The following is a 280,847-nucleotide window of genomic DNA, read 5'->3' on the forward strand; positions in this document are numbered from 1 at the left end:
GGAGATTGGTTACAAGAGCAATGATGGGAAGTTGATCTGGGTTCTTCTGGATTGTGCTGGGGCTGGTCTCTTAGCAACAGTTTCTGGTTAAATGCCTTTCAGAATCCATTGACTACTAGGGGTGGAAGCCCCTTGCTGCAAGAAGCATCACATAGTCCAAGGCTTCCGTATGTGCAAATCAGTTTCTACCACATAGCTTCCCCATTTAACAATTACCCAGGAAAGAGGGCTGTTGGATTTCCAGGAACACCCCCGTCCCAGTCACATGGCACAGGCCTCGCTACTCCCTGGGCACCTGATGCTCAAAGCCTCAGGGCCACCCTTGCTTCCTCTCTTGCCCCCGTTTTCTTGTTCTGGCTGCTCACCAAATTTTGTCTGATCTTCCTCCTCCCACGGCCCTGCGAAGGCCATGGGATTGCTAGCCCACTGCCTCAGCCTTTGTCCGCTCCTTCCTCACCACACCGGACTCACGACAAGCATTTTCTACCTGATTACTCAGTTTCAGGCCCACTCCTTTCTCCCACGCACCCATCTGCAGGGGGCTTTGAGTTTGAACATTCTGCCCCACCATCATTGCCATCTAATTTTCTGGCTCATCAGCCTGGGGCCAATCTTATTACTCTTCAGGCTATGTGATGTCAAGACAGGACTATCAGAAGCTGCTGCTTCAAATCCTGGCTCCATTATCCATAGCTGAGTGACCTTTAGGGCACATCTAACTTCTCTGAGCCTCAGGGTCCTGGCTGGTATGTAGCCGGATAGCCTGTGGAGCGGGCACTGTTCTAGCACTTCACATACATGAACTCATCTGAGCCTCACGGTAACCTGAGAGGTAGGTACTATGCTTAATCCATTTTAGAGGTGGAGAAACTGAGGCACAGAGAACTTTATCGTTTGCCCATGTTCGTGCAGCTAGTTCAGTGGCAGAGTCGGGGTATGAACGCAGGCAGTCTGCTTCAGAGACCTGCTCATTTTCTTTTTTTTTTTGAGAGAGAGAGAGAGAGATAGGAAGGGAGAGAGAGGAGAAGCATCAATTTGTCCTTGCGTCACTTTGGTTGTTCATTGATTCTTCCTCATACATGCCTTGACTGGGAGTCTTAAGCTGAGCCAGTGACTCCCTTGCTCAAGCCAACAACCTTAGGCTCAAGCCAGCGACCTTGGGATCTTGTTGATGATCTCACACTCAAGATAATGTAATGACCCTGAACTCAAGCTGGTGAGCCGGTGCTCAAGCTGGATGAGCCTGCGTTCAAACCGAGGACCTGGAGGTTTCAAACCTGGGACCGCAGCACTCTAGGTTGACACTCTATCCACTCTATCTGCCTCCACTGGTCAGGTCAGAGACCCCCTGCTCTTAATTGCTGTCCTATCTTTGGGAAAAGAGACTGGTATGGGACGTGTGGTGAGAGTCCTCTGGCCAGTGCTAATCCACTCTGCTTTCATTTGGAGGACTTCGAGAACAGCTTGGGCTGATGGTGGCCTCCTTCTTGGGAGCACCACTAGCCATATGAGCCTCATTCTGGCTTTGATCCCAAATAGTAACTACTGCTCTAGAACACCCCAGTCTTCAAATCCTCAGGACTCCCCATTTTCCTGAGTATTTCTTTTCTGAGTACCTGCTCATAAATCCTTCTTCCAGGGCCCAGGGGTTCATCTTCTGTGGCCTCCCCACCCCTTACCTGGGGGAGGGGGGGAGGCAGTTCTCAAGTTCTTCTCCTCTCTCCCTAGCCTCCTTTCAAACAAAAAGTTGTGGGCATTACCGACACCAAATGAGGGTGCAGAGACAAGAGAATGGGGAGCAAGAGGAGACACTCACTCATTCAAGCATTCAATCGACCCACCCACTCCCTGACAGAGCTTAGCATGATAGTAAGCACTATGGTTAGGAGCAGGTAAGGGATCCTTGATGCTCCGTGAGCATTAGTTGAAAATGAGTGAATAAATTAATACGAATGAGAAAAATGTGTTGGACCTTGACCTCAAGCAGCTTACAGTCTAGTAGAGCAGGCCTACCCATTCATTGTTCACACACTACAAGTTAACAGGGGACTAGATGGCTTGTGGGCTCTGGACCTCGTGAAGACCAAGGGACATGCAGGCCTGGCCTTAGTCCTCACCAGGTAAGGGGCAACCGTCTACCTGCTTGTGGTTTCCTGCCACCATTCTCTAAGCCAGTGCTTGCCAGCCCAACAAGTGGGGGCCCCAGGGAGGAGCTGAGGTGGAGTAGGTAGGGGGTCACACAGGTCGAAGTAGGCCACCTTCCACTGGGTTTTCCACCAGCACAGGGATCTTTGGGTCTTGAAACAAATGTCCTCCTGCTCTGCTTGTTTCCTGTCCTCCACCCCCTCCCTTACCGCAGGGCAGGAGTTGGAGCCAGTTGCTCCAGGGCTGAAATCCAAACCAGCCATTGTGCCCCACCTCTTGGCTATGTATGACTCTGTGTGTGTGTGCGTGTGTGTTGGCAAGGCTTGCTGTGCGCCTTCAGGGGTGGAGTGCCAAGTCGCAGACTCTGAATTCAGGCTTGGGGTACCAGGATACAGCCGCTTAGGGCCAGGGAGGATGCTGGGAGATGGAGATATGGCTGTGGATTTGAGGATTAACTGAGAAGTGGCAGAAGAGGACATTTTGCCTGCTGATGGGCCCAGTGGGCAGTCGTGTAGCTAGTGTCCAAAATGTCAAGAGAGAGAACATGTCCATCTGGGACCGTGAGACTGTGCAGACACACGTGCACAGGCCCAGAGTAAGGGCGGGAAGGCATCAACAACCCTGGCAAGGCATGCTCCAGCCTCTAGCAGCTGCTGAAGGAGCAATCCCTGGAGGCTTCTTGAAGCTTCTGGAAGCTGAATCTCCTCTGTTAACCTTCCGTATATAAATAACAGCTCAGTCTATTCTATTCGAGGGCCAAATTTTAGGTAATCATCTGAGATGGAGGGAAGCCCTCCTGATTCAGTAGACAGACCTGGAACTGCGGAACTACCCAGCCTGACCGGGTCAGAGTGAAGCCCGCCCTGACAAAGGAACCCCAGTGTGGTCAGAAGAGGGAGGGGAGCTGTTCCTTCAGCACTTTCTGAGCTTCCCCAGGACTCAACATTGAAGTCTGAGAGGGGAGGCAGAGGTTTTCACCTCAGGGTGCCCAAACCCTGAGGGAGGAGATGAACTCTGCCTTCAGAGAGTCCCTGCCTCAGAGCTGGGAGAGGCAGAACCCTACCAGAAGCCAGGAAACAAGACTCAGTATTGCCATGGTTCGATAACTTGGTTGGTTGGATCACTGTCTCAAAATGCCAAGGTTGTGGGTTTGATCCCCACCCAGGGCACATACAAGAACAGATCAATGTTTCTGTTTTTCTCTTTCTCTTCTTCTCTCTCTAAAATCAATAAATATTTTTTATTTTATTTTTTTATTTTTTTATTTTTTTCATTTTTCTGAAGCTGGAAACAGGGAGAGACAGTCAGACAGACTCCCGCATGCGCCCGACCGGGATCCACCCGGCACGCCCACCAGGGGCGATGCTCTGCCCACCAGGGGGCGATGCTCTGCCCATCCTGGGCGTCGCCATGTTGCGACCAGAGCCACTCTAGCGCCTGGGGCAGAGGCCACAGAGCCATCCCCAGCGCCCGGGCCATCTTTGCTCCAATGGAGCCTTGGCTGCGGGAGGGGAAGAGAGAGACAGAGAGGAAAGCGCGGCGGAGGGGTGGAGAAGCAAATGGGCGCTTCTCCTGTGTGCCCTGGCCGGGAATCGAACCCGGGTCCTCCGCACGCTAGGCCGACGCTCTACCGCTGAGCCAACCGGCCAGGGCAATAAATATTTTTAAAAGACTTGGTATCATATAAAGATGTACAGGGTGTATATTTTAAGTACTTTTTACAGAAAATATTTTTATTATGGGTAGCATTTACCACTTTAACCTTTTTTTGTTAGGTGAGAGGAGAGGAGATAGTGAAGCAGACTGCTGCTTGCACCCCAACTGGGATCCACCTGGCGAGCCCTGTCGGGGGCTGATGCTTAAGTAAATTAAGCTATTTTTAGCATCTGAGGCTGATGTGCTCTAAGAGAGCAATCCTCAGCACCCAGGGCCATACTTGAACCAATCGAGTCTTTTTTTTTTAATTTTAAACAGAGACATTGAGAGAGAGTCAGAGGGAGAGATAGATAGGCACAGACAGACAGGAACGGAGAGAGATGAGAAGCATCAATCATTAGTTTTTCGTTGCAACACCTTAGTTGTTCATTGATTGCTTTCTCATATGTGCCTTGACCATGGGCCTTCAGCAGACTTAGTAACCCCTTGCTCGAGCCAGCGACCTTGGGTCTAAGCTGGTGAGGTTTTTGCTCAAGCCAGATGAACCCGTGCTCAAGCTGGTGATCTCGGGGTCTCGAACCTGGGTCCTCCGCATCCCAGTCCGACCTCTATCCACTGAGCCACCGCCTGGTCAGGCAGAACTTTTTCATCTTCTTAAACTAAAACTCTACTCATTAAACACAACTCCTCATTTTTACTTCCCCCACCACCTGGCAACCACTATTCTATTTTCTGTTTCTATGAATTGGATTACTTTAGGTACTTAATATAAAAAAGACAGTACTTTGTCCTGGCTGGATGGCTCGGTTGGTTGGAGCATTGTCCTGCAAAGCAGAGGTGGCTGGTTTGATCCTTGGCTGGGCACATACAAAAACAGATGATGCTTCTGTCTCCCCCTCTCCTTCTTCCTCTCTCTAGATTCAATTAAAAAAAAAAGAAGCCTGACCAGGCGATGGCGCAGTGGATAGAGCGTCAGACTGGGATGCAGAGGACCCAGGTTCAAGACCCCGAGGTCGCCAGCTTGAGCGCGGGCTCATCTGGTTTGAGCAAAAAAGCCCACCAACTTGAACCCAAAGTCGCTAGCTCCAGCAGAGGGTTACTCGGTCTGCTGAAGGCCCGCGGTCAAGGCACATGTGAGAGGGCAATCAATGAACAACTAGGGCGTTGCAATGCGCAATGAAAAACTAATGATTGATGCTTCTCATCTCTCTCTGTTCCTGTCTGTCTGTCCCTGTCTATCCCTCTCTCTGACTCACTCTCTGTCTCTGTAAAAAATAAATAAAATTAAAAAAAAGAAAAGAAAAGGCACCCTGGCTGGTTGGTTCAGTGGTAGAGTGTCGGCCTGGCGTGCAGGAGTCCTGGGTTCGATTTCCGGCCAGGAACCACAGGAGAAGTGCCCATCTGCTTCTCCACCCCTCCCCCTCTCCTTTCTCTCTGTCTCTCTCTTCCCTTCCCGCAGCCAAGGCTCTATTGGAACAAAGTTGGCCCGAGCGCTGAGGATGGCTCCGTGGCCTCTGCCTCAGCCACTAGAATGGCTCTGGTTGCAACAGAACGATGCCCCAGATGGGCAGAGCATCGCCCCCTGGTGGGCGTGCCGGGTGGATCCCGGTTGGGCGCATGCAGGAGTCCGTCTGACTGCCTCCCAGTTTCCAACTTCAAAAAAATACAGCCTGACCTGTGGTGGCGCAGTGGATAAAGCGTCGACCTGGAAATGCTGAGGTCGCCGGTTCGAAACCCTGGGCTTGCCTGGTCAAGGCACATATGGGAGTTGATGCTTCCAGCTCCTCCCCCCTCTCTCTCTCCTCTCTCTCTCTCTCTCTCTCTCTCTCTCCCTCTCTCTCTCCCTCTCTCTCTCTCTCCCTCTCTCTCTCCTCTCTAAAAATGAATAAAAAAAATTAAAAAAAAAACAAAAAAAAAAACAAAAAAAAAACCCAGCAAACAAGGTATTTGCATGTGTTATACTAACATTTAAAAAAAAAAAAAAAAAATAAAAAAAAAAAAAAAAAAAAAAAGAGCCTGACCAGGTGGTGGCTCAGTGGATAGAGCGTTGGACTGGGATGTGGAAGGACCCAGGTTTGAGACCCCGAGGTCACCAGCTTGAGCGCAGGCTCATCTGGCTTGAGCAAAAGCTCACCAGCTTGGACCCAGGGTTGCTGGCTCCAGCAAGGGGTTATTCAGTCTTCTGAAGGCCCGCGGTCAAGGCATATATGAGAAAGCAATCAATGAACAACTAAGAAGTCGCAACGTGCAACGAAAAACTGATGATTGATGCTTCTCATCTCTCTCCGTTCCTGTCTGTCTGTCCCTGTCTATCTCTGCCTCTGTAAAAAAAAAAAAAAAAAAAGGCAACAAAGAACATTTTAAAAAATACAGTGTTTTTCCTTTTGTGACTGGCTTATTGCACTTAGCATAATCTCCTCAAGGTTCATCCACGCTGTAGCATATGTTAGAATTTTTCTTCTTTTTATGGCTAAAAAATATCCCATTGTATGTATATACCACATTATGTTTACCCATTCATCTGCCCATGGGCACTTGAGTTGCTTCCTCTTTTGGGACTAGTGTAATAATGTTGCTATAAATAGCATTATTTCATATATGGCTATATAAATACTTGTTTGAGTTCCTGCCTGCATTATCTGGTAAAGGTTAAGTGGTTTTAAGGCCCTGGCTCATTAGCTCAGTTAGAGTGTCATCCGGATGTGCCAAGGTTGCAGGTTCAATCCCTGGTCAGGGCACATATAAGAGTCAAATGATGAGTGCATAAATAAGTGGAACAACAAATTGCTGTCTCCCTTCCTCTAAAAAATAATTTTTAAAAAAGGTTAAGTGATGCCTGACCTGGGGTGGCACAGTAGATAAAGTGTCGACCTAGAATGCTGAGGTCGCCAGCTCAAAACCTTGGGCTTGCCTGATCATGGCACATATGGGAGTGAATGCTTTCTGCTCCTCCCCCCTTCTCTCTCTCTCCTCTCTAAAATGAATAAATTTTAAAAATGTAAAAATATGTGTAAAAAAACAAAGTGATTTTAAGAATATTAAAGAACATGAAATCCCACCAACTTTCAAGGTCCCATTAAATTCAACATTTCAAGTTAGGAAAAAGACATTTACACATAATAAGTTTATCCTCCAGGGTGGCAGCTGTGGGCTTCTATTAATAGACAGAAGAATCAGGAGATATGTATAACTTAAATCTACGGAAGCAAACTAAGTTATTGCCTCTTGAAGTTTTGAAATCATTGTCAAAACAACCATGTAACTAGGGTTCAGCATGTCCAATCAGGATCACAAATTAGAATATAGGCAGACTCCTGGCTTCAAACTATTAGTAAACAATGTCAACTGCAACCAAAACGTTTGCATATTGCATATGGCTTTAAGGCTGGTCTAGCTGTCACGGTGAACGGTTCAAAGGACTACAGGGCTGAGCCTTGGATGGTCTCGGCTCTTTAGCGGTTTCCTCCGACACCTGGAGCTCAAATTGCTGTCTGTCCAGGACCCACTTCTATTCCAAGGCCCTTTTCCACCTACATAGTCTGTTAGGCCAAGCCTGGTCTCCATACCAACACCTCCATTCCAGCTGGGAGACGAGGTCTACATATATAAAATCAGGAGAAAAAAACTATCTTCAATCTGGGTAGACTGTATCCTGGGAAGTACTTGATTATGATTATGCAGGCGGGCCCTGCAGCTGCTGCAGCCTTATGGACACCAAGGCACAACCATATGAAAACTGCCTTCAACCTGGTTGGGTTGCTCCATTGGTTAGAACATTGTCCGGATACACCAAGGTTGTGGATTTGATCCCTGGTCAGGGCACATACAAGAATCACCAATGAATGCATAAATAAGTGGAACACCAAATCGATGTCTCTCTCTCTTTCCCTCCCTCTCTCTCTAAAATCAACCAATTAATAACTAAAAAAAGAAAACTGCCATCAAAATGCAATGAGCCTGACCAGGCGGTGGCGCAGTGAATAGCGTCGGACTGGGATACAGAGGACCCAGGTTCGAGACCTCGAGGTCGCCAGCTTGAGCCCGGGCTCATCTAGTTTGAACAAAGCTCACCAGCTTGGACTCAAGGTTGCTGGCTTGAGCAAGGGGTTGCTCGGTCTGCTGTAGCCCCACGGTCAAGGCACATATGAGAAAGCAATCAATGAACAACTAAGGTGTAACAATGAAAAACTAATGATTAATGCTTCTCATCTCTCTCCGTTCCTGCCTGTCTGTCCCTATCTATCCCTCTCTCTGACTTTCTCTCTGTCTCTGTAAAAAAAAAAAAAGCAATGAGCCTGACTCTTCTGCAAATTGCAGCTAATTTATAAAGCCCTGAAAACCTAGAAGAGGGCTTTAATCTTCACCGCCTTCCTCACAATTCCCTTCCAGTGATGGTGACCAAGTATGTAATTGTGGTCTAAGAAATATATAGGTATACATGCATCCACAGAGGGAGTGTGAGGTAACCCAGTCTCTTCCAAGTAAAAAAGATCTTTGTCACATATCCTAAAGTTAAAAATACTGAAGGACTGTAAGTTCCTTTATTTTCAAAGGTATGTTTATATTTACTAATACTTTGCATGTTTACAAAATACAAACTTGGATCATGTTTCAAATTTATATACCATAAGGTTGTTTACTTGACAATTCATGGGCTTCCCGCCCTCTGTGGATGACAAAACAATTTCAGGAAAGTAGAGAAGAGATCTGGGGGCCAGTTCTATTTACAAAAGAAAACCAGCTTCTTCATTTCTTTCAGGAAGACTTCCTTTAGTTAACAGTAAGAGTCGTATTTCAAAATATCTGAGTTTGCGGTCTTATATCACCAGGAATATCACACTTTGAAAGTAATTTAAGGGGAACCACGTGGAAATGTATGATTGGGAGCCCTTGTTTTAAGCTCCACAAGAACCAACATGATTGATTTGTTCAGTGAAATTTTATTAAATTAACAGTAATAAAAAGTTGTGTGGGGCCTGACCAGGCGGTGGCACAGTGGATAGAGCATCGGACTGGGATGTGGAGGACCCAGGTTCGAGACCCCAAGGTGGCCAGCTTGAGCACAGGCTCATTAGGTTTGAGCAAAGCTCACCAGCTTGGACCCAAGGTCGCTGGCTTGAGCAAGGGGTTACTCGGTCTGCCGTAGCCCCAAGGTCAAGGCACATATGAGAAAGCAATCAATGAACAACTAAGGTGACGCAACAAAAAATTGATGCTTCTCATCTCTCTCCGTTCCTGTCTATCCCTCTCTCTGACCCTCTCTCTCTCTGTCTCTGTTAAAAAAAAAAAAGTGTGGGATTGAAAGCACAAACAGGATGGGAAATAAAGGTAACTGACCTGTCCTTTGGGGGACCTGGGAGTCTCAGCAAAGGTTTTATTTGTGTGGATCGGGGTAACCAGGGCTTGAGGTCGGCCCCACCAAGGGACAGATTCAGCTCCCATTCCCTCGGCCTGGGAAACAGGACACCTCTCTGCTCTAAAATGCTGATGAGCAGTGGAGGGGAGGACAGGAGAGCAGATGGAATTCCTGGACAATTGTTCCGGCTGTCACCAGAGAGCACAGGCAGGAGAGAGCACTGGATAATTTACAGAGTAGCAGATGCTGAGGCTCTGCCGGAACCATCTGGCCAAGGGAGGCCTGGGTTCGGGTGGCTGTTGTCTTTAGATCTAAGTACTGTAAACCCCTCAGCCTCCAGCCTGCCCCATTTCCTCTGCCTGACCTGTAGCTTTCCCTGGAGGCCTGTGCTCCCTGAGGACCCACCTCCTAAGCTCCACCTGGCTCTCATTCCACTTCCTTCTTTTTGAGCCTGGGTTCTGCCTTTGATTCCTGATAGAGCCAAGTCTGGCCTTGGGGGACTGTAATACCTTTTTCTGTTTTGTAGTATTTTTAATATCTCCTTCTCATCTTTAAAGATTTTATTTATTGATTTTAGGGAGAGAGGAAGAAAAGTAGGGTGGAGAAACAGGAAGCATCAACTCCATAGGAGTTGCTTCTCAAGTATGTGCCTTGATCCAGCAAGCCCAGGTTTTGAATCGATGACCTCAGCATTCCAGGTCATTGCTTTATTCACGGCACCACCACAGGTCAGGCTGCTTCTCACCTTTATATTCCAAATTCCCGCTATCACTCATCTTCATGCCATTTATTAATGCAATAAACATTTAGTGAACACCTACTATGCTAGGAATTGTTTTATACACTGAGGCTACAACGATGAGTGAGAAGAAGTTCCAGCCCTGGGGAGTTTGCATTATAGTGGGAAATGGTCAATAAATAAAGAAATATTTCATATGTCAGAGGACAGTAAATGGTATGAAAGAAAAAATTAGGGCAGGGTAAGAGAGAGTGGCTGAGGATGCCATTTTAGAATGAGTGGTCAGGGAAGGCTTCTCTGAGGTGGTGACATATGAGCAGAAACATGTGTGGGAGTGAATAGCTGGAGGAAGAACATTCCAGGCATGGGGAACAGCAAACCTTAAGCCCTGAGGCAGAAGAAGTATGCTTAGTGCATTAGAGAATGCCATGCTGTTTTATTGGTTAAGCATTTACTATGTGTGCCAGGCACCTGCTGGGGAATATGAAGATGCTATCAGACATAGTCTTTAGCTTGAAGGAGCATCAGTTTAGTGAAGGACACAGCATGTAAACGAATAATTACAGCACAGGGTAGCTACAGTGAAGCTACGTGCAAGTAAAAAAGGAGCACCAAATCCAGTCTGGGGGATTGGAGAAGGATTTCTGAAGGAGGTGATGATTTGAGAAGGAGGAGTAGGAATTGATAATGCAAGGAAAGGACAGGGCTTGGATATTTTAAGACCTGAATGCACAGGACAGTTGGGAGCCTGAAGTCCCCGGAAGAGATGTAAAATTAGGCTGGTGCATATGGAAGAGGCTGGGTCATGCGAATCTCTATGGTAATCTGAGAAGCTGCCTTTAGCTTCTGGATGACGGCGAACCAATGCTCAGAGTATCCCACATATTTTTGTGCTACTTTCCCCTATCCTCTTTTTTTAAAAAAATTATTTTTATTTATTTTTGTTTGTCTGTACCAGAATCTTTCCCCATCCTTCCCTCTATTGCCGTACTGCTACACTTCCTTCCTTCTCCAGCCGTCCGGCCTCCAAACCCCGCTCTTAGGATATACCTGTCTTTTCCCTCACAGAGTGCCCAGCCCGAGGCCACGCCCATTGGCACGCCCTCCGTGACGCAAGACGCCTAGTGCGTGGGGATTCCCGAAGCCGTGGCCACTACCCGGCCTGCCCCGCGACAAGATGGCGGTCTGAAGGCACCGGGCCGCGGAAGAAAGTTTGTTGTGGGGTTGGAGTAGTGGGGCCGGGAGGCTGGAGTTGGGGTGGGGATCGTGGGAACTTTAGCAGGGAGCAGAGGCGTAGGAGGGATTAGCTCGAGAAGAAGAAATGGAAGGGTAAAAGGTTGGGGGCAGATAGAAAAAAAGGGGGTGATTGGTAGGAAAGGAGGGGCCCTAGGATCCAATGGCAGCCCTGGGGGAGGGGTCCAGGGCGGGGGAACCCGAAGTAGGTGTGCAGGCTCACGAATAGGAGAAGCAGGCACACGAATGGGAGAATTTTTTAACCGAGGGTAAAGAAGCCTGGAGCTTGTGGCCGAGGTCCTACTGTACCAGGCCGGTGGGAGAGGAACGGGGTCTTTCCCGTGGAGGAGCGTAGTGGGGAAGGTGAAAGAGAAACCTGCAGAATGCTGGGCAGGTCGGGTAAGGAAGGAACCAAAGCCAGTCGAATGACCCTCTTCCAGACTTAGATCAGTTTTTCCACACTTCCTGTGGAAGCATCTGCCCCAATTTCAGCGGAAGACTCAGGGGTCCCAGGGACTGGAAGAATCATAGTGCCTGCTTGGAAGAAGAAGAGGTAGCGACTTGCCCAAGCCCAACCCCAGAGCGGGTAAGGTGGCCTCCGGTGACAGACTGGCATGTTCCCCGGAAGCAGGATGTATGGGCTCCGAATGATGCTGAGAATCATTTAATCTGGGGAGGGCGCTCTTCTATAGATAGAGGTTGCCCTTTGCCTGTGGTCCCTAAATTAGTGTTCTGCTTAGCTTGCACGCTGATTTTTGAGAGTTGGATGTAGATTTGAGCCTTGTTGGCCTTCACCTGTGCAAGCGAACATGGCTGAAGATATTTTAGCATCCATGTCACAAGCAGTTTCCTACATGTTCACTGTATCTTCTTCAGTCTCCCCCATCACATCTTCAGTTTGGCATCCTGCCTGAAGTGGAGATTTGTGGTGACGGACGATGGGGAGTCATGAGAAAACAAATTTCTGATGATGTTTACTGACTGACTGTTTAGGTACCTGCTGTTACCAACTCCTGAATTCACTTGTGCAACATTTCTGCTGCTTTTGAGCTTTTCTATTGGTAAGAAGGGCTCAATAATATTCTTCGGGATATGGATTTGATGGTAGGTTGGGTCAGAAGAGGAGGAATGGCAGGTTGGGATTAGGAAGAAGAAATCCAGATTAGTTTATGGTAAGAGGTCAAACTGATTGGTGTAACGTTCTGGGATTGTTTATTATATAGCTCTCTGAGACCGCTGATATTTGAGAACTGCTTTACAGTCTGGACAAGTGTGGAAGTTGCCCCTTTTGCTTCTGGTAAACCCAGTTTATTAGCTAAACTAAGCATGGCTTGAGAGATAGTGGACTTGGCTTGGAGAAGAAGAAAGGGGTCTGGAGCCACACACAGAATGCAGTGAATCTGGTCCTCACTTACTTGAGGCCCTGTGGTTATGCCCAAGCCAGAGTTGGGAGTAGGCTTCTTACAGAAGCCTGTTTCAGGGCCAGCATCTGCCCTGTGACTGGACTGGGAGGTCACATTGATCGAGGACAGTGGTCGGCAAACTCATTAGTCCACAGAGCCAAATATCAACAGTATAATGATTGAAATTTGTTTTGAGAGCCAAATTTTTTAAACTTAAACTATAGGTAGATACATTCCTTATTGAGGTAGCACCCGCACGTGATAGTTTGTGGAAGAGCCACACTCAAGGGGCCAAAGAGCCACATGTGGCTCACGAGCCACGGTTTGCCGATCACTGATCTAGGACACCTCACTAACCCTCTTCTGCTCCCTGCTGCCCACCCTCTGCCCAGAAAAAGAAAAGTGACTCCAGACAGACCAACCTAAATCACTGTTACTAGGCCGGCTTCAATATCTTCATGTACCTGAAGCACTGATGCTATTTAGCTTTGACTCCATTAGAAGGTTAGGAACCTTTTCTTTCTGCTTTTTTTTTTTTTTCTTTTTCTGAAGCTGGAAACGGGGAGAGACAGTCAGACAGACTCCCGCATGCGCCCGACCGGGATCCACCCGGCACGCCCACCAGGGGCGATGCTCTGCCCACCATGGGGCGGTGCTCTGCCCCTCCCAGGCGTCGCTCTGCTGAGACCAGAGCCACTCTAGCGCCTGGGGCAGAGGCCAAGGAGCCATCCCCAGCGCCCGGGCCATCTTTGCTCCAATGGAGCCTTGGCTGCGGGAGGGGAAGAGAGAGAGAGGAAGGAGGGGGTGGGGATGGAGAAGCAAATGGGCGCTTCTCCTATGTGCCCTGGCCAGGAATCAAACCCGGGTCCCCCGCACGCCAGGCCGACGCTCTACCGCTGAGCCAACTGGCCAGGGCCAGGAACCTTTTCTTTCTGAGGACAATTTATGGATGCCTCCTTGGAAATGGTGATCAGCGAGGACAGTTTGGTAACTGCACATACAGGTTAAGAGCACTGACTCTGGAGCCAGACTGCATAGGTCATATCCTGGCTTTGCCATTTGTGGCTCTGAGACCTTTAGAAATTACTCTAGAGCTCTGTGTGCCTCAGCTTTTTCTTCATATTGGTTTGGTAAGAGTACCTATCTCAAGGTTTTTGTGAAGGTTAAGTAAGGTAATACATTAATGCATTTAGAACAGTAAATGACCCTCAATATGTATTTGTTGCTATTTATTATGCTAGTCAGATCGCAGCACTAATTTCTGCTTCATAATTGAACCTGGAGTCTCTATAGGGGACCTGTATTGGTTTGGGCTGCTCTCCTGATGTTAGAGAGATGAAGTACAGCTTTTTAATCTATTTAAAGTGATGTTAGCCTGACCAGGCGGTGGCACAGTGGATAGAGCGTCGGACTGGGGCGCGGAGGACCCAGGTTCGAGACCCTGAGCTCGCCAGCTTGAGCGCGGGCTCATCTGGTTTGAGCAAAAGCTCACCAGCTTGGACCCAAGGTCGCTGGCTTGAGCAAGGGGTTACTCGGTCTGCTAAAGGCCCATGGTCAAGGCACATATGAGAAAGCAATCAATGAACAACTAAGGTGTCGTAATGCGCAACGAAAAACTAATGATTGATGCTTCTCATCTCTCCGTTCTTATCTGTCTGTCCCTGTCTATCCCTCTTTCTGACTCTCTCTCTGTCTCTGGGGAAAAAAAAAGAAAAAAATATTAAATAAAAATAAAGTGATGTTAAAATGCTACCGATTTCCTGCTGAAGCCTCCAAGCTGTAGAATTATCTTCTTTGCAGTTGAGTGATAATAAGCATTGAGAATATTTATGTGCCTGGCACAGTTGTGAGTGATTTAAATGTATCAACTGATTTTTTATAACAACCCAATGAAGTAGATACTATACTGTTCACAAAAATTAGGGGATATTTTATAGCTTCATATTCATTTTGAAATTATCCCCTAATTTTTGTGAGCAGTATATTATCCCCATTTTACAGATGAGTAAATAGTGATGCAGAGTGGTTAAGTAATTTGCTTAAGGTCACCGAGTTAGTGAGTGGCAGGTCTGGGGTTTGATCCCAGGCAATATGGCTTTGGCAGTTGAACATTGTTTTTGGATTTAGTATGAAGTTAACTTTTAAACATGCCTAGTGGCAATTTGTATCTATTTGTCTGTCTGTCATGATGGTTAGACTGTATACCCATATTGTAGTAAAACATTTTTGGTTATTTAAAAAATGTTTTGGGAGCTGAGCTCTTCATCACAGCTCTCTCTTTACTCTCAGAAATAATAACTTGTGCTGGGGTGACAGAGCCCTCTGCGCATATCAGCCAAATCTGGACTCTCTCTTCGTGATTCAGCGTGGCCTTCGGGAAACCTTGGGCCTGGGATGGGAGGGCAGACTGACATTAGGATCGCTCTGTGCACGGCTTAAAGGAGTGTGTATTAATGCTCATTTCTGACTTTGCTTACTGAAATGGGCAGTTGAAGTAGCCATTGCTTTAAATTTATGGGCAATCTGGGTGCATCCTTCTTTTAAAAATAGCAAGTAGCCTGACCTATGGTGGCGCAGTGGATAAAGCATCGACCTTGTACACCGAGGTCGCCGGTTCAAAACCCTGCACTTGTCTGGTCAAGGCACTTATGGGGGTTGATGCTTCCTGCTCCTCCTCCCTTTCTCTCTCTTTCTCTCTCTCTCTCTCTCTCTCACTCTCCTCTCTAAAGTGAATAAATAAAAAATTTAAAAAACAAACAAAAAACCCCACAAAAATAGCAAGTAGCAAACAACACAGGAAAAAAAACAAGTACATGGCATTTTAAACAGTCCCCTCCCCCCAGCTTAAGAGGAAAAGGAAAAGCAAATGTGCTTCTGCTGAGGCTTGTGTTGCTGAGAAAGATCCTGGCTCAGTGCTCGGGTCTTTTTTTTTTTTTTTCCCTTCAGCCAGGTAGGAGGCCTGTGTGCCGCCTTGGGGCAGGGGTGTGCCCACAGTTTGATAGACTGGCTTTCCTTTGCCCTGTATTTAAAACTCACTCTTCCCTCCTCCTGAGTCATGTCCTGTCTATTTAACACACCCTCGGGGCCCAACTTTTTCTTCAGTAAATGACTCTCCACTCAGCGTTCAGTGTAGGCACGCGCCTGGTGTCTAACCAGATTGCAGGGAATTGGGGGTTCAGGAATTAGGGCTTTCCCTGGGAATTCCTACCCAGCCCTGTGATGACTTTTTCTGTTCGTTGTGGCGCACGTGATTTTGAGAGACTGCAGCTGTCAGTCTCTGCGCCCCTCCTCCATTACCTTAGGAGCCACCTATCTCAGGATAGTGTGCTTCATCTCGTGTTGCAGGCAGCATGCTGAAACGTGTTATCTTCATAGAGGACAGCTTTGTGCTTTGGTAGAAGTCCTCAGACTCTCTGGATTCGGGTCACATTGTAGCAAGTGATTAAAATGTGCAGGCTAAAGTCTGATGGAGTTCTGAGCTCATTCTCCACCTTTACTGTTTTCTTTTAGTTGTCTAAGTCGATTTCTTCTCATAACACCCCTTACTGTTATCTTTGAATCTAGTCCCTTCACATCCTGACCACATTTTATGTGCTAAGAACCATACCAGGCCTTCGTTTCTTATCCAGGTTCAGCCGCTTAACAGGACTCTGAACTTACTGCATTCTACATAGCTTGTACGCATCTGCACGTGCTGGTCCTGCTGTTGGGAATGCATTCTCCCTCCCTTTCTTTTTTTGTCCTCGCCTCTCAGTTTAAATGTCACTTCCTTTGGGACCTCATCCTCGTTTAGTGCCCTTCCTCTGTGCTTCTATCTTAATACTTATCCTGTGTCGTAATTGCCTGTTTACTTGTGTGACTCTTACAAGACTCTATAAAGTGCCCTGAGAAGAGGGACTGTGTCTTACTCATTATTGTGTTCTCCCATTTAGGAGAGTGCAGAGCACATAATAGGTGCTTTATAATACTGCGGTGTATATAGAATGAGTGAGAGGCAACGGGCATTCTCTCTCTACTCCAGTCTGTTTTCTCTGCTGAAATTATTTTCCTATGAAAAACGATGTCTCTCTTCCCTTAGAAATGCCGTGGGTCCCCCTTTTTTAGGATAAAGTCCATGCTCTTTGGCTAGACATGTGGAAGGCTTCTTTATACCCTGGCTCAAACCCAACCCTCTGGCCTGAGTTGCTGCCACTCCACTTCATCTGTCCTGTTCGTCATTGCTCCTAAATGTCCTGCTGCCTCTGAACCTGTTGTGGCCATCCATTTGCTTTATTCTCTCGTGCTTGTGCGCTGTCCTCTCTCTGTAAGGCTCACCATGGCTCTGAAACTGCTCGTCCCATAAGACCCCGCTCCTCTGTCACACCTGTGAGAAGACCCCGCTTTCCTTTCGTCCTCTTGCCCTCCACAGCACTGTGTCTGAATCTCTGCTCTGGCACGCCCCTTGTATGGTGAGTTTTCTGTTTATCTGTCCCTCTCTTTCACTGAGCTGACCCCCTGTAGAGGAAGGACCCTCGCTGATCACAGGGTGGGGGTGGGCGGGTAGGGGAGACTGGGAGGATGGGGTGTGTGGAGAGTTGGGAGAGGGGTGAGCAGTGAGATTGAGTCTGATTTTGGAGCTAGGCAGATCGGGTTTAAATCCAGACTTTTTCACTTAACAGCCGTGGGACTTGGGGCAAGTTGCTTAACCAGGAGGATCCTTGGTCTTGTACCTTATAAAGTAAAAGTATATTGGTCTTTAGAGATAATGAGTTTACAGCATATAGCATGGTGCCTGGCATATGGAAGATACTCTGTAAATGAATGAATGAATTCCATTTTGAAAAACACAGTGTATAAGGAAAGGCTTTGTTTTATTCAAGCTAGAATAAGCCTTTTGCTTTCTGCCAGGTAGCCAGGAGCATTTTAGAGGTGGGAGTAAATTTGAGAGTCTCCTTTTTCGTGATGAAGCAATAAAAAAGGTGAGTTTGGGGACACCGTCAGTGAGTAGCCTGTGCGAAATAAGATTGTTGATGCTTCTCTGCATTCTTGTGTTGTAATGACGCCTTTGACAGGTCGTGACAGGCAGCCGACATGGGTGGTGACTTTGGCGGATCCAGGTGGGGGTGGGTCCACGGAGTGTTAAGGCTGTGGATGACTGGGAGGCGTGCTTGAGGGTCCCTGTCTCCTGGTTTCTCTTTTCTCCTGGTGCGTTATGGGTGGAAGAGTGTTGGGGGAAGCTGGTGGAACACATCTAGGCGTTGAGGAATCCTGACCCTTCGGGCCCAGTTTTCTTAGGGCTGCAGTGGTCTTGTACCGCAGAACCAGCTGAACTGAGATACTCCCCAGAAGTGGGGCCGGCAGCTGAGAGAGCTGCTGTTCTCTCTGCCTTTTTATTTTTAGTGTGTTGAGGGGGTAGCCCTTAGGGCACCCGTTCCCCACAGACACCAAAAGAAGTTGTTTCCAGAAGTCTAGACCTCTTAATTGTATAATACCAGGTGGTACTTCAGTATGGGTTTACAGTCAGATGAGGAAGATGTGTCTGACTTCTCAGGAGGGCGGCCTTCTTGTCTGGTTCCTAAGCTCAGCCCCAGCCTCGCACCTCCCCTCTGTGCCCTCAGAGCATTCACCGCACCATAAGGCATGCAGCTGTCAACCTGTCTGTCCCCCGCTAGGGTCAGGGTCTTCTGCCTCGGGAGCTTCTTAGGGCCAAGGTCTTTTACTGAAGGTTTTTAGGCCCCACAGTGTAGTGCTGAGCTCTCCTGGCTGCTGTGAGACCCCACCCAGTCCTTCCTCAGGGAGACTGAAGCAAACAGGATCTGCCTTTATTAGTTACTTTTTTTTTTGTTTGTTTTGAGAGACGCAGGGAGAGAGAGACAGGAACACGGAGCTGCTACTATATGTGCCCTGACCAGGGAATCGAACCAGCCACCTCCGTGCTCCAGGGGGATGCTTCAACCAACTGAGCTATCTGGCCAGGGCTTAATTTTTACTGATTTTTAGAGATACAGAAAAAGGAAGGGAGAGAGAGGGAGGGGAGAAGGGAAGCATTTGTTGTTCCACTCAGTCGTGCATTCTTTGGTTGCTTCCTATGTGTGCTCTGATTGGGGATCGAACCCGCAACCTTGTTGTTTCGTGATGACCGAAACAACCGACAGAGCTAACCGGCCAGAGCCTATTAGCTACTATCTTAAAAGTATCAGCTCTCTGCTCCCAGTGACATTTGGAACCCATAAAGGACACAACAGGCCTGGCATGGCTTTCTGTGGCTCCCCAGAGAATATGGCTCTCCACACGTTACACTGGAACTGGGGACAGGATTCTGCCCCTGTCTGTGGGATCGGGCGAGTCACTTGTCCTCTCTGTCACTCCAGAATGGGAGAACTGCACCTGTTCTGTGGGCCTCATTAGGCTACTGGCTCCAAGGACATTTAATGGAAGGGAGAGCCCTTCTGGGACGGCACAGCCAGTGCAGGTGGGGGCCTCTGTCTGTCTGTCTAGGGCTTGTGTGCGTTTATCATAAACATAAGTCCTAAAAATACCAACCACATAGAAACAAAATAAAAGGAAACAGACTCTCCTCTTGCCCCTTTCTAAGCCCTTTCCCCAAAGAAAGGGAACTGCCTAACAGTTTTCACAATTGTTAACCATTTATCATGTGTTCTTCTAATCATTTTGTGTCCTTCTAGACATTCCTAATAAGGTATTGCTTATAAAATAAATAAAATTCAGTAATACGTACTGTTCTTCTATTTGCTCTGTTCACCTCACAAGTCACCCAGGGTGGAGTAGGCCCTGTTGGAACGTTTGAGGAGCCTGGTTGTAGCCCCCCCCCAGCTTGGGGGTTCCCCTGGGCCTAGCTCCTTGGAGGGATGGAGAGGCTTCACCCCAGGCTGGGCTGCAGTGGTCCCCGGGGGATCTCTGAGGGATTGTTATTCTGAGCTGAAATTGGGCAGCAGGGGTGCCCTTGACTGGGACTCAGAATGGAGGTCAGCGTGATTGGGCATCAGCGCCTCGTCTCACGCCCGTCTCTCCCCTCAGTCCTCTAGCATCTTGGGGGGGGGGAGAGGGAAGTTACCTGATTTTTCCATCTCTGTTTCAGGGCAGAGAGAGTCCCTGGTTTCTGAAACCTTGAATTAACCAGGTCACTTGCTGCTCGACCTTTGGAAAGCAAAATTGACCCAGCTGGTGTTTTTATTTTATTTTATTTTTAATTATTATTTTATTTTTAAGTGAGAGGTGGGGAGGGGTAGAGAAGCAGATGGGTGTTCTCCTGTGTGCCCTGACTGGGAATCGAACCTGGGCCTTCCACATGCCGGGCTGATAATCTGTCCCTGAGCCAACCGTCCAGGGCCCCAGCTGGTGTTTTTATAATATTATTATCATTAATTTGTGGATGAGGATTCTGAAGGTAGCCTGTGCGTGGCCATGCTTTCTTATCAGTGCAGGGAAGAGGTCAGAGCCCACAGGAAGAGTTCTTTCTCTTCTAGATGCTTATTGCACCCTCCACGGTCAGGCCTTGGCCTTTGGAGCTCTGGGGCTGTTATCACAGCAATATGGGGAACCCAGCGAGCAGGCAGTTGGAAACCTATTGGAGGCTTTTCCTGCCTGCCGTAATCATTAACCTAGGCTTGGGAGAAGGGCCAGGCCCGTACTGGGGCCGGGGTGGTCACTGTCTTCCCCTTTCTACCCAAGGCATCTCATCATCTGCAGGGCGATCCAGGCAGAAGGGGGAGTCTCTCCCTGTTTTCTCTGACATATTGCCTTTCTCTTTTAAGCACAAGCAGGATTTGCTGACACATTTGCTGTAGCTTTCCTATCCTGCTGCCTCGGGCCGCTTCTTGTGGGGCCTCTGGGGCTCCACTGCATGGCTGCGTTTGCCTTGAGATTTGTCAGCCAGTAAATGTCACTTCCCTAGGGTGGGTCTGGAGGCTTCAGGAAAGTGTTTTCTGCTGTTTCCTGGGCTCGCTGGGATGGGACTGCGTGCCTTTCTGGTCACTGCTCATTCCGAGAGTCTAGAGAGGGTAGACTCGTCGCTATCGGAGTCTGGGGAGCCTGGCGATAGCACAGCCTTGATCCCTGCTCTCTGGGTTCCTCTGGGCCAGCTCCCCGGGAAGGGCCACCCCGTGGCGCTTTGAGAAACTGAACGGTGGCAGTGTGCTGCCCCTTCCCTTGCCTGGCGCGCGCTGGGCCGGCCCCACACTGCCCCATTGTCCTGCGCTTTCCAGGCGGCTCTTGTTGCAGCGACGGGTCCTTGGGCCAGTCCTCTCCCAGCCCCTCTCCTCGGGGCCCGTGGGAGCTGGTGGGTAAACTCTGCCAGCACAGGCCTGGCATGGGCGGCAGCTGCAGCTGTGGGTGGCTTTGTTCCTACAGCCCAGCTTCCAGGGCTCTGGTGTAGCCTGGCATCAGTGTTCGGGGAGTCGGCCGGATGGGAGCTGCCCCCCGGTAGCAGCGACCTTTCCACAACAGCTGGCCTCTCTGTCCACCAACCAGAGAGCCTTGTGGCGTGGGGTTAGGGGGCAGGACTGACCAGGGGCAGGGGGATGCTGCACCTCCGCCTGGTGCAATCTGTGGGGGCAAGACAGCCCCTGAGGAGCCCTCCCTGTCCGGCGAGTGCAGTGTGCCCTGGGCATCCGCAGCTTGGCATCCCTTCTGTTCTCTCTTTGCAGCTCCGGAGTTGGGAGTTGGGCTGCTCACAAAGCAAGCTGTCTGTTTATATGGAGTGCCTGGAGGGTGTCTGCCATGAGTCTGTCGCTAACCGAGCTAACCAGGAGCGCTGTCTGGTTGGGGAGAAGCCACTAACCCTGTGAGTCTGCCCGGGGCCACTAACCTGTCCTGGGGACACTGCGGGCAGTGCCTCTGTCCTCTGTCCCTCCCTGCAGCCTGGCACCCTCCGCCCCCTCGCTCACTTCATGTCCCCTCTGCTCTCTGGTTCCTATAACGGGTTCTAGGAACCATCTTCCCAGTCTCCTTGCACTGGCGGGGATGTGCCCCTTCACGGCCATGAGGAGAGGGTCCCCAGGCATGGCCACTACCGTGCCTCCCGTTCTTGCTTAAAACAGAATTGGGCCGAGTTTCCGTCCGGCATGCCTTTAGCACCCAGAGTTTGAGAGCATCCCTCAGTTGGCATGCTGTTTCTTTTTCATGCCTCATGACTGATGGGAATTTTCTTTTAGACTTAATAGTTTCCTGTTTTTCAAGAGGGGAAGATTGAATGGGGTCCCCATTAGTCTCACCCCAGGATAAGAATTTAGGATTAGCTGTAAGTTTCTCCTTGGGGTTGGGGAGGTTGAGGAAAACCTTAGCCTGGTTATGGAAACTGCCTGAACAGAAGAGTCAAGCCACTTAGACTGAAAGCCAAAGGCCAGAACCAGGTGCCCATCTGACTTGCAGCTGTGGAAGGTGGAGTCTGTCCCCCCACCCCCCACGGCCTTCCACAGCTAGAGCTTCAGGTGGACTTTAGCCAGGAAGAGGTGGGAAGGGCGCCTGAGCCCAAGGGAGCAGGACCTGCTCTGGATCCCACTGTGGGTCTAAGAGACTGGACTCAGATCGGGAGACATGCAGAAGCTTCCGCCACAGGCCCTTCTCTCTCTAGGCTTGGAGAGGAGAAGGGGGTTCCAGAGATAACGGGAAGGCCGGTTGCCGGGAGCTGCCTGGCGTTCTGCACAGGTAATTCTCCAGACGTCGCTCTGTGTCTCCAGCCTGTGCGGGCAGTGCAGTGTGGGGTAGGCTGGATCCAGACACTGGAGACCCACAGGCTCTTAAAGCGGCTGTGTGCCCTGCGGCGTGGCAGGAAGAGGGGGCTGTCTACTAGCATGGCTGGGGGGTGTAAATGCTAGCCGGTCGAGGCTACTCTGATGCCCAGGGACCCTGAGTAGGTTTGTGGCTTGGCTGTGACCAGGAAAGCCAAAGGAGACTGGAGTGGAGGCTTAGTTCAGGGCCACCTGTCACTTTGCTCTTCCAGCTTAGGAGAGGATATGGGGACTAATGTCAAGTGCTGGTTGTGATCTTGGGGTTTTTTTGACCCGCCTTTTATGAGGGGAGAGGTTTGGTTGGCTTGGATCATCATCAGTACCTTTCAGCCCCTTTGTTCCTGTGTAGTGTTTGCTTGGATGAGGTCTGGTGATAGACTTGAAGTATTTGCTCAGGTGAGGAGCCAGGTGAGTACTCAAGGTCACTAGCACTAGTTCCGAGTCGTCAAGATTACGCCATGGCAGAATAATTCCCACCCTTTTGCCTTTAAAAGACCTGTCAGTCTGTTCCGCTTAAAGCAGGCAGAAGGCCAGGTCAGGGCCGCAGGCAGCTTGTCCCAAGAGGATGAGGTTGTACTTGCCCAGAGGGGCAGCAGGGCTGGTTTGGGCACAGACTGGCATCTTGCAGCCTAGTCATCAGCCCGGAGCAGAGCCTGCCCAGGCCCCACCCGCGAGTGGCTGGCTGTGTGCCTGCCACGCGCCTGGGATTGCTGAGGGCTTTGCTCACGTAGCTCAGGAACAGCTGCGTGCTGGAAACGAGGGGCTGCTGGCGAGCAGGGGGGCACCAGGGATCGGCGTGGTGAAGGCTGAGCCCCGGCAGCTCCTGTGGGGTCCGCGCACTGCAGGAGACCTGTTCTGCTGTTCACCGACAGTCTGATGGGGCGGCGCCCCTGCTGAGTCACCTGGCTACGGAGCTGGGCCTTGCAGGGCGGTAATTTGTGTTTCTCCTGGGCCTCTGTTGGAGGCAGAGCCTGGATTTCAGGGGCTTGAGCTCCAGCCAGGCTTGTGGAGTTCAGAGACTCTATATACAGCTGAGGACAGTTCCCACAGAAGAGGCGCTAGTTCCTGTGTGATCACAGTCATGTTTTATCAGTTGGTGAGGGGCTTTAGGAAGGGCCTGTATATATATATTTTTATTATTTATATCTTGCTGGGTTCCAAGAGAATTAAGGCAGTGTACAACACAGCTGGTGTGTTTTGAAGAGGGGCTGGTTTTCCTTTATTTTAAAGCAGTAGTGATCCCTGCTTTCTGTTGACTTTTCTTGGGTGAATTACAGAGTAGAGCTTTAATGATTTTGGTGGTGATGTCTGGGCCCTTGATTGAGAAGGTGGGGTTCATTGATGCCTCAAGTTGGCCCACTTGTTTGATTCAGTGACAGCTATGAGCAAAAAGGTGTAGCATTGGGTTTGGAAATGGTCTGAGCCCAGGCAAACTGCTGGGCTGTAATTTCCTAAGAGAGCATGGTGTTGTGGCGAGCGGGGGTGGCAGTCCATCCTTCTCCGGCAGGGCAGCCGAATCCTGCTTGGAAGCTGGAGGAGGCATGGGGGGAGGCAGAAGTTTGAAAAGCCCAAGAGCCATACCCATTTTGGACTTAATCAGCCTCCTTCTGCTGGCCCAGTGTTGAGGGGTGGCCTCAGTCCTGAGAGGGAAGCTCGGATCTCCCTTCCTCGCCTGCACCTTTGCTTTAGCCCTAGGCCTTGGGCAGACCCGCGGAAGGGACGGCTGAAGGAAGTGAGAGGGCTCCTTGGCTCTTGAGCTTGAACCTTTTTGCTGTCGCCTCCTGTGGGACTGGAGCGAGGACAGTGAGAAGAGTCAGGACTCAGAGAGCTTTCTCCTTGTCCTGCCCCATCTCCAGCAGTGGTGATCCCTGACCGCTGGAGGCCCCTGGTCACATACACATACTTCCTGTCCACAAAAGGGAGCGAGTGTGAGTTCCATCTCCTGATTAAGGAGTGATGGTTGGCAGACGTTTCGTCCTTTGATTAAAGGACACTGCTCAGCCGACTTCTGGCGCACAGTTCCCCTCACGTCTGTCTGTCTGCACTCTCTGCTCAGCTGTTCAGGTTCACAGTGCAGGTTCAATGTGCATGCAAGTCCCCTTTCTAATGAAAGCAGACTTTGTTCTCTGGAGGCAGCTAATCATGCCCCATGGGCTGTAATCAGGGAGAAGGTATTTAATACAGGGCAGGCGGCAACAGGCGGCCCTGCACGGCCTGGCAGATTGCAACATGGCAATTAGGAAGCTGTCACCCCCGCCCTCCACCCCAGCCGAGCCGGGGCTGGGTCTCTCATCCAAACTGATTTCGAGTAAATCAAGAATGAACATCATGCAGAAGAGGAAAGAGGAGGCGGGTCGTGGGGTGGCGAGGGGCTAGGAGGGCTGCTTTTCCTTCTCACCCCCCCATACCCAAGATGGGGGGGGTTAGAGCTGCTCAGAGTGTCTCCCTCCGCAGTGCCTGCAGGTCCAGCCCAGGAACCTCAGACCAGACTGGGTCAGCCAGAGGTTTCATCCCAGGCCTCAGCCTTTCTCCCTGAGCACAGCTGTCCTGGAAGTACAAGCCCAGCACGTGGTCTGGTAGCCTGCATCCTTAGTCATCCGCCGCCAGCTCCTTGAAGCTCGAGTATTTTAGCAGTGGCATTCTGCCCTGTCAATTTCTAGCCCTTCCAGAGGACCTTCCTTGGAGGCACTCTGGAGCTGGGTGCTAAGAAGCCGAGAGGCCCCAGAGCCTGTGGCCCGCGGCCCATTCTGAGTGTACAGCGGCTTCCCTGGAGGCCTCCTTCTCTCCTTGCAGGATTGGAGCCCCCCTTGGGCTGAAACACTACTAGCCAGCTGGGAACCTCTGTGTGGAGGAGGTGTGGCCCGCGGAGGCTGCATCTGTAGCTGGGCTGCCTGGAGGGTCCTCTGTGCCTTCCAGCTTACCTCCATCTGCTCCCTGCCCCCCAGGCCCGCTGGCCCACGGCTGCCTGTTGTGTTCTCCCCTGCACCTGGCGTGGTCCTCAGCCCTGGACCTGTCCTTCCCTGTAGTGTGTCCGGTCAGGGCCAGCAGCCGCCAGGCCCAGTGTGTTCCCGCCCAGTGCTGGAATTGTAGGCCCCTGTGGGCTGTTCTGGAGCTCTTCGCAGATCTCAGCATTTGGAGTGAGGGCCACGGCATGCACTGGTGTTGATGGACACAGGCAGGGAGTGGCACAGACTCTCCCTTGTGGATTTGTGTTGAGGACGCTGCAGGCTCCCTAGTGGCCTCTCTCCCTAGTGGGCATTGCCTTCTGCTTCCCAGTGGGGAGTGGTTTCCCTCCCTGTGACTGACGCGTGTGGAAAGATCAGGCTCTGGTTGGGAGAGAGAACCTTCCATCTGCTCACCATTCACTTCAGAGTCCGCATCTGCATTCGCACCCCTTCGGTGCCCCTCACACCCACACTGCCCCCTCAGCAGGCCGGCTCCACTCTCCTTACAGGTAGACATCAGATACCTTGGCCATCAGTGTCCTCCCTGGCTACCTGCTGCCCACACACATGCCCACACACAGAGGGGCCCGCAGGGGGAGGGGCCACCCAGCTGACTAGGGAGCAGAGGGGGGCAGGAGCCTGGGTTCTCCAGAGAGGGGCGAAGGCAGAGGCCAGCATGGAGCCCCCCTGGGCCACCTGGAATGCTGAATCCTGTGTCTCTGGCTCTACCCACTTTCCAAACTCACACGCACCACCACTTCCACCCGAGTATCAGGACCAGGGCTTTCTGGGTCTCCCCCAGGCCATAAGCGCTCTCCCCTGGGGCCCTCTGAGGGGGTAGCCCCAGGGAAACTGTGGGTGACTTGTTTGCTCCCACCCCCAGGAATGTCCTGTGCTTTCAGGCCCGCCCGGATTCCTGCACAGGGAGTCAGCCGACACAGTGAGCCCGACAGAGCACGCTGCTCGTGCCCTGTGGGGACACGTTCTGCCTCACCATCAAAGGGGTGGAGGTTGGCAGCTCGTGCCTGCTGTCACACCCCAGCTCCCCCAGAACCCCAAGCCAGAGGCCAGGCTGTGCGGACAGACAAGGAAGGCCACTCCTGCTTCCCCGCCCTCCCTACCCCTTACCGGTCTTCCTGCCTCGGGCCCTGTTGGAATGTGACAGGAGTCATGGCCAGGGCAAGTCCCAACAGCAGGAGCGCACGCTTGAGCCCGCCAGGCTTCCCTCAGCCCCCAGCTCTGTTTAGGTGGATGGCAGCGGGAAGATTGTTTATGCCCAGAAGGCCACCTGAGGTTGCTGCCTCCACTGGTCCCTGTGGCGGCTGCTGCCCCCTGCTGCCGCCCAGCTCATTGCAGGTGAGGGCAGAGCTCGGAACCCTAGGAGCCTGGATGGGACCACACGGGTCACTCGGTCCAGCCACCACCTGCAGATGCAAAACAGGCTTGTCCAGTGAGGAAGGGCCACACAGAGTCAGAAGCAACACGGAGCTCCCCAGACTTGCGCTTTCTGTACTAGGATTTCTCAACCTTGCCACCAGCAGCATTGCGTGCTGACAGCTCTTGTCGTGGGGGCTGTCCTGTCCATTCCAGGGTGTTTAGCAGCGGCCCTGGCCTCTCTCTACTAGATGCCAGTAGCACCCACTCTTGTTGTGATAACCAGAAACATCTTCAGACATTTGCGAGCTGTCTGGAAGAGGACGAGGGGAGACCACAGTCACCATGTTAGAGAACCATCATTGCTCTAAACTGCTGTCTTTTTAGATTTCTCTCCTGTGTCCCCCCCCCCCCCCCATCACAAAGTCTGATCACCACCACAGAACACTGATGCGGTCTTTGGGCTCCTTCTGGAAACATTGCTAGGAGCGTTTCAGCATCTTCTTGCATCCCTGCTAGGCTTTATCATGGTACTCCATCCCACAACCCTTGTTCTCAGACGTCTTGGCTGTTTCCAGGCTCTGAGAGGCCTGGGAGATGAGCAGGACCGATGTGGGGTAGGATAGGGACAGGGCAGGACCAGACCTATTTCAAAAGTGGCCATGTGGGGAAGCCAGAATCGTGAGCACACACGGCAGTGTTCATGGAGAAGGCAGGAGCCCGGTGCTTCCGGTCCTCTCTCGCCTCCACCACTTCCCCCTCAGATCCCCCTGTCCCATGGCTTTCCCATCTGCCTCTCCCTGGGGGGCCTTCCAGGTCCCAGACTAGGCAGGGTGGCCTGTGGCACTGACAGGCGGCTGACACCTGGTTTCCACTTTCTGCCCTTCTCTGGTTTCAGGAGCTGTTGGCTAGAGGAAGTGGAGGGGCTGTGGGATGCGGTGAGCCAAGGGCTGATTCTCCGGACGGCGGAACAGAGCGGGCTGCCGACAGACAGACGGTATGTCGCTGAGGCCTGCGCCCCCCACGTGGCTCTCTTCCTGGGAGGCTTACAGGCAAGGGGCAGGCAGGTGGTCCCTCTCAGCCAGGGGCTGGTGAAAGGAGAGTCGTGGGGGCCTCTGGGGCTTGGCCATCATGCCTCTCTCAGGTTCAGAGGCCCCCTGGATTTGGTGAATAGCTTCAAACCCTTACTTGCTGGTCAGTTATTTTTTTAAGCTGACATTTATTAACCATTTCCTGAGTGCCAGGTGCTGTTCTCAGGACTTTGCGTAATCTTCGCGAGAACCCTATAAAGTTGGTGTGCTGTCCTCACCCTGACTTAGACCTGAGGAAGCTGATGCAGAGAGAACAGTTTTCCCTAGGACATGCCCATGTGTCAGGAGCCCCGAGGCTTGGAAGCTCAGACTCTGAGCCCACAGAGGAGAGTGGCGGGCTGTCTTCAGACTCCGCCTAGCCCAGTGCATTTCTCCTGGCGCCCAGCTCTACACCCAGCCTTTCCCGCCCCTTTGTTCCCACTGGACCCATGGCCGCCTCCCTGGGCACTGACACACCAGAACCTAGCCCTCCTGGTGACCCCAGCAATGCCCCAGCCTGCCTGCTGCCTGCCAGGTGGCTCCTCCATAGGTCCCCTTCTGCCATCCTTTCCCTCAGTTCACAGGCCTCTCGCCCTCGTTTCTGAGGCTCCTCCTCCTTGCTTCGCCCAGCAGATTGAGGAACCCTCACCTCCCAGGATGACCAGCGCAGCCCCTGCTAAGAAGCCCTACCGTAAGGCACCGCCCGAGCATCGGGAGCTGCGGCTGGAAGTTCCTGGACCCCAGCTTGAGCAGGAGGTCAGCAAGGCTGGTACCCCCACCCTGGCTGGCAGAGGCAGCCCCTGAGGCTGTGTGTCTGGCTGACTTCTGTGGGAGGGGACTTCTGGCCCCCCCAGTTGGGGTGAAAGTGTAACTCTGCTGGTGGGGACAGCATAGGCTCCCAGGGGCCAGCCCTAGCATGTGCCCATGTGGCAGGGTGCCCCAGAGGCTGGGTAGCTCAGCAGCAGTGACCCCACACATGTACTGTTGTTCTTCCTGCCAGAGGCAGCCCACCAGACTGAGGGTCCTAACCCGCTGGAGGCCGGGACTCGCGTCCTCCACTAGTGGAGGGGAGCCGTTCAGCCTGCGGCCCCTCTGGAGGCTGCTGGGACGTGGTGTTCTAGCCACTTCCACCAGGCCAGCTGTCCCTCACTGTCCCCGGAAGGCTGGCCCCCCCTCCAGCTCTGCTTTGCTGATATTTGTTAACTACATCAGTTGTCCTCCCTCGTTAAGCTTACTAACAGGAGGAAATGAGTGTGGTGGTTTATTCTGCTCGCTACGGGGTTTCCTGCCTGTGTGCATGGAGCGCAGTCACAGAACTTGAGAGATTGTCAGCACATTCTGAGCGCCAGGCATACCATGGCCACTTTGGTCAGCTTTCAGCAGAGATGCCATGATGTGCCCATTTCAGCTCAGAGAACAGTAAATAAAATGGTCAGATATTGTGCGAGGCGCCACCTACCAGAACTTCTGGTTTTGTAGATGACACTAAGGCTCAGTAAGGTTAGTGTGACCCGTGTGTGGTAGAAAAGGGTCAAACCCAGGTGTCAGTGGCTCCAGAGTCCCTGGTCTAGGCCACCCACCTCATTTTCCTGACCCTGAAGCAGTCCTGGCATTTGAAGCAGTCAGTTCAGTTTGGAGAGGGTACCTTGACATCTCTATCTTGCCGTAGCACGTGCTTGCTCTGCTTTGTGTGTGGCTGAACCCTGACTCTTGGGCCATGACCAAAGTGTAGGGGGTTCAGGAGGATGGGGTAGGAGGTTTTTATTGTTTTTTTGTTTGTTTGTTTTTTACAGGGACAGAGAGAGAGTCAGAGAGAGGGATAGACAGGGACAGACAGACAGGAATGGAGAGAGATGAGAAGCATCAATCATCAGTTTTTCACTGCCACACAGTTGTTCATTGATTGCTTTCTCATATGTGCCTTGACCACAGGCCTTCAGCAGACGGAGTAACCCCTTGCTTGAGCCAGCGACCTTGGGTCCAAGCTGGTGAGCTTTGCTCAAACCAGATTAGCCCGTGCTCAAGCTGGTGACCTCGGGGTCTCAAACCTGGGTCCTCCACATCCCAGTCTGACGCTCTATCCACTGTGCCACCGCCTGGTCAGGCGGCGGTAGGAGGTTTTTCAAAGCAAGAGAAGACACTGAATTCACTCCTCTCAGTCAGGTTGGGCCAGCAGTTCTTCCCCCATGCCCGTGTTCCCCTCCAGCCCCTGTACTAGCCTGATTCTACTTAAGGGCCAGAATCCTACTGTATCTCAGCCTGAAATCTTGACTTTTCTGGAACATCTCTGCCGTGCCTGCAGGGCTCGTATGATCCCCGTGAATAGCTGAGAGGCTCTCTTTATCCCTGGGAGAGGTAGCATGGGTACCAGGACTTATTTGCAACTGGCTGTAGGCTTGAGAGAGGGATTGGAGCTGGTGTGTGTAAGGGCGAGGGTCAGAAGGGGTTCTAGAATCTTCAGTTGGTGTGGGAGAGCTAGTTTTGTTTTTTCTGGGCACGACTGGGTTGCCCTCACCTCTGCAGGGCACTCACTGCAGCCCACTTCTGCTGTGCGAGTCTCTCTCTGGGCCTCAGAGTGGCCCTTCCCAGGGCGTTTGGGAGGGGGCCAAGCAGGAGGCCGGTGGTCTAGAGCCTCTGAGCCTCAGGCTTCTGTTTCTTTGTGCCCAGGATTCCCTGACTGATGCAGAGAGGATGAAGTGAGTATCTGCTCCCCAAGAGCCTGCCCTGCCTCCCCTCTGTCCCTCTTAGCTCCAGGCACAGCTGTTGGTAGAGTTGGGCTCCTTGGCTTAGGTAGAGGTACATGTTGGGTTAGGATGGCGTGCTTTCGGGACTCTGGGAGGGGGCTTAATGTGCATATTTCTTCTGGGAAAAGGGGTTTGTTCCATGGGCTCCAAGAGTACCTGGAGTCAAGGAGGAGATGGTGGTCAAGGCCCGCCCTTGCCAGCGAGCCCGTCCCCAGCTCCGGGCCCTCCAGTGCCAGCCGCCTTCCCTGGGGCCCTTTCTGTGCACCACGTGAGGAGGATGCTGCAGGAGGGCGATGCTGGGCTGGGTTTCCAGGAGATTAATAATGAAGCAGCCTGATTGTGCTGTGGGGAAACTGGAGCTGGGGGCTCGCTGGCTTGGGCTGTCACCGGAGACAGACCGGGAACTGTACCCCTACCCAGTTCTGTCTTCTCATTCTCCAGGGTGTGAGTGTGGGGGGGCAGACTGCCATCTAATGTCCCCTCTGTCTCCTCCGTCCTCCAACCCAGGCCGTGTTCTCAGGGCCAGCGAGCCTGTGGCCTCTGCTGCCCCAGACCTGGGCCCGTGTTGCCTGTGTTTATGTCATCCCCACTCCTTTCTCCCTGACCAGCCTGGGGCTCCAGGGCTGGCCCTCCACCTCTGATGCCCCTCTGCCCTTGACCGCCTCACCCTGCCAGGCTGTTGCAGCAGGAGAATGAGGAGCTGCGCCGGCGCCTGGCCTTGGCCACCAGGCGCACCGAGGCCCTGGAGCGCGAGCTGGAAATCGGGCAGGACTGCCTGGAGCTGGAGCTAGGCCAGAGCCGCGAGGAGCTGGACAAGTTTAAGGACAAGTTCCGCAGGTACAGGAATGAGGGCTAGGACACGTGCACGCATCTCCCCGTTCACCGGGGGCCAGCTGGGGGAGGCCTGAGGCTGGACATGGTCTGTGGGATGAGATTGTGACCCAGGGGTCCGCCTTGTATTCCTCTGCAGGCTGCAGAACAGCTACACGGCTTCCCAGAGGACCAACCAGGAGCTGGAGGACAAGCTGCACACACTGGTAATCTGTCCAGGATGGCAGTTTGGCTGGCACTGTGTTCACAGCGCAACAGCGGGCTAGGACTCGCCAAGGATGCGCCCCCGCCCTGGGGCATGGGGAGGGCAGGGGGACAGCGGTGGGAAGGGGACCGCAGTGTGCTGTGCGAGTCGGGACTGTCCTAATGCTCACACTGTTTCTCTTCTCTCCTCGTCTCCCCTCCTGCTGCCGCCGCTGCTGCCGCGCGCTCCTCTCAGGCCTCTCTTAGCCACAGCTGGATTTTTGCAGTTGCGTCTGAGTTTGTGTGTTTTCTCCCTTGCCCTGGCCTCCTCCTCAGCTGAGATCTGGGGTTTCTGGGGCCCTGGTCATTTCCCTCTGCCCACTCCATTCCTCTCCTTATGTGTGGCCCGTTCAGGGGTCAGTGCCTCCTTCCTCGGGGACAGCTGGGAGCCTGCCCTTGGCCGAGGCAGAGGTACTGATTGATGTCATCACTGAACACTCACAGCTTCTCGGCTGTAGTGGCAGCAAGCCCAAGCCATTTGGGGGAGGGGGCTGTAGAACCAGCCTCTGAGTTGAAGATCAGAAGGCTGCTTTGAGCCTGCAGCTCCCGCCCAGGTCAGCTAGCTAGTCTCACAGCTCCCCCAGCTGCTACTGGCTCCTCCCTAGTCTTCCTTCCTGGCCTGAGCCTGGAAACTGCTACGTACATAGGCTTCCAGCACCCGGGTTTGCAGTTACCGCCTCTCGGGTACCAACTGCCCTGCCTGGTGTGTCGAGTTCCCTGCGGGGTGGGCAGCGCTGACACTGCTGGGCCCAGGCAGCCACAGGCCGTGCTCTGAGAGCCCCTGCCCACAGGCAGCCTGGAGAACAGGAGAGGTGTCTGGTCTCCTTCCGTCTGTCCACCGTCTGTCTCTAGTCGTCTGCCTTGGCTGCTCCGGCACTTGTGGCTTCCTGTGTCTCTGGGCTGGGAGGAGGGCTGGGAGGGAAGGCTGGGCACGGGCTGGGTTCACCACGAGTCTTGTGCCTCAGATCAAGAAGGCTGAGGTGGACAGGAAGACGCTGGACTGGGAGATTGTAGAGCTGACCAACAAGCTGCTGGACGCCAGGAACACCATCAATAAGCTGGAGGAGCTGAACGTATGTGTGCCTCTGGGGCCTTCCTTGCCTGGGGCTAACTCTGTCCGGGCCCAGCCTGCTCCCTCTGGCCGGGCTGGGCTCTGAACTACGCTGTGTCTGCAGGAGCGGTACCGGCTAGACTGCAACCTCGCTGTGCAGCTCCTCAAGTGCAACAAATCCCACTTCCGCAACCACAAGCTCGCTGACGTGAGTACGGCACTGCCCAGCAGAGCCAGTCCGGCCGTCTTAGGACTCCTCTAACGCGTCACACCCCTCTCCGCCCCCTGCCTGTAACGGCCATCTGCTCTGCCTTCCCCTAGCCTCCGTGTCTCCTCTCAAGCCAGTCAGCTCTGTCACTGGTTGGTGTCTTGTATTCTGTCAAGCACCCATCGCTAGGGCTTGGGGCTGGCCCTGTTGGTATTTCTGAAATGGAGACATAGAGAGAGAGACTCAATTTCAGGATCCCACTGTAGGAACGAGGGGGTGGCCAGAGCTATCAGCCATAAGAATAGTGAGAGAGGATTAGGCCCAGCTGACCCCCTTACCCCTAAAGGGCAAACTCTAGGGTGCAGATCCTCAGGCCTGAGGTTGATGGGCTGCAGGAATGGAGGTATTCCCAAGCCTGCTGGTCAGGACAGATCCTCAAACTCAGATCTGGTTTGGGCAGAAGCTCCTGCTAAGATGGAAAAGATGGAAGTTTAAGAGCAAGTGGGCCTTAGCACCAGTTCTGGATTCAGACCCTGGCAATGCTAATCAAAATCTTCATTATTTTACCCCTACGGAGCCTCAGTTTATCTGTGAAGTGAGGATATACTTGGCGTGCTGTAAGCACAGGAGACAGTTGAGTGCTGAGCACACAGTGGTACTTGTGTGTGGTAGCCATGACTTTTGCCATGAGTCAGCGTCTCTTGGGTTGGGATCATTCATGTCTCTCTTTTCTTCTTCTCCCCAGCTACCCTGTGAGCTACAGGATATGGTTCAGAAACATCTGCACAGTGGTCAAGAGGCTGCCAGGCCGGGCCCTGCCCCCAGCCTGGCACCAGGGGCTGTGGTACCCACCTCGGTCATTGCCCGGGTGCTAGAGAAGCCAGAGTCTCTACTGCTCAATTCGGCCCAGTCAGGCAGTGCTGGGCGCCCCTTGGCTGAGGATGTCTTTGTGCACGTAGACATGAGTGTTGCCTCGGGGGACCCAGCCAGTCCCCCAGTCCCTGGCAGCCCCACCCCCCAAGCCAATGGGGAGTGCCACTCTCTGAGCACTGCTGGGGGCTCCCCCGAGGACGAGCTGCCTCTGCCGGCCTTTGAGAAGCTGAGCCCCTACCCCACCCCGTCCCCACCGCACCCTCTGTATCCCGGCCGGAAGGTAATTGAGTTCTCCGAGGACAAGGTGCGCATCCCCCGCAACAGCCCCCTGCCCAACTGCACGTACGCCACCCGCCAGGCCATTTCCCTGAGCCTGGTGGAGGAGGGCAGCGAGCGGGCCCGCCCCACCCCGGCGCCCAGCTGCCCCGCTTCAGCTCCGGCCTCCCCGCACCACCAGCCCAGCCCAGCCCCCCTGACCTTCAGCGCCCCCGCCGGCTCTGAGGAGGACCTGCTGGCCAGCTGGCAGCGGGTGTTTGTGGACCGCACGCCACCACTGGCCGCCGTGGCCCAGCGCACAGCCTTCGGACACGACGCGCTCCCTGAGCTGCAGCGGCACTTCGCTCTTAGCCCCTCTGACGGGGAGGAGGGGGTTCTGGCACCTGGTGAGAGTGGACTTTTGCTGCCAACAGAACCTGGCGCTGGCCTTCCCAGGGAAGAGGAGGAGGAAGAGCTGAACCTTCCTGTCAGCCCTGAGGAAGAACAACAGAGCCTGCTGCCCAGTGATAGTGACACAGAGAAAGGGCCTGGCACCCCCCACGCGGAGGGCAGGACCTGGGCACTCCCCGGCTCCGGCCGCCCCCAGCGCAGCCCCAAGAGGATGGGAGTGCACCACCTGCACCGCAAGGACAGCTTGACCCAGGCCCAGGAGCAGGGCAACCTGCTCAACTAGGGCCCCTGCTTGCCTTCCTGCTGCTGCTGCACTGGGACTGCGGGGAGACCCGCCCCAGCCCGAGCCACACCGCTCTGTCCCCACGCGGGCGGGGCGGGTAGGCGGTGGGCCACACCAGGCCTTTCCGCTGCACTGACAGCCTGGCACCAGCTTGCCTCATGGTTTCCCCCTTTTCTTCTTGAAATATTTATTCTCCCAAGGTGACATGCAGCTGGGCTCCAGCCCTTTCCTCAATCGGTCCAGCCCAAATCGGGCAGTTCTGGGGCTGAGGGGTTCGTCACATCAGTGTTCATCCTCCATCTTCCTTTCACAGCCATGAGGTTTTTGTTTTTGAGGGGGTGTCATTGGGATTAACCTCTAATTTCTGTTTTCTACTAACCTTTCTATTTGTTGCCTGTTTCCCTCTCCCCCCAAATCCTCCACACAAGCTGTTGCCTTCAGGGGGCCTGACATCGCAGGCCCTCAGGGGCGAGGGGGAGGCCGACTCAGGGCTCTCCTCAGCTGTGTCCTTCCTCCCTCTGGAAGGGAGTAGAGGGTGGGACTCAGAGACCTCAGGCTGGGCTCTAGGTCAGCCCTGGCCCCCCTCCCAACCTTGGCTTTAGACTGTTACTCCCACCTTTGGGAAATTTTCACATCGATGACTATTTTAAAATTAAATAAAGCTATTTTACTGATATGGACTAATTTGTCTAATAATGACCATTCTTCTCCCCATTGTTGAATAGTCCCAGTCCCTGTGATGTCCTACTCTGCTAGTGATTCTCTGTTGCGGCTCTCTGCCTGGGCACAGAGCATCAGGGAGTGGGAGAGGCTGCGCCTTAAGTCAACTGGATGGAGCCCCTGAGTCTCCCCTTGAGGTAGGGTCCAGTCTAGCCCAGCTCTGGAGGCAAGCTCTTTACCTCAGTTATGTCCTTATAGGGCCTATGTAAGGTGTCACCTCAGAACTCTAGGTCCTAGAAGTCTGGGAGCTGACCAGTTTGAGACATTTGGGGCCAGAGGATGCTTTGGCTGTGGGATGGCACTGCCCCCTAGTGGTGCCTAATGGTAGTCCCAGTTCCTCCCCTACTGCCAGCCCCCAGTGACCACAGCCACAAACCAGGTTGTAGAGTTCATAAAATCTCTTCCGAGCCAGCGGGGCTGCAGCCAGAGCTGCCAACAAGTCCAGAGCCACGGCCTTGGGTTCAAGTGCCCCCAAGGCTGTTGCTCATTCACAGTTTCCAGAGCCTCCCACCACACTGCCGCGAGCTGCCAGAGCCCCAGGCAACCCCCTCCCCTCCCAAACCCCAGGGACTGACCCTGGTATCTGGGGCAAGGTGCTGGGGACGGAGACAAATGTAATGATGTGGAGAAGCCCAAGTAGAGAGTCACATCTCGGTCTCAGCCAACAGACTGTCCCCTAGTCCTGACGTCATAAGCACCATCTGAGAGCTGGGATCTGTGGAATGGCAGAAGGGTGTTCAGACCACCATTTGTTCTTCCATTGGGGACCACAAATAGGAAAAAAGTGGCCTAGCTTTCCCACACCCATCCATCCTCTCAGGTCCCAAGTCTCTACAGACCTGGCTCCAATCAACCCACCAGGCTCTTACCACTGGGGCACATCCAGGAGCTGCTTCCCGTCCGGTGGGCAGCAGGCTCCCGCCCCCTCTCTCGTTCTTGTGTGTCACCAGGCCCTCCTGCCACCTCCTCCTCCTCCTCTCCCTCGGAAAGGAGGTCACAGATCTGCTGCTGCAGCTCTGGGCTAATGCTGTTCTCAGCCAATACCAGGCTCCGCAAAGCTGTGGGGTAATTTTCTACCATGTCCAACAGAGTCTGGGGTGGAAAAGAGTATGGAAGGGATAAACAGTTAATGTGGCTTCCCTGACTCCAACCAGCCACCCCTTGGTATATCTACAGATACCCTGGCTAACTTCCACCACAACCCCTGGCCTTTCCCGAATATAAGGATGTCTCACCTGAGCTGACTGGTTGGTGAGCCCTGTGCTCTCCAAGTCTAGGACCTCTAAGGTGCGACTGGAGGCCACAGCTACAGCTAGCATCCCTGCCACATGGTCACCTGGGGACACAGCACACACACACATACCTGAGTTCATGCACAGGCCATCTAACCCTTCCTCCCTGACAGCCTCCCCATTGACCTGAGGACATGAGACCCCACCCCCAGGCCAGGAAACACTGACAATTGGTAGATGGCCAGTTGGGGAGCATCGTGATTGGTGAGTGAATGTATGAAGCACACTGGACCCAGGGATGATGATGGATGCTTTAATCTACCTGTTGGTTATCTATCTGGTCCTCCACATAGATAGCTTCTCTATTACCTCCCAGAGCTCCCTCGATCTTTCCTCATCCCAGTGTGAGGGTTACCATGGCAACTGATAATCCCAGGTGCTAGGATGGGGGGGGGGTGAGAAACTAAGGGGGTTTTCTTGAGTCTCACCCAGGGGGTTGTAGTCCAAATTGAGGACGCGGACCTGGGAGCTGTGGGCCACAGCAATGGCGAGACGGCTCCAGCCCTTAGGGGTGATGCCAGGGTTGGCACTCAGCGTTAGCTCCTTCAAACCTGGGCAACGTCATGAAAAGAAGCCAGGATGGAGAAGGTCAGGCACTCTTTAAGCCCCTACCCTGCCATGGGTCTCTGGGGTGTCTCTAATGGCTGGGAGCCACCCACCCCCACAACAGAACTCCACTGCCTTTAGAGGCCCTGCCTTCCCTGCCCACCAGCACTGAGTTCTAGATTCTCTGTCCTGTCCAGCCCCTAAACCTTCTCCTTCCCAAGAGGATTTAAAACACATTCTCAAGCTGTCAGAATCCTCAGCTCTGGGTCAGCGCCTCTGACCTCTGCGTTTAGCTTTTCATGAAGGCTATACCAGCCCATACCCTTAGCAGGGCCCTGCTCACCTGACTTGGCCCCATCTGGGGGGAGGAGGCCACAGATGAGGTTGATGGCTTCATCACCCAGCATGCAGTCCCCCAGGTCCAGAGCCACAAGGGCAGGGTGGAGGGCCAGGGCGGGGTTCAGCAAGGCCAACCCCGCATCTGTCAGGGGGCTCCCATGCAGGCTGGGGGTGAGACCAGAGCGCAGGGGTTACCACAGCCATCAGCCCTATCTGTAGGGGAAGGGGGTAAGCCCTAGAGGTAAGAGGGCACTCAATCACAGCACTGAGGAGAAGCTTTGGGAAGGGAGAAATCTAGAAAATTCTGGATTCTAGGAACCTAGAATCCAGAAAATACTAGATTCTAAAGTAACACAGATCAAAGGAGAATGGGGTTTCTTTTCTGGTGCAGGGACTGGGACCAAGGACAGAGCATACAGAGGAGGGGATGGGCGGGGGATTCCTCACTAGGCAGAACGTAGCAGGAGGGGTCTGGCCCCCAGGACAATGTTCCTTTTTGGGAACTGAGGGGCTGCCCCCAGAAGTCAATGCGGGTGATTAGGTGTGCGGTACACGTGCCCTACCAGGAAGGAGTGGGTATCCCATCTCCTTTGGGGTGGGGCTGGGGACGCAAAGTCCGGAAAGAAGGGATGTGCTGGGAGGGTGTCGTGGAGGTAAGGGCAGAGGGACGAGGGGTGTGTGTAAGTGGGGGAAGAGGGAAGCTGGTGGAAAAAGGTACGGGCAGGTGTGCGGAGGAAGAGGAGGTGGCAGAGAGTGCGAGGAGAGGTGCAGTGCCCGGGACCTCCTTGCGAGGAAGCACACTCACAAGAGGGACTGGATGGAGCGGTTGGTCCGCAGCGCCTCCGCCAGCTGCTTGATGCGGCTGGGGCTGGACACGACGCCCAGGTTAAGGTTGAGTTGCGCCAGGGACGTGGCCCCGGCCAGGGCCCGGCAGATGCGGCCGAAGTCGCGGTCGCAGAGGCGGCAGCCGCGCAGGGAGAGCAGGCGCACGGCGTTGTCGCGCAGGCCGCGGCAGATGTCCCGCACCTCGGCGCCTGACAGCGGCTCCCCTGAAATCTGGATGGAGCTGGGCAGCATCGTACCTACGGCTGGGCCTCCGGGGCCCGGGCCGCGGGCGAGGTTGGCAGGGTCGTGGGCGAGGTTGTGGCTCAGGTCGGGGCCCGGGCTGGGGTCGCGGCCGGAGTGGGGGCAGAGGCACAGGCGGTGGTAAAGGTGGCAGCGGCGGCGGCGGCGGCGAAGAGCGCCGCGGCCCGCACCGGAGCCGGCCGGGGTGGCGGAGGCGCCGAGGTCGCCGGCTGGGCTGAAACTGCGCGGCGCTGGTGCCGGGGCGGACCGTGCCGCGGGCTGGGGCGCGCGATCCGTGACCTGCCCGGCGCTGCTCCGCGCTTGTCCTCGTCCCTCGCGGTTGCCGCGGCGGCGGCGGCGGCGGCGGCGGCGGCGGCGGCTAAGGGGCCTCGGCTTAAGACGCGCGAGACCGGTCCCCGCTCGGAGGCCACGTCTACTCCCTCCCTTTCTCCAGTCCGGTGTTTCCTACCGCGCCCGCAGGGAGAGCCCGAAGCGGGCAGCAGGACAGCGGACAGTCGGACAGTCGGACCGCCGCTTGATCTTCAGCTTCTGTCTGTGCTGGAGCGGGCGGCGAGTTCCCATGGCAACGGTCGCGTCACCGCCGCTCGCCCCGCCCCTTGCCCGGCGCAAGGCCCGCGGCCCGCGAGGTCTGTGCGCCCCGGGTGGTTCGGGAACGGTGTGGTCGCTCTTTCCCTCCGGGTGGGGTAGAAAGTTGGAATCTGGGTTGAGGACTGCAAGCCGCAGGGCTGGGGAGGGAATGGAAGCACGTGACATAGAGATGGTGTTCGAGACTATGACCGGGTTCTTTAGCCCATTCTCCCGTCGTCCCCCATACCTACGGACCAGACCCTCTGTGCCTTCGCTTGGATCCCAGGCACGCCCTCCTGTCCTGTTTGGAAGCCCCCAGGGCCCTTTAATCCCGGCCCCGCCTCGCCTCCACGATGGAAGGCACAGCACGCGCGAGGTTCTAGCCCACGAGCACTTAGTTCCCCGCGTGTCCTTCACCAAGATGGCGGCTTCGCAGCGGCGGCCCCAGGGGCTTGTCGGTGCAGAGGCGCCCTGAGCTATATCATACACAGGGGGACCCCGAAAAGATTTCTTGGGCAGGTGAGCCACAGATAGATGCAGGGTGCTGGTGCTGCCCCTTACCCAGGCGCGAAGGGCCTTGCTGATGCCTTGAGGCTGTACCCGTGAGACTGGGGCAGCACACAAACGGGGTTAGATTCGATTAAAAAATTAAGTGGATTGCCAGGATCAGCGACCAGGTGAGGGTGGGGCCATGGAAAGTGGGCTGGAGCTTTCAGGAGGGAAACGCTGCACTGGGTAAGCAGTAATTTTGGAGCTCTGTCCAAGGGTGATGGTGTGACGCTTCAGACATAGGTCACCTCAGGTAAATGAAAGGCATATCTTTCCCTTTAGGAAGGAAAGATGCTGACCCAGATTTACTAGGGTAATTCTTTTAAAAAGGAGTAAGCGTAGTGAAGTAAAAAATTCTATCCCCTCTGTTAACTAGTGGAGCAGATGAAATAGGTGGTGGGGTGGCCAGGCTTGGGTGATGGCAGTTTTTAAGAGTAACCAGCACTCTTGAAGAGGAAAGACAGAGAGAACTCCTGCAGAAAGCTTTGTTCCTCTGGCCCCAGTATAACCTGGGCAAAGCAAAGTTTGGCTTCAAATGTGTGTTCCCACAGGAAAATTATCCCTACACAATGGTCCCAGTGTGTAAGGGTGTTATAGTGACATGGTGTTGAGTTTGGAAGATTTTGTCCAGTTGTTATTGCTCCATTGGTGTGCAGCTGAGCCCCGACCCAAGCTGGATGCACTGCTCCACCAGACTTATGGTCCTTGTGTTTGAGGCTGCCATGGGTTAGGTGTTCCTGACTTGAGGCAGATTCCATATTCAAGCACCGCCTTCAGTGTAGTCTGGGCTGTCCTACCTTCATCCTGCCCGTCCCACCTTACATCCTGAGGTTATAAATAAGGGCACGTATGACATTACCACCACTGACAAAGAACAGGAAAGTGTATAGGAAGCAGGGTGGCAGGGAGGACTACTGGAAGAGTAGCTGGACTTCCAGACTTCAATCAATACTTTAATTACCAAGTCTATATTTAACAAGACAATGTGGAAGAAATCAAGAGGAAGAAAGGGGTAGGCGGTGAGACAGCCTCGGAGGCGCTGACCCACTTTCTGCATTGGCAGCAGAAGCCTGCAGTCCTGGCCAGGGGTTCCTGGCCTCATGCCCTTCAGAAGCCCCAACAGGCGTCAGAGGAGGTGCTTCTGCCTCTACAGCTCTGTGACAGCTGCAGGCCCCATCAAAGACATGTCATCAGTTCTGTCCTTTAATCTTCCTCTGCTCTGCAGCTGGGTTAAAGGGGACTTGCCAAGGATTTCAGGGGGGTCAGTGTGACTGCAGGGTCACCATGACAGCCTTGGCTGTGGCGTTGAGCACGGTGGCTGGAAGCCTAGCAGCAGGGAGCACCATGGGGATGTCTCTGGGGACCCTCTGCATGGGTGGGACGTTGGGGCCCTCCAGTGTGTCTAGGATGCCTGAAAGGACAGAAAGTGAGCAAGACTGGCTGGACTCCACCCCAGGCACCTGTTCTCCACTCCCCCACACCAGGCTCCCTGTCACTTACCCTCTACCACCTTGTGGTAGGCAAAATGCAGATAGAGCAGGAAGAGCATGTGCAGGGTTGCCAGGGTGCCACAGAGGAGCAGCCGCTGTGTGGGGCCCACCGTCCGTGACACCAACACTGCCACCTAGGCCCATAGGAATCCAGCTCAGTGGACCTCCCTCCAGTGTGAGCAGTGTGGAGATATTCCTTCCCAGAGCAGAACCATCCTCAGGCTCCTCCCTCCACTAAGAACAACCTATGGGTTCAGCCCAAACTCTGGGCTGCTTTCCCCAGGTCCCCACGACAGCCCACCCCTGGAAATATGCCCAACTTACCATGCGCAGCGTGGACAGCCCCCCCACCAGCAGCCAAAAGAGGTAGAAGAGCGCATGGAGGTGGATGTTGTAGGTGATGAACAGGACAATGCAGTGCCCAAAGAGGCCGTAGCCCTAGAAGGAGGGTGGTGGAGAGGAAAATCTCTCAGGCTGGGCTGGTCTCTGGACCCTCATGGGGGCACTGGTCTACCGGCCAGCTCACCCCTTTCCAGGCCCTGGAGTCCCAGGACAGATGCAGAGCAAGGCCTGGCTACTGTTGTAAGGTCACCCTTGCCCACTGCCACGGTGGACTCCTTACCAGGAGTGCCATCATCTGGAGCATGGTGATCTGGGCATTGCACAGGTAGGCGAGGAAGTAAATGAAGGACGAGACACCCAGCCAGTAGCCAAAGCAGGTGCCAATAGCTGTGCCCATCAGGGTGCCCTCCTGCTGTGGGGTGAATGCTCTACTTAGTCCTGGGAGGCCTCCGGTCTCAGCCTCTTCCAGGGTTCTCCTAAGGGCTGCTTCTAACTCACTCCACTGTTTCTTCCTTGGCCAGGTTTCAACTCAGTTCATCCACCCCCAAAGTCCTCTGTCCTGCTTACAATAATGGTGTCAGATGTCTTCATCCCATGGAGGAGGATGGCGACCAGTGTGAAGACCAGCATGAGAGGTCCGTAGAGCTCACCAGCAATTTTCTGTCAATATACCAACTCATTCAGGAGGGTACAATGGCTCTTCTGTTTATTCCTTCCCAGGCTTTGCCTGGTGACCCCACCCTCTGCCCTAGGGCCTCCCCCGGCTCTTCCAGTCACGCTACCCCCTATTCACCTGGGGGAAGTTGACCATCTTGACAGGGATCATGGACTCCAGGAGCCTGGGAGAGGAGGAGAGGAGAGATGAGAGCAGACCAGCACTTAGGACGTTCTGGAAGGCCTGAATCTTACTCATCTAACTCCAGAGAACATGCTAGATGGTACAGGGAGAGAGAAGAGCAAAGTACAGACAGACAGGGAATGAGGAAATCACTTCCTTGCTCCTAAAGATGCTTCCAGAAAGGACAACCCCCTGATGCTGTGTGGACTGATGCAGCAGCAATATGGAGAGCTGAGGGAGCCCAGCTGGGCCTGGGGCTAGGAACTGACAATTAACCTATTTGACCTGCTCCCCTTTAAAGGTGTTTTTTTTGTTAATTTTTATTTTATTTATTTTATTTATTCATTTTTAGAGAGGAGAGAGAGAGAGACAGAGAGGGAGAGAGAGAAGAGAGAGAGAAGGGGGGAGGAGCTGGAAGCATCAACTTCCATATGTACCTTGACCAGGCAAGCCCAGGGTTTCGAACCGGCGACCTCAGCATTTCCAGGTCGACGCTTTATCCACTGCGCCACCGCAGGTCAGGCTGACCTGCTTCCCTTTAAAAGGAAAACCTTGGCCTGACCGGTGGAGGTGCAGTGGATAGAGTGCTGACCTGGGACACTGAGGTCCCAAGTTCGAAACCCTGAGCTCATAGGCTTGAATGCAGGTTCATCAGCTTGAGCGCGGGCTTGCCAGCTTGAGTGTGGAATCATCGAAATGATCCCATGGTTGTTGTCTTGAGCAAGGGGTCACTGGCTCAGCTGGAGGACCCCTCCCCGATCAAGGAACATATGAGAAGCAATCAATGAACAACTAAAGTGCCACAACTACGAGCTGATGTTTCTCACCGCCCCCCCCTCAAAAAAAAAGGGGAGGCGGGGGCAGCTTGGCAGAGGTTGCCCAGAATTCCGAACTGTAACGATGAAGCCCGGGGAAAGGGTTTGAAGGACAGGTGGAACTTGAGGGAACCGGTGTGCCTCCTGCCTCTCTTCCTGCTTATCAGTCTTCCTGCACCACTGACCATATTCTTGAAATACAGTTTAAGTGGTAAGAAAATTCCAGGCAGAAGGAAGAAAAGTACAAGTCCCCGTTCTCTTCTTACGTGGCTAGCTCCTAATAATACCTTGGAACTTGGCTAGATTTTACTCGCTCTGGGAAACCCACCCAGCCCCACTCTCCAGACTAGTCTGGGTCAAGTGTCCTCCTGTGTCCCTTCACAGCAAATGAGTGCTGTACTATAACTGCACTCGAGGGCAGGGCTCCCATCTGTCTTCCACCGCTAACTCACACACGACTAGTAGAATACCTGGTGCAGAACAAAAGCTTAATAAGTACCTGCTGAGTGTACTGGGTATTCGGTAAGCACCAGTTAAATTAAAGGGTGAACAAAGAACCAAACCAAGATTAATTCCAGTTCTTGAGAAGTCATTCAACACTATGTACAACATTCTGGTTCAGAGACTGTTCTGGTGCTGGGAATACAAAGATAACCAAAACAGAGCCTGCTTTTGAGGAGGTCTCTGGGGAGACAGACCCAAGAATAAGAAAGCACAGCCCTGGCCGGTTGGCTCAGCGGTAGAGCGTCGGCCTAGCGTGCGGAGGACCCGGGTTCGATTCCCGGCCAGGGCACACAGGAGAAGCGCCCATTTGCTTCTCCACCCCTCCGCAGCGCCTTCCTCTCTGTCTCTCTCTTCCCCTCCCGCAGCCAAGGTTCCATTGGAGCAAAAATGGCCCGGGCGCTGGGGATGGCTCTGTGGCCTCTGCCTCAGGCACTACAGTGGCTCTGGTCGCAACATGGCGACGCCCAGGATGGGCAGAGCATCGCCCCCCTGGTGGGCGTGCCGGGTGGATCCCGGTCGGGCGCATGTGGGAGTCTGTCTGACTGTCTCTCCCTGTTTCCAGCTTCGGAGAAATGCAAAAAAAAAAAAAAAAAAAAAAAAAGAAAGAAAGCACAGCACTGCTGAAGTGTTACCTGTCAGAGGAAAGCACAGAGCTCTACAGGCATACCAGGGAAGAACAAACTGGGGGAGGGACTGAGGAATGGGGAACAAAGGAAGTGGCAGTTGAGCAAGGATCTGAGGGAAGATGAGTAGTTTACTAGATGGAAAAGAGGAAGGCAATGTGTTATCACCATGTCCTGTTCCGGGACAGGTAAGAGGAATGGTGTGGCTGGAGTACAAAGAGAAAGGTGAGAGCTTGTGGTGTCAAGAAAAGGGGAGTCTAAGGGTTTGGGCTCTGGCTGTAGTTTGGATGAAGGACTAGGTAGAAGGAGGGCAGCTTCTGTCAGAAGGATCCTCACCTGCTTCGCACCTGGGCGGGCTCCACGTCAAAGTAGGGTCTCAGGATGTCGATGTTGGCATACAAGCTGAAAGCTTTAGAGGCTTGTCTCTTCCCTGCCTGCCACATCTGAAGTAAGGAAGACAAGGGTGGGGTGGGTGAGTATTGTGAGACTGTTGACTCTAAGCCCTATTGCTTATTTTCTGTTGAATTTCTTCATGGTTCTAACTGGACAACCAGGAGTGACCTTCACCAACATCAACTCCAGAACCTGGGACTGTCTAGGTATACTTTCCACCTGCCAGGGTCTAGTCTTGCTTACCTGGTCAGCCACCTGCCGGCTCAGCTGTCCCTTAAAGCCCTTCATGCCCAGGAATTCCCCATCCTCTTCTTCAGCAGCGGCTGCATCAGCATCTACTTCTTCCTCACGCAGGCGCTGATGCAGCTCACCCATATCCTCGAAGCTGGAACCTGAAGTATCGTCCATGTTCTCCATGTCAATCACAGCCGAGCCCCCACCCTGTGGAGACAATAAGCTCCTAGTGTGCAGGACCTTTCTGCTGCGTTCATTAAATCCTTCTCTGTCCATGCCAGGGCTGCGGCTTTGTTCTTCCACTGCTGAGGACACAGCTAGGAAATCACACCACTGTCTTGCCCTCATTCGCTTTCAGAACCCTGGTAGTTTGTCTCTTTTCTAGCCCAGGAAACCTATTCCTTGCCTTCCACACATGTCCCTCTATCTTCCCTATCAAAGCCCCCAAAATGCCCACTTTCTTTGTTTTTACCAACCCCCAAACAAGGCTGTGCACAAAGTATGGTTTTAGCTAGCGCAACACTCCCACAGGTCCCCGCCATGCCTGACTCCGACTGCCCTCCTAACTTGTCCCAAAAGAATGAGCGGGTGGGCCCAGAGACCTGAGGCCCTGTGGCTGGAGTCCAAGTCCAGCCCTTTCAGGTCGGCACTGTTCCCACTGACTTTGGTGGGTACGAAGGCCGAAAGGACAGGAAAGGTGCTGCAAAAGGAGCAGACTTCCAGGCCCTGGGGCTGCTGGCAGCCGGAGCCCTCAGGCCATTACCTGGATGTTTTCTTCGAACCCTCCCCATTCCGGGCCAGCCCCGTTTCGGGAGCCACCGGCCGGCGCCGCCGTAGTTGCCATGTCCCTTGAGGGCTCCCGTCGCTGAAGCCCGCGAAACACCTCGCACGGGGGAGGAGTGGGAGAGACGTAGAGCTGCAAGAAGGAGAGGTCCAGGGACAGACAGACAGGTGGGATCAGCCGCAACGCAAAAAGGGAAACCGGATGTTTGGCTAAAACGGACTTCCGGACCCTGGGGACGTGGACGTAGACAGAATCTCGCGATATTTAACCTACAAAGAGCTAATGCGTTGCCATGGAGACGGAGGAGGGCGACTAGAACGCACGCGCTCGTTGCTACCTTAGTCACGTGGGGCGTGGAAGATGGCGGCGGCCCAGGCGGTGAAAGAAATGCGGAGCCGTGTGGTTCTAGGGGAGTTCGGGGTTCGCAATGTAAGCTTTATGGTCTTGTGGTCGGAAGGAGAAATGGGAGAGGAACAGGGATGAGTTGTGTTTGGAGTGGGGACGGGCTTGGCCTCGCTGCTCCTTCGCTGACAGACTCGACTCTCTGCTTTAGGTTCATACCACTGATTTTCCTGGTAACTATTCGGGCTATGATGATGCCTGGGACCAGGATCACTTCGAGAGGGTGAGTAGAACTGGAGATGTCCAGAGAAGGTATGGACGATCGGACCATCTGATTTGAGCATCCTGTGCCTCAAAAGCTGTCCTTTAGGGTTCGCTGCATGCATAAAACATTTATTGAGCCTTGTGCTAGGCGCTCTGTGTACACACGGTTTCCACCTGTTCTGCGAACAAGATGTTCAGTCTTGTTGAAGAGTGCACCTAAACAAACGATTCCAATATAATGTGGTAAAGGTGGTTGATTGTAGGACGACGGGGAATGCAGTGGGGTGGGAGGTATCCTATCCCGCGGAGGTATTTACTTAATCTAGAATGGGAGGGAGGGCAGATGTATGGAAGACTTCCTGAGGGAGATGACATCTGAACTGAGCCTAGAAGGATGAGCCGAAGCTGTGCAGTGGGAATGTCCAAGCAGTTCGTTGTTGTTAAGACTATAGAGTGGGTGGGCATGAATGGTAGGCAAGATTGAAGTGTCTCTTAAGCACTGAGGTGTTAGAGCAAAGGGGAGATAGAAGGTAAGTTGGGTGATAGCTTTGTTATGGGTTGTTAAGGGGGGAGTGTAAAATGACCTAACTTGGGGAACTTCTCTGATGCATGGCGGCATCATTTACTGATGAGAAATGGGGTTTGGGGATGCGTTCAGTTTCCTGCAGGTGAAGAAGTCTATGAAACTAGTAGAATATGTATTTGAACTGAGATCAGCAGTGAGAGATAATCTCTTGGGAGTTGTCAGTACAGAAAGATGCCAAAACCATGAATGTGGTTGAGGTCTCTGGAGGGAAAATTTGGGAAATAATGTTTATGGAGTAGATGGAAGATAGTGAATTTAGAAGGATTCCTCAGAGAAGGAAGAAAATTAAAAGATTGGTGGCTTAGAAATCAAGGCACTAGAGTTTGAAAAAGGAGGGATCCTATCAAGAATGGCAAATAAAACAGAAAAGTCTAATAAGGATGAAGTGTGTCAACTGGACTAAGCAGTGTAGAGGCACATTATCTAGTAGAATGGTCTCTTCGGGATGGCCTAGCTGTAAGCCATAATACAGAGAGATGTGGAAACAACCAAAGTCCCCTTCGATAGATAACTGGATAAAGAAGATGTGATATATATACACAGTGGAGTGCTGGTCAATCATAAGGAAAGATAAAATATTACCATTTGCAAAAACTTGGATGGACCTTGAGAATATGCTAAGTTAAATTAATCATAAAAAGTTAAAAACCATATGCTTTTTTTACTCATATGGGATATAAAACTGAAAGCAACAAGTGGAAAAACAAAACAAAAACTCATAGACACAGCACTGTGGTGGTTACCTAGGGTGGGGAGGGCAGGCTGGGAGATAGTAAAAGGGGCTAAATATAGGTGATAGAAGGTATTTGACTTTGGGTGGTGGGCACACAATGCAGTATGCAGGTCATATGTAATAGAAATGTACACTTGAAACCTATGTAATCTTTTTTTTGAAACCTATATAATCTTATTAACCAACATCACCCTAATAAATTTGAGAAAAATAATATGCAAATAAAAGTACTATTAAGAAATTTAATTTGACCAAATTAAAAAATTGCAGAAAAATAAAAGAAACTAATAAAGGATTGGGGGAGAAAAGAACATCTAATGAGGGACATCTGGGATGAGGGAGAATGTTAATTCTTTAAGGGGGATATCGTGGGGGAGGTATCGACTATACAAGCTTCAATTAGTGTTTTTCTTGTCTTTGTAGAATTTCCGCGTGGATGTGGTCCACATGGATGAAAACACCTTGGAGTTTGACATGGTGGGAATTGATGCAGCCATTGCCAATGCTTTTCGACGTATTCTATTAGCTGAGGTATTGGTGGGCGTGGTGGTGGGGGTCGAGTTGTGTTGGGAAACCTTGCCATTACCTCACTTGTAGAATTGTCTTGAGGTTTATTTTTCCTGAAATTGTGTTGAGCATTTCTCCCACTCATTCATAAACTTTTCATCAACCACTCCCCTAGGAAGAGGTCTGTCCTTAACTATGTCAGCAGGCAGGAACAGATGAGTGATTGTTTTGTTGGGCAGGTGCCAACCATGGCTGTGGAAAAGGTCCTGGTGTACAACAACACATCCATTGTCCAGGATGAGATCCTTGCTCATCGCTTGGGGCTCATCCCCATTCATGCTGATCCCCGTCTTTTTGAGTATCGGAACCAAGGTGAGGGTTTGAGAAGATGAAATTTTGGGAGAAGGGGAACAGCTCCCTTCTGCAGAGTGGATTCTGGATTCTGAATGCTTGTGTTCAAATCCTGGATTGACTATACTGCATGACCTTGGGCAAGTTACTAGTCTTTTGGTACATCAGTGTTCTTATTCGTGAGAATACTTGCCCTTGACTTACTGAATTTGGTAAGAGGATTAAATGAAAAATGTAATGCACTCAGTATGGTGCCTGGCACTCAAATGTGCATTAGTCCTTTTACAGCTGCCACCTCCTCTCTTTGTGCAGGAGATGAAGAAGGTACAGAAATAGATACTCTGCAGTTTCGGCTGCAGGTCAGGTGCACTCGGAACCCCCATGCTGCTAAAGATTCCTCTGACCCCAATGAACTCTATGTGAACCACAAAGGTGAGCATTGGTAGGGTGAGAAAGAGGGCCCACCCGTTGGGCACTGTTAGTACTTATCAGAGACCAAGGTCTTCTGATGTGCTTCTTCCTCCAGTGTACACCAGGCACATGCAGTGGGTCCCCCTGGGGAACCAGGCTGACCTCTTCCCGGAGGGCACCATCCGACCCGTGCATGACGATATCCTCATTGCTCAGCTGCGGCCTGGCCAGGAGATTGACCTCCTCATGCACTGTGTCAAGGGCATTGGTGAGAACCCTGCGGGCTGCCCTGGGGAGGAAGGTAGTTCAAATATAGTAGGGTGAGCTGTGACTAAGGGACTCATCTGTCACAGACAGGCGGAAAACCAGTGGGCCTTTGGGAATGTCAGGGGTTTTCCCACAGGCTCTGATTTCCCTGTAGGCAAAGATCATGCCAAGTTTTCACCTGTGGCAACAGCCAGTTACCGGCTTCTGCCGGACATCACCCTGCTGGAGCCCGTGGAGGGGCCGGCAGCTGAGGAGCTGAGCCGCTGCTTCTCACCCGGCGTTATCGAGGTGCATGAAGTCCAAGGTACGGTACTTGGGTGCTGTTCAGGTCAGGGCCTAAAGTGTAACTTTGAAGGTAGCAGAGAGATAGGAACGTTCGGGCTCGTGTGTTTATAACATGGTTTGTTTTCATTAGGTAAGAAGGTGGCCAGAGTTGCCAATCCCCGGCTAGATACCTTCAGTAGGGAAGTCTTCCGACATGAGAAGCTAAAGAAGGTTGTACGGCTTGCTCGGGTTCGGGACCATTATATCTGTGAGTATCCCATTGGGTGGTGGTGGTGCAGGGGAGACGGCAGCTCTTGGGTGCAGTCTAGATGTGAAATCTAGCAATAACTTACACAGGAGCTTTTGCAAGCCCCGTCTGGGCTAAAATGTCTCTTTGTTTCCCAGTCTCTGTCGAGTCAACGGGGGTATTGCCACCAGATGTGCTGGTGAGCGAGGCCATCAAGGTATTGATGGGGAAGTGCCGGCGGTTCTTGGATGAGCTGGATGCGATTCAGATGGACTGAGGCTTGCACCAGACTGCCTGGCCAGGCCGGGCTGCTCGAGGCAGGCTGGAGATCTGGGGTTCTGACCTGCTGCCCCAGGACTGCTGTAGACACCCGAATGTGACTAGGTGTCCTGAGTTTTCTGGGACAATTCCAGCTTTATTCAATAGATTTTGTGAAATGTGTCACAGAATGTGACTGCTATGCCTTTATAAGATCTTCATGTAAATAAATTCACATCCAAACAAAAACCGTTTTGTCTGAGACCACTTCTTCAGCTCTGGTCTACAAATATGGGGCCTTGCCTCAACGGGTTTGGCATCAGCAGATGTCACTGCAGGTCATAGCCAGGTCCCTCTGAAGCCTCAGGAGAAAAAGCCAAATTGAGGGTTTTTTAGGGGGCGGGGGGTACAGTCAGACCCTATAAAATACCGTGTGCCACTTAACCTATCAGAACTGGAGTCAGCTGCCAACAGACAGGAAAAAGGGTGGTCTCTGTCAAGTTACATTGCTATCAAGAACCACATGACAGCCTGATGAGGCGGTGGCACAGTGGGTAAGAGTGTCAGCCTGAGACACTGAGGACCCCAGGCTGAGGGCCCTGTGCCTAAGCACGGGATCATAGACATGACCCCATGGTTGCTCGCTTGAGCCCCCTAATCAAGGCACGTATGAGAAAGCAATCAAAGAACAAGGTGCCACAATGAAGAGAAGAGTTGATGCTTCTCATCTCCCTTCCTGTCTCTCAAAAAATGTTAGAAGAAAAAAAAAAAAAAGAACCACATGAGGAAGAACAGCAATTCCCTTTGGACTATCCCTAGGCCAGGCCCAGCAGCCACCAATGTCAACACTGAAAATGGAGTGGGCTACCTGGTCTTTATGTACCAGGGATAGAAATCTTTTTCTAGCTGGCATCCTATTTCAGAAAGCTTGACAGAGCAGGTCCGTCAGTCAGTTTTTGGGTTTTTTTTTGTATTTTTCTGAAGTTGGAAACTGGGAGGCAGTCAGACTCCCACATGTGCCTGACCAGGATCCACCTGGCATGCCCACCAGGGGGCGATGGTCTGCCCATCTGGGGCATTGCTCTGTTGCAACCAGAGCCATTCTAGTGCCTGAGGCAGAGGCCATGGAGCCATCCTCAGCCCCCGGGGCCAACGTTGCTCCGATGGAGCCTTGGCTACGGGAGGAGAAGAGAGACAGGGAGGAGAGGGGGAGGGGTGAAGAAGTTGATGGGCGCTTCTGTGTGCCCTGGCCGGGAATTGAACCTGGGACTCCTGCATGCCAGGCTGACGCTCTACCACTGAGCCATCTGGCCAGGACTCATCAGTCAGTTTTTACTGTCCACTCAAGTATGTCACTGGTTTGAAAAAGACAGATGGGACTCTTACTGTATGAAATTGAGATTTTTACTGACATGCAGATGTGCTTTAGAGTTATGTTTCTACAAAAAAGTTCTATAAACAATAGAAAACTTCTAGCATGAAGTCACAAGATGTTAAAAACAGTACAACACAATAAATATAACTATGCCCTCCACAGCCCCAACGACAAGAGGAACAGGCAGCTAACAGGTTTGGAGGGAACCATGCTTTGAGACGGCCCTCACAGCCGACAAGCCCAGAGCACAGTCCCAGGGAGAGGGAGTGGGGCGAGGCTGTGCCACAGAAGCAGCCACACCGGACACCAAGTTCTGTTTCCCCAGCTTCGCCTCTTGCTGAGCCTCCCCTGCCCGGGGGCAGCACCAGCTATAAGCTGTGGATTCCATCCACACTGCTCCGCTGTCCTCACGGAAGCCCTCGTCAGTGGACTGGATTGATGACAGCCTCTTTGTGCAGAACACAGGGACACACACACTTGATGGTTTCTGTATGGATTAAGCTTGTCTATGGTCAGCAATGACCTCAAGGTTAGTGTCCTGTATCCATGTTTCCTATGCTTGTAGGGCTATTCAGTGATCTCTAGAATGGACTGGAGACTCACAATAGGAAGGCATATTTTCTTTTGGAAACGGCCCATGAGAGAAGCAACCAGGGACCTGAAAGACCACGAGATTTTTGAAGGCACCTGGACTCAGCTCATCTTAGGAGAGGCCAGTGGCTTTACTAGCTACTTATCACAGATGGAGGCTAGTTGGTTTGGATTCTCCTTAAATGCCAATGGCATCATGTGACACTAGATACGGTACTGTGGCTCTTGTGCCTGAGTGGACCCTGGGGTTAAGGAAACCACATCGACAGGTCATTCACGGAAGGGCATGTATGAGCTAGCTCTAAGGAGGATGTTAGCACTACAGATGCCGACCCAGCCCATCCCTGAAAGTACTAAACTTGACTCTGCGCGCAGAGCTCAGCAGCAGCCTGTACCATGGATCCCATCAGCTGACCAGATTTTTGCTCAAGACAGAGGGAAATGGCCGAATTCAGTCCAGCACTCGGCATCTGACCCAGATGTGCCCCTGGGGGCGGGGGTGGGGAGGGCTCCCTGCCAGCCCCGCAGCATGGGGGCTCAGTGGGACTTGCAGCGGTCCGGGCGAAACTGGCACAGTAGTTCATAGGGCTAGCTGCTAGTTCCCACTGCGCAGGCCCACGGCTGCCCAGGGCAGAGGGGCCGGGGGAAGGCTGCTCCACTCTAGCTCTTCTCTCTGGGAAAAGCCCAAACTCCAGGTGGAATGGGAGATACCTGGGAGGTCTCGACTGCGTGGTGTAAGCCCTAACTCCCCGTGTGGTACTGGAGTCTAATTACTCCTGGCCCCTGCACAGGGCCCTCGCTAGCTCCAGACTTGGATCTCTCCAGGCTGACAATGGTGGTAAGTGGGGTGGCAGTGGAGAGGGGCCTGAGATTAGCTACGAAGGAGAAGAAGAGATGACAATAAAGGCCAAGGAAGGGTGCCCGAAAGCTTGATTCAGGGTTCAAAGATGGTGGCCAGGCCGCCCTCCTCGCTGTCTAGCACCTCCGTCTCCAACACTGGCTTTGTTTTCTTGAAAAGTGAGGGAAGATTCTTAATGTGAACTTCTTTCCGGAACTGCTCTCCCAGGGGTTTCTGTGGAAAACAAGCAGGAACTAATGCTGGGCCCTGAGGAGTGGGCTGTTTTCAAGATCGTCCCACCACATGGCCAGTGACGACTGCTGGTTTCTGGTGTGCCTGAACACGAGGTCTAAGACGACCACAGGTGGCTGGGGGCACAAATGAGGGTGCGTGACCTACCCCGATGCAACCAGCAATGAGGCGTTTGAACTGGTCCTTCCGGCGCTTGTCAGCAGCTTTCTGCAGAGAAGGGTTCAAAAGCTTGCAGTCAAACTGGTCCAGAGAGTCCTTCTGTATTTCTGGGATCTGCTCCATGACAGCTCTTATCTCCAGGTACCTGGGCCGCTGAGAGGTGAGGAAAACCCACTCAGTGGAGTAGCGCTGGCCCCGCGCTCTCCCCACCCCATCACCCTGCTCCGCAGGCAGCACTACAGCCTGGCAGCTGCCTCCGCCCGGCCGCAAGGGAGCAGCTGTGGAGGACGAGGCCACAGCGGCCTGCCCCACTCACCAGCGCCTCGTAGATCTGGAAAGCTAGGTGCACCAGGGAAGCCATGCAGCCGTCATGCTGCCCGTGCGTCTGCAAGCCCTTCAGCACGCTGCTGAAAAGCCACGTCACGGCATCTGAGAGCAGTGTCCCCGACAGCACCTGGGGAGACAGCTGTGCTCAGGGCCAAAGCGGGAGGGACGCGGACGGCCCCAGCACCCCAACTCTTCCAAATGATTCCGTCAATCCTTATGACCCAAACCTTTCAGGAAGGGACAAATAACCATACTTGTTTGAGGAGGGGCCAGCAGAGCTGTGTGGTCGTCCTCTGGCAGGACAGCGTGTCCTTCCAGGCCAGGGAATTGAAGGCTGTAATCAGTAGCGCCGTACAAACATCCTAATGGGGAAGGACGAAGGGTTACAATGGGAAAGCAAGCACATCTCTGAGTGTTCCCATGCGTCAGGGCCTGGCGTTTTAACAGTAGGTAAGCAGGAAAATGATAAAAAGAACTGAGTCTGTCCCTCTCTGTAAATCAGGCGAAGAAGAAAAAACCAACAGAAGAGAAAAGCTACGTGCGCGAAGGAGAAGCCCAGGCCTGGCAGTCACTGAGCATGCGGGCGGCGTCAGGGAGCCTCAGCGCTGTTCGGAGAGCCTCTGCCCACCACCAGGCAGACGCCATGGCCTGGAGCTTTCCCCACTGTTTTCTGGGGCTTCAGGAACCAAGAACTTAACTCATAAAAAGGAGCATTAGCTGCAAAGTTTGCTGAAGGCATCGGAGCGAGAGTAGTGGAAGCTGGCTCCACGGCCGGGCAGGGAGAATGCCGCCCGCACTCCACCCACCTCGTGCTTCATTAGGCACTTGCCCAGGTCTGTGAGCTCCGGCATGGCCGAAGGGGTTACCTCTGTGGCCATCATCTCTTCATCTGTAAGGAGAGAGCATAATGTTGACCCCATCCTCTCAGAACAGAGGAATATTCTGTCCTGACAGATGCCCCCAGAATAAAGAACAGTTGAGTGTCCTGAGCTGACTGCCCAGTGCCGAATTGCAAGCCTCAGAAAGGGTCCAGAAGCCACTGCCCATGGCACACCTAGAGATGCACCTAGCTGTCCATTTGGGAGAGTGGGAAATGCGGTTTTCTGGAGAGTTATGTAAAAAGCTGCAAGTGGTGAGGATTTCTTGTCACTGAACAAATATTTGAGGGCCCACTGTAGTGGACACTAATTTAGGTAGTGGGAATATCACAGGAATAGGACAAAGTCCTTTCCCTAATGGGAGTTAACATTCCAGTTAGGGAGATAAATAATCAGTAAGTAAATAAATAAAACATAATGTCACAAAACAACAAAAACAAAACATAATGTCAGGTAGTGATAATTTCCCTGAAGAAAAATAGAGCAAAGGAGAACACAGCATGGTTGGGGTTGCTATTTTTGTTAAGTTGGTCATTGAAAGACCAACTGGAGGTGACATTTGAGCAGGGACCCAAATGAAGCAAGAGAACAAGCCATGTATCCAGTTGGGAGGAAAATTCACTCTGGAGGAAAACAGCGAGTGCAAAGGCCCTTTGGCGGGAACGCAGTGGAGGCCCACAGAGGACCAGTGCGGGTGAAAGCTGTACAAAGATCCCCTGCAGGAGACTGCTAGGGAAACCCTCTCTACAGGAACTGCCCACCTACGCAAGGGGTGATACTCAGGAGCTGAAGTGCAGCGCTCTGGGGAACATAAGAGACTCACCGTCTCCATCTGCAGGGGGCGCAGCACTGTGGTCAGCAGAACCTTTCTTGGAAACACAGCACACCGCTAAAGCAAGACAGCAGGGTCAGTGACACACTACCGCCAGACGGCAGCTGCCTCAGGCCACTCCCCACACTGTGTCTGGGCAGGGAAGGAGGGGCAGGGGGTGCTGTCCAGGAATGTCAGTTTCACCAACAGAAATGGAGGCATTTGACCAGACTGTGTTCTGGTCCTTCTTCAAGTTCTGGAGGGAAATTACAGAATTCTGGGACTAAGTGGCCAGGACAGGATACCTGATAAACCTTTGGTCTACTTTGTATCTGAAACAGATGAAATGACTGAAAAAGAAAATTAACTACCTTCATGTCCAAGAATTAATTTCCCCCCCTATTTTGACAAAGCCAGGAAGTTCTACCATTAATCCAAACTCCTTCTGCTATACTGAGCCATTTCCTGAGATTCTGGCCCTGGCATGAACAAATCCTGTTCAGCTCGCCATTCATAGACGTCCACAGGACGGTTTCAGGACTGCTGGTTTCTGCCTGGCTAATTCTTTCTCACCAACCTGTCAGCATTGCTGCAAATATGCCTTCCTGAGGCTGGGTGGGGGACCAGCTCTTTCTCCAGAAAAATTCCTTTCTACTACTCCTTGTTCCCATATGTCACTTACTGATTAGGTCCATGACTTCTCGGGTTAACATCCTCACCAGCTGTTCCTCTAGCATCTCTTGAGACTCTGGGTTTTCATCTGCAGTTTCATCTTCTCCACTACAGAACACCAGAAGGCCACGTTTCATGGGAGTGCAAAACAGCAAGGACAAGGAAAGCAGTGACCCTAACCAGACCCTCTGTTCCCAGTTCCTTCTCCAGGGTTCCTTCTGGTCTACATGTCACGCAAATGCTGGGAATAGACAGCAATGGTCCACTGAAGGACGTTATGATTTGTGACTACATCTAGTTGGTAGAGGGTACCAGATCCAAATCTTAATGTGTCAGATGTCTCAGCACTCCCTGTGGCAGCGGAAGGCACCGCCTGTGAAGTCTGAGTCTGATACGAGTCTGCTGCATGGTCACAGACAGGCCACTTACCATTCACCTAGGCTGAGCAGGACCAGAGCCCGCTGCTGTTCTAGCCCTGGGACAGCAAACCCTCTCCCCTTCCCGACCTTCCCACACCACAGACTTGGCTCCAGCTCATCTCCTTACCACAGCAGGCTCCTCTGGTTGATGACCTGCCATTTTTGGGAAAGCCTCTGGGAAAACAAAAAGGAATTAAGTGCCAGTATTAGGAAGAAGATTGGAACAGATAGTAACTAAGGTCTACTTCATGATCAGAATGAGCTGAGAGGATGACTGCGGGCAGCAGTGACAGAGCCTTGGAGGCCACGCCCAAACCAGCCGTGGTTTCTGCAACCTCCCACGCCCACCAGGGCTGCAGAGCAAACATGTTTTTGCTTGGAGAGGATCAACAATTTCAGAATTCCTGGGTCACTGTGAGCACATTCGTTCTCCACCCAGCTGGTCCCCTGCTTAATTGTAGAGTCAGGGAGAGAACCAGGGGAAGCATTCTTCTGATCACCTGTCCTCAGCTTTCAGGTTAGGAGCAGAGGCTGTTCCTGTGGGTGCTTTGTGGGCAATTAAGCCAGTTTAGTTCCTGGGGGGCTGCCCAACCCAAAACTTGCCGGAGCCCCTGACTTGCAAGACTCCTGAGAGGCCACGCCCCGAGCCCACCCTGTTCCCATCCTGACCACTCTTACCATGTGGAGGTAGGTGAAGAGCGGTCCAAGGATGGGAGACACCAGCGCTTCATAGTGCTCTGGGGGACAGAAGAGCACCAGAGGCTTCACAAAGACCCATGCCACAGCAGGTTAAGAACTTCTAACGCATGAGCACGCACCCCGCTCATTCTAAAGCACCCCTTATCTGTCGGGCCACAAGTTGAACCCTTGGGCAGTCAACGCAATAAAGGACTTGCAAGATGCCAAGAACACCCCATGTTAACCTTTAAGCTTTTTCCTGAAAATCCTAAGCTGCATGGACACTCCTTGCCACTGTGTTTTTAGTCTCACTGTCTTTTCTACCAGGCGGAACTTTATCGGTACTGGTTTGCCTGAAAGTATAAAGGAAAACAGGAGGGACGCCCTTGGAATAAACTCTCCTTCACCATTCTCCTCATAATTCAGGGAAGAAAAATACTTTAAAAAAAAAGAATAATCTAAACAACAATGAATGAGAGTGCAACATCAAAGAGGAAGCATCTGACAATATACAGAAGGGATGAAAGAAGGAAGGTCAAGACTTGCCCCTAAGCTCTCAAGGCCTTTGCACTGCCTTCCTGTTTTTCCTGCTATTTATTTCAATCTCCTTGCCCTTTTTTTTTTTTTTTCCCCTGAAGCTGGAAACGGAGAGAGACAGATAGACTCCTGCATGCGCCCGACCGGGATCTACCCGGCACGCCCACCAGGGGGCGATGCTCTGCCCCTCCGGGGCGTCGCTCTGTTGCGACCAGAGCCACTCTAGCGCCTGGGGCAGAGGCCAAGGAGCCATCCCCAGCACCCGGGCCATCTCTGCTCCAATGGAGCCTCGGCTGCAGGAGGGGAAGAGAGAGACAGAGAGGAAGGAGGGGGGGAGGGGTGGAGAAGCAGATGGGCGCTTCTCCTGTGTGCCCTGGCTGGGAATCGAACTCGGGACTTCTGCACGCCAGGCCGATGCTCTACCACTGAGCCAACCGGCCAGGGCCAATCTCCTTGTCCTTTTAATGGGGTTATACGCTTAGAGATATGATTCCATCTACTCCACACAGCTTAGCTCTGCCCGCTCTGGTGCCTGAAACTGTTCCTTTGTTCAGTCCTCTGGGTCACCCAGGGACTTCTGAAAGGATATGAAGCATGGGTCTGAGTCGGTAGTCAGGAATATTGTTCAAATTCACGAAGGCTGAGCTGAGGAGCTGGGTAGCCAGGTGCTCCACGGTGTAAAAGTCCTGCTGCATGGACGGGCCTGCCTTCCCCAGGATATGGAAGCTGTAGGGAGAAGCATGGCAATGACAAAGGCAACATCCCTTCCTGCCAGCCTGACTGCCGGGGAGCTGTGCCCAGAGACCTCTCGTCCGCAGTGGGCTTTCAGCTAGGAGAGCAACTGTATTCACTCCTGAAGAGAACTGCCGCTTAAGCAGTACACTGCGAAGATGTGACTTCATCTTTTATCAATAATGAAAATAACACTCTTTCACTCCCACTCTTAAGGAAACTTCTAGATAGCAAATTCAGCATCTTTTGAAAGTCACTTGTTGTTATCTCTTGGTACCCCATCAACAGTACAGCAGTAGCCTTCATTACTTGATAGGTACTACGGACTCACAATGGAGAATCCCATCAGCTTGGCTGATGACAGCTCTGGGTTAGTGAGCCAAGGCGCTGGGTGTACCGCTGCGGTGTACAGGAGGGCCACTTACTCCCCATCCCACCACCAGGACCAGAAAGCAAAATCTGGCCAGCCACTTCCCAGAGTCCCATAGAAAAGTAGGCTTTGGGGAGTGAGGGGTCTGAGAAGATGCATCCCCACCATTTATCTTCTGCTTTGGTCTCACCGTTTTATACTCCGGAAACAGACAAGGTGGCATAAAATATAAAGTCATGGCTATGACTGAGACACATATGATAATTATAAAAAAGCATATGCAAGGAAACTGTTCACTTTGACATTAGAATCATTAGTTCTCTGTCAAATTCTTGCCTCATCTTACCTGACTTTAATTCTAGATCAAAAGTCCAACCCATGGCCATTCCTACACAACACATGTCTAGGAAGAGAGGGTGGAGAGGCTGCATTGGTTCATTACCAGTTTTCGTAGAGGGTGGAGAAGAAACGCTGCATTCTCTCCAAGACTGTCTTGTAAACAGGAGAATCATTCAGTTCCAAGAGAGGCTGAGGTAATCCTACAGAGAAAGACAGGTCAGGTACATCCTGCTCTGCTGCCAAGAGTCTCAACTTACCAACACCCTACTGCAGGCAGGGGCAGTGGGGGTGGAGGAATGAGGAGTATTATACATGCCAAGCAGCTGGCCAAGAGCTATACTGTCATGGTAGCAAAAGGGGAAAGTACCCAGGACTTCAGACTAGACCTGGAGACTCCAATGTTTGCTTGGGTTTCTCCAGATGGGACTTGTACCAAAGCACAGAATGACAACTCAAAATGATTTCTCCATAAAGAAGTGGGGCCTCCCTTTCTAAATTGGGGGACCTCTTTTTCAAGCAAAAATTTATGCAAAGCCCAAGATGTATAACAGATCAAAATGAAACCCACTTACCTCAGTATAATTGCCTTAAAAGATCTATAGTTCTAATCAGAGGTAATTTTATATAAATATTTTAAGTCTTGCTCATGGTTGGAAGCTGTCAGAAGGAACCGCTTGTCTATTCTAGTATGTTTTGGTTGGCCAAAATTTCTATAGCAGGAGTTCCTGGTTTAATGTAGCAGAATGCATGGGGTGGGGAGGGGGTGAAGCAACACCTACTTTTTATAATGGCAAACATTTCTTGGAAGTGTCCTTTTTACTGGTTTCGGCAACATGGACCTTAAGTGTATGGTGCCAAAGGAAACAGCCCAGGACCATGTAGGCCACGACAGGCATAAGCTCTGGACAGGCAAACTAATACCATTTCTTTCATGACCGTGGGGAGCTACAGCTGGGAACGAAGAGCTACTGTGCGGGCAGTGATGAGGCGTCAGAACCAGCACAAAGCTTCACGAGGCTCAGGCGCGCACAAGGCTTTGACAACTCTGATGTCTCTAGCTCTGTGTTCTAACTGGCATGCCTTGCTCTCTTCTGTCCCAGCCACACGAGCCACCCCTCTCTACTCCCTGGACAAACCAGGCTCTTCCCTGCATGCCTTGGCACCTGCACCTGCCAGTCTGCTTGCCCAGAAGGCCCCCAATCTGGTTAGCTCCTACTCATCCTTCAAGTCTCCACTGGGGGGGGCAACCTTCTGACTCCTCCCCAAGACAGTCTCCCAGTCACATTTCTCCACAGTACATGCCACAGTCATGACTGCATAGTTATTTGCTAATGGGAAAAATGAGTTAAAGCAACACTCTAATCCAGGAACCATGGCTTAGAATGTATTCCTTTGAAATTTTTGATAGTATTACTGATAAAAGTTATTTACCCTTAACTGTTTTAATACATTCCCCCCACACACATAAAAGGCAGGAAGTTATGCTAATATCTTTCAAGTCAAAAACACCACAGTTTATGTATAGCCCTAAGAGCTCTAAGACACACCACTACCTGCAGGGGTTAACGTGGGGGAGGGGGCCTATGAAGGCCTTCTCTGCACACTAGGATAAGGAAGTCAATGCATTTGTTCCTAGAGAGCCTGTAGGAACTCCGTACATGCATTTCTGAACAAACAGCTGGTTAAGGCAGTGCCAGGTGACAAGGAGACACAAGGCACACTGAGGCTGCTTGAGGAGCCTATTAGAGAAAAGGTGAACTTCAAGAAAAAAAAAAGGCTAGATTTCTTACCTAAAATAGAAGATTTTTCCACTTCAAGCATATCCAGAGCCTTTGTGAAAGGCTCTACCATTTTGGCTAGCATTTCTGGTGCATATAAAGTATTGTGAGTTCTAAAAGAAAAAAAGGATGCTATGTGAACTTCTCCTAGTCTGCTGCAGAAGGCAAGAGTGGGTTTCACCTTGTAATTCAGTGCTACTAAACTTCCACACAGACAAACCTCCCTGTCAACACTACTCCTGGCCTGGGGAAAAAGACGGTATAGACATTTAAATGTTTCCCTGGAAAAGAGAATGGACTCGAAACTATCATCTATCGCATACGACCTAAAGGCAATCAAGACAAGAACCAAATCCTGCGATAGCTGGACAATATCACAGTCTGAAGCTAGAAAGCAAAATTCTCTTAGACTTGAGAGCATGCCTTGGCACTGTTTCCTGACTGCCACTGATACAGGATGAAATGTCAGAGGCAGCTGTGGGCTCACAGGCAGGACACAAGCAAGTGGTATCATGCTCCCATTGTTCAGATGTTCTGTCTCCACTCCAAGAACATGGATCCTACAATGCTCTGACAGCTGTTTTTAGTCTCCTGTTCCCCACCAAAGTGACTTACCTGCTCAGTTACTGGCTTTGTATGACTAAGGAGGATGACAGTGGCCCTGATCTACTGCCATGTGCGGTAGTCCCCCTGCCCACAGCAATGGCACCAGTGAACAATTTAGAGCCAGAGAGCATAACTACCAACTTTTCTTTTAAAAGTTAATTTTAAAACATCTCAAACATACAGAATATTGAAAAATATAAGACACCAACAAGGTTGCATATTTAAGATGCACACTGACCAGATCCTTTTGGTCTATGCTTACTAAAAAACAAAACAAATAAACCCTCAACATTGGTTTAAAAATCTCACGTACACATATCAGTGGAGTACACAATGTTGAATAGCAGTGGTGAAAGTGGGCATCCTTGTCTTGTTCCTGATAGTAGGGGGAGGGCTTTCCATCTTTGACCATTGAGTATGATATTGGCTGTAGACTTTTTCATAAAACTCACTCTTCAGGTTGAGGAAGTGCCCTTCTAGTCCTAGTTAGCAGAGTGTTTATATCATGAGAGGATGTTGGATTTTATTAAATGCCCTTTCTGTGTCAATTAGGATGATCAGATGGTTTTTTCCCCCTTTGTTCCATTAACATGGTACATTACACTTATTCATTTTTATATGTTGAACCGCTCTTACATGCCTGGGATAAATCCCACTTGGTCAGGCTGTTGGTTTCAGTCTGCTTGTACAGAACTCTGCCGGAGTCTTTACCTCCTGCTGTGTGGAGCCCAAGGACAAGTAATAGGTGCTAGTTATTTTTCACAACCACAATGTACCATCTTTTTAATTTCTGAACTAAGTTTTATTGGGGAGATATATCTGATACTATGAAGTGATCTCGGATAAAATCAGTTCCCTGAAGAAATTCAGTCTTAAGTTTGACAGAGAGCAAATGAGCTATTTCTTATTCTTTAATTAAGTGTGATTGTGAACCCAAGGGATCATTTAGAAAAAGAAGGGTTAATTCATCATATGTCAAATGTCCCTACAAGAATCTTGTATTCCTTATAGTCTCCTCTCCTGGTACTCAGGGAGGTGGTACCATGGTGGCTGCACCTCGAACTCACAAGAGAGGAGGACTCGGATATCTCCGACTTCAGGTCAGCTGTTTGTCAGCGAGGACATCTATAATGCCTCGCCTAATCTTCAGGCTGATGTATCCCCTTTCCTGACCCACTTGCATGTTAGAGCTCTATGCTTCCACATTAAGAGGGACTAGCCACTGCTTGGCAAGGAAAAATATAATTAGGCAATAAAAGTTTTCAGTTTTGGACAATCCATACTTATATGAAATATAGGGGTGGGCAAAAGCAGGTTTATAGTTGTAATGCAAATAAATAACACAATAATTAATAAATAATAATACAAGAATAAACTGTGTTTCATGTACTCAGAAACTGGAAACCTACTTTGCCAGCCCCTGTATTCTTGGTATGACTAGCTGAAAGCATAATCCCTATGCTAAATAAGACTTCACACACACAGCAGAACATATAGAAGATATATAGAAACAGTGCAACAAACTTCAGGTTAGCAGAAAAGCTGTTATTATAAACAATGTACTTTTTGAGAACTGGAGAGTTCTCCCCACATTTGTCCTCTATCCAATCCACTAGAAACAATATTGTCTATAATGTAATCCGCATAAGCCACTGAAAATTTTCTAGCCAGCCAAACTTAAAAAAGTGAAAAGGAACAGGTTAAATTAATCATGTCATTTAAACATATGATTGCACCAAAAAAAATCATTTCAACATGTTATCAATATTAAAAATTATTAATGAGATATTTTACATTCTTTTGTGTAACAAGTTTTCATAATCTGATGTGTAGTTTATACATATATCTTATCTCAATTCAGGCTAGCCACATTTCAAATGTTCTATAGCCAACTACAATAGTGGCTACTACATAGCTTTAACACCTTTGCTTATCAGACTATTTGACAGAGTTAAAACTCACAGTTCCAATACACAACTGGTGGAAATGTAAATAAATTAGCACACCACTTCAGAAAACTATTTGGTTCTATCAATGAAAACGTGCATACCTTATAAACCAGGAATTCTAGTCTTTTACATAGGATTCTGCTTCTACTCAACAGAAGTTATATATACACCAAAATGCATTTACAAGAATGTTAGCAGCACTGTTTGTAATAACAAAACACTAGAAACTACCCAAAAATCCATCAGGCTAAATGAAAAAGTAACAGCATATTCACACGATGGAATACCACACAAGCAATGAGAAGGAACAAACCACAACAATGTGCCATACATGGCTGACTCACAAACACCACACAGAGAAGAAAAGCCTGAGGTGAAGGAGTGCGTGCTTCTGACCCCACTCATTAAAGCAAAACATTAAAAGTCGGAACGATGGTTACCCGTGAGGGGCAAATAATGATTTGAAGAGTTGTTGGATAAGGCTATTTCTTGATCTGGGGACTGATTATATGGATGTATCCACTTTGTGAAAACCCACCTACATGCACTCTTAATCGTATCCTTTAATTACATATAGTTGTGTCCTTACATTATACCTCAAAATAAAACTGCGAAAACAAGACTAATAGTTCCAGCTGAACACTACTGAACGCTACTCAAGGAATAACTGCTCCAACGATAGTCAGCATTTTCAAAATACCTTTTGACGGACTTTGGGATTTCCCAAAAGCACCGAACTCCTAGAAAGACATCAAGACGATAATCACACTGTTCTTGTGGCCTCTTCGCCCAACCAGGAATAAACCGTTTCCAGGTCTGGGTTCTCACCACAGTCCTAAAACGGTTGGCTTGTTGACTCTGTTGCTATCTACTTTTTAAAAAAATAATTGATTTTAGGAAGAGACAAAGAGAGGGGGGGAGAGAGGGAGAGAGAGAGAAGAAAAGGGAGGGAAAGAGAGAGAGGGAGAGGGAGAGAAGGAGAGGGAGAGGGAGGAGAGAGGGAGAGGGAAAGGGAAAGGGAGAGGGAGAGAAGAAGAGGGGAGAGGGAGAGGGAGAGGGAGAAGGGGAGAAGGGGAGAAGGAGAGGGAGGGGAGAGGGAGAAAGAGAGGGAGAGAAGGAGGAGGAGAGGGAGGAGGGAGGGAGAGGGAGAGGGAAAGGGAGAGGGAGAGAAGAAGAGGGGAGAGGGAGAGGGAGAGAAGAAGAGGGAGAGAAGGAGAGGGAGAGGGAGGAGAGAGGGAGAGGGAGGAGAGAGGGAGAGGGAGAGGGAAAGGGAGAGGGAGAGAAGAAGAGGGGAGGGAGAGGGAGAGGAAGAGATGAAGAGGGAGAGAAGGAGAGGGAGAGGGAGGAGAGAGGGAGAGGGAGAGGGAAAGGGAGAGGGAGAGAAGAAGAGGGGAGAGGGAGAGGGAGAGGGAGAGGGAGAGGGAGAGGGAGAGGGAGAGGGAGAAGGAGAAGGAGAGGGAGAGGGAGAGGGAGGAGAGAGGGAGAGGGAGAGGGAGAGGGAGAGGGAGAAGGAGAGGGAGAGGGAGGAGAGAGGGAGAGGGAGAGGGAGAGGGAGAGAAGGAGGGGGGTGAGGGAGAGGGAGGGGAGAGGGAGGGAAGAGGGAGAAGGAGAGAAGGAGAGGGAGAGGGAGAAGGAGGGAGAGAGGGAGGGAGAAAGAAGGAGGGAGAGAGAAAGGCATTCATTTATACTTCCACATAGTTATACCTTAGTTGTGCATTCATTAGTCACTTCCTGTATAACTGACGGGACCAAACCTGCAATCTTGGCATATTGGGATGATGTTCTAACCCAGTGGTCGGCAAACTCATTAGTCCACAGAGCCAAATATCAACAGTATAATGACTGAAATTTCTTTTGAGAGCCAAATTTCTTAAACTATATAGGTAGGTACATTGTTATTAACTTAATTAGGGTACTCTTAAGCTGGCCTTTGCTAAACATTCAAAGGGCCAAAGAGCTGCATGTGGCTCGTGAGCCACCGGTTTGCCGACCAAGACTCTAACCGACTGAGCTACCTTGCCAGGGTGCCATCTGACTTCCTCACTTTCACATTTCTCTAAGCTAAAGAAGAACCTTTGGTTTTTTAAACATCAATGTGTAAAGAAATCTTTCCTTGCCCTCTCAACATGCAAGCCATACTTCTTTACTGAAACCCTTCCTCCTTTGAAGTCAGAGCCACACAGTCAGTACCGAATTTCCACAGACACACCCACAATGACAACTCTTTCAGATACTCCAGTCCTCCGAATTGGTCAACAAGCTCTTTAAACCTGATTCTTAAGCTTATGGTCCAAGGTGTCTGTGACTGTCCACAGTGTCCCTGAGACATGAGTAATTTGTTTTGCTCAGTTGAGACTCTGCTCTTACACCCTGTATAAGAAGCCAGAACGCTCTGTGTCAGAGCTCTAACCTGTAACTCAGAAGTACTGAAAATGATAAGCAATTAAATTTTGTTTTGGCCAGGAAAAACTGAATTCCATCCAAAGCCTATCTCTCTGTAGAGAGCACCTCTGAATCAAATATACATCAAGTAACTAACAAGCCTAAACTTGGCCTAGTTCCATTCAAATGCATTAGCTCATGTGATTTATAACAGTGATTCTAAACCTTTCATGTGTAAAAGGACCGCCTTGGGATCTTATTATATTACAGATTTTAATATTTCCTTTTTTTAAAAAAAGAAAAACAAGTGAGAGGCAGGGAGGCAGAGAGACAGACTCCTGCATGCTCACTGACCAGGATCTACCTGGCAACCCGTCTGGGACTGATGTTCTGCCCATCTTGGCCTGCTTCTCTGTTGCTCATCAACCAAGCTATTTTTAGCACCTGAGGTGAGGTCATGGAGCCATCTTCAGTGCCTGGGACCAACTTGCTCATACGAGCCATGGCTGTGGGAAAAGGGGGAAGGGAGTGGAGAAGCAGACTGTCACTTCTCCTATATGCCATGACCAGGAATCAAACCCAGGACTTCTACATGCCGGGCTGACACTCTTGCGCTGAGACAACTAGCCAGGACCTGATTTAGTATTTCTAGGGTGGGACCCCAATTCTTCATTTCACACAAGCTGACGTTGGTAGTCTGAGGACTCAGCTTTAAGAAGTAAATACTTAGAAAAGGGATGTATGACATGTAGCATGCCTTCCTTTGGCATTATCAGCCACTGGATGTTTGGTCCATTTGATATCAAGAGCCATTATTGATAAATTCACAGCAGCTCATTTGAATACCACCCAGAGAAAGCACCACTACAGAAAGCAACGTTCTGCTCCCGATGAACAATTCCTTTAGTGGCAAAAATTTAGACCAAATAAAACCTAGCAAGTAAAAAGTAGGGATGAGGTATAAAAAAGAATATAGAGGATGTTAAAAATAAAAAAGCTACTTTTGTTCACCTGGAATGCAAGACTTGTGCAAGTGAGAACTAAGGTTATGATATTTTTAAAGAGACTCTCCCCCCCAATCCCAAAAGAAGTAAATCCTAATGCCTCATTTACCACTATCATGATCCCAAGAAATACAGAGAGATTCAACTTTAAAGATTTTTAAGATTAAAAAAAAAAGAAAAATCATTATTCTGACTCACCTTATAAGGGCAAGCAAATTGTCAAGAAGCTTCAGAATCTGTTCTGTGCAGGGGTTGCGAAAGATTGGATTTCCAGTGGGCGTATAACCCACCACAAACCCCCCAGCTTTGGCCTCTTCGAGGTCGGTGGGCCAGCAAGTGCGTTTCACAACACCCAGGATGCTATATACACAAAAGCTCATCTAGAGAAAAACAAAAAATGAAAGGTAAATACATATAAAAGGGGAAGACAAAAGTGCTAATAGATATATGTAAGGTTATGGCAAAAGTGATAGAGACCAGAGAGAAGAAAAAACCCTGCCCCATGCCTGTCCCTTCCTTTAAGGTCAAGCCCGTTCTCTGCCGTTTTCAAGTCCAGTGGTAGAATCTAGAGGCCTCCCTTTCATAAGGATGTCCTTTCGGAGGCTTCAGAGACCCTCTTGCGGGACCCCAATTAAAAGGTGGCTTGGACATGCCTCAAAGCAAAGTGTTTAGACCGACAACATTTCACCTTGTTTTTGAGTCAGCCCTACAGTTTAAACCCAGACAGCTTTTTCCCTAACCCTCACTAATGGTATTCTCAACCAACCTATTCCTTTCCAGGTTAATTAGTATGATTTTTTTTTTTTTTTTTGGCCATAATGAAGCCAAGAGCAATGCTTATTTGAATAGTGAAAAACTGAAAAATCTCAGGTTTGCAAGGCAGGCCATCATTGAGGACTCTACGTGCCAGCAGGTAAGGCTTACCCTGCTGAACCAACTTCTGACCTACTTCCTCAGTACACCCTCAGTCTTCAGAGCTATTTAGAAATACTTAAAGCCAAAATAATGACTTCCATAGAAAAGACCATTTGCTCTGCTGTGGGAACTAACTCAAGAATCCAAGACTAAATAAAAAAAGAATAGAGAAACTTAAGAAAGGGGAGAGAGAGTTCCAGATTTCTGACCCATATAGAAAAAACAAATGACAACACCCCCTACTCCCGCCCGTGGCCAGTTCAAGTTCCCATTCCCAGAAGAGGCTTACTCACTCGTGCACGGTTTAAGCCACAGGAATCCTCCAGGCCAGGGTCACAGTTCTTCCGGTCTGCACCCACATAGGCAATAAATGCATCAACATCTGACAGCACTCTGAAGGTGGTGGGGGAAAGACAAGCCATACCATGATTTTAAGCAAGGATAGTGTCTTCCACAAGAGCAAATAAGCTATAATTATTTCCCAAAGAACAGCTGTTATAGTAAAGTGTTTTGTTTGTTTGTTTTTCTTTGACAGAGACAGAGAGTCAGAGAGGGACAGATAAGGACAGGAAAGGAGAGAGATGAGAAGCATCAACTCATAGTTGCGGCATCTTAGTAGTTCATTGATTGCTTTTTCGTACATGCCTTGACCAGGGGCTCCAGCTGAGCCAGTGACCTTGGGCTTCAAGCCAGAGACCTTTAGGGGCTCAAGCCAGCTACCTCATAGTTTTGAACCTGGGTCCTTAGCGTCCCAGGGCGAAGCTGCATTTACTGCGCCACCACCTGGCCAGGCATGCAGTTACACCTCGATATTCTCACACTCCCACCCCAGGCATAGTGCGCGTACACATACTCTGTCAGTTACAGCTGATATTCTGTATTATTTTATATTAGTTTCAGGTGTACAGCGCAGTGTTCAGACATTTCTATAAATCATGAAGTGATCCCCCTGATAAGTCTGGTGCCCACCCGGCACAGTATTGACTATATCTATGTTATACTTTACATTCCGACCAGGCACAGCTCTTGAAACAGAATAGGTGCTTGAATGCAGGGCCAGTCAGTGGCCAAGGGACTCCTCTACCTGTGCATGTCTTCAGAAAGCCAGAGGCTGGCCACTGGTGCCATGAGCTCCTCTAGGAACACCTTCTGACGCTCGTAGTTCTTGAATTGGTTGCTAATGAGAACCAGGGCTTCCATGAGGGCACACTTCTCCATCTGTGTCAGGAGCAGCTCATTGGAGAGGAGTTGCTTCACATGGTTATAAAGCATGTCAAAATTGGGCTGCAGATCACAGAGAAAAAAAACAAGAGGTAGTGAAAGTTTGATTTTCAGGGAGAGGTGAGTCACTCAAGGAAGGTGGAAAGAGGACCAAGGCAATCCCAAGAAGGTCAGCCTACAGGCCTGTTCTTAGTAACTGAGCGTTAATGTTCTTTTACTGAGACAAGCAAGGCAATTTTTGCAGAAGGTGGACGCTTAAGGCAAGGGTCAGGAACCTATGGCTTGCGAGGCAGATGTGGCTCTTTTGATGGCTGCATCTGGCTCGCAGACAAATCTTTAATAAAAAAAATGTTAAAATATAAAACAAGTGCTCGCTTCGGCAGCACATATACTAAAATTGGAACGATACAGAGAAGATTAGCATGGCCCCTGCGCAAGGATGACACGCAAATTCGTGAAGCGTTCCATATTTTTAAAAAAGAAAAAAAAAAAAAAAAGAAAAAAAAAGAAAACATTCTCATGTATTACAATCCAATCATTTCCTACTGCTCATGTTCATGGTTGCGGGTGGCTGGAACCAATCACAGCTGTCCTCTGGGACAACACCATATTTTTATTGGATAATGCGTAACCTACATGGGTTGTTGTATGGCTCTCACGGAATTACATTTTAAAATATGTGGCGTTCATGGCTCTCTCAGCCAAAAAGGTTCCTGTCCCTTGCCTTAAGGATTTGGGTGACTGCAGTTTCCCACACTACAACTGTGGAAACATTAGTCTTTTATCGACATCAACTTTTACAGTATCAGTTTGTCTTACACACACATTGCTGTGTGTTCAGAGAAGAAATGTCTGGTTAATTTGTCATCTGTAGTAGTGCTAAATTTCTTCTAAAAAAATCCTCCAGAAAAAGATTGGAGTTTCCATCTGGCTTTTCTCAAGATTAGGCACATCCTTATGCAATGGTAGTTAAGAACATCACATAGTACAGTAAAAAGGTATACACTGATGGGAAAGATTTGGTCTCATCCAGACGGAAGAGAACTATTTAGAAAGAATATTTTTCATTTTATACTCCACTAAACAAGGAAGAAGATACCAATTCAAGAATGCTTATCCTAAGCAAAGATATAGTTCCTAGTTTTCCCTTTATGTGAGGTATAAATACAACTGAATTTACAAAGAAATAACCAATCTCAACAGGTCTCAGTGGCTCCGTGGCCAAAGCCCAGCGGCTTACCAGCGCGAGCTGGGGGTAGTCTCGACACATCTTGATAATGGAGGAGCAAGCGTGTCTTCTTACGTTCCTCACTGCCCGGGTCCTTGGGGCCTGGGGAGAAATATTCCACAAACATGGAGCCATTTTTAATATAATTTACAGATGCTGCTTATTATCACATAAGTATCTCCTTCAGAGGTAAATTCACAATCATTTTTAACATTTACAACCACTGTGAGTCCATGTTCACTGCTTACACTACAGTATATCTAGTACAAACCACCTTATCAGATGACCATCTCCGGCCTTTACTTACCCCTTCTACTTAGAAAAAAATACAAACTGTGTTAGGTGTTTATACTTTTGCTCTCAAGAAGTTAGAATTCCTTGGTTGAATTAATGGTCTTACCTTACTTTCTTCAACAGTTTCAAAAGTGACTGATGAAAACAGCTAAAGGGAGGAGAAAAAGGCCACTCATCAGTACCAACACCATAAAGTTGTTTTAAATAGTTATAAAGTTTCCAAAAAAAAAAATCCCCAAAGTGTTACAATACAGTAACAAAAGGGCTTTCAACTGACATTACCAAGTTTCAGATGTTTATTTCCGCAGATAAGTGTGAGACGTGAGATTCACAATTTTACCATCAAACATTTTACAAAGATCAAGGCCACAGGTTCCCAGAATAATCCATGCCAAAATGCAAACACTCAGCTATCACAGGGCCTCTTCCCTCTCCACTCTGTACGAGAAGCTGAGTGATCTACCACCCACAACTCCACTGCGTAGCTCCCCATTCATTCTCTGATCTCACGGAACCTGACTGCGGCCCTAGTCACCACGATGGAGTGACACCCTAACACAGGTCTCACTGAGAACCCTAAAGGCCATGCTCCAGCTCTTAGAGAATTTCTGTTGTAACAAACGAGTCCAACTTTTCCAAATTCACTGGACTTTGTGACATATATTTTTCACTTCTCTGCCTACCTTTTTTGCTTCTTTGGGTCTTCTCATTCTTTTCCCTCAATGATGGGATCTCCAGGGTTCCCTGCTTGAGTCAGATGTCTAACTCTACCTACTTTCGTGCTAGGGCTTCTCCTCTACTCTTGGCACTTCTATGATGCCACTGCCTTAACTTACTTTCTAATTTTCTCCAGTGCAGACCTTTGACCTCAAATAGCCAATTTATTATGAAGTGTCTCCACCTAGTTAGTGTACATGTACTTTAAACAGTATTCCGAAACAACTCCCTTTCCTCCCTTCGCCTCATCTCCATCCTGATCCAGTACTCTCCAGCAGGTGGCGCTCCGTTACTCACCTAGTCCCCTAAACTGGAAACCCCGACACTGTTCCTACTGACCTTTCCCCTTACAATTGCCCTCTCGATCTGACAGCACCCTCTGCTATCTTTCCTTCAGGTATTCTTTTCCGTTTCTCAGTACACATGTCTATTAATTGCAATGCCACATCGGTACGTCTGTTTATGTGACTTTCTTCCCAAACCAAGTGTTCCTAATGGATAGTAAGTAAGGCTTTTCCACTGGCATGGTGCCTCCTGATGCACAATAAGTACTGAGTAAATATTTGATAAATGAATGAATGACTGTCTGTTGATTAGCTTGTCTCACAAGACACTTTCGAAAACAATTACATATGTTAGCTTAGAAATGCCGAAATAAAATTTTCAAAGCAGGTGGAATTTACCTTAGAGAAGACCTGGGGCAGAAACTCTGGTCGGTAGGTGACAAATGGAAAAAGAGCTGAGACATCAGTGAGGACACAAGACAGAATGAGAGGGTCCTTGATGTCAAAGTTCAGGACCATCTGCAATAGTTCTACTCCATCATTAACAGGGATTCCCTGTAACAAACATATGAAAAGGAAGTTGATATGGCTGTTACCCACTTTTCCTTTAAACTCTAATTTATAAATATATAAGACTGTTGCCACATATGGTTTTATATACTGTTTTTTAACCCTTAAAATTCAAAGCATTACTTCATGTTAAATAGGCTAGTTTTTTAAGGAAGACATTTTTATTTTAATTTTTTTAAAGAGTTTATTCAATTTTCAGAAAGGGGGGAGAGAAAGAGAAAGGGGGGAGAGCAGGAAGCATCAACTTCCATATGTGCCTTGACGAGGTAAGCCCAGGGTTTCAAATCGGCGACCTCAGTGTTCCCGGTCAATGCTTGATGCACTGTGCCACCACAGGTCAGGCCACCATGTGCTATCTTAAAGATATAGCATCTCCTACTACTAGAAATTGAGACTATTTTAACTTCTTCACCATTGTATATAATGCTAATATATATCTTTATAAAAAGTATTTGGCCACATTTTCAGTTATTTGACTTGAATAAGGGACTAGAATAAGAGACTTGGGATGGCTGGAATCACTGGGTCAAAAGATATGAATACATGTAAGTTGCTTTTCTTCTTTATAGGTTTTATCAATTGAGTCTCGATCCATCAATGTGCCCTTCTTACCATGTTATCAGCAGCAGTGAGTTTGTTCCTTAAAACTTACTTTGAAGTTAAAAAAAAAAGTTTAAATTTGTATTTCTTCAATTATTAAAGAGGATTTTATTCCATATTTATTAATTACTTTAGTTTCTCCTCTATATATTGCCTGATAATAACTTTTATTTTTCTGCTGGATTTTAGTGTTTTTTATCAATTTATACAAAAATCTCATTGTGAAGTATTTCAGGCCTTTTAAATGGCATAAATACTACAGCACTTTAATAGCCATCCGTACAACTACTCTGAGAAGCACAGTGCTATTGACACAGTGGTTGCTCTGTGCACATAACCTCCTTTTCAGCCGCAGAAGTGGCAACCATTCTGAATCAAGTGTTCATAAGTTCATGGATTCCTTCATTTCTGTATATTTTCCCTCAAAGGTACATATTCCTAATTACACAGTATTGTATAATGTACTTTTGTAGCTTGCTGTTTGGGGTCCATTATCACTGCTCTATAAATATATTACAATCTATTACGTACAATATGTTGGTGTATATTAAGTATAAATATTTTTCTTGGCTTCATACACAAGTATTCACTTTTGGTGACTCAGTACACACATGGGGTTTCCTCCGAGTCCAGACTTAGGAGAAGAGTTGCTGGGTTATAGGGCTAAGTGTCTTCAACGAGATATTGCCCAATTATTCTCCAAAGTTGTGACATTAACTGTACTCTATAAGTGATGATACCAGGCATCTGAATTTGAGTATGTCATTTAATCTCCTGGAGTCTCAATTTCCTCTTCTGTAAGATGCACATCCACAGATTTTCCTATCCCTCTGCCAGTTGTAAAAAGATCAAATTTACTAGACAATCAGCATGGGAAACATTACTCACTTCTTTATCTAGTGTTCGAAACATTTGGTTGATCACACTTTCCAAAAAAAAGGTCATGGCTTCCCACTGCACAAAGGAAGGTGAGAAGATAGAGCAGAGGCCGCCTTCTCCAGGTCCTGCTATAGGAAAACAGGAAAACAGGGTTTTAAAATACACACACACCCCAACACCGTAGGGAGGATCAGAGAAGACACAGACAACAGGGTCTTAGAGGCTACTTCGTCATTTCATAGTTGAAGGAACATAATTTAACCCCCCTCAGTCCGGAAAAAGAAAAGGAGTCCCTATCCTGCTTCCACCTCTTACAATGAGCTGTCTAAATTCAGCTCTGTGTGCTTTGTCTGTAAAGCCACTTTGAGTACTAAATGAGAATATACATGTAAGCATCAAAAACTGTACTTGGTCAATTAGAAGAAATTAATAAATATTAAGTTCTCCCTTCCTCCCTCTTTATAATCTGTCCATGAAAATCTAAATAATTTTAGATTAAGATATCTTAACCCATAAAGAATCCTTCCAACAAAGAACCAACATAAGATACAAAATGCTGGTTCACATCCAGTAGGCTCAGAACACTTGCAAGGCCTATGTGTAGAGAAGTGTGCCACCCTTCAAATTCACAAGTATCATCAAGCCACATCATTCAAACACAAGGTGCAGGCAAAAAGATTTACAAATAACTTTTCTTATTTCCATTCAGCACTCACACTTACTGGCTTCAGCTTGGGTGTAACATTGACACTCTGCAAACATCTGAGTTATTAAACACCAAGGACCTTGAGAGTCAATAGTGAATATACCAAACTGATTGTTAAATCTCATGATTGTCAGCTGTCTCTCTGCTCCTTGTGACTCTGCCTCTGCCTCTATTCTGTTCCTCAGTTCACTGTGTTCATTAGATTCCACATGTAAGTGATATTTGTCTTTCTCTGCTTGGCTTATTTCAATTAGCATAATAATCTCCAGGTCCAACCACGCCATTGCAAATGGTTAAGACTTCCTTCTTTTTCATGGCCACGTAGTAGTCCATTGTGTATATGTACCACCGCTTTTTTTCTTTTCTTTTCTTTTTTTTTTTTTTTGTATTTTTCTGAAGCTGGAAACGGGGAGGCAGTCAGACTCCTGCATGTGCCAGACTGGGATCCACCCGGCATGCCCACCAGGGGGCGATGCTCTGCCCATCTGAGCATTGCTCTGTTGCAATCAGAGCGTTTCTAGTGCCTGAGGCAGAGGCCACAGAGCCATCCTCAGCAAGCACCCGGGCCAACTTTGCTCCAATGGAGCCTTGGCTGCGGGAGGGGAAGAGAGAGACAGAGAGGAAGGAGAGGGGGAGGGGTGGAGAAGCAGATGGGTGCTTCTCCTGTGTGTCCTGGCCGGGAATCGAACCCGGGACTCCTACACGCCAGGCCAACGCTCTACCACTGAGCCAACCGGCCAGGGCCTGTACCACCGCTTTTTTATCCATTCGACTACAGACCTTTTCTAAAACAGTGATTTACAGCCCTCCCCTGCTTTATTAATCCTGTCACCTGCAGCATGCATTAATGACAGAATACATGGAGAACCGAGAAATTACCTTGCTTATGCACTTGGGTGGATGGAGTGATTCTGATTTTATATAAAGTGGCATTTCCCAAAGGCTCTCAGGTGGCCGAGTGGGAAGTCCCTGTACTGCTCCTGTTATGCCTAACAAGACATTCTTTCTGAGTTTAGGAGTGCTGCTATGCAAAGCCTGGTTGGAAAGCTTTAAAAAGTTACATCTAGCCTGACCAGGCGGTGGTGCAGTGGATAGAGCGTCGGACTGGGATGCTGAGGACCCAGGTTCGAGACCCCGAGGTTGCAAGCTTGAATGCGGGCTCATCTGGTTTGAGCAAAAGCCCACCAGCTTGAACCCAAGGTCGCTGGCTCCAGCAAGGGGTTACTCAGTCTGCTGAAGGCCCGCAGTCAAGGCACATATGAGAAAGCAATCAATGAACAACTAAGGTGTTGCAACGTGCAATGAAAAACTAATGATTGATGCTTCTCATCTCTCTCCGTTCCTGTCTGTCTGTCCCTGTCTATCCCTCTCTCTGACTCACTCTCTGTCTCTGTAAAAAATAAAAAAAAAATAAAAAAATAAAAAAAAGTTACATCTAGACATACAATTTAAGACAGTACCTGAAGTGAAGTAATAAATAAACAATAATATAATTAGTTAATTATGTTAAAAAAGAAAAACAGCCTTGGCCAGATAGCTCAGTAGGTTAGAACACTTTTCCAAAACACAGAGGTTGCTGGTTCAATCCCGGTCAGGGCACACACAGGAACAGATTGATGGTCCTGCCTCTCCCTCTCTCTCCCTTCCTCTCTGACTAAAATCAATAAATAAAAATTAAAAAGAAAAACAAAGGTAAAACTGAACATGGTTTTACCTTAATTTAAACAGGTGAAAAATTTGGTGTTTCCAGCCTGACTGGTGGTGGCACAGTGGGTAGAGCATTGACCTGGGTCGCTGAGGTCGCCAGCTGGAGCGTGGGCTTAATCGGCTTGAGCACAGGCTCACCAGCTTGAGTTTGGGGTCATCCAAACAACCCCATGGTCGCTGACTTGACACCCAAAGGTCTCTGGCTTGAAGCCCAATGTCACTGGCTTGAGCAAGGAGCCACTGGCTCAGCTGGAGCCCCTCAGTCAAGGTATGTATGAGAAGCAATCAATGAATAGCTAAAGTGACACAACTATGAGTTGATGCTTCTCATCTCTTTCCCTTTCTGTCTGTCTGTCTGTCCCTGTCTGCCTCCTCCCATTGCGCGCACACACACACACACACACACAAAAATTGGTGTTTCCTGGTTTCGTTTTCTTTGTGTGCAAATGAAGAGGCTCAATCCCTAGAATGAAACTAGGCAGTGAGTGAGCAAAGCTATTTTTGAACATTATACTGCTCACAAAAATTAGAGGATATTTCAAATTGAACATGAAGTGATAAAATATCCTCTAATTTTTGTGAGCAGTATATTAGAATATGGTTCTGAACTGTGGCTCAGAAGCTTTATTGCTTATATACAGTTTTGACACAATATTTCACTAATATTCAGACATAAAAAAACTTACAGTTCATGGATCCAGTATCAATGGAAGTTGACAGCTGATACTTGAGCCATTCCCCAGCCAACTGGAAGCTAGTCTTGGGATCCAAACGACATGCTAACCTCATTACCTCTCCCTGTTGGGCCCGGGAGGCTGCCAAGAGAAAGACATGAGCTAATAACAGGTATATAACAGGTCCTTACTTAACATTCATTCATTGATCCATCACAGGGGGGAAATGTTGAAAGAGACTCTTTTACAGACTTATACTTTGAATGTAACAAATGTTCAATAAAGCTTTGTTAACAAATCCAGACATTTTAAAAAATAAATCCTCTCTGGAAGCTGCCCTATCAGCTATATCCCTTAAGGGGCAAACTAAGAGTGGTCTTTAGCCTGGCCTGTGGTGACACAGTGGATAACGCATCAACTTGGAATGCTAAGGTCACTGGTTCAAAAAACCCTGGGCTTGCCTGGTCAAGGCACATATGAGAAGCAATTACTATGAGTTGATGCTTCTCACTCCTCCCCCCCGTCTCTCTCCTCTCTCCGAAATTAATAAAATAGAATCTTTAATAAATAAATAAATAAACAATAAAATAACATGAAAGTGGTCTCCATTTCTGCTGGAATTAATAGATCAGATTGGTACAGATGTAAATTGGTATAAATGCTGTGGAAAATAGCCTGGCAGTTCCTTAAAACATTAAAATTTAATTACCATATTATCCCATAACTCCCTTCCTAGGCATATACCCGAGAGAAATCAAAACATATGCAACACACACACACGCACACACACGAAAACATATATACACACTGCCTGACCAGTGGTAGTGCAGTGGATAGAGTGTCGACCTGGGCAGAGGTCGAAACCCCGAGGTCACCATCTTGAGCACAGGCTCACCAGCTTGAGTGTGGGATCATCGACATGATCCCGTGGTCGCTGGCTCAGCTGGAGCCCCCCAGTCAAGGCATATACTGTATGAGAAAACAATCAATGAACAACTAAAGTGCCACAACTATGAATTGATGCTTCTCATCTCTCTCCCTTCCTGTCTCTCTTGCAAAAAAAAAGTACACTGAAAAACTTGTACACCAATGTTATAGCAGCATTATTCTAAATAGCCAAAAAGTGGAAACTCAAATATCCATCAACTTACAAATGAATGAATAAAATGCATACATCCATACAATACTGGCAATAAAAAGGAAGGAAGTACTGATACATAATACACCACAGATGACAATTAAAAACATTAAGTGAAAGAAGACAGCTACAGAAGATCACATATTATATAACTCCACTGATATGAATTAGTGTTGCCCAAGGCTGGGAAGGAAGAGGGGATTGGCCCTGACTATAAATGGCTACAGGGTTTCCTGGGGTCATGAAAACTTTAAAATTGATTGTGGTAATAGCTGCACAACTCTGAAGATACTAAAAACCACTGAATTATATACTACGAATGGGTAAATCGTACGGTACATGAATCACATCTCAATAAAGCTGGTTTAAAAAAAAGGGGGGAAATGGAGGGTAGAAATGGACTACAGAAAACCCAGAACATAATTAGAACATTGGGCTTTATGAGTTTTTCTTTTCTTTCTTCGAAGACCTACAAGGTAAGATGGTATTTAATCCTGAGTTAAAAAAAAATTCAAGAATTACAAGTTATGGCCCTGGCCGGTTGGCTCAGTGGTAGAGCGTTGGCCTGGCGTACAGAAGTCCCGGGTTTGATTCCCGGCCAGGGCACACAGAAGCACCCATCTGCTTCTCCACCCCTTCCCCTCTCCTTCCTCTCTGTCTCTCTCTTCTCCTCCCACAGTGGAGGCTCCATTGGAGCAAGGATGGCCCAGGTGCTGGGGATGGCTCCTTGGCCTCTGTCCCAGGAGCTAGAGTGGCTCTGGTCGCAACAGAGCAACGCCCTGGAGGGGCAGAGTGTCGCCCCCTGGTGGGCGTGCCGGGTGGATCCCGGTCGGGCGCATGCAGGAGTCTGTCTGACTGTCTCTCCCGGTTTCCAGCTTCAGAAAAATACAAAAAAAAAAAAAAAAAAAAAATTACAAGTTACTATCTTCTAAATATCAATGTCCAAAAGCAGTGTGTGTGTGTGTGTGTGTGTGAGAGAGAGAGAGAAAGAGAGAGAAAGAGAGAGAGACAGAGAGAGAGAGAGAGAGAGAATATACTGGGCTTAAAATACGAGCAATCGCAGCACCCTCTGCATGTGAAACTAGAGATTAAACAGGCCACTGTCCAGATTTGGGGCTCTTTAATATTGAACCCCAAGGCTCATGCACCATAATTCACAATACATGCTGCCATTCTGAGGCTGCTGGGAGAAATTCCAGGTCACTTACAGTTGAAGAAAGCATTGAAGTCCTCATCGCTATCAAAATCAAATCGAGAATATTCACAGCTAGGACTGTCTGTTTTAGAAGGAAAGCCCATCTGAAAAGAGAAAGATAATTGGGGTAAGGGGTGAAAAGGGACCTATCAAGAGTCATGAACTCCAGAAACTCAAGTACTAAGAACAGTTAGGGTTTACACGGGATCATTTATGATAAATAACTGCTTCTGGCCCTTCTGCCATGTGAGGACACACTGAGGACATGGCCGCTATGAACCAGGAAGTGGGTTCTCATCAGACCTGTCTGCCGGCCCCTTCATCTTGGCCCCCAGAACTGGAAGAAATATATGTCTGTTGTGTATGGAGAAAAGAAAAAACAAAATAAAAGCCCTGCTTCTGGTCTCCCAAGTCCACAAGTTGCTCCAGTTCCAATAATCTTAAGTGAAAGAAAAGAGAACACCTTTTTTTTTTTTAAAGTGAGAGACAGACAGGAAGGGAGGGAGATGAGAAGCATCAACTTGTAGTTGTGCCACTTTTAGTTGCTCATTGATTGCTTCTCACACATGCCTTGACTGGGGGCTCCAGCTGAGCAGTGACCCCTTGCTCAAGCCAGAGACCTTGGGCTCAAGCCAGCGACCCTGCAGTTTCAAACCTGGATCCTCAGCATCCCAGGTTGATGTTCTACCCACTGTGCTACCACCAATCAGGCAAAAGAACACTTTTATTTGATACTCTTCCAGGTTCCTCACAGAAAATTAAATTCTGAAATTTGTTAAAGGTCTTTGAATATAAAAATGTCCCAAGACAAAGGGCCAATACAGCAGGGAATAAGTAAAAAAGAATTGAGAACTATTTATGTCCTTAACTGCTTAACCTTGGGAATAAGCATGAAACTTTTTATGTTTCATTCACAAAGTACTGAAGACTGTGACAATTAGGACACGTGTGCTATGGGCTAGATGAATTCCTTGAGGAAATAAGGGGACCCTTGAATGGGCCCCATTCTCTGATTTTACAAATCAAGATTAAGCATCTGTCAGTTACAAGAGCCCTTAGCAGATCTCAGGGAATTCATAAGCAACTCTACTGGGGTAGTGAGCAATGGGCTTCCACTCTTCCTTCCTTTTCATTCACCTCCTGTCACCTGACCTTCAGAAATATAATCAGATGTTACTTTTTGGAATCTTCTTCACTTCACCCTCATTTCTGCTTTCAACTTCTGAAAAGCAATCATCCCACTGTGTGGTCAGGGGCACTGCTCTTGCCCTATCATTTTTATTACCTAGTATCCAGCCCAACAGTTGGTGTATCAAGTCCTCCATGATGGAAACTGTAGATATAATAACCAGTATGGACTGCTTTCTTCTTAAGAAATAAGAGAATACGAATACACCAAGGAAGGCATCTTAGTGACCAAGACAGGGTTGGCAATGACGCCAATCTCAGTCTTATTGTGTGTATTCATCTATAGTCCCCATTTAGTTCCCACTGCATACCTTGACCAAGTTGGTCATAGAAGCGCGGAGATATTTCGGTATTATTGCTAACAGCAGAGGGTCGCGGGAGAGGACCTCGTGCCGGAAGAGGGCTCCCCAGGTCATCTGAGTTGAAGAGCGTAGAAACTAAAGGGGGGAAAGTAAAACCTGTTTAAGGATCTGGATTTTATATAAGATTATTACTCAGCCTAGCATTTATTAACTATATTTCTTCATGGAAATAAACCTCTATAATACTTTGAACCACACGTTAATAACCCAGACCGTGGGCCAAGTGGAATTAGTGGAGTATGAGCTGAAATCTACCTCTTTCTCTTTCATTAAAGAAAGGTTATAGGAATCTTAGGGTAGTATTACAGAAAAAATCTTGACTTGGATGAAATTAATTTGTATTTAAAACATCTTTAGTAGCAAATCACTTGGGACATACCTCACATCTGACTGAACATTATCAAAATGAATTACCTGAGCCTGACCAGGTGGTGGCACAGTGGATAGAGTTATCGACCTGGGATGATGAGGACCCAGGTTCGAGAACCCCAGGTCACCCGCTTGAGGGCAGGCTCATCGGCTTGAGTGTGGGATCACAGACATGACCTCATGGTCACTGGCTTGAAGCCCAAGATTGCTGGCTTGAGCAAGGGGTCACTGACTTGGCTGGAGCTCCCCAGTCAAGACACATGAGAAAGCAATTAATGAATAACTACAATAAGATGCTGTAATTATGAGTTGATGCTTCTCATCTCTCTCCTGTCTGTTGGTCCCTCTCTGTTTCTCTCTCGCAAAAAAAAAAAAAAAAAAAAGAAAGAAAGAAAGAAAAAGAATTACCTGAGGGGAAAAGCTATAGACCTTGATGGTAAAATGCAGGTCCAGGAAAAAGATTCAGCAATTCTCTTAATGGAATGATACTATAATTATTTTCTAGGGCCTTAAGAGTCATGTTTTATTTATGAGCAGCTGATTACTTCGGGCCACAGTGCTTGGTTTGGGCTTACCTAACTAAAATTTTAAAGTTACCTGCATAAAGTTTACCTGACTTGGATGTGTTGTAAAAGCAAGAAAAGATTCCAGGTATTTTCCAAAGTTTGCTGGTGTTTCTACATTAGAATCCACACCCTGTAGGACAAAAAGTCCATTATATTAATGATGTTGATTAGGGGAGGGGAGTGGAAACAGTGGAATAACAAATACAGACAATTTAAACCCTCAAAAATTTCAACTTTAAAATGACTGTATACTTTCTTGTGGTCTAAGGAAAACCTAATGTCAAGGGCTAAAAAATAGGAAAGCCGCTTTATCTCCTTAATCACCATGATTTTACTGTTTTACCATGGTCAAACAGTAAAATAAAAAAAAGAGTATTCAGCCCTGGCCGGTGTGCTCAGTGCAGAGCATCAGCCTGGTGTATGGATGTCCAGGGTTCAGTTCTGGGTCACGGCACACAGGAGATGCGACCATTGCTTTTCTCCCCCCGCCTCTCCTCCATCTTTCCCTCTTCCCCTCCCACAGCTAGTGGCTCAACTGGTTTGAGCATTGGCCCTGGGAACCAAGAATAGCTCAGTTGGTTCGAGCACATCAGCCTGAGGTGCTAAAAATAGCTTGGCTGATCAAGCATCAGTCCCAGGCGGGGGCTGTCAGGTGGATCCTGGTTGGGGCACAGGCAGGAGGCAGGAGTCTGTCTCACTATCTCCCTTCCTTTCAAGCAAAAAAAAAAGAAAAAAGAATATTCACTTCAGAATCACAGAAAGATATTCATATTATTTTATTATACCCAGTCTATTCACATCTCTGTGATCCATTTAATAACCACTCAGTAGTATATGTCTGATGTCTGAAGCTCTATCCTCTATTCACATCACCACAAAAAAGTATAACATCAAACATAAATGTATCAATATCCTATCTTTCAACTTATAAGACATAGTAAATATTTCCCTAAAGACAGTTATTTTTAGGCAATGAGACTCAAGTTTTCTTTTATGATCCAATAACAGATCCTTCAGATTTTGGAAAAGGGTTCTTGATTCAAACCCATAACATTTCATAATCTAATAGGACTTTAGGGGGTAATGCACTCACGCTCCCAGAAGACTGATGTTTTTAACAAGTGCCAAAATTCATAAGAATAGCAATGCTGACTTTATGGAATAACATAAGTAGATATTTGCTGTTGATATTAATAGTTGACTTGTTAAAAAATTTTTTTTATCACTTAAACCAGTGGTTTTCAGTCTTTTTACAGTTGGGGATTTGTGCAAATAGGAAAATTATTTCAGGGACTGCTAAGGCAGAAATCACCCTGAGCATAGTGAATTCAACAAAGATGACTGAGTGTATAATCTTCATACACCATCAGGGTGGTTAACTCTTTTGCAGACTGACATGAAATTTCTGGCAGACTGGAAGTTGAAAAACACTGATTTGAACCCTAGTAAAAGAATTTAATCTCTAGAACTACATAAAATGATGTGTAGGGCAATGCTCCATGAAGCTAAAACCAATGGCATGTGTCAGCCCTAATATAAATATAGCTTTCTAAATGCTCTCCTTGAATGGCCCTGAGATGCTCCGGGAGATCAGTGCTCACCAGCAATGCGCAAAGTTGATTGCCCAGAGCACACAGCACCTGACAGAGTCTCTTCAGGAAGACATAGTGTTTTTCTACCAGGCCTCCTCCGTCAGCAGTCCTGTAAGATGAGAAAATAGTGTAATTAGTTACACATCAAGAGAACCAAAGGGATTTGCATCCAATGGAATTGCATACGTGGTCTGTGCTTCAGCATTCAAATTTCAGTTCTTCAAGTTAAAAACAAAACCAAAAAACCCCTCCAAACACTGAAAGTGTTCAATGCAATCTCATTTGGGGCATTATATGGTTCTTGAGTATTCTGGAATAGCAATGGAAACTCTGAGCATGACTCCACAAAACACTGTATATATACTTACACACACAAAAAGCTGCACAAAGACACTGTTTCATACCCAGGGAGAACTTACAGAGATCTCTAAGAGAGCCTGTATAACAGTTTCTTATAGCACAACAAAATTAAAAGGACTATAATCAAGAGAATGAAAAGACAAGACACAGACTGGGATGAAGTATTTGTAAAAGACATATCTGATAAAGGAGTATTTACCCAAAATATACAAAGAACTCTTAAACTCAACAATAAGAAAATAACCTGATTAAGAAATGGGCAAGCCCTGGCTGGGTAACTCAGTTTACTGAGTGTTGTCCCAATACGCCAAGGCTGTGGGTACGATGCCTGGTCAGAGCACATACAAGAATCTACCAATGAATTCATAAATAAGCGGGACAACAAATAGATGTCTCTCTTTCATACTTTCTCTCCAAAACCAATCAATAAATAAATAAAAATTAAAGGAAAAAAAAAGGAAAGAAATTAACCAGATCTTGCCTGACCTGCGGTGGTGCAGTATACAGAGCTTTGACTTGGAATGCTGAAGCTGCCGGTTTGAAACCCTGGGCCTGCCTAGTGAAGGCACATAGGAGAGCAGCTACTACAAGTTGTTTTCCACCTCCCCCCTTCTTTCTCTCCTCTCTCTAAAACACCAATAAATAAAATTTTCAAACAAAACAAAAAAGGAAAGAAAGAAAAACACCAAATGCTGTGAAGGACATGGAGCAACACAAACTTTCATTTATTGCTGGTGGGAATGGTACACCCATCAGTTTGATAGCTTCGTACAAAACTAAGAATCCTCTTACCATATAATGCAACAATCATCATCTTTGGTATTTACCAAAAGAAGTTGAAAACTTGTGTTCACACAAAAGCCTGCATGTTTCGAGCATGTTAAACTTGGATGTTTATAGCAGCTTTATTCATAATTCCCAAAACTTGGAAGCAATCAAAATGTCCTTTGATAGGTGAATGGATAAACAAACTCCAGTACATCCAGACAATGGCTATTATTCAGTGCTAATAATCCATAATGTAACACCAAAAGTAAACCCTAAGGTAAACTATGGAGTTGGGATGATTTGATGTGCCAATGTAGGTTCATCAACTGTAACAAATGTACCACTCTGGCTAGTGATGCTGATAATGGGGGAGGCTATGCATGTGTTAGGAGAGGGAGTATGTGGAAAATCTCTGCACTTTCCCCTGAATTTTGCTGTGAACCTTAAATTGCTCTTAAAAAAAAGTGTTTTAAAAAAAACTGTAATGAAAGCAATTAACTTTGTGTCTCATTTCATTCAGATCTATAAGCCTTATATGCTATTTTAGAATCCAAACAGCTTGTTTGTTTTTTAGCGTGCAAGAGGGACAGACAGGAAGGGAAAGAGATGAGAAGCATCAACTCATAGTTGTGGCACCTTAGTTGTTCAATGATTGCTTTCTCTTTTTTTTTTTGTATTTTTCTGAAGCTGGAAACGGGGAGGCAGTCAGACAGACTCCCGCATGCGCCCGACTTGATTGCTTTCTTAAATCTGCCTTGACTGGGGGGCTCCAGTTGAGCCAGTGACCCCTGGCTCAAGCCAGCAACCTTGGGCTTCAAGCCAGCAACCTTTGGGCTCAAGCCAGTGACCATGGGGTCATGTCTGTGATCCCGCTCAAGCCGGCAGCCTCGGAGTTTTGAACCCGGGTCCTCAGCGTTGCAGGCCGATGCTCTATCCACTGCACCTCCGCCTGGTCAGACCTAAATAGTTTTTTAAATAAAAAAAGTGTAGCCTGACCTGTGGTGGCGCAGTGGATAAGGCATCGACCTGGAAATGCTGAGGTCGCCAGTTCGAAACCCTGGGCTTGCCTGGTCAAGGCACATATGGGAGTTGATGCTTCCTGCTCCTCCCCCCTTCTCTCTCTCTGTCTCTCTCTCCCTCTCTGTCTCTCTCTCCTCTCTAAAAATAAATAAATAAATAAAATTTAAAAAAAAAGTAGCCTGACCAGGTGGTGGTGCAGTGGATAGAGCGTCGGGCTGGGATGCAGAGGCCCAGGTTCAAGATCCCGAGGTCGCCAGCTTGAGCGTGGGCTCATCTGGTTTGAACAAAGCTCACCAGCTTGGACCCAAGGTTGCTGGCTTGAGCAAGGGGTTACTCAGTCTGCTGAAGGTCCCTGGTCTAGGCACATATGAGAAAGCAATCAATTAACAACTAAGGTGTCGCAATGAAAAACTGATGATTGATGCTTCTCATCTCTCTCCATTCCTGTCTGTCTGTCCCTACCTATCCCTCTCTCTGACTCTGTCTCTGTAAAAAAAAAAAAAAAAAAAAAAAAAAAAAAAAAAGTATAACTTAGTGGCAAAACCTGACCTATAATAATGCAAAACTATTTACAGAAACAAGAATCGATAATGACTACTGTACGTAGCAGCCATATTAGCTGTATGCTGGTAGCTGGTAGAGTATAATGTAAAAAGTTTGGGCTTTGAGGTAAGCAAGACCTAGGCTTTAGGGATACTGAAGGCCAGTATGGCACCACGGTTTCCAGTGCAGGTTTTGGAGTCTGATAGCTGGGTTTCAATCAGCTTTGCTCATCAGAATCCATAGCACAAATGGAGCTAGAACACCTCAGAGTGAATATCATGGTCTCTATAGAACTGGTGGGTCTTGGAGACAGCAACTATCTAGTTAGTCAAAAGACGTCACTCACTTAATTAGCAGGACCTCTTAAAAACAGAGCTATAGTCTCCATAGGAAAGAAAGCCATCCCAATGCTTTAGTAGGATAGATAGTCAGATACTTTAAATAATACTACGTATCTCACATCTTTTAACTTGTCCTTGGGACCAAGAATTAGTAAGGAGTACTGAAAAGAGGGTGCTGCAACAGCCTCAACTAGTTTTAAGACACGGTTCTACGTGACTCCTGGTAAGAAACACTCTAACACAGTGGTTCTCAACCTTTCTAATGCCGTGACCCCGCAATACAGTTCCTCATGTTGCGGTGACCCCAAACCAAAAAATAATTTTGGTGGCTACTTCATAACTGTAATTTTGCTACAGTTATGATTCGGAATGTAAATACCTGATATGCATTATGTATTTTCCGATGGCTTTAGGCGACCCCGCTGGGGTCACGACCCACAGTTGAGAACTGCTGCTCTAACAGAAAATACTTTAATATATTCCAGAAGAGTTAGAAGAAAACAAGTGGAAACCATTATTTTAGGACACTGACTATGTTTATAGTTTTTATGCACACATTTCTCATTGAATACATTGTTTCTACTGTTTCCAAGAGCCTCAACACTTCAGGCATTGGTTACTTTGACCAGGAGATCAAGGAAGAGTATCTGAAGTTCTATAATCAAGGCAGGCCCTGGGAGAGACTTGGGTCCAGAACTAAGGACTCTCAGGCCTAGTCACCAGGGCAACTCTAGGGGGCTTAGGGATCATCAGAAGCAGGCAAAAAGAATCATGGAGATGAGTTGTCTTCAGATAATGAAGAAACTGTGTATGTGAGTGGTTGCTCAATTAGTGGCCACACTTATTTCCAGTATAAGGTTTTCAAAAAGATTCAATAGTCCCTTTAAGGTCACCTGATTTTCTTATTAGAAACATTGTCAACTGACTGCATAAGCATTCAATAGGAACTTCAGATATATCCAAGTATGATATAAGAATAACAAAGAAGTGAGAAAAACATAGATAGTAGATACTTACTGTGCAGCAGAGAGTATATAATGCATGGCAACATCTCCAAATAAGACCATTAAGGGCTTCCGGTCTTCCAACTTGCCCTAGACCCAATTTTAGGGAAACACAGGTAATACAAAAACTGTATTATTAAAAGCCTCCAAGCACTAACATCTTCTTACCTATATAATCAAATATACCAACCTCACAATTTCTCATATAGCCCCTGGGCTGACTGAACGCTAGGGCAAAACCAGCTTTTTAAAATCTAACCTGGATAAAACATATTTTTAAATGTGTTGGACAATAATGCTTACATGAAAGCAAAGTAAATTACATTTGAAGATAGCCTTCCTATGGAGAAAAGTCATGGTCTGGTTTGTTAGCCAAGACAGATATAAAACCAGTGTAGCTACCACCTAAGATTCTTTGACATAAACATTGAGTTTTAAACTTTAATACCACTTTTCAGTGTGAAGTGCCAAGATTCACAGCTGTTTCAAGAACCAAGCAGTCCTACAAACCTCTGTATGTTCTGCCATTAAAACCCCAGACTAGCCTGACCTGTGGTGGCGCAGTGGATAGAGCATTGACTTGGAATGCTGAGGTCGCTAGTTTGAAACCCTGGGCTTGCCCGGTCAAGGCACATACAACAAGCAATCGATGAACAACTAAAGTGAAGCAACTATGACTTGATATTTCTTGTTCTCTCCCCTCCTCTCTCTGTAAAATCAATAAATAAATTAAAAAAAAAAACAAAAAACCCAGATTATTGGTAAACTGTTGTCCAAAGGTGTTGAAGGCCAGTAGTTAGCTGGTGTCAAGTAAAAAGAAAAACCCAAACCATTTCAATGTCTTGCCACAACGTACGATAAACACAAACCCCCCTCAGAGGTCTCAAGGACAAAGTCAGTTTGAAGTGGTAACTTACTTTCCTGCTAACTGCAATGAGGAGACACTCAGCAGCTCCCAACTGAAGTTCCTGTTCATTGAGAAGCAGGCACAACACCTCCAGGAGCTTACAGTTTTCAGCAGTAATATGACTCATGGACACCCAGTCAATGTAGCCGGCCAGGGTATTCAGTGCTGCGACTCCGACTCGACAGTTTGCTTGAAGCTGAAAGAAAAATAACTTTTGGACCACTGAGTCCTCACTAACAGACAAACAGGCAGAGGTTATACCTGAGCTCCCTCTATTTTCTAATTCTAAAAAGAAAATGATTAAAAAAAAGTCCTCATGTAAGTCATTCATAAAAAATTCAAAGGTTTTTTTCCTGATGAACACATTCGTTTCTCAACATTATCAATAAGACGATATTGACAAGTGAGTCCATTATATTTCCTTCAAGAAATCTCAAACATTGTCATTTTAACTCCCTTCCACCTTGGCTTGGTGATCAAATAAAGCAGCTGTCCCCTTCTACTAGTGGATGCACCCTGTACCCGAAAGCCTCAAGGAAGTCTCCTTCCGACTCCACAAAGAGCTCTTACCTTTGGCTCCTGAGAGTCTGTCGTCTGAAAGAAAAGAAGTAGAAGGATCCAATGTTTTTAATGAGCTAAAGGCCAGGTAACAGCTCTCCATCCCCATAATCAAGGCCCTCGAAGAGTCTCAACTATAGACTCAACTTTCAATCTTGGAAAAAATATAACTTTACTCAGAACACATAACTGATAGCTAAGAACATGTTATTTTAATTTTAGCAATATGACAAAAAGTTAATATTTATAGAGCTTACACAAATTTGTTAGAACATTCAGATCCTCAAAGACAGTTTCAAAGCATGATTTACAAAGAATTACAACTATAAGATGAACAATAAATAAGGCTCAACATTGCTAGTGATGAAAGAAATACAGTTTAAAACAAAGTATAGCATGTTTCCCAAATTAAAATAAAGACAAATTATAACTGGCAATGTATAACATACAGTGAAATGATGTAATGGTAATGGAAAACAGCAAGAAACACAATTAAGTCAATACAATTTATGACCATATATGGATAGGCATATATTAGATGGTAAACAGATGAAAATAATGTCTGTTCAGTAAATGTACAATTATGACTGACTTTTACCCTTATATTCCAAATTCCATAAAAATATTACTATAATGCTTATAATTAACAAGTGTATAAAATTAATATTTTCCTGAGGAACTTCTGAAATGAAAACTAAGCCATTAAAGGAAAAACAATACAAGCAGGAGTAACTTCTGAAGTACCTGAAAACTTACCTTTATGATTAGGATCATAAAAGACTTGTTTTGCAATTCCTTTTCTCAGCTATCAAAAATACTTTTTCCATAAAGAACAAGTGTTACAAGTGACCATGTAGATGTGTTAATGGGACAGAGATTAGTAGCACCCTCTCACCAGTATCACCTGGTGCTGCCCCAGGAAGAAAAGGGACCTACGTGACAGAGGCCAAGTCCAGCCTTTACTCTCCACTCCGACAAATCCTTCATTCCCGTTTGGATTCCTTATGCCCCTGGGACCAGTGTCCGAGCCGGCTGATGCGACAGGGAAAATGAGTCTACTCACCCCGTCATTGTTTACCATTCAACCTATTCTCCAATTGGACAGGTGAAGGTATGGAAGCAGAGAGGCAACTATGAGCCAACTGAGAAGTTTAAGGTACAGGACTTGGTTCTCGGTCTGCTCTGGTCCTGAGCACAAAGGGTAACCCAGTTAACAGAGGAAGAATACAGAAACTGAGGCTAAAGAAAAACACCACCGTAGATGCTTCTAACTTGTGTCAGACTATCGCCCATCAGCCCTGTTCTGCCAAGTTGGCTAGATTTCTAGGGCAACTAAGTATTCATAATTTGTTCTCCTCCTAGGGATTAAAGCTCCCAGGGGAAAAGAAAAATATCTCCTTCACCCTCAATACACATAGGTGTTTTATTTTAAGGGAAAAAAAATTGAGTTCATTAAAAAATTTTTTTAAACTGTTTCTCTTCTTGAATGAAGTAATTGATCCCACTTGAACCCCATCCCTTAGTTGCGGACGAAGATTGTGAAAGTGCCAAAACTTTCTCTTTTGTTTATCAAACAATGCACAATCAGGCTAATCTCACCAGTTCAGTTTTAAGAAGTTCTGAAAGGGGAGAGATTCCCTCAATCCCTCAAAAGGTTGAGAACTCCAGACTGACATTCTCTGCCCCAGCTCCAGGCTTGTGTGATGTCCAACTGTTACCGGACGGGGTCTGAGCCTGGGGCGGGTCTGCGTTGGGCAGGCCTGTAGTGTGTGGGTTCTTGACTTCGTGTAGGAAAGATTCACAACACGAGGCCAATGATTTGGAGAGTACATTTATTAAAGCTGGGGACAGTGAAAGGAGGAAGGACTTAGGACAGAAGAAGCAACAGGAAAGAGCCTAGGCAAGGCTGCTCTGGCTCACTGGAAAGTAGAGGGGGCCTTGGAAACAGGTTCAGGGGGTCAGCTTGGGACAAGCTGCCGCTGCCCACTGTTCTCCTGGTTACAAGTTTCATGGGGTCCCTTAGAGTTTAGGAAACGTATGCCTGAGAGGAAAGAAAGGTGTGAGTATGCTCCCAGGAGGGAGAGTGCACCCACATAGGTTTGTAAATGCAAGTATTTTCTTGATATTTTCTTTTAAAAAATCCTAGGGAGTTATTTTTTTGGGAAAAACTCCATTCTAATAAAAAGAATAGGGTCTGAATTCCACCAAAACCATTTATTAGGGGGTCTGTAATAATTACCCTCTGAGCTTTGGTATTCCTCATCTGTAAAATGGAGACAGTACTTTTTAACTCTTAGTTATTTTGAAAGTTAAATAGCATATAAAATGCTAACAAATACAGAATGGGACAAAATAGGTTTACAGTTGTTCATATGGAATATAATTAATAAATAATATAAGAATAAACTATTTCACGGACTCACAACTATAAACCTACTTTTTAAAACACTTCTTTTATATACATATTTTAAGATTTTAATAATTTCATGAGGGGGGTGCGAGAAGTATAAGCTCATAGTTGCTTCACTTTCGTTGTTCATTACTTGCTTGTTGCTTCTCATATGTGCCTTGATCGGGCAAGCCCAGGATTTCGAAGCAGCGACCTCAGCATTCAGGTTGATGCTCTATCCACTGTGCCACCACAAAGTATCTACAGTAAACCTACTTTTCCCCACCCTGTATACGGTATATGTTAGGTACACTGTGAGTTCCCCCCACCAAAATAGCTCATAGTACCTTCTTCCACTTGTGTTAGTATCTAATGCATCTCTGAAAACAGACCTAATGAAGCTGCCAAGGGCATAAAAAATAACTTAATTTTAATTCATCCTATTTTGTGAAATAAGCACATATGAGAATTCTAGATCGGGGTTTTTCCAACTCAGCACTTTTGACATTTTGGGTAATTCCTTATTGCGAGGACTGTGTGCTAACAGCATCATTAGCTTCTACACACTAGATGCCAGTAGCAATCCGTACTTTTGACAATCTGGGGGGCTAATCACCCCCTAGGACAGTGAGGACACTGTACTAGATTAACTTTTTAAATTGATTAAATAATATTTTTTTTGAGAGAGAGGAGAGAAGCAGAGAGAGGGAGAGAGTGAAAAACATCCACTTGTTCCACTTAGTTGTGTCACTGATTGCTTTCACATTGAACAGGTACCCCTGGGATTGAACTGGTGCCCCAGGATCAAGCAAGCCACCTTGGTGCTCCAGGACAACATCAACTCATTGCACCACTGGCCAGGGCCTAAATTAACTTCAGAAGGCAGTATGGCCTTCTTCTGAAGGCTCTCTGCTAAAAATGACAATAGCTTATCCTTTTCTGCAGAAGGCAAAATGTAAATTAAATTAAGAATAATGCCACCTGACCAGGCAGTGGCGCAGTGAATAGAGCGTTGGACTGGGATGCAGAGGACCCAGGTTCGAGACCCCGAGGTTGCCAGCTTGAGTGCGGGCTCATCTGGTTTGAGCAAAGCTCACCAGCTTGGACCCAAGGTCGCTGGCTTGAGCAAGGGGTTACTCATTCTGCTGAAAGCCCACGGTCAAGGCACATATGAGAAAGCAATCAATGAACAACTAAGGAGCTGCAACGAAAAACTAATGATTGATGCTTCTCATCTCTCTCCGTTCCTGTCTGTCTGTCCCTATCTATCCCTCTTTCTGTCTCTGAACACCCCCCCAAAAAATAATAATGCTACTGTGCCTGACCAGTGGTGGTGCAGTGGATACAGCGTTGACCTGGGATGCTCAGGTCCCAGGTTTGAAACCTTGAAGTCACCGGCTTGAGTGTGGGCTCACCTGACTTGAGTGTAGGCTCATCAGCTTGAGTGTGGTGTCCCCAGCTTGAGCGTAGGCTCATCAACATGATCCCACTGTCACTGGCTTGAGCCCAAGGTTGCTGGCTTGAGCTAGAAGTACTAGCTTAGCTTGAGCCCCCCCTTCTGCTGTCAAGGCACATATGAGAAGCAATCAATGAACAACTAAAGTGATACAACTAACAAGCTGATGCTGCTCATCCCTCTCCCTTTCTCCCTCTCTATAAAAAAAAGAAACCTTCAATTTTATACTATTTAAATAATTTTCTTACTGTAAAAGGAATTTTTTTTTCTAGTAGACAGGGAATTGAATTGAGTGTCTTAGAAAATCAGTTCTTAAAAAAGAAAATCAGGCCTGACCTGTGGTGGCGCAGTGGATAAAGCTTCGACCTGAAAATGCTGAGGTCGCCAGTTCGAAACCCTGGGCTTGCCTGGTCAAGGCACATATGGGAGTTGATGCTTCCTGCTCCTCCCCCCTTCTCTCTCTCTGTCTCTCCTCTCTCTCCCTCTCTGTCTCTCTCTCCTCTCTAAAAATAAATAAATAAAATAAAATAAATAATAAATTAAAAAAAAAAAAAAAGAAAATCAGTTCTTGTATTTCCTGTCACCTATTTTTTTTAATTCATTGTTAGAGAGGAGAGAGACAGAGAGGGGGAGAGAGGAGAGAGAGACAGAGAGAGAGAAGGGGGTAGGAGCTGGAAGCATCAACTTCCATTATGTGCCTTGACCAGGCAAGCCCAAGGTTTCGAACCGGCGACCTCAGCATTTCCAGGTCAACGCTTTATCCACTGTGCCACTACAGGTCAGGCCCTATTTCTTTTTTCCTCAAAAAATGGCCTTTTCTGCCCTGGCCAGTTGGCTCAGTGGTAGAGCGTCGGCCTGGCGTGCAGGAGTCCCAGGTTCGATTCCCAGCCAGGGCACACAGGAGAGGCGCCCATCTGCTTCTCCACCCCTCCCCCCTTCCTTCCTCTCTGTCTCTCTCTTCCCCTCCCGCAGCGAGGCTCCATTGGAGCAAAGATGCCTGGGCGCTGGGGATGGCTCCTTGGCCTCTGCCCCAGGCGCTAGAGTGGCTCTGGTCGCAACAGAGCGACGCCCCGGAAGGGCAGAGCATTGCCCCCTGGTGGGCGTGCTGGGTGGATCCCGGTAGGGCGCATGCGGGAGTCTGTCTGACTGTCTCTCCCCGTTTCCAGCTTCAGAAAAATACAAAAAAAAAAACAAAAAAAAACAAACCAAACCAAGAAAAAAATTTGGTACAAAAAAAAAAAAAAGGCCTTTTCTTTTGCTGAACTAGATACCTTAGGTTTCTTGCTCATTTTAACATTAAACAAACAAATGAAAAAAAAAAAAACATTAAAAAATACAGCTTTGGGGAGGTGGAATACCCCTTACCATTTGCCGGTACTTATTTACATTTTCCTGAAGTGTGTTAAGCAGAAAACTGAAGATCCTCTCCATGTTCTGGGTTAATGTTTGCTGGATGTCCCTTCTTCTTTGAAAGGGCAGAGTATGAAAGGTCACTACATCCTCTGCCAGTCGCAAAAGGATGAACATCACTAATTCTGTCTGTGTTTCCTGCATAAACAGAAAATAGCTAGTTAAATTAAAGTATCTTTTTCATTATACGTGTGTTTGAAAGCTATTTTCACTTGATAAAACAAACATACAAACAAACAAACTCCTAAAGAGCCAAAAAACGAAAAACTGAATTGGTACTGCTGTATTTCATACCCCTTGTTTGGAAAGAGTGTCCAATTCTATTAGCATGTCAGGCCAGTGCTGTGGCCACTCTCTCTTGATCATTTCTACTACAATTCGAGACAGAACATCTTTAATATGGTTCTCCTCTTCCAAGATATTCAATGTTCCCTAAAAAAGAATAAGATATTAAGAGGTCTGCGAGACTGAATTCAAGGGAAAAACTGGGCTATAAAAGTGTAAACTCATCAGCGGGCCTGCTTTGAAGCTAAACAGAATAAACAAACCTGTTCTCCATGTCTGAGTCACTTGTCCTGCATTTTTTTTTTTTTTTACAGAGACAGAGAGAGAGTCAGAGAGAGGGATAGATAGGGAAAGACAGGAATGGAGGGAGATGAGAAGCATCAATCATCAGTTTTTCGTTGCAACACCTTAGTTGTTCATTGATTGCTTTCTCATAAGTGCCTTGACCGTGGGCCTTCAGCAGACCAAACAACACCTTGCTCGAGCCAGCGACCTTGGGTCCAAGGTGATGAGCTTTCACTCAAACCAGATGAACCCGTGCTCAAGCTGGCGACCTCAGGGTCTCGAACCTGGATCCTCCGCATCCCAGTCCGACATTCCATCCACTGCACCACCCACCGCCTGGTCAGGTTTGTCCTGCATTCTTGCTAATCATTCTTCCCACTTAAAAGTTTAAGTGAGGGTGGCACCAGATAATAAAATAGCTGTTACACAGAGCAAGGAAGACAATATTGTTCTCCTTTAGAAACTGGGAAGACTCTCGTCCTAATTATTTCATTTTGTAAGAGGGCCAGGATGGAAGAATACAGAAATACAGAATGCATGGAGGGGCTGATAAAAATGGGAGAGGTAGGAGGGCCAAATTATTTTACCAACAGCGCCAGTATTAGAAGACACAGAAAGAGGATCATTGGGCCACTCAGTTTGATATTAAGATGAATAAATCATGACTTTTATCAAGTTTCCCCAGAACTAGCAAAATACAGATCCTAAGTTAATAATAATTTTGAAGGAACTGTTTTTTTCTATTAAAGGCACCAGACTTTGGGGATGAACAGGGGTGGGAATTCCACTTGTTATGCCCTTTATAAGAAAGAAAGAAAGAAGTAACGCTGTGGATTTTAAACACATTTAAAGTCATATTCTAACTCCTGAAACAAAATCATTCCGCAAATTTTTTTTTTTTTTTTTTTTTTTTTTTTTCCATTTTTCTGAAGCTGGAAACAGGGAGAGACAGTCAGACAGACTCCCGCATGCGCCCGACCGGGATCCACCTGGCAAGCCCACCAGGGGCGATGCTCTGCCCACCAGGGGGCGATGCTCTGCCCATCCTGGGCGTCGCCATGTTGCGACCAGAGCCACTCTAGCGCCTGAGGCAGAGGCCACAGAGCCATCCCCAGCGCCCGGGCCATCTTTGCTCCAATGGAGCCTCGGCTGCGGGAGGGGAGGAGAGAGACAGAGAGGAAAGCGCGGCGGAGGGGTGGAGAAGCAAATGGGCGCTTCTCCTGTGTGCCCTGGCCGGGAATCGAACCCGGGTCCTCCGCATGCTAGGCCGACGCTCTACCTCTGAGCCAACCGGCCAGGGCCGCAAATTTTTTACTGTTACTATTATACAGTGTGTTTGTGATGAATTATGATTTCTTGTGATGATGGTTCTTTCCACCTTGAAGGTAACATTTTTTTTTTTTTGGTGGCAGAGACAGAGAGAGTCAGAGAGAAGGATAGATAGGGACAGACAGACAGGAAGGGAGAGAGATGAGAAACATCAATTCTTCACTGCGGTTCCTTAGTTGTTCATTCATTGATTTCTAATATGTGCCTTGGGGGGGGGGCTACAGCAGACCGAGTGACTCCTTGTTCGAGCCAGTGACCTTGCTCAAACCAGATGAGCCGGCGCTCAAACTGGCAACCTTGGGGTGTTGAACCGGAGTCCTCCACATCCCAGTCCGACGCTCTATCCACTGCGCCACCACCTGGTCAGGCTTGAAGGTAACATTTAATATCATACAAAGCATACTGTCTGATGTATGTAGGACCAGTGAATTTTTTATAAAAACTCTACAGAAGAAGTCACTCTGTCTACACTACCCTGGAAACACAAGTTGTCCAACCAACCATTCCTTACATTTTCAATCAGCTCCATGACACTGTTCTTCAGATAGACCTTCTCCAATCGAGACATGTTGTTCCACCGAAACCTGGCCACCAAAATGCATAAAGTCAACAGAACCACATGATAAGTCTTCTCCTTATGAGACTAGCTTTGATTCTTGTGTTAGATTCTGTTAGTGATTTCACTAAGAAATTATACTTGATATGATATGCTTCAAAGAACAGCCAAAACAGTTCACATTAACCAAAATGCTAACTAACAACAGAAAAATCCTTGGGAAAGAGTTTTATACAGGCAGTGTTAACTGGAATCCACACAGGATTTGTGCACAGATCAGCTTTCCCCTTGATTTTCCCCATAGACCAAAGCAAATGTAAACACCTGGGACAACTACAACAATGTAGTTGTTTTTTGGAAAATACAATCTTGATATCAGTAACTCTATTTCTGTGATGGTTTACAAGGTAATAATAGCATAGCACAATTCCAGAAAAACTGGCTAATTCTGAAATAGACTGATTCTTCTGATTGGTTTTAGGGGTAGGAGACGCAAGTCAGAATGGGTTTTTAGTTGTTCTTACATAATTCTGCTTTGGATTTGCCATTCAGACAAGGCACACAAACTTAAAAAAAAAAATGCAGGCACAGTGCCTAATCAGAGATTTGTTTACCTACACACTGCATGATTTTAAAGACTCTGAGGTCTGCTGGCGTATAGTATTGACTCAATAAATGCTGGCTGAATGTCTATCAGCTAATATTTGTAGAATGCTTATTATGTACTATGCACTTTACATGAACAAAGAAACTGAAGAAGAGGCAGTTTAATTCTGAATGAGAGCTCCAAGAGGTGCTATGCCCCTTGGGGATTAATCCCTCCTTCACTGGGATTGCTCCTTTCTAATCACCTAAATAGTATCTCTATGAGTTACATGAGATAAAAATTTGCCCTCTCATAGACTTCAGTGGTTAATGCCCAAAGCTCCTTACTTGACAACGTGTTCCAGGATCTGAAGGCCAAAATGTCTGACGATGGCAATTTGTGTTTTCTCAGCCAACCTCAAGCCACAGGGGACACAGACAGGGCACTTTTCTTTAAACTCCTCACAGAACTGAAAGAAGAAAAGTTAATGTTTCCCTTAAGAGCTAAGAGATTAGGGACTAAAAACAGCTTCATCTTAACTCCAACCTGAGCTGTATTTTTAAGTTGCAAAATATAGATCACTACTATAAGTAAAGAACCCATTAAACATTCCTTTCCTTTCATAGTTCCAGATTTCCCATGCAATATCTGACCTAAAAGACTAAAAATTATGTTAGAGATACACCCCTGAAGTACAGAGGGGTGAAATGACAATTTCTAGGACTTGTTTTAAAAACTTTTGGTAGCCCTGGTGGGATAGCTCAGTTGGTCAGAAATTTGTCCTCAAATGCAGAGGTTGCTGGTTAGATTTCCAGTCAGGGCACATAAAGGAACAGATCCCTTTTCCTGTCTCTCTTTTTCTGTCCCTTCCTCTCTCTCTAAGATCAACTAGAAAAAAAACATCTTCTGGTGGAGGGGAAGGATAAAGCAAACATAAAATCTTTTTTTTTAACAGCTGAGTAGTTTATGCAATAGGTATACACAAAAATCAATGTAATACCCTAATTTTGGGTCTATTTATTTTTAAAAGATTTTACTTATTGATTTTAGAGAGAGGAGAAAAAGAGAAAGAGGGAGAGAGAGAGAAAGGGGATGTGGAGCAGGAAGAATCAACTCATAGAAGTTGCTTCTGGTAGGTGGGCGGCATGTCCAGGGTTTCAAACAGCCGACGGGTTACCCAGTACGCCACCACAGGTCAAACATGATTTTGTGTCTATTTTTAATATTTCATAGCCAAAAAAAGAAATACAACCTGTTTGATTCCAAATTCTGTGATATACATCTATATATTGTAAAGTTTCCTCCAAGTGATGCTCATTGTACATCACTTAAACTATGCACAAGTATTTTTCCCTTATTTCATTTCTCACAGCCCACACTTATTGTTTCACGCTGGAATATGCTCATGCAATCATTAGCATCTGCATCTTTATTAATTAGCATCCCCAAATTGCAACACTAGCGTCAGTCCCAGGAGCAGAGCATCCGGGACTCAAGAAAACTACTTTCAGGAATTCAAAGAGCCCTTCTTAAAATGCAAAGTAAGTGGTGGAAGTTCACCTTTGAGCAAAATAACCTAAGAATATCACACAATAAAAAACATGGGGGGAGGGCGTGTGAGAATTAGCTAAGAAACACCTAAGACACATAAGAGGGTAGGGAGGGGTGTAACGACGTAAGCAAAAGGACACAGTGGGGGCTGGAGCTCACTCGGGGCGGGTTAGGAGAGTCAGTAGGGAAACGTTTAGCGCAGGGGAGACCATAAAGAACGTAGCTGGCGTTGAAGACGGGATGGACACGTGCGCCACGGGCAGCCCAGGGGATATAGGGCTTGGGGGAATAAGACGAGCGCAGGCAGCTGCGGAGGGGGGGTCGCAGTGCGAACTAGAGTAAACAGATGCGGGGAGAGTGGGAAGAGAGAGAAGTGGTGGTGAGACGAAACCGCCAAAAGCACCTAGGGACCGGGGCGTCCCGGGAAAAGGGCCGGCGCGGCGAGCAGAAAAGGCGGAGAGCGGGAAGCGGCGCGGAGAGCGGCCGGGGAAGGCCCCTCGGGGTTGGGGAGGGAGGTGGCAGGGCCGCGCGGGCAGGAGACGATAAGGTTACGCGCGGCGCCGGGACGGGAGGGTCTCGGGGCAGGCCTGGAGCGCCAGACCCCAGCTACCTTGAGGGCTTCCAGCCGAAAGCGCTGGGTGGAGCTGGGGTCCATCATGACCGTCACCGCTTTCACCAGCTGCTCGCACAGCGGGTTCACTTGATCCATCGCCATGGCTACTGCCACGCGCCGCGAGAGCGCACTACGGCCGTGCCGAGAGCACAAGGTACAGACGGCTCCCTTGCCGGAATAACACGCTAGTACTGGGCCGCGGCGGGCTGGGGGGTGGGAAGGGGGGAGAGCAGGAGGAGGAGCCGTAAGCGGCAGAAGCTCCAGCGGGGAAAGAGCCGGCGCTGCACACGCGCCTGACCCTTCAGTGCGCACGCGCCGGCGGAAGTGGCGGCTTCCTTGTGACGGTTGCCCCGGGTGTGCGAAGCGGGAGACGGAAGAGCTGCTGTGCGCAGGCGCGTCAACGCCCTTCGCTGCGAGCGCGCCGTCTGATATCTGTCAGGAGCGTTAGCAGTTGGGCGCGCGGGCGGTGGCCGGACAGACGCCGGGGTGTGGGCAGCTGCCGGGCAAGGGTCCTTTGCGCCTTGGTCCGTTCCTTCATCCTTACGGGGCATAAATCTCTCGGTACCGACTGACTTGATCCCGGAAAGGGACGGATATTCAAGACGCCCTCATCTTCCAGTGGACCCCGAGCCCAGCATTTGCGGCGTTTGCTGTTGGCAGTGTTGCCAGGCGTTTGCCACATTGGTAAGAGAATTTGGAAACTTTCGGTATTAGTTTTCAAGTTTTTCGTGTTGCCTTGGCTACTGGTTTTAATATATAGCAGTGGCTGGTGACAACATCGGACCAAAATTACATGAATAAAAAAATGCATGCTCTCTGGGATGTGGCCCTGGAATTCTCCTCTAAGAGGATTTTTCTTGTGGAAAAAAATATTTTCTCTATAGCTCTCAAACCTCTCTCTTCACTGGTACTTACTTTCCTTGGGTGTGTTATCGCCTGATGGGCACCAGACTTGTTTTGTACAAATTAGGAAAGTCGAGATATTTAAAGATGAATAATTGCAATCATTGAAAGTTGGCGCAGTTTTGATCATTTGAAGTGTAGACTTCACAGTAGTATAACCCGTGTCCTGAAGAGAGTTTTGGCAGAGAACGTGTTTCCTTTTCCATCGTTAAAAAGCTCTTGCTTTCTCCAGCAAAATTCGTTAACTGAAACCTTCAACAGCTTCATTATGTTAAAGCAGGGGTCCCCAAACTACGGTCCGCGGGCCACATGTGGCCCCCTGAGGCCATTTATCCGGCCTCCACCGCACTTCCGGAAGGGGCACCTCTTTCATTGGTGGTCAGTGAGAGGAGCATAGTTCCCATTGAAATACTGGTCAGTTTGTTGATTTAAATTTACTTGTTCTTTATTTTAAATGTTATATTTGTTCCCGTTTTTTTTTTTTTCCGTTTTGTTTTTTTTACTTTAAAATAAGGTATGTGCAGTGTGCATAGGGATTTGTTCATAGTTTTTTTTTTATAGTTCAGCCCTCCAATGGTCTGAGGGACAGTGAACTGGCCCCCTGTGTAAAAAGTTTGGGGACCCCTGTGTTAAAGTCTGCATATCGGATTTTGTGTTTGTAAACAGTAATATGTTTGCTGGACTTAAATCACTGTTTCCTATTCATACCCCACTTCTGGTATTTGTATCTAATATGGTGGGCACGTGGTGTTTTTTTGTGAAAATGCATTTACTATTTTTATTCTGGCATCTGTTCCAGTGCTAGGCAAAGGCACTTCAAGGTAAAGTGATTTCTGACATGTTACGGTTTTAATGTATAAGTGTTTAAAGTATTGTATCTGCTTGTTTTAGGTAAGTAGAGTATATAAGGAATTAATGCTTTAACGCTCTGATTTTTTAAATTTATTGTTTTCTTTCCACTTACCTTCCAGTTTGTAGTTGCATGCCACATTTTTCAAGGTGAATGTTAATTTTTGACACTTAAAAAAGTACAGTTGAGTGCTTATTCAACTGTGTAACCTGTGTTTCTCATATTTAAATCATGAATTACTGTTGTTTCTATAAGTATCTGATATGCTTTAGGTCAGTGATTCTCAGTCTCTGCTTGTGCATATTAGAAGGGCCCAGAGAACTTGTAAAAAATCACAATGTCATATCCGTACCAATTAGATTAGGATGTCAGGTGGTAGAAGGCAATATCAATATTGTTTAAGAGTTCCTGAGTGACTTCAGTCTGCAGCAAAGTTTGGGAACCACTTCATTAGTTTACATTCCTTCTTCCAAATTTCTAACATTGTTAATTGATGATATTAGTCTGTACCTACTATTAAGTATATAAGGCTTGTTTTTTCTAATTTACTCTTCATACCTTTATGTATGTCTATCTTTGAATAGTATGTAGTATTGTTTGGTTTTCAGAAATTTACATGAATGAGTAGAAAGTCACCGTTAGAAAACTTAAAAAGTAATTGTCGCAGGCAAGATTCACTGATGGGTGCTTAGTGGTTGAAAGTAACTTTACAGTGAAAAATTTGGCAAACACTCTCTCAACTAAAACGATCATGGTTAATTAACATCACCAATAATAAGACTTATCAACATTCTATACCTCCCAATATGATGCACTGAGAAAAGCACATTAAAATTTGTAATATTCTTGCCAGACATGTATAACCTCAATCTCATCCAGAGAAAACATCAGACAAATCTATACTGAGAGATATTCACAAGTAAATGACTTGTTCTCTTCAAAGGTGTCAAGGTTGTGAAAAACAAGGGAAGACTGAGGAGATGTCAGGGGTTGGAGAAGACTTAAGATTGGATCCCAGATTGCATCCAGGAATAGAAAAAGGATATTAGTAATATTCAAGTAAAGTATGTACAATAGTTGGGTATTATACCAGTGTTCATTTATTTTTTAGTTTTGATAACTTTTTTGTGTGTGTCTGTTTTTCCAAAGCTGGAAACAAGAAGGTAGTCAGGCAGTCAGACAGACTCCCGCATGCGCCCGACCGGGATCCACCCAGCATGCCCATCAGGGGGTGTTGTTCTGTTGCAACCAAAGCCATTCTAGCACCTGAGGCAGAGGCCATGGAACCATCCTCACCCGGGCCAACCTTGCTCCAGGGGAGCCCCGGCTGCAGGAGGGGAAGAGAGAGACAGGGAGGAAGGAGAGGGGGAAGGGTGGAGAAGCAGATGGACGCTTCTCCTGTGTGCCCTGGCCGAGAATCGAACCTGGGACTCCTGCACGCCAGGCCGACGCTCTACCACTGAGCCAACCGGCCAGGGCTAGTTTTGATAACTCTGCTGTGTAAAATATTAACATTAGGGGGAACTACGTGTAGGAGAATCCTAGTATTTTTGCAATATTTTTGTAAGTCTCAAATTATTTCAGAATAAAAAGTTAAATTCATGTGAATGCTATGATGTCATATATTATTTTCTGCTTCTCTTTTCCCTGAACTTGTACTTGAGACTTGTCTATGAACTAGGTTAACTATTGACTTAATCCCTCTGTTAATGTGGTTTTAATTCGCATTTCCCTATGACTAGTGATGTTGAGCTCATTTTCATGTGCCTATTCACTAATATCTTTTATGATGTGTTCTGTTCTTTTGGGGTCTGGGTATTTTTAAAGCTTTTAATACTTTCTTCCTAAAATTTTACCAATTTATTATTCTGCTTCTAGCAATAGATGAAAATGCCTGTTTCATTCTTGTTAGTTTCCAGGTTCTCATGCTCATGGTAACTCAACTATGGAAGAATCAAAATAGATTTCCGTGGTACTTTGGATTGGGTATCCTTTTTAACTGTCTATAAAATATTGTTTTACAGAGAAATGGCTAATGGACAGGACCGGGTAGTTGCTCTAGTGGACATGGACTGTTTTTTTGTTCAAGTGGAACAGCGGCAAAATCCTCATTTGAGAAATAAACCTTGTGCAGTTGTACAGTACAAATCATGGAAGGGTGGTGGGTATGTATCACAGTTACTGTTGTAACTGTCATCTGCTATTTTTAAAAAATTTTTACTTATTGATTTTAGAGATAGGAGAGAGAGAGAAGGGGAGGGGAGGAGCGGGAAGCATCAACTTGTAGTAGTTCTTTCTCATATGTGCCTTGACCAGGCAAGCCGGAGTTTTGAACTGGACCTCAGCATTCCAGGTCATCACTTTATCCACTGTGCCACCACAGGTCAGACTGTCACCTACTATTTTCATCTATAAGAATGCATGGCACTTGCCTGGTCAAGGCACATATGGTAGTTGATGCTTCCAGCTCCTCCCCCCTTCTCTCTCTCTCTCTCTGTCTCTCTCCTCTCTCTCTCTCTCTCTCCCCCCCCCCTCCTCTCTAAAAATGAATAAAATAAAAAAAGAATGCATGACACTGTGCTAGGTACTATTTTTGAAATTTCTGAACTACTATGTTTGAGATCAAATAGTGGCATCTGTGGCCAAAACATTTCTACTGTTATGTGTATAGCTTATTTGTTTAAATTTAAGTTATTTTTGCCCATGACTATGTAATATTTTCCTGTTCCTTTTTTTCTAACCTTAGAATAATTGCAGTGAGTTACGAAGCACGTGCATTTGGTGTTACTAGAAACATGTGGGCAGATGATGCTAAGAAGTTATGCCCAGATCTTCTACTGGCACAAGTTCGTGAGTGCCGTGGGAAAGCCAACCTCACCAAGTAAGAAGGAAAGGTTGTTTAGGGGAGTGAAAGGGTTGGAAATGATATTCCACGAGCCTGGGAACTGATGTTTCAAGTTTGTTTTGTGTAAATAATATCTGAAAACGTTACCTTTGGTCAGCCAACTTTTCTCTGTGAAATTAAAACAGATTCTGAGCCTGACCAGGCGGTGGCGCAGTGGATATAGCATCGGACTGGGATGTGAGGACCCAGGTTCGAGACCCCGAGGTCGCCAGCTTGAGCGCGGGCTCATCTGGTTTGAGCAAAGCTCACCAGCTTGGACCCAGGGTTGCTGGTTTGAGCAACGGGTCACTCCGTCTGCTGTAGCCCCACGGTCAAGGCACATATGAGAAGGCAGTCGGTGAACAACTAAGGTGTTGCAATGAAAAACTGATGATTGATGCTTCTCATCTCTCTCTGTATCTCTCTCTGACTCTCTGTTTCTGTAAAAAAACAACAACAAAAAAAAATCCAGATTCTGATATTGTATTTCAGGAACAGTTCAGAGTCCTTATAACCTATAACAATTGCTACCCTTGACATCTTTCCATTTTTTATTAAAAATTGGTTGTTATAATTAGAACTTAATATTTCTATGTTCTCTTGCCCTGGCCGGTTGGCTCAGTGGTAAAGCGTCGGCCTGGCGTGCAGAGGTCCCGGGTTCGATTCCCGGCCAGGGCACATAGGAGAAGCACCCATCTGCTTCTCCACCCCTCCCCCTCTCCTTCTTCTCTGTCTCTCTCTTCCCCTCCCGCAGCCGAGGCTCCATTGGAGCAAAAGATGGCCCGAGCGCTGAGGACGGCTCCTTGGCCTCTGCCTCAGGCGCTAGTGGCTCTGGTCGCGACAGACGCCCCGGATGGGCAGAGCATCGTCCCCTGGTGGGCAGAGCTTCGCCCCCTGGTGGGCGTGCCGGGTGGATCCTGGTCGGGCGCATGTGGGAGTCTGTCTGACTGCCTCCCTGTTTCCAGCTTCAGAAAAGTACAAAAAAGAATAAATAAATAAATAAATAATAAATAAATAAATAAAATATTTCTATGTTCTCAGGCCAAGTCTGAAGTGTTCCAAGTAATTAATTAACTGTGAAACTAAGAGTTTTTCCAGAGAAGGCTGAGTCACACTGACACTGACATTCTAGTGCAATATCTAGAATTATTTGTCAGAATTGAACAATCTCAAAGGAAATTACCTTCTCTGTTTTTGTTTTTTTGCAAGACAGAGACACAGGAAGGGAGAGAGAGATGAAAAGAACCAACTCATAGTTGTGGCACTTTAGTTCTTCATTGATTGCTTCTAACATGTCCCTTGACTGGGGGCTCCAGCTGAACCAGTAACCCCTTGCTCAAGCCAATGACCTTGGGCTCAAGCCAGCGACCTTGGGCTTCAAGCCAACTGCCTTTGGGCCTGCACTCAAGCCTGTGACCTTGAGGTTTTGTACCTGGGTCCTCAGCATCCCAGGTTGATGCTCTGTCCACTGCACCAGCTCCTGGTCAGGCTCCCTTCTCTGTTTTTGAACTAAGCTGTCTCTTCCCAAATTTTAGAAGGTTAATCTGGGAGTAGGAGACATGTATAGGCATAACCATGTTAGAGGTAGGTACCCAAGCGATTATAATAATCCTAATAGTAGGTGCTAAATACTAATAGCATGTGTCATATCCCAGGCACTGGGTTAAACTTCATAGGCAACTTCTCACATTGTTATACAGTATATAATTCTGGTAGTACCCCCCCCCCCCCCACACACACACACAGATGAGGAAACAAGTTCAGAGAGGTTAAATAAGTTTACACCGCTAGAAAATAGAAGACTGAGGATTCAGGTTTTTTCAGATTCCAGTATCCATATTCTCATGGTGCACTACACTCTGTGGTGTGGTGTGTAGGGATGATGCTTTGACTTGGGACTTGAAATATTCCTGAATTCACCTAGGAATTGGAAGTTTAAAGATGAAGTGTCATAGCCAGCCACACATTGAAGTTATTGCCAGAAAAAAGAGATTTGACTGGAGCTTCATAACTTAATCCTAAATTAGAATTAATTTAGCTAATGGACATATGCTACATTGCATTGAGTAGAGTTTTATGGTAGTAAAAACATTGTAACTTCCCAGAAATATTAGTGTGATTTTGAAAACTCACATGCCATCAACTTTAAACTTTTTAAACAAAGGCAGTTTTAGAAAAGTTAGGAGTAAGTTTATAGACCAGAGAATTATTAAGGCGTAATGATTTAAAATTATTTTAATGATTAACCTGAGATACCAGCTTTTAAAAAATAAAAATATAATTTGCAGAAATGTGTATACACTAAATTTATCAAATATTCTTAACAATACTTTGGAGTAATTTGCTCAAGAGACTGTGAAGAACACCAGCTATTGCGGTAGAGTTTCCTTTCCTTGCTCTGCATGTGGGTGAGCTCTCTTTTTTTTCTTTGAGGTCAAACTGCCCTCTCTCCAGCCCAAATAATGACTAAAACATAAGAAAGCTGTTTTTCTTTAATTTTCTCATTTGAGAATGTTTTAGAAAAATAATTATACTAGTTTTAAGAGATGTCTTAGTGATGAGGTGCAAATATTTCCATTTTTATGATAAATAATAGGTTCAACAGGAACAAAGAACTTATTTAAATTCCATGGCAAGTCCAAAACAAAGAAAATATCCACACCTTGCTATAGAAAACTAGCTACATATAGCCAGAAGAGCTGCTTGTTATGCTTTGAATAGACTGTATATGGTGGGGTTGATATCCTCTGGGGGAGGCTGTCTGCCTGCCAGATACATTACTACATTCTAGGAGCTTATTTTCAAGTTCATAATTCAAATTTTAGTATATGTAGAAATGATAGGACTTGATTGTGTGTGTGTGCATGTAGCAAGGACCAACTCACATGTTAATGAAATTCACCATTGACTGAGGTATAAAATCCACATGTCACTTCCATCCTGAGGAAGACAGGATACTTGGGTTCACTAATCAATGCAGTGTTCCCTATAAGTTACCTCGTACTTCAAGACAAAAGTAGAAACAGAATCCCATGTAGTGGATATATGAGAATAACAAAAGGAATAGATGATCATAGTAAAATGTTTTCTAGTTAACCTAGTTTGAAGCATTTCTTTCCTCTTTAGAGAGATCCTTGTGTCACATAGACATGTTTATGGTCTGATGCTTTCTTTCTACTTGATATGTTAAGAGTTGCACCACAAATGTTTGTCTCCATGGTTCTTTTGCCTTGCTTCTGTTATTAACCATCTTCCTGCTTATTGACCCCTTTGATTGGGTTACTATCTACAATAGTCTGACAAGTCATTCCTCTCTTTAAAGAGATCTTACACTGATTATATATATTGCTATTCTATTAGCAGGGGGGGATCGGCCCACAGTCTCAAAGTTGCCTCCACATATTGTGTATATGTATAATCCTTATACTTCTTAGATACCGGGAAGCCAGTGTGGAAGTGATGGAGGTAATGTCTCATTTTGCTGTGATTGAACGTGCCAGCATTGATGAAGCTTATGTAGACCTGACCAGTGCTGTGCAAGAGAGACTGCAAAAGCTACAAAGTCAGCCTATCTCAGCGGACTTGTTGCCAACCACCTACATTGAAGGGCTGCCCCGAGACCCTGCAACAACAGAAGGGACTGTTGAGAAAGGTACTTCCATAGCATCATTTGCTTCTGCTTCCTGCCTTTGGAACCTGCTTTGCTTGGTCTCACTGATACTTCTTGGATTGATTCAAAGGAAACTTAAACTACAACCTGCGTGAATCACAAGGACTCACATGAAAGGATATACACATTCTCTTATCTTTCCAGGTATATGGATGTTTGGAAGCTTGAAATCTCTGTATGAAATCAAATTCGCCTTTAGACATGACTAGGGCAAGGTAGAGTTATCAGTAGAAGTCTGAACACTTCCATCATTTGCAGGTTAATTTATCTTGTAACTTGATTTCTTTTTCATCAGCAGGGTGAGCTTTTTTTTTTTTTTTTTTTGGGGGGGGGGAGCTCTCAAGTACTGGGAGTTGAATCTCTTAAAATTTCTAATCAGTTCATAGCACAATATCAATGGGCTGTGCAAGGCCTCTTTCATTTTATATATTTTTTCCTTTATGTCGATTCCTCCATATCCTACCTGACCTCACATACATTTTACACCCCCCAGTGTATTTGGTATATATTTTAAATATGTATATGTCTTTATAATTATAAGCATTGCTTTGTGTATGTGCTTTTTAAATTTGTGTTTTTTAATTACAATATTGTGTTGTGTTATAGAGTTTATTTTATTTCAATGGTGATTTTATTGGTTTATCTATATAGCTGTATTTATGTGTATTTGATTACTTTTACTTAATTACATCCTTAATTACAACCATAATGCATGGTTACAGACCATTCCTTTTGTGATAAACTCATTGGTTGCTTCTAATCTCCTACTGTTTATATGATGTTCATCCTCTTTAGGACCTATGCAAGGGTTTCTCTAGGAAATGTTTTCAAGAGTGGACTCCAGGCCTGGCCAGGCGGTGGCGCAATGGATAGAGTGTTGGACTGGGATGTGGAGGACCCAGGTTCAAGACCCTGAGGTCGCCAGCTTGAGCACGGGCTCATCTGGTTTGAGCAAAGCTCACCAGCTTTGACCCAAGGTCACTGGCTTGAGCAAGGGGTTACTCAGTCTGCTGAAGGCCCGTGGTCCAGGCACATATGAGAAAGCAATCAATGAATAACTAAGGTGTCTCAACGAGAAACTGATGATTGATGCTTCTCATCTCTCTCTATTCCTGTCTGTCCCTATCTATCCCTCTCTCTGACTCTCTCTCTGTCTCTGTAAAAAAAAAAAAAAAAAGAGTGGATTGCCAGGTCATAGGGTATACACCTATACCTAGTTTCACTAAACACTGTCAATTTGCTCCCCAGAACCCCTGTAATAGTTTACCCTACCCCTGGCAGTACATAAAAATTTCTATTTCCTGCCTGACCCGTGATGGCACAGTGGATAAAGTGTTGACCTGGAACCCTGAGGTTGCTGGTTCAAAACCCTGGGCTTGCCTGGTCAAGGCACAGATGGGAGTTGATGCTTCCTGCTCCTCCCCCGGCCCTTCTCTGTCTCTCTCTGTCTCCCCCCCACCTCGCCTTTCTAAAATGAATGAATAAATAACTAAATAAAAGAATTCTTGGCCCTGGCCAGTTGGCTCAGCGGTAGAGCGTCGGCCTGGCATACGGGGGACCCGGGTTCGATTCCCGGCCAGGGCACATAGGAGAAGCGCCCATTTGCTTCTCCACCCCCACCCCCTCCTTCCTCTCTGTCTCTCTCTTCCCCTCCCGCAGCCAAGGCTCCATTGGAGCAAAGATGGCCCGGGCGCTGGGGATGGCTCCTTGGCCTCTGCCCCAGGCGCTAGAGTGGCTCTGGTCGCGGCAGAGCGACCCCCCGGAGGAGCAGAGCATCGCCCCTTGGTGGGCAGAGCGTCGCCCCTGGTGGGCGTGCCGGGTGGATCCCGGTCGGGCGCATGCGGGAGTCTGTCTGACTGTCTCTCCCAGTTTCCAGCTTCAGAAAAAAAAGAAAAGAAAAAATAAAATAAAAATAAAAATAAATTAAAAAATAAATTTAAAAAAAAAAAAAAAGAATTCTTGTTCCTGCCATATCCTCATCAGCAATTGATATTATCTAATGTTTAAAAATCTTTGCCAGCCCTAATGAGCTAGCTTAGTGGATAGAACGTCAACCTGGTGTATGGACATCCCGGTTTTGATTTCTGGTCAGAGCACACAAGAGAAATGACCATCTGCTTCTCTCCCCCGCTCCCATTTCTCTCTCTCTGCACATCCTGCAGCCGGCGCCTTAATTGGTTTGAGCATCGGCCCCAGATGCTGAGGATAGCTCGGTTTGTCTGAGCATCTGCCCCAGACGGGGGTTGCCAGATGGATCCCAGTCGGGGTGCATGTGGGAGTCTGTCTCACTAGAGAGTGGGAAGCATCAACTCATACTAGTTGCTTCCCATATGTGCCTTGACCAGGCAAGCGCAGGGTTTTGAACTGGTGACCTCAGCATTCCAGGTCAACACTTTATCCACTGCACCACCACAGGTCATGCGTGATTTCTAATTAGCTTATTTTTGAACTTTATAAAATTGAACAATGCTGTATATACTCAAGTCTGGCTTCATTTACTCAACATTGTCTTTGTGAAATTCATCTATTATTTTGCATATAGAGTTTGTTTACTCTCATTGCTGTGCATAATTCCATTATATGAATATAGCATAATTTACCCATTCTACTATTGATGGGTATTTGGGTTGTTTCTATTCTTGTGCTACTAAGAATTGTGCTGCTGTGAACATTTTTGTAAATATCTTTGGTGAACACATATATGCACTTCTGTGGGGTATGTGACTAGAACTGCGCAGTTGTAGGGTTTACCTATATTCAGCTTTGGTTTGTTTATAGTCAGCTTTAGTAGATACTACCAAATAGTTTTCCAATATGGTGTACCAACTTATAATCTTACCAGCAGCAGATTAGAGTTCCAGTTATTCCACATCCTTGTCAATACTTTTTTTTTGCTTGGTTGGTTAAAGCATCGTCCCGATATGCAAAGGTTCGGGTTTGATCCCTGGTCAGAGCACATACAGGAACAGATTGATGTTTCTGTCCTCTTTCTCTATCTCTCTCACCCTTCCTTCTCCTTCTAAAATCAGTAAATTGAAAAAGAAAGAAAGAAAGAAAGAACAGTAAATTTAAAAACTTTCTTTTTTGCTTTTTAGCCATTTTGATGGGTATATAGTGATACCACACTGTGGTTTTAGTTTCCATGTCCCTGCTGTTAATGACATTGCGCACGTTTTGTATGTTTATTGACCATTCAGACATCTCCTTTTATGACATGCCTGTTTTAAGTCTTGTGTTCATTTGTTGTTAGATTGTCTTGTCTCCATCTGTAGGGCTTTTCATGCTAGATATGAATCCTTTGTCAAATATACATATTGTAAATATCTCTGATCTGTGGCTCGTTTTTCACTCAATGTTGGCTTTTGATGAACAGAGGTTTTTTATTTTAGTTTGGTTCAGTTTCTTTTTCTTATGGATAGTATATATTTTTATGTCCTGTTTAAAAAAATCTTACCCTACCTTAAGGTCATGAAGAAATTCTGTCTTATTCTAGAAGCTTTATTGTTTTGTCCTTCACGTTTAGATTGACAATCCATTATGTATATGTCTGTAGGGTATGAGGTGGGACTCAAGATTCCTTTTTTTTTTTTCTGAAGTGAGAAGCAGGGAGGCAGAGAGACAGCCTCCCATATGCGCCCAACCAGATTCCACCTGGCAAACCCACCAGGGGACAATGCTCTGCCCATCTGGGGTGTTGCTCTGTTGCAGTTGGACCCATTCTAGCGCCTGAGGCAGAGGCCACAGAGCCATCCTCAGCACCCGGGCCAGCTTTGCTCCAATGGAGCCTTGGCTGTAGAAGGGGAAGAGAGAAAGAGAAAAGAGAGGCTGGAAGGGTGGAGAAACAGATGGGTGGCTCTCCTGTGTGTCCTGGCCATGAATCAAACCCAGGACTTCCACAGGCAGGGCTAACATTCTGCTACTGAGCCAACCAGCCAGGGCCTCCCTTTTTTTTTTTATTATATGAATATCCAATTATAATAACTTTATTAAAGCTTTAATTTTTTCTATAAATATCTTATGCATTCATTTGTTATAGATGCTTTAATTTTTTTTTGTTATGGCAATTTTACTTTTGAAAAAAATTTCTACTTGGTTACTGATGTGTAGGGAAATGATAAGTGATTTTTAAAAAATATTTTATTTCTTGAGTTTAGAAAGAGGAGAGAGAGAGGGAGTTGGGGGGGGGGGGAGCGGGAATCATCAATTTTTAGTAGTAGTTGCTTCTCATACTTGACCGGGCAAGCCCAGCTTTTCGAACTGGCAACCTCAGCATTCCAGGTCAACACTACTCACTGTGCCATCACAGGTCGGGCTGATTTTTCTTTTTCTTTTTTTAAATTTATTTATTTATTTTTATTTATTCATTTTTAGAGAGGAGAGGGAGAGACAGAGAGAGAGAGAGAGGAGAGACAGAGAGAGAGAAGGGGGGGAGGAGCTGGAAGCATCAACTCCCGTATGTGCCTTGACCAGGCAAGCCCAGGGTTTCGAACCGGCGACCTCAGCATTTCCAGGTCGACGCTTTATCCACTGCGCCACCACAGGTCAGGCTGATTTTTCTTTTTTTTAATGAATTCATCTTTATTTACTTTACTGGCAAAAACTTGTGATATAATCTGCATAATATTAGTTTATGATGGTTCCAGATTCTACATCTAAGAGAATCTGGGTATTATATATATTTAAATTTTTATTTATTGATTTTAGCCGGAGGGGAAGGAAGAGAGAGAGAGAGAGAGAGAGGAACATCGAGCTGTTCCTGTATGTGCCCTCACCAGGATGGAACGAGCAACCTCTGTACTTCGGACAGATGCTCTAACCAACGAAGTAATCCGGCCAAGGCTGGGTCTTATATTTTTTTAATCAAATATTATGAAAATAGAGTTCAGCTGGATCTCCCAGAGCAAAGAATTATTTCTTTCTTTAGAAGGGTTTCTGTAGGGTGTTCACACTTTTTTCCTTGCCATTTTCTAGGTTTATTTATTTATTTATTTTTCTGAAGTTGGAAACGGGGAAGCAGTAGGACAGACTCCCGCATGCACCCGACCGGGATCCACCCAGCACGCCCACCAGGGGGCGATGCGCGATGCTCTGCCCATCTGGGGCGTCGCTCTGTTGCAAGCAGAGCCATTTTAGTGCCTGAGGCAGAGGCCATAGAGCCACCCCCAGCGCCCGGGCCAACTCTGCTCCAGTGTAGCTTTGCTGCGGGAGGGGAAGAGAGAGAGAGGAAGGAGAGGGGGAGGGGTGGAGAAGCAGATAGGCGCTTCTCCTGTGTGCCCTGGCCGGGAATCAAACCCAAGACTCCTTCACGCCAGGCCGACGCTCTACCACTGAGCCAACCGGCCAGGGCCTTCTAGTATTTTTTTTTTTTTTTTTGTATTTTTCTGCAGCTGGAAACGGGAGAGACAGTCAGACAGACTCCCGCATGTGCCCGACCGGGATCTACCCGGCACGCCCAACAGGGGCGACGCTCTGCCCACCAGGGGGCAATGCTCTGCCCCTCCGGGGTGTCTCTCTGCCGTGACCAGAGCCACTCTAGTGCCTGGGGCAGAGGCCAAGGAGCCATCCCCAGCGCCTGGGCCACCTTTGCTCCAATGGAGCCTTGGCTGCAGGAGGGGAAGAGAGAGACAGAGAGGAAGGGGGGAGGGGGGTGGAGAAGCAAATCGGCGCTTCTCCTATGTGCCCTGGCCGGGAATCGAACCTGGGTCCCCCGCACACCAGGCTGACGCTCTACTGCTGAGCCAACCGACCAGGGCCCCTTCTAGTATTTTTGATCATGGCTATATTACAAACAGTATGTCTATTATTCTTCCCTTGGTTCCTAACCTGTACTTTTAGAACTATTATTTTGTAACATTGTTCTTATTCAGAAGAGCTCTTTAGTAAAAACTAACAAACAAACAAAAACTTTAAGTATTGGGTATTAGCCAAAGGAAACTGTAGCAAGTTAACTTTTTAGGGAAAAAATAGGCAATCTGCTATTACTTGTAGAAACAATACATATTTCTCCAGAAAAAGCTCCAAGAGAGTTTAACTTATTTCTAGATACAGTGGTGAATTTTCCATGGGTTTTATGTTGTTATTTTTCCTTTTTGACAGAGACAGAGTCAGAGAGAGGGACAGACAGACAGGAGAGAGATAAGAAGCATCAGTTCTTCATTGGGGCACCTTAGTTGTTCGGTGATTGCTTTCTCACATGTGCATTGACTGGGGGCTACAGCAGAGTGAGTGGACCCTTGATCAAGCCAGTGACCTTTGGGCTCAAGCCAGCAACCATGGGGTCATGTCTATGATCCCACGCGCAAGCCAGCGACCCAGTGCTCAAGCCATTGAGCCCACACTCAAGCGGGATGAGCCTGTGCTCAAGCTGGCGACCTCGGGGTTTCAAATCTGGGTCCTATGCATACCAGTCCAGGGCTTTATGCACTGCACCACTGCCTGGTCAGGCTTTTAACTTAAAAAAATTTTTTAAGTGACAGGAGGGAGATAGTGAGACAGACTTCCTCAAGTACCTGGACTGAGCTATTTTTAGCACGAGAGGATGATGTGCTGGAACCAACTGATCTACCCTCAGTGCCCAGGGCCATGCTCGAATCAATCCACTGGTTACAGGAGGGGAAGAAGGAGAGAAGGGGGAGAAGGTGGGCAAGGGAAGCAGAAGGCTGACTCTCTTGTGTGCACTGATTGGGAATTGAACCCTTGGGACGTCCATATGCCAGGCTGATTGATGCTCTATATAGGGCTGGGTTTTATGTTTTAAAATAAGACGTAAAGTGTTAAAGTTTCCTTTGCTGTATGATATGCCTTTAACATGTTGTGTTGAAGGGTAGTAAAACTGTCTAGGGAAGCCTGTGAGAATGACCACCGAAATTACTTTATTCTCTGATCTGACAGAGCTTACCAAGCTGGAGTCTGCAGATCTTTTAGTTTTGTAGTGTAGGGAACACAATGGACAAAATATGTGCCACTTAAGAAAGGTGAAGGTGGGCTGATCTGTGGTGGCGCAGTGGATAAAGCGTTGACCTGGAACATGGAGGTTCGCCAGTTCAAAACCCTGGGCTTGCCTGGTCAAGGCACATATGGGAGTTGATGCTTCCTGTTCCTCCCAAGCCCCTTCTCTCTCTCTCTCATTCTCTCCCATTCTCTCCCTCCCCCCTACCTCTCTCTTAAAAAAAAAAGGCGAAGGTATGGTATATACGATTTAGTGGTGAGACATGTAATGATATGTAATGCTTTATTATTCTAGAACCAGAGTCAGAAGTTAAAGTTTTTTTTAGGCTTTTTGTTTTTTATTGTTTGATCTTAGGTTTGTATATCTTATTTTGTGTATTTTTAAAATAAGTATTTATAAATTCTTTTATAATGCTTTAAATCATTGGTTTTTCAAGGATTTTTTTGAGGGCTATAACCCTTTTGAAAATCTGTTGAGCCCTGGCTGGATAGCTCAGTTGGTTAGAGCATCATCCTAAAGCGCAGAGGTTGCTGGTTCAGTACCTGGTCAGGGCACATACAGGAGCAGATCAATGTCCCTGTCTCTCTCTTTCTCTCTCTCTTCCCCCTTTTTCCCTTCTTCTCTCTCTCTAAAAATTAAGACGATAAACATTTAAAAAAGAAACGAAAAGAAAATCTGTTGAAAGCTCTGGATTCTTGTTTGTCTTAGAAAAATATACTTAAGACAATTTTGTATGCAGTTTTCAGGAGTGTCACAGGTCCTCTGAAATCCACATACCTCAGAATAAGAACAATTATTGCACTTTTCATTGGTTTTTGGCTGAAACTCATTGTTGAACAGCTCTCCTGGTTAAAGGTGATGGGACATACCTTTGTTGGTGGTCAGATATGAACTCAAATGGGCATGCTCCTCTTTCTTCTATACCTATCTTTCTGATCTATGTACATTTTTATTTAAAATGCCAGTGTTTATAAAGAAGTCTTATTTCGGTGTCTTAGGTATCTGTTTTCTGTAGTGTGTCCAGAGTACATATTAAGCTTCCAGATGCAGTGGTGTCATCTTTTTATTTATAGTGTTCAGAATATTGCGATGTCTAGCAAATGGTGTATGATGTTGCATATTATATTCTCGAGTCTTCATCTGTGTGTGCAACAACAACAAAATGACCGCAGGAATTAGCTAATCTAAGTGCAGGTAACCTTCACCATTCTGCCTCATACTAGGTTCAAAGCTAGCACTCCTGCTCAGCCACAATGCCGTTTGCAACTTTGTATTTTGTTCCTGAAATAGTTATGTGTGTGTGGAAAGTTTTAAGTAGTACATTCACTTAAAAATAATACTCAAGCCTGACCTGTGGTGGCGCAATGGATAAAGCATTGACCTGGAAATGCTGAGGTCACCGGTACGAAACCCTGGGCTTGCCTGGTCAAGGCACATATGGGAGTTGAAGCTTCTAGCTCCTCCCCCACTTCTGTCTCTCCTCTCCTCTCTGTCTCTTCCTCTCCTCTCTAAAATGAATAAGATGAAATTTTAAAAATAATAATAATAATAATAATACTCAAAAATTGCCAGTCAAAAAATTTTCTTTGGGACCGTTTTATAATTAGCCAAGAAACTCATTTGCTTGTTCTTTCTTTCTTTTTCTTGCTCTTAATTCACTTCTTTCTAAGCACATATTGAATATCTTCTGAATGCCTATGACATGAAATATGTATTGGTATAAAAAAAATTATAAATCAACTATCAAAGGTAAGTGTTTTGGGAGGTAGAGGCTTTGCTGGCTTTGAAGAAGTAAGTAGTTATGGTCCCTGGAGTTGTGGAGTCTAGCTAGAGGTTTATCAGTCTAAAGTTCTGGCACGAGTCGTGAATGTTCACTCTTACGCCTGTTCCATTTAACATTGTACTGGAAGTACAAGATGGTCCAATCAGAACAGAAGAGGAAATAAAAGATATTCCGTTGTGAAGGAAAAGGTAAACTCTCTTTGCAGGTGATATGACCATGTTTGTAGAAATCTACATCCCCCCACCAAAACAAACAAACAAAACAACTAGACTAAGTGAGATTAGCAAGGTAACAGGGGACAAAGTCAATATAAAAATCAACTGTAAGCCCTGGCTAAGTAGCTCAGTTGGTTGGAGTGTCATCAGAACACGCCAACATTGTGGATTTGATCCCCTGTCAGGGCCCATACAAGGAGCAACCAGTGAATGAATAAATAAGTGGAACAACAAATTGATGTTTCTCTCATTCTCTCTTTAAAATAAATAAATTTTTAAAAATCAATGTACTTCTCTATACTAAAAGTTAAAAATGGGAAATTGAAATTTAAAAAGCAATATCATTTGCAATAGAATTATAATGAAATTATCTGAGATAATTTTAACAATTCATGTGAAAAACTGGTTGAGTGAAAACTGTAAAACATTACTGAGATATTGAAGACGATGAAAGCAATGGAGAGACATACAATGCTCATAGATTAAAAGACTAAATGTTAGAACTCATCTCCCCAAATTGTCCCACAGATTTACTGCATTCCCTTCCAAAATCCCTGTTGGATTTTGTAGAAATTGACCAACTGATTCTAAAATTTGTATGGAATGCAAAGGATGTGGAATGCCAAACAACTTTGAAAAATAACTTAATCAGAAGACTTATACTACCCAACTTTAGGACTTAACTATACATTAACAGGAACAAGGGCAGTGTGGGATTGGTATCAGATAAGACATACAGATAAATGGTACAGAATAGAAAGTACACAAATAGGTCTCACATTTTTTCATCTTTTTAAAATTAATTTTTAGAGAGAAAGAGAAACATCAATTTGTTGTTCCACCTATTCATGCATTCATCAGTTGATTCTTGTATGTGCCCTGACCAGGGATTAAACCCACAACCTTGGCATGTCGGGATGATTCTCTAGCCAAATTAGCTACCAGGCCAGAGCTTTGGTCCCCATATCTTTTGATCAATTAGCTTCCACAAAGTTACCCAAATCAATAGGAAAAAGAAGGTCTTTTCTACTTTCGTAGGCTTTTTTTTTTTTTAAGTGAGCATTTTTCACCTGACCTGTGGTGGCGCTGTGGATAAAGCATCGACCTGGAATGCTGAGGTCGCTGGTTCAAAACCCCGGACCTGCCTGGTCAAGGCACATATGGGAGTTGATGCTTCCTGCTCCTCCCCCCTTCTCTCTCTCCTCTCTCTAAAAATGAATAAATTAAAAATAAGTGGGCATTTTTCACCATAAACTACCTGAATCTTCTCCCTTTACCTCAGTGTATCAAAGAAGAACCAAGTTTTTTATAGATTCCTTTTTATCAACTAGAGAAGAGAAGGAAACAAATGGATGCTGCTTATCCTCTGTGGTCCTGTTCAATTGACACTAATAGAGAGTGACAGGATTGCAACATTGTCTAGTCTGGGAGAGCAATGATGAAGAAGTCTAAACCAGAGAAAACTTAGTTCTACTGATTAAGAAAAGAGTCCAGAAACCCATTTTCAGTAAATGATATTGTTTCCCAAACCTAATATTAAATAGTAATAAATGGTTTTAAATGAAGGATGTTATATGTACTGTTTCTTACTATGTGCAAGGCCCTGTGCTAAGCAGCTTTATATAATATGGATATATCTTTTAATCCTCATAACAATGCTGTGAATTACAGTACTCAACCTTATTTTATAGACAACAAAACCAAAGCGTAAAGAATTATGTAATTTGCTTGAAGTCACATAGTGAGTTGTGAAGCCAATATTTGAATCTGTTCTGACTGCAGAATATGTTCTTTTACTTACTGATTGATTTTAAAGAGAAACATCGATTTTTTTGTTCCACTTATTTATGCATTCCTTGGTTGATCCTTGTGTGTGCCCTGACTGGGGATTGAACCTGCAACCTTGGCATATTGGGATGATGCTCTAACCAAATGAGCTACCGGCCAGGTCTTCAGAATTATGCTATACTTGTTACAGAAAAGAGAGAAAGGACTTTATTGGTACTCCCCAAATTTAGCTAGAGTCATTGGAGAGGACCTCATGCTAGGTAAGACTTAGGATAAGCTCTGAAGTATAGATAAGATTGATTTAAGCAAAGGGAAGAGGAACAGAGTTAAGGAGTAAAAGTAGGGCGATAGAATGAGTGATGTCTTTAGGTAGAAACATAGTATGTTCAGGACATTGTAAGGACCTAACAAATTTGGGACTGGTGAAAGATATAATATATTGAAAAGAACAGATGGTCTTCAGTGCCAATTAATAGAGTTGGTACTTTATTTTGTAGGTGTGAGAGAGCCAATGGCAATTTTGAATAGGTGGATAAAATTGATAACATTGGTATTTGAGAATGTTTGATTTGTGGGCACTGTGTAGAATGCATCAGGTCGTCTAGGCAAGAACAAAGAACACCTGAATAAAATAGGTAGGTTGATGTAGATATGTGAGAGAGAAAAAAAAATATATATATATATATATATGTTGTTGTTTTTTAAATTTTATTTATTGACTTTATAGAGAGAGGAGGGTGAGGGGGAGTGAGAAGTATCAACTCATAGTTGCTTCACTTTAATTGTTTGTTGATTGTTTGTCAAATGTGCCTTGACCAGGCAGGCCCAGGGTCTTGAACCTGCGACCTCAGAATTCCAGGTTGATGCTGTATCCACTGTGCCCCCACAGGCCAAAGATGTGAACTATTTTGAAGTTGGCTTTGTTAACTAAATAATTAAATAATGAGCCTGACCAGGCAGTGGCACAGTGGATAGAGCGTCGGACTGGGATTTGGAGGACCCAGGTTCGAGACCCCGAGGTTGCCAGCTTGAGTGCGGACTCATTTGGTTTGAGCAAGGCTTACCAGCTTGAGCTTACCAGCAAGGTCGCTGGCTTGAGCAAGAGGTCACTCACTCTGCTGTAACCCCCCGGGTCAAGGCACATAGGAGAAATCAATCAATGAACAACTAAGGAACTGCAATGAAGAATTGATGTTTCTCATCTCTCTCCCTTCCTGTCTGTCTGTCCCTATCTGTCTCTCTCTCTGACTCTCTCTGTCTCTGCCACAAAATAAAAATAAAGTTTTAAATAACTAAATAATGAGAAATAAAAGAAAGAAGTCAATATTATTTGGATTTTAAATCTTTAATAGAAATAGGGAGCCTGACCGGGCAGTGGTACAGTGGATAGAGCGTCGGATGCGGAGGTCCCAGGTTTGAGACCCCAGGGTTGCCAGCTTGAGCGCGGGCTCATCTGGTTTAAGCAAAGTTCACCAGCTTGGACCAAAGCTGGCTCAAGCAAGGGGTTGCTTGGTCCACTGAAGGCCCACGGTCAAGGCACATATGAGAAAGCAATCAATGAACAACTAAGGTGTCACAGCGAAAAACTGATGATTGATGCTTCTCATCTCTCTCCCTTCCTGTCTGTCTGTCCCTATCTATCCCTCTCTCTGATTCTCTCTCAGTCCCTGTAAAAAAAAAAAAAAAAAAAAGGGAGTTGTTTCAGGAAAGAGCCTTTGAGGAAAAAGATATAAGTTGATTTTAGTTATGTTTAGGTTGAAACTATAATGAAAAATTCAAGAGGATTTTGTGTGTGTGTGTGCGGGGAGGTGGAGATAAGAGGTTAGTTTTGAAGAGTTTGGAGATTGAGATTAAGATTTGCATGTACTCAGCATCATCAGTAAATTGAAACACAAGCCAGTACCAGTTCTCTAAGAGAAAAAGCATATATACCAAGAAGGTGAGGATGTTGTTCAGTATCCACAATTAGGACCTTAGAAGAGAAAGAATGGATGTTAGAAGCCAGCAAAGAAGAGAAGCAGCAGTCATGAATACTTGGAAAATATTTCTATGTGCTCATCTTTCTCTTCTCTATTTGTGAACCTTCACTCTACCTTCCAAGGTACTTTGAGTATATATATTTTTGCCTTGTTTATACCTCATTACTACCTCTTTAAACCAGCATGTCTAGCCTGACCAGGCGCAGTGAATAGAGTGTCAGACTGGGATGTGGAGGACCCAGGTTCGAAACCTCGAGGTTGCCAGCTTGAGCACGGACTCATCTGGTTTGAGCAAGGCTCACCAGCTTGAGCCCAAGGTTGCTGGCTCGAGCAAGGAGTCACTAGGTCTGCTGAAGGCCCACGGTCAAGGCACATATGAGAAAGCAATCGATGAACAACTAAGGAGCTGCAAAGAAGAATTGATGTTTCTCATCTCTCTCCCTTCCTATCTATCCCTATCTATCCCTCTCTCTGACTCTCTGTCTCTGCCACAAATAAATAAATAAACCAGCATGTCTACATTTCCCATGCACCTATTTTCTTTGCTATATAATTACACTATGCTTTTCAAAATTGTGACATGTCATGCCTGCTGGAAAAGTAGTTATTTTCAAGGTCCTAAGTCCAAAGCTACATCTAATTTAAATAGCTTGTCAAGAGAATAAATCTAGTTCCTCTGTTGGAGCTACTCAATTGGAACTTGTCTCTAAAAATATATACAACATACTAAAGTTTATGTTGGAGTGTGAGTTAGTTCTGAAAACATTCTAATTAAGATAGTAGAATTCCTATATGCAAGGGAAAATTGGAGGAATAATGTTGAGGAGAACTAGAGAGAGAAAACAGATACACTTTTAAATCATTGCTCATGAAAGATAATATAAAATATTTATGGAGCCTGACCTGTAGTGCCTCAGTGGGTAAAGCATCAACCTTGAATGCTGAGGTCAGTTTCAAACCCTGGGCTTGCCCAGTCAAGGCACATATGAGAAGCAACTACGAGTTGATAATTCCCACTTCTTCCACCCCACTTTTCTCTCTCCTCTTTCTAAAATCAATAAAATATTTATGGCATATTAAAACTATAAGATACAGCCTATGCTGAAGCTAAAGCTGTTGGAATCAGTATAAAGAAGAAATTGAGCCTGACAAGGTGGTGGCTCAGTGGATAGAGTGTCGGACTGGGATGCGGAGGACCCAGGTTTGGTACTCCGAGGTTGTCAGCTTGAGCACAGGCTCATCCGCCTGAGCATGGAGTAGCTGGCTTGAGCGTGGAATCATAGACACAACCCCATGTTCGTTGGCTTGAGCCCAAGGTCGCTGGCTTGAGCAAGGGGTCACTTGCTCTGCTTTGCCCCCTGGTCAGGGCACATGTGAGAAAGCAATCAATAAACAACTAAGGAGACTAAGGAGCCGCAATAAGGAACTGATGCTTCTCATCTCCCTTCCTGCCTGTCTGTCCCTATCTGTCCCTCTCTCTGTCTCTGTCACAAAAGAAAAAAAAAAGAAATTGATCTCTCTTGTAAGTACCACGTAGTATTTTAAAATGGCTGCCATTTCTGTGAAAATCTACATGTCTAAAGTACCTGAAATCTAAGCATTTCTGCATTAGGTAACGCTTAACATTCTGATTTTTTTTAAAATGTCTCAATGTGACCTCTCAACTTTTGCAGAGGAGATGCGAAAACAAGGCGTATTGCAATGGCTTGATTCTCTTCAGATGGATAACACCACCTCTCCAGACCTACAGCTCACCATGGGAGCAGTGATTGTGGAGGAAATGCGAGCAGCCATTGAGAGGCAGACTGGTTTTCAGTGTTCAGCGGGGATTTCACACAATAAGGTGAAGGCTAATAGCAGATTTCAAAGAGAAACACAGATATCTGTAGTTAAATGCAGCAAGGATAGATATGAGTGGGACATTTTAATCATTACACACGTACTATTTAAAATTCATGTTGAGAACTAAGTAAAAGCCTAAGTAATTCTTTAACATGGGAATCAACATTGAACATGTACTGTCCTAAGAAGCAGGCTGAAACATTTGCAGAAAATGCTTATTAAAGTATATTTGAAAATGCGTAGTTTTATAGTTGCATCAAGCATATTTCTTTAATGACTGAATTATCTAAAAAGGAGGCTGGCCTTTGAATTTTATATACAAACCTATTTATTTTCATTTGCTGAATATTCTAGTATTATTTTGTATGTCAAGTGACCTAGGTGTTTATGCTTTCCTAAAGAAAGCAGTAAAATAAATGGAATAGTAAAATTTTATTAATTTGAACACTTTTGATTTATGTAATATAGACAATTCTCAATCTAGGGCAGAAGAACCGGTTCTCTGATTAGAGTGCAGTGAGGGCCTGGGATCTTCATCCCCTTCTGACTAGGTGGATAGTCGGCAGTGGCTGATTATCCGTTACTCCCTCCCCTGCAGAGTGTGGGTGGGTTTTTTCTTCCTGGTTGGGTGGAGGGAAGGAAAACAGAAGTCCTGATGTAGTAACTTAAATCAAGTTAAATGTTGTCCAGTAGACATTCCAGAAAATCTCTCCAATTAATTTATTTTATTTTTTATTGATTTTAATTTATTGTGTTTACATAGATTCTAGTGTTGCCCCGAATGCATCCCCTCTCCCCCGTATTCCCCTCAACATCTCCTTTCTCCTTTGCCCCCCTCCCCACAGCGCCCTCCTCCCTTCCCTTGGGGTTTATCCCATCCTATCATCCCCTTTCCCTCTGTTCTCCAATGAAGTTAAAGAATGATTTTATACATTCCCACCAATTTCATTTGTGAAGTGATACCACCAAAGTATCTTATTCTTTGAAAACAGTTCTCAAGAATTTAAATTTATTCATTTTGAAGTCTTATTTATAGGATAAGATGTTTGCTATTGGAGAATGATTCTGAGCCCGATCTCTATCAGAAATAGAAAATTATGGTAATATGCATTAAAACCAGGAGTCAAAATGAACTAGCCATTAATCTAGAAATATAAATAAATGGGTAATACAAGTTTGTTTAGCACTTTCGTATGGACACATTAAGAAATGAATCATGCCTGACCTGTGGTGGCGCAGTGGTTCAAGCGTCGACCTGGAATGCTGAGGTCGCCGGTTCAAAACCCTGAGCTTGCCTGGTCAAGGCACATATGGGAGTTGATGCTTTCTGCTCCAACCCCCTCTGTCTCTCTCTGGTCTCTCTTCTCTAAAATGAATAAATAAATAAAAATAATTTAAAATATATATATATATTTTTTAAAGAAATAAATGAGTCATAAGTTTCTTTTGCAGCTTCTCTCCTTTACACACTCTTGAAGTGGGAGCACCGTGGGGATATAGGGGGTGGAATAATGACTAAAGGAAAACCAAGAATGGAAGATGTGAGAAAAACAATGTAGATTATGATGGTGGGTCATGCCTTCCACTGAGGACATTGTGGGACATCAAGGTTCAGAGATGTCTTGAATTTCTGGTTTTGTTTTTGTTTTTAATATGAACACCATTAGTTACGCCTTTAAGCTGTGCCTCTGTGTGTGTGTGTGTGTGTGTGTATTAATATTCACCAACTCTCTGTATGGGTGTTGACAGCAATGAGGTTTTTGTACTTTCTGCGCTCCAGGTCCTGGCAAAACTGGCTTGTGGACTGAACAAACCCAACCGCCAGACCCTGGTCTCTCACGGGTCAGTGCCACAACTCTTCAGCCACATGCCTATCAACAAAATGTAAGTATTTGGGGAACACGTTAAATTTCACTTAGCTACATGTAAGGTACTCTCTGGTTGTTGTTTATTCTGTTCCTTATGAAAAATGGGTACCAGGGAGGTGGGAGGAAGGTAACAGGACATTTTGAAGAAAACACAGACCTTTTTTTTTTTTTTTAAATTCGGGTTTTTTTAAAGATTTTATTTATTGATTTTACAGCGAGAGGAGAAAGAGGGATGGAAAGTGGGAAGTATCAACTCATGGTTGTTTCATTTTAGTTGTTCACTGATTGTCTGTTATATGTGCCTTGACCAGGCAGCCCAGGGTTTAGAACTGGTGACCTCAGCAATTCCATGTCAATGCTCTATCCACTGTGCCACCACAGGCCAGGCAACACAGACCTTTTTTTTTCTTCTTTTTTTTTACAGAGACAGAGAGAGAGTCAGAGAGAGGGATAGAAGGGGACAGACAGACAGGAACGGAGAGATGAGAAGCATCAATCATTAGTTTTTCGTTGCACATTTGCGACACCTTAGTTGTTCATTGATTGCTTTCTCATATGTGCCTTGACTGGGGGCCTTCAGCAGACCGAGTAACCCCTTGCTTGAACCAGCGACCTTGGGTCCAAGCTGGTGAATTTTTGCTCAAACTAGATGAGCCCGTGCTCAAGCTGGCCACCTCGGGGTCTCGAACCTGGGTCTTCGCATCCCAGTCTGCCGCTCTATCCACTGCGCCACTGCCTGGTCAGGCCAGACCTTTTTTTCTTAATGAAACTTCAGTTCTGGGTTATCTGGGTAAAATACTTAGCACTGATTTTTTTTTAAGTGAACTGATTTTTATAGATGTATGTTTAACTTCCCTCTAGGCTTTTTATTCAAGTCTGTTACAAAATAAATAAAATAAATGGGAATTTTACTTCTTTTCTTCTAATAATATATCAAGGTATTCAGGGCTACTGAATTTTTCCCAAACTAAGCTTGAAATAAACCAAGTAAAATGAATGGCTAGGTTGTGCTTACAATTGTATGTTCTTCACAAGGGCTTATAGTATTGTTGAAGGAACAGATATAACAGTTCTGAGCAACAAAGTGTTATCCCAAGGTGGTACACAATTGCTGAATGAATTGTACAGGTAGTTACTAAAGTTAAAGAAGAGAATAGTAACCTGAGAAGGGTATAGGAAAGTGGCTTGGAGTTTGTTTTGAGATTTGGCATAATTTGGAGGGTCAGATGAGACTAGAAGAGCAATGGCAATTTGGACTATGTTTTGAACACAGAGAGGGGAAGCATATGAGGTTTTTTTCAGTGAACTGGGACATAAAAGTAGTTTAGCTGGACCATCCTGAGGAAAAGAAGTGATGGACATAGGACTGAGAAGATTGGCTGAATACAGACTATAGGAAGCCTCCAAGGCCAGGCTTAAAATGTTTTACTTTATTCTTTTTTTTTTTTTTTTTTTTTTTTTTTTTTGTATTTTTCCAAAGCTGGAAACTGGGAGGCATTCAGACAGACTCCCGCATGCGCCTGACCGGTATCCACCCGGCACGCCCACCAGGGGGCGATGCTCTGCCCATCTGAGGCGTTGCTCTACCGCAATCAGAGCCATTCTAGCACCTGAGGCAGAGGCCACAGAGCCATCCTCAGCGCCCAGGCAAATTTTGCTCCAGTGGAGCCTTGGCTGCGGGAGGGGAAGAGAGAGACAGAGAGGAAGGAGAAGGGGAGGGGTGGAGAAGCAGATGGGTGCTTCTCCTGTGTGCCCTGGCCAGGAATCGAACCAGGACTCCTGCACGCCAGGCCGACGCTCTACCACTGAGCCAACTGGCCAGGGCTACTTTATTCTTAAACAGAAAAGGTTTAAGCTGTGGAAGGGATTTGTTTGGGGGTTAGAATTTTAATCCCTAAATGGGACAGTAGTTTCTGTTCAATTTTAAGTTTTATATACAGTTGGCTTGCTGACTAATTAATGACTTTAGCCTTTTGTTTTTGCTATTGTTAATCTTCCCAGGTCCTAACTCCCAGAATATCTGCATCCCCAGACTCATCTAGTCTTACACTATCAATAGTCTGCAGGACAAACGTGTGCTCTCATTTTCCCTGAACCTTCGGGAGAGCTAGTTGCACGAGCAAAATGTCTTATCTCTGCTGCTAACTACATATTTAGAATGTGACCTACAAACTCTTTGTCTTTTTTGTTAGCCGTAGTCTCGGAGGAAAGCTGGGGGCCTCTGTCATTGAAATCCTGGGGGTAGAATACATGGGTGAACTGACTCAGTTCACTGAATCCCAGCTCCAGAGTCATTTTGGGGAGAAGAATGGGTAAGTGATTCCTAATGCTTTTCATTTATAACCTTTATGGGAATACTACATCCAGATATAGACAAAAGCATTTAGTAAAATCCAGGCCAATCTTTAGGTTAGCGTTTGTTCCTCGAGGTAATATTATTGGTCCTTTTGCTTTAAAATATTAGATAACTATGGCCTGTCAGTCTAGAGTAGTTTTTTTTTTTAATTTTTATTTATGTATTTTTTTAGAGAGAGAGTGATAGAGAAACACTGATTTGTTGTATTTATTTATACATTCATTGATTGAGTTCTGTATGTGCCCTGATCACACCCACAACCTTGGTGTATGGAGATGACGCTCTAACCAACTGAGCTGCCAGGCTAGGGCCTTGAGTAGTTTTTTACGTACTTAAATAAGTTGATAGGAACTGTTACTTTGAAGCTTGGATGTATAGAAGTACATCGTCTATGTATGCTAAGATACTGATAGTCCCCTAAAATCCTTGGGTTTTGGCTTAGTAAGCACCAGAAAACTTGGGGGTATAAATCAGTGGCTTGCTTGGCACTTTTCTAAAAATATAAATAATGACTTGGCTTTGGGAAGCGCAAACAGCGTTTCTCCTTGGCACCATATTGCGCTGGTGTTCATTGGCTAGGGCAGGGGTTCTGTCAGAGAGGAGGTATACTTAATTTTGGACAAACTTTTTTATGAAAGGGATAAAAAGGGGTAGTATAATATAGGAATTTTGCTTTGTTTTAACAATAATCATTTGCTTTCACCTTAAACTTTCTTGCTGGTTTTATTAGGTCTTGGCTATATGCCATGTGCCGTGGGATTGAACATGACCCAGTGAAACCCAGGCAGCTACCCAAAACCATTGGCTGCAGCAAGAACTTTCCAGGAAAAACAGCTCTGGCTACTCGGGAACAGGTAGGCGGCCATTCTTGACAGAACATTGCCTCTGTTAAGGGTAACAGTTAGCTGGTAGGTTTTGGAAACTGTAGAAGGTTTAAGAAGTTAGATGGAACCGTTATGCTGTCAAGTATGAAGGGAATAGAATTTTTTTTGTGTGTTGAAAATTGGACTAGTTTTAATGTGATTTATAATTTTTTCCTTTTTCCACCTAAAAATAAATAAAATGGAAATTTGTGAAGTTTGAAATATAATTATTCATTTTTTTGGTAGGGGAAAACTTGGAAGGCCTAGGATATTTATTGTGCCTTAAGTGTGTGTCTTTTTTTTTTCCCTTTTTTTCTTTTCTCAGAGCTAGAACATGCCTGAAGTTTCCCTGATGGCATGCCAGCAGGAAAAGAAAATGCAAGTTTTGAGCCAGGGCAGGTCGGAGTACTGAAGATGTCTCTGATCTATCTGTTGATCCCCTGGTTATGGGGAAAACTTTCTTACAAACATCCATTTGGGGGAGAGTGCTATAATAAACTCTTTGTCTTTTTTGTTAGCCGTAGTCTCGGAGGAAAGCTGGGGGCCTCTGTCATTGAAATCCTGGGGGTAGAATACATGGGTGAACTGACTCAGTTCACTGAATCCCAGCTCCAGAGTCATTTTGGGGAGAAGAATGTACCATCTAGTTCTATAATAAACCTACAATTTTTAAATGAAAGATTAAAGTCTCTATGCTTTTTCAGGTACAATGGTGGCTTTTGCAGTTAGCCCAGGAACTAGAGGAGAGACTAACAAAGGACCGAAATGATGTAAGATACTCTTTCCTTATTCCTAGGGTGAGCTTTGGGATTTAAATACCAGTTTAAATAGCTTACCTTATGGAATAGAAATAAAGATACAAAGATACCAGCTAAAAAGAAAAACACAGGAAAAAAAAGATACGAGCTAAGAAATTTTAAGAAATCTTTTCTTTCTTCCATTGTTGTTTTGTAACAGCAAGAGTCACACGTTTTGCCACACAATTAAGTAGCCAAATTAAGGAGTCTTATTATAAAGCGGGTGACTGCTGGGGACCTAAGTCATTCAAATCATGCAGTCCCAAACACAGTTTGGGGCCAGCTTTTAAAGACAAAATTCATGCTGGTTGGGGTGGGAAGGAGGGGGAGCTCAGTGAAGCATGGTACAAAAGCAATAAAACCTACTCATTAATCTCACTAACAAGCTCATTAAATCTTACTGTCTTGTTACAGTGTTTATCTATAGGGTCAATTTAAAGAAAAAATATTTTTACACACTAAGACTATAAACTTTAAGGATGATAACACGGCTGTGATAAATGTTTTGCATGTCTAACAAAAACATTCCTAAACATTCTAGGATTTACGACCCACCCCTGACACAGCTACAATTTGGCAAAACTAACTTCGAGGCTGGGGGTAGGGAGTTTTAGACCTGAGTAAGTTTTGGGGTTATTTAGAGTTTAAGATAGAAGAGAAACTAAATGAGTTATTTATGCGAAGAGACTTTTTAAAGTTACTTATTGCTAAAAGCCTTTCTTTTCTATATTTCACCATAAAATTCAACATGATCTTTGAATGCCTAGATCTGTGAACATATGACCTGACTCTTCCTGTCTCCTTCATTACCATTTGCCTCTACTTTTTTTTCCTATCTCTTTATCTACTCCTGCAGCTCTGAATATACAGTGGATCATCACCAGAGTACTGAGCCATTAAGCAGGACATTTAGGGATCAGACTGTAAATTATTGGACTTAAACAGAGTCCATGTGACAAAGAAGCACTGACAGTTTTAGAGTATTAGGTCAAAGACTTGACATCTGATCATTCATTTCTTCATCCAGTCTTCTACAAATAAATCAGCTTTATTGATGTATATTTACATATCATATAATTCACTTGTTTAAAAAATTTCACCCATTGTTACAGTGTATAGTTCAGTAGTTTTAGTACTGTCTGGTTGTTAACTATTCCACAGTCGATCTAAGAACATTTCATCGCCCAAAAAAGAAATCCTATACCTATTAGCAGTTACTCCCCCAGCCCTAGGCAATCAGTAAGTCTCCTTTCTGTCTCTATAGACTTACTATTCTGGACATTTCATATAAATGGAATATAGTACAGTATGTGATCTTTTGTGAGTGGTTTGAAAACTTTAAGTTAACATAATATTTTCAAGGGTCAACTCATAGTTGCAGCACCTTACTTGTTCATTGATTGCTTTCTCACATGTGCCTTGACTGGGGGGGCTCCAGCTGATCCAGTGACCCCTTGCTTAAGTCAGCGACCTTGGGCTTCAAGACAGCGACTATGAGGTCATATCTATGATCCTACGCTCAAGCTGGCAACCTGAGGTTCAAGCTGGATGAGCCCATGCTCAAGCCGGTGACCTCAGAGCTTTGAACCTGGGTCCTTAGTGTCCCAGGCTAACGTTCTATCCACTGAGTCACCACCTGGTCAGGCCTTTATTCCCTTTTTATACTGAATAATATTCTATTGTATAGATATTACCACATTTTGTTTACCCATTCATCAGTGAATGGATATTTGAGTTGTTTCTACTTTTTGGCTATTAAGAATAATGTTGCTATGAACATTCATTTACAGAGTTTTATGTAGACATATAGTTTTCATTCCTCTTGCTCCTCTATACCTAGGAGTTGTATTGCTGGGTCACAGGATAACTCTATGTTTAGTATTTTGAGGCTGTTGCTTCACTATTTTACATTCCCAGCAATGTAAGAGGGTTCTAATTTCTCTGTAGTCTTATTATTATTATTTTTAAAATAATTTTTATTTATTTATTTATTCATTTTAGAGAGGTGGGGGAGAGAGAGAGAAAGAGAGAGGGGGGGGGAGGAGCAGGAAGCATCAACTCCCATATGTGCCTTGACCAGGCAAGCCAGGGTTTTGAACTGGCAACCTCAGTGTTTCCAGGTTGACGCTTTATCCACTGCGTCACCACAGGTCGGGCTTATTATTATTTTTTTAATTTTAGCTCTATTGATGGGTGTGAAGTTTGTGGTTTTTCAGGTGCTTATTAGCCATTTTCTTATCCTTTGGGGAGAAATGTCTGTAGAGGTCGTTTCCCATTTTTGAAACAGTTGTCTCTTTATTGAGTTTTAAGAGTTCTTTATATATTCTGGGTACAAATTACTTGTCAGATATATAATTTGCAACTTTTCTCCCATTTTGTGGGTACCTTTTTTTATTTTCCTGACAGTATCATTTGGTGTGTCCCTCCCAGTAGAAACATCTGGAAGTCCTACAAGTCAACTTTATACTGTCAGGAATCATCCAATACTACCTATATGCCCCTTTTTAGCTGAGTTGGTGGTGCACGTGTGTTCTTTGGTGGTAACAAAGATGGGTATGATCTCAGCTGTGCTGCGGGCCTGTTTGCCCAGTAGGTATCACCCTGTTCTCGTCTCTTTAAGCATCTGGGACTTCCCACTGTGTATCCAGTGCAACGCTGTAGGGATCCCTGAAAATTAATCTCTTTTTAAGCTTAAAACGACTTTATGCCAAAAAGAATTCTGGACATAGAAGATACTATTACTTTAAAATATTCTAGTGTCTTCTTTTCACACTGAAGTCATGTGTGGATTTCTTTTCTTTTATTCTGTAATGACCAATATAATTTGGTCTCTGGCTACTTCTCTGACCTCATTTCCTTCCTAACCTCTCCCCCTTACTCACTCCTGTCTGCTGGGCTCCTTGCCTTTTATTTAACACAAGAAGCAAACTCTCACCTTAGCACTTCGTTTTAACTGATGAGGAAGTGGGGGGAGAGACAAACAGATCAGTTTGTTGTTTCACTTCTTTATGCCTTCATTGGTTGATTCTTGTGTGTGCCCTGACCAGTGATTGAAGCCGCAATCTTGGCAGAGCAGGATGATGCTCTAACCAACTGAGCTCCCAGCCAGAGCACATCTCAGCACTTATGTACTTGCTGTTCCTTCAGCCTGGAGAATCTTTGCTCTTCCATTCTTAAAATTTGCTCCCTCAATTTATTCAAGTCAGGCCTGACCAGGCAGTGGCGCAGTGGATAGAGCGTCAGACTGGGATGTGGAGGACCCAGGTTCGAGACCCTTGAGGTCGCCAGCTAGAGCGTGGGCTCATCAGGTTTGAGCAAGGCTCACCAGCTTGAGCCCAAGGTCACTGGCTTGAGCAAGGGGTCACTCGGTCTGCTGTAGCCCCCTGGTCAAGGCACATATGAGAAAGCAATCAATGAACAACTAAGGAACCACAATAAAGAATTGATGTTTCTCATCTCTCTCCCTTCCTATCTGTCTGTCCCTATCTGTTCCTCTCTCTGACTCTCCCTGTCTCTGCCACACACACAAAAAAAATTAAGTCGTTGCTTAAATTTCACCTTCTCCAACTACCCTCTTTCATCAGAGCCTGCAGTGCTCTCTGCCTTACTCTGCTTTCTTCCATAGCACTTTGTAGTCACTTCTATTACATGTCTACTTGTTTATTATCTGTACCTCCTACTACAAGATTAGACCCGTGAGGGCCTACATTTTTTGTTCTGATTTGTATTTCTACACTGAGTCTGATATATAGTAGGCTTTCAGATGGTTTTAGTCAAGAAGGACTCCTTCGTAATTGCCAATTTGTATTCTCTCACAATATACAAAGCTGTAGGAATTATATTTACAAAATGTACAAAAATAACCCTGGCTCAATAGCTTAGTTGGTTAGAGCATCATCCCGATGTGTCACGGTTGTGGGTTCGATCCCTGGTCAGGGCACATACCAGTATAAACCAATGAATGCATAAGTGAGTGGAACAGTAAATTGATGTTCCTCTTTCCCTTCCTTCCTCTCTCTAAAATGAATCAATAAACATTTTTAAAGTTTTTAAATGTACAAAAATATAAATTGTCTTTTCACCCCCCCCCCCCCAAATAGTTGCTGTTCTTGGTTTGGTTGCCATAGAGGTATTTCTTCTCACATCTTTTGATTTTGAGGGGATCCCAATAATAGAGTTTTGTTTTTTTTTGTGGACACCGAGAGAGACAGAGGGACAGTGAGACAGGAAGGGAGAGATGAGAAACATCAATTCTTTGTTGTGGCACCTTAGTTGTTCATTGATTGCTTTCTCATATGTGCCTTGACTGGAGGAGGGAGGGGGCTACAGCAGAGCCAGTGACCCCTTGCTCAAGCCAGCGACCTTGGGCTTCAAGCCAGTGGCCTTTGAGCTCAAGCCAATGACCATGGGGGTCATGTTGATGATCCCACGCTTAAGCCAGTGACCCTGTACTCAAGCTGGTAAGCCCACACTCAGGCTGGCAACCTTGGGGTTTTGAACCTGGATCCTCTGTGTCCCAGTCCAATGCTCTATCCACTATGCCACCACATGGTCAGGCTAATAGTAGTTTTTACCTTCTTATATTCCTGCCTCTTGACCTTTGTTTCACAGTTGGTTTTGCATTAAGTATTTAGATGCTTAGACTTCACTGAAAAGTGAATCGATGATCTTGCTTTCTTGAGGCAGGCTCACTACACCACATCTTCTAGTGGTAGGCTGTAAGAAGGAGGTGCTAGTGAAAACTTTTGTTCATATTAAACATAAGAGCTTCAGGGCAAGCTCTGGTTGGCTCAGTGGATAGAGCATTGACCCACCATATGGACATCTCGGGTTCGATTACTGGTCAGGGCACACTAAAGAAACAACCGTCTGCTTCTCTCCCTCTCCCACCTCCCTCAGCCAGTGACTTGATTGGTTTGAGTTTCAGCCCCAGGTACTGAAGATAGCTCGGTTGATTTGAGCATTGGCCCCAGATAGGGTTGCTGGGTGGATCCCAGTTGGGGCATATGCGGGAGTCTATCTCCCCTCCTCTCACTTAGAAAAGAGCAGCAGGGTAGATTAAAGAATAGATCCACTACTCAATCCTGACATCCTAGCATGGCTCACTCTCAGTTACATGAGTTCTTCCTTCAGTCACAAAGTATAGTATAGTACTATAGTATTATAATCTTCCTTGCATAGACACCATAAAAAAAACATGCAGGAGAATCAATTTTCATTTATTCTTTCCTCTTCCCATCACCTGTCAAAATTTTCTAGATATTACCTAATAATCCATCATCTAAATTATATCATCTCCAATTTCTTCTTATACCCCAAAATAGCACAAATTTTTTTTAAAATTATAAATTAAACTTAACTATTTCCAAACTAGTCTGTCACCCTGGTTCTTTTTTTTTTTTTTCATTTTTCTGAAGCTGGAAACAGGGAGAGACAGTCAGACTCCAGCATGCGCCCGACCGGGATCCACCCGGCACGCCCACCAGGGGCGATGCTCTGCCCATCCTGGGTGTCGCCATGTTGCGACCAGAGCCACTCTAGCGCCTGAGGCAGAGGCCACAGAGCCATCCCCAGCGCCCGGGCCATCATCTTTGCTCCAATGGAGCCTTGGCTGCGGGAGGGGAAGAGAGAGACAGAGAGGAAAGCGCAGCGGAGGGGTGGAGAAGCAAATGGGCGCTTCTCCTGTGTGCCCTGGCCGGGAATCGAACCCGGGTCCTCCGCACGCTAGGCCGACGCTCTACTGCTGAGCCAACCGGCCAGGGCCCACCCTGGTTCTTTTAATATCCTCTTCTACAGTTCAGTATATAGAATCCAGAGGCTCATGGTAACTTTAGTTCTGGTCTCAATCCTTTTATACCCACAGAACGACAGGGTGGCCACCCAGTTGGTCGTGAGCATTCGTGTACAAGGAGACAAACGTCTCAGCAGCCTGCGCCGCTGCTGTGCCCTTACCCGCTATGATGCTCACAAGATGAGCCATGATGCATTTGCTGCCATCCGGAACTGTAATACTTCAGGGGTCCAGACTGAATGGTGAGTTTCTTTCTAGCTCATCTTCTCAGAAGAGACTTATACCCTGTCTTGGTCTAACATTAGTGGGTATATAAGCTTTCCAGCTGGCGTAGGTGTTTAGTGACTGTCTAGTAGGCCCTATTACAGGGAGGAATGGTCATGTACAAAGGGGAGAGCACAGTAGAAACACCAGAAAAAAAGGCAGCTTGGCTGCAACTTCCTTCCTACATTTGCTGCTGTCCAGTTCCCAGGGGTAAGTTTGAGAGGCACTGTGAATCAATACTATCCTTACCTGTATCAATTTGCAGTAGTCAGGAGAATGTCCAGTTGCACTTGGCAGTACAGAATTCAAGTTTTAAGAACACAGCACACTTGGGAACTTCTTTTTCAACTACTTGATTTTTCCCTCTTTAAAGGATCTTCCTTGATAACGAATCTGACTCATACTCACTGAGAATCTCTATCTAACATTCCAACTTGGTTATAAGCTCCACTGGTATACTACCAAGTGTCAGATTAATAAACTTCAGTTGTCCATGAAGGATAACCAGATATATGACTGGAGCATGTTCATTTACTGTCCAGATATTGTTTTAGTGTTGGAATCCTTTTAATATTTAACATAGCCTGTTACATTTTTTAAAAAAGTATTCCAAATTCACAACAGAAATAGTTAAATGAGAAAAATAAATTGGTTGTTCGTTAATCAACCTATATTGAAGAGTATAAGAAATGAGTTTAGTTAACCACATAAGTAATTGCTTATCAAAATATATAGGCCACTACTATTATATGTACAGATATACAATATGATGGGATCTCTAAAGTTGAAGTCTTTGTTCTTAGAATAATTTACTTAACTTCTTTACTCCCTGGTATATTTATTTTCAAAAATTTAACATTTTTACTAAACTAAATGATAATTGTGATACTGTGTTCATATAAATTAACAGACTATAATAGGTATTACTTACCAACAGCATGAAACTTATTGATAGGGAAGCATAAAAATTATCTGTTTTTAAGATTATCCTCAAGCATGAAACTGAAGGACAGTGAGATATTGTTGTAATAATTTAAAAACAGCATTAAGCCTTGGCCGGTTTGCTCAGTGGATAGAGCATCAGCCTGGCGTGCAGATGTCCCGGATTTGATCCCTGGTTAGGCCACACATGAGAAACAACAATCTGCTTCTCTTTCTCTCCCTCTGCCCCTTCTCTCCCCCTTTATTTATTTATTTATTTATTTATTTTATTTTGTATTTTATTTATTCATTTTTAGAGAGGAGAGAGAGAGGGAGAGAGAGAGAGAGAGAGAGAGAGAAGGGGGGAGGAGCTGGAAGCATCAACTCCCATATGTGCCTTGACCAGGCAAGCCCAGGGTTTTGAACCGGCTACCTCAGCATTTCCAGGTCTACGCTTTATCCACTGCGCCACCACAGGTCAGGCCCCTTCTCTCCCTCTTCCCCTCTCACAGCAAGTGGTCCGGTTGGTCTGAGCATAGAGCATAGGCCTCAGGTGCTAAAAACAGTTTGGTTGATTTGAGCATTGGTCCCAGATGGGGGTTGCTGGGTGGATCCCAGTTAGGGCGCATGTGGGAATCTATTTCCCTTCCTCTCACTTAAAAAAAATAGCATTAAAAAAAATAGCATTTGCTATTTACTTCATTGAGGGACTAATCTGTATATAAAAGCACATTTTATCTTCTGAAATTCAACTCATGGAAAATTTATTTGGGTATCTAGACATAATGAATATCTTTATGACAGGAATTTCTTGAAATGTTTTCGGGACTAGGATAAGTAACCCAAGCCACTGTGGAATTCCATTTTCCAGATTCCAGAGTTGAAAGCCTGTCAGCATTAGTGTATTAGTGTTAGGTGGTGCCCTCTTAGAACAGGAGAATGAGTGAGGGTTTTTTCAAGTCTTTCCAGTCTAAGTATTCTAAAGCTCTTTTGTTGCCCTGAGTAGAATTTCTTGCCCTGACCCCGAATTATAGTAGCTCTGCAGTAGTAACTTATGAAGACAATAGTAGTACCTAGCTGCCAGGGGATCCAACTTACATGTGTGTGACTTGGTAGGACTTCACCAAGTCAGTGATTCTTAAAGTGAGGTCCTAGATTCAGCAGAGTAAGTATCACCTAGGAACCTGTTAGAAAGGCAGGTTCTCTGCCCATCCCAGGCCTACTGAATCTGTATGAATCTGATACACCCTAAAGCAGGGGTCCCCAAACTACAGCCCGCGGGTCGCATGCGGCCCCCTGAGGCCGTTTATCCGGCCCCCTGCTGTACTTCCGGAAGGGGCACCTCTTTCATTGGTGGTCAGTGAGAGGAGCATAGGATGCAGATGCTGTATGTGGAGTACTGTATGTGGTGGCACCGCAAAGTGTGGCGTTGCTCACGTACAGCACTACTTCCAGTGACGTGAGACACACGTGTCACAGCTCCGGAAGCACGTCATATCACTTGTTACGGCTAGCAGTGACAAACAGGACATTGACCATGTCATTAGCCAAAAGCAGGCCCATAGTTCCCACTGAAATACTGGTCAGTTTGTTGATTTAAATTTACTTGTTCTTTATTTTAAATATTGTATCAGTTCCCATTTTTTTTTTTTACTTTAAAATATGTGCAGTGTGCATAGGAATTTGTTCATAGTTTTTTTTATAGGTCCGGCCCTCCAACAGTCTGAGGGACAGTGAACTGGCCCACTGTGTAAAAAGTTTGGGGACCCCTGCCCTAAAGGATGCGAATCGATGCAGTCAGGAATTACTTCCTCTTGTGACAGAACTTGAATCCCGGTCATTTATAAATCAAATCTGTGACCTGTGCTAAGCTTGTCCTTTTACTTTCCACACAGGTCCCCACCCCTCACAATGCTTTTCCTCTGTGCTACCAAATTCTCTGCCTCTGCGCCTTCATCTTGCACAGACATCACCGTCTTCTTGAGTAACGACTCAAGTTCTCTGCCAAAGGTGCCAATTACCAGTCCAGAAGCTAAGGCCCAGGGAGGTGGCCCTTCAGAGACAGCCACTAAAAAAACATCCACTTTTCTGGAATCATTTTTCCAAAAAGCTGCAGAAAAGCAGAAAGTCAAAGAAGCTTCACTCCCATCTCTTCCTGCTGCTTCCCAGGCCATCAAGAGCAACTCACCCCGCAAGCTCTCATTACCGTTCCCAACCAGCCGAGCCACAGGAATCGAGCCCTTCTTTAAACAGAAAAGTCTGCTTCTAAAGCAGAAACAGCTTAATAATCCTTCAGTTTCCTGTCCTCCACAAAATCCGCAGTCTAGCCCTGAAAAGTTACCCAGCTGTTTTCCAGCGGAGTATCCCAATTCCGCCCCTGTCTGTGAAGAAGTTTTGAAGCTAGAATCCGTTCAAGCATCTCCTGTGCAGATGGATTTGGCCCAGAACAGCCCGAGCAAGCTTGCTTCTTTAACTTCCAAGTCTGCTCTGGGGGTGGCTCAGAGGGCAGCTGCGGCGCCGCGTGTTCTGGCTGCCGAGGACCAAGTGCCGTGTGAGCAGTGCGGCTCTCTGGTGCCCACGTGGGAGATGCCGGAACACACGGACTACCACTTTGCACTGGAGTTGCAGAAGTCCTTTTTGCAGTCCCACTCCCCAACCCCCACGGTGGTTTCTGCTGGTTCTCCTCAAGGCAAAAGGACTCCCAAGAGTTCTTTGGCCTCCAGTAGCAAGCGTCCTAGGTCTGAGGGCATGCAGACATTGGAATCATTTTTTAAGCCGTTAACACACTAGGGCTGCCCTCAGGTTTGCTACAGGGTTTATGTTATCTGTACCCTGGGAAATGGAAATATGTTCACTTTTCAGGGAAATTCATAGCTTTATGAAAATTTTTATAAGAAAAATAATCCAGTTAAATGCACCCATCTCTTCATGGGCATGGATTCTAATCTCATTGCTGATAGAGATGTAAATCTTCATCTTCCAGAGACACAAGAGCTTTGAGTCTTTTATCCTTAGGAGGAAGTGTCATCTGGTAAAAAAAAAAAGGGGGGGGGTTGGGCTTTGGAGGTTAAGAGATCTGTTTCCAGACTTGGTTCTGTCTCTTGCAGTGTATGGCCTTGAGCAAGTCCCTTTCCTCACTTTTCCTCATCTTTGAGATAAGGAGCAAAGTTGAGATAATGCCTTATAGACCACTGAAGATTAAGAACAATTTATTAAAGTACTGTAGCACAGAAAAGGAACCAAGTAAAAAAAGTTAAAAAAATTTTCCCCTTGTCTCTGTGACTGGGGCTACTCAACACTGAATTTCATACAAACTGTATGAGAGTCACAATTTTAACCACTGGCCCTTCTACCTCTTGCATCTTGTTCTCTATGCAAGACTGATGCTGGACCACCTCAAGAACTCTTTAGATTGGATGATCATGATCAGAACTAGAGTGTTTCTGGAACTTTGCTACTCTGAATGTGATTTTGTGAAGCATCAGCATCAGAGAACTTGTTAAAATTGTCCCAGCCTCACTCCTACTGCAGCTGAATCAGACTCTGATTATTAACAAGATTCCTCAGGGTGTATCTTAATATTTGAGAAACACCAATCTAGAAGATACCGAGAGCTGGCCAGGTTTGTAGAGGGCATTTTCCTAAACCCTAACGTACAGATTTAAGGGGTAAGTACTTGGGCCTTTCAGGGTCATTGGTGTGTTCACTTCTTCCCTACTGAAGTGACTATTTAGTTTAGGGTTTTAAATTATTGTAGCTTTTTGCACTTATTCGTTTTTATAGTATTGCATTCTTAGTCTGGGTTCTTATATGTGGAAAGTCAGCTGCTTTTTGCTTTTCTCATGTGGAGAACCCTGAATGAAACTGAAGATGAAGGTGGTGGTGGTGTGTAGAGAAGCAGGGAGGATGGTGTACATAATGAGTGCCCCTTTGATAATATACACAAACCAATTCCTTTTAAAGCTGATTTATAGAACTGGGGGAATTTAAATCTTTTTTTTTTTTTTTTTTTTGGTATTTTTCTGAAGTTGGAAATGAGGCAGTGAGACAGACTCCCGCATGCGCCCGACCAGGATCCACCCGGCATGATCACCAGGGGGCGATGCTCTGTCCATCTGGGGTGTTGCTCTGTTGCAACCAGAGCCATTCTAGCACCTGAGGCAGAGGCCACAGAGCCATCCTCAGCGCCTAGGCCAACTTTTGCTCCAATGGAGCCTTGGCTGCGGGAGGGGAAGAGAGAAACAGAGAGGAAGGAGAGGGGGAGGGGTGGAGAAGCAGATGGGCACTTCTCCTGTGTGCCCTGGCTGGAAATTGAACCCGGGACTCCTGCACGCCAGGCCGACGCTCTACCACTGAGCCAACCGGCCAGGGCCCTGGGGGTCTGTATTTAATTGAAGGGGGAAACATTTGAAAACCACTATATCTAACAAGGAGATTTCTTCCCTCGAAAATATTTTCCTTTTTTGTGGCACTTGAATGTCTAATAAAAGACAGTATTCACTGTATACATCAGTGTATATGTATTTTCCGATGGCTTTAGGCGACCCCTGTGTTTTGGTCATTCGAGGCCTGCCAGGTCGCGACCCACAGGTTGAGAACCGCTGGTATACATGGTCCTTTCCCTAACTAGATCTGTAGGGAATTCTTGGAGGTGAGAATTCTTCAGTGCCTTGCACATAATTCAGGTGTCCCCAAACTGCAGCCCCCTGAGGCCATTTATCTGGCCCCGCTGCACTTCCGGAAGGGGCACCTCTTTCATTGGTGGTCAGTGAAAGGAGCACTGTATGTGGCAGCCCTCCAACGGTCTGAGGGACAGTGAACTGGCCCCGTGTGTAAAAAGTTTGGGGACTCCTGTATAGATGCTTGATATTCACTGGATGAAACATATATAGTGAAAAGTTTTAGATGGTTACCAGAACTGGAACACACATAAAACACACACACACACACTGGGGAGGGGAGGAGTACCTTAAATACCTTTAAATTTTTTTATTTATTTTAGACAGAGAGGGAGAGAGAGAAAAACAGTGACTTATTGTTCTGCTTATTTATGCATTCATTGGTTGATTCTCGGATGTGCCCTGACCAGGGATCAAACCCGCAACCCCGGCACACTGGGACAGGGTTCCATTGACATCGCAAAGTGGCTCACTGGTTCGTGAAAATGTCTAAGTACTAAGTAATGATTTTCCAAAATTTCTTTTCTTAGTCCAGGAAAAGTTTAAAAATTTAATTTAAAAACTGCAATTTTTTTGCCTCGCCTGCGGTGGTGCAGTGGATAAAGCATCGACCTGGCATGCTGAGGTTGTGGGTTAGAAGCCCTGAGCTTGCCAGGTCAAGGCACCTAGGACGAGCAGTCAATGAACAACTAAAGTGAAGCAAGTATGAGTTGATACTTCTTGCTCCCCGCTCCTCTCCTCTACCTATATAATAAATAAATAAAATCTTTTTTTAATGTTATTTAACAGGTGATTGTGTATAGGTTTAATATTTCAAATTCATTTATGACCTAAGTGAAATTGTTTTAATTGTCTACGACAAATTTTGAAAGTTGCTTTGATATAAGAATGAATTATGCCAGGATGTCATCCTTCTGCATCTGTTGTCACTGATAAGCAGTCAGAAGCCCAACTGGGATCCCAATGATAGGAACATGTGGAGAAGCAACGATGACAAAGGGACATTTGGACTCTAAATACTGAAAATTTGTGAAGATTGAGAATTTTGGTTTTAGTGAGGCAACACTTCACTAACCTAAAAACTGTCTGGTGACCCTTGAGACATTTGCTCCTAACCATCCAGTGGTGTTAAACCCATGCAGGGGTCTCCGAAGTGATAATCTCACAGCAGCTCAGCCTTCCCAACACTCCTGTCCTCGTTCCCTAGCAACGTGCTCTAGCAACAGGGGACTCTTACTTTTGTGCTGGCAGCTGGAAATCAGCTCTTTGGTGGGTCGCCAACTCTCCCAAGTGCCTTCTGCTATAAAAAGGTACACACTTTATACTGTTTGTACTTTATACCTTTACCACCCCTTGATTGGAAAATAGTGTTTTTAATATGACATTTGTTTGGTATATGTTATTTCTTTACTTGGCTTATTAGGAGATATTGCATGCTGCTGATTTATGAAATAATTCCCACAGCAAACCTGTGCTAAATAAATTGCTGGCAAAGACAGAAATCAATCTCTGAGCATAACTTTGCTACCTCCAACAAATAAAAACAAACAAACCCTTTTTTTTCTTTGCTGAATATAACCTTTCCTTATAACTCAGCAACGTACAGAAGAAAGCAAACCTTCCCTTAGTTTCAGACATAGGAGGAAGTTCTTCAACCACAGGCTTCTTAGTAGCAAGTTAAGCCAGTGATATTTTTAAAAGCAGCTGAGCTTGAGGAAGCTGTGGAGGCAAAAAGCCCCTGGGGACCACAGGTCACATTTATCATTCAATTCTTTTGCAAAGTTTAGTACTACAAATGCAGTCCCTTTTTGTAGTTGACTTGAACATTGGGCTGTTTCTCCACCCATAAACTCTGATAGTCAGGTACCCTGAACACAGAAATGGGAAGAAGGGAGTAAGGTTTGGCCACGTGGCATTGCTAGAAAAAAGCATGAGGATCAGACTGAGTCTCTAAATTCTACTCATAAATAGCTGGCATACTAATCTCCAGATCTCTTCAAACAGTTGTGGGCTCCTCACCATTGTGACCATTAGCAAGTAGCCAATTCCTCAAGTATGGGGTGGTTACAGCTGAAAAGGCGGCAGTTTGGATTTCTATTCTACTCAAAGAACTATGCAAAACAGGTCAGAGCGCCTCTTTCTTTTTTGATTTTGAGAGTACATTTATGAAAGCTGGGGACAGTAGAACAAGGAAGTGCTTAGGACAGAAGCAGCGACAGGAGAGCCTAGGCGGGGCTGTCTGGCTGTCTGGAGAGGTTATAGGAAAGAGCGGTGATGGGCAGAGACTTGGCTGGGGTGGTGAAAACACAAGTGCACAGATGATGTGTTGTAGAATTGTGCACCTGAAACCTGTATAATTTTGTTAACCAGCATCACCCAACAAATTAAGAGAAAAAAAAAGCCTAGTGGAGCTGCTTTAGCTCACTGGGAAGTCAGAGAAAAGGGGGCCTTACAGACAGGCTCACGCGTTAGCCCGGGACAGGCAGCCACTACTGGTTGCTCCCCTGGTTTCAAGTCTCTGGGGACCCTTAGAGCTTAGGAGATGCACAGCAGAGTGAGAAGAAAGGTGTGGGCGTGCTCCGGGGAGGGAGAGCACTCACAGGCCAGAACACTGATCACATGTCGTGGAGAGGAAAGGAAAGGAAGAACAGTGAATGAGATACTAGATGAGTTCTTTCCGCACTCAGGGCTCAGCAGTGTTAGGGTTTCACTGGTCTCTAATCCTGAAGAGGAATCTAGCTCTGGAAGCTGAACCTGTGTATCTTAAGCATAAGCACAGTGGGGTCAATAAAACATTTTTATTCTGTACAATATATATATGTGTATTTAAATATATATATGTATGTACATATATATATATATATGCAGAGAAAACTCAACCAATAAATCCCTGAGTCCATGGGAACCCAGGATACTAACAAAGGGAAAGAAGGGAGTCCATGCCCTAAAGAGTAGGGAATATGGCAACAATTTTCCCTCCTCTCCAGATTCCCAGCAACAGAGGGAAAGGGATGGTCACTGCAAATTATTAAAACAAGAGAGGACTTATCTAGGAGCTGGAAGCAGGGTGGGGGTAGCAGGAATGGGAGCTGTGGGTCTGGGGAAATAAAACAAGCTGTTTGATCCAGCATTAAAACCAACAGATCATTGCGGAGGTGGGGACAAACTGATTGACATGCAGCTGACCTTCGGTATGCCAAGCCTCAGCTCGGCAGCCCCACTCCTGGGTCAGAACAAATAGCACCAGTGGGGCCTATGAGAAGAGAAACTGGGGACATGGCCCTGCAGTGAAGGGAAGGGCCATAAAGCTGAGGAATAGGCCACACATCTCAGCACAGTATGGAGCACTGCCATTCACTGTCCCTGGGCCATTTCTTCAGACCATGGGCCACCAGGTACCCAGGAGCAGATAGATGTCTTCTGTCCACAGTCAGGTCAAGATGGGCAACTTACATTGTCTTCAGAAGAGGTATAGAGAAAGGAGTGCTTTCAAGGACCACCCCAGTTGTGACAGTTCCTGACATGCAGGGACCACACCAGTCAATCATGCCCAGTCCGGACTGTGGGGCCATGGTGGTGGTCAGCTCCATCCAGTAGGCAGGTGATGGGGTTGCCAGGGTTGGTGAGCCAACCAGGTGGACACATAGCTGCTGACACCGCCCTGATTCTCCTGTCCTCTCCCTTACGGTTGCCCCTCCTTGGCCACACCAAGCTTGGCACCTCTCCAGGACGGTGGCGGGGAGCACTCCTCTCCCCCTAGCGTTTTAACACACAGAGCCGCCAACAGGGGCAGCACGGCCAGGGTCACCTTATGTATTGTAGAGACAGCAATAGAGCTGTGTCTGCCTGGAGTTGTTTAGTAGCCCACATTGGCCTGGGCTTCTCCTGCTGCAATGGCTTGCACATCAGTGACATGGCCGATGCCCTTGGTGACACCCTCCCGGAACAGCAGTTTGGCGCCCACCTTCAGGTACTCTGGGTGTTTCAGGAAGCGGAAACGCACCACTGCCTTCTCCCCTGTCCGCAGCTTGTCCTGCAGCAGATATGCCGTCACTGGCCCTGGACAGTGCCTCCCATCCCATTCTCTAACAGCCTGCGCTCTCCACCCTCGGGGGCCTAGCAGGTCCTACCCACCCGAAGTGGCCCTTTGTCCCTTTTGTGGGATCAGGGAATTCTCAGAGTCTGAGGCCAGGCCTTTCTGGAGGCAGGAGAATCCTGACTTGTCCCTGGAGAGAAAGGGGCATGCTTGGGTCCCTCTCACCTTGGCATGAATCTTTTCCACCACTGCCGTTTGCCGGACATTGCCCACATGCACTGTCACCTGGAAGCCTCGCCGGAATGTGGTGGCATGGAACAGTAGGACTATTTCTGCCTCGAACACTGAGCAGATGGTGGGATTCATCTCGGGGCTCACCATCACCATGCCCTGGGGAGGCACAGTCCCCAGACCTCGCATTAGTCTCCCTTAGAGCTCCTAACTTTCCTCTTCCTCTAGGACTTCAAACACAAGACCTCAGGAGGGAATATTCAGAACTCTCCTCTTAGAGGGAACCCCTCCTCACACACCTCCCACGTCCTCTGACCCCTCTAATGATCTGCGTTTCTAAGGTCCTGGACACTCGGGTTGTACCACAGTGATTCGTATTTAGTGATCTGTGCTTTGAGTCTTCTGTCTTTTCAACATGGACAGTCTGTGTAACCACCTTCCTGGGGTCGAGACCATGCTTCCTCTGAGTTACCCTGAGACAGGTGCTCCTTTGTTCCCTCTCCAACCCACCCGCCCACCTCACCTTGCGAAGGAGCGCACGGTCAAAGTCCCCGAGGGCCAGTGTAGCAGCCTGACCAGCTCGCAGCACACGACAGGCAGAGCGGTTGCGCTGGATGCTGCATACTCTCAGCTCCAGGAAGCAGCCATCGTCCGTGGGGCCCACCACCAGCTCGTCACCCTCACGGCAAATCCCGCTGCAGCCCAGAGGGCGGATGGCACAGCGTCAGCCTAGGCTCCCTGACCTTTCTGCTAGGGTCACCCAGAGCATTACTTCCCTTCTAAGGTGAGTGCCTCAGGAGGGGGAAGGAGACCCTAAACCCTGACGTGGAGGCAGGGGAGACGAGTGCCTTGCCCCAGTTCGGAGTCAGGCCGGGAAGGGCGATGCCAGGAAAGGCAGTGCTGGCTGGCCGAGAGGTACCTGCTGCTTTGATACTGAACACCTGATCCCTGCAAGAGCAAGAGATCCCCTTGGGTTCATCCTCTGCTTTGGCAGGAATCTTAGGGACCTCTCATCTCCCTACTTGGAGATGAAGTAAGCTGAATACACTCCATACTTGATCTTAGCCAAAAGGCCAAGAAGTGATCAACTGAATACACTCTAGTTTTCTTCCTGGGGCCCAAGACCCACACTTCTCCTTCAGGGCTCTGGAGATTCTCAGTAGAAGACAAATACTGTTTCTTCCCTCATAAACCAACAGACGAGCTTTCTCCCCCTCCTCTGATTGTGAAAGGCTAATCTGCAGCCCAGCACATCTCCTCGCTGGGCTCTGTTCAGCTTGGGGTCTCCTCTGGGCCATGATTGCCTTCCAGTGTATGGGTATGTGAGGGCTGAGGGGGGTGTAGCAAGCAAGGAAATTCACCTGGAAAGTGTCCCTCCAACAACTGTGCCCACCTCTGGTACTGTGTAGATTTCATCCACCTGAAGCCAAAGGGAATTCTTTCAGTGGCCTGCCAAGTAGGGCTGGCAGGTCCACACATCTCTAGACAGCCTCAGGGCTTGGCCGGAGTCCATCCTTCCTAGATCCCCAGCTCACTGCCTGTCTGCGTGGACAGTTACCTGAAATTCTGTCAGCTGCTGCATGAGTTCCTCCTGCTCTTTGCTGTTGGTGAGCGGTGGGAGGATATTGAGAAAGACTTTGAGCAGGTCCAGGCTCTCTCCTGACACGCTGGACAGTGTGAAGATAGGGGTGACACTGGAGAGGCATGGAACGGACGGATGAGGAACGTTCTAACAGGAAGCAGAGGACAGCTTCCCATACATGGAAAGGTGAGTTTTCAGGGTGGTATGGGCCCCTCTCCTGATAAACTTTGCAGGAGCTCTGAGCCCTCTCTCCGTGAGCCAGCCAAGGACCTGTCCCAGAGCCCAAGGGCGCTGCAAGTGCCTGGTGTAGCACTTCGTCTCCAGAGTCCCGGGCATCAGCAAAGACCCAGGCTGGCTTGGGGGAAAGGTCAGCCCTTTGGCCAAGATTCCCTCCCACAAGCCCCACCTGCAAAACTGCAGAACTAAGCCAGAACCGGTTTGGTCCTGAGGCCAGATGCCATGCTCTGGGGCCCTGTGGCAGCCTTCCCTGTGGATCAGGGCTCTAGAGTGAGGGAGGCTTACTTGGGTGACTGGGCAAACTGCTGGGCAGCAGTGACGGCATCGTCCTCGGAGGTGACCACCATGGGGACTTTGTGGCAGCCAGGCTGCTTGAGGACCCGCTCTAGCTGACGTACCGTCCTCTCCACTGTGGTCTTGGCACACAGGTCCACCTTGCTGACCACAATGAAGAAGGGCACTTTCAGGGCCAGGGCCAGTCCCAGATGTTCCCTTGTTGTGCCAGCTGCCTCGGAGAAAGAAGGCAGGTGTCAGAGAGGGGTGAGGATGTGGCAGGGTGGGGAGGGAACATGAGAGCTTGCCTGGCTCCCAGATTTCCAGAGGCCCAGGGTAAGAGAGAATCAGCACGCCCTCCAGCCCTATCCCTGCCCCAGCCTCGTACCAATCCCAGTGTTAGCACTGACGAGGAGCAGGGCACAGTCAGGGCAGTAAGAAGTGAGGCCAAAGATGGTGGTATGCAGGTACTTGTGGTGGCCGGCCAGGTCGATGAAGGTGATCATCTTGGAGCTGCTCTCACAGATCTCTTCTGCCGTCCGTGAGTCACTGTAATTCACCACCTGGTCCAGAGCCCAGGGCTTTCAGTGTCCCCTGCCAGCCTCCCCAACCCTTTAAGTGTCGCCAGAACCTAAACCAGTCCCTGGGTGACCCTGCCTCTTAACCCTGAGCCCCATTTCTGATTTAATTCAGTTGATTACCCAGTTGTTTTCTGAGAACAGAGCTTGTTCACTGCCCTCAGGGTCCTCATCTACTCTACTCCAGAAAGTCTCCACACTCTGCCCTCAGCCTCTGTCCCTCACCTCTACCATCCTGTCCCCACGGTCTGGCCCACTGGGTCCCGTTGCTTGCATGCACCTCTCCCTTGCTGTTAAAGCCTAGGATCTCGAAGCTGATGCTGGAGGTCCGGCCAGACTGAATCTCATGCAGGTGGCGGAAGAGGTTGAGCCTCGCCCGGCCTCGCCCGTTGTCCAGCTCTCCTTGGGTCAGGACTCCAAGCAGGGTTGACTTCCCTGAGTCCACATTCCCCAGGACAGCCACACGAAGGTCCAGAAACTGTGGATAAGTGGTCAGAGGTAAGGGCTCCAATCCTTACCTCTCTGCACTGAAGGCTGGGTCAAGGGCAGTGCCACTCCTTGGGAACCACATGATTGAACTGGATACCCCCAGGATCATGGGCCAGGAGGGAGCCTGCTACCACAGGGCCCTCTCAGGGAGCGTGGGTGTGAAAGGCAGGGAAGGACATATGCTCACCTGCTGGTTGTCAGGGACCTTTCGTACTAGCACCTCAGTGATCTTCCGGGGTGTGTCGCTATCGTAATCCACTTCTCGCTCCCGGAGAACAGTGATGTCTGCCCCAACCCTACCACAGCAAGGCCACAGATGCCACATCTCATCTGTACTCCCCTACCCCAACTTTCCATCCTGGCTCTGGACCAACGGCCTTCCCACACATCCCAGAGCTCCCAACACCTTTCTTCCTCTCCGACCACCCTCCAATCCATTCCACACCCACAGCTCCCTTTAAACAAACAGACAGACAGACAGACAAATCTTAAGGAACAAAGAAACCTAGGTCCAAATGTGGAGAGCCCAGAACACTAGCCCTCCCCACGTCAGCCTTTTGTTAAGAGAAGGCAACAGAAGGTAAGGCCCTTCTTGGCTCCTAAGGCCTTGGTGACTGGATATATGTGTGTCCTCCCCAGAGTTCAGGAAAAGAGAACCAAGGCGAAGGGGAAGCATACTTCTCTGCCATCCGGTGCAGGGTCTTGAGGGAGGCCCGCATCTCCTCCTCAGCCAGCCCCACCAGCAGCCCATTGTCCTCTACCCCAATCTGGTAGACTGCCTCACCACGGCCCTCCTGTAGTCGCCACTTCATCTGGGTCACCAGGTGCTCAAAGCGGTACTGGGACGGATTCACCAGCTTCAGCTTAGGGCAGGTGAGGTGGTATGAGAAGGTGAAATCAGAGATGCTCCTCCTAAACTCACACACTCACCACCTGTCCCACTGCGAGGACCAGGACCATCCCACTATACCCCCTCATGCCTGACGGTAAGTCCCGCTGATAGAATGGGGCACAGAGCCCTCACCCTGAACCACATGCCTAAATTACTACAGAACACGAAGTTGGAAAGATCTGAGAGAAATCATCATCCCATGCCAGCAACAACAACATGCTCCTCCCCAGCCTAAGACTCACTTTATATTCGATGTTTCCATCTTCAGCCTGGAAAGAAACAGGGAGCAGTTACCAAACACGGTCCAGACCCAATCTCTATTTCCCTGGTTCTCTCTGGGACCCGGGCAACAGCTAACTGGAGAGGGCAGAAAGTTCAATGGCACGTGCTTAAGGTGTCTGCCAAAGGTCACTGGCAGACAAGCCCTCTACTCAGCCTCAACGTGACCTCTCTCAAGGAAAGTCACCCATCTAAGCAAGGCACATGAGTCCCTCCTTTCTTTGATCACAGGCAGAACGTTCTTTCTAGATGCAAGATCGCCCCTTCCTTCTCCTCAGGCCCTCAAAATGCTGTCCCTAGAAATCTGTGTCTCTCTTGTGGTGGTGCTGCTGAAGCCATTCTTTGCTATTGCTCTGGGAGACACCACTTCCTTTCCTGCCCGCCCCTCTCAACTGATGTAATCAAGAGTGAGAGGATGCAACAGGTTCTGGACCAGGGCCAAAGGGTGAACTCAGCAGTGGTCACTGTAAGCCCAATGGGTTAGGAGCTCATATGAGAGAGAGACAGGGCTCCAAAGCTGGGCTGAGCTGAAGAGAAGAAACTCAGAAAATATAATTAAGCAGACAGATTTACTGTGGCTTTTATCTCCTACCCCCATAACCCTTGTGCCTCAGCTGACATGAAATCCTGAACCCACCCCACAATGTCCTCTGCCTCTTCCTATATTAGGTGACCCAACAAAGAAGTATTCTGTTGCCTGAGCCTTCCCCTCGCAGGTGCGAAGGCATATGAGATTCACTTGTTCTGCCTGTCCTGTATTTCTTCACGCCTTCCTGGCCATTCTTCTTCCCCTTCCTGTCATTATTGCATCCCTTCAAGGATCTCAGACTCTAGGCTCTAACAGGTCTTCACCACAATCTATACATCATGGAGTACAAGGGAGATCTTCACCCATCAACAAAGACCTGGCCCTGGCTGGGTAGCTTAGTTGGTTAGAGTGTTGTCTTGATATGCCAAGGTTGTGGGGGATGGTCAGGGCATATGAAAGAACCAACCAATAAATGCATAACTAAGTGGAACAACAAACTGATGTTTTTCTCTCTCTCACCCTAAACTCAATCAATAAAAACAAAGACCTTCCTTTTAATCATTTTGATGAAGAATTAGAATGGCTTCAGAAAAGTGGTACAAGGATGATTCAAAGTGTGGTCCCAGGACCAGCAGCATCAGCCTTACCCAGGAACTTGAAAGAAATGCGGATTATCAGGCCCACCTCTGACCTATTGAATCAGAAATTCTAGGGGTGGGGCAGCACTCCCGGTGATTCTTCTTTTTTAATTGAATTTTACTGGGGTGACACCTGTTAACATAATTATACAGGTTTCAGTTGCCCAAGTCTACAACACAGTAAGTGATTCTGATACATTCTCAAGGTTGATAACCACTAGTTCAGGCTTTTCCTCTGGGTCCTACTTTTCTAAGATGGACAAAGTAGCAATTATTCTCTGCCTTAGGGAGTAGATGAAGTAGTTGTGTGGAGGCTGTCCCCACTTTCTCATAGGACAGGCAAAGGGCAGGAGGACTACCTGTTCTCTCTGGGGTGTGTGTGTGTGTGTGTACTCAGAGACTGGTACAGAACATACTGCTCTTTTCCCGCGTACTCCTCTCTTTCCTATGGAGAAGTTTAGAAAACTCTGCCTCCTTATCCCGAGATGTAGTCTCCGTTCTCTTCCTGCAGCACGGGGATGGGGTAGGGGCATTCCACTGTGCTCTTCCCAGGGGGATCGGAGTGGGATCTCCTTTCCCCACTTTCCTCCTGGCGTTATTGAGACCAGAATGAGAATATCCTCCTCCCCATTCTTCCTCCCTGGGGTCCAGCCCCTGGAGCGGAGGGCCAGTCTCTCTATCCCTCCGGTATACCTGGGGTCCCAGGGCCGGAAGGAGGGGTTCTCCTCTCCCCAGGGGTCCTGACACCGGAAGGGGGTATCAATTCTCTCTGTCCCACCTCCTGGAGTCCTAGGACCGGAAAGTGGTTTCCTCTCAACCCACCACTTCTCAGGTGCTCACCTCGGGGGGCAGGTACGGAGGGTTGTTGGCTTTGCTCCCTCTGTTCCTTCCGTTCTTCTTCTTCCCTTTCGGGCCCCCGCAGCCGCTGCTGCCCCCGGCCCCCCTAGACTTGAGGGTTCCGCCCATGGCCGGGCCCCCTCCGGGCCGGCAGCAGCCGCCGAACAGCTCCGATACCCGCGAGTCCATCCGCCGCTGCCGCCAGCCCCCCGCCCGGCCCCTCCCCCCCGCCACCACCACCACTGCCGCCGCCCCTACTGCCACCGCCGCGTCGGGCCAGCCAGAGGAGAGCGGGGTGGGGCCCTGCTCAGGCCACGCCCCCACTCTTCTCTGCTTCAGGCGCGTCAGAAACAGCCGCGGTGCACCACGGGATACAGAGTCCTCCAACTTGGGAGCTCCCCCAAAAGCGGTGGCTGCCGTCCTACAACTCACAGGAAGCATCGCGGTGCACGCGGCCGCGGGTGGCTTCGGGGCGTAGCCGAGGAGCGCGCCCTTTCGCGCAAAGGTATAAGGGAGTTGTAGTCTGGTTCCCAGTCTCCACGCTCTAAAGCCTTATTCTAGGGCTTTGAGGTGGAGTTGGGGTGGCGTGTTGGGGTGGGGGGCAGAAGTCACCGGAGGGCTTACTTCACAAGCAAGCTACGAGGGCGCTCCTTGGGTTTGACCCCTTAGCGCCATCCCAGACAACATATTTTGGACCTGAAGAGTTGCAAATTCACGGTGATTGGTCCCTCCAGCCTGCTGGCCCCTCCCCTGCCTCAGTTTCTTCCCCGATGTTCGGCGTGCCTTCTGGGTGAGTCAAGACGAATGCCAGGGCGGAGGCGGATGATGGTTAGTCTAATTATGGCTGTTATTGTTACGATGATTATGCCGCCTTTACACAGCAGTCACTGCTTTATTACTAGGTTGGCACCCTCCAGGGGCTGCTTTTAGCAGCCCAAGACACCGCAGTAGCCCCGACACGAGGCTCGAACCCGTAAATCAGCCTTGCTGCCGGAGGGCTGCACGGATGCCTGCAGCGAGTATTACCCCTCCTTTTTGTTTTGAAGCAGAACCAATCCGGGAGAACCGAGTTTGGTTTTAAAATAGCTAGGGCTATAGATGGGGCCTCGCCCCTACTTGGGGCGGGGCTGGGGTTCGGGTTACGTCAACTACGAGGGCGGGGAAGTGGCTCAGAATAGAAACGGACAAGGGCCCCAAAGGATTGCTGACTTTTGACTTTCTTGCAAAGCTATCCACTCTTGTTCTTTAGGCTCTGGCAGTCAGCAAAGAGTAAACATTTAGCGACATAACCCAGTGTACAAGTAGACACTAGAAAGGCCCAGCGGAGAAGCAGTTAGTGTTGCTGGGTTGGGAGTCAGGACGCCAGGGTTCAGTTCCCAGCCCATGGCTATCTCATGACTCACCATGCATTGTATGTCCACTTCCCCTCTCTTCACAAACAGCGAGATGCTCACACACAGCCAGGAAATAAAACAGCCCATCCCTCAGACCTGTTTTCCTTTGAAAGTTAGAAGTAGTAACAGTGGCTTACCTCTGGTGATCCTTTTAGGGGTTCAGACCTGGTAGAGTCCATGGCTTTCCCCCAGGACGACAACTAGAGTGGCAGATTACTAATCAGAGTTGCTGTCCACATGGCATAACGCCCCAAAACAGTGGGAGCAGAAGGACCAAAACCTGCAAAAGACCCAGCCAATTATGTGGTCTCCAGTGGTTTAAAGTACATATGACTTCTCTTTTCTCCACCTTGTTCAGCTAAAGGAAGATCCTAGTGAGGGTCACAACCCCGCCAGGGAAACTGCTACTTAGAGGCTGAGACCAAAGAACTCAGTGACAGATCTTAAGAAGAATGGGGATTGGAAGAAGACCATTCCAACTTTCTCACCTCCCGCAGCTCTGGGCTCTCATGATAACCAGGGCCTGCTACACACTTGCCAGATAACACTTGTCCTCTCATTTCAGGGATCTTTGAACCACCCCAACACACAGTTTTACTTTATCCATCCCAATCCCCTTGTCTCTTAAGTGGAGACTGTTTGAGAAATGATAGGAGATAACTCATTTTCATACTCCATTTTCCCCCATTTATTTATTTATTATTATTATTTTTTTATGATACCCCATTCTTGAACAGTCTGGCTTACCACAGACAGGGTGAAGGCTGGCAGAGAAGTAGGCTGAACAATGATGTCTGTCCAGGAGGAGACCAGGGTCCTGGGAGGTAGAGGTGAAATATGTTTAGTTTCCTGGAGGAGTTTCTTATGAGAAGGTTGACTGTGGAATATATACTTATATATGTCATACATATGTATGTACACACACATTTTTGCTGGTATGTAATTAGTTATTTATTATTTGCATATAGTACTTTTACATAAGATTTTCATTTATTTGGAATTTATCCTTATGTAGGATGTGTGGTAGGAACTAATTTGATTCCCTCCCCCTCTAATTAGATAGTGAGTTGTTTCAAATTACTTGCTTTTAAAAGTTGTTCTCGGCCCTGGCCGGTTCGCTCAGCGGTAAAGCGTCAGCGTGTGGAAGTCCTGGATTTGATTCCTCACCAGGGCACACAGGAGAAGCGCCCATCTGCTTCTCCACCCCTCCCCCTCTCCTTTCTCTCTATTTCTCTCTTCCCCTCCTGCAGTTAAGGCTCCATTTGAGCAAAGTTGGCCTGGGCGCTGAGGATGGCTCCATGGCCTCTGCCTCAGCACTAGAATGGCCCCAGCCCCAATGGAGCAATGCCCCAGATGGGCAGAGCACCGCCCCCTGGTGGGCATGCCGGGTGGATCCCGGTCAGGTACATGCGGGAGTATGACTGTCTTCCCCGCTGCTAGCTTCAGAAAGATTAAAAAAAAAAGTTGTTCTTGCCTGACCTGTGGTGGTGCAGTGGATAAAGCATAGACCTGGAATGCTGAGGTCGTGGGTTCGAAACCCCAGGTTTGCCTGGTCAAGGTACTTATGGGAGTTAATGCTTCCTGCTCCTCCCCCCTTCGCTCTCTTTCTCTCTCTCTCCCTTCACTAAAATAAATAAAATTTAAAAATTAAAAAAAAAGAAAAGTTGCCCTCATCATATACTAAGATTTACATATACATGGATCTGTTTCTGGACTCTCTTGTTTTATTATTTGCTTGTTTATGACTCAGCAGATACCACAGTATTTTAGTCATTGTACTTCTTTTATAGCTTTTGAGAGTACATTTATTTTTATTATTTTTAAAAATGTTGATTTTATTGATTTTAGAGAGAGGTGGGGGGGAGAGAGAGAGAGACAGGAACATCGATCTGTTCCTGTATGTGCTCTGACTGGGGCTTGAACTGGCAACGTCTGCACTTCGGGACTATACTCTGGCTGGGACAGAGAGTACATTTATTAAAGCCAGGGACAGTGAAACAAGGAGGGCTTAGGCTGGAAAAAGCAACAGGCTGCTCTGGCTCACTGAAAAGTCAGAGAAAAGGGGGTTTTGGAGACAGGTTCAGGTTAGCCCGGGAGGAGCTGCCACTGCCCATGCTTTCCTGGTGCAAGTCTCTTGGGAACCCTTAGAATTTAGGAGATGCATGCCTCTGGGGGAAGAAAGGAATGGGCCTGCTCCTGGGAGGGAGAGTGTGCCAATCATTGTACTTCTATAGTGTGTTTTGACCTCTGGTCCCTACTTCCTGAAACACACCCTGTTCTTGGCCTCCGTGACTTGATACTTATCTATTTTTCTTGATAATTCTCTGGCAACTCCTCAGTCTGCTTCATAGGTTCTTCTCTCTCTGCTCATCTCCTAAACATCAGTGTCTTTGGGATCCTAACTTGTCTGTATTCTACACTCCCTGGGTGACCTTATCCAATCCGATGCTGATGACACTCAAATACTTGTCTCTATTCCTAATTATGTTCCTAACTATCTGACCAATGACACAGCTAACTTAACCTATGAAAAACTGAACTCATCTTTTCTCTTTGTCCACACCCCAGTAAGCTTGATCCTCTTCTAGTGTTTCCTCCTTCGCTGAATAGCACAACTGGCCATAGAGATGCTGAATTGAAAAACCTGCTCGTCTTCTTGGAAGCCTCTCTCTAGCCCTCTTCTTCCTGGGGTCAACCACCAAGTAATCCCTATTGGGTCTCCTAAATATCTCTAGGATCCACCCAGTTCTCTCCACCCCACTGTGACTACTCTATTTCCGCATGCAGTTGGGTAGTTGCAGTTGTTAGATCTAACGTATCCCTGCCTCCTTTCTCATCCTGTCTGTAATCTAATCTCTACACTGCAGCCAGTGTAGAGGTTACATTTATAAAATGTAAATTTAGCCTGACCAGGCTGTGGCGCAGTGGATAGAGCATCGGACTGGAATACAGACTCTGAGGTCGCCGGCTTGAGCACGGGCTCATCTGGTTTGAGCAAAATCCCACCAGCTTGGACCCAAGGTTGCTGGCTCGAGCAAGGGGTTACTCAGTCTGCTGAAGGCCCGTGGTCAAGGCACATATGAGAGCGCAATCAATGAACAACTAAGGTGTTGCAATGCACAATGAAAAACTAATGATTGATGCTTCTCATCTCTCTCCATTCCTGTCTGTCTGTCCCTGTCTATCCCTCTCTCTGACTCACTCTCTGTCTCTGTAAAAAAAAAAAAAGTAAATTTAATCATGCTACTCCCCTACTTAAACCTTTCAAAGCTTTTCCATTCCTTAAAGGATAAAGTTCAAACTCTTTTAAAAAAAATATTTTTTGCCTGACCAGGCGGTGTTGCAGTGGATAGAGCATTGGACTGGGATGTGGATGACCCAGGTTTGAGACCCCGAGGTCGCCAGCTTGAGCGCGGGCTCATCTGGCTTGAGCAAAAAAAAAGCTCACCAGCTTGGACCCAAGGTCGCTGGCTTGAGCGACCAATAACCAAGGGGTTATTGGTCTGCTAAAGGCCCGCGGTTAAGGCACATATGAGAAAGCAATCAATAAACAACTAAGGTGTCGCAACAAAAAACTGATGATTGATGCTTCTCCTCTCTCTCCATTCCTGTCTGTCTGTCCCTATCTATCCCTCTCTCTGACTCTCTCTCTCTGTCTCTGTAAAAAGAAAAAATAAAAATAAAGTAAAAGTTTATTTTTATTTTTTTATTTTTATTTATTCATTTTAGAGGTAGGAGAGAAAGAGACAGAGAGAGAAGGGGGGAGGGGCAGGAAGCATCAACTTCCATATGTGCCTTGACCGGGGAGCCCAGGGTTTCAAACCCGCGACCTCAGCGTTCCAGGTCAACGCTTTATCCACTGCGCCACCACAGGTCAGGCTAAAGTAAAAGTTTTAAAAAAATTATTTATTGACTTTAGTGAAAAAGGAAGGGAGAGAGAGAGAGACAGGAACATCGATCTCTTCCTGTATGTGCCTCTGTGCTTCAGAAAGATGCTCCAACCAACCTGCCAAGGCTGAAGTTCAAACTCTTAAACAGGGCTTATAAAGCCTTGCCATGATCTGGCACTGGTTTTTCCACCACAGCCTTAACTCTTTATAACCTGAATTATTTCCATTCCTTGAATAGAGGATGATCTTATCGGTAACGTTCTACAGGACCACAATGTCCTCCTCTTTACCTTTACTTATCCTGCAGGTCAGTTTTTTGGGCACATTTCCTCCGGACTACCTCTCGCCCCCCCCCCCCCGCCCCCGCCACCAGGCTAGGTTAGGCTTCCCTAGTCTTCAGGTCCACAGCCCATGTACACCCCGCTGTATAATTCATCAAATTGTCTTTTATCTACAGGCAGTGAAGCCCTTGAGGACATCGTCCGCCTCGGGCTTGTTTGGCACAGAGTATCCAGCACCTAGGACAGGGCCTGGCATGAAATAGATGCACAGTGAATGCTGGAGAGAAAGGATGCGAGAGGACGGGTGTCCTCTGGAAGGCAGCACTAAGTTAGTGGCTGAGAGTGCACGGGTTCCCTGTAGGGGAAGCTCAAGGTTCAAACCCCACCGCAGCCTGGCCCCCGCCACCCTGCGGGGGCTCCGCGTCTCCTTCCGGGGCAGCCGAGCGGGAAGTGGAGACGCAGGCTTCCCATGATGCCTCGCGGGGCGCCCATTCAAACCGCACGGAGAAGAGGTCGAAATGGCAGCTCCGGAGCCGGAAGTGCTTTCTCCAGCCGCAGTCCCTGGTAAGTCGTGGGGTCCGGCCTCCGGGTACGTGGTGGACTTGCTTATAACCTGCCTCCGCTCCCTCCCTCCCCGGCCCTTTCTCTGGCCGGTCTTCGTTGTCGGCATTTCTCAGCGGCCCTCCCGGCTCTGGCTCAGCCGGAGTGATTCCATCGCCCCACGGCCCCGGATCCTATTGGCTCAACCTCATTCTGCCTTCATCGCGGCGGCATTCTTTCAGACCCCCCCTGACCATACTTTCTTTCACCTCACATCAGGCCCTGCCTCAGAAACACCCAAGCCCCTTCCCGTCCCATCCTGTCCCGTCCTCGCTTTCTCTCCATCCTGCTGTCACTTAAACCACTTTAGGCGACCGGGATTAGAACCTCCCCGCCTCCGCCCATCCTGGAGTTGGCAGAGGCAGGCTGCGCGGGTCGGGGTTAGGGTGGGTGATAGGGAACGAGAGGACTAGTTTTGGCCTTTGAGTTTTTAATTTTTCTCTCTTGTCCCTCTGTGCGCCTTCCAGATCTGGAGTGGTATGAGGAGTCGGAGGAAGCCCACGCCCCCCAGATAGAACTACTTGAGACTACCTCTGCCCAAGAACCTCCCAACCCTTCGGAGTCCTTTTGCCCCCGAGACTGCCTGGTGCCAGTGGTGTTTCCTGGGCCTGTAAGCCAGGAAGGCTGCTGTCGTTTTACTTGTGAACTTCTAAAGCATGTCATGTACCAACGCCAGCAACTCCCTCTGCCCTATGAACAGCTTAAGCGCTTCTACCGAAAACCCTCTCCCCAGGTAGGCACAGGCTTTGGGAGAAAGTTGGTGGGGAGACTTTGTGGCTGTTAAATGATAAGCAGGTAAAAGGGGGTCTGAGGAACCTCTAAAGCAGGGGTCGGGAACCTTTTAGGCTGAGAGAGCCATGAACGCCACATATTTTAAAATGTAATTCCGTGAGAGCCATACAACCACCCGTGTACCTTTACGCATCATCCAATAAAAATTTGGTGTTGTCCCGGAGGACAGCTGTGATTGGCTCCAGCCACCCGCAACCGTGAACATGAGCGGTAGGAAATGAATGGATTGTAATACATGAGAATGTTTTATGTTTTTGTTATCATTTTTTTATTAAAGATTTGTCTGTGAGCCAGATGCAGCCATCAAAAGAGCCACATCTGGCTCATGAGCCATAGGTTCCCGACCCCTGGTCTAGAGCTTGTCAGTCTAAGCAGCTGTAAGGACTGGGTTTCCTCCCATGGCTCAGTCACTTCCTCCACCGTCTAATCTTTGATAGTCTGACCCTCCACACTTTTTTTTCCCCCTGAAACTCCTATTGTGTTGCATTTGGACGTCATGAGTTCACCCATTAATTATAATATCTTCTGTCCAAATTTGCATCTGGTTTTTTTTTTTGTTTTGTTTTGTTTTTCCATTTTTCTGAAGCTGGAAACGGAGAGACAGTCAGACAGACTCCCGCATGCGCCCGACCGGGATCCACCCGGCACGCCCACCAGGGGCGACGCTCTGCCCACCAGGGGGCGATGCTCTGCCCATCCTGGGCGTCGCCATGTTGCGACCAGAGCCACTCTAGCGCCTGGGGCAGAGGCCACAGAGCCATCCCCAGCGCCCGGGCCATCTCCGCTCCAATGGAGCCTTGGCTGCGGGAGGGGACGAGAGAGACAGAGAGGAAAGCGCGGCGGAGGGGTGGAGAAGCAAATGGGCGCTTCTCCTGTGTGCCCTGGCCGGCAATCGAACCCGGGTCCTCCGCACGCTAGGCCGACGCTCTACCGCTGAGCCAACCGGCCAGGGCTTGCATCTGGTTTTGTGTTCTACTTTCTGGGGGACTTCTTTGGCTTTATATCAAAACTTCTATTACTTTTTTTCTTTTTTGGCAGTCATAATCTTAAGAGCTCTTTCTTAAATTTTCACATTTTCCTTTTTAATAGCATCCTGTTGTTTCATGTCTGTATGAACTTCTCTTACCTGAAAATATTAATAATTGTATTTTTGAGGTTTTCCTCTCTTCCTTTGCAGTGTCTCAGTTTCTTCCAGATTCCTTTTCCTGTTTGTCTTCATGTGGTGAATATTTAAGAATAAGTCACTGAAAGCTCTGTATGCATGGCTGGGCCTCGTGAGCTGATAGGCTTCAAGGATATTGGGTGGGAACCTAGTGGTATCTCAGGAGGACTCCTAAAACATCAATATGGGATGGTCTTCTCTCTGGATGGAGGGAATTGGCAGGTGATCTAAGGATCCTCATATTTTCGCTCAGTCCCCATGCGTTCACTCTTGCCTTTTGCAGTGCTTGACTCGTCAGTTCCTGAGGCTTTCTGGGGCCCTGCTGTGTACTCAGTCTGCTTCTCTTGGGAGTCCCCTCTGTCAGCATTTGACTCGTCAGTTCCTGAGGCTTTCTGGGGCCCTGCTGTGTACTCAGTCTGCTTCTCTTGGGAGTCCCCTCTGTCAGCATTTGACTTGTCAGTTCCTGAGGCTTTCTGGGGCCCTGCTGTGTACTCAGTCTGCTTCTCTTGGGAGTCCCCTCTGGCAGCACTTGAACTCTCCCTTCTACTTCTGTCCTCCAAAACTTTGTTGTGCCTTTTGGCCTCTGTTGTCTGTTCTCCAGGCCTCTTTGCCCCTGAGCATCTCCTGCCCTTTCTCTCTCCCTCCCGCCTCCCTACTTTCTCTCCCTCCTGTTTCCTTTTCATTTAGTAGTATTTCAGGTGGAGCACAAATAAGCATGGGTTCAATTCACCATGTTTCATTGGAAGACCAACTCCAGAATCACTTTTATTTTTTTAATTAACTTATTTACTTACTTTAGTGGTGGGGCTGGGGAGCAGAAAGCATCAACTCCCATATGCGCCTTGACCAGGCAAGCCCAGGGTTTTGAACCAGTGGCCTCAGCATTCCAGGTCGACACTTTACCCACTGCGCCACCACAGGTCAAGTCAGAATCACCTTTATTAAACCAAATAATCCTCGTTCCTGTTACCATTCTTGGTACAGAAAAAATTTGCCATTTACTATGTCACCAAATCTCCTGTGTTTAATTGCTTATTTCTGGATGCCCGCCTATTTCAGAACACTGTCTTTGCTGTTCTAAGTGTGGGGCAGTTATGGTTTTGTACAAAGAATGTATACAGTATTTTCCTTTTTGCTACATTGCCCTCTGATAAAGCCCAGTGTCTTGGCTGTGGCAGTTCGTTGAACTGGAAATCCAGTTCCATAGTCTGCTGTATCCCAACCAACAGGTTCATCAAAGGTCATTAGCCTTCCCCGGCCTTGCCTTCTCTCTCACCACTCTTTGTCTTCTTAGGCAGAGGACATGGTGAAGAGGAAACCTTGGGCCCCCACTGAGGCAAGCAACAGGAAATGCCAACAAACCCTGGCTGAGCTGGAGAGTGTCCTCAGCCACCTAGAGAGTCTCTTCGCCCGGACACTAGTACCGCGGGTGCTGTTCCTCCTTGGCGGCAGTGCCCTAAGTCCCAAGGAATTCTACGAGCTTGACTTGTCCCGCTTGGCCCCCAACAGCATGGACCAGAGCCTGAGCACAGCAGCTTGTTTGCGCCGTATCTTCCGAGCCATTTTTGTGGCTGATGCCTTCAGTGAGCTGCAGGTTCCTCCCCTCATGGGCACCATTGTCATGGCACAAGGCCACCGCGACTGTGGAGAAGATTGGTTTCGACCCAAGCTCAACTACAGAGTGCCTCTGCGGGGCCACAAACTGACTGTGACCTTGTCCTGTGGCAGACCCTCCGTGCCAGCCACTGCCTGGGAGGATTACGTTTGGTTCCAGGCGCCAGTAACATTAAAAGGCTTTCACGAGTGAACGGGGATTCTATACATCGTGAACACAATGGCTAAATGATCTTTCCTTCCATGGCGCCAAGTCACCCATCTCTTACTTGGAATTAGAGTTGCTCCTGATAAGAGGAAGGGTCTGTCCTAGTTTCCTGAGTCCCCGCCGCGGGCTTCCTGGTGGGCTGGTGGTGTGACCGGGACTGTTGTTACCATCACTGAACAACATCTCTTTGCATCAAAGGGTGCTTTTCCCAGAGGGTGCCGGGTCAGACTTTTCTGTTTAGGGTTGGAAAGCAAATGTAGGCTCATGGGCACTTCTGTGGAGGTGTCCCTTTTCTGTGGCCTTGCAGGATTTTTACCAGGGATATAATGTGGGTGTGAATGATGAACCTAAATATCAAATGAATGAATTCATATTAAATTTTCCTGCAACTCTTGTCTTAAAGAGACTTTCCAGGCTTGAAACTAGAGTATTTTGTCTTTCTCCTTGGTATCTTATGGTTCAGGGCTTCCAGGAATTTTTTTTTTTTTAAACTGATAGTTCTTTCTCTTCATTAGCCCTAGACCACTCTGGGAAGTTAAGTGACTTGGCCAAGGTTCTATAAGGATTTGATGTCAGTTGGGACTAGAGTCCTCATCAGTTAACTCCTAGCCCCACGTTCTTTCCTTGCCACCTACTGGTTTTGTGACCCTTAAAATGTGTACCAGAGCAGAGGTCACACAGGGGAAAGGGCTGAGAAGAGAAAACTGGAGAGGGGAAAACTGCAAAGCCTGATTGGACTGTAGGCTGAGGCCCCACGACTGCTCTGTGGGGTCAGCTCCTTGACGTCAGCTGTCCCTTCTGGAATTCTGCCTGTCTGCCATTGCAGTTGGCTGATGGTTGCCGGCAGTTACTGTTGGCAGTCCGGTATTGTCCTTAGGCAAACCTGCTTTCCGGCCTGTGGCAGTTCCTCCTTAGCTACATCTCTGACTTGGCTGTCCTGATTCTTACTGTTAGGTTCTGCAGCCTGATGCTGGCCGGGCCACTAAGCATCGATGCTCTTTGTTCCTGAGAACACTTACGTTTTTCTTGGAAGTAAGTTGAAGACATAATCCTCACCCTGCTGGTTTTGGAGATACGGGTGTGTGTAAATGGAGACAGTATATAAATATATACTTTTTTTTTTTTTTTTGGTATTTTTCTGAAGTAAAGGGAGGCAGAGAGACAGACTCCCACATGCACTCGACCGGGATCCACCTTGCATGCCCACCAGGGGATGATGCTCTGCCCATATGGGGTCTTGTTCAGTTGTGGCTGGAGCCATTCTAGCAGAGGCCATGGAGCCATCCTCAGCGCTCAGGCCAACTTTTGCTCCAGTGGAGCCTTGGTTGCAGGAGGGGGAGAGAGAGAGAAAGGAGAGGAAGAAGGGTAGAGAAGCAGATGGACTCTTCTCCTGTGTGCCCTAGCTGGGAATCGAACCCAGGACATCCACATGCCGGGCTGATGCTCTACTGCTGAGCTTACCAACCAGGGCCCATACTATATTTTGTTTGTTTTTTTTTTAGGTGAGAGGGGGAGATAGTGAGATAGACTCCTGCACGCGCCCCTGACCGGATTCACCTGGCAACCCCATTTGGAGCCATTGCTCCAGTACTGAGCTATTTTTAGCCCTTGAGGCTGATGTGCTCCAGCAGATCTATCCTCAGCACCCTGGACTATGCTCTAAACAATGGAACCACAGGCTGCATGAGGGAAAGAGGGAGAGAAGGGAGAGAGGGAGGGGTGGAGAAGCAGATGGTCACTTCTCCTGTATACCCTGACTGGGAATCGAACCTGGGACGTCCAAATGCTGGGCCAATGCTCTAGCCACTGAGTCACCTACCAGCACCTTTTTAAAATTTTTTATGAAGAATATTTTATGTTTTGTTAAGAAAACATAAGAATAGTTTATATTTAATACCATTAGGTACTTTACATATATTTAATCTAAAAACCTTGCAAAGTTTGTAATATTGTCCCCATTTCATTATTTTTTATATTGTCCCCATGTTATAGATGAGGCTTGGGAGAGAGTTAAACAACTCGCCTGACAGGGGAACCCTGGGCTCACCTAGCCTACCTGGCACTAGACGCCGAGGGCTACACTGCTGTGCATCCTGTGTCGTTTTACTGTGAAATAATTAACAGGATTCGCCCTGCCAAACGTGGTAGTATTGGAAACTGCAGGATTCCCCTCTCTGGCTTCATATTGTGTTTCTCCACATGGGACCTGACATTAATAGGTGCTGAGTAAATATGGAATGAATGAAAACAGAAGGTTTGGGTTATTTTCAGTGCTGGGGCCACTTGATGAAACATCTTCCATTAGCTAGAGTTTTGGCTGTTTCTCTGCCTGATGATATTACCTTACAGAAGAGAAACAGCCATATCTCCCACTTGGGAAGAGACAGACTGAGTGAGAGGTTTGAGTAATGGGAGGGAGAGTTGGGAACACGGACTTAGAAATTGTTTTGAGATGGAAGACACATTAGCCAGTGTTTTGGGGGTTTTTTTGGTGACAGAGAGAGGGACAGATAGGGCAGATGGGAAGGGAGAAATATGAGAAGCATCAATTCTTCGTTGCGGCACCTTAGTTGTTCATTGATTGCTTTCTCATATGTGCCTTGACCTGGGGGCTAGAGCATACCCAGTGACCCCTTGCTCAAGCCAGTGACCTTGGGCTCAAGCTGGTGAGACTTGCTCAAACCAGATGAGCCTGCACTCAAGCCAGCAAACTTGGGGTTTCAAACCTGGGTCCTCTGCATCCCAGTCTGATGCTCTATCCACTGCTCCACCACTTGTTCAGGCTTAACCAGTGGTTTTTTTTTTTGTTTTTTTTTTTTGTATTTTTCTGAAGCTGGAAACGGGGAGAGACAGTCAGACTCCCGCATGCGCCTGACCGGGATTCACCCGGCACGCCCACCAGGGGCGATGCTCTGCCCACCAGGGGGCGATGCTCTGCTCCTCCGGGGCATTGTTTTGCTGCGACCAGAGCCACTCTAGCGCCTGGGGCAGAGGCCAAGGAGCCATCCCCAGCGGCCAGGCCATCGGTGCTCCAATGGAGCCTTGGCTGCGGGAGGGGAAGAGAGAGACAGAGAGGAAGGGGCGGGGTGGAGAAGCAAATGGGCACTTCTCCTATGTGCCCTGGCTGGGAATCGAACCCGGGTCCCCCGCACGCCAGGCCAACGCTCTACCGCTGAGCCAACCGGCCAGGGCCTTAACCAGTGTTTTTAAACTGCTGGTCTGTGGACTGGCCTCCTGAAATTTTGTGCCAGTCTGCAAAAGAGTTAACCAGCCTGATGCTGTATGAAGGATAAGCCTCATGATCTTAGTTGAATTCACTTATGCTCAGGGTGGTTTCTGCCTTAGCAGTCCCTGAAATAATTCTATTTTCACCAGTCCCCAAGTGTGAAAGAGTTGAAAACCACTGCATTAACCCATGTCAGCCCCCTCAAACACTTATTTCAAAAGGTTTCATTAACAGTATCTAGACAAGCAAAACAAAGTAATTATCTGAGTAATTCTCTTGGCTTGGCATTGGGGCCCAGGTCATTTTGATTTCATGAATCCTCTCCAAAGGAATGCAGAATTAAAAGATCAGTTCATACTGACAATAAATCCCACTGCCTTCCCTGAAACCAGCTTGCTGTGGCACCTCTTTATCTGTCCGACTTTGGCTGGGGCCTCCACAGGTGGATGTGAAGACGTAGCCAGTCTTTAGCCCATTGGGGTTCTGTCCTTTCGATCTGTTGGCTACTGTTTGGGCATAAAAGCAACTGTTGTGGGGTCCTGGGTAGGTAAGTAGGTGGTAGTTGATGGGAAAATGTAGTCTGTGAATGTCACTCTTTTGTACCCCTTTTCACACCCCGTTTTTCCAAGGTGTGGCCCTATGCCTTGCCCCATGGCCTCCATCCCTGTTGCCACTTAGGTGGAATAGTACTATGAAAGGGATAAAGAAAGAGACATCCGAATATTGAAGAGAATGGAGTGGATGGACCCTATTATGTAAGACCTGTGTTTGGTGGGGATTGTGTTAAGATGCCGGAACTTCTAGCACCAAGAGTATCTTAAATTATTTTCTTCACAAATCATTCTGAGGCCAAGAGTGGACATGACTGAAGTGAAATAATACAGCTAGTGTCACTTGTGCTGTTTTTCTTCCTGAGCTCCCACTGCATATACAGTGAGGACTCAATAAACGTAGACTACGTGGAAGGACTCAGGAAAGGCAAAAATACCTACGGAATTCGGGTGGGTTGAGATAGCAAACTTCACACCGGAGACTATTTAAGGGGAACCGCCGATACCGTGACAACTGAACACTTACTGTCACCAACTTGGGAAAGGAAGAGGAAGGGAGCTAAAGTATGTCCAGGCTTTTAGAAAAGGCTCCAAGGCCATTAGGGGTGGCCAGAGGCCCCGGAAGGGGCAGGTCCACCGGTGGGTGAAATCCTACTTCCTGCTTGAGGGAAGGGCGGAGCTTCGGGTCTCCATGGAGACTGCTTATCCTAGCAACCAGGCGGGCGTTGAGCCGAGCGGCTGGTGAGATGGACGCGGAGAGCCTCCTGCTATCCCTGGAGCTGGCATCCGGTAGTGGGCTGGGTCTCAGCCCGGACCGTCGGGCCTCGCTGCTCACCTCCCTTTTGCTGGTTAAACGCGATTACCGCTACAGTCGCGTGCTCTTCTGGGGCCGCATCCTCGGCCTCGTCGCCGATTACTACATCGCGCAGGGTCTGAGTGAGGACCACCTTGCACCGCGCAAGACATTGTACAGGTGGAGGCGGCGCCGGGAGGCGGAGGCCACAGGGAGATACTGAAGGGAGGGCCACTGGGGCCTTGGAGGAGTGGGCGGTGGTAGGAAGTGGAGGCTGGATTTGAGGAGGAGGAAATGGGGAAGGGCCCGAGGGGCGGGGCCGGGGACCTGAGAACCAAGTGGAGGCCAAAGGGGCGGGGAAGTAGGTGGGTAAGGTCTCAGTGGGTGGGGCTATGGCAGGACGCTTCTCTACGTTGAGCGAAGGGTTGCAAGAGAAACTTAGAGGCTGGTAGATTCAGAATAGAGTCTGGGCAAGGGATAGAGGTGTAACAAGGTGGCAGTTCCTGAATAATGGAGACCTGGAGTAGAAGGAATTGAGGGGAAGGGATGAGTTTGAAAGATTTAAGTGGTAGAACTGTCAGGATTTGTGACTTAATGGAGGGAGGTAAAGAAGAGGTCAAGGTTGACTTCTTACAATTTTACAGCTGATTATATGCTGGTGCCACCATTGGGAGAGAATTCAAGAAGCCAGATGAATTCAAGGAGGGAAGACCCCTGGTCGGTTGGCTCAGCGGTAGAGCGTTGGCCCGACGTGTGGAAGTCGTGGGTTCGATTCCCGGCCAGGGCACACAGGAGAAGCACCCATCTGCTTCTCCACCCTTCCCCTTCTCCTTTCTCTCTATCTCTCTCTTCCCCTCCTGCAGCCAAGGCTCCATTGAAGCAAAGTTGGCCCAGGCGTTGAGGATGGCTCCATGGCCTCTGCCTCAGGTGCTAGAATGGCTCCAGCTGCAAGGGAGCAATGCCCTAGAGGGGCTGAACATCACCCCCTTGTGGGCATGCCGGGTAAATCCCCGTTGAGCGCATGCGGGAGTTCGTTTCTCTGCCTCCCTGCTTCTTCAGAAAAAAAAAAAAAAAAAAAAAAAAAAAAAAAAAAAAAAAAGGAGGGAAGACCCAGTAAATTTGGTGTGAGGTGCCTGGAGGCATAAAGTACAGATCTGGAGTCGGAAGAAAAATTTGAACTGAAGCTAGAGATTTGAGACGGGTTTCATTTTATCCTATGAGTTTTTATTTCTTCAGCACTTACTATGTACCAGACATGAATCTAGGCACCAGGAATTCAGTGGGAAGTGAGACAAAGTCCTTGTCTTCATAAAATGTACATTATAGTGCATGTGGAGGGGGAGGGAAGACAGACAATAGGTAAGCGCACACATATATTGCATGTCAGGTGGTGCTGAGTGGTAAGGGGGATAGAGAATACAGGATGGGGTACTATTTATTTATTTATTTGGTATTTTTAGAAAGAGAGGGAGAGAAGATAGGGGGAGGGAGAGAGAGAGGCAGGAACATAGATCTGTTCCTGTATGTTCCCTGACTGGGAATTGAACCAGCAACCTCTGCACTTCCAGACGACGCTCTAACCAACAGAGCTATCTGGCCAGGGCAGGATGGGGTACTATTTTAAATAAGGTGGTCAGGGATGGCCTCTGATATGGCAACATTTGAGAAGAGACCTGAAGCAACTGAGTGAGCTATGTGTTTATTTGAGGGAAAAGTATTCCAGACAAGGCCAAAGGCCCTGAGGCAAGTTCATGCTTAGTGTGTTTGTAACACCTTATATAGGCTAGTGTGACTAAAGAGGAGTGAGGGAGGGGGCTTGTAGGACAGGAGGTCAGAGAGGTAAGGGGCTGGAGACAATCATGCAGGGCCTTATGGGGCATTGTAAGGACTTGGCTCAATGCGAGGTCACTGAAGGTTCTGCACAGAAGCATGATCTAGCTTAGGTTTTAACAGTTGGCTGGGGACTGGACTGAGGTGGGAGTGAGTATGGAAGAGGAGAGACTGGCTAGGAGGCAACTGCAGCATCCAGGCAAGAGTAGATGGTGGCTTGGCCTATACGGGAAGCAATGAGGTTGTGAGAGGTGGTTGGTTGGATTCTGGATGCTAAGTAGTAGCTGGGACCCTGTGAGTCAGCTGGCTGAGACTCCAGAGAGACTCCAGAGAGAAAAGTGGTGAGAACAGATCCCTAGAAATACTTACGGCACTGGAGGAGGGAGGGAGAAGGGAATACCAAAATAAGTAGAAATGGAAACGCATTTGTAGTCTTAGCTCATCCATGGGATGGCCTTCTCCAAAGCAGTTTCTTGGGGTGCTGGGGGCAGAAATCATGGTGAATTGGGCAGAGTGGAAGTGAGGGAGGGGGAGGGCTCCCACCGGGCAAACTGTTTTGAGTTATTGTTCAGAGTTGGGGCAGAGGAGGGAGGGACAGGAAAGAGGCATTTTGTAGAGGGGCACGGACTTGAGGGCTGTTGTTTCAGAAAGCTGAGAAGCTCTTCTGTTGAGAAGGAGGCAGCAGAGTGAAGGAAAGATGAGCGAGAACAGGCTGGGGACACAGACCCTGAGTGGATTGGAGAAGAGAGGGAGGCGGTCCTCTCCTGGGGGGAAGTGAGGAAGAAGGGACTGGGCTGGCTAGTGCTCCTGGGGACCTCAAAGGAGGCGAGGTTCCTGAACCTGGACCCGGCTTTCCTGAGAAATGAGGGAAGAGGGCAGACAGAGCATGAATTAGGGGCCCGCCAAAGCAGAGGCACCTGCAGTTGAGGAAAATTCAGCTTCCAGAACATATCCGGCATCTTACAGTCTAGATATCTAGAAATAAGCTCTTGGAATTTTGGCATGCACACTTTGTGACCTTTAAAAAAATAAAATTGAATATACATCACATATGGGGTGGGGTGCTCCCTAGACACTTAGGGCTTCTGAAGGAAAAGGTGTGACTCCCAGCAGTGTCCGGGCCTCACCCCCCCCCCCCCAAGGGTGGTGGCAGGAAGCCCGAGGTGGGGGTGGGTGAAAACCAGGGGCTGATGCGGATGTTGTCGGCAGCCTGAACTGCATGGAGTGGAGCCTCTTGCCCCCCGCCACGGAGGAGATGGTGGTGCAGACGGCTGTGGTGAAGGGCCGCTTCATGGGGGACCCCTCCCATGAGTATGAACACACGGAGCCGCAGAAGGTGAAGGAGGGGGACAAAGTCTTTGAAGAAGAAGTTGTGGTGAGTGACGACGAGGAGGGGCACTTGAAGGAAGAGGGCCTGGGCCATCCCAAACCCAGCCCGAGAGAAACACGGACAACAACATGACACATGGCTCCTGAGCGACCCGGTGGGGAGTGGGGGCGGTTCTTGCGGAGCCTGGCTCTGGGGTCGGGGCAGCAAAGAAGGGCTCGGTGCTAAGCTCTGGGGGAAGGGCATGGGCACAGGTTATATTTTTGTATCGATTTTTGTTTTCCTAAATAATACATCCACATGGTTCAAAATTCAAAGGTATAAAAGGAATATAGTAAAGTGTTCCTCCCATCCCTGTCCTCCAGTCACCCAGGCCCTTCTCTGGGGGACAGTAATGTCACTGCTTTGGTGTATATCTAAATCTTGCTTCTCAAAGTGCAGCCTGGATCAGAAGCATCACTAAGCCTGGGAGTTAAAAGTGCAGAGCATGGGGGTGGGGCACATGGGACCTGCATTTTAGCACATTCCCAGGGATTCAAGACCACATTTAAGTGTGAGAAGCTCTATTTCCAGAGACATTTTATGCAAATACAAACCCAAACAAATACCTTACCTCTACTTATTGTCTTTTTATCTTAAAAACAAAACAAACCCGAATAGCCTGACCAGGTGGTGGCTCAGTGGATAGAGCATTGGACTGGGATTCTGAGGACCTACGTTCAAAACCCGGAGGTCGCTGGCTTGAGCATGGGCTCATCCGGCTTGAGTGCAGGCTCACCAGCTTGAGTGAGGGGTCACTGACTTGAGCGTGGGATCATAGCATGACCCCATGGTTCCTGGCTTGAGCCCAAAGGTCTCTGGCTTGAAGCCCAGTGTCACTAGCTTGAGCAAGGGGTCACTCACTCTGCTCTACCCCCCCCCCCATCAAGGCACATATGAGAAAGCAATCAATGAACAACTAAGGTGCTGCAACAAAGAATTGATGCTTCTCATCTCTCTCCTGTCTGTCTGTCCTCTTCTCTCTCTGCCAAAAACAAACAAACACAAATGGCAGCAAGGTGCACACAATTCCGCACCTTGCATATTTTACCGAGTGGTACATTTTGGAGATCTCTCTACATCAGTACCTTCAGGAACCTCCCTGCTCTTTACCGTTGTGTGAATGCTCCATAATGTAGCCAGTGTCTTTTTCATGGAAGTGGAGGTTTCCAAGGTGTAGCTCTGACAAACAGTGCCACAGTGAGTGACCTTTATTACATCATTCCCTGTGCATGCAGTCTATCTGAACGACCAATTCCTAGAAATGGAAACCTAGGTCAAAAAGTAAGGAGCCCAAGTGTTGAAACTAGACAAGCCCAGAATTCAAAATGCAGCCTCCGCACTTGAACCCGGGTGATGCCCAAATCTTGGTTCGAGTCTCTGATGCTGCAACACCCAGCCCCTCCCACCTGACAGCCTAACTTCCTTTCTGTTTTATTCTCTGTAAAATTGGGATAATTATATTTACTTCTCAGGCTTGTGCAGATTAAATGGGGTGACATATTTAAAGCCCTTGGCCTAGACACTTATTAAATATTAGTTTCCATCTTCCTCTTTGTAAGTAATTCCAGTCGATAACATGGGAAACAGGTGGCTGAGTGCCTGGGGGGCACGTTCTCCCTGTCAAGTGCTGTTTTCCCCGACATCTCGATGAAATCCTCTTGCTCAGGGTTGTCCTTGGTATTGATTATAACCAAATTTCATCTGCATAAAAATGTTATAATATGGGATAATGCTTGGGAAATAGTGTTAAGTCAAAGAGTAGGATGTGAAAAAAATTGGATATAAAACTATATAAACTATGACTCTAATTATGCTTTAAGTATATGCATAGAAAAAACAATAGCCGGCCCTGGCCGTTTGGCTCAGTGGTAGAGCGTCAGCCTGCTGTGCGGAAGTCCTGGGTTTGATTCCCGAACAGGGCACACAGGAGAAGTGCTCATCTGCTTCTCCACCCCTCTCCCTGTCCTTCCTCTCTGTCTCTCTCATCCCCTCCCGCCGCCAAGGCTCCATTGGAGCAAAGATGGCCGGGGCGCTGGGGATGGCTCCGTGGCCTCTGCCTCAGGCGCTAGAGTGGCTCTGGTCTCAACAGAGTGACGCCCTGGAGGGGCAGAGCATCACCCCCTGGTGGGCATGCCGGGTGGATTCCGGTAGGGCACATGCGGGAGTCTGACTGCCTCCCCGTTTCCAGCTTCAGAAAAATACAAAAAAAAAAAAAAAAGAAAAAAAAAAGAAAAAGAAAAAACAATAGCCCTGGCCAGGTAGCAGTTGGTTAGAGCATTGTCCTGATATGCCAAGGTTGTGGGTTTGATCCCTGATCAGGACACATATAAGAATCAGCTGGTGGGTGCATAAATAAGTGGAACAATAAATCAATGTTTCTCTCTCTCTCTCAAACCAATAAATAAATTTAAAAAAAGAGAAAAAAGAAAAATGGATAGGAGCAAGTATACTAATACTAGAAAGCCCAGCGGTCATACAAAATGACCGCTGTTCTAGATATTATAAATTGTAATTAAAATGATTTGTGCAAAAGTGTCTGCTAATTCAAACTGAATTACCCAGGGCAGGTGGCGAGGACGCCCCTTTGCTTACTGCCCCACGGGGTTTCCCCTTTCTACTTGCTTAATTGCTTAAAGTCGAGTGCAATGAAGGAAACCACTGGCGGTACATTTCTTAAGAGCCACCGCTAGCTCAATAAATAAAGGTGATTTAAATAATAAAATGTTAATTCACATGTCAAAGATCTCTTTGTACACAACATTTCTTGTGTAGATCTTTCCATCATTTTTAAGCTCGCCTTGCAGAGGACTATCAATTATTTTTTAATTTTACGTCCGTTCTTTCACGAACTCTTGAACAGGCAACATAAAGTTGACCATGTCCAAATGCAGGCTCAGGTAAAAAAATGCCAACACGCTTAAGTGTTTGGCCCTGAGACTTATTGATGGTCATAGCAAAGGCAAGTTTTACAGGAAATTGTCTACATCTCAATTGAAATGGCAACCCTGTTTGAGATGGAGCCAAATCAATTCTTGGAATGACATGTATTTCACATTTAGAGGAGTCAGTCAAAGACTTAGCTATTACATTATTTTTCAATTGGAGAACCTCTAGTCTTGTACCATTGCAAAGACCCCTTCTGGTGTTAAGATTTCTTAACAGCATAATAATTGCTCCAATCTTTAACCTCAATTTGTGAGGTGGCATGCCAGAAGGCGGGACTATTTGAATGCCATGGCAACTTCACCCCATTGGCTAGTACAGTTACGCAAGCAACCAATAAACTATCGGCGACAAACAGACACTTAAGCCGCATATAATAAAGATGGTATCAGTGATATCTTTAGGAGACAGGATTATAAATAGTTTTAATTCTCTTAGGGGTATACTATAAAATATTTCTGATAACCCAAATACATGCATAGATTACCCAAACATATGCATAGTTTACAGTGAGCATGATTGCTTTTATATTTTCAAAAGGCAAAATAAGCAACATGTGAATCTGATGATTGGGTGGTTATGTTTCTGGAAGGGGACATAAAAAACCATTAGCTGTGGTTGCCCCTGGTGAGGGCAATGGGGGCGGCGAGGGATGGGGTAAGAGAGACTGCTATTTTTTTTTTAGTTTTATTTTATTGTTTATTTATTTATTTATTTGAGAGAGAGAGAGAGAGAGAAGACAAGAAGGGAGAGAGATGAGAAGCATCAACTCATAATTGTATCACTAGTTGTTCATTGATTGCTTCTCATACTTGCCTTGACTGGGAGGCTCAAGCTAAGCCAGTGACCCCTTGTTCAAGCCATCGACCATGGGATTATGTTAATGAGCCTGCACTCAAGCTGGTGACCTCAGGATTTTAAGCCTGGGACCTCAATGTGCCACTACTGGTCAGGTTATTTATTTTGCATTGGTTGATTTTAGGGGGAGAGAGAGAGGAAGGAAGAGAGAGAGAAACATCGATTTGTTCTACTTCTTTATGCATTCATTGCTTGATTCCTGTATGTGTCCTGACCGGGGATCAAACCCCAACCTTGGTGTATCAGGATGACACTCTAACCAATTGAGCTACCCAGCCAGGGCTTTTTTTTTTGTAGTTTTAAATACTGCACCACCAGTATGTATTAGTAATTTGAAAAAGAAAGAAAATCTTTTTTTATTCTTATTATTTTTTCTTTTACTTAGCAGCAGGGAGGCAGAAAGACAGATTCACACATGCGCCCTGACTGGGATCCACTTGGAAAGCCCCCTATGGGGCGATGCTCTGCCCATCTGGGGCCACTGCTCCGTTGCTCAGCAACCGAGCTCTTTTAGCCCCTGAGGCAAAGCCATGGAGCCATCCTCAGTGCCCAGGACCAACTTTCTAGAATCGAGCCATGGCTGCAGGAGGAGAAGAGAGAGACAAAAATAGAGAGAGAAAAGGGGAGAGGGATGGTTGCTTCTCCTGTGTGCCCTGACCAAGAATCAAACTTGGGATATCCACACGCCTCGCTGACGGTCTGCTGCTGAGCCAACTGGCCAGGGCCAAGAAAGAAAATCTTTATTTTTTTTATTTTATTATTTTATTTTTATTTTTTACAGAGACAGAGAGAAAAAGTTAGAGAGAGAGAGAGATAGATAGGGACAGACAGACAGGAATGGAGAGAGATGAGAAGCATCAATCATCAGTTTTTCATTGCGACACCTTAGTTGTTCACTGATTGCTTTCTCATATGTGCCTTGACTGCGGGCCTTCAGCAGACTGAGTAACCCCTTGCTCAAGCCAGCGACCTTGGGTCCAAGCTGGTGAGCTTTTGCTCAAACCAGATGAGCCCGCACTCAAGCTGGCGACCTCGGGGTCTCGAACCTGGGTCCTCCGCATCCCAGTCTGATGCTCTATCCACTGCGCCACCGCCTGGTCAGGCAAGAAAGAAAATCTTGATAGGAGGAAAGGGAGAACTCACTTGGTGTGATTTTCCATGGGCCTGTCTTCCACCCTGCGTGACCCAGGTCAGATGGTGTTGCAGAGGGACCTCCACCAGGGGTGAGTGGGCACAGTTCCCTTGCAGGACGGCTTGTCTCCTGTCTCTTCAGGTCCGGATCAAGGAAGAGACCCGCTTGGTGTCCATAATTGACCAGATAGACAAGGCTGTATCTATTGTCCCCCGAGGTGCCCTCTTTAAGACCCCCTTCGGGCCCATCCATGTCAATCGGACCTTTGAAGGTGAGTTCTCTGGGGCCCTCTCATGGGCAGGAGGGCATCTCTTTCCAAGCATAGTCAGACATATGTTTGAGAGTCTGGGCGAACCTGCCCACTTGCTCAGAGGAGGAGCAGCTGTGACTACATCAGTGGGGAGGATGTGTCCAACGACCTGGCACTGGCGGTTGGCATGGGTTACTCAGGCACTGGACCCTGACTCTTTTCTGCCTGAGGGTGGAAGAGCGTTTTCCACCTGGGTCCCATGGCCCTGTATGGGTCTGGCCTCCCTGCCTTTTTTCACTTTCATCCTCCTTGGACTCTCCTCATTGCAGAGTCTGGGTCACATCTGGGCTGAGACTGACCTGTGGTGGCGCAGTGGATAAAGCACCGACCTGGAATGCCAGGGTTGCTGGTTCAAAACCCTGGGCTTGCCCAGTCAAAGCACATATGAGAAGCAACTAGTACAAGTTGATAGCTTCCTGCTCCTCCCCTCCCCTCCCCTCCTCTCTCTCTCCTTTATGTAAAAAAAAAAAAAAATATATATATATATATTATATATAATATATATATAATATATATATATGGGCTGAGTGGATACTATTACTATTGCCTTTTCTTCCTTAAGTTCTCCATCAGTAGTGGACTGAGGCTTTTGTGAGCCCCTCCTCGGGGTCCCCATGCATAGAGAAAGCGAGCTGAGCTGTGGGCACCTCTCCCCCCTTCCTACCTGCCACCTCGTTTTAGGACTCTCCTTGTCTGAAGCCAAGAAGCTCAGCTCCTACTTCCACTTCAGGGAGCCTGTGGAGCTGAAGAACAAGACCTTGCTTGAGAAGGCCGACCTGGACCCCTCCCTGGACTTCCTGGACTCCTTGGAGCATGACATCCCCAAAGGTACTAGCCAATTATTTCAAGGACATTGGATCTGCTCCCAGGCCAGAGCTGTGGGCCATGCACCTGCCATTCTCCTCTGAGAGTGGACCCAGAGGCCTGGGTGGGAAGTGACAGTTCAGAGGGTAGACCTCAGGGTCCAGTACAAGGTTCCACTCACAGTCGACAGTCGGTAAATGTTTGTGGACAAATACGTGTAAATGTGCTTTCACTGAAAGGAGGTCTCCGAGTGTCTCTTGATTTTCCTATCAATCTTCAATAGAGGCATACATCCATCTCAGCTGTTTGGCTGGGGTTAGATCCGGTGCTTGGCACATAGCTGGTGCTCAGTCAGTGGGTACCGCCTGACCGAATAGCAAAGCATGTGCTAAAGAAATGAGTTTTGCACATTTGCTTCCTGCTGTGTCTGTGGGACTTTTAAATCTTGAAATGTACAGCTTCAGAGGCCTGCCTGCGCTTCAGGGCCCCACCAGGCCGGGCACCCGCTCCTGTGTGGGGGTGTCGCAGCGCCCCCGTTTCCTGCCCCTGAGTCTCCCCGGGACAGAGGAACACGGTCTGGGAAGATGCCCTTGCTTGGAGGCTGCCCCTCCGGACAGGTGCCAGGCCCGGGCAATCCGGGCACTGGCTCAGCGCCCTGGCCTCTCTCTCTTCCCACCTTTGGTGTTCCTGAGAGCTGAGGGACCTGCTGTCGATGATGGCCATCGGAATGATAATGGTCACTACTCATAAAAGCAGTGACACTGTGTTGTGTGCTAGGCACTGTGCTCAGCCCCTTCCATGCCTTATCTCATCTTTATATTCATACTCAAGTAGGTACAGTTATTATCCTCATTTTATGGATGGAGAAACAGAGGCACAGAGTTAAACCCAAGGGAACAGCAAATGATAGAGCATTAGGCTCCAGAGCTCTGGCGTTAACTGTGGTGTCAGGTGGATGGTGTCTCCCTTTAAGTGGACAATGGGGGTTGCAGGGCCACTGGAAGAAACACTTCTGAGGGGCAATCAGCTGCCCAGTGGGGCTGGAGCTCAGGGTGGGGGCAGGACAGCCCTCGTGGTTAAAGGAGAGGGCTCTGGGGTTAGCCTGGCTGGAATCCTGAGTCTGCCCCTTTCTAGTTGTGCAACCTTGGGCAAGTCCCTCAATTGCCTTGTGTCTCAATTTCTTCATTTCTAAAAGGGAAATAATGATATTTTCAACCTTGTTGGGTTGTTATGAGAATTAAGAGTTAACACATATATAAGATGCTTCTAACCGTGAATAACACATAGTAAGACCTCATATAAAAATTAATACTGCCCTGGCAGGTTGCCTCAGTGGTAGAGCATCGGCCTGGCGTGCAGGAGTCCCGGATTCGATTCCCAGCCAGGGCACACAGGAGAGGCACCCATCTGCTTCTCCACTCCTCCCTGTCTCCTTCCTCTCTGTCTCTCTCTTCCCCTCCCGCAGCCAAGGCTCCATTGGAGCAAAGTTGGTGCGGGCGCTGAGGATGGCTCCATGGCCTCTGCCTCAGGAGCTAGAATGGCTCTGGTTGCAACAGAGCAACACCCCAGATGGGCAGAGCATCGCCTCCTGGTGGGCATGCCGGGTGGATCCTGATCGGGCGCATGCGGGAGTCTGTCTGACTGCCTCCCCGTTTCCAACTTTAGAAAAATACAAAAGAAAAAATTAATACTTATTACTGATATATTTTTAGTGGCAAAAGTCTTAAGAGGTGAGTTGGGCAGGCCTGGGAGAGCCTACAGGGCCAAGGGTAGGAGGCCTTCTGGTGGCTTGTGAACAGGTCTGTGATAATAAGGTAGTGGTGCATGATGGACAGAGAAGGGGCAAGCCAGGGACCTGGAGGCCTTCTCAGGGCTACTGCAGTGCCCCAGGGGCCAGGCAGTGGGTCCCAAGTGGCTAAGGGCTGCCAGCAAGAAATGACTACTCTGAATTTGTCCACATGGGGGTGCTCAAGACAAGGCTCCCTAAGCATGGAAAGGGGCTCCTAGACCTCTGGGGGAGATACAGGTTTTTCAGCGTTGGGACACTTCTCACCATGAGACACACTTTCCAGACTCCAATTGTCTCTTCCAGCTCAGTGCTCCCAGCCACACTTCCCTGGGGGGTTGATAAAGGGAGCAGGAATGTTGTGATGGTGGGACCCTGTACCAAGGGCTGAAGGAAGGGGGGAGAAAAGTCCTCTTAATACCCCGAATCTGGGGGCAGCAGCCCCACCTCCCCATTCAAGGTGAGGCCAGAAAGCCCTGCTCGGTGCTTACTTCTCTGGCCTCTCACCTGCAGCCGATGCTCCAGACCAGAGCAAGGGGGTGAGGCTCCTTCTCCACAGTGCTGGGTGACTAGGGGCGAACACAAGAGCACCTCCCACCTTGTAGCCTCACCCTCTGTGCGGTAGGAGGGACAAGGAGCGTGCTAGGACCTTCGCAGCCAGGACCAAAGCTGGCCGGGTGGGCTGTGGGGGTCCAGCAAAGTCTTCCTGCGGGAACCCCATCAGTCTATCTGCCCTGCCATTGGGGGCTAACGGAGACACGGGAGGCAGCTGTCTCTCCTGCAGCAGGGGATAAGATATAGAGCACTGTGGGTCTTCCTAAAGTTTGCTGGGGCCACCCTGATATGTCCAGTCAGCAGGTGAATTATCAGGCCCCTGGAGGTACGGGATCTGGGCCTGGGAGGTGGGCAAGTAGCAGTGGCCCGAGGCCCTGGACATTCTGCCCTCATGGTGGCCCTCAGGGCTGAAGGGTCAGCTGATGGTTTGACATCCCAGTCCACTCCACCCGTTACTTTGTCCTCAGTGCGCAGCAGCCTTGGGATGTGAGGGCCCCTGGCATCTCCGGGGGGGGGGGGGGCTGAGGGGAGGGGAGGGATGCTCTTGGCTTGACCTTGGGAAATCTCCCAGCTTTTGGGCCTCTGGCTCCCTTCCTCCCAGAGCCACTAGCAGAACGCTCCAGGAAGCGAGGCCCAGGCCTTCCTCACGCTGACTTGGGGGACATGCTGTAGGGGTGGAAGTGTGGTTGGGGAGAGCAGACACTCGGGTTTAGCCCCGACTCCCTTCCTTATCTGCCAGTTCAAAAGCAGGAGCTGCTAGGAGGCTGTCCTGCCTGGCAGACGGCAGCCAGAATGGGCTGGGCTGCTCTGGGGCCAGAATCCTGGGGAAGAGGCCCTGGGACACCCGCTCCGCCTGGCGGGCAAATTTGGCAGGTGGAATTTCGGGGTCTGAAGTTTTCTACCCAAGTAAGATCATTATCTCCTTCCTGGGTCTGAGGCAGTTGTTTGCGGGTACTTTATGTCACCTGTGAGCAGGTTTAGTATAGGTTGGCCCTGTCCCTGAGACTCCTGTCCATGGTGGTAGGTCAGGTGATCAGCAGCTTGTCCCTGGGCCAGTGTGGAACCATTAATGCTCTCCTGGGCTGTCCTGCCACGCCTTGGGGTCTGAGTTTTGGGAGTGAGTAGCTTTGGGGGCAGAACCTCCCTCCCAGTGGATGGTGGATTCAGGGAGACAGCTAGGAGCTGTCTGCGCTTGGGCTGCAGCCAGGTGAGACAGATGGAGAGCCAGGTCAGGAGGCCAGGTTTCTAGGTAGCACTTTTGCCATTCTGTGCTCCTTAACTTTTCACTCCATTAGCAAATAGCCACTGAGCAGCTATTATGCCCCAGGCACAGGGGATGTCACCATCCTTGCCTCCCAGAGGTTTGGGAAGACCAAATGAAACAGAGTAAGTGGAAATGTAAAATAGAAGGTGCCCCACAAATGAAATCATTGTGTCCCGGGAAGCGGAGAGGGGTAGGCAGAGTGGCGAGGAAAGCAAAGCATGAGGGGTGGAGGGCAGGGCTCCTTTCTTTGCTCCACTCCGCAAGGGAGCTGACTCCTCTCCAGGACTGTGGGGAACTGCCTGGCCTGGGGCCTCTGGGGCTCCTCGCAAGTGAACTCTCAGCTGCAATGACCAGTTCAGGCAGCAGAGGGCAGCAAGGGGCCTGCCTGCCTGGAAAGCAGCCTTTAAATTGTGGAGGGGGTGGCTGGGGAGGGCTGGGGGACAGTGAAGACAGGGATGCAGTATTGGAGTGTTGGGGTACATGCTACCCTTTACCAGCTTTCTCTTGGGGTGTATGCCTGTGGTTGCTCCGACCCAGTCCCTTAGAGACCTGGCTGACAGGTGCTCAGCCTTCTGGACCAGGGACCTGGCCTTACCCACTGTAGACATGGCACTCTTCTGCCTCTGTGCTCTGCTATAGACCCCCGTAGAGGGTTTGACCATACCTTGTGGTCCTGGTGTGGTGGGAGTATCTGCTCTGAGAAGGACCCCATACCTATTTGTGTGTGTGTGACACATTGTGTCATGCTGGTCTGAGAGGGTTTAAGCCATCTGCTGCCCCTGGACAGCCCTGACCCCAGCCTGGCCCACTGTCCCCCTCAAACTGAATCTCAGAGCTTTGCTGCCTCTTCCTGGAGGCAGGATAGTGTAGTTAAGAGAAGCATACCCTAGCCTGAGGTTTCCGCAGTAGCAGTGGGCAAGGCCCCGGGGCTCTGGACAGCGAGGGCTTCCTGCTGACTGCAGTGGGCCCTGTTCCCGATTGCCAGCTTGTTCCCCGCCACAGCCTCAAAACACAGAGCTTGCAGAAGAGAGTGGGTGCCAGGGGGCAGGAGGGGAGGTCTGGGGAGACTGGGAGAGACGACAGCGCACTGTAACCGCAGGGCCACAGGAGGCTGCTTCTCCTGGAATCCTAGTGGAGGAGAAGACTGGTCGCCGGCTGGGCCCAGGCCTTCCAGCAGTTGCAATAAGAAAAATGGGTGAAGGTGACAGCAAGTACCTGGCTTCCCAGGTAGACACTACGTGACTCCTGGCACGTTGAGTCTGTGTGTTTCCTGGGCAACCAGCTGAGCCAGGAACAAGGAGAGGACAGGAGTGTGACAGGAATGCAAGGGAGGGCGGGTGGCAGTGTTGCTGGCAGGCCGGCCCCTCACACACTGCTTCGGCCCCAGCCAGCACCCTCTGCCTGCTTGGCCTGCTTCCCCCTGCCCCCCAGGGGTCACTGTATTTCTCTAGCACCCGTGTCCGTTTCTCCTTGCTCTCGGGGGGTGGGAGTGGGGCAGCCCCTGCTGACAAGCCTGGGCCTCATCCATTGGAGGAAAGAGGTGGCCAAAACCTAGGTGGGCAGGCTAGTGTAAGGGAAGGTCAGGACCCAGCCCCTGCCCTGGGTGTGCCAATATGCTGGCAGCAGTGATGAGAGCGTCACTGGCAAACGATGAGTGGTCTGGGTTGGGGGGCCGCAGGAGCCCATCCTTGCAGGGCAGCATTTGGCCCAGGCGGGCTGCAAGCTGCCCTCCCTGTGGGTGAGGCAGAGCCTGACCTTTCTCAGTTCAAAGGGGCCCTGTGACTGTGAGCTCCTAGGAAGTGGAGGGACTGTTCCCAGATGGTGCTCTGGGAACTGGAGGCTGGTGGTGGTGACTAAGGGATGCTAGGGATGTACCTTCCTGGGGTCTGTGCCTCTTGCCAAAGGCTGAATACAGGGCACTGGGAATGTGTGGTTCTGCCATCCCTGCTCTCATCACCCCAGGCATGTTTCCTGGATGAGAGACTAGGAAAGCAACAGGCTAAGTCCTTAGGCCTCTGAGGACAGGCCTGGGAAGTGAAAGACTTCTGGGGCCCAGAAGTAGAATTGTAGGAGCCGGGGGAACACTCCCCTTCTCGGACCAGGAAAGCACCCCAACCCCCTTCCTAGGCAGTGCCCCAGCCACTGGTAACCCAGGGACACTCCGTGATGCTGTCTGGCCAGCACTGGGTGAGCCTAGGGGTGTGGATCAAGCCCACACTGTAGCTCCTGCTCCATCTCATGTGAGGGCGGTGGCACTGGGTGCAGCCACCGCAGCGGGCTCCCAGCAGCCCCCCAGAGCAGGCGGGGCAGTGGACCTGTGTGCACTGGAAAGTGCTGCCTTGATCTGGGCAGGTGACAGCGCCCTCAGTAGGGCTGAGTGCCGACAGGGCCAGGGGCTCCTGGTGGTCAGGTCCCTTGGCTGCAGGGTGGCCCCTGTGGGTGGGGACTGAGCTCTGAGGCTGCTGGGTGTGGAGTGACCAGGGTGGGCCACGGTGGAGGCCTGTGGGGAAAGCGGGCGGCAGGGGCCAAGCAGCGGGGCTGAGCTGGCAGCTGATGAAGGCCTCGGCACAGCTCTCAGAGCATCACTGGCTGGTCCGGCACCAAAACCTTCAAAGCATTTGCCTTCCTGGCAGGGCCTGGAGCAGAACTGTGGCCTGGCCGGGAGGGGCCTGGTGCGCAGGGGAATAGAAGCTCCAGATCTGTATCCAGAGGCGATTTTCCCAGGCTCCCTCCTCCCACACAGCGGCTCCCTCCCTTGGCTCTGGAAATGGATCAGGTCCTTCCCGCCAAGTCCTCATGGCTGTACAACTCAGCCCTGGGCCTGGCTGCTCCTGTCTGGGGAGCAAAATCCAGGGCAGGACCCAGGATAGACAAAGGCTCATTAGCTGTAGCCCAAATTCCCTCCCACCAAGGATGGCTCCTGGTCCACCAGCTGCCAGAAAGGGCTATTGAGCTAGGAGGCCCGAAACGGCCAAACTTGCGTGAGAGCCCCTGGTAGGTCTGATCTGTCTCAGAGCAGAGGCTTCTGGGACTGGGGAAGAGAGAGCAAAATAACGAGTGGGGGCCAACCGCACTTGGACTGAAGGTCACTAGTGACTGTGCCTCACAGAGGGTGACAGGGAGCTGCGGTCTCCCCAAGCCGGTTACAACTCCCCTCTGCCTGTGGACTCAGCTTCCTCCCCCACTCAACCTTTCACTAGACTCGCTGACAGGAACAAAACGCACTCATTTGAGTTTCACCTCTCTTCATTTCCTTTGCCTTCCCTTCGGAAGTGGTTTTAGTGAACATTGAAATGGCGACAAGGCAATCGGGAGGAGTGAAGAGCTGGGGTAACGACCCCGTCTCCCCTTTCCCCAGGGGAACCTGGCCCAGGCCTGGCTGCCCCGGAGCGGGTGGGCAGAGCGCTCGCGCCACAGCCCAGGCCTCGCTTCCTCCCCAGGGTCCTGGAGCGTCCAGATGGAGAGGGGCAACTCCCTGGTGGTGCTGCGCAGCCTGCTCTGGCCCGGCCTCACCTTCTACCACGTTCCCTGGACCAAGAACTACGGCCATGTCTACGTGGGCACCGGGGAGAAGAACATGGACTTGCCCTTCATGCTGTAGAAGGGGCCAGCCTGGGGCCTTTTTCTGCAGAGCATAAACATTTTCACGTATTTCAGGGAACTGGGTCTAAAAATTTTCATACATTTCAGGGAACTGGGTCTGTCTGTCCTGTCCAGCCACATCCCCTCATTTCCGCCTCCACCCCAGTGTCCCGGCTGAGGAGGCCCAGGGAGCAGCAAGGCCCAGCTCTAAAGCAGGTGGCGGAGGGTCAGAACGTGGCAACACGGGAGAGGATGGTGGGCAGAAATGGCAGCAGGTGACAGCGGGAGCCCTTGAGGAAGGCAGCTCTGGGACTCAGCGTAGTCACCAATGGGCCAGGCAGCCTAACTCACCTCCTTGCAGCCCCCAGGCCCAAGACTTAACAGCTGTCACAGAGGATAGGAACCCGTTTGGCCCACGAATCCCCCTTGGTTGCATATGTACCCAGTCACAAGAGATGAGGACTCAATGCTCAGTAACTGGCTGGAAATGGGCCCAAGCCCCTGTACTTCCTAAGCAGTGAGCACACATCCAGCAGGTGAGACATGAGCCTGGTTTATAATATTCCTGAGCGACTGCTGTCCCCTAGCAGACTAGGGCCCCAACCAGTCATGAGACCACTGCTGCTGCCAAGGAAGCCAACTGTCCTGCGGCCCCAGCTCCCAGCACTGCGGCTGGCTGGCCGAGGGCTCTGACGTGGCCCCGCTGCCCTGTGGAGCCGGGCCACCCCGCAGGAAGGGGCGGAAATGCAGGAGGAGCCCCGGCCGGTTCTCAGGAAGCCCCGCTAGTCAGTGATACAGCACCAAAGGCCTTCTGGAGTAGCAGACGTTGTCTCTCAGGAGGGGGGACCCCACGGCCATGCGCACCTTATTCCAGCGGCGGCCTTTATTGTAGATGGGCTTCACGGAGCGGGGGGACCAGCGGGTCAGGTACCTGTGGAGGGAAGACCAGGGAGTGGCTGAGGGCTGGGGGCCTGTGCTGGGGCTGGGAGTGTGGGCACTGCTTCCTCGGGCCCGAGCCGTGGTTGTCCAACCAAACCCTTTCTCTAGTGTTCCTTCCTTGAGGAGCAGGGCCTTTTCCTGGGAGCAACTGCTAAGTGTGCTATAAACAGATGGGCTGCTTTTGTCTGTCGCTGCTGCAAGTGTGTGTGACCAGGGTCAGGCAGCCCAGGCCATAGGCTCCCTTGATCTTATGAGTTGTCAATGTCTGTGTGTATTTGCTGGGGGAGGAGCGGGAGGAAGAGGCTGCTCAGGGCAGATGGATCCTCTCTGGCCTCAGCCATGGGGAGAGGAGAGGCTGATGTAAGGGCCTAGAGGAACCCGTCCCTCTTCCCCACTTGGCTCATTCTGTCACCCCAGCCTCAGGGATCTCCCCTGGGCAGCAGAACGGGTGAGGACCCTGCCCCTCACTCAGCCCATAACAGGAGCCAAGTGTGAGGGCCACGGGCGGTGAGTAGGAGGGGTAGGGAAAGATGGCTGCCGCCCACAGTCCTTTGGCCTCCTTTGGGGATGGCCGGGGCGCTGACAGTTCCCGGAAAAGTGGCTCATGCCGGCTGGGATTGGGGTTTACTCCATTCAGAACGAAACCTGGGTCCCGTCCAGAGAGGCCCACCCTGCATCCTGAAAACTCAGCTATGGCAAAGGCCAGGATCCTCCCCTGCCTCCACTCCAGTTTACAACACAACCCAGCCACCTCTACAAACCCTCAAAAGAGATTTGAAAAACAACAATAACCCTTGGATGAAAATTTTTAGATAAAAGTAAAAAAGTGATGGCTGAATCATACATTTCCACTGAGCCCCCTCAGACCCGGGTCTTCTGCCCTCGGCCCTGCGCAAAGGGAACGGCTCCAAGGGGCAAAAGGCTGGGGAGACGCGGGCCTGTACCCCAGCGTGAGCTGGGCGCACAGAGCAGGGCTTCTCGGAGTCTGCTGTGAATGGCAATGCCTCCAGCAGGGAGGCTTCTGAGGACCGGCCTGGCCCCGGGACAGCCTCTTCTACGGCCTGTAGTGCTGGGGCAGGAGAGGGAGGGTAAGGGAGGAACAGTGGGCAGGCCGCTGGGCCGCCAGCACCCCGTAACCACAGGGCTGAATGCAGAGACGGTGTGGGAGCCAGCTCCCCACAAGGAGTGCTCACTGCAATTCCAGGACCCCTGACTGACCAGGTGCTTCAGAGCTGCTGCCCCAAACCTGTGCTGCCCTCTGTCCCGGAGAGCCGAGGAAGCTGGGTGTCAGCGAGCCCTGGGCCTGGAGCTTGTGCCACACGGGCAGCCAGCTGGTGGGGGAGGGGTGCCGGGTGGCCTCCAGTCCATTCTTTGGGATGACTCCAGCTCTAGGAAGAACCAAGGCCCCTTCCTACCTTTCCTGAAGGGGCAGGGGAAGGAGGAAGTGGGGCTCCCGGGCCCAAAGCTCTAGGGCCTCTGGATAGAATCAAGTCCTCTCCAAGGGAATCAACCTCCCGTGCTGCCAGAGCTCCCCCCCAGCCGAGTAGCCTTTTGCAACCCAAGGGCCCCCACACATCATTAATCCTATGTCACGTTAAAGGACACCGGATATATGGGAGGGAGCCTGGCCTCACTTCAAAGGCCTGAGGGCAGGATGGATTGTGTCCTTAGGCCTGCTGCTGTCTCTTAACAAGTCAGGAGTGGGGGTAGGCTCAGCCCCCAAATGGTCCACAGCACATTTGGGAAAGACAGGACAAGGCTGCGAGGTCCTGATCCCCTGGCGCGGCTGGCAGGTGCCCAGCAGGCACTGTGGGAAGGGCAGGTGGAGACGGGCACAGGGCCAGGGTGCTGGCAAGGCTTCAGTGAAGACCCCACTCTGCCCTGCACCCCTGCCCAGCAATCTGGGGCTGGTATCTGCCTGGACTCCTGCCCTCATGCCTGGGTTCTGTCGGGGATCTGACTAGGAGGTTTGCTAGAGGGTGGAGTCAGTCTTGCTTAGCTTCGGCCATCTTTGGTCCCCTACAGAGAGCTGTGCCAGTGGCTGCTGGACAGGCTGAAAGAGGGAGGGGCCGTCGACAGCGAGAACAAGACTACACAAATCAATTCCACAGACCTGGCTCTACTCTCGACAAGGGGGGTGTTATAGATCTAGAGGTGTGTGAGTGTAATGCAGAGATGGAGGGGGGAAAGGAACGTACAGTAGGATGTCTGTCTGAGTGTTAGGTCTGCTCTGACACCAGAGGGGCACCCTGCTCAGGCTGAAAGGCAGACTGATCAAATGCAGGATCTAAAGGCCTTCCTCTCCTCTCCTCTCAAACCTCAGGACCTCCCGGTCGCCATGGGCAGCTGTGCAGGTTAAGTTCACAACACTAGGAAGCACCATTCACAACCCAGTCTACACAGACACTGCCTGGAAGTTCTGCAGTGCACAACTTGCACAGCCACACACAGTGGCTGCCCCAGAGAGCCCTCCCATTTATAAGGCCGCATTTTGCCCTATAATAACCCCAGTGCTGGGATACTAAAAGTTTGAAGTGCTCTGACATTCCCATAGCAACCCAGTATGATGTCATAAACAGGGGATTAGCACACTCTAATGCTCAACAAGACGACCTCATTACCGTCCTTGCCCCTATGCTAAGTGCCCTTTTGGGGAGGGAAGAGAAGGAGGCTGAGGCCAGCAGGGGAGGGTGACAGACGTGTGCACACCATTACCTGTAGCAGCCATGGGCTAGATGGGGCGGGTGCTCAAGCTGGACAACAGGGAACAGCCAGCCAAAGAGCACCCCAGCTTCCTGGGCTGTGGGGTGAGCTCAGAGTGTGGTTTCCCAGCAGAATACAGTAAGGACTGAGGGCCTGCAGAACACTCGGGGCGCCGACACCCACGTGTGCTTACCTGTTGAGTTTGGGTTTGCTCTTTGGAACAAACCCTTCAGGAAGCGGAGGCCTGTGATCCGGCAGCAGACCTGAGTGGGGGGAAGAGCATGTAAGGACCCTCCGCAGCGCCCTCTGCAGCACTGGGGGCCCCAGGGGAAGCCCGAGTGATGGAGGGCTGGTGTCAGGTCTATGGGGGGGGGGGGGCTCTGGATGTCCACCCCTCTTTCAGGAGGGGCTACAGCGTGGGGCAGCTGGCGGGGGAATGGTGCCTACAGCCCTCCATCCCTCTTAGCCCTGAGGGGAACTTCTACCTGCTCGGTGGGCCATCTTCACACACTCCTCAATCTTGCGGTGTTCTTCCTGGCACAGGCCTGTGACCCTGCGGGGCAGCATGCCTCCGTGGGGCCGGATGAACTGGCTGAGCAGCAGAACGTCCTAGTGCAAAGGGAAACAGGAGGTGAGGGTCAGGCGTGGACGTCTGAGGCTGGGGAGCCAAGCCACGTAGCCTGCGGGAGGCCATCAACCCCGGCGCTCCAAGAAATTGAGGTCTCCGTCAGGAACTAACCCGAGACTACTCCGTCCACACACAGCTTTGCACACTGGTCTAATACTTCCACCCTACCTAAAGTTAAATCCCAACTTTGATTTTCTGACCCTATTACCAGTCCCCAGGGCTTTAGCTCCTCCAGGAGATAATCTATGTTAGAGAATAGAAACTTCAAGAAGTGTTGATGTTCTTTCACGCACACTCGCAGTGTCTTTCCTGGTGACAAAAGGTCTGTTGTCCTCCTAGGCTGAGGTAGAGGGCATGTCAAGTATATCCACACAAGAGGGAAAATCTCTACCATCTCTGCCCCCAAAGCTTATGTGCCTCAGCACAATCCATGCACAGTCCCTCTGCAGGGCTGGGCAGGATACCAGCTGAGCAAGGGCCCAAGCCTGTAGAGTTCAGGATCACATCTTCTAAGCCCCTGTGACCAGATGTGGACGGGTTCCCAGGCTCCCTCTGGACCACCAGACTGCTTTGGAAGAGTCAAGGAGTAAGGGGAACAGAGCCAGAAGCAAGACAAGAGACCACTTCCACTCCCAACTCTCACCAGAATGCTGAGGGGGTTAAATAAAAGCCCCGCTCCCGCCCGCCCCCACCCGGAGGGGCTGGCACGCCAGCCTCAGCAGTCATGTCCACAAACTGACCCGCGACCCTGGCAGGCGCCTCGCTGTATAACCGCAGATTTGTTTTAATCACTGAACAGCTCCTGAGGGACCCAGACCCCCAATTCCCACCCCTGTAATCTTCAGCATCTGATGAAAAGAACTTGGATTGGATTATCCAGGGCTAATAAACTGGGCTCACAGCCCCAGCCTCCCCTGCTGCAGGCTGCCAAGCGAGCTGACAGCTCTGTGCAGATCAGGCTAAGGGTGTCCTGAGTGGAAAGGGGTAAAAGGAAAACAACTTTAGCCTTTACCTCGGAGGGGATTGGATTTCTTCTGCTGGATAAACAAAGCCAAGTCTATTTCCTGGAAACAGCTGGTAGGAAGAGTGCCCGTGGTGGTCAGGCAGGTTCACCTCCCCATCTTCAGCTGGGATTCCAAGTATGGCCACAGCCCCACTGACTTCCATGTAACAAGAAGCTGTGAATATTGCCCCATGGCCTGCAAGCTTCCTGTTAGTCCAGGCGGCCATCACAGAAAGGCCTAGGGCACAGGGAAAGAACACCCCCTCTCCCCACCCCGGGGGCCTAAACGCAAGGCTCCAGCCTGGGCGATGAGCTGGGTCGTTCTGTTCGGATCCCATGGGCAAGTGGCCTGGCTGCTCTTACACCTGAGCAGGAACTATGCCTTTAGTCATCCCATTCCACAGAGGGCCGCAGGGACAACCTCACCTCAAACTGGCCCAGAGCCTGAATCACCTGAAACCTAAAAACAGGGTGCTTAATGTCACCAACAGAACTCTGAAGGACAAGTATGGATTTCTCCAGGGCGGCGTCCTTTCCCCCAGGCTCTCCCCATTTCTAGACAAGATGCAGAGTAATGGATGGGACAGTAGGGTGTTTTGTATCCCTCGAGTCTGAAGCCCAGCTCTGACACTCACCAGCTGGGCGATCTGAGGCAAGTTAGTTCATTTCTCCATGCCTCAAATTTCCTTACCTGTAAAGTAAGGGTGAACAAGTACCTACTTCAGAGGGATATTGTGAAAACTAGGTGAATGGAGACATGGAAGTGCTTACCACAGTGCCTGACAAAGAGCACACACTCAACCCGGGGTGCTTGCTGTTGCCACTGTCATCGTCCTTCCGTGGAGACAGAGGAAGAGCTGGCGGGGCCGGAGCAAGGGGGATTCTGGAGGTCCCGTACGAGAGAGACAATAACGTGTCCCCACATCACAGGGAGGTCTCTCCAAATAGCCTCTCATTATGAAAGACAGCAAGCCAAACTCGGGTCCTGCCCTGCTCCCCTTGGGAACCCAATCCTACAAGACGAGGGCACACGGCCCTGGTGGTCTGAACTGCACACAACCAGACCGGGGACTAAGAGACTCGAGTCTGTCTGCGCATGAGAAGGACCTGGGGAGCTTTAAAAAATAATGACGGCCAGGCTTTACCCAGACCAGCAGAATCCGTGTCTGGGGGGGGGGGGGGGGCGGGCGCTGAGCCTTTTTTTCAAGCTTCCTTGTAATTCTAACATGCAGACAGGGCTGAGAGCCACTGGACAGGACGCTCATCTCTGGCTCTATGACATGCAGCAGTGGCTCTGGGGGAGGGGGGTGGGTGAGGATGCTGCTTGATTAACCCAGGCACACGACTGCCACAGCATGCGGAGCCCACTGTCTTCGCACACTCACCTCATAGCCATACTTGTGTTTCAGGTTCCACCGGCAGATGGGGCACTGGCCAGAAGGGTTCGGGGGATTTGGACTTTCCTGGGGAGTCTCTGTGATACGGCCTTCGATCTAGGGGGCACAGAAAGAGAGCCAGTGAGGGAGAGGGCTGTGTGGAGTCTCTAGCCCTTGGGCGACACCCCGAGTGGTGGGAATGCTGGTGTTGCTCCATCTCTGGGTCTGTGGGGATAGGTAATAGGTCTCTGCTGGAACCCTGGGGGTTGACTGCAGCTGGTATAGATGGGGCCCTGGGCTGTCGAGAGTGATTCCGTGGCTTTCAAGGGTAGTGGAAACTGAACTCAATGCTGGTGGCAGAAAGGAGGGGTTTGCTGTATCAGCTGAATGCTACCTTTCCTTCCTCAAACAAAAACCACCTCTGGGAAAAGTAATACATGCACATGGTAAAAGGTTTCAAACTGCGGGGATGTCGAGTCCAGAGGAAGTCTCCCTCCCACCCCATGGCAGCTTCCAGCGTTCTCCGTTATCCGCCAGCTCAGTCTGTGCCCGGGGTTCTCCGCCAGCCATGCTTCTGCCCCCCAGGGGACAATGGGGAAGTCAGAGACATTTCTGACTGCCACAACTGGGGGGTGCGGTGCTACTGGCAGCCAGCAGGGAAGCTAACCACCCTACAGCACACAGGGCAACTCCCACAACAGTTAGCCAGCCCAGGACGCCAACGGGGTGCAGGCGAGAAGTCTGGTCCCTGCCCTGACGAGCAGATGTTGTGGGCACTCCTGCTGCTTCTCTCTCTCTCTCTCAAACACAGATGGGAGGATTCATTCCCCTGTCCTCCTCCTTGCTTTTGTTATTCTGAATGCCACCTTTCCAACTGTGCTGAGGCCATGTGCAAAATGACCTCCGCTGTGGCTGCTGTATCCTGTGACACAGCCTTGGAATTACTAAGGGCAGCAGACCAGTGATCTGGGCGTCAGCTCCAGTTGCAATAGGGGGCATTTAGAAAGCTTCGCTGACTGAAGCCATGGATTATGAGAGCGAGGTTGGGACAGGGCGGAGGCTTCGGGAGGAAAGCAGCACTGTCCCCTGGGGTGGAACTGGCACACAGGAAAGGGGCTGGATGCAATGCTTGGCTGTGCAGGGCATGCTACCTACCTTTCTGCCAAGGCCACCACACCACGCCAGAAATGGAGCAGTGTGTTAGGGAAATGTGCGGGTATGTGGTAGGTTTGGGAGGGGCTAGGGTGGGCTGCGAGGAGAGAGCTCACATTGACTCCCCATTGTATGCCTGGTTTTGTGCAAAACATGGCTCCCATCTCATTAACCCCCACACCCTAGTGAGGGAGGCAGCACCACCTTACTTTCTAGGTGAAGACAGTGAGAGCAGAGAGTGAGCAGTGCCTAGCCAGCCGGGCAGCGCCTCTGAGCATGGAGGCACCCCCCCCCAGGGCTCTCCTCATGCCACCATGTGTCCATGTTCGTTCCACAGAGAGCAAATCCATGCCCCACATGAGAAAGTCTTCACACTCAAAAGCCAGATGTGTTTTCTCTCCACCAGTATGGAGTTCACAGGGTGAATGCTTGTTTCGGCTTTACATAAGGGAATAAACAAGGTGCCCTAAGGGGTTAGGGGCCCCTCAGAAGAACTATTTTGAGGTTAAGCAGTGCAAAAGCTGAGGGAGTACTCTGGGGAAGACCGGAGAAGGAAGCTGAGGCCCTGTCCTGGGGAGAAGACAGCCCAGGGAGCGCTGAGTGCGGCTGGCGGCCAGGAGGCTGAGTCCCTGGTTGACATGGAAGCTACACAGGCTCTGGGAGCTCTGTGCAGGGGCTGCGGCTTTCTCAGAGGCACGGAGAGCCATGTGAAAACAATGCTGTCTTTTAGGGATTAGAGGATAATCTGGGCCCCATGACTCCTGGAGGAAGGGAGGTGAGGTGGGCCCAATGAGGGAAAGGAGGGAGTGGGTAGAGAAAGTCATTCTAGCTTTTTTTTTTAAGAGAGAGAGACAGGCAGACAGACAGGAAGGGAGTGACATGAGAAGCATCAAATCACAGTTGTGGCACCTTAGTTATTCACTGATTGCTTTCTCATACATGCCTTGACTGGAGGGGGGAGGGTTCCAGCCAACTCAGTGACCCCTTGCTCAAGCCAGTGACCTTGGGCTCAAGCCAGTGACCATGGGGTCACGTCTATGATCCCATGCTCAAGCTGGTGAGCCTGTGTACAAGTCGGATGGGCTCCTACTCAAGCCGGCGATCTTGGGGTTTTGAACCTGGTTCCTCAGCATCCCAGGCTGATGCTCTATCCACTGCACCACTGCCTGGTCAGGCTCATTCTGGCTTTCTTACCAATAGACAACTCAGGGTGCTAGCTAGAGAGCCCAGGGTCTAGAGCGTCACCTTTTAACCGCATCACTTAAGGAGTAGCTTAGTCATTCTGGGCAGAAAAGAAAAGAGCTGAGATCCAGGATCCTGGCCCTGGATCAACTTACTCTGGCTCTTTAGTCCTGTGCTGCCTTAGTTTCCCCTTTGGGAAATTAATTTATCACCCTCCAAAGAACATATCAGCAAAGATCTCTGAGATCTTGCCATACAAAAGGCCACTTCACTCAAATAACAGATGCTTCAAGCCAGGTACAAGCGACTGTTCCTGATTAACCACACTATAGTACACAGCTTGAAAAATGGTAGATGGTGAGATTTACGGCCACAGAGGGAGCTGATGCTGGAGCCAGGAGTCCAGTTTGGGCTTTCCTCCCTCCCTCAGAGGAGCAGCCAGGCAGCTCCAAGTGTTAAAGAGGTTATAAGTGGCCAACTCGATGATACTTACTATAGTTGTCTTCCCTTCTTGGATCTCCACCACTACAGAGATAAAGGGGAAAAATGAGGTCAGCCATTTAATAAGGAACAGGGAGTTTCAAATAACAGCTCAAATTTTACACATGTAGAAAAACGAAGCCTTCAGTCTGGACTCACCCACAGCCCCCACCTGGAAGAGAAAACGTGCAGGGTTTACCTCCAAGGGCCAAGGCTCTATGCCCTAGAGGTTGGGTGGGAGCAAGCCCAGATGCCCAAGTAACACCTCTCTCTGGGATCAAGGGTCTTCACACTGTTTTTGCCTTTCTAAACTAAGATTCATCTTGGTTCTATCCAAGGAAATTGGCAAGATCCTGCCTTACTGTGTGTGCCTAGCAATAATGATCTAAGAGTGGCAGGGGGCAGAAGCAGGTAAAAGTCTTTCAAAAGTACCCACTGCATGTATCCTTTCAGTAAACCAGACAAACACAGTTCCAGACTTTGAAGAGTTTGCAGTCTTAGAGATACAGCACTGCACCAGCACAGCTCCAGGGGCCCTGGGTAGACAAGCAAGGAGACAAGTTCACTCCTGAACTTCACCCGAGAGCCTTGTGTCACAGCTGTTTAAGGACAGCCGTGGGAGTCCAGTCCCCTTCCCTTCCCCACTGCTCCCTGCGGGGTGCACTGTTACCTGCACTGGAGAGGTGAGAACAAGGGGAAGGAGTAAGGGGCCTTCAGATCCGGGGGCCAGGCAGAAGTTCAAGGAGAGCACTGCAATTCCAAACTGAGGGGGGCTCCCTCAGCTCTTTGCCGACATCGGTCTGGCAGCCAAAAGGGAACCCGAGGGGCAGCCAGCCACACACATCCGTCAGGCTGTGTGCACTGCCCATCGACTTGACTAGGAAGCAGAATGACAACTTCAACACTATACAACGGAAGAATCAAGCTAAAAGCCCACATTTGGGCTTATATATATATAACCAAATACACAATATAATCAAATAGGAAGTTCTTGGAGAACTTCACTTGTTCTCCCCGTTTCTTCAGAGAGAGAGAAGCCAAAGCAGTTAGTATAGGAACTGGCACACAGCACTCTCAGTGAACGCTAGCTAGCATTTAGGGAACAAAATATTCATCATGGTCCCCTTCTGACTGCTAACTACTGTAACAGAAAACTTAGGCTCACATAGCTGCAAACTGTCTCCCCACAAACTAAAATCATATTTTAACAGCAGCTTGGCCACCACAATGAGTTCGACTCAGCTCCAGCCAAGGCAAGAATACAGATTAGAAAGAGCCTAAGGTTCTTAACTTTGCCAATCGAGCGAAAGTTACGGACTTCTCCCTAGAAACTTGTCCACATTCATACAAACAATTAAACATGGATTTTAGGAGGCTCACACTCTCGAAACTATGGACCCAAATGGTAACACTGGTTTTCTCTTGGTGGTGGCAGTAGGTGATTTGTTTCTTCTTCATGCTTATCTGTATTTTCTGAAGTTTCTAAAAGAAAAATACATTGCTTCTGCAATAAAAAATAATTGAAAGAGTGTATCTAAGGAAAAAACGTGAGGCAATTTGAACCCAACCTGAGTCCCCGAGAAGCATCTGTGATCACTGCGCTCTGTGACTGACACCTAATTGGACACAGACGGCCTGGACTTGTTCCCCATGTTTTCTGGGAAGGCCGTTCATAAAGACTCATCACTTCTGAATAACCAACCTGAGAGGCCTGCCCTGTCCAGCTCCTCACACACGCAGTTGTAACAACGGCCAGAGAGGCCCCGAGGCTTTCTCCTGAACACTAGTTACCAGTTAATTCAAAGACAAACTAAAGCTCTCCCAGTAGAAGAAAATGCATCACCCCACACGATCCACGTGTTCGGAACAGAGACCAGCCTAAATGGGATGCGGCTGGGACCCAACGCGGTGCTCAGTCTGGAGGCCAGCACAGTGCAGAGGACTGTCACAGCAATGTGCCAACTAGAAACATGGGGACACAGAAAAAGGGCACAGCTACAGCCCAGTAGGACTTCTGGGCACTCCCGAAACTTGTACAAATTTGCAAAAACCAAGTTGGACGGCGGAGGGTGACCAGATCTAAGCAGTAAGCGGGTGGGAGGCAAGTTTTTAAGACTCATGGTAGGAAACAAAAGGAGAAACATTCTGGTACCACTTGAGTCAGCGCTAGAACAATGCCCTGAGACCCAAAGTGGATAAACATGTGGTTCCCTTCTCCATGGAGGCACTCGGGTCCTAATCATGAGGTAAACAAGTCTAACAAAACACACAGCACTGCCGGCAAAGAACCAAACCCTGAAGTCATCCCACTGGCCCCTGGAAAAGAGATCAAAGACCATGGCAAGCCCCACTGCTCACAAGCTCCCCGCACAGCAACTGAGCCAGTGAATCATCTTACTATACGCCAGTGGGTCAAACATTAGGCAGATGCTTATCTCACACAGACAATTTGTCAAAGCAGAAGGAATGACCTGAGAGTTCACATGAGATTGAGGTTTATCGGGGCGGTGTCTCAGTGCTGGGGCAGGCGGCCTGGTCGGGGACTGAAGAGGCTCTGATAGATTTTAATCCTCTCAAAACAGGAGATAGGAATCAAAATCGTATTGATTTTCAGAGTGCATACCAAAACAGGTCAAAACCAAACAAAACCTGAGATCCCTTTTGCCCCTGGACCCCTCTCCATTGAGAAGGGGTGCGGATGGCTAAGAAAAGCTGGACTAAGAAGATTTAGGCACTAATAGAAAACCTTTTTAGAAAAAGATGGAATCACCCTTGTGTTCTGAGCAATGGCTTTATCAAGTAAACTCAGGAAAGAAACGAAGCAGTTTTCTACATGAGAATTAAGGGCCAAAACCTTCAAAGATAGTCACTTCTCATACAAACCAAATGACCTGTTCCACAGGAGGCAATACGTTTGCTGAGCACCTGTGGAGGGCACAGCCCTGCTCCGCCTCTCCTGGGGAGTTACAGCAGAATAGGAAGGCAGAGCCTCGGCCCTGGGGGAGAAGAGGGAATTAAACCAAGTCTGGGAACTTGACTATAATAAAGTCCATGCCTTGTAAAGAGGTCCTTTGAGTGCTTCAGTAAATACTCGCCTAGGATGGAGTCCAAGATAGCTGAATTATAACAGTCTAGAGCAAACAGCGCTGCGGTGAGATCGCAGCGAACACAGAAGGACCTTGATGGCCACGTAAACACAGTGAACTGCAGCAGTATAAAGACCCAACTGTTCAGTCAAGGAGGAAGTGGGGAAAGATGGATGATGAGGAGTGGAGGGCACTGCTACAGAGAGTGCCCAGAGACCAAGGCCTTCTTGGAAAGGATGGATGGAAACCCAGTCCCAAGCAGAGTAGGAAGGAGTGGAGTAAGCGAAGGGCCGGGTGGCTGGGGCGGCACGGACAGTCCAGTGTGTCTGGGATGTGAGCCTGCACTTCTGGTCATGAACTACTTTTCTCAGACTCCTTCCTCTCAAGCACCACTCCCTCCTGTCCATCTGTCCACCTTTAATTCTACCAGTAAAGTTTCCGACGCCCTCCCCACCTCTCCATTTCTTTGGGAATGTCCCTCTGCGCGGTGCTTCAGAATGAGGAGTCTTACTGCTGCACAAAAACCTTTCCACTAGCAGGTTACTCCAATTCTTTTCAGCCCCAGCCTGGCTCGCTCCCTCCTCTCTCACAGCTTTTAGCTACAGGGTGGCCCCGCCTTGTCTGAAATGCTCTAGCTAATGCAGAAGACAAAGAAAATGCCCTTCTGCCTTTACTCATTCCAGCACTTTCTGATAGATCATTGCTGTACATTCAGGTAATTGTGTTAATTCTTCTTGTTTTAAATACATTTCCTTCCTAAGAGCTCTAAGTGGTAAGGCAGGAATGAAGTCTAACACAATCTTTGCTAAGTCTGGCAGTGCCAACCATAAAAACATTGAATGGTCTTCAGCAAGCTGACAAGGGCTTTCAGGGAAGGGAGGGAGCGCAGGGAGGCCCTGGCATGCAGGAGAGGCCATGTCACTGCTGGAGGGGCAGAGTGCTGGCTCTTCTTCCGACTCCACCACTCCACTCACTACCTGTGTGATATTGGGCAGTTACTGGACACCTCTGACCCGATTTCCTCATTCATAAGGATGTCAGTATCACTCACCCTTAGGGACTGGTGAGGAGACTGAATAAACGTTCCAGGGAAACCCAATACAGTGCTTATAGCCAGCACTTAATAAACGACAATTTCCATCTTTGTCTTCCTTTAGTCTTGCTCCTTCCAAATAATATTTACTGGTTTTGTGTGTCCCCTTTGTCAAACTTTATTTTTTTCTCCTGCTTAAATCTAATGGAAAGAACTGGTTAGTCAACAAAGATATGCAAGAGAATTTAAATATCATCCAATCTTGCAATTTAAAAAAATTTCCTCACCATTTATTTTTTTTAATTGAATTTATTGGGGTGACACTGATCAATAAAATTACATAGGTTTCAGGTGTACAATTCTATAATACATCATCTGTGTACTGTATTGTGTGTTTACCACCCCAAGACTCTTGTCAAACTTTAAACCAGGCTTTCTCTATAGCAGCATGACTCATGTTTTAGGCCAGGTGGCTCTTTGTTATGGGGAGCTGTCCTGTACACTGTAAGATTATAGCAGCTTCCCTGGACTCTACCTACCATATGCCAGGAGTACCAGCTGTGACAATCAAAAATGTCTAGACATTGCCAAATGTTCTCTGGGGAACAAAACTGCCCTCAGTTGAGAACCACTGCTTTATTTTTAAAATTTTATTTATTGATTTTTAGAGAGAGGAGAGAATCATCCATTTGTTGTTCCACTAATTTATGCATTCATTGGTTGATTCCTCTATGTGCCCTAACGAACATCAAACCCACAACTTTGGTATATTAGGACGATGCTCTAACCAACTGAGCTAGCTGGCCACAGAGAACCACCACATTAGACTGAGAGTCTTTACAGGCAGGAGCACTGGTGCTAAATGCTCATGAATTCTGACTAAAGTAATAATGTCTGATACTTTGAAAAGTAGGATGCTTGGCCCTGGCCAGTGACTCAGTGGATAAAGTGTTGGCCTGGCATATAGACGTCCTGGGTTCAACTTCTGGTTAGGGCACATAGGAGAAGCAACCATCTGTTTCTCTCCACCCACTCACTCTCCCCCTTTTCTCCTTCCACACCCAGTGGCTCGCTTGGTTCGAGTGTGTCCTGGGCGCTGAGGATAGCTCGGTTGGTATGAGTGCGGCAGCCTCAGGTACTAAAAATAGCTCCGTATTCAAATATCATCCCTAGATGGGGTTGCAGGGTAGATCCTGGTCAGGATACATGTGGGAGTCTGGCTGTCTCCCCTCCTCTCACCAAAAAAAAAAAAAAAGGATGCTTGAATATTTTCAGCAAGACATCCAGCTTCCTCCTCCCAATGTGAAATTCTATGTGTATAATATTTGGTCGTCAAATATACCAGCTGGGAACCAGTCAAAATTAGGTATATGTGTAATATCTTATGCTTTACACATAAGGAGAAACTATCAGGTAAAGTTATTTAATTTAAAGGCTTTGTAGACAGCCTCCCCAGTGGTGGCACAGTGGTAGAGCACTGACCTGGGATGCTGAGGTCTCAGGTTCAAAACCTGGAGGTTGCCGGCTTGATCATGGGCTCATCTGGCTTGAGCGTGGGAATATAGCAGGGGTTGGGAAACATTTTGGCTGAGAGAGCCATGAACGCTACATATTTTAAAATGTAATTCCATGAGAGCCATACAACGACCCGTGTACATTACACATTATCCAATAAAAATTTGGTGTTGTCCCGGAGGACAGCTGTGATTGGCTCCAGCCACCTGCAACCATGAACATGAGCGGTAGGAAATGAATGGATTGTAATACATAAGAATGTTTTATATTTTTAATATTATTATTATTTTTTAATTTTTTATTTATTGATTTTTAGAGAGAGGGGAGAGAGAGAGAGAAGGGGGAGGAGCAGGAAGCATCAACTCCCATATGTGCCTTGACCAGGCAAGCCCAAGGTTTCGAACCGGCAACCTCAGTGTTCCAGGTCGACGCTTTATCCCACTGTGCCACCACAGGTCAGGAGTTATTATTATATTTATTAAAGATTTGTCTGCGAGCCAAATGCAGCCATCAAAAGAGCCACATCTGGCTTGCGAGCCACAGGTTCCCAACCCCTGGAATATAGACATGATCCCATGGTCACTGACTTGAGCAAGGGGTCACAGGCTCAGCTGGAGTGCTCCATCAAGGCATATATGAGAAGCAATCAATGAACAACTAAAGTGACACAACTACCAGTTGATGTTTCTCACCTCTCCTTTTCTGTCTCTAAATGAATAAATAATAAAAAGGTTTTGCAGACAGATGGTTCTTCATTTAACACATTGCTGACCGCTCATGAGTTAACTCGTGTTTGCACTTGCACTAGCTATTTCAATTTCTGAAACTCAGGGTAATATAGGATTACTGTATTTGTGATTCTTTGCCCTGAGGGTTGAAGTTCGAAAAACAGCACACCATTCTATATTCTCATGCAGACTCTTTTTCTTCCCATTCCTCCAGGTGTGAGACCGCAAAATCGAAGGTATGGCCTGACCAGGCAGTGGCACAGTGGATAGAGCATTGGACTGGGACGTGGAGGACCCAGGTTCGAAACCCCAAGGTCAACAGCTTGAGCGCGGGCTCATCTGGTTTGAGCAAAGCTCACCAGCTTAAGCCCAAGGTCGCTGGCATGAGCAAGGGGTCACTCGGTTTGCTGTAGCCCCCTGGTCAAGGCCCATATGAGAAAGCAATCAGTGAACAACTAAGGTGTCACAATGAAGAACTGATGTTTTTTCATGTCTCGCCTGTCCCTCTCTTTGTCTCTCTCTGTCTCTGTCACACACACACACACACACACACACACACAAATCGAAGGTATGGTAAACAAAAACAATCAGTATCGAACGTCTAACCTTAGACTATCTTCTAACTGCTTGCAGTTTGAACATATATATCAAGGATATTGTTAAATCTTTCTTTGTCGTGTTCAACCCAACTAGAACATGTAAAGTGTGTGTTTCAAAAAGAAAACACAGCGAAACCAGATATATTTGCAAAACATGTAGCGTACCATTACACTAGGTGATTGCTATACAGTATATCACACCAAAAAAATTACTAAAATATATAATATGTATAAAATACAATATGTAGCAGATATGTACAAAGTTTCATTTAAGTTCATTATATATAAATAAAATATACTGAAGTTTATTTAGATTGTTTCACTTTCATATTCAATTATGAAAAAACAGCTGGTGACATGAGATAACTTCTATGTAAAACTGTCTGTCAACAATGTGTTAAGATTACATCAATTCAGTTATTTAGCTTTTAGGTCTGACAATGAGTAACAAAGAAGAACCAACCCAAGTATTTATGGAGAAGAGGACTTCAAAGACCCATTTGATTATACAGTCTATCATTTTAGAAACTCTCCACAGAAAACATTCAAATCTAAAATATTTCTCTGTTAAAGAACAAAACTAATCCTCTTGCCTATCCTCTGGGAACATATCAAAGCACTGTTTTCAACTTTGAATTTCATCAAGGATATGTCAACTGCAGCTATTAGTGTTTAACACTTGGTAGACACCCTCAAATATATTACGGGCAGGTTTTGGTAGCTCAGTTGGTTAGAATGTTGTACTGATAGGCCAAGGTTGTGGATTTGATCTCCAGTCACAGCACATTCAAGAGTCAACCAATTGCCCTGGCCGGTTGGCTCAGTGGTAGAGCATCGGCCTGGCGTGCAGGAGTCCCGGGTTCGATTCCCGGCCAGGGCACACAGGAGAGGCGCCCATTTGCTTCTCCACCCCCCCCTTCCTCTCTGTCTCTCTCTTTCCTTCCCGCAGCGAGGCTCCATTGGAGCAAGGATGGCTCGGGTGCTGGGGATGGCTCTGTGGCCTCTGCCTCAGGCGCTAGAATGGCTCTGGACGCAACAGAGCGACGCCCCAGAGGGGCAAAGCATCGCCCTCTGGTGGGCATGCCGGGTGGATCCTGGTTGGGCGCATGCAGGAGTCTGTCTGACTGCCTACCGTTTCCAGCTTCGGAAAAATGAAAAAAAAAAAAAAAAAAGAGTCAACCAATGCCTGACTGGTGGTGGCACAGTAAATACAGCATTGACCCAGGGCGGGGCCAGGTTTGAAACCTTGAGGTTGCCAACTACAGCATGGGCTTGTTGGCTTGAGCACAGGTTTGCCAGTTTGAGTATAGGGTCTCTAGCTGGAACACAGGATTATTGACATAATCCCAAGGTTGCTGGCTTGCCTCCCAAAGTCCCTGCCTTGAAGCCCAAGGTTGCTGGCCTGAGCAAGAGATCATTCACTGGCTCAGCTTGACACACCCCTCCCCAGGTCAAGGCAAGTAGGAGAAACAATCAACAAAACAACTAAAGTGGAGCAACTACAAGTTGATGCTTCTCATCTTTCTCCTATCCCCTCCCTTCCTGTCTCTCTCTCTCTTAAAATAAAAAATAAGAGTCAACCAATGGGCCCTGGCTGGTTGGCTCAGTGGTAGAGCGTCGGCCTGGAATGCAGGAGTCCCGGGTTTGATTCCTGGACAGGGCACACAGGAGAAGCACCCATCTGCTTCTCCACCCCTCCCCCTCTCCTTCCTCTCTGTCTCTCTCTTACCCTCCCACAGCCAAGGCTCCATTGGAGCAAAGTTGGCCCGGGCGCTGAGGATGGTTTTATGGCCTCTGCCTCAGGTGCTAGAATGGCTCTGGTCACAACAGAGCAACGCCCCAGATGGGCAGAGCATTGCCCCCTGGTGGGCATGCTGGGTGGATCCTGGTCGGGCGCATGCGGGAATCTGTCTGACTGCCTCCGCGTTTCCAATTTCAGGAAAAAAAAGAAAGAAAGAAAAAAAAAAGAGTCAACCAATGAATGCATAGATGGGTAGAACAGCAAACTGATGATTCTCTCTCTCTCTAAAATGAAAAAAAAAAGTTATGGGCATAAACTTATTTTGCAGTATGGCATTAGATGAAACACCTTTTCCAAGTCCTCTGTATTAGCAGCATGGTGTCTTTACTAATGGATTTTATCTACTGTTAACCAGACAATATCTGGATTTTGTTGTTATTTCTAGCAAATATTCTATCTTCCCTTCATAGTTAACTTCTTTACACATACCTGCTATTTCCATTTCTTCATGAACTATCTCTTTGATTTCCCATTCTACTGAAATTGCAGTTTGAAAGCTAAAAAAGAATTCTCTTTTAAAAAAAATCCACTGGCCTCTTCATTAGGCTCTTCTTTTTGGGTTTTCTGCTCCCTCTGAAAACAATGATCACTTTTTTCCTCTGGATATGTCTCAGCTTTAGTTAAAGGACACACTGGTTAAAACTGTGCCAGAATTTTAAACAAACCCACATCACTTCTTCTGCACATCACTCATCCCTTCTTGCTTCCAGCAGTGCACAAAAGAACTCTATGACCTGAAGAACCTTTTTCATTCTCTACTAGATCCCATCCTTTTATAAAAGCTCGTTCAAGACATTCTCCTTAAAAAAACTTCCAATTGGGTTTGTTTCTGGTAACTGAATCTCCCTGCACTTCATGCAACGTATACATGTCATCTCATTAGAACCTAACTTTTCAGGAAAAGGGCTGTACTTTTCTTTTCCCCCCTCCAGAATCCCCTGACAGCCTGAAGTACAGCACTTGGCCTTTTAGTAAGCTCTCAGTTCAATGTTAGAATCAGGCTGCCTTCCCAGACTTCAGATGAATGAAAAGCAAAAACACCATTCAGCATTTGCCTCTGCTTCGGCTGTTCAATGGCCTTTCCACCTGTTTCCACCTCTCAGAGACATTAGCGGCCCGTGCAGAAAAAGCCGCCATCAGATCACAGCACTTTCAGAGAAAAACTGGAAAGGGAGACGCTGGGGAGGGTCTCAGACGTCCTTCCCTCATGATCCAAGGATCCTTTAATAAATGAGGCGGCTCTTCAGAGAATTAACAGGCGGACCCTTCCCGAAAATTTTTATGAACCCTGGGAGAGATCTCTTCTGCCCTTGCTAACTAAGCAGGTCTTTCTCTCCGTTTCTCCACATCCGCCGCCGCCCCTGCCCGTGGGTACACATACGAGGGGTGGGAAGTCAAGATAACAGCATCAAGGTCTGGAAGGAGCTTTCGAGTATCCCGGGAACGCCAACATCTGGGACGTTTCCGAACCGCGCGACGGAAATGGAGGGAGAGGGCACGGGGGCTGAAGGAAGCAACCTCCGCCGCTCTTTTCTTCAGCTTTGGGAGGTCGCCGGGATCCAGGACTCACCTTCCCTGAACCCGCGATCTGGAGGCCGAGACCAGTTGGTCGCGGCAGGACCTGTCAGGATCCTTCGGAGCAGCCGCCCACAACGGGACACCAGGACACTGAGTGCCGCCATCTTGCAGACCAACACGACCTCTTGGTAACTTCCGCTTCCGGGAGGGCTCACGCGCAGCCGCAGTGGAAGACAAGAACTGTGTGGCTTGTGGGCTTCCAGCTGCCTTACGAGGGCAATTTCTTTTCCCTCACCTCTTCAGTTTAGGGGTAACGCGGGAGGCCTCTGTGTCAAGGCTGTGCTTCATTCGGAGGACCTCGAGGAGGTCTTCGAACTCCTGTCTGTAAAGTGACCAACTTCTTTACAATGAAAAGGAGGACAGAAATAAATGGAAGAAAACAATATCGTAAATAAACGTTTTATTCATTGCAACAATAATACACTACAATATGATAAATGCATAATAAAAACATTTGTAATATTTTATATTGTAATTATGCTTACATTCCTATTAATTTTTTAATAATAATTGTAAGTAAAAAGTACTCATTTAGTAAAACTAAATATCAAACAAAACCACTAATTTGGAGTGACATTTGGGTGTATTTATCATTTTCTAATTAAAAAATTGTCTGTTTTATGCAACTATTTAATCAAAATGCGTTATTAATAGATATGGTTTGAGGTTAGATTTCCACTTTAAAACTCGGATTTTGGGAAAATACTTGTAAATAAAATTACACGTATTTGGAAATTATTAAATAGATAGTGAATTAATAAAACGTGAATTGTGCTTACCTGTCTATGATTGAAAAATCACTGAGATAGAAATAATCGTGAGTCTACAATGTCCTATGTGCTGTATTGTGTTTCAGTAAGAAGTACACAAAGCCATTTGTGCACTCGGTATATGCCGTGCTCTCTCAAGGTCTCCTGTGGGGAGCGCATGTGTCTCATAATCGCTTCTCACCACACTGTACTTACTGATCCTTGACGAATCATCACGTCAAATACAAATGCGTCACATCACACGCAATGGATCAACTCTGCATCGATCGCCTACGGACATTTACAGATTAGTCTTCCAATATCAAAAAGGAGGACATGTAAGAGGGCACTTTTCGAGGGAGGACAGAACTTACAAAAGAAGGACTGTCCTCCCTAAAGGAGTACGATTGGTCACCTTACTGTCTGCCAGTCCTCCAAGTCTCTAAAGGTCGCTTTAGTTCGCTGGCAGGCTTCCTCGGTAAAATCACGTGTACTACCCCTATGTCTTTAAAGGTTTTTCTTCTCTGCAAGCCAGATGTGTGTGTCTTCAGCTTCTTACGGCTGGAGCTAAACCTGTACGGGAGAGATTGAAATGGTTAGGAACCGTGTGTGATTCTGGAGCATTACATATCAGGCAAACCAGGGATAGAATTGCTATCCTGCCCCTTCCCTGCCACACCCGTCTTTCATCCTCATATACTTAGCCCTTATCTTTAGTCAGGGCTTTTACACAACTGTTTCCTCTGCCAACTTTTTGCCTACCTGGAAAACTCCTACTTATTTCTCATAGCTCAGTTCTAACTTCACTTCCATAGTGGAGTCTTCCTCAAAAACCTTCCTGTTAGCGTTTCTCAGTACCAGATACCTCTCCATCTTAGTACTTGACACAGTTGCAGTTTTACATTTGTTTGTATAATATATGTATTTTCCCCCACCACACTGTGTGCTCTGTGAAGGCAAGGGCATTGATTTTGGTTGACTGCCATGTCTCCAGCACATAGCACAGTGCCAGACACATAATGAGTGTGATAGATACTTGTTCAATGAGTGTGGGACCTATTTTATAGGGTTGTTGTGAAGATTAGATGAGATAAAACACAAGTGCACAATAAACATAGCTAATTGGGATGGACTTTGTGCTACATACTTCTCACAAGTTTGATATGCTTGGCTAATGAGAAAGTATATAATATCAAGAAGAAAACATAAGTGCTCAGTCTTACCTCTTGGGTTGCAGGACACAATAGGAGTTCCCCTGGAGCGTCATAAGAAAGGAAAGCCATTTACAGCTCAGTTCTTCCACTTGGTGGTGAAGATGTTCTTTTCCACCCTCCACAATAAATGTGAAGGGGATTTTCTAGTTATCCTACTCTGATTCATAAATGGAAAAATCAGGTTCATTAGATGGCACAGCACATTCTGTGATGGGGGTGGGGGAGAGGAGCCCATCTTCCAGTTGGGACTGCCAACCTGGTGGTCCAGGAGGATGCAAAGCAGCTGCTGCATGGGGAGCTTAAGCGGCATCACCTGAGACAAGAGAGCAGGAGAAATGTGGCATTGGAGTACCTTGAAACATTGCATACAGCAAGGGCAGATCTTGGGAAGAGGAAACCTGCAAGGAAGGCCAATCTAGATGGGTGAGACTGTCACATGGTTAGGTGGAGCAAAGGGGTCTGGTTGGGTGTAGGTCTGGGTATCCTGGCTAGGATCAGGAAAGCCTTAGCTCTCCAAGAGCTCCCCCTTTCCTTCCGTACAAATGACCTTGAGTCCTTCCTGTTTGTAACACACCCTCTGTTTCTTTACAAGTCTCCAGCTTCTGGCTCTCCAGTAGAGGCCAGGGCAGTAACAGCGTTGCACTGAGGGCTTGTGGTGCAGACAGTGAGCTAAATCGGAGCACCAACCTTCTCGTTATCTTATCCTGACTTATCATGAGCAAATTTTATTTAAAAAAATGACTTGTATTTTTTTTATAATGACAAGTAACATGATCATGGTAGAGAAATGAAATAAAGTAAAAAAAAAAAAAAAGAAATATCCATAATTCAGAGACAAGCATTATTTACATTTATCAACTGAAATAATACTGTGCATAGTTTTCATTTTATAATTTCTTATTTTTTCTGAATCCATTTATTATTTGTTACTACATGAAAAAACAATTCTGTGAGACCAGATTTTCCTCAGACTAGCCTTACATTTTATTTTAAATGAAGGGATAACCTATGTTTGAAAGTACACGGATGATCAGTGTACAGCTTTATGAATATTCACAAAGGGAACTGCTACCCACACCAACGAGTAGAGTACTACCAGCACTCCAGCAAATTCCCTGGTGTCCCATTCCAGACACTAAAAGTGATTTTTAGTCACTTCTGACTTTTAGCACCATAAATTACTTTTTTCTTGCATTTGAACTCTCTCTGTAGAATCTTTTATAGCATGGACTCTTGTGTCTGCTTTCATCTGCTCATCATCATGTTTATGAGATTCACCCATATAGTTATCTAGTTATCATTCATTCATTCTGATTGGTGTATAACGTTCCACTATAATTATACTACAGTGTATTTATCCTTTATTTTGTTGTTAGGATTTGGATACTTTCCAGTTGGGACTATTATAAATACTGGTTTCTTTTAATTATTTTTTTTTGACAGAGACAGAAAGAGAGTGGGGGGGGCAGTTAGGGACAGACAGACAGGAACAGAGAGAGATGAGAAGCATCAATTCTTCGTTGTGGCACCTTAGTTGTTCACTGATTGCTTTCTCATATGTGCCTTGACTGGGGGCTATAGCAGAACAAGTGACCCCTTGCTCAAGCCAGCAACCTGTGGGCTCAAGCCTGCATCCATGGGGTCATGTCTATGATTTCACACTCAAGCTGAATGATACTGTGCTCAAGCCGGCGACCTTGGGGTTTTGAACCTGGGTCCTCTGCATCCCAGTCTGATGCTCTATCCACTGTGCCACTGCCTGGTCAGGCTATCAATACTGCTTTGATGAACATTCTTCTGAATGATTTTTGGTGAACACAAGAACACACTTCAGCCTGACCAGGCAGTCAGGCAGCCTGACCAGGTCACTGGCTCCAGCAAGGGGCTACTTGGTCTGCTGAAGGCCCACAGTCAAGGCACATATGAGAAAGCAATCAATGAACAACTAAGGTGTTGCAATGTGCAATGAAAACTAATGATTGATGCTTCTCATCTCTCTCCATTCCTGTCTGTCTGTCCCTGTCTATCCCTCTCTCTGACTCATTCTCTGGCTCTGTAAAAAAAAAAAAAAAAGATAGATAGATAAATAAATAAATAAATAAATAAATAAAAAGAACACACTTCTCTCAGGGATATATGTCTAGGAGTGGAACTGTTGGGTTATAGGGTATGTGTATACTCAGCTTTAGTAGATACTACAAACTGTTTTCCATAGTAATTGTACCAGTTTACTCTGGTACTATCTATGTGTATGAGAGTCTTTGGCCTATTTTATATGGTGTTGCCTGTCTTTTTCTTATTGATTTGTAGAAGTTCTTTATATATACTGGATACTTGTCCTTTGTGAGATATATGCACTACAAATGTTATCTCCCTCTCAGTGGGTAACCTTTTTATTTATTTGCAGTATATTTTTTGATAAACAGTATTTTAAATTTTAATATAGTGACATTTATAAGGTTTTCTCCTTTACAGTTAGCATTTTTCGTTTCTTATTTAAATATTTCCCTCTTCAAGGTCATAAAAATGTTCTATGTTTTCTCCCAAAAGCTTTGTTTTACCTCTCATATTAGAACTAAACTCATCTGGAATTGTTTTATTATGTGGCCTGAGATTGGGATTAAGATTCATTTTTCCCCTAAGAGATATCAAACGGACACAGCACCATTTATTAAAAATATCATACTTCTCCCCATTGCACTTATCTGGTGTGGATCTGCTTCTGGAATTTCTATTTGGTCTCATCGCTCCTTTATCAGCATTTAAAAAAATGTATTGGCCCTGGCCAGTTGGCTCAAGCGGTAGAGCGTCGGCCTGGCGTGCGAGGTACCCGGGTTCGATTCCCGGCCAGGGCACATAGGAGAGGCGCCCATTTGCTTCTCCACCCCCCTCCCTCCTTCCTCTCTGTCTCTCTCTTCCCCTCCCACAGCCAAGGCTCCATTGGAGCAAAGATGGCCCGGGCGCTGGGGATGGCTCCTTGGCCTCTGCCCCAGGGGCTAGAGTGGCTCTGGTCGAGGCAGAGCGATGCCCCAGAGGGGCAGAGCATCGCCCCCTGGTGGGCAGAGCGTCGCCCCTGGTGGGCGTGCCGGGTGGATCCCGGTCAGGTACATGCGGGAGTCTGTCTGACTGTCTCTCCCTGTTTCCAGCTTCAGAAAAATACACACACACAAAAAAAAATGTATTGATTAATTTTAGATGGATGGAGAGAGGAAGGAAGAGTGAAGCATTCATTTGTAGCTCCACTTGGTTGTGCATTCACTGTTTCCTGTCTGTGCCCTGAACCAGGGATTGGACCCTCAACCTGGGCATTTCAGAACAATGCTCTAACAGTCTGAGCTAACTGGCTAGGACCCTTTAGCACCATTTTTAATGGCTGTATACTATTTTATCGTCTAGAAGTGCCATAACTTACTGAACCAACCCTCAACTGCTAGGCATTTAGGTTCCTTTTAATTTGAATGCATTTTCTTTCTTTCTTTAAAAAAACTTTAAAAAATGATTTTATTGACTTTACAGAGGGAGGAAAGGGGGTGGGAGTGAGAAGCATCAAGTCATAGTTGTTTCACTTTACTTGTTCATTGATTGCTTATTGTATGTCCCTTGACCATGTAAGCATGGATTTTGAACTGGCAACCTCAGCATTCCAGGTTAACACTCTATCCACTGCACCACCACAGGCCACACTGACTGTATTTTCTAAGACCTATCTTCCTATTCAAAAAATAGCATCTGCCTGACCTGTGGTGGCGCAGTGGATAAAGCGTCGACCTGGAAATGCTGAGGTCGTCGGTTCGAAACCCTGGGCTTGCCTGGTCAAGGCACATATGGGAGTTGATGCTTCCAGCTCCTCCTCCCTTCTCTCTCTCTGTCTCTCTCTCCTCTCTTTCCCTCTCTGTCTCTCTCCTCTCTAAAAATGAATAAATAAAAAAATAAAAAAATAAATTAAAAAAAGTTTTAATTAAAAAGATAGCATCTTCTATTTCATTAGTGAGTCTTAAATAGCCCTCTCCCCAGCTGGGTATGTTGTGGATTTTTTTTTTTAATATAACGGCTGTAGAATAAAAGGAAGTGATGGCTCTTTTCGGGGGACTGCAAATGGTAGCTGCCACCTAATCAAAGGGCCTTTTCAAGAGCCAGAGTATTGGGGCTGTTGGCAGAGTCACTCTCTTGCATGGGAAGAACGATTTCCGGTGTCAGCAGCGATCCTGGAATACGAAGAGCAGCAATGACACCGTATGCACATATACAGTATACGAGAGGGAGGCTGATGACCCACTTCTTATCCTGACAAAATCTTCTGTCTAACCCACTCCTGAGGCGCCCAGCCCCCTTGCTTCCACACATTTTCCAATAAAATCTTTCTTCTTTCCTCTACCCCTTGTCCTGGGCCCTATTATTTATTTATTTATTTATTTATTCCATAGATTTGAGAGACAGAGGAGGAGGAGATGGAGGGGAGAGAGAGAGAGAGAGAGAGAGAGAGAGAGAAGCAGTAACTCATTGTTCCACTTAGTTGTACAGACATTGGTTGCCTCTCATAAGTGCCCTAAACTGGGAATCGAACCCATGACCTTGGTTCTCCTATGACCTTGGTTCGCCTGAGCAATACTATCTGCTGAACCACATGGCCAGACTGGATGTGATTCTTTTTTTTTTTTTTTTTTTTTATAATTTTATTTTTTTAATGGGGTGACATCAATAAATCAGGATACATATATTCAAAGATAACAAGTCCAGGTTATCTTGTCGTTCAATTATGTTGCATACCCACCACCCAAAGTCAGATTGTCCTCCGTCACCCTCTATCTTGTTCTCTCTGTGCCCCTCCCCCTCCCCCTTTCCCTCTCCCATTCCCCCCTCCCCCCCGTAACCACCACACTCTTATCAATGTCTCTTAGTTTCACTATTATGTCCCACCTACGTATGGAATAATACAGTTCCTGTTTTTTTTCTGATTTACTTATTTCGCTTCGTATCATGTTATCAAGATCCCACCATTTTGCTGTAAATGTTCCGATGTCATCATTTCTTATGGCTGAGTAGTATTCCATAGTGTATATGTGCCACATCTTCTTTATCCAGTCATCAATTGATGGGCTTTTTGGTTGTTTCCATGTCCTGGCCACTGTGAACAATGCTGCAATAAACATGGGGCTGCATGTGTCTTTACGTATCAATGTTTCTGAGTTTTGGGGATATATACCCAGTAGAGGAATTGCTGGGTCATAAGGTAGTTCTATTTTCAGTTTTTTGAGGAACCACTATACTTTCTTCCATAATGGTTGTACTACTTTACATTCCCTGGATGTGATTCTTAAATCGGAAAATAACTTGAGTCCCAAACAAACAGCCCAGATGAAGATGTTCAGGGTAACATTCACAGCGTTCATTTTGCTAAGAAAAAAACCTCCCAGCAGAAATGATCTGGTGTCGTGACTCGCTTCTGACCAACGGTACAGCCTGCCCAGGCCAGAGCGAAGGCAAGAGTTAGGAGGCCATGTGCGGGTCAGTCTGTCTATGGCTTGGGGCTGAGGAAGTTTTGGTCCCAGCTGTGGATGAATGTGTTCTTCCAGCCTTCCTCCCACCTCGCCCAGGAAGAGTGGGTCAGAGCCAAGAGCCACACAGATGTTCACCATGAACGAGCAGAGGCGATGAAAAGGCGCGGGCAGGTGGGGAGAGAGGGTCTGGGGGAGCCGCCCATGGGACGGAGCTGCAGGAGAAACCAGGAGGGAGGGCTAGCAGAGCGAGTGACTGTCAGGTCGGCTTTCTCCTAATTAGTGTGGTTTCCTTACAGACCCCCTGCTGATTCCCAGCTGGCGGGAGCAACCATAACAACATGTGGCCTGCCCTGGCTGGGCTGGAGCTGAGGCTGTGAGCCTCCCAAGAAGGGTCTGGTTTCACTGGCAGCCTCTGCCCCCCCCCCCCCAGCTGGATTTGTGCAGATGAAGAAGGGACAGTATTTCCACTGGGGGAGAATGTTTATTACAGAGCAACCAGGACAGCTTGTTTTGGGCTTGCCTGGCTGCTCACCTTGGTTTCTGTGACCTTTGAAAAAGGGCAGTTCCTGCTTGTTTGGGCTACTGCCTCCAAACAGGTATGAGTAGGGGTGGGCGAGGAGACCTTGGACAAAGAAGCCGCTGCTCCGGGGTGGCCTCTCTACAGGTGTGCCTGTTTGACGCAAGGGGCCAGGGAACAATTGAGGTGCGTCTCGAGTCCTTGGTAATTCAGTGCTTCCCATCGATTTTTCAGGGCTGCTTCGTTCCCTCTCCAGGGCTCTCACTTTGTCCAAGTTATTCATTTTCTCTGCCATGTGTTCAGTGATCATTTGGCCTGCAAGTATCAATTGAGCAGCTACTATGTGCCTCTTGCAAACAAATGATTACATGCATGGGGCGGGGTTGGGGTGAGAGAAGAGCTTCTCCTGGCGTGAAAGCTCTTGTCTGACAAAGAAGCATTTTGTAAACTGGATAATGACCCTGGGATTTATTTGCTTCCTCTCCACCCTCACTCCCCTGCCCTGTTAAAAAATATTTTTTGAATAGTAAAGTAAAACGCATGCAGAAGAAATACATAAAATCTAAATGTACCGCCTAACAGAATTACTTGTAAAGCAAAACTATTTATTTCTATATTGGCTCACGAAGGCCTGCTGCTGTCCTAATACAGATAAGGGAGGAAATACAGAAAAGGAAGTGAAATTGGTGAGAGGCAGTTAGGGCCTTCAGAACCCTCAGCCCTTTCAGGAAACTGAGGCCAGAGGAGAGAGGCCCCAAACAAAGCTGCCGAAGGAGAGAAGGCCCGCTGCGCCCTTTGTGTGCATTTCCTAGGCCCAGGCCAGCGTCCTCTCCAAGCGCGCGCACCCTGGGAGGGGCCCCCAGCGCTTGGCTGGCATTAGGCTCACCCCAGCTTCAGCCAGCGCTTGGAGAACTGCTCAACTCAGTTTCCTCCCAAACTAAGCAGCCCTGGTTGTGGCTGGGCACTCCAGCAGAGGGCTGGGTGCCTTTCCTGAAAGGGTTTTCATGTCTCTGTCAGGCTGAGAAACTCATCGGCTCTCTTTCTTCTAGTGTCTGAATTCAAGTTTTGCCTAAGGAGCCCGCCCTGTGGTGGCGCAGTGGATGAAGTATCGACCTGGAATGCTGAAGTCACAGGTTCAAAGCCCCAGGCTTGCCTGGTTAAGGCACATATAAGAAGCAACTACTGCCTGACAAAGTGGTGGCACAGTGGATAGAGCGTCAGACTGGGATACAGAGGACCCAGGTTTGAAACCCTGAGGTCGCCAGCTTGAGCGCGGGCTTATCTGGTTTGAGCAAAGCTCACCAGCTTGGACCCAAGGTCACTGGCTCGAGCAAGGGGTTACTCGGTCTGCTGAAGGCCCACGGTCAAGGCACATATGAGAAAGCAATCAATGAACAACTAAGGTGTCGCAACGAAAAACTGATGATTGATGCTCTCATCTCTCTCCATTCCTGTCTGTCTATCCCTCTCTCTGTCTCTGTAAAAAAAAAAAAAAAAAAAAAAAAAAAAGAAAGAAAGAAAGAAGCAACTACTATGTATGTGATGCTTCCCACTCTACCCCCTGCCTTTCTCTCTCTAAAATCAATAAATAAAATCTTAAAAAGAAAGAAAACTTTTGCATATGAGATGATTTTCACCTTATTTAGCACTTTGGAACTACTGGCCTATCATGCTGACGGGTACAAAGTGGCACCTTAGGCAGATGCTGTCCCCAGGACACACATGGGGCACACAGAGGGCAAGGACAGAGTTGCAGACTGGAAACCAGCCCTGCTCTACCAGCTGGCAGACTGGAGTCAGGTGTGCTTCCGGGCCTGTTTCTTCCTCTGCAGAGTCCCGTCCAGTTCTAGAATTCTGGTACTATTAACACTCCCATCCTGCGTGACTGGTGGTGGCGCAGTGGATAGAGCATCGGCCTGGGATGCCGAGGGGCCGAGGTTTGAAACCCTGAGGCTCACCAGCTTGAGCACAGGCTCATCTGGCTTGAGGGTGGGATCATCAACATGAGCCCATGGTCACTGGCTTGAGGTCAAAGGTTGCTGGCTTGAAGCCCAAGGTTGCTGACTTGAGGAAGGGGTTGCTGGCTTGGCTGGAGCCCTCCAGTCAAGACCCGTATGAAAAGCAATCAGTGAACGATAAAGTGATACAGCTGTGAATTGATGCTTCTCATTTCTCTCCCTTCCTAGTCTGTCTGTCTGTCTCTGTTGCTTAAAAACAAACAAACAAACAAGCAAACAAACACACTGCCATGCTGTAACCCAGAATGATAGAGTTCAATCTTAGCTTCCCCTTCCTTATTCTGCTCTCCTTTAGAGATCTCACCCACTTTTACTCCTCAGCTCTCACCTTGAAGCTGCTAAGTCCAAAATCATAGCAATGCTAAAGGATCTTAAATTTGTACTGTGTCATCTGACCAGGCGGTGGCACAGTGGATAGAACATCGGACTGGGACCTGGAGGACCCAGGTTTGAGACTCCGAGGTCGCCAGCTTGAGCGTGGGCTCATCTGGTTTCAGCAAGGCTCACCAGCTTGAGTCCAAGGTCACTGGCTCGAGCAAGGGGTCACTTGGTCTGCTGTAGCGCACTAGTCAAGGCATGTATGAGAAAACAATCAATGAACAACTAAGGAGCTGCGACGAAGAATAGATATTTCTCATCTCTCTCCCTTCCTGTCTGTCTGTCCCTCTCTGTCCCTCTCTCTGACTCTGTCTCTGTCACACACACACACACAAAAAATCTGTACTGTGTCTAAGTAAGGTCACCGCCTTCCTGATAAATGTTGTCAATCCTGTCCATCTCTTCATTACTCATAGTGTCACCATTGACTGCCCCTGTCTAATTTCTGAAGTTTTCATAAATCTCACAGATTTCAAAATAACTTCATGATTCCCTCCTCTTCCTTACTGCTTCACTTTTCACCATCTTTTAATACTTCAGTTTCCCCATTACCTCAGTTTCTTCCTCTCTAAGCTACTCTACTGTTTCTAATTTTTCTAAACAGCCCATGTCACTTCCTGCTTAATGGCATCTCATCTCCCCCAGCTGGCTTCTGAATTTGCATTTTAAAGACACTCTTGGGACTCTGGCCGGTGGCTCAGTGGTTAGAGCATCAGCCTGGCATACGGACATCTCGGGTTCAATTCCCAGTGAGGACACACAGGAGAAATGACCATCTGCTTCTCCTCTTCTCCCTCTCCCTCTTCTCTCTCTCTTCCCTTCTCACATCTAGTGGCTCTGTTGGTTCAAGTGTGGCTCTGGGCATTGAAGATAGCTCCATTGGAGTGCATCAGCCTCAGGCACTAAAAATAGCTCAGAACTCAAGCATCAGCCCAAGACAGGGTTTCTGGCTGGATCCCAGTTGGGGTATATGCAGGAATCTGTCTCTTTGTCTCCCTTCCTCTCACTTAAACAAAAAAACCCAAAACAAAACAAAACAAAACAAAACAAAACCCTCCTGGAAGACTAAATTCAGAACTGCAGCTGACCAAGAGAACTACAGTCCTGACTCCACAGCCTGGCAGATGGGCCTTCCATGATGTGGTACCCCCTGCCTTTTCCGCTTTCTCGCTTCTCCTTTCCCACACAGACTCTCAAACCTACCACGTTTATTTTCCTTCCCTCCTTCACTCCCACCAAGTTCCACTTCAGGGGTGTCCTCCCTCCTGCCCTAATCAAAGCCCCCCCTCTCCATTCCTTCAGGACCTGGACTTCTCCTCCTCAGGACTTCCCCCACCCCATCTGACCTTTCTGCTTATTCTTTCTTTTCTTCCCGCCACTCTGGGCCTGTTCTGTTCCTGTCTCTGGCTGTGTAGAATAGAATTGCATGTTGTACATTTTCCAGGGCTCTTTGAGTGGTGACAGTCATCCAGCTTGTAGGAGGGCATTTGCTATCTCTTAGCTCCACCCCAGAATGGGCAGGGTGCTGTAGGGCTTGGGGAAGCTGGAGCCAGAGACTCAGACAGCACCAGCTCTTTCTCCCCTTCTCTGTCTGTTTCCCTCTGCATTCTGGCTGTATCCACTCCTCTCCTGGTGATGCTGCCAGCTGCTCCTAGCCTTGTGACCGGGTTGGAGATACTGAGATTGGCAGGCCCTAGGGGAGCTACATGGAGGAGCTGCAGGACAGGCAGAAAAGGAGTGTCTCTGCAAAGAGAAGTACTGCTTCAAGAAAAAGAGAGAAGCCCTGGCCGGTTGCCTCAGCGGTAGAGCGTTGGCCCAGTGTATAGAAGTCCCACATTCGGTTCCTAGCCAGAGCACACAGGAGAAGCGCCCATCTGTTTTTCCACCCTCCCTCCTCTTCTCTTTATCTCTCTCTTCCCCTCCCGCAGCCAAGGCTCCATTGGAGCAAAATTGGCCTGGGCACTGAGGACGGCTCCATGGCCTTTGCCTCAGGCGCTAGAATGGCTCCAGTTGCAAAGGAGCAATGGCCCTGATGGGCAGAGCATTGCCATCTAGTGGTCATGTCGGATGGATCTCGGTCAGACGCATGCAGGAGTCTGTCTCTCTGCCTCACCACTTCTCACTTCAGAAAAATACAAAAATTAAAAAAAAAGAAAAAGAAAAAGAAAAAGAGAGAGTGCCAGACAGAAAAACCTATAAATGGTCATCCCTGTGTTAATCAGGAGTCGGGTCAGCTATGAATGACAGAAACTCCCAAAAGCAGTGACGTAAGTAAAATGACAAAGGACTCTGAGAGCACTCAGAGACAGAGAGTGAGTCAGAGAGAGGGATAGACAGGGACAGAAAGACAGGAACGGAGAGAGATGAGAAGCATCAATCATTAGTTTTTCATTGCGTGTTGCAACACCTTAGTTGTTCATTGATTGCTTTCTCATATGTGCCTTGACCGTGGGCCTTCAGCAGACTGAGTAACCCCTTGCTGGAGCCAGCGACCTTGGGTTCAAGTTGGTGAGCTTTTTGCTCAAACCAGATGAGCCCGCACTCAAGCTGGCGACCTCGGGGTCTCGAACCTGGGTCCTCTGCATCCCAGTCCGACGCTCTATCCACTGCGCCACCACCTGGTCAGGCCCTGCTCCGTTTTTGTATAGCCCAAATCGCCCCTCCGTGACTTACATCTGCTGGTCCTGCCTCTGCCCTCTAACCCTTTTCTACACTATAGTATTTAAATTATTGGAAGACAACATGGGCACCCAAGTCTGTCTTGGTCCAGTCATCTTTAATTTCTTCTGTTTTTCTCTTGTAAGTTCTTGCCCTGGCATGCAGCTGAGGTTGGTCAGACACATGATGCCCTAGGCTGGACCCAGTGTCCAGTATAGGATATAATTGGGCTATTGGCATTCCCTATTTCAGCAATGTACATCTGTTAATGTGGCTGTGTGTGAGAGAGAGAGAATGTGACATCTCAGTTCTGATGGGCTTGTTCTCAATAAATCTTACTTATCCTCACGTGGACATTATGGCTAAAGCACTCACACTCAGTAGTCGGCTCCCTGGCGGACTGACCCCAAAGCAGGTCTTTACAAGTGTCCATGATGATTGCCACCTTGTTCTTGTGGAGCCTTCATTTAATATTGCGACTGTCAGCTGGTGGATATGCTTTTCCTTCCAGCTTTTGTCAAAGGCAGGAGCCATGTCTTCTCATCTGCCATGTTCCCCCCATGGAATGGTTTCCTCCCTCCCTCCCTCCCTCCCTCCTTTCCTTCCTTCCTTCCTTCCTTCCTTCCTTCCTTCCTTCCTTCCTTTCTCTCTCTCTCTCTCTTTCTCTCTATGACAGGGAGAGGGATAGATAGGAGGGGACAGATAGACAGGAAGGGAGAGAGATGAGAAGCATCAATTCTTCGTTGTGGCTCCTTAGTTGTTCATTGATTGCTTTCTCATATGCACCTTGACCGGAGGGCTACAGCAGACTGAGTGCATCCTTGCTCAAACCAGCGACCTTGGGTTCAAGTTGGTAAGCTGTACTCAAACCAGATGAGCCCATGCTTAAGCCGGCAACCTCGGGGTTTCGAACCTGGGTCCTCCGCGTCCCAGTCCGACGCTCTATCCACAGTGCCACCACCTGGGCAGGCTGGAGCCACTTACTTTTTGTCTTCCTTTGGGTAAGTTTATTTAAGTAAGGTGCAGGATATCTCAGAGCGATGGGAAGCCCCCCGGCCTCTGACTGTGTTGCAGTTAGGGCTCCTGAGAAGTGGACTCTGAAACACAGGTGAGCATGTGGTGGGTTTTTTAGGAAGTGCTCTTAGGATCAATGCTGGCTAAAGGGAAGAGAAGGAAGGGGGATCAGGCAGGGGGAGGGGTCCAGCAGCAATGGAGTCTCAGTGGAATTTTTCTGCCTCCTTCAGGGAGTTCTGAAGTTGGGATGATTCTTCAGGGTTGTCTCAAGTGGGGACAAGAGGGCCACTAGATGTGGGCAGGTCACCCGCTCTTCAGCCAGAGAGTCTCCACAGGGATTGGCAGTAGTTGGGAGAAAGAGTCCTTTATGCCTGAAATGGGGTCTAACCGTGCATCATGGTGTCCAGCAGAGTGGGAGACGTGGGGGCTCTAGAGCAGTCACTGACCAGCTGGCTCAGTCTGGCCAGTCCTTTCACCTTGCTGAACCTCTGTTTTCCTTCTCACAAACGATGGTGTCTGGGGAGTCATCGAGTGTGATGGGCGGAGGGTGGGCCCTGATCTGGCAGGCGGACATGAAGGAGCTCTGCTATGAATCTAGGTGTGACCCCCAGGTCCTCCCATAAATCCCCAGCCCCATGGGGTTTCTGCAGGTGTTGTCGGAGGGCCAGGAGGTCACATGGTCAGAGATGGCACCTAGGTGGGGTGGGTATGTTAGGGACCAGCTGGCAGAGGCCCTGGGAACTCTGTGATTTGAAATGGTTTTCCTTTGAGTCCTGGAAAGGCCAGATGGGGGCAAAAGCCACAGAGTGGTTGTCAGGGACTGAATGTTTGTGTGTGTCCCCTCCCCCCTCAATATGTTGGAGCTCTAACCCCCAATGTGACAGTGTTAGTAGGAGAGGCCTAAAGGAAGAGAGATGATTAGGTTTATTTTTAAATTTTTTTAGTAATTGAATTTATTGGGGTGACACTGGTTCACAAAACCATACAGATTTCAAGTGTACACTTTTTTTTTTTTTTTTCCTCATTTTTCATTTTTCTGAAGCTGGAAACAGGGAGAGACAGTCAGACAGACTCCCGCATGCGCCCGACCGGGATCCACCCGGCACGCCCACCATGGGGCGACGCTCTTGCCCACCAGGGGGCGATGCTCTGCCCATCCTGGGCGTCGCCATGTTGCGACCAGAGCCACTCTAGCGCCTGGGGCAGAGGCCAAGGAGCCATCCCCAGCGCCCGGGCCATCTTTGCTCCAATGGAGCCTTGGCTGCGGGAGGGGAAGAGAGAGACAGAGAGGAAGGTGCGGTGGAGGGGTGGAGAAGCAAATGGGTGCTTCTCCTGTGTGCCCTGGCCGGGAATCGAACCCGGGTCCTCCGCACGCTAGGCCGACGCTCTACCGCTGAGCCAACCGGCCAGGGCCTCAAGTGTACACTTCAATAAAACATTGTGGGCAGACCCTGGCCGGTTGGCTCAGTGGTAGAGCGTCGGCCTGGCGTGCAGAAGTCCCGGGTCGATTCCTGGCCAGGGCACACAGGAGAAGCGCCCATCTGCTTCTCCACCCCTCCCCTTCTCCTTCCTCTCTGTCTCTCTCTTCCCCTCCCGCAGCGAGGCTCCATTGGAGCAAAGATGGCCCGGGCGCTGGGGATGGCTTCTTGGCCTCTGTCCCAGGTGCTAGAGTGGCTCTGGTCACGACAGAGCGACGCCCCAGAGGGGCAGAGCATTGCCCCCTGGTGGGCAGAGTGTCGCCCCCTGGTGGGCATGCCGGGTGGATCCGGGTCGGGCGCATGCAGGAGTCTGTCTGACTGTCTCTCCCCGTTTCCAGCTTCAGGAAAAAAAACAAAAACAAAAAAACAAAAAACATTGTGGGCATTCTGTACCGTTTGCTCATTGCCCCAAGCAAAGTCTCTCATTGTCCCAATGTAAGTCCAGGAGCCGCCATCGTGGCCATTCACATGCAGGTTCCCATTAGATTTGGACAGATGGTAATGAAACAACGGAGCCAAGAACTGGTGGGCCACTACCTTTCATCCTAGCTTGCACCCGGAGGGCAAGAAATACACACAGGGGGAAAACACCTCCCTTTCCATTCAGGGTTCCCAAAGCCACTGACTTATCTGAATTTCCTAGAATCAAAGGTTTCTTTCTTTCTTTTTTTTTTTTAAAGATTTTTTATTTATTCATTATAGAGAGGGGGGGGAGAGAGAGAGAGAGAGAGAGAGAGAGAGAGAGAGAAGGGGGGAGGAGCAGGAAGCATCAACTCCCATATGTGCCTTGACCAGGCAAGCCCAGGGTTTTGAACCGGCAACCTCAGCGTTTCCAGGTTGACGCTTTATCCACTGCGCCACCACAGGTCAGGCCAGAATCAAAGGTTTCTAACCTCACCAGACTTATTCACCTCTGTTCCCCATCTCCTTCTTTCTGCACAAACTCTGCACAAACTGGCTTCTCCTTCAGCACTCTGCCATCTTGGCTGCTTCTTCTCTCTTCCACGTGGCCTTTCTCTGCTCTCCCTGCTCTCCTTTCTAATGTTAATCTCAGGAACCGAGTGAGCAAGGTCCGGTCTACCCCACTTTATAGTGTAGAAATCCAAACCTTTAATCCAATATAAAAACAAGGAAGTCTCTGATACAAAGTCACTCATCTGAGGCATAAAGGGATTCCTCATGAGAGTGCGCCACCCCATATCAAAAAGGGTGGGAAAGGCTTAGTCCCAAAACCAAGCCCCAGGCTACAAGAATCCTGCCTGCCCACAGCCTGCCCCCAACACACATTAATACAATCACGCCCATCCCAAGCAAGAAGGGCAACCAATACCATCACCTGGGCGACAGGCTTCCACGTGGGCAGCGCCATCTTTAACAAAGGGAGCATAATATATTTTATCTGCCCAACAGTCCCCATTTTCTCCACCTATCCCTGCTCCCTTCCCTCTGGCCATCACCACACTGTTGTCTGTGTTTATGTTTTATATATATATGTTTTTTTTTAAGATTTTATTTATTGATTTTATAGGGAGAAGAAGGGATTTGATTACTTGTTGTATGTGCCTGGACCAGGCAAGCCCAGGGTTTCAAGCCAGCGATCTCAGCACTCCAGGTCAATGCTTTGCTTTATTCACCGTGCCACCACAGGCCAGGCTGTATATATAATTTTTGGTTAATCCCTTCACCTTCTTTCATCCAGTTCCCCCACCCCCTCCCCTCTGACAGCTGTCAGTCTGTTCCATGTGTCCTTGCCTCGGTTTCTGTTTTGTTCATCAGTTTATTGTGTTCATTAGATTCCACCTGTAAGTAAGATCATATGGTATTTGTCTTTCTCTGACTGGCTTACTTCACTCAGCATAATAATGGAGGTGATCAGATTTAGATGAGTCATGAGGGTGGAGCCCCAATATGAGATTAGTGCCCTTATAAGAGGAGGAAGAGACACCAGAGCTTCTTCTTTCTGCCTTGTGTGGACAGAGTGCGAGTGGGGCCAGCCGTAAGCCAGGAGATGGCCCCTCAGCAGGAACCCAATCTGTTGGCCCCTTGATCTTGGATTGCCCAGCCTCCGGAACTGTAAGCAATAAATGTCTGCTGTTTTTGGCTGGTGTTTTGTTGTAGCAGCCCAAGATAACGAAGACAGGGGCAGTGGGAGAGGGAGGAAGGAGACAGCAGAAGGAAGCCTGGGGAGTCACCGCTGATGAGTAGGGTCAGGAGGCCTGGGTCTCAGTGCTGATTGGCCTCTGCCTGACCATGTGACCTGGGGCATGGCCTGGACTCCTTTAGACTCCAGTGACCTCATCTGAAGAGTAAAAGGTTGGACTGGGAGTCACTGAGGTCATCTCCAACTGTATGGTTCCATCACCCTAGCTGAAGTACGTTGTACCTCCATCCTCAGGGCTTGGATGGGCAGGAGGGCGAGGCTGGGGGCCAGCGAGGCTCAGCTTCCTCCTCCCTTCCTTCACTCCGGGCCCTGCTGGTCCTACAGCAGCCATTGCAGGCACCTCAGGAAGACTCTCTTTCGGTGTGTGTGGGGGGGGCTGGGGGTTGGAGGAGAGGTAGGGGTGGGGAGAAGACTGCAGAGGCCCTGAAAGGGCAGTCATGACACTCTCTCAAGCTGTCCTTCCTGGCTTGTGGCAATTTCTGTGAAATTTCTATCTGACAGTTTCGGTACGGATTTATTCAAGATAAAGGTATTAATTTAAAAAAGGATGTAAATGAGATCTTATCTGAGCCAGGTACTTATGACATGTGGTATGGGTTTTGTGCACAGCATGTGTGTGTGTGTGTGTAAGAGAGAGAGGGAGAGAGAGAGAGAGAGAGAGAGAGAGAGAGAGAGAGATTGATCTGTCATATTTGATGTTTGTGAACATGGCATGTTCCCCTCTGTCCACAGTTTCCTTTTGACCCCGAGAAGATTCTCGGTTGTATTGATCAGGTTGTCTTGATCACTACAAGCTGCCAGGTCTTGGAACGTGAGCACCCGGGGAGGAAGTGCAGCAGCCTCTCTGCTCATTCCTCGGGTCCTTGGAAGGCACCTGAGCAGGGGGAGAGGGAGGATGCTTCCTTTCCCTTCCCATTTCTAGCCATCTGACCTTTCAAAGGGACCTGTGTTCCTGCTGCCGTCTTCTCTGAGAAACTGCACGCAGGCTTGCGTGGAGGTAGGGGAATGGGGCCGAGGGCCCGTAGTGAGGCCAGTGATCTTGGGACCTCGGTGGGGGCCCAGGAGGCCGGCCTGTTCCAAGCCCTCGCCGCCCCGTCCCTAAAGGCCGATGCAGGTCATCTGCCTCTGGCCTCCTCAATCTGCCTCTGGCCTCCCAAATCTGAGGGTCTCTGACCAGTGGAATCACCCCTTGTCCTCACACCTGTCCTATGAGGCAGAGAGGGCAGGTAGAGGGTTGTTTCTCTCTGGAAGGACCCCTCAGCTCCAGAGAGGACAAGTGACTTGCCCAAAATGACATAGCAAGTTAGAGACAGAGTCCTAGTCAATCAAGTGGCCTCACATCTAGAAATAGAGGGATTGTATTGTTTTCTCTGGTGTGGAGGTGAGGGGGAGGGACTGAAAAATTCTTTAGTCCTGGGTGACAGGACAGTCCTGTGGACCTACCCATGGTGACCTGCTGAGTCTAAGAAGTGGCTGCTCCGCTCCCCCAACCCTGGAATCGGCCCTGCGAGCTGGTGGGGGGAAGGAGCAGAGTCCAGGAAGGAGGGAGGGAGAGGCCTGGACGGAGGGAAGGCAGAAAGGGAGGGAAAGGGCTTGGGGACAGAGGGAGCTGGAGAATGAACAAACAAACAATGTCCTGGAAAATAACTGTTTCCCCTTTCCAGGCTCTCTGCCTGCCTGCCTTCCCCACTGGAGACAGTAATTTAGAATAACGAGTCATAATTTGATAACAGTCTCTTCTAGCCTACAGGGTAAACAGGGATCGCCCATGGAGGGAAGCAAGGCATGGCCCCGCTTCTGGCACGCTCTCCAGGCCTGGACTGGGGGTTCCTCTCCGGTAGCTGTCCCTCTCTTACTGGGAACGCTTGGAACCCATGTTCAGGCAGCTTCAACCCCCATTTTCTATGGAGGTTTACATTCTCCGTGTGTCCCCAATCCCCGCCTCTCCCTCTTCCTCTCAGCCCTCACTGGTGATGTCCTCACCCTGAAGCCTGCATACTGTTCAAATATTTAAAGCCGTCTATTATTTCCTGTTTATGAGCGGGGTTAGTCCCGAGTTCATTCACTGTGCATCTGTCCCGCTGCATCTGTCTCCGGGCAGGTCTGAGGGCAGGGCGGCATGTCCACCCTTCCCTGGGAGCAGCCTGGCTCCGGCCTGTGGGCGGCTGTCTCACCAATTCTGGCTCTGATTGTACCTTTTCCCACACTTTTTGTTGTCACATATGCATAAAATTTACCATCTTAGCCTTTTTTTTTTTTTTTTTTTCATTTTTCTGAAGCTGGAAACAGGGAGAGACAGTCAGACAGACTCCCGCATGCGCCCGACCGGGATCCACCCGGCACGCCCACCAGGGGCGAAGCTCTGCCCACCAGGGGGTGATGCTCTGCCCATCCTGGGCGTCGCCATGTTGTGACCAGAGCCACTCTAGCGCCTGAGGCAGAGGCCACAGAGCCATCCCCAGCGCCCGGGCCATCTTTGCTCCAATGGAGCCTCGGCTGCGGAAGGGGAAGAGAGAGACAGAGAGGAAAGCGCGGTGGAGAAGCAAATGGGCGCCTCTCCTGTGTGCCCTGGCTAGTAATCAAACCCGGGTCCTCCGCACGCTAGGCCGACGCTCTACCGCTGAGCCAACCGGCCAGGGCCATCTTAGCCATTTTTAAGTGTAGAGTTCATCCGTATCAAATACGTTCATAACATTGTGCAACCACCACCACCGTCAGCCTCCAGAACTCTTTTCATCTTGAAAAACTGAAACTCTTACCCATTAACCACTGACTCTCTCTTCCCCCTCCTCCCAACCCCTGGCAACCACCATTCTTTTTTTTTTTTTTTTTTTTAATGTTTATTTTTATTGATTTTAGAGAGAGAGGAAAGGAGAGAAAGAGAGAGACAGAGGGACATTGATCTGTACCTGGATGTGCTCTGACTGGGGATTGAACTGGCAACCTCTGAACTTCAGGATGATGCTCTAACCCAGTGGTCCCCAATGTTTTTTGGGTCACGGACTGGTTTAATGTCAGAAAATATTTTCATGGACCAGCCTTTAGGGTGGGACGGATAAATGTATCACGTGACCGAGACAGGTGTCAAGAGTGAGTCTTAGACGGATGTAATAGAGGGAATCTGGTCATTTTTTAAAAATAAAACATCGTTCATATTTAAATATAAATAAAACGGAAATAATGTAAATTATTTATTCTTTCTCTGTGGACCGGTACTGGTTCACGGCCCGGGGGTTGGGGACCACTGCTCTAACCAACCAAGCTATCCACTCAGGGCACACCACCATTCTACTTTCTGTCTCTGTAATATCGATTACGCCAAGTACCTCATGTAAGTAAAATTATACAACATTTATTTCAGTTAGCATAATGTCCTCAAGGTTTATCCATGGTATAGACGATGTTAGAATTTCCTTTCTTTTTAAGGCTGACTGATACTCTATGGTATGTATGGACCACATTTAGCTTATTCATTCATCTGTCAATGGACACTGGATTGCTTCCATGTTTTAGCTGTTGTGAATAATGCTGCTATGAGCATGGGTGTCCAAATCGGCTTTTATTTTTTACAATAAAAGGCAACCTCTTATTGATTGCTCAGGACTGTGTAGACTTAATTACTGCACTTAACTGTCACAGGTATCTCTCAGGTAGCAACTCTTCTGTCTATTTTATGGATGAAGAAGTTGAGGAGCCAACTAATTTTCCCAAGCAAGGAAAAAGGAGAGCAAGGACCAACATCTGCTCATAACCTAACCTGACCTTTATCCTGCATTGTGTTGATGATAGACCTGAAGAAGGAGTCTCGGAGTATATTACCTGCCCTGACGCCCGAGAAGGGCAGACTCTTCCCCTGACCCTCTGCTTAGTGACAGCATCCATCTTCCTGGCTGCATGATCACATTAGGCAGGGGTTCTTGCTCCTGGCTGCATGTTAGAATTACCAGCAAGGAGCTTTAAAAGCAGACAGTGCCCGCCTGGCCAGTGGTGGTGCAGTGGATAGAGCATCGACCCTGGACACGGAGGTCCCTGGTTGAAAACCCAGAGTGGCCGGGTTGAGTATGAGCTCATCTGGATGCTGCTTGAATGCAGGCTCTCAGGCTTGAATGGGATCATTAACATGATCCCAAGGTTTCTGACTTGAGTCCATGGGTCACTGGCTTGAGCAAGGGTTCATGGGCTCAGCTTGAGTCCCCTAACCCCCACCGTCAAGCAACTAAAGTGAAGCAATTATGAGTTGATCTTTCTCATCTCTCACAAACAAGCAAACAAAGAAACAAAATAGACAGTTTCTTCACCTCTCCTCAGAGTTAAATCTTACAATTAAATTGAACATCCTAGGAGCCAGAGTCCAGGGCTCAGCATGTTAATAAACTTCCCCCAGTACTTTATTGTGCTGCAAACACTGAGAAGCATGGGGTCAGAAGATAGGGGTGGAAGGGGACAGGCACATCTGCTCTCCAGCAGCCTCTTTCTCTGCCCCTGTGACACCCGACAAGGGCTGTGATCAGCTCTGAACCGGCTATGAACCTGGCTACCTCTCTTCCTCTCAGCCCTCGCTGGCAACGTCCTCGCCCTGAAGCCGGCATCCAGCGACTCTGAACCCTTGGGATGCCTCCTCTTTGTCTCCAGCAGTTCTGTTTAGTGCCTGTGTGTCCCACAGCGAGGGCGACCTGGACACAGAGCCCTAAGGGGGAGCCCCCTGGATAGACCTATCAAGGCCAGCCAGGCCCCGGCCGGATAGTTCAGTTGATCAGAGCGTCATCCCAATGTTCAAAGGTTGCGAGTTTGCTCTCTGGTTGGGGCACATACAGGCACAGATCAATGTTTCTGTCTCTTCTTAAAATCAATTTAAAAACAAAACAAAACAAAACAGAGCAGCCAGACCCCAGAAACAAGATGGTTACGACACCCCTCAGGCATTTCTGTCAGCTCCTCAGGGGAGAGGGCAGTGAGGTGGTGGGGAGGGGTCAGTGGTCATTTGGAGGATGGGGAGTGGAGGGGGTGGGGAGTACCAGGACTCCACAGGGTGAGGTCTGGGAAGTCGTCATCCATCCCCAACCCCAGCCCTTCTGCCTATGACTACAGCACACCTCCCCTTGGTGTCCTTGCTGCGGACCCCACCTGCCCCCTAGCCTCCCTTAGCTCCTGTTTAGTTCAGGGTGTTGTCCAGGCCTGGAGAACTGCCAGGCGGGACTCTGCCCTAAGGTGTCCAGTTCCAGGGGCTGCTTGAATGAGGGGGCACGGGGAGCGGGGCCTCCGTTGGCCTGTCCCGGAGCTCTTCGGAGCCAGCCTGGAGTCCAGCACTGCGAGGTGCCTGTGGCAGTAGCAGCTGCCAGCTCGCTCATTCCCCACAGCGGCATGGAGGACCAGGCAGGGGTGCGGCAGAAGGAGGCCCGCCTGGAGCACTGGAAGGCTTGGGTTCAGCCGCTGTCACGCTGTGCCCTTGGCCCATGGCTTCTCCTCCTTGGGTCTCAGCATCTCCATCTGCATTATATAAAGGGGTTGGCCCGGATCACTGGTTCTCACACTCAGCTTACATTGGAAATTATATTCGACAGTGGCTGGATCTGGATTTCATCCTCAGAGATTCTGGTTTAACTGGTATAGGTTGTGGCCTGAGCATCAGGATTTTTAGAAGGCCCTCCGGTGATTCTAATTTGCAGCCAACTTCAAGAACTACAGTGCTAGAATATTGCTTCCTGACCACAGTCTCATTGCGGCACCCGTTGAACGAGATAATGTTTGAACAGTACCCTGGTAACAGAGGCAACCACAGAGGGGCTCCATCTGCACACCTGCCTGGCTATATCCAAGGATCACGGGCTTGGGGTCTCTGCTCACAAGAAGCTCTTGTGTCCTTCCAGCTGAAGTGTATTGCCCTATCGGTCCTCCAGGTGTGATATACATGACGTTCGTGCTGAAGTCCGCGTGGTTTACACAGCTAGAGTTTAATTTAAACATGGGACATCTTGATGGAGCATCAATTTCCTAGAAGATAGGAGAAAAATTATGATTCACCTTGTAAGTAACCTAAGACATGTTAAAAAACATAATAGGATAAGGCTACATCCTGGAATGTAGAGCTCACCTGTATTTGAAGCTAAAAGATCAGATGTCAAAGAAATTTGACCATTGTGTCAGGAGCCCTGGGCTGGCACATGGGAAGAGGGTGATACTCCCTGACTTAGATGACAGTATGAGGAAATTGCTGGAGGAAGCCCCTTGTCAGTCTAGGCGTTATTAGCACATGGATCAGAGACAAGGAGAAGCATTCATTTCTGTTGGTTTGGGAAGGCTTCTTGAAGGAGGCGGCATTTCAAGGGAGATTCTGGGGACAGGGCAGGAAGAGAGAACTTGTTAGGAAAAGGGCACAGGCAGGGGCTTCGTGGCACCTGCAGCAACAACACAAGTCAGACAATGTCTTTCTTGCCCTTTGCCTAGGAATTCAAGAAAGACCCCCAAAGACCTTCAGCGCACAAGCCTACCCTGTCCACACCCTTGAGGCTGGCCTGGCCCTCAGCCAGCTTGTCTGGAGCAGCTGGTGCAAGATTGCAACAACACCAGAGTCCACTCTCCCTTGTTCTGGCTTCAGCAGCCTGCGGCTGAGTCATTAGTGCTGAGGTAGCTGCTGACCACCCAGGCAGGAGAGCAGTCCAGCTGCCCCGGTGTCCTGCCATTTCTCCCTGCCTTCTCGCTCTGGACCCCGGCCTGGGAGAGGCCCCTGAACTGCAAGGTCAGGAGCAGGCTGGGGGAGGGGGGAGGAGAGACTGAGTCTCCCCTCTTTCCTCTGCAGTGTCTGCCTGGCGGGCTGCCCTTCGCCCTTCTCACCCCTGCCCCTCCCCAGAGGGTTCTAAGAGAGAGGGCACTCTTTCTGGTGGTGAGGGTGCTGCCGGGCCCAAGGCCTGGGTCCTCTGTCCAGCAGCCTATTAGAGAAGAGGATCATGAGCCTCAGAGCCCACCAGCTTCTCAGCACAGTGGCTGTTTTTTTCTCTTTGGCCACTTGGCCAATAATGTCCTGGGGCACCGAGCATCTTCTCCAAGCATAAGACTGACCCTTGCTTTCTGTTCATCCCAACCCCGGAAGTAGCACAGCATAGTTGTTGACCACATGGACTATTGAAATTCACTGTTTGTCCATTTTTGTGTCCTAAGTGCTGAGACAGTGCCTGGCACATAGCTCAGTATGTGTTTATTGAATAAACAAAAGGAGCCAGACTGGATTTGAGTCCCCATGGTAGACATCTCTGTGCTTTACTTGCTTCGTTCTGTAAAATGGGGACAGCGATAGAACCTGCTTCATAGAATTAATATGTATAAAACCCTGAGACATTGCCCAGCATATGCTAACCACTCACTCACTGTTTGCTATCATCTCAGATCTCTAACGCTATTTTCCAGCCCCACCTCCTCCCTTAAAAAGCTCTCTTTCCCTCTCCTCTAAGCCCCTGCTGGGGTTATAGCTCATACCAGTGGGGGACCAGCTGGACCTGGAATCGTGCACCACTGGGGCCCAAGACAGTGTCCAGAGCAGCCATCTGTGGGGTTCTCTTCTTTCCCTTTCTCTTAACCTGCCTGTGGGTGAGACGTGGTTCAAACACATGCGGACAGAGACCTGCTTGATGTGAAGGGCGGGGCGGGCCCGCAGACTGTGAGGTTGATTGCAAGGCCCAGGGTTCCCCCCTTTGGATTCTTCTTTTCCCTGTCAGAATGGTCTTCCTAAGCCAGAAAGGGAGACATGTTCCTTGCTTACTGCCCCTCCAGGGTTCTCTGTCTCTTGGCAATGAGAGCCCAGGCCCCCGTAGGGGCCCCCGTGGCTCTGGCCTTATGCTCCCCTCTCCTCTCGGTCTTGTCTGTAGCTGTAACTCTTGGGCTCCACAAGCCAGTCACCCCGGATGACCTGCCCTCCCCAGCTGGCCTGCAGGCTCCCACAGTAGGAAGCATATGCTATCCTGAGAGGCTGGTCTGGTCATCACGCAAATTAGACGGGCTCAGCTGCCGCCCCGAAGGCTCACCCGGCCCTTGCCCCCCCTGCCCTCTTTTATGTTTCTTTTAAGGTTTATTTTAAACATGACCTCCTTTAAGAAGCCTTTGCTGACTCCTGTGTCCCTTGGGCTCACATATTCCCTTTCTCACTGTTTAACTGACAAGGACCCTTATTGTGCTTTCTTGTTTAACTGCCAGTTTCTCCACTAGATGGGTAGCTCCTGCGTGGGCCTGCGTTCCCGGCGCCTCCCATGGGGCTTGCAGCGGAGCGTGCTCAGTGAGAACCTGAGAAATGGGGAATGAATGCATGGATGGATCTCCTGAGGTGTGCACTCACTGGTACCCATCAAAGCTGATGTGTTTTAAGGAGGGGACAGGGGGCACATCTGCTTGGGCTGGGACTTCTGTGAACACACACTGGGAGACGGGCCGTGGGGAAGGGGGTTGGGTCTCTTTGGGCTGGGGTTGGGTTGGCGGTTCGGGAGTTGGAAAGCCAGCCTGTTCCTGCCCCTGCTCGCTTCCTGCTAGCCTCACTGGGGCCTCTGACTGCTAGGCAGGAGCTTGGGGCCACACCAGCATCTGTCTTGCTTCAGGAGCTATGTTGCTCCCCACCTCCAACCCATGGCATCTGTGGCTGCTTCAGGCTGTACCTGTTGAGGGTCCCCCAAATGTAGACTTTGGCCCTCACAGTCTCTCAGCTCAGGAAAGAATCAGAAGACAGTGAAGACGTTGGAAAGTGATCTTGTCCATCCCCCTTTCTCCCGTAGGCCTAGACTGAAGGTGGCCTGTCCTTCCCTCCAAAAATCTCTGCAGAGGGAGACTCTATAGGTCCTTCCCAGCTCCTGGCCCTGGCTGGGCTCCTCATCTGTGTGGTGGCCGGCCTGTCACTGGACAGCAAGCACATGCTTCATGCTGTGGTCATGTGAGACAATTGGAAAAGTTGGGAACATATATTCTGGGTTTAAATCCTAGATTGGCCACTGGTTGGCTGTGATCTTGGGCAAGTTTCTTAATCCTGCCTGTGCCTCGGTTCCTTACTCTGTAGTGAGATAATCACAGGGTAGTTGGCAGGGTGGAAGGGTTGCTGTGAAGATTAAATGAGTTAACATAGGAAAAGCATTTGGAGGAGCATGTGGCCCTTGGTAAAACGCTCAATAACTGTGAGCTGTTATGTTGTATCGTACAGCAACTGCCTTCCTGCTCCACATCGGTCTGTCTTCCCGTGGCCACACACCACACTTGCCTCACAAACCAGTTCAACTTGACAGACATTTACTAGGGGTCCTCCCTGAGACCATTCTGTGCCAGACACCGAAGGAGGACTGGCTGGAATACGTTGGAGTCCCTGTCCTTAGGATGCTCAGGGTGCCTTGGAGACTTGACTGGGTGTGCATGCATGCATCACCTGGGATGCTGGCGAGTAAGGATGACTGAGACAGGTTTCTGTCCTCAAGGAACCCGAAGTCCAGATGGAAGGCTGGTGTGGAAACAGACGCGGGAGAAAAACGAAAGGCCGTTGACTGCAGAAGCTGCCGCCGCCCTTCTGCTTTCTAGGAACGCGGTGTGTTTCATCTCGGGGAAGTGGTTCTTCTGCGGGGAAAACACAGCCCTGGGCCCTTTGGGTGAGAAGGGCAGGGTTTGAACGGGTGCAGATGAGGTCCGGAGAGAACGTTTTGCATAACAGAAGATGTTGAGGAAACTGGCATCTCCGAGGCAGCTGGCCAGAGAGGGTGCAGTCAGGGCCCCAAAAGACGGCTGGTGGGTGAGGACCAGCAAGGGAATTTCCAGGCCAAATTAAATCTCATCTTGATTTTTAAGAAATTGCTTTTTTTTTTTTTTTTTTTTTGCCTGACCAGGTGATAGTGTTATGAATAGAGTGTCGATCTGGGATGCTGAGGACTGAAGTGTGAAACCCTGAGGTCGCTGGCTTAGGCACGGGCTCATAGATATGGTCCTGTGGTTGCTGGCTTGAGCCCAAAGGTCCTTGGCTTGAAGCCCAAGGTCACTGGCTTGAACAAGAGGTCAGTGGCTCTGCTGGAGCCCCCTGGTCAAGGCACACATAAGAAGCAATCAGTAAACAACTAAGATGCCACAACTACAAGCTGATGCTTCTCATCTTTCTCCTTCCTGTCTGTCTGTCTCTCTGTCCTATAAAACAAAAAATTGTTATTTTTTTTATTAGGTAAAATATTTTCATATTTTGAAATTTTAGTGTATGAAGATGTATGAAATGAGAAGTCTTTCTCCACGCCTGCCTCCAGCCACTGAAGGTACCAACAGTTTCCTACGTGGCTTCCCAAAGATAGTCTGTGTATGTGCCACAAGTGTGCATAAACATGGTTTCTCTTCCCCCAACTCCCTTTCTCTTTGGTAAATATGTCACTCACAGTCTCCGGCACCTGGCCTCGTATTTACCGGGTGGTCAGCCCACGAGCAGCCAGAGCTTCCGCGTGATCTTCTTCGCAGTCGCAGTGTTTCGCTGTGTGTGTCGCGAGGTTTATTTACCCAGACTCCTGTTGTTTCACCTGGATTTTGAAGTTGCTTCCTGCACTGCGCCGTGGTGCCCTGCTGTCCACTGGAGTCTTCGGGAGAGTCTGCACGCAGATGTGGGCCTGGGGAGGCTTGGGAGCAGACCACCACACAGCAGACGGCTTCATGCAGACAGACTGGGGAAGCCCCGTCTCAGCCCTCAGAGGCGCTGGGAAGGGCTCTGGACCGTCTGCAGCCTGTGCTGGGGCGCAAGCCTTCCCGGTGGATGTTGTAAGAAAGGGCAAGTCAAGGAGGCCCAGGGTCAAGAAGTCGTCAGGATTTGAAATGCCTGGGTTACTCAAATAATGGTGACAGAATAAGAAATGCAGACAAATACGATAATATAAACAGAATCCCAAGGTCATAGAATGACAGAACTGGAGGGTACCCCAGAGACATCCTTCATCGTCACAATGATACTGAATGTCGATTGAGCCCCCACTCTGGGTCAGGCAGCATGCCAAGTGCTTTACAGTGATTAGCTTGTGTGATCCCCACACAGCCTTTGAGGTGGGTGCTAGCACTATCCTCGTTTTGGATAAAGAAGTTGAGACACAAAGAGGACATACAACAATCCCAAGTTGACACAGCTAGCAAGTGGAGAGCTGGGACTCTAAACCCGAGTCTGGCCTGGTGCCCACTCCCTGGACCTTCACGTGTTCTACCCCACAAGTGAGGAGACAGAGCCCAGAGGGGAAGTCGCACAGCAAGCTGGTGGCGGAGCCAGGGGGCTTAGAACCCAGGACTTCTTTTAGGACCCTCCCTCCATCACAGTGCCTCAGTTTGCCTGATGAGCTCAGTGACAGGTAGGGGGTGTAGGGGAAGGGGCCACCAGAGGCGTGGCTTTTTTGGGATTAAGAAAAAAGGCTGAGATTAGCTCAGGGTGGTGGCCACGGGGATAGCTAGGTGCCTGGGGACATGCTGAACACCTGACATTGCAGGTTGCTCTGGGGTATGTCCTGAAGTCCTCTACTGTTGATTTAAGAGATGTAGTTGGCTCAGTGCTCTTCTAGCTGTGGTTTGTACACTTGGTGGCTTTTCTGTGGCTCAGACTGGCCTCTTGCCTTCTCCCTAAGCCCATCAGGTCTGTCTACCCACCTATCATTGGTAGCTTCACTTGATCACATTAGCAGGACCCATAGTGCTTTGCGGGGAGGGGGTGCATTTATTCAAACAAAGAAGTCACACGTAGGAACTGTAAACACAATGAGGACTCTATAAATGCTTTCAGGGGTTCCCTGTGCAGGGCTCATGGAAGTGGTTCAGGGCTTGGGGTGATGGCTTCAGTACTCTTTCTGACCTCTTCCATAATTGGGCACTTCCAACAACTTTGTCCCAGTTAGGCTATGAATCTCCTCACCTCACTGGTCCGTTATTCCAGTCTTAGCCCAAGCATCTGTCTGCTGCATCTCTGGGCCCACCTGGGAGCCTATCTCAGATTGACAGGTCAACCCCGCCAGTTGGTGGAGACTGGGAGATGGGGCAGGGCATCCGTCCCATCTTGGCTCCTGCTTGCTCTTCCCGCGCCCACCACACTTTGTGTGCCCTCCCGTAGCTGTGCTGCTCATGCTGGACTCATCCAGGCCCTGGGAGCAACTCCAGGGCATCTCAGCCTTCCAGCCCCTGACACGCTCACTGCCTGGCACTTAGTAGGCACATGAAAGCCCATGGAGCTGGGGAATGAGTCCACCAGCCTGCCATTCTGTCTTGGAGGAATGCTGTATCCTGCTCTGATTTCTGAGTCTGGCCCTCCCCCAAGGCCCTCCTTCCTGACTCCCAAAGGAGCTGTGGTTCTATCCAGCCTGCCTTAAAAACACACTCACACACACAAAACAGTTTTATTGAGATATAATTCACACATCGTACAATTCACCCACTTAAAGCAAGGTGATTTCAGTCTCGTCTCAGAGCTGTGCAACTATCATCACCACAGTCAGTGTTAGAGCATTTTCATCACCGGCCCGCTCATCTTTGGCAGCAAGCATCCTCCTCAGCTTACCAACACCCATAGGTCTTCCTCAACTCGAAAAAACGTCTCCCTTGACCCTGCTGTGCACTCTCTGGGCATTGTGCAATGTGTTTGCCTCTTTCCGTGACTAAATCTCCTGAATGAGTGCTTCACACCCATTGCCTTCATTTTCTAAGATTCAGTAAATGTTTTTTTTTTTTTTTAAAGCATCCACAAGATACTGTGCCAGAGGTTTTCAGACACATCATCTTATTTAATCCTCACAAATGCTGTGTGAGCCGGGAATTATCATCTCTACTTTAGAGGCAAGAAATCCAAGGCAGAAAGTGAGTTGCCAAATGGGCTTGGCTGGGATTTGAACCCAGATTGGTGTGAATTCAGAGTGGATACTTTGCTATTGCCTGCCGTGTCTGCAGTAAATCCAGCTGCCCGACTGAACCATTGACCTTCTCACTCATTACTTGGGCTGGATGCTCCTTGAATCTCACCATTTCTCACACGACCTTTCTGTTCCAATCAGATGGATGTCTCTTTGCAGGTTCATTCTCCTCTCTGAGCCTTTGTTCAAGCTGTTCCTACCACCTGGCATCAGTTTCCTTCCTTCTTTTTATCCGGGATATCCAAAAACCTTCTTTCTCCCCTCAGATTTACCCTCTGCCTGGGAACTCCCTCTATCTTTGATTGAACCTACCTGCTCTTGAGGGCTTATTTTTCCCCTCGCCTAACAGCTTGATCTTGTTATTGAAATTGTTGTGGGTGCAGTTTTAACTCTCCCAGGACTCTGAAACCATACTGGTACCCTACAATTTGCACCTTGCTGTGTTATGAATGGAGAAGAGTCTCAATAAGTGTTCTGGAAGGAAGGAAAGAGGGAAAGAAGGAAGGGAGGGAAGAAGGAAGAAAATAAGGAAGGAAAGGAGGAAGGGAGGGAAGAAGGAAGAAAATAAGGAAGGAAAGGAGGAAGGGAGGGAAGAGTTTGCAGAGTGAAATGGTGGTAGTAATAGTGAGGGTCCCAGGAGATGTGAATGAGTAGGTGTTTTCAATGCTGAAACCTATTTTTTTTTTTTTTTTGTATTTTTCTGAAGCTGGAAACGGGGAGGCAGTCAGACAGACTCCCGCATGTGCCCGACCGGAATCCACCTGGCATGCCCACCAGGGGGCGATGCTCTGCCCATCTGGGGCATCGCTCTGTCGTGACCAGAGCCATCCTAGCGCCCAAGGCAGAGGCCAAGGAGCCACCCCCAGCGCCCAGGCCATCTTTTGCTCCAGTGGAGCCTTGGCTGCAGGAGGGGAAGAGAGAGACAGAGAGGAAGGAGAGGGGGAGGGGTGGAGAAGCAGATGGGTGCTTCTCCTGTGTGCCCTGGCCGGGAATCGAACCCGGGACTTCAGCACGCCAGGCCAACGCTCTACCACTGAGCCAACCGGCCAGGGCCTGAAACCTATTTTAAGGTCAAAGTAAGCCTGGTGTCTTATCAAGGGGGCTTACATATTCTTATGTACTTAATGATTACTGTTTGCACAAAGTTTAATGACCCCCCCTCACCCCCTTACTAGAGATGATGGAGGTGGTGCTTGTGTTCTTTTCTGGGTAAAGAGTCTCCAGAGCAGGGATCACATCTGGCCCTGATCACTCTCTTGGACTCAGCATGGGGCCCAACATATAGCAGCTCTCTAAAAATGTTTAGCAAAGAATGGATTTACCTGTGCCCACATGCATCCCCCAAGAAATGCTAGACCCAAAGCATCTTAAGGATATATACCAGCTCAGTCATCTCATTTAGTCAAGAAATATTTATTAAGCACCTACTGTGTGCTAAGCATAGTTCTAAGAACTTGGGATATAGCAGTGAACAGAACAGATAGATTTGCCTGCATACACAAAGCTGACATTCTTGTGGGTGAGAGAGACAATAAAGAAGAAAATATGAAAAATAAGTAAATTATAGGGTATATTAGAAACTGATAAGGGCTTTGGAAATTAAGAGTTGAGTAGGAAAAGGGGAGAAGATTGGAAATGTCAAGGGAAGGGTGGTTACAGAAAAATATAGTTTGGTCAGGGTTGGCCTAATTGAGAGATAAGATTTAGGATCATAACCTGAAAGAGGTGAGGAGTGAGCCATGAGGATATTTGGGGAAAGAGCATTGAAGACAAAGAAAACAGCTGGAGCAAAGGCCCTGAGGCAGGAATGTGTCTTTTTTTTTTTTTTTTTTTTAAATTTAGAGAGAGAGAGAGAGAGACAGACATACTGACAGGAAGGGAGAGGAAGGAGAGATGAGAAACATCAACTCATGGTTGCTTCACTTTAGTTGTTCATTGATTGCTTCTCATCAGCTTACCCTTTAACCGGAGGGCTCAGGCTGAGCCAGTGACCCCTTGCTCAAGTGAGACCTGGAGCTCAAGCCTGCGACCTTGGGGTCATGTCTATGATCTTGCATTCAAGTTGGTGAGCCTGCGCTCAAGCCGAAGGCCCTTGGGGTTTCCATCCTGGGTCCTCAGTGTCCCAGGTCAATGCTCTTTCCACTGCGCCCCCACCTGGTCATGTGAGTCTGCTCTTTAACACCTGTGCAGGGTTGTGGCCAGGCACAGTGCGTGCTGATCCTTTAGACTGGGACTGTGCAGTGTATGGGGCAACCCTGTTTCTGAGGCTTGGTTTCCTCATTCACAAGATTGGCATAACAATCTTGGGGGTTGCTGTGGGAGATCAAATGAGATAGTAGACATGAGGCACTTAGCACAGTGCCTGGCATAAACGAAGCACTTGATAGGATTAAGTAATGAGGAACCAACCTGGACTGGCTCCTGTGGACCAGTCATCTAATGCAGTGGTCCCCAACCCCCGGACCGCGGACCAGTACCGGTCCGTGGGCCATTTGGTACCGGTCTGCAGAGAAAGAATAAATAACTTACATTATTTCCGTTTTATTTATATTTAAGTCTGAACGATATTTTATTTTTTAAAAATGACCAGATTGCCTGACCAGGTGGTGGCGCAGTGGATAGAGCGTCGGACTGGGATGCGGAAGGACCCAGGTTCGAGACCCCAAGGTGGCCAGCTTGAGCGCGGGCTCATATGGCTTGAGCAAAGAGCTCACCAGCTTGGACCCAAGGTCGCTGGCTCCAGCAGGGGGTTACTCGGTCTGCTGAAGGCCCGCGGTCAAGGCACATGTGAGAAAGCAATCAATGAACAACTAAGAAGTCGCAACGCGCAACGAGAAACTGATGATTGATGCTTCTCATCTCTCTCCGTTCCTGTCTGTCTGTCCCTGTCTATCTCTGCCTCTGTAAAAATAAATTAAAAAAAAAAAAATGACCAGATTCCCTCTGTTACATCCGTCTAAGACTCACTCTTGACGCTTGTCTTGGTCACGTGATACATTTATCCGTCCCATCCTAAAGGCCGGTCCGTGAAAATATTTTCTGACATTAAACTGGTCCGTGGCCCAGAAAAGGTTGGGGACCACTGATCTAATGGGTTATGGGGGTGGAGACTTGGGGGTCGGGAGAGGGGAAGGCTCAGGCTACAGCCTAGGGGGTGTGATTTCATTGTTCCAGGGGGACTGGGGCTTGTTGGGCAGCAGGAATGGGAAAGACTGTGGAAGGGTGCGGGGGCCATCCAAGTGCAGGCGATGGAGCAGCTACTGGGCTTGGGACTGAAGCTCTTCTCTGAGTGTATCAGCGAAGATGATGAGGGCAGTCTGTCTGGTTGCCTGGGACACTGTCCCTTTGTAGTAGCACACATGGGAGATATTCACCAGTCCTTGGCTTTTTAAAGTCTACGCCTTCTAAGGGGAGAATCCAGGATTTCCTTGGCTTTTCTTTCAGGCCCAGCACATGATTTGTTAGCCCTTCCCACCACATTTATAAAACTTTGGCTAAGAGATCTTATTTTCCAGAATTGATGTGACGATGACATTCGATAGCATATAAGAAACCATCTTCAGAGCAGATAACTTTTTTTTTTTTTTTGGTGACAGAGACAGAGACAGGGACAGATAGGGACCGACAGGAAGGGAGAGAGATGAGAGGCATCAATTCTTTGTTGTGGCACCTTACCTGTTCATTGATTGCTTTCTCATATGAGCCTTGACCGGGAGGCTACAGCAGACCGAGTGACCCCTTGCTCAAGCCAATGACCTCAGGCTCAAGCTGGTGAGCTTTGCTCAAACCAGATGAACCTGCGCTCAAGCTGGCGACCTCGGGGTTTCAAACCTGGGTTCTCTACTTCCCAGTTCGATACTCTATCCACTGCAGCATCACCTGGTCAGCCCCAGCAGATAACATTTAACCTCCAAGATAATTGACTCTTAGCGATGTTCAACAATCTCCCCAAGGCCACATATATTTTGGGGTAGAGGGAGATTTGAGAAGTCTCCCTCAGCAGGGGGTGGGGTCTTCAGCAAGTTTAGAAAGTGAGGAGGGTAGCCCTGGCTGGGTGACTGAGTTGGTTGGAGCTTCGTCCTGAAGCCCAGAGGTTGCCGGTTTGGTTCCTGGTCAGGGCACATGCAGGAGCGTGTGCAATGTTCCTGTCTGTCTGTCTCTCTCTCTCTACCCCCCCCCATTTCTCTCTCTCTAAATCATTTTTAAAAAAGAAAGAAAGAAAATGAGGAGGGCAGAGCTGGGCAGAGAGCAGGGAGAGTCAGCTTCCATCTGGGTAGGGCATGGCTTTCAGAGTGCGTCCGGGCGTGGGGTGGGTGTGCTGTGTGCGGGCACTTGAGAGTGAGACCCCAGAAGGTGGGGCAGGGAGTGGAGCGAGGGGACGGCCCCGAGCCCTGTGCAGCTTCCTGCAGCTCTTAGAGAAGAGGGAGTGAATATTTCGGGGCATGGACCAGACCATGGGGTCCTCTTGCTGGAGAGGTACCGTCCTCCCATTGCACGGGGGAGGCAGCTCAGCCCCTGGGAGGTAAGACCTTGCCCAAGGTCCCACAGTGGTGGAGCCAGGCTTGTGACCCAGCTCTGCTCGGCTACCAAGGCTGACCTCTCTCCACTACACCACGGTTGTTGTGACCCCTAGGCAACAGGGAGGTGGACGGTATCAGATGACCCTTTGATGATCCTCTCCAGCAGAAATAGTCTCTCAATCTGTGCTCCGCTGCTCTCAGCCTCCACACTCTCTCCTGCCTCACGCTCGCCTCCTCCCTTTCTCTTTCCTCCTCGTTATTCAACCCCTAGTAACCCCAGCGGCTGTCTGCAGGGCTGGGGGGAGGAGAGCAGCTCTTCGTGACTCACATTAACTGCGCAGCTTGCCCATTTCGCTCCCGCCCCACCAACAGAGTGGTGAGGACCCCTTCCCCCACCCCCTCCTCTGCAGGCACAGCTGAGGGGTACTTCCCAGAATTAGCCACCCGAGAACAGCTGGAGCGAGGAGGGGGAGGTGCGAGAGGGGATGGAGGCTAACAGCTTCCAGATGTGCCAGGGCACGAGAGAGCCCGAGAGAGCAGGGGGGCCTCCGTTCCAGTGAACTCCTGCTGTGGTTGGGAGGCTGGGATGGGCTGGCCCCCGTGTCCAGGACTTCAGAATTGCCAAGGCAGCTGGGCAGAGCCTTGCCCAAAAAACTGCATGCAAATCCGTACGTGGAGGGTGAGGGAGACCCCCGGGCTGCACCTGCAGGGGAAACCCCTGCGGCCCAGCTGCTCTCGGTGGCTTTTTCTTGTTCATAAGTAACATCCAACTATTACTTTATTTATATCTCCATGCCTAAGTTACATGGAAGAGACAACCAAGCTCCATTTCCCGAGAAGTATTCAATCAACACTAGTTACGTTGACAAATAACCGGGAATGGTGGCATCTGTGGGCCAAGACTGACGGAAGAACAAGCCTTGGTGCTACAGTTCACCTTCGAGAAGACGGCGGCACAATAGCCAGCACGAGCCACGCTGACACCGAACCCTTGGTGCTGGCCACAGGTTTGGACGTCTTCCCTGAAGCTCACAAATCAAGTGAAATTAACTAGGTTAAAAAAAAAAGTTTTATAATTAAGTCCAAATAAGTTAAAAATAAAGAAGAAAGAAAGAAACATGCTCTGGACATAATTTCCTTTCAAAACGAACCTACGACACACTTTTCTCCTAATAACATTACGACTACTATGACCTACCTTCGTTACACTGCCAGTTGGCGGGGGGTGCCCAGAGCGCAGCGGCTTAGCGAGGCACGTCTGGATTCACGGTTCTCGGAACCAAATCCCAGCTCAGCCACTCACCAGCTCCGGGACCCCGGGCCAACCGCTCTTTTCCCCTAGCCACCAAACAGTTTCTATTTCATGTAGTTATTATTAGGGTTAAAGGATATAATCTATGCAAAACACTCCACACAGTGCCTGGCATGTAGTGAGTTATTACCGTTCAGAGAACACCTAACTTGTTTCAGAAGCTATGCCGTTTTATCTCTGCAGCCTGGAAGTTAGCTATGAGTACCCCCATTTTTATGAGAGGAAATCAAGGCTCAGAGAGGCTGAATTATCTGCCCATGGTTACACAAGAGTTAAGTAGCAGGGTGGTGACATACACGCAGGTCGCTTAGACCCTAAAAGCTAGGATTATTGTACAGCGCCCTTCCTCGGGTGTTTCTTGACTCTGTTTCCATCAGTAGGATTTGCTGGGGGCTGGGGCTATCGTTTTCAGTCCTGCTTATGTGAAGAGATGACTGACCAGAAAAACGGGCAACCGTCTGAGGTTCAGAGGGGCCTGGAAGGAGAAGGCAAGAGGGGGCACTAGGGTAGGGGATTTCAGGGATGTGGAGGGAGCAGGGGACAGGGTATCCAGAGGTTGGAAGGGGTCCAGGTTGTCCTAGGCTGCCCTCAAAGAACACCCAGAGCCCCCCCGCCCCCCGCAAAGTGTCAGGGTCTGCTGACTGCTCTCTCAGTATGTGTTTCTTGCTTTGCCAACTGCTGCTCCCCTTCTGCACGTCTTCTCCTTGGCTGGGGCGGGTGGTGGAGGGTCTCCAGAATTCCCCTTTGTGGAAACCGAGAGGACAGGAGAGCGGAGAGGAGGAGAACCAGGAGTGAGGGGGTTGGGGCTGGCCAGCAGGGAGGCCCGCCATTGGCTCAGCTCCCAGGGCCTGGGCCCGAGGAGGGAGCTGCCTGCCCCTCACCATTCCCTCCTCCTGCCCCCCAAGGCTCCTTGGCTGCTGAGCCTGCCAGCTGGGCCCCCGCCAAGCCAAACAGCTGCCAGGGGGAGAGAGGAAGAAGCATTTCCGAGCAGAGAGGCCCCTGTGGGCTCTGATTCAAGCCTAGAATCCCCCTTTCTTACCGCCAAGTGAAAAGGAGAGTCCGTGCACATGCGCACGGGCGTGCACACATGGCAGCAGGGCACCCGGGCGCAGGGCCAGAGGGCCTGGGATGCTACGGTGTGTGTGTGGGGGTGTGTGGGGGTATCCCTGAGCAGGCTCCAGGGGGGACAGAGAGCTGGGCCCTGCCTAACAGTGCCAGGTGGTCAGGGTGTTGGAGAATTAAGTTTGGTTCACTCAGAGGTTGGACGCTGTGCAGTCAGTTAAATGGTCCTCCCCCTCAAATTGGTATTCACCTGAAACCTCAGAGTAGGGTCTTATTTGAAAAGAGGTCTTTGCAGATGTAATTCAGGTAAGGACTGAGAAGAAATTATGCAGGGTTAGGGTAGGCCCTAAATCCGATGAGAATGTCCTTAGGAGAAACAGAAGAGAACAAACAGACAGCCAGGGGAGAAGGCTGCGCGAAGACGCAGTGAGGATGGAGGCAGAGGCTGGACCCAGGACAGGGAACGCCTCGAGCCACTGGCCGCTGGATGAGACCAGGAAGGATTCCCCCCACCCCCCTGACCTTTGGGGAGAACATGACCCTGCCTGCTGGCACCTTGATTTCAGACTTCTGGCCTCCAGAACAGCAAGAGAATACATTTCTGTTGTTTTAAGCCACCCAGTTTGGGGTAATTTGTTATGGCAGCCCTAGAAAACTAACACAGAAGACATGTAGCGAAGGGGTGGGTGGGTGTGCCAGGGCTTAAGAAAGCCTTGGAAAAGGATCTATTATTTATCAGTTCCGCTCTTCTGTGCCAGCCACTTTTAGAGATACTTATCTCAGTCCCTAAAGTGACCCTGCCAGTAAAAATTATGATTCCTATTCTATAGCGAGTTTCAGACCCCATGTTGTTCCAACTGATTAGGGTTTCAGTTAAGGATCCTCTGTTTCTGAAGCCTGGCCTCTTTCCATCTTTGCTCAAGGGAAGCCTCAGCAGTTTCTAGGTCAGATGGTACGTGTTCTTCCAGTTGGAGGGAACGTCTCTAGAGGTCCAGGAGGGGAACATATTATACCTCACTGGGGAGCTGGGCAAGGAGTCATTGCCCCAGTGCTTTGGGGGCCTTCTGTGACTGGATGCTCTGGAAAATATCTACTCATCACTGTTCTGGTAGTCCTCAGGGACACACATGCCTGATGGTCTATTCACGTCCCTGAACTTTAGTGAGGGAAGGGAGACACCCCTACTCATCTCATTCTCACTGCTAGGACCACCATCGCTGTCACCATCTCAGCATCACTGTGGGCCCCTTTGTCACTACCACCATCACCTCTATCACCATCACCATCACCATCATCACTACCACCACCACCACTACCACCATCACCACTGCTTCCATCATCACCACCACTTCCACCACCACCACCACCACCACCTCCATCACCTTCACCTTCATCACCACCACCACCACCATCACTACAACCATCACCACGATCACCACCACTTCCATCACCACCACCACCACCACTGCCTCCATCACCTCCACCTCCATCACTATCACCTCCATCACCATCGCCTCCATCACCATCACCACCACCACCTCTATCACCACTATCACTACAACCTCCATCTCCATCACCATCGCCTCCATCACCACCATCACCACCATCACTACAACCACCACCACCATCACCACCACTTACTTCTATCACCAACACCACCACCACCATCACCACCGATTCCATCACTATCACCTCCATCACCATCTCCTCCATCACCATCACCTCTATCACCATCGCCTCCATCACCACCACCACCACCACCACCTCTATCACCACCATTACTACAACCACCATCTCTACCACCACCACCACCACCTCTATCACCACCATTACTACAACCACCATCTCTATCACCATCATCATCACCACCACCACCATCACTACAACTACCACCACCACCACACCACCACCACCACCACCATCACCTCCATCACCTCCACCTCTATCACCATCACCTCCATCACCATCGCCTCCATCACCACCACCACCACCTCTATCACCACCATTACTACAACCACCATCTCCATCACCATCACCACCATCACCATCACCACCACCTCTGTCACCACTGCCTCCATCATCACCATCTCCATCACCATCACCACCACCTCCATCACCGTCATCTCTATCACCATCACCTCCATCACCATCACCACCACCAAAACTACTCTCACAGCCAGAACTTCCATGTCTCTGTAACTACCTCCATCACTTCCTCTCTACCTCCACCTCCCACAATCGCCATCATCATGTGAAAAACTAGAGAGGTTAGGAGAGGTTAGAGGCAGGCAAGGTGACTCAGGGGAGATTTCCTGTGACAGGACAGCTGAGCAGAATTTAGCAGGAGAGGGATAGGGTTGGGATAGGTCTGGCCGACAGATACGATCAGTAGTAGAAGATTACCCTAAATTCTCCCTTGTTAAGAGCGGAGGTGAGCCTGCCTGGCTGGAGTAAACTCTTAGCCCGACCATCTGTCTTCGAAGGCGTGGGTTCAGGCGGGTGGAGGTTGCCTGGCTCATGATAATTTCTGGGGAATGCAGATTTTGGCGGGTCCCTGGCTGCTGGCCACCTGCTTGGCCTGGCCATGGCAGTGAGGTCATGAGAGTGGCTGTACTGGGAGTAGCGGGGGAGAAGGAGGGGGCCCACCCTGGGAGTGGGGAGGAAGGCCTCTCTCTGCAGGCTGACCCTACCAAAAATGGTGAAGTCAGCATGTCTTGACACTCCGTTTCCCCGGACTCCCCTTTCCTCTGCCTGCCTGGCTCTCTCTGCCATGGGCCGACTTTCTCTTTCCCGGAGACCCTGGGCTCGTCAGTTCGGCCACCTGAGGAAATACAAGGACCAGCAGGCTCTGAGAACTGACTGTTGGAGCGGGATGTCCCAGTTCCCCACTCAGTTGGGCAGCCCCTCCTTCCACATGAGGGCAAGGGTGTATGTGTGTGTGCGGTGGAAGCAGTGGCGGAGGGCAGGGCGGCAGAATATTCCAGATGCTGCGGCCACAGCTGCTCCCCTCTGCCCTTCCCTGCAAGCCCAGCCACCTCCGCTGCTTTAGAGGACCCGACTGGCTGACTCTGGGAACAGCTTCTCTTAGTCCTTCCAAACCCCTAAGCCGCCCAAGTGCCAGGCTAATCCCACTCCCTGAGATCACACTTGAGAGCTTCGGCAAGTGGGAAACGATACCGTTGCGGGATGTGTTTATCTCTGCATCAGGCGTGAGAGCCGGGCAGACAAGCTGGCGACTGGGCAGGCTGAGGGGCCACTGAGTCCATGCAGGGGATTGGAGGGTGGGGCCGGTGAGAGCACCGGGGAGGGACCCAGGCTTTCCCATGCTCTGGGAAGAGGGTGTGGAGGAGCGGCCTCCCAGTTGCCAATACAAATTGCTCCTCAGGGAACAGCCTTTTTCTAGGTTAGGAAAGACTTTGGCAGGACACAGAGACCTTTTGATAAATACTATGATACAATAGTGACGGACACAATAGATGACACAAGAGCGAGAGCTGGTTTTTACCGAGCGCTCCGTATATGTCAGGCCCTCTCTGAGCACTTCTGAGCCGTTAGTTTGTAGGGGTCAACTCATTTAACTCACCAATACCATCAAGATTCGTCTGATGGCTGTTATCTGTATGTGGCTGGAGGTTATCTTGTCGATGAGAAGATGAGAAGCGGGCCTGGGCGTCAGGCTTCAGAGCTCACGCCCTTCACTTCAGGGTGGGATGGGGGAGGAAGCTGAGAGTCTGCACTCCGAGCCTGCACATTGCTTCTTCTTCCCCAGGGTCCCCGCCTGCCCGCCTGGTGTGGTAAACAGCACACAAAGGGGAGCCAGGAGCCTTGAGGTCTTGAGCATGCTTGGGGCTGTGGGCAAGTCCTTGCTCTACGGCCTCAGTTTTCTCATATGCTCTGTGTGGGCACTGGACTGAGCCTGCTGCTGCCTGAAGACCCTTCCAGGTCCTATCCGGAGTTGAGCTACCCCAGCTTGGAGCTATGCATGCCTGTGGGGCCTCCCTGGGATCCGCCTGGCCTTGCGAATGCCTGGGGTGGGAGAAGACAACGACCAGAAGATTCCTGTATGTCTGGACAGCTCTTATGTGGCCCGCTTTGCTTCTGCTCTGTCAAGAGGAGCAGCAGCCACAGAGCAGAGACAAGAGCCAAATGTGCTCGCTCACCCACAGACCCCTGTGTAGGTGTGGGGTGGGGACGGGAAGAGGGGCTGCTGGGATCCGGCTCTCTCCAACCCCGGATCCTCCTGGCTTCTGCCCCACAGCAGTGGTAGGGACGGGGACAGACCCCTGGCTCTCACTGCCCTCCCATCCCACTCGGTCCTCCAGTTCTCCAAACACCCAGTAGGCAGCATCTCAAATTACCTTCCTCACCCCAATGAGCCCTTTCTTCCCTTTCAAACCACATCCCGACAGCTTGTCTATTTATCTATTAGGCATTTACAGAGTACCCACCATGTGCCAGGCATCGTGCCAGGTGCAGGAAGACAGGCTTGATCCCTGCCATAAGGAGCTCACAGCCAGGTGGAGATTCACCCTACACCAGCATCTCGTTCTCTATTCTTTATACTTTATCACTTAGGCATACTCTCATGCCATTGGAGGGTCACAAAAAGTGGAGGTCAGAGGAGGAGAGAGGGATTCTCTGGGGGTCTGGAGTTCAGAGAAGGTCTGGGGGCACCAGAGCCAAGTAATGGTTATGTAAACAAGATAAAAGTTTATTTGTATCTCTCACATAAGTGAAGCCCAGGGGTAGCTTGTGCAGGACTGGTAGGGCATTTTCAAAGCCCTTGGGGACCCAGGCTACTATCTAAAGATGTTGCTCAAATACACAGCTTTCATTTCATAGTCCAAAATGGCTGCTCCAACTCCAGCCATTATGTCCACAGCCCCCTCAATGGGAAGGAGAAAAGAGGAGAGAGAAGGGCCTGCTCCTTCCTTTGAGGACACATCTATGTAGGGAACACACACCGTTTCTTTTATATACCATGTCCAGAGCTTGGTTTTACACCTAGCAACCAAGGAGGCTGGGGAGTTTGTCTTTATTCTGGGCAGCCATGGGCCTGCAGATCAGCCGCTCTATTATTATACTAAAGGAGAAGAGGGGATGGATAGAAGTCTAAGCCACGAGGAATTAGCTGGGTGAGAGATGGGGTGATAGAGATGAGAGTGCAGAGACAAGTTCAGTGTTGGACCCATTGAACTGAAAGGGCCTATGCCATCCATGTAGAGAAACACATGGGTATACGGGTCTGGGTTCAGGAGAAAGGTGTACATTGGGAATTATAGGTGTTTTAGTGGCAATTGCAGCCATGATCGTGGGAGGGAATGAGAAGGCCCAGGGAGCTGTGCAGAGTGAGAAGAGAAAACCCCTAGGACACAACCCTCAGAATGCTGGGAAGACGTTCACCCTTATTTTGTGGCCTCCCGGTCTCTGGTTCCCTCTGGGGGCGTCTCTTCACCATCTTGTGGGGTGATGAATCAGACCATCCACTCTTTCGCTCCAGATGGTGGAAGGTTCCCTAGAGACCTGTTCCAGAGATCCTCCCGCTCCCTTCTGCGGGCGACCAGGCGACCTAAGCCCAGGTACTGGGCGGCCTGAGCATCTTCACACTGGCATGGAAGAGTGCTTTGAAGTTCAACCAAGTAATTTTTGTTCCATTTGCAAACGATGTACTCCAGGCTCCCAGTTGATTCCCTTAGCTAGTTCCTCAATATTTTTCCAATAAAACGAAAAATTATTTTTGGCTTATAAATGCCAGAGTTGGTTTCTGTTACTTGCAAACAAAGAAGAGTCAGCAAAGGAACTGAGCTGGACAGGACTTCAGAGGGGCCAGAGGAAAACTAGGAGAGTGAGGTTTCACAACACTCCGCAAAAGGGTATATCTTGCAAGAAGGAGAAGCCAGTGGTGTCAATTTTGATTTCAAAAATGTCCAGTATGTCTAAATAAGCAGAGGAGAAGAAGGCAAGGAGACACAGCTGTTAGCAATGATTAACAATGGTGGGGGGAAGGCTTTCATAGATCTCTTTCAAAGGAAGGAACTCACTCACTTAAGACAAGAACAACCAAAAAGTAATTTATTTGCTAGCTAGGGTCACTGAAAAGTCGAGGGGTGGACAGGTCTTTGGCACGGCGTGTGTAATGTCATCAGGACTGGTCTCCTCCACTCTCCTGTGTGGCTGTCTTCTCAGCCACCATCTCCCCAGGGAGCAATATTGGCAGGTCCTGACAGACGCATACCCGGTTAACAACTCCAGAGGTTTCTACTCCCCTTCTCTCCCAGCGGCTCCACTAAAAGCCTGGGATTGGCTCTCCTGGCCTGGTTTGGGTCATCTGTCCTTCCTGAACCAATCACTGCGGCCAGTGCGCTTTAATGCTTGAGTGGCCAGGCCTGAATCACATGTTTACACCTGGAGATGGGAGTGGGGTATAGTATCATCTCCATCCATTTTTTGTTGTTGTTGTTTTGTTTTTTGTTAGTAAGAGAGAGGAACAGATAGGGATAGACAGGAAGGGAGAGAGATGAGAAGCATTAATTCTTCACTGTGGCACCTTAGTTGTTCATTGATTGCTTTCTCATATGTGACTTGACTGGGGCTACAGCCGAACCACTGACCCCTTGCTCGAATCAGTGACCTTGGACTCAAGCCAGTGACCTTGGGCTTCAAGCCAGCGACCTTTGGGCTCAAGCCAGAAACCTTGGGCCTCAAGCCAGCGACCTTGGGCTTCAAGCCAGCGACCTTTGGGCTCAAGCCAGCAAACTCGGGCTTCAAGCCAGCGACTATGGGGCATGTCTATGATCTCATGCTCAAGCCGGTGACCCCGTGCTCAAGCTGGTGAATCCATGCTCAAGCCAGCTAAGCCTGTACTCAAGCCAGCAATCTTGGGGTTTCAAACCTGGGTCTTCTGTATCCCAGGCTGATGCTCTATCTACTCACTGTGCCACCGCCTGGTCAGGCTCCATCCATCTTTTCACTGAGGGACTGGGTACTGCCCCCCCAAAATCAAACACAATCGTCAGAGGAGAAAATGAGCCTTGGGTATAAGCACCAAATCTGCAGCAGCAGCTTGCCAGGGGGAAGACTACAATTGGCTGAGTTTGGCTCACAGGGCCGTCACTGGGGGGTGTGGGACAAGGCTCACTGAAGCCCGCTTTCCCAGAGCAGGTTTGAACTGAACAAAACTATACTGGAACATGCAGGTGGTCTTGGTGGTCGGCAGATGCAAGGATAGGAAATTGGAGAGTGGATGAACTCTGCAGCCAGAGACCTGGATTTGAATCCAAGTTTTGCCATTTACTGTTTCTAACCTGAACGCTGGATTAATATATGAATAGTGCCAATCTCTTAGAATTTTTGTAGAAACAGGGTTTAGCTGTGTTCCTAGAAGACTGTAAGGGCTCAGTGAATATTTGCTGTTGTTATAGTGAACTTGGGGGTGTTCCATGCCCTTGATGGGGAAGCAGGCAGCCTTTGGAACTCCCTCCCTTACGTCATCAAAACCTCCCCAGTTCAGGCCCCAGAATTCAGTAATGGCTCTGTCAAGGGCCAGAAGATTCCAACAGCAAGGACGGGGAAACGAAACGGGTACCTGGTAGTTAGGTATGTCTGGGGTGCATTCTGATACGGCTGGGTCAGGCAATTGGGGAAGTCACCGAAGGTTGAGGACTGGGGAGGAGAAGGAGGGTGGGGAGGGTGACCCACACGAGAAAGGTGAGCTAAGGGGAGGGGTGATTTTGGGCAGAACCAGCAGGGGTCACTGCAGATCTAAGTAACCTCAGGGAGGCTGCAGGCCACCCGAGGGCCCTCTCACATTCTTACCTGTCTTGGTAACTCTCACTGCTGGGATCCAGGGCTTAGGCCAGTTCTGGGCCAAAGGGTTGGGGTCCAGCTTGTACGTTTGGAGGTGGCCTCCTCAGGCAGCTGTCCCCTGTGCCCTCCCGGGCTTGGGCAGTCCCTCCTCTGATGGAGGTCCTTCATGGCTGTGTGTGTGTGTGTGTGTGTGTGTGTGTGTGGCTTTCCCCACCACTGGACTCGGAGCTCCCGCAGTCCCTAGAAAATGTCTCTGGAGATGCTTCCTTGTAAAGAGCTCCGAGACCAAGCGCAGTTTCCCAGTCTCCTTCCTCCTCTCAGCGGGTCGTGGCCCAGATTAGCATGTTGGAAGCTCCGAGAAGCCCTGCAGTCAAGAAAACCTGTCAGACTGTTGTTCAGCTCAGGTTTCCTCTGCTTATCTGGGCCCTCCACCACCCCTGCTCTGAGGGGAGCACTGGTTTCAGGCCTGTCCTGGGAGTGGGCAGGCGCCCCAGGGCAAGTTCCTGCATCGAGCCCAGCCCCCTGCCTCCAACCGCTCTTGCAAAGTAACACAGAACACATGTTTGCTATAGAGAAACGAGGGCGGGGAAATCAGAAAATCAGAAGAGTGAAGATTACCTCTGCCACCTCCTGCTCCTTAGGCTCACTTCACAAAACTCTGGCTACTGTGCTCCCTCTTTCTAGGGAGAAGGAGGTGACGCTGTGTCATCCCCCCCCCCCAGCCACATCGCCCCTCTAGGCACCTACATGTCTATGGGGGGAAGCCCCATCAAACAGGGCCCATTCAGAGGCGGTCTCATCCAACCCTCTGCCTCCACCCTGAGCAATTCTTGCCTCCTTTTCTTTTGGACGTTCCTAAGGTAAAGGAGGATGTTGGTGGTGTTCAGAGGGTAATCAGTGGGCATCTGGATCACCGAGGCGGAAGAAGATCTTCCTTTAAAGGTGGGGAAACAGGCTCTGAGAAGGGGCTGGGACTTGTTGGGGTTTCACAACGAGCCAATGGTAGAGCATGCAGGACCCAGGCTCCTGGCCGGGTGCCCTTCCCACGTCACCCCGGCTCTGGAGGCCAGGAGGCCGTAGCGGGGCCTGTGCTGTCCGTGCAGGGCTGTGGTTTCCTCTGTGGGACTGCCGGGCCACCCGGGCCGTGTGGGTGCCGTGCGCGCGCACACCACAGTTGTGTAACAAGCTACGGGGTGTGTGCATGCGCTCTGTAACCTGATGCAACAGGGAAGTTGCGGTCCCGTGAGCTGGGGTGTGGGCGCTTGGCTGGGACCCAAACCACAGGAGTATTTGGCTTGTGGCTATGGAGGCCGGGCACGGGGGGTCGCAGGGCTGTCTACGTCAGGGCTTGTCCATCCCTGGTGCCCACATCCTGGTTCCTGTGGGGCCAGCTGATGCTGGTGAGGGGGGTTGTGGGGATACCTTACCCCCATCCCCATCCTGTTTGCCAGAATGCCTGTTGGATGGGGGTGGGGCAGGTGGGGCTTCCTCCTTGTGGTTCCATCTCTTCCATCCCAGTAATAAATGCCCCCCTCGCTCCCTACCTCAACAGTCCTGTAGCTGTCACCTCAGTTCCAGGTCATTCTGCACAGCAACATGTGTCTCTTGTTCCCTTGGCCCTCCTGAGTCCCTCAGCCCTGCCCTCCCCCCACCCCACAGGCTTTCCTGATCAATCCTTGCTCCTTCATGGGGGAGAAGCAGAATGAGGGAGAATAAAAGAGCCTCCGCATTACAGCCTGGACACATTCTAACGGCCTGGCCCGCTGTCGTTTCTGAACAAGTGACAGAGAGTGATCTGTGTCCTTCCTCAGCCTCCGTGTGCTCATCTGAGAGATGGGCACAAAGATACTTCCATCACAGAGCTGTTGGAAGGGACCCCAGGATCTAGGAAGGAACCCCTTAATGGGACTCCCCTTTCTTTTCATCTCACATGGACCCAGTGTCTGGGTACCTTCACCGCCTGCATCTCTGTCACCTGACGGGGCAGTGGGCACTTTGGAGAGCCAGGGGCCCTGGAAGGAGACGAACAGTGAAAGCAGCCACTCTTCTGCCCGCCTTGTGCTTGGGAAGGGTCTCAGCTGCCACTTGGAAACCTTCCGTCCCTTGTCCCTTGTCCTGGAGAGACGTGAGGCACGTGTGTTCCTTCTGCCCATCTCACCTGCTCCCGTCCCTCAGAGAGGAATAACCTTGGGGGCAGCTAGTGGGCGGCAGGGCTGGGGGAAGGGAGGAAGGGCGTCAGGGTCCACTGTCTTCCCTCCTTCCCCGGCTGGGCTGCGCCTGGCCCCCTGGGGCTCCTCCCCACTGCTCCCAGAGTTCTTTGCATCTATATTGCTTTATCCTGCACTAACTGCCTAGTATTCTGAGTACCTGTTTTATGCACTGTATTTCCCCATGTATAAGACACCCTTTTTCAAAAAATTTGGTCTAAAAACTGGGTACGTCTTATACAGCAGTTGTAGATTTTTTTACTTGCATTTCCCGCTTTTTCGCGCTTGTTTTTGAGCTCATTGTTGAAGGCAGTGATGCATCATCAGACACAGATGAGGACAAGCTAATGGATGGGAATTTTGACAGTGATGAGGAGTTGTATGAATTTTATGATGAATAAAACTTGAGTTTAATAACTTTATGTAATTTTTTTTCTTCAAATTTCGGGCCCTAAAATTAAGGTGCATCTCATACATGGGAGTGTCTTACACATGAGGAACTATAGTATTTCTTTATAAATGAACATATATTGCTTACTGTGTGCTGGGCTTTCCAGATAGTAACTCATACCCATTTCCTCCTCACAGCAGAGGCAGGTGCACTTGTCCTATGTAGGAAACTGAAGCTCTGAGGAGGGAAGGGAGCTCACATCCGAACAGCTTGTGTTGTCTAACCTCCGTCACTACTGTATCACCCTCTTCTGTTTTCTTCGGAGCCTCGATCCTAGATAGTTGTCTGTTTATGTGTTTGCTTGCCCGTTGTCTGCCTCTCTGTCTACGCGGCAAGCTCCAAGAGGGCAAGGACTTTATATTTCTTTTTTGCGTTTATTGAGTTTATTGGGGTGACACTGGTTTACAAAACCACGCAGGTTTCAAGCGTAGGACTCAACATCATCTGCACACTGCAGCGTGTGCCCGTGGCCCCAAGCTAAGTGTCTTTCTGTCCTCACTTCCCCCTGCACTTTGCCCAACAGGACTTTGTCTTTCTTATTCACATTCCCAAAGCTGTGACTGGTGCCTGGTACACGCCAGATGCTAAGTAAATATTCGTGGAAAGAGTGAACCACTGACGGACTCAATGGAGACTCCTTGAGGGTGTGCTCTGTGCGCTTGCGCTGGTTCATGTCTGCTGCCCCCCACTGCCTAGCACAGGGCCTGGCTCAGACACCATGCCCAGTAAACAATATGCCGATTGAATGAATGAATCAATGAATGAACAAATGGACGAGAGTCCAGAGGACGCAGTTGCTGCTGCTCTACCTTCCAGACTCTAGGAACTAGTGGGAGATCTTCAGTCACAGGAAATATGGGGGAAGAACTTATTCTTCCTGGAGCTTGGCTTTGTTTTCCCTGTGTGATTTTGTGTGTGGGCACAGGGAACAAGCCCCCGGGGAAATGACTCCTTGAATAATTGCTCCGCATGCAAAGACAGGAGGGGACATAAACAGAGAGCGTGTATGCGGCTCAGAGGAGGCCCTTAGTGAGTGATGAGTAAATGAGTGAGCGGGTAAGTGAGGAAAAGTGAGTGAGCTGAGTCAATCACACAGTGAACTCCTTGAAGGCAGACCCAGGTCATAATTTTTTTTTTGCAACCCCACTTCCCAGCACAGGTCCAGATCAGAATTTAGTACATGTTTGTTGAGTGAATAAATGACTGAATAAGTTAGTACCAAGGGACATGAAAATGAGTAGAAAGGGTGGGCGTTGCAAAAGGCCCCAGAGCCTTAGTGAATCTCACCAGGGATGCAGATGCCAGGCTTTGGGTCTTTTCCACAGGAGTCGGGGTCTGAGAAGGAAGGGACCTATTGGATGCCAGGATCCTGGCTTCCCCCTGTCATTCTCTCCAGGTGATCTGTCTGGGATAACTGTGTAGATACTAATAATAATTATAAAAAATAATAAGACCGTATATTTACTAAGTGCTGACTATGTTCCAGGCTCTGAGGTCTTTCCATGTAATTTAATCCTTCCTTTCAGCAATCATATGAGGTAGGTGTACTCTTTCCCCCGTTTTGTAGAAGAGAAAACTGGGGCACAGAGAGGTTATATAAATTGTTCAAGATCACGCAACCAGACAGTGACTACACGGTCACTGCTCAGGCTCTCCTGGGGAGAGCGGTGGCTGCCGCCCGCGTGCCCAGCGGAGGGTGCTCTCCTGGGGAGAGCGGTGGCTGCCGCCCGCGTGCCCAGCGGAGGGTGCTCTCCTGGGGAGAGCGGTGGCTGCCGCCCGCGTGCCCAGCGGAGGGCACTCTCCTGGGGAGAGCGGTGGCTGCCGCCCGCGTGCCCAGCGGAGGGCACTCTCCTGGGGAGAGCGGTGGCTGCCGCCCGCGTGCCCAGCGGAGGGTGCTCTCCTGGGGAGAGCGGTGGCTGCCGCCCGCGTGCCCAGCGGAGGGCACTCTCCTGGGGAGAGCCGTGGCTGCCGCCCACGTGCCTAGTGAAGGGTGCTCTCTGGGTCTTATTCTGGTTGCACCACCTCTCCAGGCCTCAGTTTCTTCACCTGTAGAGTAAGGACGTACATTGTGATGTGCTAAGCGATGGAAGTCTGAGGACTTCGAAAGCTGTAAAGGGGCTACTGAGTTCTTTTAATGGGATTTTCCTCCTCCACATGACTCACCATCATCTTCACTGTGACCGTGATCATAATCATCTCTAGACCTGGCTTCCTGCCATTAACATGGCAGACTAAGCCACAGCACTGGGGACCCCGGTGGGACAGGCACGTCCATTTCCCAGTCACAGAGAGCTGTTGTCTCATTTGGCCTCCGTGGATCTCACATTTCCATTTTTAGTCTCTGCCCTCTAAGCCTTTACTCAGCTCCAGCCTTATCTTCTCTTCCCTCAGTTATTGCAACACCCTCTTCCCAGCCTCTGGGCTTTACCCCACCCCATTAATTAATTTGCTTAATATGTAAATCAAAAGCTGTCACTTTTCTGCCCTCAGGCCAAGAACTGACTCTAAACTTTTTTCTCTTTCTTTATGAAGTGAGAGACCCTCAGTAACGTGCCCTTGTCCAGCCAGCCCAGTGCCCTCCAGCCATGACGGTTTTCATACTTCTTTACCTTGGCCTGCGTTGTTTCCTCGGCTCCCTCCTCCCTCCGCCAGCACATCCTTCCCAACTTTGTTTCCACAGTGAATGTCCACCCATTCAGCTACTCTTCAGAAGAAAAAAAGGCGTGTTGCTTTTCCTGGTTCTAAGAGTGATGCATGCTCACTGTAGATAATTCAAACAATATGGAACACACCAGAAAACAAGGGAATGTCACTGCTTCCCGTAGTGCTAGCAGATGGAGATAACCACGGTTAAATGAAAGTACCATGAGTATAATCATGAATGATTTTACTTTTTATTTATTGATTGATTTGAGAGAGAGAGGGAGGGATAGAGAGAGACAGAAACTTAGATCTGTTTCTGTATGTGCCCTGACCAGGTAGGGATCAAACCGTCAACCTCTGCATAATGGAATGATGCTCCAACCAACTGAGCTACCCAGCCAGGGCTCATGAATGTTTTTTTAATGCATATATAAATAAATATATATCTTAAATATGTACAAGTATATCCATACTTATTAGAATAAGATCATGCATGGAATTTGATAACTTACTTTTTGCTCTAAATAAAATATTTTGGATATCTTTTCCTGTGACTGAGTAGTTTTACACAGTAATTTTTTGTTCTTCAAAACTCAATTTCAATTCAAGTGTTTACTGGAAGGCTCTTGTGGTTCTCTTTCTCCTCCAGTCCCACTGACAGTATCCTCTGAGGACTCATTATACCCCACACCTCTTTCTTTCTTCTTCATTTTTTTTTAAGATTTTATTTATTGATTTTACAGAGAGAGGAGGGGGGAGAGAGTGAGAGGTATCAACTCATAGTTGCTTCACTTTAGTTGTTCATTGCTTGCTTGTTGTTGTATGTGCCTTGACCAGGCAAGCCCAGGGTTTCAAACCCATGACCTCAGCGTTCCAGGTAGAGGCTCTATCCACTGCACCACCACCTGCCAGGCTGCCATATACCTCTTTCTTTGAAACCTTTCCTACTTGTAAGGTCAGTATTTTATTTAAAAAAACAAATGCATAAACAATAATTATAACTAATGGACACACAATGTATGAAGATACCATTTGTGACAATAACATAAAAGGGAAGGGATGGTGATGTAAAGAAGCAGTGCTTGTATATTAAAACTAAGTTGGTATTAAAACTAGGTTGTTATAAGTTTAAGATGTTAATTGTAATCTCAAGGTAACCACTAAGAACATACAGAAAAGGGGGAGAGGGGTATCAAAATAGTATACTACAAAAAATCAACTAAATAATAAAAAAAGGACAGTAATGGAAGAATTGGGAAATAAAATAACATAAGACATACAGAAAACAGCTAAATACAGAAACATCATTCTTTATAGTAATCACAGTACATGTAAATGGGTCAAACTCTTCTATTAAAAGGCAAAGATTGGATTAAAAAACATGATATGCTGTACAGAAGGTTCACTTTAGAAATAAGAGCACAAAGGGATTATAAGGAAAAGGATGAAAAAAGTATATTATGCTAATATTAGCCAAAACAGAGCTGGGGTGGCTATATTATTATCATTAAAAAATGTACTATAAGTCAAAAAGTATTATAAGAGACAAAGAAAAACATTATATATGAATAAATGTTTCAGTTCAGCAAGAAGATACGGTATAACAATTATAAAACTATACACATCTAAAAACAGAGCCCCCAAACCTATGAAGCAAAAATTTACCTGATTGAAGGGAGAATTCTACAATAACAGTTTGGAGACTTCAATAATGGATAGAACAATTAGAAGATCAATAAAGACACAGGGGACTTGAACAACACCATGAATCAACTTGACCTAACAGATATATATATATAGAAAACTCCATTCAATAATAGCATAATACACATTCTTCTCAAGTGCACATGGACCATTCTCTAGGATAGACCATATGTTAGCCACAAAACAAGTCGTAATAAATTTTGAAATATTGAAATTGCATAAAGTATCTTTTCTGATCACAATGTGATGAAACTAAAAACCTGTACCAGAAGGAAAACTAAAATATTCACAGATATGTGGAAATCAAACAACATACTTTTATACTTTCTTTTTTTTTTTTTTTTAATTTTTATTTTTTTAATTTTTATTTTATATATTCATTTTAGAGAGGAGAGAGAGAGGGAGAGAGAGACAGAGACTGGGGGAGGAGCTGGAAGCATCAACTCCCGTATGTGCCTTGACCAGGCAAGCCCAGGGTTTCGAACTGGCGACCTTAGCATTTCCAGGTCGACGCTTTATCCACTGCGCCACCACAGGTCAGGCAACTTTTATACTTTCAAACAATCATTGAGTCAAAGGAAAATTAAAAAATACAAATACATGGTGATGAATGAAATTAAAACACAACAGACCAGGCCCTGGCCCGTTGGCTCAGCGGTAGAGCGTTGGCCTGGCATGCGGGGGACCTGGGTTCAATTCCCGGCCAGGGCACATAGGAGAGGCGCCCATTTGCTTCTCCACCCCCCCCCCCTCCTTCCTCTCTGTCTCTTTCTTCCCCTCCCGCAGCCAGGGCTCCATTGGAGCAGAGATGGCCTGGTTGCTGGGGATGGCTCCTTGGCCTCTGCCCCAGGTGCTAGAGTGGCTCTGGTTGCTGGGGGGGGGGGGCAGAGCATCGCCCCTGGTGGGCGTGCCGGGTGGATCCCGGTCGGGCGCATGCGGGAGTCTGTCTGACTGTCTCTCCCCATTTCCAGCTTCAGAAAAATGCAAACAAACAAACAAACAAAAAAACCCCACAATAGACCAAAGCTATGGGATGCAGAGAAAACAGTGCTCAGAGAGAAATTCATAGCTGTAAACACATTAAAAAATAAGATCTCAAATTAATAGCCTAAGTGTACACCTTAAGGAACTGGAAAAAGAAGAGCAGAGGAACCCTAAAGCTAACAGAAAATGGAACTATTAAATATTAGAATAGAGATAATGAAGAGAATACCAAAGCAATACAGAAAATAAACAAAACAATTCTTTGTAAAGATCAACAAAATGGGCAAAACTTTACCTAGATCGATAAAAAAAAGAGAAAGAAGAAATGAAAGTGGGATATTACTACTGACCTTACAGAAATAAAAAGGATTATAACAGAATGTTATGAACAGTTATATACCACATATTGGATAACCTAGATGAAATGCACAAATGCCTAGAAACATGCAAACTTCCAAAACCAACTTAAGGAGAAGTTAAAAATCTGAATAGATCTATACAAATTAGAAAGGTTGAATTCATAACCAAACCTCCTCCAACAAAGAAAAGTCCAGGACTTGCCTGACCTGTGGTGGCGCAGTGGATAAAGCGTCGACCTGGAAATGCTGAGGTCGCCGGTTCAAAACCCTGGGCTTGCCTGGTCAAGGCACATATGGGAGTTGATGCTTCCAGCTCCTCCCCCCGTCTCTCTCTCCTCTCTGTCTCTCTCTTTCCCTCTCTCTCTCCTCTCTAAAATGAATAAATAAATAAATAAAAATTAAAAAAAAAAAAAAAAAAGAAAAGTCCAGGACCAGGACCTGGTGGCTTCCCTTGTGAATTGTACTGAATATCTCAAAAAGAATTAACACTAATTTTTCTCAGACTTTTCCAAACATTCAAGGGGAGGGGGCATTTTGAGTTCATTCTATGAGGCCAGCCTTACTCTGACGCCAAAACAAACAAACAAACAAACAAACAAACAACAACAACAAAACACTACCAGAAAACTACAGGCCAATATCCTTCATGCATACAAATGCAAAATGTCTCAACAGAAACTGTTAGCAGATCAAACTCAGCAGAATACTGAAAGGATTATGCACCATGACCAACTGGGACTTATCCTTGGAATGAAAGGATGGTTCAATACAGGAAAAATCAGTAAACGTAATACACCACACTAACAGAAGGAAGGAGAGAAAGTCACACGATCATTTCAGTTCACGTGGAAAAAGAATTTGATAAAATACAAAAATTTCATGATAAAAATGCTCAATAAAGCCCTGGCCAGGTGGCATGGTTGCTTAGAGTGTTGTTGTGATTCATGAAGGTTGCAGGTTTGAATCCAGGTCAGGGCACACACAGAAATAGATTGATGTCTTTTTCTCTCAAATCAATCAGTAAAAAAATTAAAAAAACCCTGCACACTGTTATTCTCCAAACATTGATTTCAGTCTTTTGAGATGTTGCTCCCAGGTGTATCCTCTGTTTGGCTCAAATAAATTAAAAAAAATAAAATAAAACACTCAATAAACTAGAAATAGAAAGGAACTTTCTCAATATAACAAAGGACATGTGTGCTAACCCCCAGCTAACATCATAGTCAATGGTGAACGACAGAAAGCTTTCCTCCTACAGTCAGAATGAAGACAGGATGCCTACTTTTTTTTTCACTGTTGTTCAACACAGTCATGGAAGTTCTAGCTAGAGCAACTAAGCAAGGAAAAGAAATAAAAGACAGCCAGTTGGAATGAAAGAAGTAAAACGATCTCTGTTGGCAGATGATGCGTCTTACCTTACCTTAGACTATATATAAAAATTACCTAAAAATGGTTTAGTGACCTAATTTTAGAGCTAAAACTATAAAACTCTTAGAAGAAAACACAGGGGAAAATCTTCAAGACCTAGGATTAAGCAATGATTCCTTTCGTATGACACCATAAACACAGGCAGCAAAAGAAAAAAAAAAGATTCATTGGCCTTCATCAAAATTAAAAACTGCCACTGAACTGGACACTTAAAATAATTAAAATGGTAATTTTTATATTATGTATATTTTACCAGAATAAAAAAGTTAAAAAAAAAACAATTAAACTAGAAAAAAAATACAGTACCCTTTAATTTCAATTCAAATGTTTACTGTGCTGGAAGGCTCCCCCGTTTCTCTCTTTGCTCCCTTAACCCCCCCCCCCCACTGTGCCCCTCCTCTAAGGACTCATCATACCTTGTACATCTCTATTACAAGACCTTTCCCACTTACAAGGTCTTTATTTGTTTACAAGTTGGTCATAGGTTAGTGCTGTCTCCCACATGCCACCACGAGGTCCCTGCAGACAGTGTACACAGTGGTTAGGACCTCAAGCCCCGGGGGAATGAGTTCACATCTTCATTTTGCCTCTGACCACTGTGTGACCACTGGCAATTCCTCAACCACTCCTGGCCTCTATATCCTATCTATAAGATGGGGGTGATGGTAGCAGCTACCTCATAGGGCTGTGGTGAAGGGTCAATGAGGTCATGTGCTCAATAGATGCTTAATAGATGTGCTTCATAGATGTTCGCTGTTACTCTGTGGGCCTGGCAAAAGGCAGAGGGTTAGACAGTCTGTAAAATGAATGTTCCATAGCAGTCCCTGCTCTCCTCCCTGCCATTCCCAGTGGACAGATAGAATCGACCTTTGTGCCTATATATCTGAATGTTCTAAAATGTGTGTACGCATCCCAGGACAGGAAGAGGAGGGAGCAAGCCCCTTGCCCCTCTTGTCTGGCCCTATCATCCTGGGCCCTGACTTAATCCACCTCCCCCAACTCCATGAGCCTGTGTCCTGGCCCAGCCCTGTCTTCCCTCCCTGCTGGGCTAGGGCAAGGAAGATTAGACAAACCTCTCCCTCCCTGTCCTTGAGGTATTGTCCCCGGTGGCAGCAGGACCCTCACTCTTCTCTTCTTGGCTTCTGCCTGTTTGTAGAGTGGGCCCCTGGGTGTGCCCAGCTCGGGGAGGATGGGCAGGGCTCAGATTTGGGGGTTAGCATCAGTCACTGCTGCATCCAAATCAGGGCCCTTTCATCAGCCGGAAACAGCTGCACCCGGCTGCCCCAACAAGTCCGGACGGGGGTTCCCTGCCCTTCCCCAGCCTGTCCCTCTTGCCCCCCTTCCACAACTGACAGCCACTCTCACCCTTCCCCGGATACAGGGGACAGGCTGGGGCAAGCCAGGGACACACTCAGTTTCCCTTCCCTGCTGCTCCTCCCTGGGGTGACACCCACCTCCTCCCCTTCCTTCACCCCATCTGCCCTAAGTCCCCAGGACCTGACTGGGGTAGGGACTGGAGGAGTAGTCAGGAGAGGGGTCCACCGGAGGCTGACTGCTGTCTGCCTGAGCTCTGCAGGCTCGATGCTTCAGTCGGAGCTTTGGGACAGCAAGGGGGAGGGGGATCCCAGAACACAGAGCAGGGAAGGCACTTGCGGTCACACAGGGGCTGAGTTAATACTAGAGGCCACAGATTTGAATGGCTGCTTTTCTTCCCCTTGTCCTGCAGCCTCAGTTTCCATATCTGTGTTTGGAGGGATTGCCCAGAGATCTCCTGACTCCCCTCCGGCTCAGAGTCTTCCCTCTTTCCCACCCCATTTCTCCCTGCCGAGGTGCCCAGGACTGCTGGTGGAGCTGACTGGCGTGGGCCAGGGGACGGGGGCTCTTTCAACAGGCCCAGCCTCTGTTTTCAACAACACCACCCTCTCTTGTCAACAAAGGGAGCAGAAGCTGTTGCACGGGGAGTGTCCAGTTTGGGCAGTGGCCAGATTGGTTTTGCTGGGTTCACAGCTCAGTGCCTTGTCCACTGAACAGTCCTGCCTAGAGAGTGACAGACACCTGATCTATTTGACTTCTGCCAGTTTCTGATTGTTTGAGGCAAGTCCATGGTGTGGGGAGACTGCATATGGACCTGGAGCCAATGACCGGGGCAGGACCCATGGGGGTCAGAAGGTGGAGGAGGGCCCTGAGCTGAACCCAGGACTGGCATCCAGTGGTCCAGACGTGGTGTTGCCCTGCTCCAGCCCCTCTGAGGGTCAGGACCTAAGCTGGAGTGAGGAAGAGTCCCCGAGGCCAGAGAAATGCTTCCTTTCCCCCTCTGACTTCTGATTACACCGAAGGAGTAAGAGGACCCATGTCTTCTCTTTTGGCCAGCACAACCAGACAGAGTCTCGGGGGTGGTGGGCAGGGGAGGCAGGCTGCCGGAGCCCTGGAGTGCGCTCGGGGACCCCCGACACTTCTCCCAGCTCCGCCCTTTCACTGTGGGCTGCGTGACTTCAGTTGAGTCACTGGGACTTGGCCTTTGCTTTTGGACAATGGGTCCCAGCCAGGCCCTCCCTGTACTGCAGGTGGGTGTGGAATTCTCCCTAAAGAGTGGGTGGGTCTCTGGGACACGGTGGACCTCCAGCATTACCCATCCCTCACCCCAAGGCCTGAGGCACCTGCTGCCAAAAAGACAATGGTCCCTCAATCCTAGTCAAACACCTCCATTTCCAGAGAACATGTGGTCCTGCCCTTGGGGAGCTTACGTTCAGAGTCAGCCAGTCTGAACAGGGCAGGGCAGACAGAGGCCCAACTTAAACCCCAGGAGGAGGAAGGGGAGGAAGGAAGAGCCCCTTAAAACATAGTGGCTGGCTGATGTGTCTGCCTCGTAAAACCACAGGCCTTCCCTGACCAGCCCTGGAGGCAGCCTTTGTTCTCCCATCTCTCTCTGCCCCTCCCTCATGGCCAGGTGAATGTCTTCTGTCTCCCAGCAGGCTGGGGGCACCACGAGGATCTCACCGCTGCCATCCGAGGGCCTAGTGTGGTGTCTACCGCAGCTGGTAGAATCCAGTCCCTGCCTGCATCCCGCTCCCTGGACCTAGCCCCTGGGCTGGGCTTGAATACTTCAGCGGGAGGCTGGGGGAATGCTTCAAGGTCACTGGCAAGCCTGTGTTTGGAGGGATGTGGGGTCCGGAAGAAGAAGGGAAAGATCCTGATGGAGGGGGACATTCTGGTAGAAATTCTGAAGAGGGCAGAAGGCAGGTTGGGCGTCTAGGAGGTCCCCTGGAGCTGCAGACCCCTTTCTCTGCACCATCCTTCTAGCTTGACGCTGAATGCTACGGGGATGTAGTGCCCTCAGATAGAGACAGTCCTTTCCAGAGAACTCCCTCCACGTCCCTGCTGGCTCTCAGGCTGGCAGGGGAGTTGTGGTCCCGGAACTCTCACTTTTGGAGGAAGAACCAGAAGCCTGGAGACTTACAAGTTCTGAGAGAGGCCTTGGGGCCGCAGGGAACAGAGGGAGGCCCAGCGGGACAGGGAAAGTCGTGGACAGCGGGTGGGTCTGAACGGTGGCGGTGGACTCTCTCTGCACAAGAAAGGAGAGGATAAATAACAAATTTTTTTAGTGTGTCTGAGATACCGCATAGGCCAGCGGGTGCCACGTCCGCCACAGCCTTCAGCAGGGACACCTGTCTGCCCGGCTGCGTGGAGGGGGCTGGCCGCCCCGCTCCCAGCAGGGCCCCAGGCTGCCAGTGCAGGCACAGACAGTGGCTGTGGTGAGCGGTGTGTGTGGAATGGGGGAGGAAGACTGGGCAGTGGCAGAGCCAGAGAGACAAGGGAACATTTTTCTGTGGGTTCCTGTCTCGTCCCCTCCCCGACTCACCGCCACCAGGGGTCTGAGTCACTGGGAGAAGGGGATGGGACAGATCAAATTTTTCCACTCATCCTCTGTAATATGGCTCACCTGATTGGCCCCGCCCACCCGGAGGGAAATTCCAGCCTAAATCCTGTCCAGGATTCTCACTCTGCACTGGGGCTTGGGGAGCTTCTGGGGCCCGGGGACACCTCTGGGACTCCCTTCTGCATAAAGAAGAGAGAGGTTTACTAAGGGAGGGCTGGCGTGGGCACAGCTGGGACAATTGTGGGGCTGGGTACAGGGGCTGCAGGAATGTGAAACCTGAAGCTGGGGCCAGGGCAATATGTGTAAAATTTTTTCTTGAGCACCCTTGTTCAATCGACACCAATACAGAAGGTCCCCCGGCATGTGCTTTGTGTGTGTGTGTGTGTGTGTGTGTGTGTGAGCATGTGTGTGCGTGCAGGCGTGCCCTTCTCACCCAGCCGCTCCTGGTGAAGGGGCTGAAATTACAGAGCTGTTGCCAACATAAAGCCCATATTCTTTAGCTGATGTCCAAGGCCCTTTGTGTTCAGCCCTCAAGGCACCTTCCCGTGGACTGGCACTCCAGCTGCTCCTTTTGGTGCCCTGGGCTCTCTTCCAGGTCCTCAAACTCAGATGCTTACCGGGGCCAGACAGGTAACTGGGGACAAGGGAAGTGGACGGGACTGAGGGGGGATGTGTGGTTCTCAGCTTCTCAATGGTTGCTGCATTTCTGGAATTTTAGACTCCAAAGCCCATGCTCCTCCACCCCCAGCCTCATTGTTTACCTTCTGGCTCTGGAGGTGGATTGCACCTTCGTCAAGGACTCTGTGCAGGCCAGTGCGGGTGGGCCAGACAGAACACGTCTAAGGACCGGATGTGGTCCACAGGGTGCCCGTCTGTAACCTCCCCATCCAGCCAGAGTGCACCTTTCTTATATAAGTCCCTCCCATTCCTGACTCTCTGCCTTTGCTAAAGCTGTTCCTTTGCCTGGAATTCCCTCTGCCATCTCCTGGGGTCCAAATCCCACCCATCCTTCAAAGGTCAGCTCACAGGCCACCTCCCCCTTGAAGCTGCCATCACCTTGCTTTGCACTCCCTCCATCTTTCCTCTGTCTGTACATCTCTTATGACCCAACTCACTTCCTGCCTTATGTTAAGGCTGTTTATATATAGTCCTGCTGAATCACCTGTCGGGCTCCGCTTTGTGGTCAGTGAATCTGACTGCCTGGCACAGAGCAGCTGTTCAAGAAATAATTATTGAATAAACGTCAAATGTATAAATGTAAAAATTCCACCCATCCCTTTGAGTCACAATTGGGCTTAGAGTCTGGCTCTGTCGTTTATTATAGCTGGGTGGCTTAGGGCAAGCCAGTTCGTGTGAGCATCAGTTTCTTCATCGGTAAAATGGGTATATTAATAGTATCTATATCTGGTGATAGTATGAAGAATGAATGTGTTAATGCATAAAAATCACTGAGAAGTATGCCAAACACATCCAATAAATACAAGCCATTGTCATCATTATCATCACTATTATTGTTATTATTACAAAGCTCAGATGCTGCCTCCTCCATGAAACCTTCTCCAGTCCCTCAGCGGAAATTAATCTTTTCCTCTATTGAGTTCCCACTGTACTTGGTCTGCCTTGTGTTATAATTAGTAGCCCATAATGAACTCTCCCGTCAGATTGTCACCTGTTGGAGGGCAGGCCCCTGCCTGACTTGTCTGTTTCTCAGTCGTTCATGGAGCAGTTGCTGAGAATGCCAATGGGCTGCAGATATGCCAGTGAGAAGCTATGTCCCACAGCACTTGGCGCTATGCCTAGGTTCTTAGGATCACCTTCTTCCTGCTATCCGGTGTCCCCTTTTGCATCACAGGAAATGGAATGGGGTGGAGAAGTCGGGGCCCGGCAGAGCCCAAGCTCAGCTGACCACTAAAGGCAGCTCTATCCACAACGTGGCCCCACTTTGCTGGATGGGCACGGTTGGACTGGCACTCCGGCAGCAGTGAGCAGTGAGCACGGACCAGCCTAAAGGCTGGTCTGGGAAGGTGTCAGGTCACCCCACTTGCCTTAGGTCCTCTAGGTCAGTGGACCCCAACCCCCAGGCCACGGACCGGTACCGGTCCGTGGGCCATTTGGTACCGGTCCGCAGAGAAAGAATAAATAACTCACATTATTTCTGTTTTATTTCTATTTAAGTCTGAACAATGTTTTATTTTTAAAAAATGACCAGATTCCCTCTGTTACATCCGTCTAAGACTCACTCTTGACGCTTGTCTCGGTCATGTGATACATTTATCCGTCCCACCCTAAAGGCTGGTCCGTGAAAATATTTTCTAACATTAAACCGGTCCGTGGCCCAAAAAAGGATGGGGACCACTGGTCTAGGTGAGGACTGGGATGGTCCCGGCAAGGGAGGGACCATTCTGTGCCTGAGTCAGGTGGAGATGCCCACCACTCCCGGGCCAGCCCCCAGTTTCTGCGCCCCTGCGTCCCCAGAGACGTTCCGCTCCAACTCAAGGATTCAGTCCTTACATGCCAGATACAGCCTGGAGAGAGATTGTGAACCAGATGTTTCTCTAGAGCCAGACTCCTAAGTGTGACTTCCAGCAGGTTACTTGGCCCCTTTGGGCCTCAGGGTCCTCATAACATGAGTTAATACCTGTATAGCTCTCAGCATGATTGTGGTTCGTTGGACCCCCTGTCTGGGTATGAGCCTCCCAGGTTGAAACATAAGGAGTGGCAGGTACCAATTTCCAAGGCTCCTCCCATCTCTGTGAACCTTTGAGCTTAAGATTCTGTTGCTGGGATCCAGCCCCTGTAAGTGGGCCTTGACTTCTCTATTTCTGGGGGCCAGTTTCTCTTTGAGGAATGGAGGGTCACTATCCACTGAGGACCCAGGGATCTCAGCCCCAGTTCCCCCGTGCCAGCTTTGGTCTTGGGATGTGAGTTTTCAGTCTCTGTCCTAAATCCCGACATGCTCCTCTCTCATTGCCTCTGTTTGCACGTGGGGCTTAGCTCAATGTCACTTGGAGCAGCAGTTCCGTTGTAAGATGAGCAGGAGGGATGGGCTTTGTCTTTAAGGCCCCCACAGCTGTGAGTGGGGACTCTGAGCATGTGTGGCCCCGGCAGACCCCGCTGAGAGTCCCGGTGGGCCATGGACGAGAGGGACGGCCATTATTTTGGCCTGCCACCTGCACCCCGGCAGGATTAATCAGTGGGCCTCCCAAGGCAGGGAGGGTAGAGGGGAGAATAGAGAGGATGGTGGTGGTGCTGAGAGAGGGGGCTTGGGAAATGCAGCCCAAGATCCTGGGCTTCCCCCCATCCCCCCAGAAAGGATGAAAGCTGCCTTCCCTAAGCGTCTGTCCCTGGTGCTCATTAAAAATCCTAATCCTCCAGCCCCTGCTGTAGATTCAGAGGCCTCCACCCCCAGGTCTGGTGGGGAGGGACAAGGGGTTTCTCTGACCCTTCCCCCACCAAAGGGGCTGGCCTGGGCAGCTGACCAAGTGGTCAGTGGGCATCTGGGGGCTACAAGGACCCCAAGATGAAGCTTCTGGGAAGTGAAAGCGGGAGAAGACAGGCCTCTGAGGGGAGAAGTCCTGGAAAAGAGGGAAAAGAGGAGGAGGTGGTGGCGATATTCTGACCAAGTGGGAGAGTCCCTGGCAAGAGACACTTCTCTCTTCCCCTTGCCCCTTGCCACCCTGGAGATCCCCCGCTGAGGGGTGCCTGGAGGGCAGGCAGGGGAACCCAGCTCGGCACCTCCGCCTGAGCACAGCGGGGAGGACTCAGGGGCCAGGCTCGGGCCCTCCGGCCTCAGTGTCCTCAGCTCTCCAGTGGGGTAGATCACTGCCTCCCTGGCTCTTGCCTCCCCTCCTGGGGCCAGCATGGGGGGAAGGGGCAGAGGGAAGGACAGGGGGGGGTTTGGGGGTGCATGCTTTGGCAGGTAAGCCACAGCTAGTGCGGCAGGAGGCTGGCGCCAGCGCTAGCGATGGAGTCCTGGCCCCGATGGCCTGGTGCCCGCTGTGTTGTTTCCCTGGCGCAGGGCTTCCTGGTGAAGAGTGGAGCAACCCTGTTCCTTCCCCTTTCACCTCCATTCCTCCAGGGCTGCTTGCAGCTGCCTCCCAGGGCTCGTCTTTCTCTGCTGCTCGTTGGAGGCCCCAGGTTTTCCGTGTCCACCCATCCCACCTGGGCTCCCTAGCCGAAGGTGCTGGGCTGGGGGCTGCTGGGAGCTCCGGGGACAGAAGCCAGCCGGTCTGTCAGACAGCTCCCAGGCTGGGGGCTGTGACACAACCTCCAGCCTCCAACCCTCCAAAAACAGGCTTGGAAACAGAAACAGGTGCTGTATAACATCCACTGTTGATTGAAAGGGGCAGGTGGTCAGTTACACAGACCATGGACACCATCAACTGTATTTCATCAAAAGCAAGGCCCACAATTCAATTACGTACCACTGAGAAGAAAGAACACGGCTAATTACACTATGACACAGTGCCTTCTTGTTAGTTAGTGGTTACAAGGCGCATTCTGATTTCAGAGACGTTCAAATGTGAAAAATGTGTGTCAGGGAACCAAAATAAAGTTAAAAACATTTCTCTTGGACATATTTTTTTTTCCCCTGCATCTAATAGCGTTTACTTAGAAGGGGTGTTCTGTGGTTGACAAGATTAGACATGTCACGTAATCAGCGTGGTGACTGGCACATTGTAAACAATCACTAAGTGTTAGTGATTATTGCTGTTGCCATTATGTGTACATAAATTTAATATGCGTGTGAAAGTGCTTTCTGCATTGCTGTGGAGGCTACGGTCTCTGAGAACACGAGTGGGTAAAGGCAGAGGAGCCAGGAGGGCTGAGGGGGCAGCCCGGAGGGGCCCTTTTCCATGGGTAAAATCTGCAGTGGGCCTCTGGTCCCCAGAGAGACCTCAGGGACTGAACCCAAAGACCGCATTTAGCAGTCTCTCTCAGAAGCACTGCCCCTCATTCATAATCCCTACCGATCGATCAGTCAATATTTAATTGACTCACTCATTAAGATATTCACCCAGCACCTGTGCCCTGAGAGTTGCTGTGCTTGGTCCCCTCCTCCAGCATCCCCCACGTGGCTCCCCTGCCTGTTAGGAGCATCCTGGCTCCAGCTACTTGAACTGGCACATCAAAGGTGGATTGGCCCTGACCCCTCTTCAGGGGCTTTTTCCCACGGATCAGCTGGAGGGGTATGGGCTCCTTCACCTTTCTTACCATCCCCCACCCCCTCCAGGGCAGGGGAAGGGGCTTTCATGTCCCAGGTGATCCTAGGCCTTGTGGAGGCTGTTCTCTCTGCGGCTCTGTACAAAGCCGCACTCCCTCCCCCTTGCTACAAAGAGGCTGCAAGCCCCTTCTCCAGGAAGCCTTCTCTGAGCATGCCTGCCCCCACTCCGCTCCTGTGCCCTGTGGTAAGTGCACTCAAAACATAGTCTGTGCCCTGCAAATCGTACCCTGCTGTGGGTCTGGGCTTCTTTCTTGTCTTGGTGTCCCAGCTCAGGTGGCCAGGCACCAGCTGGGCAGGAATAAGCCACCTGGAATGGGTATTTCTAGGGCACTGCCAACCCTGACTATTAATTCTGAATTTTTAGCTCCTAAATTCAGGTGGTATGCTCATGGAGTACCAGGCACTGTGACAAGCCCTGGGGTGGCCCTGCCCTCAGAGCCCCTTCCCAGCTGCTGGGCTACAGCAATCTCCCTGCTTCATCACATTCCTCATGCCTCAAATCCTTGAACCCCATTCCCTCCTCTGGTGGGGATGGGTCCTGTGCCCCCATCAGATTGGGGCGTTCCCCTCGAAGCAGAGAGGCTGTGTGGAAGCTCTTTGGGAGACCCTTATCTCCCCTCAGCCACAGGACACTGGCTAAACCCTGTCCCCACGCAGGCCCTCGGTTGTTTATTGTTCAAGCGCAGATCTCAGGGGCCCAGGCCTTCCCCACACCCAAGGACTGAGCTGTCCCGTCCCCAGCTTTCCAAGAACAGGCTCCATCGAGTGCACACAGTTGTGAAATGATCCTGATGGGCTCTCCAAGAGATGAGGCCATTTGTGGACTGAGTGGGCTGTCGCTGACTGCCAAGTGTCAGGCTGGGGACCTGCGCGAGCCAGGCGGCGGGGCTCAGGCCGCAGCCTCGGGAAGGTCCATCTGCTCCCTCACGCAGCCTCTAGGAGCAGTGAGCACAGGGGAGTGGGGAGCCAAGTGCTTTCAGGCCGCCCTTCCCTGTTCCTTTCTACTAGGGCTTGTCCAGAAGAGAGGACGCAGGGAGGAAAAGAGACCTTCCAAGCTGGGGTACAAGACTGCTATGTAATCAGTGGGCCCAGTGCGCAATGGGAACGCAGGTCCCTTCTCTAAGAGCAGAGCTGAAGCTCAGCGGGGGGGGGGGGGGGGGGGGGGCATCGACACCCTGCTGGAGGCACCGTAGGAGTCCTGTGGCCAGACTCCACACTGCACTGAGGAGGGGTCTGTGACCTGAGGGGGCGGGATCTTGGCTGCTGCCGGCCCTGGAACAGAGCCTGGGACTCCTGCTTCCTGTCCAGGGATCGTTCACTGCTCTAGGAAGGCCTTCTTTCTGTCCTGGGCCTTCTCACCCACTTTGTCCTGCTTGCATGCTTCTGAGCCTCCAGAAGGGTTCTCTGTTCCCCAAGCTCTCCTCTTCCAGGAAGCCTTCCTTCCCTGTTGAGACCAGTTTAACCACCTTATTAGTCTTGTGCTTCTTACCCCTTCCAGGCTCACTCACAGAGCTCTGCCCTTGAACTGCTGAGTCTTTGTTTGTTTACATGTTAGTATATGTCAGTGACAGGAACCAGCTTCCTTCCCTTGTCCGCTGGTCGTTGGGGGTCTCCCTCATCAAGGACAGGAAAAGCCCTTCAGACTGGGGGCTCCCTGGGTTTGGAAATCTTTCCTGGGGCCCCCTCTAGGCTTGCCTCTGCACACTGGGGGCTCTCCTGGTGATTATGTCCCTGTGTGGCACCCGGGTGGCTGTGTATGTTGGGGGGTGTCTGCTTCTGGCTCCCCACCATTTTTCTTCTCCTTTCCTGACTAGTGGCAGCAGGCTCTGTGAGTGAAGCTGGTTGTGGGAGATGGAACCAGGGTCCAGGGAGGGGCAGGAGGGCAGGCGGGAGGCAGGGTAACCCCCCTCCCAGCAGGGCCCTCAAGGAGAGGGGGCAGTATGGCCGCCTTCCTGTATGGCCTCCCCTCAGGGTGTGAGGGAGGGAGGGCGGAGGGCTGGTCTTGGGCTGGGGTCAGGGTGGGGAGAGCAGCCCTCAGCTGAGGCTGGGCACTCACAGGCAGGGTGTGTGGCATTTGGGCCGGCAGGGGAGAAGGGAGGGAATGTGAGGAATATCCTGATTCAGCAGTCACCCCCCCCCCCCAGCTTGAGAGGCGTTGGGGGAGGACTGATTGCTGAGAACATGCAGATGGTGGAGGCCTGTCCACCCGGCCCTCCCCCTCGCTCCACTCCGAATCCCCCTGCGCTGTGTTGGGGAGGTGGCTGGGGATAGATAGGCGTCAGAATCGCTGGAGCTCCCCCCCCCCCCCCCCCCCCCCCCCCGTCAAAGATCCTGGGGAGGCCAGGAAGGAAGCCGAGGGAGGGGGCAGGGTGGGGAGTGCTTTTGACATTGTCATAGCTAAGAGCGTCAGTGACATGCACAGGAACGTCCCAAACACGAAGAGGACTACTCCTTGGTGGGGACAAGCTGGGGGACAGTATAAGGAGAGAGCCTGGCTAGAGAATAATGTCGGGAGGGGGAGGGGCAGGAGGGAGGAGCAGGGACGGGTGTGAAGTGAACAGTAGCCTGAACCCCCAGCCCCGCCGAATGGGAGGCAAATGGAAGCCGGCTTTAGCGGGATCTAGAGCTCCTTCCCACAGCTTGATTGTAAGCTTCCATGGCATAGGGACCGTCGCATCACCTCTCTTCTTTACCTGACATCCCCTCCGCGGGGCTGTGTTCAGAGCAGGCGTCTTGCCTAAGCTTGATTTTGAATATGCGTCAATTATTTTTGAAGCGGCCTTGCAATATCAGTTACCCCGCATTACACTCACACCCAGTAACCCCGGCTATTTACATTTCTCCTTGTACCCCCCACCTGGGAGGTACACTTCCCAACGACTAGTGTTCACTTCCGCCAGGCTGGCATGCAAACCGCCGCTGCCGCCGCTGCCAGCAGCCCCTGGTGCGAGGGTGAGAGGGCGCTGCCCGCCGCGGGCAGGCAGAAGCGGTGGTCACCTGGCGAGGAGAACGGGTGGCACCCTCACAAGGCAGGTTTCCCTCCTCCCTCTCGTGTTTACATTGCTGCCAGGCAGATACCGGCTCCGTTTAGCTCCAGGTGTGCAAGGGTTCTGACTTAGGACATTAAAAATGGATTTAGGTTAAGATTTGCCAGCAGGTGATGCTAACTTGATTTGGGAACCACTTGTGTGTGGCAGCTGTTGGTTGCGTTGTCCAGATACCCAACCAGTTTAAGCTGGAAAATATTTTTCTAACACCAAGAAACGTCAAAACGTCACAGAGCTCCAAAGGACGGACATTGTATGGTAGGTGTCCATCATTTGAGAGAAGCTTAGAAAGCAATAGCCGCTGTGAATTTAGAAATACAGCTGGCCTGCTGGATCTGTGGGTTTCCCATCTTCGACTCTCCCACTGAGATGGAAAATATTAAAAAAAAAGTTATGTTGGTGCTGGCATGTACTGCTTATTAGGTCTGTGACGATTGTGTCTGTACTGAACACATACAGACTTTTATATCCTTGTCATTATTCCCTAAACAATACAGTGTAACAACTGTTTACATATACATAGCATTTTACATTGTATTAGGTATTATAAGTAATCTAGAGATGGTTTAAAATACAGGGGAGGATGTGTTGGGGCCATTTGCAAACACTATACCATTTTCTATAAGGGACTTGAGCATCCATGGATTTGGGTGTATGTTGGGGGGTCCTGGAACCAGTCCCCCCCCCCCCACAGATACTGAGGGATGGCTGTAATTTAAAATGAAATCATGCATCATTAATCTCACAGTATCTAAACAAGTGCGAAGGAACAACAACAGCAAACGTATTCAGGAAAATATTCACTGGACTGAACAAAGATGTTCATGGCAGTATTATTTAAACTGAAAGAGCTGGGTTCCCTGGGGAAAAAGCTTCTGTAATCGGGCGGGTGATGTCACCATGTACTAGAACTGTGTAGAACTGTAGGGGGAGGCGCATGCGGGAGATGGAAAGGGAGGACTTAGAACAGCGAGTTGCTTGTGGAAATTCGGTGGTCCTGTGTGGTATTGTGTGTGTGTGGGGGTCTGCGCTGATGGTCTCAAATGGGCAGGTTCTGGGAAGCCCGTTCTGAGAGCAATTAAGTTAGTGTCAGGCCTTGAATTCTGGGTGGGGGTGGGGAGAGGAGGTGAGCAAGGGCCAGACCACAGACTCCTGGGGGTGAGGCTAAGCCAAGGCTCCTTATTCTTAGGGAGGAGACTGCCTGGCTGGGTGCAGCGTGACGGTCAACCGGAAAATCCTTCCTTGCGCTAATCAAGATCCTTCTTGCTGGGGGGTTGACCCGTCCTTCTTCGTCCCTCTTCGTTTTATATTTTATATAATCGCACACTGTGCAGGGCAGCGCTACACTGAAGGGTAGATCTTCAATCTGCAGTTCCAGGGACCCTGTTTCCCAGACTTCGCATCTTGGCCTGAGGTCTGATGAATTCCAGAAGAGCTGTGGGGATTATGAAGCAGGATATATAAAATAATTAGAGCTGTCCAGAAAACCAGAGCAGGAGCAGAGAAGCTGGGGCCCACTCCCACCTCCCCTCCCCACTGTGGCTCCTGCCTACCCCTTGAAGGGGCTGAGAGCGGTCAGCTCAGGCACTCTGTGCATTCACAGCATCCTCCGCTGGGTGCTTGTCCAAGAGCAACGTGCTGAGGGAGCACTTGTGAGCCATGGGGGCAGGGGTGGGGGCAGGGGTCAGGATGCTTTTTAATTTCTCATTAGCGATGACAGCTGTAGAACTCAAGCAATTAAGGAGGAAGACTCCCCCAGGATGCCAGAGGGCCGGTCCCCCCACCCAGCTGTGTAATCTTCCTCCCTTCCTCTTATTCCATTACCACTCCCCTCCACCCCATGCACACACGTGTGCTTGTGCACGCGTGCGCGCATACACACGTGCACGCATGCGCACACACACACAGGCTTCCCTTCTCGGGATCCAGGAAGTTGTGGGCTACAACTACGGGAGGAAAGGGTTGCAAAAGGGTCCCCTCCTCTGAGCTTCAGCAGGGGGAACAGGAAAGACACACTAGGGACACGCTGCTGAATCTAGAAGTGACTGTCTTTGACTTCCTCCCCTGGAGGTGGGCTGGACTTATGGAAGGAGGGTCCACTCTCTTTGGAGTTGGTATTGAGGATGAGGGCATAAAAATGACCAAGGCCACAGGAGCTTCCCTGTGCTTCTAGACTAAGTGATCCCCCCAACCCAGCCTGACCTTTAGGGGTGCAGGAGAAAGATTTCAGATGGGGAGGGCAGGGAGGAGCTTTTCTGTGATTCTGTTCAGATCTCTACCTCCGACATCTAACAGACTTCCTCTCCATCACCTATCTCCCTGGGCATTCCTTCCAGCAGCCCACTCTGAATGTTGCCCATTTTGTGGATTCTTGTTCTGTCCCTGGCTGGGGAGGGAGGGTACACGTACGTGTTTCAATGCCATTCTTTTATTAGCATCAGTCCTGCTGCATGGACCCCACCACCACCATCACCGTTTTAGGATGCAGGAGCAAAGCTTTCTATCCCTGTTAACATATCTCCCTCCACCCAACAGTTGACACTTGAAATCCCACCACAGTAACTTTTGCTTCTTTAAGGCTATCTGTTTATTACATTGCAGATACCCCGGGGAAGGGGATCCCTTTATCATGAACAAAAGGTCCGACAGCTGATGTGATAAAGCAGTCATTGGAGTGGGGTCTTGCTGGCCAGGCTTCCCAGGACTGGGAGCGGCTGGGGGCAGCAGGTTTATAGAGAAGAGCAGATATGTGCCACAGCTCTCTGCTGCTTCTGCGTAAGACTTTAGGGTGTGGAAGAGTGGCAACCCAGGCTGGTCCTCTCTGGCCTGAAAGAAAAGGAGGCCTCCAAATTCTCATGGTCATGACTTTATCATTAATAGCCTCATACAGCCTGGCCTGTGGTGGCGCAGTGGGTAAAGCATTGACCTGGAACGCTGAGGTCGCTGGTTTGAAATCCTGGGCTTGCCTGGTCAAGACACATACAGGAAGCAACTACTATGAGTTGATGCTTCCTGCTCCTCTCCCACCCCTTTCTCTCTCTCACTGTAAAATCAATAGTTTTTTTTTTTTTTTTTAACATAGCCTTATACAGACACAGAACCAGGGAACATCAATGATGCTATAAAGATGCTCAACACACAGCCCTTGCTCTCAAGATGGTTCGGGGCACCCAGCTCACTCAAGTGACCAATGAGGAGCTCATGGAGGTTTTAAAGGAAGGATTTACAGTGCCAGGTGTTATCGGGAGGAGCAAGGAGAATTTGAGGCAGGGCAGAGGGGATGGTGAAGCTCTTTGAGAGCTAAAGAGGCCTCAGTTAGGCCGATAGTGGTGGAAACACAAAGGTGGGAACTTATGAGGAGGCATTCTGGAAAATGCATCCCTAGGACTCTGGCTATGGGGAGGATGGGAGAGGGAGGAACGGAGTGTGAATCTAAGGTTCAGAGCCTGGGCGCACGGGCAAGGTGCTGTTACTGGCAGTGGAAGGGAAAGCCCGAGGAGCTGTGTTCAGATGGAAGGTGAGTCGTATCAGCAGGTTACATTTGGAATGGAGCTATTCCTCCCAGCAAAGGGCAAGACTGAAGGCAAGCCAAGCATATACAGCATGCAGCTTTTCCTGAAAGAACTTATACAAACATCAGCAGCCCTTCCAAGTGGTCAGCACAAGAGGCTAGACAATTTTCTCCAATAGCTTTGCTTGTGATCAAAAAACATTTTGCCCCTTTGTGGAATAGTCCTTGTGTAAGGACATATGAACTGTTGGCTTTATGCCTTCTAGGAGCTTATTATCTAAATGGGGTGACATTAAAGTAAAATTCATAAAAAGTGGTTATATGAATTTATGACTTCCCAATATACTGAGTATACTGCTCACAAAAATCAGGAGATATTTTATAGCTTCATATTCATTCTGAAATAGCCCCTAATTTTTGTGAGCAGCATATATTAGTCATCCATAGCTGTATAGTAAATGACCACACACTTAGCACCTTGAAACAACATTTCTTTATTAGCCTGCAGTTCTGTGGGTCAGAAGCTTGGTGTGACGTGGTTGAATTCTCTCGCTCAGAGTATCAAAGGGCTGAAGTCAAGGTGTTGGTTGGACCGAGTTTTTATCTGGAGGCTCTGAAGGAAAAATCCACTTCCAAGCTCATTCTTATTGTTGGCAGGATTGAGCCCGTTGTGTCTGTAGCGCTGAGACTCTGTTCCCTGGCTGGCTGTCAGCCGGGGCTGCTGGCAGCGCCTGAAGGCTGCCTGTATTCCTTGCCACATGGTCCCCTCCATGTTGAATATCAACTCCTTCTTTAGATCTCTAACTTCCTCTTCTTTGACCAGCCAAAAAAAACTTTGCTTTTTTTTCCCTTTCAATATTTTCTTTTATTGTGGTAAAATACACACAATGTAAAACTTACCATCTTAACCATTTTTAAGTGTACAGTTCGGCTGTGTTGAATACATTCAACACATTGTGCAACCATCCGTCGCCAGAACTCTCTTCATCCTGTAAAACTGAAACTCAGTGCCCATTAAACACCAACTCCCATTCTCTCCTCCTCCCAGCCCCTAGCGACCACCAGTGTCTATAATTTCGACTACTCTAATACAAGTCAAAAGTGGAATCATGCGGTATTTGTCTTTGTACTGTATTATTTCACATAGCAGAATGTCCTTAAGGTTAATCTACATTGTGGAATTTCCTCCCATTTTAAGGTTGTATGATATCCATTCATTTGTCAGTGGACACCTGGGTGGCTTCCACATTTTAGTTACTGTGAACAATGCTGCTACAAATATAGGTGTACAAGCATTTCCTCAAGACCCTGCTTTTAATTCTTTCAGGTCAATGTCCAGAAGTGAAATTGCTGGATCATATGATAATTCTATTTTTAAGTTTTTGAGGAAACTACATACTGTTTTTCAAAGTGGTTGTACAATTTTATGGTCCCCCCAACAGCACATAAAAGTACCAGTTTATCTATATATCCTTGTCAACACTTGTTATTTTCTGTTTTTTTTTTAAATTTTCTTTTTAGTGAGAGACAAAGAGAGACAGAGAGACAGGAAGGGAGACCAATGAGAAGCATCAACTTGTAGTTGTGTCACTTTGATTATTTTTCATATATACCTTGATGGGGTTAGGAGTGGGCTCAAGCCAAGCCAGTGACCCCTTGCTCAAGCCAGCAATCTTGGGCTCAAGCCAGCAACCTTGGGCTTAAGTCAGCGACCTTTGGGTTCAAGCCAGTGACACCATGCTCAAGCTGAATGAGTCTGCACTCAAGCTGGTGACCTCAGGGTTTCAAACCTGGTACTTCAACATCCAGGTTGATGCTCTATCCACTGAGCCACCACTGGTCAGGCTTCTTCTTCTTCTTCTTCTTCTTCTTCTTCTTCTTCTTCTTCTTCTTCTTCTTCTTCTTCTCCTCCTCCTCCTCCTCCTCCTCCTCCTCCTCCTCCTTCTTTTTATAGCAGCCATCCTAACTGATGTGAAGTGGTAGCTCATCATAGTTTTGATTTGCATTTCCCTAATGATTAGTGATATCGAATACCTTTTTATGTGCTTATTGGCCATTTATATATCTTCTTTAGAGAAATGTCCCTTCTAGTCTTTGCCCATTTTTGAATTAAGTTGTTTGTTCTTTGTTGTTGAGAAACTTTTTGTTGTTGTTCTACTTTTAAAGGGCTCGCATGATGAGTCAAGCTCATTGGGATAATCTCTCATTTCCAGAGTATAGATAACATAACGTAATCACAGTGAAGTCTATCACAGTTACAGTCCTGGAATGACCACTGTCACATCTTATCCAAGGAGAGTACATTCTCAGACCCCCAGAGGATGCCTGAGACTGCAGATAGTACTGAATCCTATAAATTATGTGACTGTGGTCTCTTCCTCACTCTGTGATTACTGAGGCAGCTACTAAATGACTAACAGGAGGGTAGTATATACAGTGTAGATATTGTGGACAAAGGGATGATTCACATCCCGGGCAGGATGGAGCTGGACGGCACAAGATTTCATCACGCTACTCAGAATGGCATGCAATTTAAAACCTATGAATTGTTTATTTCTGGAATTTTCCATCAAATATCTTTGGACCACAGTCGAGTGTGGGTAACTGAAACCACAGAAAGCAAAACCACGGATAAGGGGGGACTACTGTATAGAGAGCATGTGCACAGAGGGGAATCCTGAGAGGCCATCTTAGAATTCTCCTTACCAGCCTCAATTAAATGTGAAGTTTCTATAGCAACTTATCAGACTTTACATGTCCTGACCCCTAGCTACCTCTGTCCCCAGTCATTGAGACATCCCGACCTTTCCTCAAAAAGACAAGCATGTTCCAACTTCAGGGACATTGCACTTACTTCTCTCTCAGCCTGGAACACTCTTTCCCAGAGATGCCCATGGCCTTCCTTCTTATTTCTTCCAGGTCTCTGTTTAGATACGGCCCTTTGCTGACCACATCTGAAATAGACATAGTCCCACCCAGCCTGCTCAGTCTCTGTCTAGCTCCTCACCTTGCTTTGTTTTTCTGTCTAGTATTTATTATCCCCTAACATATTATATATGTATATGTCTATTTATTGCCTTCTCCAAAATGAAGTGAGGATATTAACTTTGTTCATTCACTCTTCTATTTCCAGTGCCTCGAAGAGTGCCTAACACTTCTCAGTAAATACCTGGAATGAATTTACCACATGTTTTCATGTCTAAGGAGAGCTTTTGAAATGGAAAGGTTATTCTAGAGCACAAAGTAAATAAAAAATAGTTCCTGTATTTTTTTGTTTTGTACTCTAAATGTTCAATGAATTTAAAAACATGTAACTAGAGCAAATTAAACACAAAGTAAGCAGAAGAAAGGAACTAGTAAATATCAGAGAAAATTAATAAAATAAAAAACAGAAAAACCTTAGATATCAATAAAACCAAAAGCTGTTATTTTCAAGAAGATCAATTAAATTGATAAACCTCTAGCCAGACTGAGCAGGAAAAAAAGAGAGAAGACACAAATCACCAGTATCAGGAAGAAAAGTGGTGATTTTACTATAGACTATACAAATATTAAATGGATAATAAAAAAACATTATGAACAATTTTACTGCACTAATTTCTACAACTTAGAAGAAATAAACAAATTTCTTGAAAGACACAAACTATAGAAGTTTACTCAAGAAGAAATAGGTAGCTGTAACTGGATGGTTCAGTTGGTTCAGGGGTCCCCAAACTACGGCCCGCGGGCCATATGCGGCCCCCTGAGGCCATTTATCTGGCCCCTGCCGCACTTCCGGAAGGGGCACCTCTTTCATTGGTGGTCAGTGAGAGGAGCATAGTTCCCACTGAAATACTGGTCAGTTGATTTAAACTTACTTGTTCTTTATTTTAAATATTGTATTTGTTCCCATTTTGTTGTTTTACTTTAAAATAAGATATGTGCAGTGTGCGTAGGGATTTGTTCATAGTTTTTTTTTTTATAGTCTGGCCCTCCAATGGTCTGAGGAACAGTGAACTGGCCCCCTGTATAAAAAGTTTGGGGACCCCTGAACCAACTGAACCATCTAACCAACCAAGTTTGGGGACCCCTCTAACCAACTGTTGGTTAGAGCATTGTCCCAAAGCATAGGAGTTGCAGGTTTGATCCCCGGTCAGGGCACATGCAGAGGCAGAGGCAATGGTGGGATTCAGCTAGTTTGCACCGGTTTGGCGGAACTGATACCTAATTATTTGTTGAGTTTGGCTAACCGGTTGTTAAAATGGCACTTGTAATCAGGGTTCTCTTTAAGGTGGGCACCTGGGCAGCTGCCCAATGTACAAATCACAAATTTACATTTCTTACTCTTTTTTAATGTTCATCTGAGCAACAGTGTGTTCTGAGTGCCCATAGTCATGTTCATTCCGTCCATAGGTGAAAAACATTGCAAGTGAGGGCGCCAATCAAGAAACAATATCGAAATATCTTAAACGACAGTTTTATTGTTTTTTGTCAAGTATTATGGAATATTTTTTGTTAATATTTAAAAACTCTTCCTTATAACATAATCTAGTTTTGTGTATCTCTTTTATTGTTCTTATTTAAGTAGTAAATTAAGTAGGATGAAACAATAAACTACCTTTCGGTATATATATTTTTTTATACTTAAAATGGTCATTCGGGACGAGAACCATTCATTAAATTATTAGAATTCCACCACTGGGCAGATTGATGTTCCTGTCTCTTTCTCTCTGTTCCTCTCTCACTAAAATCAATCAATAAAATAAAATAAAATACTTAAAAAAATAAGAAATATGTAACCTGAATAGACCTATATCTATTTTTAATAAGTTAAATTTGTAGTTAAAAGACTTTCTACAAAGAAAACTCCAGTCCCAAAAACTTTACTGATAAGACGTGCCAAATACTTATGGAAGAAATAATACCAATTCCACACAAACTTTTCTAGAAAATTATAGGGTAGGAAATATTTTCCAACTCATTCTATGAGACCAAAATCAGACCAAGATATTACAAGAAAATTATAGACCAATATCCCTCAGGAGCACTGATGCAGAAATTCTAAACAAAGTTTTCATAAGTTGAATCTAACTCTATTTTATCTTTATTTCTATCTATATGATAATACAGTGTGTCCGTAAAGTCATGGTGCACTTTTGACTGGTCACAGGAAAGCAACAAAAGACGACAGAAATGTGAAATCTGCACCAAATAAAAGGAAAACTCTCCCAGTCTCATACCTATTCAGTGTAGTTCGATGTGGGCTCACACACAGATTTTTTAGGGCTCCTTAGGTAGCTATCCCGTATAGCCTCTACAGACTCGTCACTGACTGATGGCCTACCAGAATGGGGTTTCTTTCAACTGCTTACCCCGCCAAGTAATGTTATTCCTATGTGGTGGCGCTTCATTATAAACGCGCCGATATTCATGTTGCACTTTGGTCACGGATTTGAATTTAGCAAGCCACAGAACACACTGAACTTTCCTCTGTATTGTCCACAGCTCGACTGGCATGGCCGTGGGCTGCTCCTCTGTATATACGGTGTTACGGCATCTGCGCATGCGCACATGCTGCCACATCATCCTACAGAAACTGGGAGGGTTTTCCTTTTATTTGGTGCAGATTTCACATTTCTATTGTCTTTTGTTGCTTTCCTGTGACCGGTCAAAAGTGCACCATGGCTTTACGGACACACTGTACATCATGATCAAGTGGCTTTTAGCTTAGGAATATAAAGTTAGTAACATTAAAAAATCACTCAACAGCCTGGCCTGTGGTGGCGCAGTGGATAAAGCCTTGACCTGGAATGCTGAGGTCGCCAGTTCGAAACCCTGGGCTTGCCTGGTCAAGGCACATATGGGAGTTGATGCTTCCTGCTCCTCCCCACCTTCTCTCTCTCTCTCTCTCTTCTCTGAAATGAATAAATAAAATAAAAATAATTTAAAAAAAATCACTCAACACAATTCATCATATTATCAAATTAAAAGAAAAAGCAATTATGTTGATAGATGAACATAAAAAGCATTTGTCAAAAAAGGATATTGACAAAATCCAATATCCATTCCAGATCAGAGAATCTCAGCAAACCAGGAATAGAAAGAAACTTTCACAATCTGATAATGAGCCTCTCCATAAAACTTATGATGGTGAAAGATTGAACGTTTTTCTTTTAAAATTAAGAATAAGACAAGGATGGGGCCTGGCCAGTTACCGAGTCAGTGAGAGTGTTGTCCTGAAACCAACGAGGTTGCGGGGTTGATCCCGGGCAGGGCACACATGGGAACCAGCCAGTGAGTGCACAACTGAGTGGAACAACAAACGAATGCTTTCCTTCCTCCTCCCTTCTCTCTCCCTTCCTCTCTCTGTCTCTCTAAAAATTAATCAATCAATCAATAAAAAATGAAGCACAGGCCAGATAGCTTGGTTGGTTGGAGAGTCGTCCAGAGCGTGGAGGTTGCCAACTTAGTCCCCATCGGGGCACATATGGGAATAGCTCAATGATTTCCCCATTTCTACTGACACATGTTTGATTTCCATAACTTCTCTTGTTCTCTTTATAGAAAATACTATCCTATTTATGTTTCATTTTTCAATATTTTTCCTTGTCATTCTCTGGATATAATAACAATGTGGTGTTATTTTTAAGCTCTCTTCTTGCTACACTGTCTCGGTTTCCTCCAAGGCACTTCTTGTTTTGGTCTCTGTCTTTTGTGTTAGAAGGTTTCTTCATATGTCTCATAATTCTTGGTTGTTTTTTTTTGTTTTTTTTTTTTTAAGTATGGAGATCTGAAAAGCTGGTTGCACGCTCTGAGTGTGTGTGAGCCTGCGCGGTTTGTCATCTGTGGGCTTCCCACTCGGGCGAACTGGCCGGGCTAGCTCGTTGTGAAGCCTCTGATGTACTAGTGTCATTGGGCCTCTTCTTCCTTGCAGGTTGGTCAGATTCCACAGAGATGCATCCTCCGGTTTCTAGCTCGGAGGACAAAAGCCAGTATTCTGGGATTTCAGGAGGTAAGAGGACGCAGGTCTCAGCATCCTCCATGTGAACCTTTTCAGTAAGATATTTCTGCCTTTAGTGTCCTGGGGTTCCCCTGTCAGAGACCCCTTCTTACCCCTCACCAGGGAATAAGCCTCTACCCTTTATACCTGGCTATGTGGGGAAGGGGAAGCAGCTGAGGATTTGATTGCTTTTGAAAACCACTTTCTACCAGTGCTCTTTATTTACTCAATCCCCCTCCCCCTCGCTTCCAGAGGTAATGGTGCCACGGATTGGACTGCGGAACCTGTGGGGGATTCCGGGTGTAGGTTGGGTGGTTATGGCTTTCCCCACCTCTTGCTCCGTGCTCTTTACTGCTCCACCTGCTTTATAGCTTCCAGTGGTGTGTTGTTGTTACCTCCGCTCCCATCCTTCCCGCCCTTGTGGGTGTATACTTTAAGAAATCAAAATGAGAGAAAAACTTAGAAAGCCTTTAACTTTGCTTTAATGGAGTTTCAGGACAAAGCAAAAGCGCATGCAGGTGTTCAGGCTGCCATTTTTCCCTGGAAGTGGTTTAATCCATTATTAGAGGCTTTTGTTACTACCAATTCCATGAGTCATGTAAGCTCTGCTCAGGAGCTGACCTGCACATTCCACGAGGAAATAATTGTGTCCATCAGCTTTAGTATAGTATTTCTCTCCCAGCACAGGCCCGGGTATATCAGTAAGTATTCGCTAAATTTATGAGTCAACAAATGAGCTGCCTTTAGGGCTTTCATTATTTTTTTTAAAATTCCTCAATATATACAGATGACCAACAGACATATGGAAAGATACTCAATGTCACTAATTATTAGAGAAATGAAAATGAAAGCCACAATGACTTACCGCTTCACACCTGTCAGAATGGCTATCGTCAATAAATCAACAAGCACAAGTGTTGGTGAGGATGTGGAGAAAGGGAGCCCTTGTACATTGTTGGTGGGATTGCAAGTTGGTGCAGCCACTGTGGGAAACAGTATGGAGGTTCTTCAAAAAAATTAAAACTAGAACTATCTTATGACCCAGCAATTCCATGTCTGGGTATTTATTCAAAGAAATCCAAAACACTAATTTGAAAAGATAAATGCATCCTTATTTTCATTGCAGCATTGTTTACAATAGCCAAGATAGAGATACAACTTAAGTTTTCATCGATAGATGACTGGATAAAAAAGATGTGAAATATACACACAATAGGATGAACTCTTGCCATGTGTGACAACATGGATAGACCTTCCTAGGTCCCTCTTAGCGTAATTAGTTTGACAGAGGAAGACAAATACTATACGATTTCACCTATACGTGGAATCTTAAAAAACAAAATCAAACAAACAGAACAGAAACAAACTCATAGACACAGAGAATAAACTGATGTTTGTCAGATGGGAGGAGAGTTGGGGGACTGGGTGAAAAAGGTGAAGGGATGAAGAAGTACAAATTGGCAGTTATAAAATAGTCACAGGGATGTAAAGTACAGCATAGGAAATAAAATAATACTGTAATAACTATGTATGGTGCCAGGTGGGTACTAGACTTTGTAAGTTACATAAATGTCTAACCACTATTCTGTACACCTGAAACTTATGTAATGTTGAATGGCAACTATAATAAAAAAATTTTTTTAAAGAAAAAAAAATTTCCTCAATGATGTCAAGACTTCATCCTTGGGAACTGAATAGTATGTGGAAAGAACCAAACGTTATTTAATGCCAAGACACGTGACCTAGAAGAGTGAGTGAATTGAGCAGGTAATGACAACACCTTTTTTTTTTTTTTGGATCCCAAACAAGGTGTGGCATCAAGTTATGAGACTGATTTCCTTGTTTATTGCACAGTGAAGTCGGAGGTCAATTCACAAAAAGAAGTCCAAAAGTGTTTAGAGCAAACTTTGTTTGCCTAGGTGTGTAGGGCCCACTTTTCGGATGTATGAGGTTTCGCAGGTAATTTGGAAGCAAACGGAATATGGTTTGGGTTACAGGACATTTTGTCTTTCATATAAGAAAAGAGAAAGTTGAACTGGATGAGCTCCCACTATCCTTTCTGCCACGAAGTTCGATCGATTCTAAGTCTTTGTGGGACACGAGGTGTGACTGCAGGGGTGACAGAGTGCAGAAGGCGACTCTAGGGGACACGCACCCTAGTAGGCAGGAGGGGAGGGGTGCTGTGAATGGCAGCTTGCTTTCCTGCAGCCAGAGTGGGTTAGGCATCTGGGCACCTCTACCTGGCTTGAAATGACAACACCAACAACCCCAAACATTTATTATGGACTCACTCCATGCCAGCACCATCCATGCTTTACACACACAGCCTCCTTGCCATAGCCCTGTAGAGTCACTAGTGTTATTATCCCCATTTTCTGGGTAAGGAAACGGAGTCACAGGGAGATGAATGTAGTGTAGACATTCAAAGTCAGTTCAACCCCAGAATGACAAAAGAAAGATGGCAAAGGAGGCCAGGGGGGAGACCATTCCCCATGGCCAAATTTTATTATAACAGCTGACGATTGATGGCAGTGTGTGTGAAAATCAGTTGGCAAAGGCTTTTCCAGTGGTTCCTCCATGTACGATTGCTGATTGACCAAAGTTGTCCATTTCATTATCAAAACGTTGCTAAAATTGTTGATCAACAAAAGGAGAGAATATAGGTTTCTCTT

The 280,847-nt window shown here is 48.3% G+C and overlaps 10 protein-coding genes, 1 long non-coding RNA gene and 1 other non-coding gene across 38 annotated transcripts; 7 read left to right on the plus strand and 5 right to left on the minus strand.

Moving 5' to 3' along the window:
* Positions 1 to 11,028: 11,028 nt before the first annotated feature.
* Positions 11,029 to 35,228, plus strand: TJAP1 (tight junction associated protein 1). Of its 20 annotated transcripts, XM_066251125.1 has the most exons (15): positions 11,029 to 11,107; positions 11,570 to 11,715; positions 12,123 to 12,190; positions 17,420 to 17,490; positions 21,178 to 21,314; positions 22,104 to 22,177; positions 27,478 to 27,576; positions 28,283 to 28,405; positions 30,317 to 30,345; positions 31,069 to 31,230; positions 31,364 to 31,430; positions 31,664 to 31,693; positions 32,433 to 32,540; positions 32,643 to 32,726; positions 33,472 to 35,228. In XM_066251125.1, the coding sequence occupies exons 8-15, from the start codon at positions 28,307 to 28,309 to the stop codon at positions 34,546 to 34,548; spliced, it is 1,656 nt and encodes a 551-aa protein (XP_066107222.1). In that variant the 5' UTR covers positions 11,029 to 11,107; positions 11,570 to 11,715; positions 12,123 to 12,190; positions 17,420 to 17,490; positions 21,178 to 21,314; positions 22,104 to 22,177; positions 27,478 to 27,576; positions 28,283 to 28,306; the 3' UTR covers positions 34,549 to 35,228. The 20 variants fall into 20 exon arrangements, with proteins under 20 accessions (XP_066107222.1, XP_066107232.1, XP_066107247.1 ...); XM_066251135.1 differs by lacking the exon at positions 17,420 to 17,490; XM_066251150.1 differs by lacking the exon at positions 12,123 to 12,190.
* Positions 35,229 to 35,643: 415 nt separating this feature from the next.
* On the minus strand, positions 35,644 to 38,866 carry LRRC73 (leucine rich repeat containing 73). The gene is made up of 6 exons (XM_066252951.1): positions 38,251 to 38,866; positions 37,450 to 37,610; positions 36,989 to 37,111; positions 36,504 to 36,604; positions 36,138 to 36,360; positions 35,644 to 35,983 (listed from the first exon to the last, which is right to left on the minus strand). The coding sequence occupies exons 1-6, from the start codon at positions 38,520 to 38,522 to the stop codon at positions 35,913 to 35,915; spliced, it is 951 nt and encodes a 316-aa protein (XP_066109048.1). The 5' UTR covers positions 38,523 to 38,866; the 3' UTR covers positions 35,644 to 35,912.
* A 1,721-nt stretch (positions 38,867 to 40,587) lies between these two features.
* Positions 40,588 to 45,891, minus strand: YIPF3 (Yip1 domain family member 3). Of its 2 annotated transcripts, none has more exons than XM_066251057.1 (9): positions 45,650 to 45,891; positions 44,896 to 45,093; positions 44,596 to 44,702; positions 42,273 to 42,318; positions 42,047 to 42,139; positions 41,760 to 41,888; positions 41,462 to 41,575; positions 41,148 to 41,271; positions 40,588 to 41,058 (listed from the first exon to the last, which is right to left on the minus strand). In XM_066251057.1, exons 1-9 carry the CDS (start codon positions 45,728 to 45,730, stop codon positions 40,910 to 40,912), a joined length of 1,041 nt encoding a protein of 346 aa, XP_066107154.1. In that variant the 5' UTR covers positions 45,731 to 45,891; the 3' UTR covers positions 40,588 to 40,909. The 2 variants fall into 2 exon arrangements, with proteins under 2 accessions (XP_066107154.1, XP_066107145.1); XM_066251048.1 differs by having other exon boundaries at positions 41,760 to 41,891; positions 45,650 to 45,890.
* A 120-nt stretch (positions 45,892 to 46,011) lies between these two features.
* On the plus strand, positions 46,012 to 50,138 carry POLR1C (RNA polymerase I and III subunit C). The gene is made up of 9 exons (XM_066252953.1): positions 46,012 to 46,099; positions 46,224 to 46,295; positions 48,019 to 48,126; positions 48,342 to 48,474; positions 48,766 to 48,885; positions 48,980 to 49,132; positions 49,286 to 49,435; positions 49,547 to 49,663; positions 49,801 to 50,138. Exons 1-9 carry the CDS (start codon positions 46,031 to 46,033, stop codon positions 49,917 to 49,919), a joined length of 1,041 nt encoding a protein of 346 aa, XP_066109050.1. The 5' UTR covers positions 46,012 to 46,030; the 3' UTR covers positions 49,920 to 50,138.
* A 1,144-nt stretch (positions 50,139 to 51,282) lies between these two features.
* XPO5 (exportin 5) lies at positions 51,283 to 99,037 on the minus strand. The gene is made up of 32 exons (XM_066251069.1): positions 98,761 to 99,037; positions 96,947 to 97,068; positions 95,969 to 96,041; positions 93,853 to 93,990; positions 93,514 to 93,696; positions 88,316 to 88,339; positions 87,756 to 87,941; positions 86,852 to 86,928; positions 82,812 to 82,911; positions 81,257 to 81,340; positions 80,225 to 80,350; positions 78,739 to 78,829; positions 76,405 to 76,533; positions 73,315 to 73,433; positions 71,656 to 71,811; positions 70,362 to 70,403; positions 69,974 to 70,063; positions 68,597 to 68,796; positions 67,806 to 67,905; positions 66,796 to 66,977; positions 60,669 to 60,769; positions 58,982 to 59,078; positions 58,027 to 58,163; positions 56,901 to 56,998; positions 56,350 to 56,396; positions 55,814 to 55,911; positions 55,144 to 55,209; positions 54,249 to 54,331; positions 53,697 to 53,804; positions 53,432 to 53,569; positions 53,104 to 53,268; positions 51,283 to 52,938 (listed from the first exon to the last, which is right to left on the minus strand). The coding sequence occupies exons 1-32, from the start codon at positions 98,863 to 98,865 to the stop codon at positions 52,801 to 52,803; spliced, it is 3,603 nt and encodes a 1,200-aa protein (XP_066107166.1). The 5' UTR covers positions 98,866 to 99,037; the 3' UTR covers positions 51,283 to 52,800.
* LOC136321559 (U6 spliceosomal RNA) lies at positions 69,101 to 69,207 on the plus strand. The gene has a single exon (XR_010728710.1). It is a non-coding gene; the product is annotated as a U6 spliceosomal RNA (small nuclear RNA).
* A 147-nt stretch (positions 99,038 to 99,184) lies between the features above and the next one.
* Positions 99,185 to 142,207, plus strand: POLH (DNA polymerase eta). Of its 2 annotated transcripts, XM_066251261.1 has the most exons (11): positions 99,185 to 99,447; positions 102,541 to 102,681; positions 103,263 to 103,397; positions 106,835 to 107,052; positions 121,458 to 121,627; positions 123,407 to 123,510; positions 125,687 to 125,806; positions 126,581 to 126,704; positions 127,418 to 127,483; positions 133,374 to 133,543; positions 136,382 to 142,207. In XM_066251261.1, the coding sequence occupies exons 2-11, from the start codon at positions 102,545 to 102,547 to the stop codon at positions 137,274 to 137,276; spliced, it is 2,139 nt and encodes a 712-aa protein (XP_066107358.1). In that variant the 5' UTR covers positions 99,185 to 99,447; positions 102,541 to 102,544; the 3' UTR covers positions 137,277 to 142,207. The 2 variants fall into 2 exon arrangements, with proteins under 2 accessions (XP_066107358.1, XP_066107364.1); XM_066251267.1 differs by lacking the exons at positions 99,185 to 99,447; positions 102,541 to 102,681; positions 103,263 to 103,397 and adding an exon at positions 111,775 to 111,894 and having other exon boundaries at positions 106,918 to 107,214.
* Positions 141,949 to 149,981, minus strand: GTPBP2 (GTP binding protein 2). Of its 2 annotated transcripts, XM_066251291.1 has the most exons (13): positions 149,770 to 149,904; positions 148,939 to 149,062; positions 147,726 to 147,752; positions 147,270 to 147,454; positions 146,779 to 146,887; positions 146,383 to 146,580; positions 145,913 to 146,087; positions 145,537 to 145,756; positions 144,991 to 145,126; positions 144,794 to 144,852; positions 143,956 to 144,127; positions 143,427 to 143,591; positions 141,949 to 143,198 (listed from the first exon to the last, which is right to left on the minus strand). In XM_066251291.1, the coding sequence occupies exons 4-13, from the start codon at positions 147,401 to 147,403 to the stop codon at positions 143,022 to 143,024; spliced, it is 1,545 nt and encodes a 514-aa protein (XP_066107388.1). In that variant the 5' UTR covers positions 147,404 to 147,454; positions 147,726 to 147,752; positions 148,939 to 149,062; positions 149,770 to 149,904; the 3' UTR covers positions 141,949 to 143,021. The 2 variants fall into 2 exon arrangements, with proteins under 2 accessions (XP_066107388.1, XP_066107377.1); XM_066251280.1 differs by lacking the exon at positions 148,939 to 149,062 and having other exon boundaries at positions 149,770 to 149,981.
* Positions 149,982 to 150,149: 168 nt separating this feature from the next.
* On the plus strand, positions 150,150 to 160,113 carry MAD2L1BP (MAD2L1 binding protein). 4 transcript variants are annotated; one of them, XM_066251315.1, is made up of 5 exons: positions 150,150 to 150,271; positions 150,436 to 150,556; positions 155,508 to 155,895; positions 156,399 to 156,664; positions 159,180 to 160,113. In XM_066251315.1, the coding sequence occupies exons 3-5, from the start codon at positions 155,850 to 155,852 to the stop codon at positions 159,690 to 159,692; spliced, it is 825 nt and encodes a 274-aa protein (XP_066107412.1). In that variant the 5' UTR covers positions 150,150 to 150,271; positions 150,436 to 150,556; positions 155,508 to 155,849; the 3' UTR covers positions 159,693 to 160,113. The 4 variants fall into 4 exon arrangements, with proteins under 4 accessions (XP_066107412.1, XP_066107430.1, XP_066107421.1 ...); XM_066251333.1 differs by lacking the exon at positions 150,436 to 150,556; XM_066251324.1 differs by lacking the exon at positions 150,150 to 150,271 and having other exon boundaries at positions 150,284 to 150,594.
* Positions 160,114 to 164,209: 4,096 nt separating this feature from the next.
* RSPH9 (radial spoke head component 9) lies at positions 164,210 to 197,021 on the plus strand. Of its 2 annotated transcripts, none has more exons than XM_066251358.1 (5): positions 164,210 to 164,457; positions 167,317 to 167,482; positions 172,551 to 172,680; positions 173,401 to 173,547; positions 196,750 to 197,021. In XM_066251358.1, exons 1-5 carry the CDS (start codon positions 164,231 to 164,233, stop codon positions 196,803 to 196,805), a joined length of 726 nt encoding a protein of 241 aa, XP_066107455.1. In that variant the 5' UTR covers positions 164,210 to 164,230; the 3' UTR covers positions 196,806 to 197,021. The 2 variants fall into 2 exon arrangements, with proteins under 2 accessions (XP_066107455.1, XP_066107445.1); XM_066251348.1 differs by lacking the exon at positions 196,750 to 197,021 and adding an exon at positions 180,569 to 180,879.
* Positions 181,248 to 200,660, minus strand: MRPS18A (mitochondrial ribosomal protein S18A). Its single transcript, XM_066251370.1, has 6 exons — positions 200,506 to 200,660; positions 190,187 to 190,218; positions 187,369 to 187,476; positions 184,838 to 184,961; positions 184,546 to 184,615; positions 181,248 to 181,641 (listed from the first exon to the last, which is right to left on the minus strand). The coding sequence occupies exons 1-6, from the start codon at positions 200,615 to 200,617 to the stop codon at positions 181,497 to 181,499; spliced, it is 591 nt and encodes a 196-aa protein (XP_066107467.1). The 5' UTR covers positions 200,618 to 200,660; the 3' UTR covers positions 181,248 to 181,496.
* Positions 200,661 to 224,648: 23,988 nt separating this feature from the next.
* On the plus strand, positions 224,649 to 227,793 carry LOC136319819 (uncharacterized). The gene is made up of 4 exons (XR_010728225.1): positions 224,649 to 224,934; positions 226,395 to 226,509; positions 226,952 to 227,106; positions 227,639 to 227,793. It is a non-coding gene; the product is annotated as an uncharacterized lncRNA (long non-coding RNA).
* Positions 227,794 to 280,847: the final 53,054 nt, after the last annotated feature.

The sequence above is a fragment of the Saccopteryx bilineata genome, chromosome 1 (genome assembly GCF_036850765.1).
Source record: "Saccopteryx bilineata isolate mSacBil1 chromosome 1, mSacBil1_pri_phased_curated, whole genome shotgun sequence".
NCBI lineage: Eukaryota > Metazoa > Chordata > Mammalia > Chiroptera > Emballonuridae > Saccopteryx > Saccopteryx bilineata.

Coding starts and splice junctions, on each gene's coding strand:
- YIPF3 (XM_066251048.1), bottom strand. CDS start 45,730: ATGGCAACTACGGCGGCGCCGGCCGGTGGCTCCCGAAACGGGGCTGGC. Junction 44,703..44,895: donor GCCGGCAGGTGGCTGACCAG/GTAAGCAAGACT, acceptor TCCTTACTTCAG/ATGTGGCAGGCAGGGAAGAG. Junction 41,576..41,759: donor TCCAGATGATGGCACTCCTG/GTAAGGAGTCCA, acceptor CCCTCCTTCTAG/GGCTACGGCCTCTTTGGGCA.
- LRRC73 (XM_066252951.1), bottom strand. CDS start 38,522: ATGCTGCCCAGCTCCATCCAGATTTCAGGGGAGCCGCTGTCAGGCGCC. Junction 37,611..38,250: donor CGCTCCATCCAGTCCCTCTT/GTGAGTGTGCTT, acceptor TCTCACCCCCAG/CCTGCATGGGAGCCCCCTGA. Junction 37,112..37,449: donor CCCAGATGGGGCCAAGTCAG/GTGAGCAGGGCC, acceptor GACGTTGCCCAG/GTTTGAAGGAGCTAACGCTG.
- MRPS18A (XM_066251370.1), bottom strand. CDS start 200,617: ATGGCGGCACTCAGTGTCCTGGTGTCCCGTTGTGGGCGGCTGCTCCGA. Junction 187,477..190,186: donor AAGAAGGGAAGACAACTATA/GTAAGTATCATC, acceptor TGTGCCCCCTAG/ATCGAAGGCCGTATCACAGA. Junction 181,642..184,545: donor AGCAAACCCAAACTCAACAG/GTAAGCACACGT, acceptor TTCCCTCCACAG/GTACCTGACCCGCTGGTCCC.
- POLH (XM_066251261.1), top strand. CDS start 102,545: ATGGCTAATGGACAGGACCGGGTAGTTGCTCTAGTGGACATGGACTGT. Junction 127,484..133,373: donor TAACAAAGGACCGAAATGAT/GTAAGATACTCT, acceptor TTATACCCACAG/AACGACAGGGTGGCCACCCA. Junction 133,544..136,381: donor TCAGGGGTCCAGACTGAATG/GTGAGTTTCTTT, acceptor CTTTCCACACAG/GTCCCCACCCCTCACAATGC.
- TJAP1 (XM_066251082.1), top strand. CDS start 26,091: ATGTCCTGTGCTTTCAGGCCCGCCCGGATTCCTGCACAGGGAGTCAGC. Junction 27,577..28,279: donor GGGCTGCCGACAGACAGACG/GTATGTCGCTGA, acceptor TGCTTCGCCCAG/CAGATTGAGGAACCCTCACC. Junction 31,694..32,432: donor GCCACAGCTGGATTTTTGCA/GTTGCGTCTGAG, acceptor CTTGTGCCTCAG/ATCAAGAAGGCTGAGGTGGA.
- GTPBP2 (XM_066251280.1), bottom strand. CDS start 149,955: ATGGACTCGCGGGTATCGGAGCTGTTCGGCGGCTGCTGCCGGCCCGGA. Junction 146,581..146,778: donor AGGTCCCTGACAACCAGCAG/GTGAGCATATGT, acceptor ACTTATCCACAG/TTTCTGGACCTTCGTGTGGC. Junction 146,088..146,382: donor GCTTTAACAGCAAGGGAGAG/GTGCATGCAAGC, acceptor GCTCTGGACCAG/GTGGTGAATTACAGTGACTC.
- XPO5 (XM_066251069.1), bottom strand. CDS start 98,865: ATGGCGATGGATCAAGTGAACCCGCTGTGCGAGCAGCTGGTGAAAGCG. Junction 68,797..69,973: donor ACTACCCCCAGCTCGCGCTG/GTAAGCCGCTGG, acceptor TGTGATCTGCAG/CCCAATTTTGACATGCTTTA. Junction 66,978..67,805: donor GTGGCTTAAACCGTGCACGA/GTGAGTAAGCCT, acceptor GTTTTTCTCTAG/ATGAGCTTTTGTGTATATAG.
- POLR1C (XM_066252953.1), top strand. CDS start 46,031: ATGGCGGCGGCCCAGGCGGTGAAAGAAATGCGGAGCCGTGTGGTTCTA. Junction 46,100..46,223: donor GGGAGTTCGGGGTTCGCAAT/GTAAGCTTTATG, acceptor TCTCTGCTTTAG/GTTCATACCACTGATTTTCC. Junction 48,127..48,341: donor GACGTATTCTATTAGCTGAG/GTATTGGTGGGC, acceptor TTTGTTGGGCAG/GTGCCAACCATGGCTGTGGA.
- MAD2L1BP (XM_066251315.1), top strand. CDS start 155,850: ATGGCAGCTCCGGAGCCGGAAGTGCTTTCTCCAGCCGCAGTCCCTG. Junction 155,896..156,398: donor TTCTCCAGCCGCAGTCCCTG/GTAAGTCGTGGG, acceptor TGCGCCTTCCAG/ATCTGGAGTGGTATGAGGAG. Junction 156,665..159,179: donor ACCGAAAACCCTCTCCCCAG/GTAGGCACAGGC, acceptor TTGTCTTCTTAG/GCAGAGGACATGGTGAAGAG.
- RSPH9 (XM_066251348.1), top strand. CDS start 164,231: ATGGACGCGGAGAGCCTCCTGCTATCCCTGGAGCTGGCATCCGGTAGT. Junction 164,458..167,316: donor CCGCGCAAGACATTGTACAG/GTGGAGGCGGCG, acceptor TGTTGTCGGCAG/CCTGAACTGCATGGAGTGGA. Junction 173,548..180,568: donor GGAGCATGACATCCCCAAAG/GTACTAGCCAAT, acceptor CTTCCTCCCCAG/GGTCCTGGAGCGTCCAGATG.